Source organism: Tamandua tetradactyla, chromosome 15, assembly GCF_023851605.1.
Source record: "Tamandua tetradactyla isolate mTamTet1 chromosome 15, mTamTet1.pri, whole genome shotgun sequence".
NCBI classification, from domain to species: domain Eukaryota; kingdom Metazoa; phylum Chordata; class Mammalia; order Pilosa; family Myrmecophagidae; genus Tamandua; species Tamandua tetradactyla.
In genome coordinates, this window is record NC_135341.1 from 20,581,451 (window position 1) to 20,825,646 (window position 244,196).

The 244,196-nt window shown below is 38.2% G+C and overlaps 3 protein-coding genes, 1 non-coding gene and 1 pseudogene across 13 annotated transcripts; 4 read left to right on the plus strand and 1 right to left on the minus strand.

Moving 5' to 3' along the window:
- The first annotated feature begins 7,190 nt into the window (after positions 1-7,190).
- Positions 7,191-29,788, plus strand: PSMD6 (proteasome 26S subunit, non-ATPase 6). Of its 2 annotated transcripts, none has more exons than XM_077128792.1 (8): positions 7,191-7,459; positions 8,201-8,406; positions 14,390-14,535; positions 14,788-15,007; positions 15,117-15,225; positions 21,050-21,218; positions 29,346-29,423; positions 29,566-29,788. In XM_077128792.1, exons 1-8 carry the CDS (start codon positions 7,315-7,317, stop codon positions 29,660-29,662), a joined length of 1,170 nt encoding a protein of 389 aa, XP_076984907.1. In that variant the 5' UTR covers positions 7,191-7,314; the 3' UTR covers positions 29,663-29,788. The 2 variants fall into 2 exon arrangements, with proteins under 2 accessions (XP_076984907.1, XP_076984908.1); XM_077128793.1 differs by lacking the exon at positions 7,191-7,459 and adding an exon at positions 7,495-8,126.
- On the minus strand, positions 25,995-176,102 carry ATXN7 (ataxin 7). Of its 7 annotated transcripts, XM_077128785.1 has the most exons (13): positions 175,897-176,102; positions 175,155-175,466; positions 174,869-174,937; positions 130,614-130,718; positions 61,147-61,396; positions 58,796-59,055; positions 58,233-58,315; positions 50,415-50,680; positions 48,668-48,866; positions 48,190-48,311; positions 43,355-44,336; positions 35,243-41,670; positions 25,995-34,858 (listed from the first exon to the last, which is right to left on the minus strand). In XM_077128785.1, the coding sequence occupies exons 2-12, from the start codon at positions 175,453-175,455 to the stop codon at positions 41,653-41,655; spliced, it is 2,655 nt and encodes an 884-aa protein (XP_076984900.1). In that variant the 5' UTR covers positions 175,456-175,466; positions 175,897-176,102; the 3' UTR covers positions 25,995-34,858; positions 35,243-41,652. The 7 variants fall into 7 exon arrangements, with proteins under 7 accessions (XP_076984900.1, XP_076984902.1, XP_076984903.1 ...); XM_077128787.1 differs by lacking the exon at positions 175,897-176,102 and adding an exon at positions 75,034-75,085 and having other exon boundaries at positions 25,995-41,670; positions 175,155-175,199; XM_077128788.1 differs by lacking the exons at positions 174,869-174,937; positions 175,897-176,102 and adding an exon at positions 75,034-75,085 and having other exon boundaries at positions 25,995-41,670; positions 175,155-175,260.
- On the plus strand, positions 55,629-55,735 carry LOC143658213 (U6 spliceosomal RNA). The gene has a single exon (XR_013163214.1). It is a non-coding gene; the product is annotated as a U6 spliceosomal RNA (small nuclear RNA).
- Positions 83,766-84,252, plus strand: LOC143657718 (activated RNA polymerase II transcriptional coactivator p15 pseudogene; annotated as a pseudogene).
- A 54,619-nt stretch (positions 176,103-230,721) lies between the features above and the next one.
- Positions 230,722-243,404, plus strand: THOC7 (THO complex subunit 7). 3 transcript variants are annotated; one of them, XM_077128795.1, is made up of 9 exons: positions 230,724-230,884; positions 233,663-233,798; positions 238,031-238,148; positions 238,939-239,066; positions 239,389-239,475; positions 241,213-241,270; positions 242,167-242,233; positions 242,318-242,387; positions 243,101-243,404. In XM_077128795.1, exons 4-9 carry the CDS (start codon positions 238,958-238,960, stop codon positions 243,166-243,168), a joined length of 459 nt encoding a protein of 152 aa, XP_076984910.1. In that variant the 5' UTR covers positions 230,724-230,884; positions 233,663-233,798; positions 238,031-238,148; positions 238,939-238,957; the 3' UTR covers positions 243,169-243,404. The 3 variants fall into 3 exon arrangements, with proteins under 3 accessions (XP_076984909.1, XP_076984910.1, XP_076984911.1); XM_077128794.1 differs by lacking the exon at positions 233,663-233,798 and having other exon boundaries at positions 230,722-230,884; XM_077128796.1 differs by lacking the exons at positions 230,724-230,884; positions 233,663-233,798 and adding an exon at positions 230,913-231,059.
- Positions 243,405-244,196: the final 792 nt, after the last annotated feature.

Below are 244,196 nucleotides of genomic sequence, written 5' to 3' on the forward strand. Positions count from 1 at the left end.
ATCAGAGTCAGTCCCCTGCTCCTTTTCTTGGTATTTCACGTCTTGTGGTTAGCTTTCACGTTATACCTTTTACAGTGCCTCCTCCCTTAGCCCCTCTATCATCTTTGTTAAATGGTATCCTCCGACTGCAGGCAATCACTTCACATCAGCTCATAGAGATAATTTCTTTTTACAGCTGCATACTACTCCACTGGGTGTTATTGTAGCATAGTATATTCAATGAGTTCCCTGTATTGGGATATTTAGGTCATTTCCAATATTTTACCATTTTAAATAAGGCTGCAATGTATAACCTTGTGCCTGTGTGTTTTTCTATTATTGGAGGTGTGTCTGCAGAGTAAGTTCCTGGAAGTGGGATTGATGGGCCAGAGGATGAATGCATGTGTCATTTGGTCAGAGTTTCCCAAAATGCTCCTCATGGGGCAAAGACTCACTCCTGAGACTGTGAGTCACAGCACTTATTGTGAGGATATATGGGCTAACAAAGGAAACGCTGGAATATTGACCATGTGGTAAGGCCTCAGGAGCACTTAAGAAAATAGGTCGGCGTGGGGTTGGGGAGTGGGGACATCCTGGGAGGAACAGGAACAGTGGCACAAATCGGCCTTGTAGAGGTGGATTTACTGCTGGCTGTGGACCTAAGGCAGCCCTAGCTCCCTCTGCCGCGGGGGGTGATGCGCTTCCTTCTGGTGTGCGGCTCCTGGTGGCAGCTCTCAACTCCCCACCTTCCTGCGGCAGCTCTGCCCACAGGCCCTGGCTCTATGTCTGGATGTTACTGCGTCCACACCCGCTACTGGCTGGTGATTCTCAGCGCAGTTTCTAATTCAAATTCTGAAAGTAAAATTGGAGTGCCCACACCTTCCTTTTGGGATGGGCCTTTTTATGGCAGAGCCTCTCCTAGGCTGCAGATGGCCGCTGACCCACAGGTCACGTGACTGTGTTGGGCGGCAGGTAACCACCCGGGGGGGCCCCTCGGGAGGGGCCAGGGGTGAAGGGGGAGGTATGACAGGTGATGTGATTGATGTATTTAATTCAGACACCAACTGAGTAGACATAAGGGCAATGGCCACCCCCGCGACGTTGCCTGTTGTGTTTTGCTACACAGATCTGATTGTCAATCCTGCTTTTTCACAGCCCACTCTCAGGATTAGTGTCCTTAATACCAGTGTGTAACTGTACCAGTGCTTATTTTGAAACTGTGAGGAGAAAAAGAGCTGTAAACCTCATCAACACTTGCTTTACATCTGGAGGCAGGTAATTACCAGTGTAATTGAGAAAATTGGCACAAGGTGACTGCCTTTAAAATGGCCCGAACCCAAGCCCACCGGTTTTATCTTGGCCCAAGTGTCACCTCTGGAGAAGGCTTTTCCTTGCCATCTCTATCCCATTAAGAAGTTACTGTCTTCCCTATTCTTACCTTGATTTGAAGAATGCATTTAGTGGCTTCCTGTTTGCTTGTCTCCCTCACTTTCCCACCAGAATGGAAGCACCATGAACTCAGGGCCTGCCTCCAGCCCTGCGCCCCCGCATAGATCAGTGCCTGGCACATAGTAGGGACACAATGGATATTTGTTGAACAGATCAACATGCTAATAATAATGGGGCTGCATGAAATAAGTCAAACTGTGTGACACACTGGACATTTCCTGCTGGGTGTAAATGACTTCCAGTAACAGAAAAAGGTCATTTATATTGTTTATGTCAATTACACAAGCTTGATCACCTGCTCCAGGCACAACAGCATTTCCTGAGCACTCTTTTTCCCTCCAAAATGCTCCTTTGGAAAGGTACAATTTAGTGAGAAAAATAAGGGTGCTGCATCAATTGATCATGATGCTACAATAACACTGAAAGTCTGCGTAGATGCATTCTCTCTCTAGGTCCCCATCCTATGCAGTGCAATCAATAACTGCCTGGTAGGAAGGATGCTGGCAGGAGCAGAAAGAGTCCTCTGCCTGAACAAACCCATCTTGGACATGTGTGGGGAAACTGTAATCAGGGCCCCTCGCATAAAGTCTTTGCAATTCAACGAAACAAGCTGAAAGAGCATGTAATTAAAAGTGAGCATCACCATAGCAAAGCAGATAAAGTTAATCATACACCAAAAGGAACTTTTTTTTTTTTTTTATGGGCTTTGTAAGTCATCACAATCAACAGTCCTTGGGGCTGGTACAAGGAGCTGACTAGCTTTGCTCAGAATGAAAGAACCCAGCTCCCCGAATCACAGCATCCATTTCAGAGTCAAATTATCTAACATAAAGGGAAAGCACAAAAGCCGAAAAGGAGGGGGAGGGCCCTGCTCCGTAGGAGCTTTAAATAAGACCAGGTTCCAATGGAAAAGTGCTTGGAATACTGATAATGAATGAAGAAAGTACAATTTTGAAATAAACACTTGAAATAGAAGAAAGGTTTAAAAAGATACAGATGCACCTAGTTCACCGTAGCCTTTTACAATTAAATGTTTTAATTTCCAAGAGGCAGGATGCTAAAAGATGATACATATTTACCCTTTCTCTCCGAGATCACAAAGACCCAGGCCTCAAGCTTAAAGAAGGGTCTTTGTTAAACTAGTTAATCTGGTCGAATCGAGTTAATGGCTACAAAGAGATGATTGAATGGGCGATTTACTGTTTAATAATGAGTTGTCAATATGGGGCAAAAAGCTACTTTGATCAATCAGGCAACCAAATCACAGCAGCAGTGCAGGGTTCAATTGATTTCTCAGCAATGAATGGTAATGATGCCAAAAAGAAAAAAAGGAGACAGATCTGACCAAAAATCCATTTCTTTTTTGCTGGCAGCAGAGCAGTGAACTTGGCCTGGGAGGCCGTTTGCACCTGGAAGGAAAGTCACACTGTCATTTAGATTCTATGTCAATTGCAACCTAAAACTTTTTTATTATGAATCATATGAGGAAGAATTGGAAATCTGAATGTACAATTAGTTATTTACAATTTAAACTGCCTTCACTATGTTAATAGCTACTTATTTATTTAAGTTTCCCCTGAAGCCCCCAAAATGAGTTTTGGGTCATGGATCCAATTCTTGTCACAAATTTAAATCTCTGGTGATAATTTTTTGTCTTTAATTCTTTGTTGAAGGGCTTGAGTTTATCTCCCTCCTCTTTCACTTTTCATTTCTTAGCTCCAAGTTTTATAACATGGAATAATATTTGCATTGGATTTTGTTTAAAGCTGGGTAGACCTGAAATAATAAATCAAAGTACAGAAATTACTATTTCCATTTAATTACCTGAGATATTTATCTTCACATAACCATGTGAAAACCGAGGTGGTAAAAAGAATAAATGACAACAGAGACCGTCCGAAGTACAAAATTCAGAATCGCTTCTGTGTTCACTATAATCAGAACCTCATGTTCCTCCAAGAATGTTCACTGCGGAAGGAATTCACCTTCCTGCTTGTGAGAAGTAACGGAGGAGTAATTCCTTAAGTGGGAAACCTCTACAGGAGATGCAGATGTCTGGAAGTATCCCCATGAGTAGTGCAGTTAAGAAAATGCACCCATCCTAAATCCATGAAGGAGCATATTTTAGGAGGCATCTTACTGATAAGAGTCCTTTACAATTATAACATTCAAAAGCAGAAGGGAAATATGGTCAGAGTCTGGATATGTTTTGAAGGTAGAATTAGTAAGATTTCCCAATGAATTGGATTTAAGGGAGGGAGGATGAGAGAAGGAGAGGGAGAGGGAGAGGGGAAGGGAAAGGGAAAAGGGCGAGAGGGATGTCCTGGAGGCCCTGCTTGCTGCTCTCGTCTGTATGGGCTGGTCTCTAGGTCAGATGTCTCTGTCATCCTGAGATGTCCTGGCATATCACCTATAGTCAGTTGAAGAGTGTCCTCTCCAAATTAATATCCATCCAGAACCTCAGAATATGACCTTGTTTGGAAATAGGGTCTTTGCAGATGTCATTACTCAAAGATCTCTGGATGAAATCATCCTAAATTTTAGGATGCCTTTATAAGAAAGAGAGGGAGATTTGGACATGCCGAGGCACAGGGAAAGAAGGCCCCCTGAGGACAGAGGCAGAGATCTGAGTGATGCTGCCACAAGCCAAGGAAAGCCAGGAGTCACCAGAAGCTGAAAAAATTAAGCAAGGATCCTTCCCTAGAGACTTCAGAGAGGACAGGGCCCTGTACTCCAGAACTGTGAGAAAATAAATTTCTGTTGTTTCAAGTTACCAAGTGTGTGGATATTTGTTACAGCAGCCCTAAAAAACTAATATACCATTCAAAGGATTCCTCTTCTCTTTGGTGGGATTCTCCATTTTCTAGGTTGAGCTCTTTCTTCCTGAGAATGGGTACAAGGGAGGTAAATTTGGGGGGAAGTTACAGGTCATTCAAAATAAAGGATGAGTGTAGAAATTCTAAGTTGCACATCATTTTATCTTGATATTTTAAAGGCCTGGTTCCATTGACTCCTGGCAACTAATGCCGCATTTAAGAAGATATTTGTCTGATTCTTATTACTTTATAAGTGATCTTCTTTCATCTCCTTGGTAGCCTTTAGAATTTTCTCTTTGTGCCCATTGGTCTGCGTTTTCACAGTGATTTGCCTTTTTTTTTCTTGGATTCATACTGTTGGGTACTCAGTGGGTTCTTTCACACTTAGCGATGCCATGTCCTTCAGTTCTAGAATGTTCCTCTTAGTTTTCTGTAGTGTCTCTTTCTAAAACTCTTATTCAGATATTGGTTCTCCTGGATTGATCCTGACTGAACACCATCTGGGTCTCTCCCAGTTTAAATTCTTCCGAAGAAAACTATAATCTGTCCAACCAGCTCATCTGGTTGCAACAAGCCATAGTAGGAAAGAATTGTTGGCCAGCCAACATATCGGTTTCCTTTGATTTCTCTTGGTTCCATTAGCTTTGGATCTTGGGACACAGACAACTGTCACTCCCAGGGCCCCATAAGCAGTAGGGCCAGTGTTTTGGAACAGGATTATTTCATTATGATGGAGCTAATTGCAAATATTCTTCTGCATCGTCAAATCTTCTGTTAATCATGGATTCTGGACTAGAAAAATATGGATAAATTTTTTTGCCTAGTAAAGTGCAAAAATAACATATATGATAAAACCTACTTCACCCCTTCGACCTATATTCCAGATTGATCAAAGAGTTAAATATCAGAGAAAGAAACCATAAACGTATCAGAGGCAAACATAGGGGAATATTTTTTAAAACATGGTGTTGAAAACAGTTTACTAAGACTTGTCAATGAGAACAGAGACCATAAAAGAAAAAACTGATAAACTTAACTGTGTAAACATTGTAAACCTTTATGTTTAAAAATATACCATAAACTAGGGGAGAATTTTCAAGGCTTGACATACAGTTAGTATGCTTAAATATGAAAAGTGCTAACAAATCAACAAGGAAATATTCAATAGAGGAATTGACAAAGGACAACAGCCATTTCATAAAAGAGGAAATATACTCAGCAAAGATGTGAAAAGAAATTCAGCTGCGCTAATAATAAAAGAAATGTTAATGAAAAGCAAGAATGTTATATAGTTCTTAACATTATTGGCAAAGTTAAAATGATTGCTAAAAGAGTGTTGGCAAAGGAGAGGGAGGCAGGCCTTCTTGTTCACTATTAGTGGGAATGTAAATTGATGTATCATGAATGGAAAAACAAGTTATGCATTTATTTCATACATCAAAATATAATATGTGCACACCCTTTTATTCAGCAATCACACTTTTAGGGATTTAGTTTGAGAAATTACTACAACACACACAAAAAAGTGTATATGCACACGATGGTCAACACTGCAGTATATGTGAGTGAAAACGATCACAATCCCTAACAACTGATAGGGGATCAATGCGGGCAAGCTGGTACATAAATATAACGGAAGTCTATGTGATCATTAGAGGTGATGCCAGTCTTTGTTCACTGGCATGGAAAGGTATCCGCAATCCATAATGCAATACAAAGCACAAGTGCAGAATGATTCTATAAATAGATCTAGGTGTGATTTAGTAAGTCTGTATTTTTAACAAGGTAAGTTTCACCTTTTTTCATTCTTCACTGCTGTGTCCCCAGTCCCTAGCACAGTGCCTGGCACTTCATAACTAAGTCATAGCTGTTTGTTGAATTAATGAATGGAAGATGTTTAGAAAGTTCTTTGTCAACATTTGACAATGGTGGAGTGCTAGTAACTTTTTTCTTTGCACTTCATATTTTCTCTATTATTTGAGTTTTGTCTTCAAAGGTTTGTTTCATTTTTACAAAAACAGAAAATATATTAGAATTGTGAGGTAATGTCTACTGCTGGCGAGACTCCACATTTTAGTCACCGTGCAAACAGGGTCAATTCTTTTGGAAATCCATTTGACATTAAATATTCAAAGTTACAGAAACATGTCTTCTTTTGTCTATTAATACTGGATGGGAATTTATGCTTAACCAAAAACATGCAAACTATGAAATGATCTAATGATTCGAAAGTGTTTATTTTTATTTTTATATCAGGAAAATAAAAATTCTAGAAGAGGTCAAGCTACCTCTAATGGAGAGAGTGGAAGCAAATTATGGGAAATCCTTCTGGTGGAATTTCATGTAACATTACCAATCCTGAAGACTCTGTTGCAAGATGAACAAAGGGAGACTGAAAATACAGGCATGACATGATTTAAATTATGCATTTGAAATAAACAAATGATGAGGCTGTTGTATTACGGACTAAGGAATTCTGGTTATCTTTTTCTTCTTAGAATAGCACAAAGAGCATGGATTTTAGAGCTACAGATACGAGTTTTTATTCAGGCACTGCTACATTAGCTATTACATGACCTTGGTGGGTGATGTTCCCTAACTCTCAGGTCTCAGTTTTCTTATCTATAAAATGGGGGCTAATTGTATTACCTTATATTATTCAGAGGATTAAAATGAGATGATACACATAAAGTAAATAAACTATTAGTATTTTTAAAATTTAAAAAAGATGTCCAGCTTGTAGAAGTTTAAAATGGAATGAAAAGTAATCTTACAAAAATGTGAGGGAGGAAGGTGTTCACGAAATCAAACTTTTGAGTTAGATACCACTCTGGGAACTTCACCGGAGGTGAGCTCTAGCCAGGCGAGGCGTTCCCGGCGGTATCCACCAGGGGACTCTGTTCGGCTGGGCGAAGTCAGGACCGGAAGCCGGAACCGGAAGCCGGGAGGAAGGCTGCCGGGCCACTGGCCGGCTCCTCCTGCTTCCGCCGTCTCCGCCATCGCTGTCGCCTTGGCTCCGTTCTGGGTTGCTGTCTCTTCTCCAGCTCCTCCCGTCGTCGTCGCCTCCGCAATGCCGCTGGAGAACTTGGAAGAGGAGGGTCTGCCTAAGAACCCCGACCTGCGCATCGCGCAGCTGCGCTTCCTCCTCAGTCTGCCCGAGCACCGCGGGGACGCGGCAGTACGCGACGAGCTGATGGCGGCCGTCCGTGATAACAGTGAGGCCCGCGCGAACGCCGAGTCAGCGGCCTAGGCCTATGCTGTCCCGTGCTCCGGAGTCTGCGGGGATTTCCCCCCACGGGGTTCCGTCCTTTGGGCGTACCTCTGATGAAGTTTGCAAGACCAGGCCTGGTTTCTCAGCCCCTCGGGCCGTTCCTTTTGTTGGGGGAGCTCTAGGAGACCCCGATTTTACTATCAGATGAGTCTGCATTTCTGCCTTCTGAGGGCACTTTGGGGGAAAGTCCCGAATTATTTAGCCCCATGCTAGGAAGCAAGGTCTCGGTCACTATTGTCATTCGAGACTGGTCCCGCGCTCGGGGCTTTCTGTAGGAGGACTAGCTTTCCGTGTGAAGGGCAAATTTGGGTTCGGATCCTTTCGGACTTCTAGCAGTGAATGGCGCTTAGAAGGCCTTCTGTATGTATTTGGACATACGTGTCTAAGTATACGTGTACATATATGTGCAGGGCTAGCCGTTTCCGTTGCTTGAAGATGATCTCAGAACAGAAGCTGTCACGAGGCAAACTGAGGATTGGCTCTGGTGCACATTCTCCCACCAGCAAACATTTAGACCACCCACCCTTCGCCAAGCCATTGTACCAAGTCTTAACCTATTCCTTACTGGTAGCGGATAGGAAGTTGGTTGATGACTGTGTGGCTGGGAAGAGGTGGGTGGCCACACACACTGACTTTAGCCTACGAGTGGCGCCACTCAAGTCATCTCCTTCCTTTTGGCTTTCAGATATGGCTCCTTATTACGAAGCCTTGTGCAAATCCCTTGACTGGCAGATGGACATGGACCTGCTGAATAAAATGAAAAAGGCAAATGAAGAAGAGTTGAAACGTTTGGATGAGGAGCTGGAAGATGCAGAGAAGAATCTGGGAGAGAGTGAAATTCGCGATGCAATGATGACAAAAGCAGAGTACCTCTGTCGGATAGGTGATAAGGTGAGTGGAGATCGTTTCTCCTGTTTGTAGTTAGTGTAGCTTGAAATAGGAGACTATTCCAAATTAATGTCTCGTTTTTTAAAAAAATTAACTTCCTCCCCAAAACTACATGCTTACCTGAACTAATAAGTCTTCTTGCCGTGGCCTTTTTATCACCTCCCCCCAGTACACAGCCAGGTGTGTATTCCTCATATCTCCCTGCACCATAAAAACATAAGTGCACAAGCAACAGTTTTGTTTGTTTACCATTGTTACAAAACTGGGATCATTTCAATAGTTTGCTTTTGTCATTTATCTTAGTTGGGAATCATTGATTCTGGTACATTTTAAAAATTACTGTTATAAGAAACTAAAACATACTTAAAGCTGAAGTTCTGTTTGATCCTTCTTTACTCCATCTTTACAGAGACAACCTTTTAAGTTCTTTTATTGTATATTTACATGTATGTATACATACCTATAGAAAATAGGTAGTAGTGTTTTTTGCACGTATGTTTTTTTAATAAATGGGTTCATAGTATATTCGTGTTGTCCTGTTTACCTTTTACATTCGGCATTATGGCTGAGAGATATTTCCATATTAATGTATGTAAATCTTGCACAACCTGAGTAACTGTTGCTTAATAATCCATTATACAGATAGGCCATAGTTTATTTAGCCATTCATCTATTGATGGACGTGTATGTTGTTTTCAACTTTTTGTTACTACAAGCTGTGCTATAATGACATTCATATATATTGCCTCCTTTGTGTATATAAGTCAGTGTTTCTCTAAGGTGTGTTCTGAGAAATTAAATTTCTGGGGCTTAAGCAGTGAAAAATTTTTACTCTGATATGTATGGTCAAATTGCTCCCCATAGCAGCCAGCCTAATTTACATGTCACCAGCAGTGCATGAGAGGGATATACACCAGCGCTGAATCTTTTAAATTTAGTAGCTGTGTTATAGTGGTTAAGAGAGTGGGCTCTATATGGTCCTAATTTTAAGCAGTGCACCCTGAAGTATTTAGATGTAGAATGTCATGGTGTCAGTATAAGAGGTAAAATAGTGTGTGCTCTTGGGTTCAGATTGCCTGGGTTCTAATTCCAGTGTCAGTGATTATGAATTACTGAACCTCTTTATATCTTGTCTTACAGTTCCTCATCTGTAAGATAGGGATAATAATAGTTCCTAATTAATGAGAATAAAAGATAGAATTGAAGAGTTTAGTCTACTACCTGACATGTAGCACTTAGGTATTAAATGAAGGAACTCATTATTTAAATTTAGAACCATTAACACCTTGCATTGGTGTGATACGTTTGTTACAGTTCATGATAAAACATTTTCCTGTGTACTGTTAACTATAGTACATCATTTAGAGTCGGGCTTACTGTTGTACAGTCCATGTTTTGTTTTTTATTTAACTTAATCTAGTAGCAAATATACAACCTAAAATTTGCCCTTTTAATTATTCAAATATATAATTCAGTATTAGTTATGTTTACAGTGTTGTGCTACCATTAGTACCACCCATTACCAAAACTTACGATTAACCCCAATAGAGACTTTATACAGTTGAAACAATTAACTCCCCATTCTCTAACTCCATCCTGTCCCCTGGTAACCTATATTCTAGTTTCTGATTCTCTGAGTTTGCTTTTTCTGATTATTTCATGCCAGGGAGGTCATACAGTATTTGTCCTTATATGTCTGACTTATTTCGCTCAACATCATGTTGTCGTGGTTCATCCATGTTATCACATGTATCAGAACTTCATTTTTCATGGCTAAATAATATTCCATTGTATGTATATACCACAGTCATCCATTCATTGGTTGATGAACACTTGGGTTGCTTCCATCTTTTGGCACTTGTAAATAATGCCTCTCTGAACATTTTTGCAAATATCTTTTCTAGTCCCTGCTTGCAAATTTGGGGGAATATACCTAGAATTAGGATTGTTTGACCATATGCTAATTCTATATTGAACTTTCTGAGAAACAGCCAGATTGTCTTCCACAGTTGCTACACCATTTCAGATCGCCACCAGCTACCAGCATTAATGAGTATTCCTCTTTCTTCACATCCTCTCCAAAACTTATAATTAAAAATTTTTTTAACAATGGCCATTCTAGTGGGTGTGAAATGGAAAAATATTCAGGTCTCTTGCCCATTTGTTTAAGAGGGTTCATCTTTTTATTGTTGAGTTGCAGGAGTTCTTTATATATTCTAGATATTAAACCCTTCTGTTTTCTAGATGTTTTCTCCCATTAAGTAGGTTACTGTGGTAGTTAGATTCAGGTGTCAGTTTGGCCAGGTGAAGGTGCCTAGTTCTGTTGCTGTGGACATGAGCCAATGGCATGTGAAGCTCATCTGTCGCTGATTACATCTGTGGTTGGCCAGGGGAAGTGCCTGCTGCAATAAATGATGTTTGATTTAATTGACTGATGCTTAAATGAGAGAGCTCAATGCAGCACAGCCCAAGCAGCTCAGCATGCCTCATTTTAGCTCTTACAGCTCAGCCTAGTCCTTTGGAGATGCAGAAAGGAAGCACCTGGGGAAAGCTGTTGAAACCCAGAAGCCTGGAGAGAAGGCCAGCAGAGATCACCCTGTGCCTTCCTGTGTAAGAGAGAACCTCAGATGAAAGTTAGCTGCCTTTCTCTGAAGAACTATACATTTTTAATGAAATAAATCCCCTTTTATTAAAAACCAATCCATCTCTGGTGTGTTGTATTCTGGTAGTTTTAGCAAACTAGGACAGTTACCTTTTTACTTTCATGAGAAATCCTTTGAGACACAAATATTTTTAATTTGATCAGGTCCCATTTATCTATTTTTTCTTTTGTTGCTTCTTATGCTTGGGTGTAAATATGAGAACTCATTCCCCAACATAAGGTCCAGAGGATGCTTCCCTACATTTTCTTCTAGGGGTTTTATAGATTGAGTTCTTATATTTAGGTCTAAGATTCATTTTGAGTTGATTTTTGTATAGGGTGCGAGGTAGGGGTTCACCTTCATTCTTTTGCACATGAAGATCCAGTTTTCCCAGCACTATTTTTGAAGAGGATATCTTTCCCCATTGAGTGGACTTGGAACTCCTGTCAGAATTCAGTGGACTATAGATGTGTTTATTTCTGAATACTCAGCTTAATTACACTGTCTGTATATCTGTCCTTGTGCCAGTACCATGCTGTTTTGATTACCATGGCTTTGTGGTAAGTTTTACAGTTGGGAAGTGTGAGCCCTCTAAATTCATTCATTCTTTTTCAAAATAACTGGCTTTTCAAGGCTCCTTAAAATTCCATATAAGTTTGGTGATTGGCTTTTCCATTTTTGCAAAGAAAACTTTGGGAATTTGGCTAAGATTGCATTTAATCTTTAAATTATGTTAGGTAGAATTGATAACAGTATTTAATCTCCCAGTCCATGAATATGAATATTTTTCCATTTATTAGTTCTTCTTTTTATTTCTTTTAGCAGTGTCTTAAAGTTTTCTGGGTACAGGTGCTTTACATTCCTGGTTAGATTTATTCTTAGACATTTCATTCTCTTAGTTGCTATTATGAATAAAATTCTTTTCTTGTTTTCTTCTTCAGATTATTCCATAACTAGTATATAGAAACACTCTTGATTTTTGTGTGATCTTGTACCCTGCCACCTTGCTAAATTCACTTAATTATGGTAGCTCTGTTGTACATTTTTCAAGATTTTCCATATGTAGGATTATGTCATCTTCAAATAAGGAAAGTTTTATTTCTCCTTTTCCAACTGAGATGCCTTTTATTTTTATCCCTTGCCTAATCGCTCTGGAAAGAACTTCTAGTACTTATTAACACTGGTGACAGTGGGCATCCTTGTTTTGTTTCTGAGCCTAGAGGGAAATTTTTCAGTCTTTCACCACTGAGTATGATAGCTGTGTGTTTTTTATAGATGCCCTTTTCATGTTCAGGAAATTTCTTTCTGTTGCTAGTTTTCTAAGGGTTTTTATCAGGAAGGGGAGCTGTATTTTGTCAGATGCCTTTTCTGCATTGAGATGATCGTGTGTGTGGTTTTTTTCCTTTGTTCTGTTAATGTGATGTAATACACCAATTTATTTTATGTTGAACCACCCTTGCATACCTGGGATGAATCCCACTTGATTATGATGCATAATTCTTGTAATATGCTGTTGGATTCAGTTTGCTAGTGTTTTGTTGAGGATTTTTATATCTGTATTCATAAGGGATATTGGTCTTTAGTTTCTTGTGGTCTCTTTATCTTATCTGGCTTTGGTATGAGGGTGATGTTAGTCTCACAGAATGAGTTAGTGAGTGTTTCTTCCTCTGCAGTTTTTTTTTGGAAGGCTTTGAGCAGGACAGGTGTTAATTCAGCTTGAAATGTTTGTTCAGATGAGCCGGAGGAACCACCTGGTCCTGGGCTTTTCTGTGTTGGGAGGTTTTAGATTACGGTTAGTCTCTTTATAGGTTACTGGGATGTTTAACCCTTATATTTTTTCTTGATTCATTGTATGTAATTTGTGTATTTTTAGGAGTTTTTCCATTTCATCCAGGTTATCTGATTTGTTGGCGTAAGTTTCTCATAGTATTCTCTTATAGTCGTGTTTATTTCTGTGAGGTCAGTGGTAATGTTCCCCTTTTCATTTTTGACTTTGGTTGTTTATGTCCTGTCTTTTTTTCTTTGTCAGTCTAGCCAAAGGTTTGTCAATTTTTTTGATCATTTCAGAGAACCAACTTTTGGTTTTGTTGATTCTATTTTTTTATAGTTTGTCTTATTTATCTCTAATCTTTATTTCCTTTGTTCTACTTGCTTTAGGTTTAGTTTGTTCTTTTTTCTCTGGTTCTTCCAGTTTTGCAATTAGGTCTCTGGTTTGAAGTCTTTCTTAATTTTAAAGCATTCAGAGCTATAACTTTTCCTCTCAACACCGCCTTAGCTGCATCCTATAAGGTTTTGGTATGTGGTATTTTTATTTTAATTCACCTGAAGATATTTCTTTATTTCACTTGTGATTTCCTCCATCGGTTGTTTTAAGAGTATGTTGTCTAATTTCCACATATTTGTGAATTTTCCATTTCTCCCATTGTTATTGATTTCTGGGTTCATTCCTTTGTAGTTGGAAATATACAGTATATGATTTCAGTATTTTTTAATGTATTGAGAATTGTTTTGTGACCGACTATATGGCCTGTCATGAAGAATGACCCATGGGCACTTGAGAAAAATGTCAATCTTGCTGCAGTTTGGTGAAGTGTTCTATATGTGTGGGTGTATATATCTATCTGTAGTCTCTCTCTCTATATATCTGTTAGGTCTAGTTGGTTTAGAGTATTGCTCAAGGCTTCTGTTTCCTTATTGATTTTCTGTTATCTAGTCTTGAAAGTGATGCATTGAAATCTACTATTAATGTAGAACCATCTATTTCCCCCTTCCAACCTGTTAATACTTCTATAAACTTAGGAGACATAGTTAATTATATAAAACAAATCCAGACACATACTAAAAATTACCAAGTATAAATAACTGATTTTATTAAAGATTTGTCTCTAAAACTGTAGAAATATTTTATTCTGCAACACCTTGAGATAGAATTGTGTAATTAAATAATTATTTTATAATAGTAACTAAGATAAATATTCCATTACCATTTAGGCGATGACTGGTAACTTACAGTAAAGTTATTTTGAGGTAGCATTTGGTAATTAAAAGGAAAAAAGACAGTGAATATATGGAAAAAAGGGTATTTAACAACTGCAACTAAGTTAGAAATGTTTTTTAATTTTGTCTTTTAGAATATGCATATCTAAAGTGTTTTTAATACTTTTTCTCTACACAAGTAGGGAGAATAGTGTAAATAGTATAATGAACCTCTTGAGTATCTATCATCCAGCTTCAGCAGTTATCAACTCACAGTTATTTTGTTTCATTTGTACTCCTAAACCCAAACAGTTTAAGGTTTGAAACTTTTAACCCTTTCTCACTTTTTGCCCTGGTTCTCTTGATAGGAAGGAGCACTGACAGCCTTTCGCAAAACATATGATAAAACTGTGGCTCTGGGTCACCGACTGGATATTGTGTTCTATCTCCTTAGGATTGGCTTATTTTATATGGATAATGATCTCATCACACGAAATACAGAAAAAGCCAAAAGGTACGATTTTTTGCAGTGATCATGTGCTCCCTCTAAATTATGATGCTATAAATGAGAGACTGATAAAAAGTCTACCTATTTGTTTTTGGTTTACAAAATGAATTTGGTCAAATAATTGGCGTACTTACTTAGTAAAATATTTAAAGACTTAATTCAAGTCATTAAAAGTTGTTTTTTCTTTGAAGATAACATAAAACTTTGAAAAAGTATCACTGTTTCTAGAGTATGATCTTAATGTTTTCTATTTTATAGCTTAATAGAGGAAGGAGGAGACTGGGACAGGAGAAACCGCTTAAAAGTGTATCAAGGCCTTTATTGTGTGGCTATTCGCGATTTCAAGCAGGCAGCTGAACTCTTTCTTGACACCGTTTCAACGTTTACATCCTATGAACTCATGGATTATAAAACCTTTGTAACTTACACTGTCTATGTCAGCATGATTGCCTTAGAAAGACCAGATCTCAGGGAAAAGGTAATACTTGAACCTTTAACACACATATTTAAATATTACTCCACACTTTTCTAGTTTAAATTACACAATAATCACTAAAGTATATGGGTTTTATTTTTTTAATTAAAAGGTCATTAAAGGAGCAGAGATTCTTGAAGTGTTACACAGTCTTCCAGCAGTTCGGCAGTATCTGTTTTCACTCTATGAATGTCGTTACTCAGTTTTCTTCCAGTCCTTAGGTAAGTATAGAGTTGCTTATTTTGATCCTCTGTCTTCATCTTATTCTCGATTACCTTTGTATGCAGATAACCTAATATGATTTATCACATACTTGGAAAATGTTGTGTGCAGCTAACTGCAGGTCTTTGATCAGTATGGCTAATTTTTTTTTAAAACTTTTTTTATTGTATGGTATAACATATATACAAAGCAAAGAAATAAAAAAGCAATAGTTTTCAAAGCATTCTTCAACAAATGGTTACAGGACAGATCCCAGAGTTTGTCATGGGCTACCATACAATTCTCTCATATTTTTCCTTCTAGCTGTTCCAGACTATGGAGGCTAGAGGGCTTAAATACTTTCTTATCATCGTAATTGACTTTTTTATTCCTTCTTTTTTTGTGAACAATAACATATATTTAAAAAAGCTATAAATTTTAAAACACAGCACCACATTAGTTGTAGAACATATTTAAGACTTAGACATGGGTTACAGTTTCACAATTTTAGGTTTTTACTTCTAGCTGCTCTAAAAAATACTGGCGACTAAAAGAGATATCAATTTAATGATTCAGCATTCATATTCATTTGTTAAATCCTTTCTTCTATGTATAATTCCACCATCACCTTTGATCTTTCCATACCTCTCTTTGGGGTTGTTTGGGCTATGGAAATTCTAAATTTTTGATATTGGAAGGGTCTGTCACTAATAGGGGCTAGGGAGATGGAACTATCTGATGTTCTGGAGAGGCTGCGCTAGGTTTCAGGACTTATCTGGACCAGGGACCCATCTGGAGGTTGTAGGTTTCTAACAAGTTACTCTGGTGCCTGGAACCCTTGTGGAATCTTACATATTGCCCTAGATGTTCTTTAGGATTGGCTGGAATGGTCCTGGTTGGGGGTTGGCAGATTATGGTAGGTAGCAAGGTCTACCTGAAGCTTGTGTAAGAGCAACCTCCAGAGTAGCCTCTCGACTCTATTTGAACTCTCTGTCACTGATCTTATTAATTACACTTCTTTTCCCCCTTTTGGTTAGGATGTAATTGTTGATCCTACGGTTCCAGGTCTGGATTCATCCCTGGCAGTTCTCTCCCACATCGAGTATGGCTTATCTTTTGTATTTTTTGTTTAGAGGGAGGCTTGGCAAACCATGGTCTGTTTTTGTATGGCCCAGGAGCGAAGAGTGATTTTTAAATTTTTTTTAAAGGGTTGTAAAAAAATCCACCAAAAAACAATGTATGTGTTTTTTGAAAATACTATCTGATATCATAAAAATACTATCTGATATCCTGTTGAAGAAGTTTGCCAAACCCAGGGTTTAGAGTCTTCATGTTGTGAGGCAGAAGTGAGTAAATGGCTAAAAATAATCTGTTTTTAAGGGGAAAGGTGTGAGCAAGTCCTAAATCAACTATTGGGTAGAGAATATTTGAGCCTTGAAGTTGACAGTGAGTTATTTGTGTAATAGCTAAATCATTGTGTTGTTTTACAAATCACTTTCAAGGACTGTGGGTTGAGAAAATAATCCGTTAAAAATACTTGTAGTTTTTCTGCAAAGCTGATTCACAGTGATTCTACCTATACAAATTTGCTGTTTTTTTCTCTTGTTCCCAGTCCTTCCTGGCCATTTGGTATTCTGCTGATGACCATGCATTGTTAAGATGATAGAAGAATTAACTTTCTACCTAGGGGTCTTTCCCAAATGATTTTCCTAAAACTTTTCCTAAAAGTTCACATAGTTATATTTTCTTTATGCTGCAAATTTCAGAAAGTTTTTGATTAATAGTGAGGCATTCACAAAAATAGGATCATGGGGGGATCTCCAAATAATGATCTTTCTATTTTTGAAGGGGGTGTTTGCCTGCTACATTATTGGGTGTTCTGTGTAAATGTCTCTGGTGTCAACGAAATCAGATCATTTAAGGGGAAAATGGGGGAACAGATATCATCCTAGTGTAATGAAATTGGCTTTTAGAAACCTTTGATCTGAATAAAGGATTAACTTCCTCTCACCCTCCCCACCTCTACTAGCAACCTTTTAACAGTTTTGCTTGAAAATTTTTATCTTTACCAAATTTATACTATTTTTCATCATTTTATTTTTTTAGACAATGTTATTGATATATATGCACATACTATATAATCACCCAAAGTATATAATCAGTGGCTCACAATACCATCATATACTTGTGCATTGATCATCACAATCAATTTTAGAATATTTCATTACTCAAAAAAATCACCCAGAACATCCCATACCCCTTATACCACCACTGCCACCCCATTATTTATTTATTTATTTTGTCTTTATTTTCTTACTCATCTGCCCATACGCTGGATGACGGGAAGTGTCAGTCACAAGGTTTTCACATCACATAGTCACACAGAAAAAGCTATATAGTCATCAGCAAGAATCAAGGCTACTGGATTACCGTTTCACATATTTCCTTCTAGCTATTCTTATACACTTGAAACTTAAAAGGAATGGCTAGCTATATCATATAATGTGTAATAACCTGCAGAATGACCTTTCAACTCTATTTGAAACCTCTTAGTTACTGGAACCTTGTTTCATTTCTTTCCTCTAATTTGGTCAGGAAGACTTTCTCCCAGGAAGTCAGGGCCAGGCTCATCCCTGGGAGTCACGTCCCAAGTTGCCAGGGATATTTATACCCCTGGGAGTCATGTCCCACGTGGGGGTGGGGGAGGGTGGTAAGTTTATTTGCAGAGTTGGCTTAAGAGAGGCCGCATCTGAGCAACAAAAGAGGTTCTCTGCTGGTGACTTTTAGACATCATTAGCTACTCCTTTGCAGGAATAAGTTTCATAAGGGCAAGCCCCAAGATCAAAGTCTTGGCTTATTAAATTGATGGTCCCTAATGCTTGCAAAGGGGACTTAGCAAATACTTTTTTTATTTTCTGCCCAAATTACTCTGAGATGTTATGGGGTATTACATTAACCTGTACAAAGTAACAAGATCTCATTCCCTATTCAAGATTCCATGTAATTATGTTGCTTGAATAAACCTCCAGGTCATTTTAAATTCAGGAGACAGAAGGTTTGCTTCTGTATTCATTTAAAGATTAATGTGCTTTAAAATATTTTAATTGAAAAAGGAAATATCCTTTTCCACATAATACTTGGTTATTTTTAAAACTTAAAAATAAACTGAGAAAGTGAAAGTTATTGTATCTTCCCCCCGAAAAATACGCATTCTTACACACAAGATTTTTCCAAAAATAATGATTAAAAATTTTTAGTATCTGTCATTCCAGACTTTTATTCATTTATAGGCACTTTAAAAAAACAAAACAGGAAAACAAAGTTAATGTACATATGTAAAAAATTCCAAACAGTAAAAAGTAGATTGTGGTTAAAAAGAAGGAAAAAAAGACTTCCTTCTAACCCCCTGATCAGCAGTGTTCTTTTTCTAGAGGCAACTGCTGCATTTAGTTTCATCCAGAGATACAAGAGCATAACATGTTTAAATATGCCTGTGGGTGTATTTTACATGCTGCTTTTCAAAGTAGCTTTTTTTCTCTCCACAATATACTGTGACTCTTTTCATGCCACTATGTACATCACTTCATCATTCACTCAGTACATTATGAGGCTGCCATCTACCAGCAGAGTATGAATCAAAGTAGAGTTCCTTGGAGTTTGTGATTGTCCTTTTTAAGGATCTCCTAATATTTCACTATATTGGATGTGCCATAATTTATCATTTACTCATAGATAATTTTTTTTTCTTTCAATTTTTCTCATTATAAATGAACCCTGTTTTGAACACTCTCAGTGCATCTTTGGCCTATTGTTATTTCCTTAGGAAAAATTAAGAAATTGAATTTTGCAAAGAAAAATACATTGTATCTTGATCACTGTTGCCATATTGGCCGCCAGAAAAACTGTGCCATTTACCTTTGCACTTTTCTCAGTTTACAGCATTTGAGAGTGCCTCTTTTCTTCATACTCTTAGCCAGCCTGAGAGGAGAAAGATAATCTTAAGGTTTTTCACATATCTTTTAGTATTAGTGAGAATGAGCATCATCTCATGTTTAATGGCCATTGATCTCCCTTTTGCTAAAGCATGTGTTCCCTTACTCACCTGCTTCCATATTGACTGTCCTTTACTTCTAACCCTGGTTCCAAGATAACACACACATCTTGTTTTTTCTAGACCTCCCTCCTTATCTTTTCTTAGAATTCTCAGTGACTGAGGGATGGGTCATTGCCTTTGTCTTCCTTCTGTTATCAAATACACATGGATGGTTATGATTCTCACATTCATGTCTCCAGCCCCTACCTTTCATTGAGCACCAGACCCATGCCTAAATGCCTCCTTAATATATCTACACTTGGATATCTGTTACATGAATTCACGTGGACCCAGACAGTGCATAAGTTTTGGATCTCAGTCTTCCCCCTTCCATGGAAAAAACTGCAAAAATAAAAAACAGAACAAAAGCTTTTCTCCTCGCAAAGATTTCCATCTTGTTCAAGCCAAAAGTCTGTATCTTTGACTTTTTTCTGTCACCCATCTTCCATGTCTCTGTAGCTGTCTTCCTGTCTCCTCCTTTCTATCCTTAGGTTTTTTACCAGGCTGTTCTTGTCTCAGGGCTTTTGCAACATTTGCGTTTGCTCTATGATTCCTGCTCTCTGCTTGGCTGACTCCTCAGAGAGGTCTTCCTTGTCCACTCCAATCCAGAGTGGATGGCCTCCTAGTCACATTCCGTGATATTGCTACTTTATTTTCTTCACAGAATTTGTCATTCTCTGAAGTTACCTTTCTTATTTAACTTATTCATCTTTCTCTGCCTTTGCCTTTCTCTCTGCTCTGTTGCATAAAAGATCTTATGTTGTACTTTCCTGCTATGTCTTCACCATCTAGAGCTGTGTTATATAGTAGTCGGTGAAATAATTTGTACTTGTGTGAATTGCTTATTAAATAGCACTTGTACATTTTACTGTTGTAGTCATCTTTTTTCTGACTTATAAGAGTTCTGTATACTCAAGGCTATTAAGTCTAACTTTACAAATATGTCCTCCAGTTTATCATTTATCTTCAAATTGTGTTTACAGTGTGCTGTTATATAGAATATTTAAATTTTTTACAATAGAATTACCAGTTTTTTCCTTTATTGCTTCTTAGGTTTTGTTACTTTTTGAAAATGTCTGATGTTTTCTTTCTGGTCTGCATGTGTCTTTCATTTGTCACTGAACCTGCTCAGGTTTGTTTATTGTCTATTTTTGTTTTAGAAGTGTTTATATATATATATATTTTTTTTTTTTTTTTTTTTTTTTTAAAGGAAAGACAGAGAGAAGGAAGGAAGGATAGAAGGAAGGAAGGAAGGAAGAAAGGGAAACATTTTTAAACATTTTCTTGTTTTATTGTATTCTGTTTCTCCGTTTTTGTTACATGGGCTGGGGCCGGGAATCGAACCGAGGTCCTCCGGCATAGCAGGCAAGCACTTTGCCCGCTGAGCCACCGCGGCCCGCCCGGAAGTGTTTATATATTTTTTAAAGAAGGAAAAATGAATTTCACTTATTTTTTATTTTAATATAAAAATTAAAATATTTGCACACAAACTTTGTCATTTGTAAAGAAATTCCTTTAGAAGCTGGGCTCTTCTCAGTGGGTGATGTCACACAGCTGAGTGCTGTCTGCACAGTGCTCCTATGGCTGGCATCTCCTTTCCCACTACTACTGATTCCACTATTGATGTGTCAGGGCAATGAAAAGTTCTTTAGTTTCTTGAATCTGTCTGTTGGACCCAGTAAGAATTGCTTTAGTTTTAATCTCTTACCTGCAAGAGGGAGTCTTAAAATTTGTCATCTTTTTCATTGCAGCCATTGTGGAACAAGAAATGAAAAAGGACTGGCTTTTTGCTCCTCATTATCGATACTATGTAAGAGAAATGAGAATTCATGCATATAGCCAGCTGCTGGAATCATATAGGTCATTAACTCTTGGCTATATGGCAGAAGCCTTTGGTGTTGGCGTGGAATTTATTGATCAGTAAGTTTAAATAAAACTATGTTAATTTAAGTTACTTTTTAATGCTGGCTTCTAAGTAATTTTTGATCTTATTATATTTTCTCCCTGTTTGCATTGCTTTCCTCTGTTTTAAGGGGAAAAAAAACCTAAGAATTTTTCTCTGAATATTATAAAATTGTCCTTTCTGTTATTTTTGCCTGCCATATGATCCTTTCCCTATGTTGATAGATGAGGAAACTGTGGTAGAGAGGTTAAATAATTTGCTATAGGTCATTAGACTGTTATCAAAATTAGTCCCGTTACTTCTTTGTGGACCATACTACAGTTACAGTACTACTCTTAGATCCTTGTCTTATGTTTTACATTAGGTCATATTTCCTCTGTAATTCCTACCAGTTTCTAAGTTGCTGCTGCAGTTCTAGTCAATTTGGCTGTCAGTTGTGGGACTTTTAAAGCCCTGAATCAATGACAACAAATACTAATCTGTTACTATTTGTTTGACATCGTTTTAGGTCCTTGTGTTCATGGACTTTCATTCTAGTTGTAAGGGGAGATGAGACAAGTAAATATATATGGTGATTTCAGAAGTAAGTCTACAGAGATAATAAAATGTTCTTTAGTGCCATGGGACACTACCTTAGCTCTGGCATGTGGGGATAGGATGAGGTTTGCAATGACATGAAATTTAGAGTCAACTTTATGGAGGTCTGTAGAGGCAGAAAAGGGAATGGTAAATGCAAAGAAAGGCTTTGAAGCAGGAAAAGCTTGGATGTTGCAGGAACAGAAAAATGACTAGCATAGCTAGTAGTAGCCTAGTGAGTGGTGGTGTTGGGGTTGTGAATTTAAGGTTGGAGCTTTAGGCAGGTGGATATTTGAGTAGGGCCTTATAGGCCCTACTAAGTATAGCGGGAGCCACTGTAGGATTTTAAGCATGGGGGTGAAATGGTCTCATGCTGCGTGTTGTCAGGGAAACCACAGTTGGGCTGTTCATTACCTCATGGAGGAGGTGCTTTGTTGGTTTGGACTAGGATGGTGGGAGTAGAGTTGGAGATGAGTAAACATTCAGAACATGTGATGCCCATGTGGTAATATCTAGATCGGTGGTTCCCAAACGTAGATATTTTAAACTTAGGTTTTTATGATGTAACAGTTGTCTATGGTGAAAAGAGGAAAGTGATGGCTATATGGTAATTTTAAATAAAGCTGTATTTCATTGAAATAAGAGCATTCTCTTTTTAGTGGATTTTTTTACCCACCATTTTATTGTGAAAAATTGGAAACATGCAGAAAAATCTAAGGAATTAATACAGTGAGTTCCAGTATATTTCATTATATAATTCTTAACGTTTTGTTAAGATTTACTGTCATATATCTATTCTTATTTAATGCACTGCAAAGTAAGTTTCAGACCCCGACATTTAATTTTTAAACACTTTAGTATGCTTATCAATACTTGTTTGAGTTTGTTTTGAGGTAAAATTTATATTCAGTGAAATACCCCTATCAAGTCATCACCAGAAATTCCTGTTCTATTCTTTTGAAAGAAAAACGGGTTGGGATAGTAATTTGGAAGAATGTGTTTACATGAGTCAGTGGAAACTGTGGCTTATTGCGGTGAGCAGAGCATGAGAAACAGGAGGTGGCCTGGCTTCTTGTTCCAGCTCTGCCACTAAATAGCTATTTAACCTTGGTCAGGTTCTGTGTTTTCCTCAATTTCTTAACCATGATGTGGAAGTGATAAAGCCTTTACTACTTAGTAGCAATGTGAGACTAACGTGAAATTGTGGATGAAAAGTTGCACTGAAGCAGAAAGTGCCATTTAAATAGTAATTGCAGTAGTCTTTATTTGAATTCAAAGCAGAGATAGTACATTGCAGGCAGTATTTGAATTGTTTGGTCTTAGAACATGAAGGAAATAACCAGTTCTAAAGGAAAGAATATGCCGTTGAGCTCTGTTTGTTACCTCAAAGGGCCTTGTTTTAAATTCTCATGGTCTCGGTTTTCCTGGATTCTATTCCTCCACCACCCCCAACCCGCAGAAAACAAACAAAAAAACCCTGTCTTTTAAGGTGTAATCCCTCTTTTAAAATGGGGTGATTTAGTAAGTTTGACTAATAATTTTATATTACCTCTTCCTTTCTACTTCCTTACACTTAGTAAAATATTGGTGAAAGGAAAGGGAGGGTCATTTGAGTAAACACTACTGCTGTTCACTATACCCTTGGGCTGTGTTCTGCAGTTTTAAAACTTGGGAAGCATTTTCCTTGTAAGCACCAAATCTAATTCTTAGGTTCTGTAAAGTCAGTAAATACTCAGTTCATTATTACTGCATATCAACTGTGTATGAGATGCAATGGTGAAGTCTTGTGGAAGTACCAGGGGTTGGTGGAGCTGAGTACTCTTGGGATATGTTTGATTTGTCTGGTTTGATTGGCATATAATGAAATGACAGAAAAGTACTTTGAAGCCAAAGCAGGGAATAGACTTACTCCTTAGGAAGTAAGGACTTAGAACTTTGTTGTTTTAGCCAGTAAAAGAAGCTGTGCTCGGATTATGCTTGGCATACATAGTACAGAATGAGCATAATTACAAGCTAGAGTATTTGCAGTGCCCTTGAAGTTGACATGGACACAAAATGGCTTCTTGTGAGCATTGAAACTGGGTATTATTGTGTATTTAGGATTTTTCTAGAAAGTGATGGAAAAGGGCTTTTCAGGTGGAAGAAACAGCACAATTAAATTTAGAAATATGTTTGAGAAACCAGTAGTCTAGATGAACTGGATGATGGACTATGTGGTGGTGATGTGCAGGAAGTCCACTGAGGTAAGCCTGGAAAGAAAATAAAGCAGAATGTTTTAAATACCAGACCAAGGAGATGGAAATTTGTTTGGAGTCTCTTCTAATAGTATAGACAAGGGTAAATAAAGACCTGAGCCAGTCTGGTGCTAGTGGAAATGGAAAGGAGCAGTTAATTGTCATCTTGGATGTCAACAGCCAAGCTCTAAAGTTGAACACTAGGTCCTAGGGTCGGGGTGGGGGGGGGCATTCTTGAGCCAGAGACTGCTTATAAGTCAAATCTGATGCCTCTCTTGTTGTCTGTCATCTTATTCCTAGATCATAGTGTCAAGATTATTATTTAGAGGTCCTGCCCCTATAGACTTGGGTGGGATGGATAAGGCTGGTGATGATGTATTATTTCTCTGTATGCTCTAGTTCCAGAATAATACTTGTAAATGGGTTTAGCAAGGGAGGTCTGGAGGTACTATTTTTAAGTACCTGGAAAAAGAACATAAGGGAGTTTAGAAACAGTGCTGACACTTTAATTTTTAGATTCTAGATTATCTAGAAGCTGCTCAGTGTTAGTTGAAAGAAAGGACATTGTAGCAACTGGATTAAATAACTATTTTGATTGAGAACATACAAATAAAGCATAGCATATAAACATGTTAAAAGTTCTTGCTAGTTTAGGCTTATAACCTTCAATATTCAATAGTGTAACATTTTCTTTCATGCTTATATTTTCATGATTAATCATGCTTAGGATTTTTCATTATTATAAAGTTCCTTATTAACACTCAATGCTTGCTTTTATTTTTTTAAAAGCCATTTTATTGATATAAATTCAAATTCAAATAAACTCCAAACAAATTTCCATCTCCTTGGTCTGGCATTTAAAGTGTTATCTGAAGTGTTCAGTGTCTTCCTATAAATTCACTGAGTTGTGCATTCATCACCACAATCAATTCCAGAACATTTTCACCCTCAGAAGGGTTCACTGTTAATATAGTCCCATGCTTTATCTTCTGGCTTTCCTTCACTTGACATACATATACAAGTGTAAAATTTCCCTTTCAACCACAAATGCACCCACATATCACTATAATGTGTTACCATCACCTCTATCCATTTTACTACATCTTCTGCATAATTTAAGTATTAGCTCCCTCATTCTGTCCTCTGGTGGCCTGTGTTCTAGGTATTAACACCATGAGTTTGCTAGTTATATTAGTAAGGTTTACAATATTTATCCTTTTGTGTCTGACTTATTTCACTCAACGTAATGTCCTCAAGGTTCATCCATGTAGTCACATGATTGATGGCTTCATTTCTTCTTATAGCTGCATAATATTCCATCGTATGTATGTATTATATTTTGTTCATCAGTTGATAGACATCTGGGTTGCTTTCATCTTTTGGTAACTGTGAATAATGCCACTGTGAACATCATGGTGCAAATGTCTGTTGGCATCCCTTCTTTTGAGTTCTTCTGGGTATATACATAATTGTGGGATTGCTAGATCATATGATGGTTCTATACTTCACTTCTAAGGAATCCCCGAACTCTTCCATAGTAGCTATACCATTCTGCATTCCCACCAGCATTGAATAAGGGTTCCTATTTCTCCACATCCTCTCCAGCATTTGGAGTTTTCTCTTTGTTTTTCATAGTGACCATTCTAGTACATGTGAAATGATACCTCATTGTAGTTTTGATGTGCATTTCCCTAATAGCTAGTGACCACCTTTTCATGTGCCTTCTGGCCATATGTATATCCTCTATGGAAAAATGTCTGTTCATGTCTTTTGCCCATTTTTAAATTGGGTTGTTTGTCTTTTTATCATTGCGTTGTAGGAACTCTTTATATATCCTAGATAGTAAACCCTTATTAGATAAGTGGTTTCCAAATATTTTCTCTAATTGAGTAGGCTGCTTTTTTTTATCCTCTTGATAAAGTTCTTTGAAGCACAAAAATATTCTGTTTTTAGGATGTCCTATTTTATCTTTCTTTTTCTGTCATTGCTTGTGCCCTTTTTTTTTTTACTCAGCAATTCCACTTGCACAAATTTTATTTAACAAATCCACGTGTAGAAATTTCATTGTACAAATGCACACACACAATATGATTGAACAAGGCTAACTGTGTGAATATTACAATGAGAAATAGTTCATAATATATCCAAGTAGTTTTTAAATATTGTGGATATACCCACAAAGATTTTTAAGATAGCAAAAACATATTCTATATAGCTATACACAGAATGTCTAATTATTTATGGATACATTTCCTGTACTTGAGCTCTCCTCTAACAGTAATTTCTATGGAACCAACACATGGAGAAAATTTTAATTGACATGGACAGGATTACCTTTTACTAAACCCAGTTCATAAAAAGTAGCAGTAGCAGTCACTTTTTGATAAACCCAAAAATGTTCATTCACATTTTTACTCAAAAAAGCAAGCAGCATTGAGGATGTTTAGGACACAGCACATTAATCATCTGGATGCAAGCCAATTTAGCTACAGGCTCTCAAGTCATTTGTTGTTTACTAAAACATTGCCCTCCCAAAAATAGAGATGGTGGTGTGTTCATAGCAGATCGCTTCTCCTTCCCAATTAAAATCAATCTTTTCATTAACTTCTTGTTCCTCTTCACACATTCTGGGCACAACATATTGTCTTCTACATCCGCTGATGCAAAAGTGCAGGCTGGTAACAGAAAGAGAGAGATCATCCTCTTGGGAGTGTCAGGTACCCAGGCCTGACCTGCATGGAACTGTAGGCGAACCCAACCCTTTGTGTCTGCAGGGAGAACTCTGCCATGGACCACACACCATCTGACACCTGAGGCTTGCAGCAAAAAGGTCTCAACAGAAGTAGGTATGGGACATGAATTCACAGTCTTAGGCTGAACTGCTCTTGCAGCAATTCTTGTCCATGATGCTAACATTGCCTCCTGAGCAGAAGTTATTACTTCAATTTTTTTTTTTTTTTTTTTTTTAAAGGAAAGACAGAGAGAAGGAAGGAAGGATAGAAGGAAGGAAGAGAGGAAGAAAGGGAAACATCTTTTTTAAACATTTTCTTGTTTTATTGTATTTTGTTTCTCCGTTTTCGTTACATGGGCTGGGGCCGGGAATCGAACCGAGGTCCTCCGGCATAGCAGGCAAGCACTTTGCCCGCTGAGCCACCGCGGCCCGCCCACTTCAATTTTTTAAGTCATTTCTTCTTTCTCCTTTTTCTGACCCTTTCCTGTCTTGGTCATTGTCTTGCAATTCTTCGAACGTGACTCCAACTTGGCCTTCCGCGGTGTGTCAGGAATATCCTGTTTTTGCTCAGGGTAAGCATGTTGCTGGAGTCTCAGATAAACCTCTATTTTCGGGCCATCGGTACTCAAATTAAAATGCTGGCACCACTTCCGCAAAGTGTCCCAGTGTACCTTATTAATTGGAGGCAAAATGGTTGGCAAGGGAAGCGCCGGTACTTTAGGTTTTGAGCAAGCTTTGGATTGAGGAAGAGGAACTTTATCCCTTTTCCTAGACTTCTTTGGTTTAACTTCTGCAGTAGAAGTACTTGGTTCCATTTGATGGTCTTCTTGAAGTTCCTCTTTTATTGGAACTAAAGTGATTATCACATGTTCCTCATCTACTTCCTCCTCAGAGACATTCTTTGCTCTCAAACCCAAGGGTGAAGAAACTCCATCCTGGCCCTATTGTAACCTGTGCCCTCCTTTTTAATACCAAGGCTTTTTAAGAGGAAAAATTACTGGTTTCTTTTCATAATTTTTTTGATACAACTACTACAAAAGGCATAGTACATTTTCCACCATTGACTGCCAGTGTTAAGTCCTTATGATGAGTGTTACGTTTAAAGCACAATTAAAGATGCACTGTATATGCTTTATCTTCTAATGGTATATCAATATCAGTATATATAAAACTTGCATGTTTGTAAGTAAGTATGAGACATGGAGTTTACCTCTGCCCCCTCAACAGTGCTCATTAGACTTTGTTCTTCCCAGTATGGTTACATTTCATTGTACTTTCAATTTGCATTTTAATGGTTACATTGGTCTTTTTTTTTCCATGTTTTTTTTCTCAATATCTTTTGCCCATCTTTTAGTGAGCCATGTGTCTGATTTGTAGAGTTCTAATTTATATTGTAAATCTTTACCCAGCATCTTTTAGTTTTTGGTTTTCATATTTTTATATATAAAAATTCTCTTTACAATGATTTCTAAATGTTAATTTTTTTAATTAATAAAAAAATTCTCTTTACATAATCACATTTATCATTTTTTTCTTATGTGATTTTGTGACATACTTAGAAAGGATGACTCAACACCATTTACTAAATAAGCAAATCTTTTCCCCTGGATTTGAAATGTTACTTTTGGTAGAAATTTAGATTCAAGATTTAGAGTACCTTTCTGGTGATGCATATGTGCTAGGATCAGGGTATGTTTTAGTATTTGGGAGAGTAAGCTGCATATAGTTTTAAGTTTTAATTTAGAATCTGATTTTTTTTTTTTTTTTAATCAGGAGGACTCCCTGTATTACTCTCTAAATTTAACATAAATCAAATACATCCATTTATTCTTTTTGGTAGCATTTTAAAATTGTTTTCATATAGCTCTCATATACTTAAGGTATTTTATCTTTGCTTTTCCCATGTCAGATGATGGTAGACTGCCTTTGATGGATAATTTCTAATAAGATGTATGTGTAATTGTATTGTTTGAGTAGCTATCTTAATTAGGAGTTTTGGGTCATGATCTGATATTCAGAACTACCTTTTTCACATTGAAGTTTTTCTTATTTGTTCTGTATTAATAAGGCCAAAAGGTTAACACATGATCTTTGCATTCCTGATTCTCATTTGTTGTGGGATATTATTGTGGCTTCTTAAAAATTACTTGAAAGCTCTTTTTTTCCTCCATGCTTGGAAGCATTTTGAAGATCTGAGAGTTAACCTGTTCCTTAAAGGTTAAGTTGAAGGAAACCGTCTGGACGATTAGTTTTATTTTGTTTCAGTGCCTTGCTGTTTTCCTTCCTTAAGCCCTATAAGTATTTCTTTGACCTCTGAAGACTTGATATGATTTCATTATTTGATACCTATCTTCTCTCCGATTATAAACTTCTAGGGTTATATTTATTCTGCTAGATGACTTACTCTTTGGAGATAATCCTGCAGTACACCAGGGATGATCTTAATTACTACATAGTCAACAGCTGGGGCTTGAAGGGATCTGGAATATTACCACGAAAGACAACTGAATAATGTATTTAGTGTAGTTTGCGTTTTTCTAAGAATTTTTTTTTAAGAATTCTCTGTAGGGCTAATGCTTTTCTTTTTTTCCTCCCTCAATCAGGGAACTTTCCAGATTTATTGCTGCTGGGAGGCTACACTGCAAAATAGATAAAGTGAATGAAATAGTAGAAACCAACAGGTATTCTAATCTTGTGTATCATTTGTTATACTGCTCAAAATAGGGAGCATCCCTAAGTGCCTTCTTTTAAAAGTAGGGCAGCTTTTATCATGTAGTAGTATGACTGGTAAATAATTCACTTTTTTCTTGAATTTATTTATAGACCTGATAGCAAGAACTGGCAGTACCAAGAAACTATCAAGAAAGGCGATCTGCTACTAAACAGAGTCCAAAAACTTTCCAGAGTAATTAATATGTAAAGCCATGTAAACAAAGGATTTCCTTTAATGCTAATTACTTGGAATTTTTATAGTTTATTTCACTCTGTGCCCAGTTCAGCTGTTTAATATAAAATAAATTCTACATTTGTGGTTTCTTTCACTTTACTCCTTTCTTAAAACCTTTAATACCTTTAAGTTGGGTCCTGTAATGCTAAAATTATGTCACTTGAATTATTCATTAATGAAAAATGTTTCCTGTCATTTCAAACTCTGGTTTATAGTATAATGGTTAAAATCAAAGGCTTTAGTACCTGGGTTCAAATTCTGAATGTGCTACATTTGTAAAATAGGGATGATGATTCAAGCCCAGTGTCTTACCTTTAACAGAGTACCTATACTTAGTAGCCCATATTAAACATGGTCTCTCCTATTAGTACACAAAAGAAAATAAATGAGAGGAAGTTAACCTTTTTAGAAGGCTGGTATCAGTCACTTGGATTCACAGATTCTAGAACATGTATAAATATAATAAACATAAATAAAAATCTATTTATTTTAATATTAGAAGACTGAATCTTTTTCCCCTAACAAAAGGAACCATAGTAATAGAAATAAGAGAATCAAAGTTGTTGCTCTTCCTTATCTTCCAACTATAATATAAACTTAGTGAATCAGATAAGGGGGATAAAGTGCAACAGGGTGTGAAAGTTACTCTAGAGGTGGTTCTGAAGCTAGATATCATGAAAGACCTTTTTGATAAGGTGACATTTAAATAAAAAGGGGGGGGATCCTATGCAAATATCTAGGGAAGATTGTAAAAGCATCACTATCTGCTCTCGGCAGAAGGGGACACCAGATGATAGAATGGATGTAGAGGCAGGTGTTAAATACAGAGTCAAAGATGATCCCAAACTTTTTGGCATTAAATTAACATGAAGAGATTTGGTGGAGGTGAGTTAAAAAGAGGTTGAGAAATGGAATTTTAGCATAAGAGAAAGGGGTAGGGAAATATGAACAGTTTGATTTTTTCTGTTTTATTTTTTTTCAGAGCATGTTTATATGCTGTGAGAATGATCCACTTAACGGAAGAAAACACATGATTTCAAGCCATTGAAAGCAACACTAATGATAGAATAACTTAAAACTTTTGAGTAAACTAGGAATAATAATAGTTTGGGAAATCAAAGCTTTATAGTAAATGAGCTACTTGATGGCATAATATTAGAAGCCTTACCTTTAAAGTTAAGACAGTGGCTATCATCAGGGTTGTTCTCGAAGAGTGGGCTGTTGATTATTTGACAAGAAATACAAAGTGACTAGAACCACCAGGTGCTGGATGGAGTTTCCTGTAAGTACTGTATATGGATTGGAGACTATTAAAATGTTGGCTATGCCTAAAGTATTTGAGAATACCCAGCTATGGATTTCTAAAAATGCTTACCTTAGAATTTTATTACATACTGGTCACATTAATTTCTTGAAGACACTGTATAAGTACAACTAAGACCTGAAAATCAGTTTGTGTAGTCTCTTGTTAAATCTAACAGGTAATCATTAAGAATTTACTGGATTGTATCCATTTAAAAATTGGCAGAATAATATTTTTAGCAAATAGTTCATGTTAAGGGTTAAAATGTAGGATTAAAATGTCGGTTTCTTGAAAGAACCTCTTCTCTCAGTTTCCACCTATGAAACCACTTGGACTGATGTGATCACAGGGAACTATGGCTTTTCAATCAAGGTTTAGACTTACTGCTGGCCTAGAGAAGGGGAAGTATCAATTATTTCCTCCTTGCCCCTTCCTTACTTAACATTTCCTTGGTTTTACTTCTCTTTTACCATTTTAGCCCAACCGCCTGTAAAATTAATAGATGAAAATCAGAGATGCTAAAAGAAACCATGAAGAATTCCCAGAGCATGGTGGGGAAACTGACAGTGAAAGGCTAGTGGTCAAGTTCTGGTGGAGTAACTTTTAGCCTGTGATGAGGTAACCAACAACACAACTTTGAAGTGGTGGGGTCAGTTTTTCTTTTTCTTTTTCTGAACAATATGCTCATTGCAAAAGTAATTTAAGCAGCTAGAAGTGGAATTGTTTTGAAGTTCTAGCCAGCATAGATAACTACTGATAACATGTTGATGAATATTCTTCCATATTTAGTTCTATACATAGATCATTTTTAATACAAATCAGAGCTGTCTTTGTTACATACTGTTCAAGAGTTAATTCTATGTAATTACAAATCTCGGTGGTATACTGTTAAGCCCCAGAGTATCAGTTTGGAGGTGAAAATTAGATTGGAATCCAACAGATTTTGTCCTAAATGAGGTTACTGTATGGAAGAAACAGCATTGGACATTGGAGCTAGAAAAGCTGAATTCTGGTCCTAGCTCTTCCTTACACCAGTGATCTTTCTGTGGAAGAATTACCTCATCTCTCTGTACCTATTTCCTCATCTGGAAAACTGGGTGATCAGGCTTATTATCAGGTTCAGTTATGTTTTGAAAACACTACAGAATGTAAAGCAGTGTACTAAAGCCTGCATTTCTAACTACATTAATAAGAGTATTGGTAGAAAGCTGTTTTACATTAATAAGACAACTGAATTGGATCATGCATGTCAAGTTTTATAGGGTAGTCTGAAAATTGTTTAGCCTTTTTTGCTTTTTGATCTCGTTAAAAATTGATGATTTTAACAAAGTCATGTTTGTTATGAAGGTATGACTGTATAGAACACTGATTTCACACTTGGGTTTTCTGCTTGGGGGCCAGTTAATTTAGAGTGTTTTAAAAGGTCCCTCTAGGAAATTTTAGCTCCATTACCTTACTTTCCAGTTAGGAATACAGAAGGCTCAGAAAATCAAAGCAAGTTAGGAGGACAAGGGGGGATTCCTGAGGGAGCAAAGTTGCAAACTGGCCCTCCAGATAGGTTTTCAGGAAACAAAACTTATGGTCACCATTAAAAATCACATATCTAGCTTTACTGGCATAACTGACAGGTGTCTTCCCGGGGTCATTCCCACCAAGCTGAGTGGCAATCATGTATTTGCGCTGGGTCCCCCCAGCCTGCCTCATTAATTTACACTACCTGACTGGTTCCTGCTGGCATTTGAGTTTTGTACCTGTGGGGTTGATGGTCAACACCTGCATTAATCAGCTTGGAGCATCTATCCAAAGAGAACTGTTAACTTTCATCTTACCTCTGATTGCTCCCATTTATGTAGCCTGTTTTCCAAAAGTGAGTTTCTGGTTTTAATCATTAAGGGTACTTCATAGTTTGAAAATAAAAATTATCATCAAATGAGTAGTTTTATTTGATGAATGACATAGAACTAAAACACTTCAATAGTTCCTTTTTAATTTCGGTGACCGTTTTCTTTCAAAGTTGGAAACTTAATATTGTAACTTTTGTCAATCCTGTTCTCTCTCAGGCATAATATACTATCCGAGGATAAAATGGTATCACCAGGATGAACTACTTTTTGTGGCTTTTTTAAAGCAATAATGCCAGTTTTTTATCTCAAAATTTGATTATATATGTAAATTTTATCCAGTAAAATAACTAAATATTTGACAATTAAGTTATGGTAAGCAGTCAGTTGACTATACTAGAAATAATCGCTTAAGATCAATTTTTAGCTCACTTACCTTGGCTATTATACATAGAAATACAATCTAAACACCATTTTGTTATCAAGCACTCAATTTTTACATTACCCAAACAGCTAAAAGGATGCTAACCTCATTTGGTCACTGAAAACATGCACTGCAGTACACTTAGGATTTCATAACGACACATTTAGTCCTTAGTAACCTAACCAAGCATTAATTGATCAGTAGAAGGTTATCGATGATTAGCAAAACCAGTTGTATAGCTTTATGTTCTCAATTATTTCCTGGTGCTGTTTTTAACTTAGCTCCACAATGGCAATGGAGCAGTAAGCTTAAATTCCTATCTGGAAAACATGAAAAGTTCTAACAATCACTAATTTTGATCTCAAAGCCACAGATTTGCATCAGTCTTGTATTCCTGAAGACCTATAAAGGGTATCACGTTTGTAGCAGTAGGGTCCAGCCCATTGTAATCTTTAAGTACAGGGTCAGTGAGGAGGTCTAAACTTTTTTTTTTTTACCCCTTGTTATATAGAAATCTGTTGTAATGATATCATTTTCCCTTTACAGACTGGTTTAAAAACACAAAGGACAATCTGCCAATGAATGATGACTTCTCAGTCCAGCCTATATGCAATATATATCACCTTTCCATCCTGAAATTCCCTTGGGGAAACGTCCACTTAGGACTGCCAGTACAGGGGTGTGTGTGTGTGTGTGAGGACTGCCAGTACAGGGGTTGGTGTGTGTGTGTGTGTGTGTGTGTGTGTGAGGACTGCCAGTACAGGGGTGTGTGTGTGTGTGTGTGTGTGTGTGTGTGTGAGGACTGCCAGTACAGGGGTGTGTTTGTGTGTGTGTGTGTGTGAGGACTGCCAGTACAGGGGTTGGTGTGTGTGTGTGTCCTGACAACTTTTATCAATCTTCCCTTTCAAAAATGACTAAAGCAGAGACCAGATTTTCCAAAGTATTTCTCAATTAGTGAAATATCAACGCTGATAACTTTACACTTAAGTTTCTGAGGACTCTGCTTTTCTTGAAACTCTTTTGATTAGAGGCTGCTCATTGATATAAACTTCAGGAACTTGGGGTCAAGATGAAGTCCATATTTTCCTAGTCCCTTGCTTTTTCCCAGCCATCCCATTTCCTTCTTCATTTAAAACACCTTCACTTTGAAGCTGATCATCACCCAGCAGTGCCACCCACTCATTTTCCTAACATGGACCTTTAGGTTACTTTCTACTACTTCATCCAGTTCCTTCAGGACCTCAGTAGCTGGCTCATTCATCCTTTCAACCTAACTGCTTTCGAATGGACAACCTATATGGTGATAACCTAGCTTCACAGTTCCTCAGTCTTAACTGCAATGCTCTTTATCTCCACTCTACTTCCACCCACTCCAGTGGTCTCACCTGGACCCAGGAATGGCAAGCATCCCTGAACAGCTGTTCTACTTTTGAAAATGAAGCCAGAATTCTACTCTTATCCTTTTCCTCCTCCATTTCCTGACCTATTCCTTAAAGGTGATGTGCCACTTTGATAACTCTGGGTCCCTGGATCCTGCCTTGTATATTAGTCCTTCTTCATTACTGGCCATGCTAAATTGAACGTAGATTTTGCTCTGTGACCTTGGGAAAAAAAAAAAGATTACTTGTTTAATCATAGATAAGTTCTGTGGAAGGAACATATGACTTAGCCACTGGGTGGTTCCACCCATACAAAACAATGTCTTGAGAGTGCCTACATAGATTCTATATGGTATCTTCCAGTTCTCTTCCTTGACTACTCAGTGTAGAATCACATCAATCACTTAACTACATCCCCACTCTTAATTCTTTGACAACCTCCCTACCCAAGTTGTTCTCTTTCCCCCAACCAATGCCCGATACCCCAATTATCCTGAACAAAGAATTAAGAAAAAAAAAATTACCTAAGTCAGTTAATGGGAATAGTTGCAGTGTAGTCGACTCTATAAATGTCACTATCTCGATATACTTGCCTGCATCCCTTACCTCTTGGATATTGTACTCTTTAGTGGTAGTTCTCTGTTTGGGTCCACCAAAATACTCTTCTGCAGGATTTTGTCTTTGTCTTTCTTCTCTCTCTGGGCCATGGAGGACAGGCTTCAAGTTTGTGAAATCCTGTAACTGGAACATAAAATGTGGTGTGCCTGTGCCTCTGTTTGAGAGAGGATCAATAACTTCCTTCATGTGATTCTTGAAGACATCTGTGACAGAAAAAAAGGTTAAAACCACTGATATGATAGACCTGAGAGACCTGAATTCATAGCCTGGCTCTGCAACATACTAGTTGTGGCTCCTCAGGCAAGAAACTTACCTTAGAAGTTCCTCATCAGTAAAACAGGGATCCAAATACCTACACTTCAGGGGCTTTGAGAATGTATGTAAAAAGGCTTAGCACATGATCTGACATATAGACACTACACCAGGTATTCTTTCTTACTATTAGACATAATCAAAACCTACCAGCTACCTCTTTTTCTCAGGTGAACTCATCAAGCACTTTCATTGTCTCATTTACTATCGTAAAAGTGAAAAGACAGTCCTTTCTCATTTACAGTTCAAACCTCCCTCCTAGGTTCAGTCAAGACAGTACAGCCAAGTGGGTACTAAACTTGAATTTCTCACAAGCACCTCATAACCAACTCGTGTCTAGTCATTCTGTCACCATATCTCATACTTCACTTAAAGTCCATCAGTCAGTTGGCCAAGTGAGTAATCTCTCAGTCTCATTCCTCCTCTTAATATTCCACATAATTAGACCTGAAAGTCTGTTGGTTGTACCTTTAGTAACCTCTGCCATCAGTCCCATCTTTATCTCCATGGTCACTGCTTTAGTTTGGAAACTTAATAGCTCTTACCTGGATTATTACAAAAGCTGGGCAATTTATTTGTGTCCCAAGGTTCTCCCCTGTTCATTCTGTCCTCCATACTTATTGGAGGTGCCTAGGTCACGGGGATTTAAAGATAAGTATTAGATAAGTATTTGATCCTCCTCTTCCCACTGAACTTGTTTTCTTTGGCTGATATTCTGATATTGCCACCTTTGGACCATGGACAATAAGGATAACAGGTGCAAAGAATTATAGCCTTATAAGGTAAAAGATGAATTAATTAACTTCCATTAGCAACAGGAGCACGAGTTCTAGTTTTGAGGAGACTGAAGAGTGAGAAAGACATGAAAACAGGGATGAACTTAGGCTTGATTTAGGGGAGAACTTTTTGATTAGGACTTGAAAGGAGTAAATGCAGATGTCTGAGGCAAAAGAGTGTAGATGCAAGAAACGGGAAACGAGACTCCAGTGCTTCTCTGATGTTTTTCCCAGACTCCAATACAGATTTTAATATGTTCTGACAGCTGTACTATGCTGGGAACACACCATGAACTATCTCTGGGCTCCGATAGTTGTATTTGGGTTAAAATGAGCCTGATCCCATATTTCCCATAAGGCCCCATGACATTTAAAGTCCTTAATAATCAGGCTCCAGCTCTTTCAACATCTCCATTCCACCAAGTTTCATGCAGGACAATTCTCTTCCTCATTCTTTCATACCTGAGTTCTCTGTTTATTCCCTCTGCCTGAAATGACCTTTAATGCCTTTCTGCCTGGTCAATTCTTATAGACCAAGATTCAAAACTGCTAAGCCCCACTCCTTCAACCGGGTTCCTCTTTTCTATCTAGGGCCAGGTTACATACAAGGGAATGGAAATAACTAAGAAATTGAGTGGTAGAACCTTTACCCGGGAGGCTTGAGGAGGACACCCAAACCTTCATGTAAGGTATGATGGGCCTGTCCTCCAAAACACAAAGTAATTGATCGCCTTATTACTTTAAGCAGTGAACATAGTTTGTAATTTACCAGAATGATTTATTTGCAAATGATAAAAGCGGCCAGATTTCTGGAGAGAAAAGATTATGCTGTGTCTCAAATATTATTAAAATGCACTTGTATTTACTAGTAAAGAGAGAGAAAAGCAAGGAAGAGATGATAGACCAGCTCTGGGTAAAAACATTTATCTTTAACCAAAACTAACTACGTGTCATCAACTTTACATATAAGCAAGTACAAATAGAAGATGTTTCTCAATCCAGCAGCACCACGTTGTTTCCTTCACAAACAAAAATGCAGTGGTATTCACTGTTTACACAGTTACTAATTAACCCAAGGCAAAACTCTGTGCCCAAGATTGGCACCATCCTAAGCCCTTAGAAGTATTTAGCCTTCATAGGAGGGAAACTATAGTGAAGGTGCTTCACAAAGATGTCTGATGCCAAAATGAAGAAAGTTGAGACTAGTTTGAAAGGGGTTTAGTATCACAACGAGGCAGAAACATGTAAAACATTTCATGCAGCCAACCTTATTTATTGAGAAGTCCTAATTTTATTGCCTGTTTAGTAACACTTTTGTTCTACAAACTAATTTTTCATAAAGCAAAGCACAACCTTTTCTTATAAATAGTATAAATTATTTTATTTACAGAAACTTGTTACAAAACAAATAGACTATATATTTCTTCTCTTTTAAATATCCAAAGTAATTTTCTATCCCTTGACATTTGTTCATGTTCTACACAGCAGCCAACACAGAGTTCAGCTGAGATGCTCTTGATTACATATACAAATTATCAAACTATTCACACATTTTAACACAGGAGATTGCTTTTATAATCAAGCTCAAAAAACATAGCAAGATGCTTTCAAGGCCCTACATTCACACTGACAGTATGTAGTGCTCAATTAAATGATCTGAAAATGTAAAATGTTTTGCACAAAATGTAAAAATGATTATTGAAACCAAACAATGAAACTTTTAACAATCTTTTTCAAAGCCCGACCTTTACCCCCCCCCCCCAGGACAGAATGAGAGATATTAAGAAATTCCTTGGCAACAGAACTCTTGCAGGAAGACAGCTGCCTATTACATCTTTCAAATTATACATTTTATTTCAGTGTTCTCAGAGGTACTTCTTTGTATTATATTTTTGGAATACAAAATATTTAAATATACTATTTTAAACTCTATTTCATGAGTGAATAACAAAACAGACCCATTGTGTAAGTTGCTGGCTGACAAAAAGATTCATAACCCTTGGTGTCATGGGGCAACCCATCACCACAGAATTACTGTGAACCAAAAGGTCCTAATTTTAAAATACCATATAAAATCACCAGCACTGGTGGTTTTCAACTCCTCTTCTAAAATTTTAGAAACAATATTTAGGTGGAAAACGCAAACTCCAAAAGTTAACTGAACATTCAAGTCTTTTTAAAGAGAATCTGTCTAAGCTTAAAACTAGGTATCAGGCACTTTCAGTTTTTTCCACTAGTTTTAAACCACAATACATACTAACACACATGCACTCAAGGGTATACACGCACCAACACAAACACAGGTGCACACGCTCTCACACATAAAATACGAACAAAAGAAAAGCAGTGTGTCACTTAGTTACATGTAGTCTATCGGGAGATCAGGCAACTAGGGAGAAGCAATGCCCACTTCATCTGGATGAATCCGCTCCCGAGACATTAAAAGGGACAAAGAGACTTTCACAGAACAGAGGCATCCCTTAAATTGTAAAGGAGGCAGGTTCTAGAACTATTGGCTTGGCAGTGAACCACTTCAAATTATAAAAAGGTATTTACTTTTATTAATTAATAAATAAATACTAGATGATCTCAATTGTACCAAAACAGGATATCAGAAAAAAACACCTGTGCAAAAATACATATTTAAATATGTACAATTCGTTTTTAACAAAATATGTCTTCTGAAATAGGGTTACTTCCATATTTATAATAGAACAAGAAATTCCAAAATAAAGATACAAAAGTAGGTTTTGTATAATTCTTTGTTCATCATTGCAGCACTTTTTTTTTAATTTTTTTATTTTTAGGTTAAGAAAACTGCAGGGGTTGTCATGAAATTCTATTGGAAACAATATAAAAATTATCTTGATTTTAAATTGATACCAAAGTCTGTCTTAGAAACAACCCAACCACTGCAAATTTGGTTTTTGCAAGTTAATTTAATTCAAAAAAATACTTGTACTCCTGTGTTTTAAATGGTCTTAATTATTCATCGTAATAAAAAGTTGTAGGAGAAAATAAAATATTTTAACAACAGTCGAAAATTTAATAGCACTGTTTAGAATAGGTCTGTTTGTGGCAGGTGGAATCCAAAATGGCTAATTTCCTAATCCCAATGCTCTGTGTACTACTGGGAGACATAATGAAATTCCATTAAAAGCTCAGTCTAAGAAATCAAATGATCAACACTCACTGATCTCTAAGTATCTACATTATTCTGAATCAACTTGCTATTGTAGATCCTATTCACATCTTTCAGAACAACATGATCAGTCTATGAATTCTATTGCTAAAAGAACTTCATTTATAACCATTAAGTCTCCGTGGCTTGGGAAATAAATTCTACCCATACCTCATTGCACTTGTCACTAAGGAATCACCTAGGTACGTACTGATTCCTCCTTAACTCCTCTCTTTCACTGGGATGGAACAACCAGACTGATTTCTCCTAACTACACCCAACTGGCCCATCCATGCTTTCTCCTTCCTAATCTCTCCTATAGTATCATTTTTAAAACACTTATTGATTGATTGCATAATAAGTGAATAAGAAACTGTTCCCCCTTCTTTTTTAATAAAATCAGTATTTTACATCAATTTATAGCTAAAGTATAATTATCTGCATAAAGTTTTTGTGTATTTTCTTACATAATAACTCTGTAGCAATTCACATTATTAGGCTGTAACTAAGTACTCATTCTATCTGCTATTGACTTGAAATTCCCAGAACTGTAGAGAGAAAAGGATGCACTGACTGACTCTGTCTGGGCCCTGGCTTGGGCAATGATCAGAGCTTTGCAAACTTCACCCTGTGTTCAGCTACTCTATGTTCTTCTAAGCAACAATGCCTGGTTTTTGGTTCAGGGGGAGTGGTGGTGGAATCACCAGTTAAAAAAACTCAGATCATTCCCCAAGTTCAATGTCACCTTCTCATGCAATAATGTTTTAACATATTAAGCTCTTACTTTTGGAGTGAGGTATAGAAAAAATATTCTGCAGGGCTCCAAAACTCTCTCAAGAAGATGGCTAGAGTTAATCCTCAGAAAGGAGGGCATGTCAGGGAAATACTACATATGCATCACACAAGATCTCTGCATGGTTACATGTACACATTCTTTAACTCCCCTCCCTCGGTCCCTGCTCCCGATCCCAGTCATGTCCACATAAACATCTGTAATGGCCTGAAAGGGAGTGCAGACAGACATGCACAAGAGGGGAAGTACTGAAAGCAGAAGTTACACTTAATCCCCAGGGCAGCATCCGAAAAGAAGACTGAGGGTGATGCACAGGGTGCCTTGGAAACATCTAAGAATATTAATGACACTGTGAATGACAGTTTCTGCTGCATCTTAATTTCACTTTAAGAAGGCAATTATTTTGATAATAGAAGACTGGGTAGGACAACCAACCCAATCTGACATACAGTTTCACATGAAAGACTTAAAGGATAAGAAAATTCAATCTCTTTGGAAATCCTGGAAAAAGACGTTTTCCTTTATAGTGATTTCACAAACACCCCCCCCCCCCCCCATTTGGCTTTCCTTTTTAGCAAAACTAGTTTGCATTTGCATCATATTTTTAAAAATTACATTAAAAAGGAATTGCTTTTGTAACATAAAAAGAAAGCCTCTGAATGGATTATACTTGTTCTCTGGGCATCGGTGACTTAACCAGTTTGTAAGTTAGAAACTTCGGACAGCATTTTATACCAAATTACTTACAAAAAGCTGGGCAAAAAAGCAGACTATTTGTCTTAGTAGCTTGTGCTACTGTCCCAACTGTAAATGTCTAAAGCCAAATTCCCTCCTCCAAAAGTGCTGCTCAGGGTGCAGCTCTTTGTCTTGCCCCTGGAAGGGTCTCCATTTAGGGGCCTTAACTGCTGGAGAGTGACCTAGAGAAGACAGTGTGAAAAAAGGGGGGGGGGGGGGAGGGGGAGACAAGTCTACAGTAATGCTCTTGCCAAAACATTCTTTTGCCCAGCCAGTTCACACAGAGTGGCTCCATGATATACTGTAAGTTAAAACAAAAACTTCTCACAGATTGGTAGCAAGCAGTCCAGACCACTTTAACACTGATAAAAGCAATTCGGTGGCTGAACTTGATCCAGTGTCCTTTACCAGTACTTACTGCTACAGACATAGCTTCAGGGAAATCCTCCTAAAACAACAGCCCGGCAGATTTTTATTCTTGAGGCCCACAGGAGGTTGGGAAAACAGACTCAAAGGCATCGTGGAGTCCAGAGTGCTGAGTGGAGGTGTAACTTGACGTCAAAAGTGTCCAGATTATTCCTCCCCGTGCTATTTTCAGCTGTTAGGGACGTGCCTTTGGCTTTCAAAAGAGAGGGAGGGGGGAACAATAGAAAAGGTAAGTAGGCGGATGTACACTGTGCTGCCTTGATTTTAAGAGCCATGCGCCACTAAAGTCATCATAGAGTGGGTGATGCCAGGTGCAGTCAGCTACAGAATTTGGTCTTAGCTTTTGTAAACTCCACTGCCTTTGGGCACCACCATTCTAAAAGGTTTACTTTTAGAAAACTGGCAGGAAAAGATGCAGCCCGAGTTTCTAGCTTAGGGAATATAGGCTCATGTGTTTGCCTTCTGGTTGTATTTACTGATTTGTGTCCCTGAAGGTATTCCAGGTTGTCAAATGAGAAGTGAACAAGGTCACATGGGCTATCACACACAGGTGTGGAAGTTCCCACCTGAGAGACTGCTCATGAAGGGAGAGAGAAATCTGCCTTCACAGCTCCACTGTGGACTACTGAGGTCCTTGGTGGCTGAGGCCATGGAAAGAGCTTTTTGTGGGTGCCTGCTCAGCCCCATCTCCTGGGCTTCCCAGCATGTCCTGCTTCATTCCCTAGTTTGAACGGCTTCACCCAGTTAAGTTCTCTCTGTTTTGAAGTCCCTGTTCCACAGGGGAAAACCAAGTCAAGGTCCCTACTTTTCTATAAGCAGCATTCTTTAAAGCATTTTGGGGCCATGGACCCCTTTGAAATTCTGACGAAAGTTACAGGATCCCTCCCCTACAGATGTGCTAAACTTTTCTGAGGGCACACTGATCTTCTGATTGCTATCCATGATGTTTCTAGGATTTGTGCAGTATTTAGAAAGTATTCTACTGAACAAAATAAATCTTTCTCAAACACAAACTCAAGCTGAAACAGATCTTAAGGAAAAAAACCCCTCAAGTTCAGGTTGTTTGGATCTTCCCCTCACCCCCACCAAAGGTGTAAATCAGAGGTGGCAAAATGACAGCTCATGAGCCAAACCGAGCCAACAGATGTGTGTTTGAGCTAAATGAGAGAGGGGAGAAAGGGGTGGTGGTGGGGGGGGGAAGGGAGCTGGGGGGGAAGGGGGAAGAGAGCGCACCAGAATTCAGTTCATCTACTTCTCTACTTACTGATGGGCCCACATTCAGATTTCTTTTTAATCTATTAAATAAGATTTTACTCTCCTGCTATGCCCATGATTAATCCTGTTTTCCTGACTCCGTGGAAAACAAGGAGGAGAAAATATGAGGTGGGATTTAACCAGAACACCTGATATTCTTTGAGTCGAAAAATATTACTTTAAAAAATTTATACCATCCCTTTCTAGATTAGTTTAATTTTAGCACAGCTTTCTCCAGAGGAACATACTATTGGACTACTATTCACCCAAGCACACCAGTCACCCAGTATACCACCTCATTGGCTATGGTGAAGCACTCCCTTCCAATTCCGATCTCGTTGTCACACGTTGGTTTCTGCAGTCCTATCAGCTAAATACATTACTGGGATTTCCTTATCTAGGAGCATCTTTCAAAAATGCTCAGACATCCTGGCAGAGAAGAGACATCCTGGCAGAGAAGAGCCTGTTTACCTTCAAATGACCATAAATTTTTTTTTAAGACACCGTGAGGCTGGATGTCTGCTTTAGGCAAACCAACCAACCCAACCACACAGATTCCCAAGCTAGCAAAAGACCAAGGGAGCAGAAACAGGCATTCCCATAGCGTCAGGTCTACTTCCTACCTGATGAAGGAGGGAATTGTTCATCAGTCCTTGCGTCCCTGGGATGGTGCTTGTGTGTTTCATGTGGACGTTGTTCATGGCTGGCAATTTGGCAACCTTTGTGGGTTTGCTACTGTTGCTGTTGATGCTGCTGCTGACACTGCTCGAGCCAGGCGAGCACTTTCTTTTCTTTCCTATGAGTCTGTCTAGAGGAGTGTGTGAGTGTGAAAAACCGCTGTGGGAGTTGACAGTCAGTTCGCTGGACTGGTGAACGAACGGGCCAAGAGAAAGAGTGGAATCACTGCTGTTCACCATCACACTCATCCTCTTGATGGATTCAGCAGGGCTCCCACCAGGGGGGCCCCTCCCTGACTGGTCATGCCGGACGCTCACCGAGTTTGCTTTGTTAGTCACACAGTTGAGGCCAATGCTATGGGAAGATGTTACCATTGAGGGATAGGGTGGCCCAGAGTGAGCAATACAGTTTTTCCTAAAAGACTCCATGGAATGAGACGAAGAGGAGGAGGAGGAGGAAGAGTGAACTAACAATGGGGAACTAATTTTGCGTTTTTTTCCTGAGCCACCACTGTTACTGCTACTGGTGTTTTGACAGTTAGTGCTGTTACCAGAAGACTCCTTGGGCCTTAAAGATTTGCTGGATTTCAACTTCTGAGGTTTCCTGGACATAGGCGAGGTGGGGACTGAGGAAAGGCCAGAAGGCGTGGAAGGGGATGAGGATGAAGACGACACTTGTCTGGATTGCATACTGCACACGGGATCCATCGCCCCAGAAGTGGCAGGCTGTGCATTTAGTGTGGTTCCATGAGCTGGTACTGATTTGCTATTTGGAGAGATGCAGGTGGACGAGAGCAGGATTGGGGACGTAGAGATGGTGGCTGCTGCAAGATAGCTGAACCCGCACTGGGATGACGGCAAGGAGTTTGTTCGATGAGGAACACGTGTGGATATGGGCAATGTGGTACTGGGCACTGGTGGAATTTTCCTGGAAAAAAGGGAAAACTGTGGGTGATATCCTGCCGTAACCATTCAGGGAGACCTTCAGATGGACATCCCTTTTGCCTCTGACACTGAGAACCTCACTCCAATAAGAATGATCATTCTAAAACAACAATCCAATTGTGTCACTTCTCTGCTTCAAAATTGTAAGTGCCTTCTGGGGCTCTAAGAATAAAAATAAACCCATTATCTTGGTCTATTAAGCCTGGTGTGACTCCCCCAACTGCCCAAGCTTCATATCTCCATCTTCCATTTCCCAAGTCTCTGACTCTGATCACAGAATTCCTTAAGTTCTGGGAATATGGCATGACATAAGACCCCTTGTATTAGTTTCTTTCCAATAAAACCAGGAAGAAATGTGCAATACAAAAAGCAGAGGTATACTATTCTGGATTTGAATTTCTAACTGAACAGATATTAAGTCCTATTAATGATCATGGAGATAGTTCTTTATAGTTTGTGGACTATTCAACCACTCTGACCAACCTCCTCTGCCTTTTTTAGGAAACCAAGGCAGGGAGACAAATGGATGTACTGGCAGAGTCCATTCAAGGAGGCACTAGAGGAAATACTGCCCAACAAAGGATTTGATGTGACCTGTGGATTACTGAAAAGCTCCCTCTAGCAAAGCTTAATGTTTCCTATAGTAGGTTCCACCAACACTAGTTCCTCAAAATGCTCCCCTAAAAAAGGTTCCCAGGTCAAAAGAGCTTGGGAGATGCTTGGAACACTCTTACCCCCAACTTCTGCACATCCTTTAAATTTCAGCTCATCACTGTTTTCTTAGGCAATCTTTCATGACCATTCCACAGACTCTCATTGTCCCTAGACTTTGTAGAACTCAGGTTGGTTATAATATGTGACTGCTGATATTGTCTGACTATAGCTTATTTACCACTGCATCCCCAGTACCTAGAACACAAAAGGCATAACATCCACCTAAGAACCTCCCCATAGGATGTGAGGGACACGGAACTGATTCTAACCTGAAGCTTATGCTGCCTGCCACACCATGAGTAGTAAAGTTTGAAACACACATACATACACATACAATACATATTCAAGATTGTAGCTCTGGCAATAAGTTGGTGCTTCTCAAATTTGGCTACATGCTACAATCACCTGTAGAGTCCAAGCTGCACCCCAGACAATAGTAATTCCAAAACTCGAGACTATCTAATGTGTAGTCAAGATTGAAAACTTGGGCTTCTCATACTACTCATGGACAACAAATATGGACATTATCTGAGAGGTCTGCGAGAAATGCTGATTTCTTGGGCCCCAGCTCGGACCCACTTCATCAGAATCTGTACTCTAACAAGGTCCCCAGGTGATTTGTGGTCACTGGCATGGGTCAGGTGCACTGCTCTAAATGAAAATGAAGCGCAGGTGCTACTGCTTTCTGGATGCAGTGACTTCTCATTGCCACCAGGTGGCTCAAGAAGATGGGGCCTAAAGACCAAGATGCCAAAAACCAAATCCCAGGAAAAGAAAAAGGCTTCCAAAGGAGGAAGGATGTAACCCTTCTGGGTGACAATTAGCAGTACCCCCTTAAAAAAGGTCTTTTAAGTACTCTGTTACCTTTTGCATAAAGTTTGGATGAAGAAAATGTAGTCTTATTGATTTGAGTTTGCACACACAAAAAAACTAGGCAAGAAACTAATACAAATGGTTCCATCTGTGGAGGGGTAGTTGAGAATCAGGAGTGTGACAGAAGGGTCTAGGACTTTTCATTGTATACCTCTATAGTCCATTTTTCTTTTTTTAGCCAAGTAAATGTATTACCTGTGCCCAAAGTTAATTATTTTAAAATTCACAAAACCCCTTTGAGAACCACCTCAGCTCCTTCTCAGGAAATGTGAAATAGTGGTCCCAAATCTACAGAAGGCAACCAGATCACAGAAATCACAGGAACTTGGAAATGGCACTCTTGGTCATGGCCATGCTTCATGGGAACTGCTGGTCTAATTTCACCATTATCCAGAGACTCTGCAAACTTAAGATGACTTATTTTATGCTTAAAACTCAAATCCTACCTTCACTTAACTTCTCATTAATCACAATAAGCTAATAAAGGGTTAGGTGACAGGAAGAATGCGATCAAAACCGAAGCTCTTTCCGGAAGGGAGCATTTGGGGCGCAGCCAGCAGGATGAGGCCTGTACTACTTTGTTCCTCAAGTGCCTCAAAGATGCCACTGGTGAGCAGCTCGCCTCTGGGTGGAATGTTCTGCTATGAGGAGAGACCCTCAGCCCTCAGAACTCCACAAACCACTCCTCTGACTCCGTTCCCTGTGTGGCAACTATGTTCCTTCAAGAAGGGACCCAGAAGAAAATACTTTTATTTTTATTTGTATTAGTTTCTTTCCAATAAAACCAGGAAGAAATGTGGAATACAAAAAGCAGAGGTATACTATTCTGGATTTGAATTTCTAACTGAACAGATATTAAGTCCTATTAATGATCATGGAGATAGTTCTTTATAGTTTGTGGACTATTCAACCACTCTGACCAACCTCCTCTGCCTTTTTTAGGAAACCAAGGCAGGGAGACAAATGGATGTACTGGCAGAGTCCATTCAAGGAGGCACTAGAGGAAATACTGCCCAACAAAGGATTTGATGTGACCTGTGGATTACTGAAAAGCTCCCTCTAGCAAAGCTTAATGTTTCCTATAGTAGGTTCCACCAACACTAGTTCCTCAAAATGCTCCCCTAAAAAAGGTTCCCAGGTCAAAAGAGCTTGGGAGATGTTTCATATGACATCTTCATCTTTGAAAGCAACAATAGACTGTGCTTGTTAAAGGCTCTGAGAAGTCCCGCAATTTGAAAAAATTTTGGCAAGAAGGACAGAGTTAAACCTTTTTGGCCATGGAAACCTTTTCCATTTAAAACCCCATTTTGGAAACAAGCAAACATAAGACGACAAAAGATGGATGTCTATCTGAAGTTACAAAACAGACCACATGGATCCTCTGCCTAAAAACCCAAAACAACTTCCCAATGCACTCAGCATCAATGGCAGTATCACCTGGCCCCTGCTGAACCTTTCCTACCTTGCCTTGTACTATGCTCACTTTCTTGCTGCTTTCCAAACAAACCATGTTCTTTTCTGATTCAGGATCTTCACACACATCATTCCTTTTACTTGGAATCCACTCTTCCTCACCAACCCACTTAGCTGCTCTTTCTCATCCATCCATCCATCTCAGTAAAAGGGTCTCTTTGCAGAGCCCTTTCCTGACTGCTACCTCGAGTATGTGCCCCTGGCTAGTTCTTTTTCCATCTAAGCTCTTTCTTTAGAATCAACCCTTTGGGCTCAAATCCTGACCCTACCACCAACTTGCTGTGTGACCTTGTACCTCAGTTTCATAATCTGTAAAACAAGGATAACCATGGTAACCTGACAGAGAATTGTGAAAATTAAATATTTAATAAGATACCTAGCACCATAGTAAGCACTCAGTAAGGATTAGCAACAGTCATCATATGTTTCCATTATCTCCCTTATGCCAAGTTGTAATGCACCTATTTGTTTTTCTATTTACTGGATTTTGTCTTTGTACTCCCACTAGAATGTGAACTCTCTACATGTGGGAGTCCTTCTACCTTGAACTCCGAAATCCGGAAAAAGATGTATTTGCTTAATGAGTGAATAAATGAATGATGAGGGGGCCTTCTTTTCAAAGCTATTCAAAAGCCATGTATTCTTTTTGGTATAGAATTTCTTCATTAAATAGTCACATCAGAAAAAAATAAAATAAAAACATAGAACTAAAGACAGTGAGTCCGCTCTCTAACATCACAACACACTACTACAGAGGGAGTGGCATAGACACTTACCTCCACAGCTGTGCATTCAGATGCTTCTCCACCATGAGGTTGAGGGCGCAACGAAGCCGGTTCCACCTGGAGTCAAACACATAATAGCCTCTTCCAATCTGCCGGCTCCCAAATGTGCAAAACTGAAAGAGAGAGAACACAACCGCACATGCTTGCCAACCCTAACGATGGCACAACCTGGAGAGGGTTCTCTCCTTTAGGAAGGAGTTAATCATGAAAGTCAAAGCTTAATCTGAGTACTATAAACTGTGAAGCATGAGAGTGATAATGCCTAGCCCTGAGTTTCATGGAAGAGAAAGGGAAAAGCATGAGATGTCCCCTGGACAGAGTGCACCATGCGGGTGTTCTGTTCTGAGCTGCTCTCACACCTGACCGCGTCCCACATGTACGGGCATGCCAAGGTCCCTGGCGCGCCCCCCTGCAGTGCCCTGTCCCTGCTGCATGGGGAAGGTCAATGTGGGGTGGATGTGGAACTTACAGATGCTGGCTGAGGATGATGACCTGAATAATGACAGTCCAGTTTTTCAACAGACTCTTCTTTGTCATCGCCTTCGCCCTCCTCACTGGATAACCGAGAAGCTGGCTCAGTGGCAGGCAGGGGAGGGTGTGGAGATTCATGGACTGGAGGAGGGTCAATGGGGGCACTCCCACCTTGCTGAGCAGGGCAGCCTGGAGGCCTTGGTAAGTAGAAAGTGTATCAAGGATCAGATCACATGCCTGGGAATTAGCCGCCTTAACGCAGATACAACAATGTATCCAAAACCATCTATGAGAGACCAAGAGGCCTGGGTTCAACCACTAGCACTGAGGGAAAGCAGATGCTGATCCAGGTGACTTGGGAGTGAAGGGACCTCTCTCTTGAACTGCTTGATGTTATTAAGTTGTTTATCAAATGTAATTTATAATTAGTTTTCTTTACTAAAGCTACATGGGTGGTAGCTACAGGTCCCCCTACTATTCTTTTCAAAAAAGGGAAAATATATGTAGAATTTAAGAGAATTCTTCCTTTGATTCCTTTTCGAATTTCAACTGATTTGGGTTACTAAGGCAATAAATGAGATAAGTGGCAAAGTGCTCTAAAACTGGTAGGGACAGGGGTGATAAGAATAAGGAAGCATTACTGAATTATGTAGATAAGCTAGAACCTGTCTCTCAAGGACAATAATGTATTTTTTCTACATTTATAAAGGCCTGGTGGTTCTTAAATTAAGCTTACTTTTCAATAGATGGAAGCACTTTCATGAGAAGATGGTCAAAGAAAGGACATACTAAGGGAGCTAAAGGCAGGGTCCAGACATAGTGTGGAGAGCCTCCTCTGACTGCTCCTCCACGCATCACTTAGAAACCAGTGGGCTCAGGTGGGGACCACCTCCAGCACACACACTTGTGTTTCTACAAGGGAGGTACTTACATCTCCTGAGCTGCCATTTCAAGAATCAAACATGTGAGGGTGAAAATGCTTAGCAAGAGTAACAAGGCTGGGCATATTCTTAAGTGGAAGCCCTTGTTGCCAACAGCTGACCAGCCGACACTGAAGCTCCTCATTCTCTATGCCCTTCTCTTTCCCTTCCCACTGGATATTGGGTATGAAGCCTTGTACTTCAACTTGGTTAAATGAGCACAAACACAAATACATCCCATAAGCACGGACTCTGAGGTATGTAAATGATAAATTCTCATAGAGCACTCTGACCACTTGCTTACTAACATTACTAAAATGCCTAATACATACTCAGACCAAAGTCCCAAATGAATGAATGAAAACACATGCTGATAAATGGATGCTATAAAAACTCAGGCTGAAGGCCTGGCTTCAACAAGGATTGCCATTGCTGTGTTTTGCAAGAAGCAAGACAAATAAATGGGAGATTGCTGTCAAAGCCATGTGAAATTGAAATGTTCCAGTCACTAACTTGCAGGCAGGATCCAAGCATGAACCCCGGTCAATGGGGCTAAAATGCCTAACACTGAGCAAGGATGGCACATATAATGCTAACTTTATTTTGCTGCCTGTTTGGCCAAGAAGCACCCTTGGCTGAAATTTCCTGATGCGTTCAACAAATGTATTTTTCCCCCATACCAAGACTTAATTTAAATATATACATATATCTCTCCATAGTGAGCCTGATATACATTTATCAACACGATGTGATTGTCCTGGGGCTTTACAGTGTCTGCACGTCTGTTCTTTGGAGGAAGGAAAAAGAGTTGGAGGCTTAGCTTACCTTGGAAGACTGGGGGTGTGAGGTTTAAATTTACTAGCTACGAAAGGCTTTGATTCAGAAGGAATCACTCCATGAGAGTTTTGGTGTGGCTCCTGTGAAGTTCTAGGAGGGGCGGGATGCGGGTCCCTGAGAGGCTGTGTTGGTTGCTGAGAATCCAGATGGCGAATCAATTCCTTTTCCCTGGTTTTGTTTTTGTGCTCGGCTAATAATACATCAAATCGTTTTCTTCTACCCTGAACAGCCCTCCGCTGGGTTAAGGAATGTGTCTACAGATTAAAAAATAATAATAATAAAATAATTTGCAGAAACTGAGGAATCTTAATAAGGTTTTATGTGTTATATGTCCACATATAGCCCTTTCACAATTGACTATAATTTTTTTTCTCTTTTGCTAGAAAGAAGTACATATTCAAGGTTCTAAATAAGAATCTGGTGCCCAGGAGAAAGAAAATATGGTAACTGTATCACCTGTAATTGAGAGGCAAGTGGTAGAAACAAAGGGTTAATAGGTACAAATGTTATGTTTTGAGCCACAACAAATTTTTAATCCACAATCTCATCAACTCCATTAAAGAACTCCTCTTTGGACCTTTAAAATTTCTGAATGTTTAAAGGGAAGAAAAAATTATTCCATAAAACATGTACTAGAAGATTTTCTTTCAGTAACCACCAGAGTAAAAATTAAACACAATGGTTTCTTCCCAGCGAAATGAAAAATCTATGTACAGGGAGAAAGTGGTTCAAAGCAGCCTCAAGACAGATACTGGGACCAAAGGAGACTTAAGTAAAGAATGTAAAGTGGAGAGGAAAAGGGTTGTGAATAGGAATAGATATAAAACACAGTGAATTCCTGTAAATACTTGTTACAGAAATCAAGCAAACAGGATAGATGGTACTCTTGAGGCCCTTGGGTCTTACAACAACGTCTAATTTCAGAATTCAGAAATGCATTCTGAAAAAAGCAAGGTCAAGTTTTCTCCTTAAAAGGACAACCAATATAAACCTGGGGTTGAAGCACATCTTATAAGAAAATGTCTATAGAACATATGCATTTGATAATTATTGTAGTTTAAAAAAAAACAAAGGCTCATGTGAGACTAATACCATTCCTAGTAGAAGATAAAACTCAATGTACAAGTGTGAACTGGTCAGAATTGGGTAAGTCTTACTGGTAGTCAGATTTTATCACTGTAAAATGATTTTGCAAGTTAACTTGTCCATTCAACACTGCTGGGGGCATAGTCTATAAAAAACGTAAGGAGACGTTAATTCTCAGGAGTGGATGATTTTATATTTATTGCAGTGTCCCCAAATCAAATACCCCTGAATGCAAGGGAATTCAACTACAAACTTCCTTCTGTATGTTAAAAAAAAAAAAAAGTACTGTAAATGATACTTTGTTTATTTGTTCATGCCCATAAACACTGCTTTACAGGTTTATTTAGAATTTTACTATAACAAAAGGGATTTAAGGGCAATTATGCTTCTAATGTCCATTTAAAATTCAATAACATAGCCTACCTTCTTATTACACACACTCCAAACAATGTCTGCTCAAAATCTAACCCAGCACAGATAGTTAAGTATGTTTAGCCTCTCTTTAAATCTTTAATTTTCTATAACATACAAAAGAAAGTAATCCAAATGAGAACATGGAACTTGGTCTATTTTGTTTAGTGCTGTACCACCAGAGAACAGCACTGGCACTCAATAAATGCTTTAAACAAAAAACATATAAAAACAGTATGTGTTGGGTGAAAAGAATGAACGTTTAATGTCACTGTCCACCTGCCTGTCTCTTCAGACAGATGCATAAGCCTTTCCTTGTCTTTGAATGTTCCCAAGTACATGGCACAGTAAAGCCAAGTAAGAAAGTGGGCAGAGACAAACACTATTTTCTCAGTTCAGTCTGAAATGTGAATATAATTTCCACAGAGCTCAGAAGGACATTCCAAACATAAATATGACCATCTTCCCATCCCACCCTCAAAACTCTTTTAGGGGCTGTCCAAGGGCCAAAGGCCCCTGAGCCCTGCCTGCACCCTGTAAGACCCTTGATTATTGCTCCTCCTTCCTTTGGTACCATGTGCCTCCTCCTCCCTCTTTGTTTGGTCCCCTGGCCTTCTTTCCTGTCCTAAGGTGTTTGATCTGCCCCCATTACAATGCCTTCACACATGTTGTTTCCTCAGCCTTGAATATCTCCCAACCATCTTTACCTGGCTAAGTCATCATAAGGATTTCAGCTTGGTGTTTCTATGGCAAAGAAGACATCCACAGTCAAACCTCCCTGCTGCAGGTTCTCATTACACAAGCCTCTCTCCTTTTAACTCATCAGTGGTAATTTTACACTTATTTGAGTGATTATTTGGCTAATGCCAACTTCTTTCAGTAGAGTGTTTTGATTCTGTTAAACTTTGTACCCTCTGTGGCTAAGAATAAGGCCTGAATACACAGAGGTATGCAAAAACATATCTGAGTACACTGAATAGGCAAAGGCTACTAGGGTCAAAACTGATTTGCATGGAAGGCACAACAGAAGAACCAGGATATCAGTGAGATAAGGAAGTGAGGAGAGGACAGTGCAGGTAGACAAGATGGGACAAAGCGACAGAAGTGGCAAGCAGCCAATCTCCTGACAGTGAAAAGAATGGACAATGGCCTAAGACAAAGAGCTCTGGGCAGCAACTTGGGGGACATGCAGCTAGAGGTACTCAAACATGTTTAGCCCTACACAGCTCAAAAGATTCTGGTTAAAGTGGAGGCAAAGAAAGGGAGAAGACTTCACAAAGAGAACACTGTTAAAGTAAGAGTATTCTGGCGAGGGTATGTCTGACAGAATGCTGTATTTTTTGGCAGTTCTATGCTGAACTCAGGCCAGGCCAGAGCTGAAGACATGTATCAAAGTAATGGCAGACTTAGCACCATGCCACAGACTGTTATGACACCCTTAACAGAACACAGAGAGCATATATACATAACCTGAAGAGGAAGATGGGAGGAAAATGCAGGAACCACACAAGGTCAGATCACCTAGCATGAAGGCTCAATCTCAGCTGGTCAAGCTCCTTGCAGATTCTGGGTTGAAAACTTTGGTTGACCACCATGCTTCACAAAGAATTAAAAGAACCTCTCACGCAGGACATGACTCCCAGGGGTGTGGACCTTCCTGGCAACGTGGGACAGAAATCCTAGAATGAGCTGAGACTCAGCATCAAGGGATTGAGAAAACCTTCTCGACCAAAAGGGGGAAGAGGGAAATGAGACAAAGTGTCAATGGCTGAGAGATTCCACACAGAGTCGAGAGGTTATCCTGGAGGTTATTCTTACTCATTAAGTAGATATCACCTTGTTATTCAAGATGTAGTGGAGAGGCTGGAGGGAACTGCCTGAAAATGTAGAGCTGTGTTCCAGGAGCCATGTTTCTTGAGGATGATTGTATAATGATACAGCTTCCACAGTGTGACTGTGTGATTGTGAAAACCTTGTGTCTGATGCTCCTTTTATCTACCTTGTCAACAGATGAGTAGAACATATGGAATAAAAATAAATAATAGGGGGAACAAGTGTTAAAATAAATTTAGTTTGAAATGCTAGTGATCAATGAAAGGGAGGGGTAAGGGGTATGGTATGTAAAACTTTTTCCTCTGTTTTCATTTTATTTCTTTTTCTGTTTCTTTTTATTTTTCTGAATTGATGCAAATGTTCTAAGAAATGATCATGATGATGAATATGAAACTATGTGATATTGTGAATTACTGATTATATATGTAGAACGGAATAATCATGTGTTAAAAAAAAGAATTGAAAATATAAATAATTATATCAAAAAAAAAGAACCTCACAAAGGTGATGGTGGAGTTATATAGAGAAGGTCAGGTTTAACAAATGAATGAGTGCTGAATCCTTAGACCGATATTTCTTTTAGCCTCTAGTACCTTAGAACAGCTAGAAATAAAAACCTAAAATTGTGGAATTGTAACCCATACCAAACTCTGAAATCTGTTCTACAACTAATTATTGTGATGTCCTTTGATATTCATTGCTTTTATGTATATATATATTATTTAAAGAGAAGGAAGAGCCTACCAGAGAAGATAGGATTTAACAAATGGGTATGACCGCTGAATCACTTTATTGATATTTCTGTTGGTCTCCAATGTCTTGGAGCAGCTAGAAGAAAAAACGAAAAATTGTGGAACTGTAATCCATACCAAACTTTAAAATTTGTTCTATAACTATTTGTTAAAATGTATTGCTTTTCTTGTATATATGCTGTATTTCACAATTTGAAAGAAAAAAAAAAAGAACCTCATGAATAAAGAAAATATTTTTCATTGACCATAATACTGAATAATCCATGTTACTGAAGCCAGGAAGGCAGGAAGAAGGCAAAAAAAGCACTGCAAGCTGTGAGCCCAGTGTGGAACAGTGCTGAAACATGGTCTCTCAAATTTCTTAGTGGTTATTGCCACTGTGACACTTTACAGAGCTCAAATGACTATCTTCAAAAAAACAAAAACAAAAGAAGAATGAAGTGGGAGGATTCATGCCTCCTGACTTTAAAACATATTATAAAGCCACAGATCAAAACCGCATGGTAATGACATAACAAAGGAGATAACTGACCGATGGAAGCAAACTGAGAGTTCAGAAATAGATCCTCAGGCCTATGGTCAGTTGATTTTTACAAGGGCTCATAAGTTCATTCAACTGGGACAGAACAGTCTCTTCAATAGGGACTGGAGAACTGAATATCCAAATCAAAAAAAAAAAAAAAGAAAAAGGACCCCTATCTCACTCCCTATACAAAAATTAACTCAAAATAGATCAAAGACCTAAATATAAGTGACAGTATCATAAGACTCCTAGAAGGAAATGTAAGGAAACATCTTCAACATCTAGTGATAGGCAGTACTTCCCTAGATCTTATACCCAAAGCACAGCAGGGAAAGAAAAAAACAGATAAATGGAACCTCCTCAAAACTGAATACTTCTGTGCTTCAAAGGAGTTCAAAATGGTGAAAAGGCAGCTGACTCAATGGAAGAAAATATTTGGAAAACACATATCTGATAAGGATTTGATATGCAAAATATACAAAGAAATCCTACAACTCAACAATAAAAAGACAAACAGCCTAATTTAAAAATGAGCAGAAGACATGTCTAGACACCTTCCTAAAGAGGATAAACAAATGGCTTTAAAAAGTACCTGAAATGCTCGCTTCGGCAGCACATATATTAAAATTGGAACGATACAGAGAAGATTAGGATGGCCCCTGAGCAAGGATGACACGCAAATTCGTGAAGTGTTCCATATTTAAAAAAAAAAAAAAAAAAGATCTGAAAAGATGCTCATCTCACTAGCTATTAGGAAAATGCTAATAAAACCACAATAAGGTATCGTTTCACATGTATTAGAAAGGCCACTATTAAACAAGCAGGAACCCACAAGTGTTGGAGAGGATGTGGAGAAATGGAAATGCTTATTCACTGCTGGTGGGAATGTAAAATAGCACACCCATTGTGGAAGCTGGTTTGGCGGTTCCTCAGAAAGCTAAGCACAGAGCTGCCCTACAATCTGGTAATCTTGTAGTTGTTATATATATGCCCAGCAGGGATGCGAACAGACATTTTCACACTGATCTTCATAGCAGCATTATTCATGATTGCCAACAGGTGGAAACAATCCAAGTGTCCATCAACCGATAAATGGATAAACAAAATGTGGTATATACATACAATGGAATATTATTCAATGGTAAGAAGGAACGAAGTCCTGATGCATGTGACTACATAGATGAACCTTGAAGACATCATGCTGAGTGAAACAAGTCAGATACAGAAGGACAAATATTTATGATCTCATTAATACGAACTAATTATACTATGTAAATTCAAAGATAAACTCTAGAGTATAGGTTACCAGGAGACAGAATAAAGCTAGAAAATGGGGAGCAAATGCTTATGATGCACACAATTTTTAACTAGGTTGAATTTAAATGAATGGAAATAGATAGAAGTGATGGTAGTACGTTATTGTGAGCATAATTAACAGTGCTGAACTGTGTATGAATGCAGGTGATAGGAGGAGGTTAGAGTCATATATGTCATCAGAAAGCCAGAGGTTTAAATAGAGGACTACATAACGTAGTAAATTTTGTAGTGGACAAAGACTCTGATTAACAAATATCAAAAAATCCCTCCATGACCTAGAACATGTTCAAAAATAGTATAAGGAGTTAATAGAGTGGTACAGGGGAAAAATGCACCAATTGTAAACTATGGACTGTAGTTTTAATAATAATATCTTAATATTCTTTCATCAACAGTAACAAATGTAGAACCGATACTAGGGATCAATAATCGGAGGGATAATGGGTATGAGATGTTTTGGAATTTCTTTTATTTTTTGCTGGAATAATGAAAATGTTCTCAAATTGACTGTGATGATGAATATACAACTAAATGATGATACTGTAAGCCACAGACTGTATACTTTGGATGGACTGCATGGTGTGTGAATATATATCAATAAAATTGCATTATTTAAACAATAACAAAAAGCCAACAAAAAAACCAATATATGTGTAAAAATTAGCATTATGTAAAGCAAAAGCAACTTGCTCCAAGATAGGAGTTTTTAATATAGAAATCCAAGGGTGAGCTTGGGGTGGGTATGTCCATGAACTCCTGAGACTGAATGCAAAATTCAGAATATATGTGTGTGCACATGCTTCTGGAAAGAGGATTCCTGATTTTCCTTTCTTTCCAAAGCATAGCAAGTTTTTAAATTAGATTTTAAAAAGCTCTTGACAACCTGTCTCCCAAGATGGTTTAGAACCACTAATGTAAGATGACCAAAATCTAGATGCTAAAAATTAATTCAGAAATTTAAATTAAGAATCATTTAAAAACTTCTGAATAGAACATTCATTCATTGGTTCGGGGGGTGGGGTGAGATACAAAGTCCTTTGTTCAAATACAAACTTTGGTAAAATTTAAAATAAGATGCCAACAATTTTATTAACTTCCAGAAAGCAACACTATTTTTACATTTTTTACGATTTTTAGCCCCTCCCCCAAACAAAAGGTTTGAAAATGACGTACTTCAAACCAGTGGTTCTTAATACCACTTGAAAGGCACTTGGGTACACTCTCCAAAGAAATGCACATAAATATACATGCACATTTATGTAGGAGCTCACTGATGCCACCCCACACAAAAACCTTTATTTTACAGTAAATGTACTGTCTTATTAGCATACTTGTAGTTTTAAAGGAAATAAAAAAATCTCAAGACAGAAAGGAAAATCGCTATATTTGCTTAGCTTATATATAAACAGATTGTATTTTACCAGCTGTTTTAAAAAACAAACTTGAAAAATAAGGCTATTACAATAACGTCACACAGATTTTTTAAAATGGCTCTTTAAAATTTAAGATCCACATTTTACACAAACATTTTTAAAATATTCATTTGTACGCAAAAGGAATTTCTGCACTGGTTTTAAATCAGTACAATTTAAACCACAATTATAAGGGTGGCCTATATTAAATTTCTATGCAGAAATCTTAAACATCTCTGGAAATAGCAGACTGATTAGGAAAGAACATTATTCCCTTGGATACACTACTCATGAGAGACAAAACCTCTCTCAAGATGGTAACAGGCAATCACACACCACACTTGGTCAACCTGAGGTTTTCTTTATCAAAAGCAAGTTACTCCCTCATTTGCAAAATTCAAAACAATCTACAGCTCATCATATCCCTTCTGAGGGAGAGATTTTGAGACTGCTCACTCCAGGAGGCACTTACCTTGCATGTCAAAGACCGGGTGCAGGGCTTCTTGGTATCGAGGTCAATGACCCCACAGTGGATGTCAGCATCAAACTCTCTTTCTGTCAAAAGCACACAAACATTATAATGGGTTTGCCAAACACTCCTTTGTTTATTTTGTAATGAAGAAAAGAGGAGAGAAGAAATTTCAGGACAGGCAAATTATAATTTGAATAAAACTTACCTACATGATCAATAAATACAACATACACAAAGTGTGAGCACTGCAAAGCAGCGGCAACGTCACTAGGAGAGTAGGTGACTACTGTCATCAGACAGCAACAGATACTGTTTAACTCAGCTTTACTGCATTACTACATACAGAAACACATCACTAGAAAGCTCCTTTTGCATTATCTACACACAAACCCACATGCTTTTTAAAAACAAAAGAGGTCAAGCATGTTACCTAAAGAAATTCTTCCTAAAGCTGAAATTGAACAGTTTTAAAAAGAGGACTTATAGATAGCAGTTCATTTGCTTCCCGCTGGATGCCCACTTAACACACAAAGAAATTATCAAGAGAGAAAATGTTAAGTTACCTGATAATCTCTTATTTAAAAATTTCCTATTATTGGAATTGTCTTCAGATTTCTTTTCCAGAGTGGGTGGAACAGGAAGCCCTTTGCCATTCAGAATCTGTCCAGGTGAAGGCAAGGTTGGCTTTGGTATTGAGGGGCAGTTAAGGCCAGGCTTGACTGAGGAACTCACAGTAGTAGGACAGGTTGGCCCCACCGCAGATTTCAGTAGTGTGCCATCTATCTTCGGATGAATCTTTTCCACTTTGACAGAGGGTGTCATGCTGTCACGGGGGAAGCGAGAACACCAGCACCTGAGTGCCCCAGCAGCCCAGGAGTCTGGTGAGCCGGAGGAAGGAGGGCAGAGCCTAAGTCCGCCTGTGTACTTGCAGGGCCAGGCTCCTGGGAGACACCTTACGACTACTTGTTACGACTATCCAGAAAAAACAGTAAAGTGTTTCTATAAACTCTTCTGGCAAGGCAAAAGCCCCAATAGATCATAAAATTTACCTGGCCTTTCATCATTTCCAAAAAATTTTACACACAGGCCAGGGAGAAAATTGGACCTGATACCCAATGCAATTCCTGTAGAAAATGAAAATGTGAAAAGATCCAAAAGGACCAAAGACTGTCTAGAGGATCGTTAGGAAATATCATTTAAGAACTTTCATTTTTAAGAAAGGATCCATCAAAACAAAGTAAACCTCTGAATGAGCAGAGGAAAAAAAAAAAACAAACCAAAACTGGAATTAGAGAACTCTAATTCTTAGTGACATTCTAAGAAATGTCACTAAGGACTTATGAGGACCCAAACAAGCTTAATCATTCATCTCCAAAAAGAGACTCTCTGCTTCTCTTAATAGGAGACACCGATGTTTAAATAGTGTATAACATGCATGTCATGAACTGATGATTCTCCAGTCCCTGAAAAATATTTGTATTATAGCAATTTAGAACATAAGTGCTTGGCACATGGTTGGTGAGCACTGAATACCCACAAACAAAACACCGAATACCACTAACAAAGAACTGATTTCTCTTGGACACTGTCATTTTGCTTGGTAAAACTCATGGTGCTATCATGAAGCCAGCAGTTGGGCTGGCCTCCCTCTAAAGTACAGCTCCAAAAAAAGGAGATTTGGATTGATGAGTTGTATCAACTTTGTTCAGAGGAGTCAGTGCTCTAACAGCTGTTAAGCTGGCAATTGACTTATGCACTGCACTGGCATTTTCTTTGGCTTTCAGACAGCTCCAGAAACAAAAGCCAAGCTTGCTGTGATGCACTTCTGACAGATGAGCAAGGGTTGGGGGCTTAGCAACCAGAACAAATAGCCCCAGACAGCTGTACCCAGAAAAGCCTGACAGCAGCAGAGACCCTGCAACATGCCATGTCTTCTCCCAGCTGGCAAGGTCCTTGAGCAGTAGCAGGTGCTGGACCCTGCCCTGAGATGAACCAGGTTATCAGAAACTTGGGACTATGTGTGGCATACCCTCCAAAAGGGAATCAGGCTGGGGATAAAGCCACCCACCACCAGAATGAGGGATGCCATGATGAGGCAAGATGTGCTCCCTCATGTGACCTCAAGGAGCCTGCCAACCTATACAACTACTCTGGAAACTTGCCAGAACTTTGCCTAGCAGATGTGTACTTTTTTGCTCTTCCCTTATTGTTTCTATGTTATGAACCTAGGGCCAGGAGGAGGAGGAAGCATTTCTTCTTTGTTTGCTTAGCAAGCCCCAGTAAATCCTAGAGCAGCTTCTGGGAATCTCTTCACCTTTTAATTACTACTATTATTAACAGCAGAAACAGGAGTACCAGTATCCATCCATATTGTCTGCCGTGAGCCAGACACTATGCCAGGTGTCTGACATATATTAACTCTAACACTCCCAGTAATCCTACACAGTGGTTGTTATTCTTAGAGAGAAGTGCCTTCCCCCAGGTCCCACAGCTAGGAAATGACAGAGGTGGGATCTGAACTAAAGTTAGTCTGACTTTGGGTCCCCTTGGCTACAGCTCCTCAACCTCATTAATCTTCATTCAGCTTATATACAGAATGGGGAAAACAAAACCCATTTCATAGGGTTATTGTGAAAATTAAATTACATAGTACACATGTAGAGCTGAGTTTTAGTATCAGACACAAAGTAAGGGATCAATAAATAGCTATTACTTAACCTTATTACTACTGCTATTACTACTCTGTAAAAAAAAAGATAAAGGATAGGAAAACAAAAAGAATCAACACAATATTTTTGAATTTTCCTCAAAGTGGCCTCTATTTCACATTATTTACAAATCCACTCAGATGCTACTGGTGTACACAGTTCCATTTTCACCAGGTAAGCTTTAAAACCCTCTTGGCCATACTCACATTCTACCATGGGGGACTCTACTTTGCTGAATGGGATGCATTGGCCTGGTGTTCCCCCTGAGCTGTAGTTTCTCTTTGGGTGATTTCAACAACTTGGAACTTGACGAGGGTGTGCTAAGAACACCTCCACTGGAAGAACGGCTGCTTCCACCTCCACTGCCTCCCTTGCTTTTGGACAGAGACGGGAAGAAAGAAAATACTGAAGTGGGAGGAACGGCCAAAGAAGGCTTGCTTGAGCTGTGTCTTCTTTCTGAAAAGAAAAACAAAGGAAAAAAATTATGTTTCAGTCCATGGAACCCTGGAAGAGGGCCCGGAATACAACATATTTAGGTTAAAATGTGTCACTAAGTAAAAATATATTAAATTCAACAACTTTAGAAAAAACTTATCTAGGTCCTACAGATTCATTTAAGTTCTAAGAGCTGGTCCTCTTGTTTAGGAAGCATCTTAGCATATGAGATTTATCATATATGCCCATTAGAAAATTAAACAACCATTTTAAACTTCAGAAAATCGCCTTTTGGGATTTGCATGGCAGAAACGAACCTCAGTGGTTCCAAACTGCAGTCAGAATAAGGAAAAGCATTCATTCAGCTGTAGAATTTAGCTAATTGACACTGCCCAGAATTTTCTTCCTTTCTAGCATAGCACCTCTCTGGCTTTCAAAATAGCAAAATGTTAAGAAACAAGTTGTACCTTCATTTTTTTTGTCACTACCCACCAGCATATGACACCAATACGAATGTTTCTATGGCTATCTTATTGTTCCTTAAAAATCTGTGCTGAAATTTCCCAGTGAATCATTTGACTCCCCTTTTTTTTTTTTAAATAATCTCACTTGACTACAGATGGTGCAGCTCCAGTTCACACCACTAAGATGCCACAGCGCAAGACAAAAATGGCACAAATAGTTACAACCATTTTTTAAAACCAGGAACTAATTCACAGTTAAGTATAGACCACACAGGTTTAACTGAAAATAAATTTAAAATATGACAACAAATCTCTCCACTGGAGTACTACGTTTTCTCAGAGTAAAGCAATATCATACTAATATAAATGAGGCGCTACTGAAGAATGCTATCATCTGAAATAAGTAAATTATTTGGTAATTTTATCTACTGAAGTAGATTATGATAGAAACTCAGTGACTGCCTTCAATTTACTTTGTAATTTAAAATTAAACATCTGTTAAACTTTACGTCTTAAAATGTATGTGACCCAATATCCTACGTTTGGGAGCTATATGAGTTTTTAAAATTAAGCATATTAGAATCAGTGTCTACAAGCATCACTGAAATAGTTTATTGCCAAAGGTCTTTTTATAGCAGTCCCAAGTATCTCTATGAAGCTGTGCTGACTTATTCCTGGAAGGACATAAATTCAACTGTACTTTATGAAGTATGGAAGAGCCTGCTCATACCAGGACAAAATAATCCTGCAAAATGCAAATACTCCAACTCAGACACACAAAGGCTACAATTAAGTTAGGAAGACTAAATTCAGTGACTTTCACTTTTTTTTTTTTTTTTAAATTCCTGGTCTAAAAGGTGTGTGTGAGGAAAGGAAAACTAAAAAAAAAAAAAAATTAAGTTTAATAAATTTCCAAATTTGGCATCTAAATTGTTATTGTTGTTTTTAATTTATTCTATCCCTCTGTGATCCCAAAATACTCAGAACGCATTTCCAAGCATCAGCATTTATCAGCCAGGATTGTAACCATCTGTTATAGTTCTGTGGTCTGCCTTGGAAAGAAGAGATTCCCTGAGTTATGTGCCATGTCCTGCTCATTTTCCTCCATAAGGCCTGGGCACAGAGTAGGCCTTCAATTAATACTCACAAGTATGGTACAGCTTTTCTTGGGAAGAGCTGTGATTTTCAAATGACCCTAGACCTGTGATTCTCTAACTTGGCTATACACTGGAATAACTAAAAGAATTTCAAAATACAGGTGTCTAGATCCCATTCTCAGGGTTCTGATTTAATCGGTTTGGGATGTGACATAGGCATCCAGACTTTTACAAGTTCCCTGTGAGATTCTACTTCTGCAGCCAAGTTGATAGCCTGCCCTAAACTAGACTAATGCCTCAAGAACTTAAACCATGGGAGAGTAAGGTAGCATTTGTTCAGCATTGAGAACACCACCTGGCACATGGCACAACATATAAGGGTTTGTTAAATAAACCTCATACTACTACTTGCTCTGAAGTAGTTGTTTTCTAAATTTCCATTCACTTCAAACTCTTCATCTTTCTTACTAAAGTCACCTAACATACTTTTACTCAACCTTTTAACTTAGATTAAATTACTCTCAACTCCATCAACTCTATTGCTGCCTCCTTCTCCTTATTCTAATACTAACCAGCCTCTCAATGCGGGCATTATCAGCATTTTGAACAAGATGATTCTTCACGCAGGACTGCAGGATGTTTAGCATTCCTGGTCCCCACCCTGTGACCATCAGTAGTGCCCCTTTGCAAGAAGCAATTTAAAACTACCTCAAATCCATTTACAGGCGGCCCTCAAGCTGAAGCAGGACACCATCCTCAGTTGAGAGGTATTTTTCAAAACACCAGTAGTTACGAAACTAGGTTTAATAAAGCTTGTTATATAATTTTTTCCTGATATATATTAAAATAGCTAAACATAAAAGTTAAAATATCCATGCATGTTTCTTCTAAAATCATTTCGTGTGCTCCAAGTGCCAGTGCACTGAAGGTATAATACCATGTCTGCATTACAAAGGGGGAACCTAACTAGAACTCCGATTTCTAAGTAATATACTCTAGCCTAGTCTCAGTGTATTAGAATTCTCAGACAGGTGTATCTCAGAACAAATGTGATATATATTAACTACTCCCCCCATGAAGCATATTTATTTATTTATTTAATTTTTATTAGAGCAATTGTAGGTTTATAGAAGAATCATGAAGAAAATGGAGTCCCCATATACCCTCCCACACATGATGCAAATTAAAATCAAATATTAGAAATAAAATTCTCAATCTAATTAACAACAGTCAGTGCTCCTATAATGATTGTTTTGAAAATGCAAATTTGTTCCAAAGCCATTGACACAGTAGGTAACAATATGAGTATAACACACAACTTACACTTGCTTATGTGTGATTTCATCTGCAAGAAACACTAGATGAATACAGAAAACTACCCCTGGCTGAGCAGTGGGAATACACAGAACGCACACATGCACACACCTCACATGGTTTCCAGCTACCTCAGCTCACCACTGGTGATATGAGCCACATTACTCACTTTTGGTGCTATAGCCTGCCTTCCAATCCCAGATCACCCGGATTCACTCACAGGCTGCAACCCTTCTGACACTGATTACCACAAGAAAAACTTTGGGTCTTTTTCAAGGTAAAGTGCCATATTTGTTCTAGTATTTATGTATTTTTAAACCATTTAATATGTGAAACACAGCTATAGTTTTCATTAGGTTTCCATCTGTTTGTGTGTCACTGATAAAGTTTTTGAATGTTGAGTCCATAAGCCTACTTCCCCAACCAGTCCATGTGGCTTTGTTTTTTTCATGTGGTTTTTATTATGTGATTTTTCATAGTGCAGTAATCTTTTAGGAATGCATATGTTTTATAGCAGAATTGGCTGTAACTCTAACTCGCTCTTTCAATTTTCTATTCCCATCTTATTCTGTTCCTTTCCTTTAATTAATGTCTTTTCTTGCCTATTAACTCTTGATATGAGACTTAGCACTAACAAACTCAAGATTAAGGCTTCCTAATATTAAAAGTCAGCTAATACAGAAATAACATTTTAAAAAATGTATTTTCTACTTCCACTATAACAAAAGCTATTTAAAAACTAAGAATGGCACACTACCATGTGGATTTCTTTCATTCACTAAAACCTGAAACAGATTCTCCTTGTGTGTGTGTGTTTGTGTTAACTGAGATCCTAGCTGAAAAGTGCTGGCTCAAATTCTTGTCATGCTACTGAATTAAGTTGTTCCTTCAGATCATGCTCTGGGAACCTGCTCTGTGAAAAGGGTAGCATCTGGCTTTGCCTTTACAAGGAGGCAAAAAGGTAAAATCAAATTTCATTATACTTGAGTTGCATTCCCCTCAACCTTTCACTGTGAGTCCTTATTTTTCATAAGATTTTAAACTGGGCTTCTAGTTTTTAAAAAACTGTTATGGAGTTAATATTATAACAATATTGTTTCATCAATTGTAACAAAGGCACCACACTAATGCAAAGTGTTAACAACAGAGAAAACTGAGGGTTGGTAGGGAAAATATGTGAACTCTGTACTTTGCACAGGATTTTTTTGCAAATATACAATTTCTCTAATTAAAAAAAAAAGTGTTCCTAGAACAAAAGAGAACCGGGAAATTGTGGGTAGGGTTAGAGACCCTATATTAGGTGGACAAAATGGTGGCCAGATACTAAGTATACTGCAATGAGGTTTGCTAAGGAGTCCAAGTTGACTTTTCAAAGTGCTTCCCTCTCTAGGGTCTGGCACCAACCCAGAGAAAGCCCCCTGTGCCTGAATGGGAAGAACACGTTAACTTTTTTTTTTTTTTTTTTTGCATGGGCAGGCACTGGAATTGAACTCAGGTCTCTGGAATGTTAGGTAAGAACTCTCCTGGCTGAGCCACAGTGGTGGGCCTGGAAGGACACTTTAAATGGCTCCAGCAAGAGGAAGAGGCAGTTAGGCAGACTGGCAAGTATATGTATATAACAGGTACAGGAAAAGAGTAGAGACAGAGAAAGGCAGACATGGCAGAATGTATATGTTGAGGGCAGGGGTGGGCAGGCACACAGACAGACATGGAGAGAGATAGAGAGCAAGAGATTAAATGTTCTGGGCTCTCTTCCCCCTTGTGGCTTGAATATGTGAGAGTGCTGAAGGGAATGGCAGGATACTGATGGTGAGAAGGGACAGCTCTCCGTAGGTCTTACAAAATGGAAAGCAATCAAGAATAGTGACTTTATAAAACAACTAAGTATTAAGATCCAGGTGCAAACCAAAAAGGAATTCAAAGCAAATAACTGCATCTCTCTTTATGTCATAAGCATATATGCTCTGAAAATTAATAAAAACAATTTATAATGCACAAGTGTCAAAATCAGGGCACAAACCTGAATAGCAGTCAAGGCAAACTATAACTTCAAATACTACCATTTGTGCTGGTAAAACAAACATCTAAAAGGAAACAGGTCAAGCATTTTTTTAAGTGATTATTCTTGGGATAAGTCCATTTTTAAAAAACCTTTGTGTATTGTTTCATCTTTCTATAATGAATATGCTTCAGTTAATTTTCAAATATTTAAAGAGAAATATTATTTGATGTTATGGCCTCAATTTTACACATGCCAAAATAAAGCTAGGTATATTATCATTCATGAGCATAATATCAACTTATCCCATTCTCAAGGGGTAGCATATAAGAATAGTTAACAACTACTAAAAAACTCCTACAAAACCCCTTTGACCCAGGAGTCTTTTCTTTTTTTTTTTTTTTTTTTAAAGGAAAGACAGAGAGAAGGAAGGAAGGATAGAAGGAAGGAAGGAAGGAAGAAAGGGAAACATTTTTAAACATTTTCTTGTTTTATTGTATTCTGTTTCTCCGTTTTTGTTACATGGGCTGGGGCCGGGAATCGAACCGAGGTCCTCCGGCATAGCAGGCAAGCACTTTGCCCGCTGAGCCACCGCGGCCCGCCCCAGGAGTCTTTTCTTATATCTCATTAAATCTTTTACTAATCTTTCATGATCCAAACATCAGACTGAGAAAACAACAATAACAACAGCAGCTACTATTTATTGGACAGAAACACGTGTCAGGCACTATGCTGAGTTTACAGGGATTGTCTCATTCAATCCCAACCATCATATCCACAAAATAGGTTTTGTGGGCGGACCACGGTGGCTCAGCAGGAAAGGACACTTGCCTGCCATGCCAGAGGACCCGGGTTCGATTCCCGGTGCCTGCCCATGTAAAAAATAAGAAAAAAAAAATATATATAGAGAGAGATTTTGTTACTCACCCCACTTTCTAGACAAAGAGGCCAAGGCCTAACTCAAAACACTTGCCCAAGGTCACACAGCCAGTTAAACTGCGGAGTTCTGAGGCAACCTTACGCAGTCTGACTCCAGTGTCCAGGGTAGACAATTGCCCTTAGGTGGCGCTATTAACAAGCCATGATACATGGTCCAAGGGCAGACAGAAGGGAGAAGCAATGGCAGATATGGCATGTATGAGATAGTAAGAAGCCCACTTTCCTAAGTGCTCAGCAAAAACAAGGTAACTACCTTAATAGGCTGCACTGGATTGTTGATGACAGAATTCTGGTAAATCTGGAGGTATGGGTTCAGAATATATTTAAGGGAACTCTGTTTTGGATTTCATCCTTCCATTCTGGAAGTTATCCTACAGATCAGTTATGGATGCCAACCAGCCTAGCATTTTGCTGTTGTTGCTGTTATTGTTCAAGGACTCTTAAAATATGAAAGAATTTGATTCAGAAGGAATTCTGATGGAAAGTGGCAACCAGAGCTGTCATTTAGGCTTAGCCAAAAATAATCACCTTACATTTATATTTTCTATAAAGGTGAATATATTCTACAAAGAACCATCAGGAGAAGCAGCTAATACTTTTTCTGTAGGGTTAGGCTGGATGCCACCAAGCAACCCAATTATCAATGCTTCTAATCAATATTTGGTCGTTCATGCATTTCCCAGCAGAGCCTCAGGCATGTTGGACACAGTCTTGATATGGGCTAAATAACTAATCTTAATAAAAACCCATGTAAAATAAAAGTACTTTTTAAAAGTTACCTATAAAGAGGAAGAGTTTTTGAGCCAGAGATCTGGGTTCAGATCCTTGCTTTGCCCCTTACTAGCTGGATGAACCTGGGCAACCCTCCAGACTCCACTCAACCTGGCCACCTCTTCATTTGTTAAGCCTTACTTGTAAGGCCTTTGGAGATTATGACAGAGTTGTGAGCCTTGCAGCCCAGGGCCTACCATGTTCTAGATACTTGGCATTCAGAAGTGAACAAGATAGAGGCCTCCTTTTAGTTCAGCTGAAGCCAGTTACTAACATTTCTACAGATAGAAAAGTACTTGTGGAAAATGACTGCTTATTACTGAAGCAGGTAGAAAGTCACTTAAAAAACAAAACAAACCTGCTTTACCTTAAGTAATCTTCTCCAGCATGGTAAGGATTTAGGTTTATATATTTAAGTTTATATTTTCTTCCAGGAAGATACTAAAGCTCTTCTTAGATAAATAGCTCAAAGAAAAGATTTTTAGAACTCATTGTTAAATGAGTAAGTTCGTACCCTTCCAAAAAGAAGAATGCTCATTATTCAAGCTAAAATGATATAATAAATAAAAAATTGGCTCCTTTCCCTGATTAGGCACTGAGTCTTTCAAAAAGACTTATGGAAGAAATGGAATAAAGTAAAGGTTAAGTCTCAGATTCAGCTTATGGGTTCATAGGTGGAAATCTTATGCACATTATCAAAGTAATGATTCCTAATCCTCAGAAATTTTGCTTCAAATAAAACACAAATTTTTCAATGAATTCAGTTAGGTAAGGTTTAACAGTAGTACACTCTGTATAGAAAGGCCTTATGAGAATTACCAAGAAATTTGTCATTTCATGAATCCCTGAAGCCTACTGCACTAACACCCCACAATCATAACAAGTTAAAGCAAGTATTTTTAACACTCAAACTGACATAAGGCTACAAAATGTAAAATGCAAGCAAATATTTACAGATCCTTTGGCCAAGCACAACAATTAGCAATTACATATTTTGAAAAGCTCAGTTTGGAAGATTTGGGCTGCTGATTAAGTCCCTTCTTAAAATTAATCAGACTGTTTATTTTTATATCCAGGTTGAAAAATAATTGCAAAATTACTATTATGTAGTTTTCCAATTAACCCAAACTAACTTCATACTTTGCTTTCAGGTCACCAAACACAACTCCTGTGATGTGTCAATTGTCATCACATTTGTCTTTCACAAGGCATATGACCTCTCTGACAGGAGGACCATAACATCAAGACTGCATATTGACGTTTTAGTCTCAGAACTTCTTCCTTACACGTCTCTTGGCTCCACACAGGTGTTATCACCCCCAAGCTTTTGTCATTCACAAAGGAATCACATTTAGGTTTCATTAGAACAGCATATTATCTGGACTCTTATTTACTTAACATATAAATATATTTTAATGACTAGGCATTAGCTAATTTAGAATTGTTTCAGGAAATATGTGTGAAATCAAGACTTTAGGGCTGATGTTGTCTTTGCAAGTTTTCCCCTAATTATTGTTTTAAAAAAAACACCTGGGATACCATTTAAAAATCATTTACGTGCATGGTTGTCTTCTTTGGTATGTTTACATTCCCATTTGAATAAAAGCCACGAACTTTCAAAAAAAAAAAATCGTATGTGGACAATACAGAGGCATTAAAATTTTTAGTATCTTCCACTGCTGTCAACTAGTTCCTATAACTTTTCTTAATCTTTTCTGAAAGCACTAAAATGTGCCTGGCCAGCGAACCAGGTCCTACAGAAAACCAACTCCACTCTCTGTCATTACATATTTTTTTTTAATCCTAAATCTTATTGTTCTTTTATCTGATTTCCTTAGGGTCCCCAGACACTTGATTAGACTATACCAGAGAGAGTAGGGTATAGTCTAATCGCTGACAAGGAAGTACATTTGTGGGACTGTCTCTGGAACCTTCAAAATCTCAAGCCATTCCTGGCCTATGAACTACCCCCCATCTTCAAAAAAAGCTTCAACAAGTGGTACTGAACGGGATAGTCTCATGGAAAAAGAATGAAATGTGACGCCCCACTATACAGCATACCAAAAAACAAAAAACAAAACAACACAAGCCAGGAACCCAGAGCTGCTCTCTGACACACAGTGGCCCAAAGGAGGACAACTAGTCAAACTGTAGCTGGGAGGCAACCTCAGCGCACTTGCAGGTGGGTTACAAACAGCAGTGGAAAACACTGTGTGTGGGGATGAGGGTGGAAGGGAGGAGGGCCTTACCACAAAGCACTGGGCATCACTTCCACTAGAAAGATTTATCTGAAAAGGATGATTTGAACACTGGCTGCCCTAACAAATTAGTTTCCAACTGCAACCACTGCCAATGCATTTCTTCTCCCCCTAAGGTAGGGGGTTCTTTTAAATTAAAATATAAGGGAAAGTGCAGAAAAGAGAGTCATTTATGGCACTTGCAGCACTTGAAATAACTTTTCACCAAAGGTCTATAATCAAATTATCAAGCTCTTCAAATCAGTGCTTTATGACAGGAATGAAAATACCATTAAAGTATTCTGTCTTTTGGTATTCCCACGTCCCTGGGCAGGGTGTACACTGTAGCATCTCTGTTCACACAAAAGCTGCACGAAAGAGAGCAGATCACAAAGGGCAGATGACAGGGGAGAAAAACTCTGATGGAGGAAGAGACAGGCGTGAATGGATTGTAAATAATGTCGCTAAGAAAGGAACACAAATATAGCAACCTTAAATAATCCTTTCGCCAGGAATTTTTCCCATGGGGAACGTTTCTTCTGGACTTTGGTTTCAAATATGTGAGAAATATGAAAACCTTATTGTATGTTTGGGGTGGGGGAGTACCTCTCCCTTGCCTTGCTAACTTGTAGCTCTTAGCAAACATTTTTTAAATGGAATTTAAAAATCCCAATGCATCACTAAAGGATACAGGAAGGCAGTGAAAAAGACGGCACACTGAATGTCTTAAAAGCTGATCACCTCAGCTATAAATTCTTCTTCATAAACATTATAAGATAGCTTGTTTTGCAGAAAACTGAATGGTCTGAGTGACTAGCTTCTTTCTTTAAAGGTACTTTGCCTGTTCTGCAACTCTTTAAAGGTGTGGACTTTGACCTGAGGGTTCTTATTGTTGACCCTCAAACACACATGCATGCAGCACACTTTCTCTCATGCTTCTAGGGAAAGCACCTTTTGGAAAAAGGCTGATGCTGCCCTGGGCAAGACACAGCCACGAAAATGTTTATGTAACTTTTGTGATCTTGGCGTCACCGTTTTCTGACTACAGGATATCATGAAACGAATGACATGTCGGCTGGCACTTACTTCTACTTTGGTATCAGACAAAAGACCTCTCTCTCTTGTCCTCAGGAAGCACAGTGTTACCCAACTTATACAGATAGAATACAGCAAGCTAATCACCCCTACTGGAAGAAACACAATCTTATTATCTATGTGATACATATCATTTCCCAAAAATTCACTCCCCTGTTTCCCTCCTACCATAGCATTCATTTGAAATGTTTCTATTTCTCAGGCATCAACATGTGAGAAGAAAAAAGTTCCCCCCACAAAAACCAAGCAGTTTCCAGCTACTTTTGATTTACTGCTTTGATGTGTTAGGTAAAAGAACACTCTGGTAATGTATGGTGGTGACTGTAGCACAATATTGTGAAAGTAATTAACAGCACTGAAATACATATATCTGAATGTGGTTTGAAAGGGGAAATATTAAGTTGTATATATAAATATATATAGAGAGAATATATATAGAATAAAATTTTTTAAAAAGATCCACGGAACTACACTACACTACAGTGAACCTTAAGTTAAATCATGGACTATAGCTAATAGTGCTATTATAAAATATGCTTTCATCAATTGTAACAAATGTTCTACACCAAGGTGTTAATAGGGTAGAATAAGAGAATCCTGTATTTTATGCCTGTTTTTTCTGTAAACTGCCAAATTCTCTAATTAAAAAAAGCACTCTATAAATCCAGTGAATTATATATGTAATTATATATATATGATTTGTTATACTATGCCTAGCTTAAATATCAAACATTAGTCAAATTTAGGGGTTTGGTCACAGCTTTTCCTTAATGAAAGATGCAAGCCTATCATGAAAATGCAAAAAAGTGAATTAAAAAAAAAGTTATACCTTTGTTGCTCCAATTCAATTTTTACACACACACATGCACACATACACAGGAGGGGCAGGATATATAAAAGCATAGAAAGTAAAGTCCTTAGGAGAAGAAAGAAGAATTGGCAGGGTTGGGAAGGGTAGGGAGAGAGAAAATTGAAGGAATCTGGTAAAATTGCAGTTACAGGAGCTTTTTTTTTTTTGTTAACTCTAAGCGAGACTTTGCAGGAATCTCAACAGAGAGTACCACCTTCCCAGAGAAGAAGGAACAGCAACTCCAAGGTACAATGGAATGACAGCGCCATCCCCTGAAAAGCACTGCATGAGTCTGTAAAGTTACAATCCGTATTACTACTTTTCACTAGTTTGTATCCTTTTTATTTCACTTCACTGGATGGGGGAGGGGAGAAGACCGTGAACGTGGCAATGATAATGAAAACCTCAAACTCAGAATAGAAAAGGTATCCTTTATTGAAAATTTTGTTAATAACGAAAGCATGATTCATTACTTAACAATGCCAGTGTTTTCAACGAGATGGTAGCATGTGTTTATTTTTCTCTAGATAGGGTAACTGTATTTGCCCCTATTGCAAGCTGGGGCTGTTCACTAATAAACACCAAAAGCAATATTCAAAAATGAAACCAGAAATGACAAAACTAGAACTGCCTGCCAATTAGATAGGGGTTTAAAAAATAATAATAATTTCAGGAAACTAACAACAATTTGGTTAGCAGTTAAAAATCTGTATTTAAAGTCTTATAACCAGGTAGCTAAATTTCAAGCTCAATAAAAGTCATCTGGTCAAGCTTCTTGCAGAAGGCATGAAGTTTGAATCCAGTGAAAACTAAAAAATCTCAATAGTCACTTAACTTCCATCATGAAGATAGAAAGCATTAGAAAGGTAATATTGAAAACTGCCTGTAAATCCACCCAAAACTGAATCAGCTTACCTGTACTGGGTACACCTTGATAACAACTGAAAAAAAAAATGTCGTTTCTGGCAGTCACTCCATAATTAAATTTTTATACACTCAATTTAAGTTACTGAATGACTTCCCAGGGTTACTGTTTATATTTGAAGTTGTTCTTCCTCTCAACACAGTGTTCTGTTTAAAACTCTGTTATAGATCTGAAGTATCTGACAAAACAGCCTTCTGACACATTCTACAGGAAACACTGTGAACTGCTTGTCATGAAACCTCACTTACCACAAATAAAATTAAAAAACAAAACAAACAGAATGTGTTACAATTTTCCTCCATGTTTAGAGAGCAATGTAACCAGTGTTCTCCCTGTTTTGAGATATAGGAAATGTTGGGTGCACATCTCAGCATTTAGTTGGAGTTAATAGCAAACTCGGCTCCGTCTTTATTTGAACTTTGGCCAAGATCGTTCAAATGACATTTCAGAATGGCTCCCGTGGACTGCTTGCAGCAGCTAATCCATTTTGTTGTGATTACCCGTTCTGATCCACTAGCTATGCAGAACTCATTTCTTCCACCATTTCAGCAGTGTACCCCTCCGGGACTGCTGGCAGGACAGAAACAAACACTGGAGGAAAAGGCCTGTACGAACTCTTTCCGACTCGACTTGGTTGCATGTAATGTTAGCAAAGACCTAACCCACCTTCCAAAGGCTCATGCAGAACTGGGCCCCTCGCCAAGCCCAGCCTCTGAAAATTGCCTCAGAAAACTTACCCAGTGGAGTTTTCAGACCCTGTGCAGAGAAAGAGCTGTTCTGGAGAGGCTTCTTGTTATCTTCCATTCACAGAATTTGATAGTGCTTCATTGCACACTTGCTATCACAGGCTTGCATCATGATTTGGGTCTGCCCACCAACTCCAAATATGCTCCATGTTTGGGCTTATGTAACGTTTGCTACTACTGTAAAAAGCAGTTGAATTACAAAGGTCCTGGCAGATCAACAGAACACAGGGGGTGGAGTTTAATTTCATCTAATATGGTCATACAAGGCGTCCTGGCCAGTGTGAATTAACCCTTCCCCCCAAATTGGGGAGGATGGTACTTATAAATTTAGCCTCCTAAACTGTGAATTACTCACAGCCTATTTTTTGAATACCTTTAAACTAACACTGCTACTGCCAGGTATAAAAGGAAATTTACATGATGCATTATAAAATCTACATTTTAAGCCTCAGTAGATTTAGAGGGCTCAAATTTATGTATTTCTATAAATATCAGAAGACTTTCTCCATGGTTTATTTCCCCATGATCTATACTCTCAAAACCTTATTTTTATTACACCTAGCAGACTTCTTCATTCTAAATCCAGTAAAAAAAAATCTTGATGCATCTTCTGTGAATACTACATAAAATATGTATATTATTATTTCAGAAGAATATACAACTGATTGTCCAGAGTTTGGTGCTCAATCACTGGATGACTTACTAAAGCTGGATAACTTTTATACTTCTAATCCCCAAATTTCTCTAAGTGGTTCTTTATAGACAATGCCTTCCTGGTCTGGCTGTTTTTCTTCCTGTAAATTGCCAAACCTTATGTCAAATAGACAGGGGGAAAATGCCAACTGATCTGAGCTTTATGATGATAAAGGTAGCACAAAAGAATACACTCAAACGCCTGCTAGTTCAGAATGAAAATTTAAAAATATCAAATGGGGGGTGGTGGTTCCCCTACAGAACTGTCCACTCCACAAAGAATATTCGACAAAGGTCATGAATTACATATATGGAAAAGATTTAGTCCTTAAGCTAGGTAGAGGTAGAGAAGAGATTTGAGGCATGGAAAATGGCTTAGAGGGTCATATATATTAGATCAGACAGAAATTCTTAATTTACTCCAAAACAAGACAACAGTAGCCACATGGTTTTATTTTCACAGTAAGTATTTTGAACGCAACCATGTTAGCAATTGACATTAGATTCCTGCATTTTTCTGAAACTTACTTTTGTCAGATTTCTTACTACCACATTCAAACAATCCAAAACTTTGGAGGCCCTAAAAAAGACAAGAATAATAGGAAAGTGCCATCAGTAGGCCTTTGAAGCACAGGATAAGAATTTATTACCAGATGTTTTAAAAAATAAGAATTTTTAAGTTAATTCACTGAACGTTTCCTTAAGCTAGAAGAAAAAAAAATTCCATTGTTGTACAATATCTGATTATAACATGTCTAAAATCGTTCGGCGCACCCTACCACCCTCCGTAAGGGCAGGTGAAGATTCTCCTTTATGTCATCAGTTGCACGGGGGAAGTGGGATAAGAGGATCTTTCTCAAAGTCCTTAATTCCATAACACTGTGCCTGAGAGACTGGACACCGGGGCACCTGCCAGTCTCCTAGCATAAACACGGCCTTTCGAACGTTCCCTTTTGTAGATGGCGATAGAGCAAGTGGGGAAAATAATCATTACTAGAACCAGTGAATTCACAGCAGGTCTAGGTAGTCTTTCTGTAACCATGATGAAAACCAAGGGCAATTTTTGCAAATGTTCTTAAGTGCTACAGACACCCCTGTACATTTAATTTGATATATTAATAAGAGAAACAATTTTAACTTTTAAGACATACATCAAAAAAAAAAAAAAAAAGGATGAATGGTAATGTAAACCAGAATAATATAGTTTTGTATAAGAATATGCCCAAAAAGTGGGCATAAAGTTCAGATTAAACTTTTAAATACACACACACACACACACACACCCTCAATAGTCTGCATAAAATGTTAGCAAGTATTATCTGGTTCTGTCTGGAAAGCATTTTTCCCCCACCAAATCACTTACCAATATCCTACCCAAAATTTATTTTTAAAAACTTTCTTATATTAAACACAGTTATATATATATATTTTTCATCACATAGTTGTGCATTCTTCACCATGATCATTTTTAGAACATTTGCATCACTCCAGAAAAAAAAGTAAAACAAAATACAGCTTATATATTCCATACCCCATACCTTTCCCTCTCACTGACCAACAGCATTTCAATCTACTCCATTTTTAGCCTTTATCTCTCCCTATTATTTATTTATCTCTCTCTTTTTTATAAACTCATCTGTCTATAACCTGGATAAAAGGAGCAGCGGACACAAAGTTTTCACAATCACAAAGTCACACTATAATAGCTATATAGTTTATATAATCTTCTTCAAGAACCCAGGCTACTGGAACATAGTTCAACAGTTTCAGGTACTTCCCTCTAGCCATGCCAACATACCATAAATTAAAAAGGGATATCTATATAATGCATAGATGCTGTCTGAAATCTCTCAGCCACTGAGACTTTATTTTGTATTATTTCTTTCTTTCCCCTTTTGGTCAAGAAGGCTTTCTCAATCCCTTGATGCCAGGTCCCAGCTCATCCCCGGAAGTCAGGGCCCATTTAGGGAGGACAGTGAGTTCACCTGCTGAATTGGCTTACTGGCTTAGAGAGAAAGGCCACATCTGAACAACAAAAGAGGCTCTCCAGGGGGTGCCTCTAAGGCATAATTATCAGTAGTATTAGTCTTTCTCCTTTGCAAGAATAAGCCAAGATTGAGGGCTCAGCCTATTGAATTGGTTGTCTTGCAAGAATATCAGGAAATCCCCAGACAGGGAAGTTGAATATTTCCTCCTTTTTCCTCAGTCCCCCAAGGGGACTTTGCAAATACTCATTTATTTTCTGCCCAAATTACTCTGGGATATATTGGGGCATCACACAACAACAACAAAATCTCATGCTGTATTTAAGATTCCATGTAATTATGGTGTTCAAGTATACTGACCATACAGGTTTAGATAATGTGCTACCAAAAATATAAATTTTGCACCAAATAAACCACTCTCTTTGTTCCTGCACAGAGGCTGTAGTTTGAAAATATGGGCCATACCAACCTTTACCCAGTATTCTGATTTACCTTAGTCCTATCCAGATCACCTTCATTCGTATCTCTAGACAAAGTCTGATCCCTTTTTAACAGTTGCTGAATGGGATAATGCTGACTTTTATAGTCTCAGTGTTCTGAGTCTCCGGTGTCAAATATCCGAAGTTTCAGGGAACAACCAGATTATATATAAATAGCTCTGTATCTCAGAATTTAGAAATATCAGTTACAACTCCTAAATATATGTGACTGCTGTTAAGAGCTTACAATCTAGGAAACTTTACAATAAGCTCCAACCTGATAACCCATGCTTTCGACTTCAATTCTCTGAGTTTGTATAATACAGTTAATCCACATGAGTCAGGCATGATAACATTTGTCTTTCTGTTTCTCTCATTTTATTCAACAAACCGTCCTTAAGGTTCATTCACCTACTTGCATGCCTCATCACTTCATTCTTCTGCATTGTATATAAACACTACAGTTCCCTCTCCCATTCCTCAGTCCTGGTACCAGGAGGCCACCTTCCATCCATTGTGTATCAAACACTGCTGCCATAAACACCAGTGTACAAATGTCCACTCATGTCCCTACTCTCAGTTCCTGCAGGTATATACCTAGCAATGGTGTTACAAGATCATATGACAACCCCACCCCTCCTGTGGAACCACCATAGTGCCCTCTGCAGGGGCTACACCTCTCAGCTTCCCTGACAACAGTGAATAGGTACCACATTTTCTCTTTCTCTTTCTCCACATTTTCTCTAGCACTCGTTTCTCTGTTCAGCTTTAAACAATTTTATTCGCACACCATGCAATCCAACCTAAGTAAAAAGACATGCCTTAGCCATCATAATCTATATGAAGACATTTCTTTTTCTTCTGCATAGAATCCATACCCCTCTCCCATGCCCCCTACTTTGACACTTAGTTCCCAAAGTTCATTTTAACATTAACTTTCCAAATGATAGCTCATATCTAGTTATCATGTCTAGATCTGGGGATGTAATCACATTTCTTTTCCTTAAGGAAAAAAAAAGGAAACAACTACAAGTTACACACTGAAATACCGTTTTAAAAGAATAATGTCTATGTCTTATAGACCAAAATTTAGTCATGCTGGCTGTGGTTTGGTTGGTGTGCACTCACCAGTTTTACTATGGTACACAAAGGAAGTCCTCACATGACAAAAATTCTTCTGTGAACTAGCCCACTCATGGAAAATGAGCAAACATGCAAAAGCTAAGGAGAAAGGAAAGGGTGAGACCTGCTGCCCTCTATTGGGCTGAAATGCTCCTAGATCAATTTGGTGCTCAAATATCTGGAAAACCATTTAAGGCAGCAGCGTTAACAACTACAGGGAGAGTATGGGTTCAGGTAGCAGCCAGTCTGAACTCTGAACACATTTAAGTGTTGCTGAAGACAAAAGATTTCTGTCCATCCCATTCATTGTCCTCACCTCAGAAACAAAGATCTCGCCACCTCCTTTCACACAGCTATGAGCACTACAGTAAACGAGATAACACATGTAATACAATGCCTAGCACAAAGAAATTGCTCAATAAATCTCAGCTCTTAAGAAGAGAACCAAGGAGAAATTTGATAAGGGACATGTTTTGAAAGAAAGGAAGAGGAAAATACAGCAGCCACCGAGGAACATTTCTATCATAGAAATTAATGTAAGTCCCCAACAAATCTTGGGATTTCCTAAATCAAATCCCCAAGAAGCCAGCAGAAGTGTCATTCACTGTTTTGTAAGACAATAAACAAGCTGTTGGCAGTTATGAAATAATGTGTTCCTGTCATGTTAGTAGCAAGTTCTCCATTTTACAGGACGACATGAAGTCTCCACTACCTCCACTTCACTGTCTCAGCAGGTCAGGCAGGTTTTAATTGGCCTTAATTGGCAGTCAGAGGAGTTTTAACATTCCTCACCTGCTGCCAAGGAGCACTTGCAAGGGGGAGAAAGTATTTTCAAAGTTGGTAAATACCAAGCAATTCATTCTATTGTGGGCCTGGAGCTGCAATCCAAAATCAGATTAGTTTCACCAAGAACTGTTGCTATTTTGTTATCCAGTGCTCATTAGGTACTCACACTGGATTAAGAGAGGTAGAAGACCAAGTTAAAGTGGATAATTCACCTTGGGGGTGAATACCATACAGCAGCCTTTCTCTAGCTGGCATCAACTGATTTGTTTGTGGATAGTTCTTCAGGGCTCAGCCATACTTCATGTGTGTGCCCCTTTTCAGCTGTTCCAATTGTTCAAAGGCAGGCAAATAAAATAAACAGTCACGGCCTGATTTACATAAGCTTTGTGTTAACTAGGGTCTGATCTCCGCCTGGTCTTTATTTGATAGACAAAGTGAACATTTTTACAAGGCAGCCAATCACATCAAATGCAAGCAGATTAATGGGATCAGAAATAAAACTGATGATAGTTTTTTGCTGGCCCTGCAGTTAATCTCACCTAAAAATGTTATCTTCCAGGAAACTACAAATTTTGCAGAAATGAATCCCAGCCTGACAGAACTTGGGTAAACTCAATACAGAACAAATAGAAATTTCTCAAAGATACTGGGAAAATTACCTATTAATGCTTAAATGAAATTTTTAAAAATATCACTCATATTAAAAGATCTCCTTGCTTCATACCACTGAATATTATTCAGACTCATCTACTAAACTGATAGTAAAAAAATTTGCTTGTTTGAGAAATGTACTTCAAAATCCAATTACAGGCGCTCATTTTCATTAGGTATAAGGGAAATCCAGATCACTACAATGAGATACCATATCACATCTACAAGAATGGCGGCTATTAACAAACAGAAAACTACAAATGTTACATAGGATGTACAGAAATTAGGACACTTATGCATTGCTGGTGGGAATGTATACTGGTTCAGTCGCTATGGAAGACAGTTTGACAGTTCCTTAGGAAACTAAATATTGAGTTGCCCAATGACCCAGCAATACCACTACCTGGTATATAACAAGAAGAGCTGAAAGCAGTGATACAAACAGACATTTGCACACTGATATTCATAGCAGCTTTATTCACAACTGCCAAAAGATGAAAACAATCCAAATGCCCATCAAAAGACAAGGGGATTAACAAAGTGTGGTATATACACACAAAGCAATAAGGCAAAATGACATTCTGAAGTACATGACAAAATGGATGAGCTCTGAGGACATAATGCGCCACGAAATAAGCCAGACACAAAAGGATAGATACTGTATGGTTCCACTTTTATGATCATGGTAAAGGTAAAATCAGAGGCTTATAATACAGAATATAGGGGACTTACAGATACAAGGAAGCTAGAAATGGGTGAACAGTTAGCTAATGAGGGTGAACTCAAATGTAAGGTAATAGATGGAAGTAAAGGTGGTTTACTAGTGGGTCTATAAGTAATATTAACATATTGAAGGTGACATGATTGAAAAGGGTGGTGAAGACCCATGTATCCCACCAATTAACACTACAAACATAAATAAGCTCTTGAATGAACTTCTGCAAAGGTATGAATCTTGTAAAAGACTGTATAAGTTTGGGGTATGGGGGGAAACTGTTGTTGCGTGCTATTGGGCTATGTCTAACAGGAAAACATCAAAAATACCTTAGTAACACCAGGGGTAAATAATGGAGGTAGAGACAAGAGTTATGGGGAGGTTTAGATTTCCTATTTCGTGAGGGTGTGTTTATTGGTTATCTTTCTCTCAGGAACAATGAAATTATCTAAAATTGAGAGTGTTGATCAACTGTTGACTTTGGACATTATACATGGTATCTACTGAATGGAAGTGGCTGAAGGATACACTGACTGAGAAGCAGACTGGCAAATGATGGTGTATACATATGATAAAATAATGTGGTGCTACAAGAAGGAATGAAGTTGTGAGGCATGCAACATTATGAATGAACCTGCAGGACATTTGGTGAGGCAAAATAAGCCAAAAATAAAAGAAGAAATTTGCATGGTCTTATTTAGAAAACGTACTTACAAGAAAACAGGGGCCTATATCGTAAGCTCTTAGAGTAGTCACACTTAGTCTAGAGTGATAACTGTTATTTCTGGATTTTAATAGGCTGTTTTATATATGTATACCTGATATTTAGAGATGAGAATGAAGCCGATCAGGTCAGGACTAAGGTAGTTCAGAACACAGGAATAAGGAAGACACTGACTATATTTTAGAACCTCATCTACTCGTTGAGACCAAAGGAAGAAAGTTTATTGTATCCAGAACCTAAATATTCTGTAGCACCTAATCTAACTCAACCTGCCTGGATAGATCATTTAAACAACCCAAACACAGGGAGCCCAGAATAATAAGGGCTTTTAATCTTGTATAGCTTAATGTAATGCCTGGATACATTCCAGAGTATATTAAGCATATAATAAAAAAAATATTGGCAGGGTGAACGAATGGTTCAGGGGCAGAATGCTCACCTTCCATGTGGGAGATTCAGGTTCGATTCCTGGACCATGAAGTATTCCCACAATACACCCTCTTCCCCCCCAAAAAAGTACTGATAAAATCCCTTGAGAGATGGGAGAAAAATTTTGGAACTGTTAAACTTCACCACGAGGAAAACCTCTGATGCCATGTCAAACTTTAGGCTAAGCCCTTGATCTTAAGCCTTGCTCCTGTGAAGCTTGTATATGTAGCAGAGAAGCTTAGCCTGTATATAAGTATGCCTAAGAGTTACCTCTAGAGGACCTCTTTTGTAGCCCAGATGTGGCCTTCTTCTCTCTAGACCCAACTCTCCAAGTAAAACCACTGCCCTCACCGCCCCCTCCTTCCCCCCCACGTTGGATACGACATCCAGGGTTTCACTGGAGGAATGGGAGAAGATTCCTAGGGATGAGCCTGGCCCTGGCAGCATGGAATCAACAATGTCATCCTGACCAAAAGGGGGAGTCTACAAAAATTCCATGAGCTAGGGTTACTTTACAGAAACCTACAACCTACAGATGTGTGTCCAGACCAGCTATTAACTGACAGCCCCTTCCAACATGAAAAAGTTAGAATGAGCATAGTCCAAATACCCCTAAAGAGTGAAAGAAAGACCAAAGGTGAAGGTGGAGTTATACAGAGAAGACAGGGTTTAACAAACGAATATGACTGCTGAATCATTATATTGATATTTCTTTTAGTCTCCAGTACTTAGAGCAGCTTGAAGTAAAAACCTAAAATTGTGGAATTGTAACCCATACTAATCTCTGAAATCTGTTTTATCACTAATTGCTGCGATGCACTTTGAAATGTATTGTTTTGATTATATTTTTCACAAAAAAGGAAAAAAAGTCTCCTGTGATGATAAAGGTACAGCTATATGATGATATTGTGAACCACTTTGGATGATAACATGTTATGTGAATATATATCAACAAAAACTAATTTTTTAAAAAGATCAAAGGAGAAGACAGAGCTACAAGAGTACAAAGGATTTAACAAATGAGTATGACTCCTTCATCATTATATTAATAATATTTATTTTAGTATCCAGTGTCTCAGGAGCAGCCAGAAGGTAAAACCTAAAATTGTGGAACTGCAACCCATATCAAACTCTGAAATCTATTCTACAACTAATGGTTGTGGTATGCTTGGGAATTTATTGCTTATATATATATATGTTATTTTTCACAATTAATTGTGTGTATATGTGTGTGGGAGTGTATGTGAGGTTAAGGGACCTGTAAGAAACTTCAGAAAATTAAAATGGAAGCTTAGAAAAATAAACACAATCAGCAGGCAGAGGATAGTGGAAATATAAAGTATTAGAGCCTTTCTGGAATGCAATATAGCAGCAGCTATTAACAACAATCCTTTCTAACCTAGGAGGAATCCCTTCCTGAGACTAATTCCATATAAACAAAACTGCCAATATTTATGTACAAGGGTGTTTACTGGAGCTTTTTTCCTAGAGGCAAAAACAGAGAAATGAAGCGAACGTCTATAGATAGATGGACCTGGCTGAAGAAGCTATATAGCACAACCATATTCTAGAACAGTATGCAGGCATTAAAACAAACAGACTAGAGTTATACAGGGCTGCGAATGAATTTTTGTGAGGTGCTGAGTAGAAAAAGGGTAGAAATGTTCATAATAGGATTCACTTTTTGTAAAACTATAACCAAAGCCCCTACACTAAGGAAATGTGCTTGTACAGAGCTATGAGCATGAGAAAAAAAATACAGAAGGATATATAGTAACTTACACACCAAACTAACAGTTTTCAGGACAGAGAAGAGGGTCACAGTTTGGAGGAGGTAGGCAGGCAGAAAGGGCCAATGAAATTTAAAAAAGTAGGCTGTACTAAGAATAGCATTGCTTGAGATTATTACATTTGTGTATTTATGTAAAAATATGGGTATAAATATGAAAAGACAAATTTTAAAAGAAAAATAAATGTTATATACACCATCAACCCCCCAAAATCTATGCAGACAGTGGTTTAACAAATTTTGTTATAAAAAATATTTTGTGTGTGTGTAGCGGTGTGTGTGTGTGCATGTGGGTCAGCTCCACTCTGTGGCCTGACTCGGGCCTCCACGTCTGCCCCAAGAGAGAGGGAGTATGGACCCTGGTCCAAAAAGGGCAGGGAAGGGGTGGCATGAGAGTATGGTAGGATGACCGTTTTGCTGAGGGAGGGAATACATAGAGAGAAGAAAATGGCATTTCCCACACCATCTCCTCTGTACTGATGCTTCTCACATCCTCTCCAATCAACCTGTCTTCCCTTGCCCAAGCCATTGCCAGCTGCTAGCATGTTCCTGGCATCTTACGACCACCTCCCTTTCTTGAATGCCTAAATCAAAAGAACTTGTTTCTTCAAGCTCATCTGGCAGTGATTCTGATAGTGAAGTTGACACAAAGCTAAAGAGGAAAAAGCAAGTTACTCCAGAAAAACCTAGAAAGAAGCAGAAGACTGACGAAACTTCAAGAGCCCTATCATTTCCCAAGCACAGCAGCAGCAGCAGCAGCAGCAGCAGCAGCAGCAGCAGCAGCAGCAGCAGCAGCAGCAGCAGCAGCAGCAGCAGAGATAAGACATTTCAGATTGGGAAAATAAGGCACATGGGTGTTTTGGGCTTTAAAGGGAATATCTAATTGATACAAGACAGTATGAGGCAGATCCCAAAAGGTGAAATGAAACCAGTTAGAAAAGATACTCTTTTTAAATCCTGAGCAATGGCGACGCAGGAAAGAACAGTTTTCTGATATTGATGCACATCAAATCTGTGCTATTCTAGCTGTCTTAACCTGTCTTTTTAAATTGGCTTTTGCTTTCTAAAAGGTTGTTTTCCAAGTAATTGTACATTTGGATTGCAGAACAGTTTAGTTTGTAAGGTGTTTATTATTTTTTTTAAGTGAACTGTTAAAAATGTTCTGAGTGAAGCTAATCGTCAATTTCATTGAAGTAGTTGTTTTGTTTCTACCATTAATTGTAAAATAAAATCAAGTAATAAGGGAAAAAAACATTGTAAAGGAAGCTGAAGAAAAATTTAGGAACCATGAATTCTGGTATTACATCAAGCCAAGTCTATTCTGATTTTATCACTCATTTCATTGTTTGGCTAAGCATATTGACATTCAATTGGTACAAGTGAGCACAGTATGAATCATATAGAAAAAAGTCCATTATTCAATTTGAAAAAACAATAGCTTAACTTTCTAAAGCATGCTACAAACCCTCTATGTTAAGAGTTTCAATCTTTACAAAATATCATGTGTAAGAAGCCTATTATTGACCCAAGGTGAATTAAAAGAAAACACTACATCTGATTCCATTTATTTAAGATGCAAATATAAATCAAATATAAATAAATATACAGAGACATAATTAGACTAGTGGTTATGTAGGACTGGAAAAGGATAGAGGGATTGAGTGGTGACTGCTAAGAGTATGATGTTTTTTTCGGGGTAATAAAAATGTTCTAAAATTGATTTTGGTGGTGAATGTACAACTATGTGATTATACTAAAAGCCACTGAATGTACATTTTGGATGAATTATATGGTATGTGAATACATCTCAATAAAACTGGTTAAAAAAAGAATTATGTCACGTATGATTAGGGGGTGACCACTTGTATTTAACTTATTTTAAATTAAGATAATTACTCTACCTGAGCCCATTTCTAAACTTTCAAACACAAGAAGAAAAAGTGTATTATTATTATTATTTTTTTTTTGTATGCTGTATGGCAGGATCACATTTCATTATTTTCCCATGTGAGTATCCCATTATTGCAGCATCATATACTTAATTTTTGTTTTTGTTTGTTTGTTTTGCTGGTTTGTTTTGGGCAAGTGCATGGACCAGGAACTGAACATGGGTCTCAGAATACCCCTGAACTACCCTTGCAACCCCTGAAAGAGTATATTATTTTGAAGTTTGATTTAAGAACCGTTGACTTAAAAACAAAATGTTGAAGTAAACCTAAAGACTGGGATTTCTAAACACACCATGCTGAAAGTGGAAGGAAAATAGCTAAATTTAACCACTGTTCCTTTGCCCCAAACCAGTTTGTTTTATGGGCTTGGACTAGCACCTGGATATGAAGAATTATCTCAATCACACAGTAGGTGTTACAATAGAAAGAAGAGATAAATACTCCCTCTTCTGGCCACGTTCAAGACCACAGGTTTACAGGTTTAAACATATGTCTATCTTAAGGAGTCACCATGCAAGTTAGTCTTGTGAAATGACTGTGAGGAAAAACATTTTTCAGCAAATATAACTAAAATGTGGATTTATATCCTGAAATGTCCACTATAATATCTGAAGCACAGTCATCCTATACAGCTAATGATTTCCACATGCAGGAAACAAAGTGCCTCCATATCCGAGGCACTGTTGAACACTAGCAATTCATATTTTATTGATTGATACTACTACAAATTCACTTTTCCTTACTTTATTCTGGTGACAGAATACTACTTCAGAACTGTTGAGGTAGTTCAATAAATCATAGCAGTGCCAAAGTGAGGGAGGCTCTCACCAGCTTTGGATGTGGAGAATGGATAAGCTGAAACACCGACTAACACACATTCCAAATGAAAGATGGTCATTAAAGCATTACATGTAATAAGGCAACAAGACAGTAATATGCATTAAGATTAGGGGGTAACCCTCCCCCCGTCTTCGTGGGACATGATTCCCAGGGGTGTGGACCTTCCTGGCAACGTGGGACAGAAATCCTAGAATGAGCTGAGACTCAGCATCAAGGGATTGAGAGAACCTTCTCGACCAAAAGTGGGAAGAGGGAAATGAGACAAAGTGTCAATGGCTGAGAGATTCCAAACAGAGTCGAGAGGTTGTCCTGGAGGTTATTCTTATGCATTAAGTAGATATCACCTTGTTATTCAAGATGTAATATGGAGGGAACTGCCTGAAAATGTAGAGCTGTGTTCCAGTAGCCATGTTTCTCGAGGATGATTGAATAATGATATAGCTGTCACAATGTGACTGTGTGATTGTGAAAACCTTGTCTCTGATGCTCCTTTTATCTACCTTGTCAACAGACGAGTAGAACATATGGAATAAAAATAAATAACAGGGGAACAAATGTTAAAATACATTTAGTTTGAAATGCTAGTGATAAATGAAAGTGAGGGGTAAGGGGTATGGTATGTATAATCTTTTTTTTGTTATTGTTTTATTTCTTTTTCTGTTGTCTTTTTATTTTTTTCTGAATTGATACAAATGTTCCAAGAAATGATGAATATGCAACTATGTGATGATATTGAGAATTACTGAATATATATGTAGAACAGAATTATATGTTAAAGTTTTTTTTGTTCTTAATTTTTTTTAACTAATAAATAAATTTAAAAAAAAAAGAATGCACGGCCTGAGTCTATCTTAGATAACATTGCATGGAATGAGGTGAGTGGCTGTCCTACAGAATGCAAAGTCTGAATCTTTAAGATGTTCAAGGACATGAAGGACAGGGATATAATTTCATAAAAATTATAAGCAGCATCTTGGAATTCACCCCCACATGTCTTAATCTGGTTTGATATTAGCAAGGACTGGATTTCCTTATTCCAGGCACCACTGACTGCTGCAAGCCCTCAAAAGACCATGGTTCACATCAATACACTCCAAATGAGGAGAGTGAAGCCAGAGAAGGGACATGACAGCTGAAGTTCACACAAGCAGAGGAGGGCAATCGGAAATTTAATAAAAATAACTTTTCCTCAAAAAAAAAAAAAAGATTAGGGGGTAAGGGGAATGTGCATGGGCAGTTCAGTAGTAGAACTCTCACTTGCCATGCAGCAGACCCAGGTTCAGTTCCTGGTCCATGCACCACCCCCGAAGAAAAGTTGCGAACAAATTTCATATGATATAACTGTGTGTGTGTGTGTGTATGCGTAGATACAGAAATACATATATGTAGGGACACATATTTAAAAAGAAAAGATGAAAGGGGAGAGGGAACTTGCATATAAAAGTCACTTTGTCCAAAGTCTAAAAAACTTCTAGGGGTATATGGCAAATCATACCCTTGAGAAGACGGCAGAGTTTTATTCATTCTGATGGCATATTTATCTTCCAGCATTGGTTACTAATTTTATAATATGCATATATATTATTTAAGAATTAAAAACAAAGTATGTATTTTAATATCAGTAAGTGATTACCTGTGCTGGATGAAAGTATTATGTACCCCAGAAAAGTATGCTTTAATTCTGATCCAATCTTGTGGGGGCAGCAGATCCTCTCAGCACTGCAGGGAGACTTCCTGATTGGATTATCTCCAGAGAGGCATGATGGGCCCAAATGTGGGTGTGACCTTTGCTGAGATGGAGATGTGACTCCACCCATTACAGGTGAGTCTTGATTACTTTATTGAAATCCTTTAAAAGAGGAAGCATTTATGAGAGAGTTGACACAGATGCTGACATTTGGTCAACAAAGACATAGATGTCTGGAGATGTTTGGAGCCCAACACACGTCGTCATGAGATGTTAAGCAAGCCTGAATCTTGAGAGAGCAAAGGGAGGAACCCCCACAGGAACAGAGGCTAAAAGCTACAGAGCCCAGGAGCAAGGGGCCAGGTAAGAGACCAGCATGTCTTCCCAGCTGACAGAAGTGTTCCTGATCCATCGACCTTCCCTGAATTAAGGCAGTTTTGCCTGGATGCCTTAGTCAGAACATTTTTATAGGCTTAGAACTATAAACTTTTAACTTATTAAATTTCCCTTTTTTTAAAGTCATTCCACAGAGGTAAGAGAAAAGTCTTGGGAGAGGAGGACCAGCAAAAAAGCTGTACTTCAATACAGGAGAGAACTGTATTCAGTGGAATAAGAGAAGAGATACAGAACAGAGACACATAGAAAGAAAGTCATATGAAGATGCAAGACAGATGAATTATGCCACTACAGGTCATGGAAAGCCAAGGATTGGTGGCCATCACCAAAAGGAGGAAGAGCAAGGACAGATCCTTCTCAGCTAGAGCCATCGGAGAGAGCATGGCCTTGTCAATGCCTTGAGTTCAGACTTCTAGCTACCAGAACTGTGGGAGAATAAATTTCTGTTGTTTTAAGCCACCAAAACAACAAACAAAAAGCTGTTCTAGTTCAGGTATATAGCATTCTGGCAGCTTCCAAACCAACACATTATGAAAACATGAAAAATCCAAGGAAAGCAAACATACCTTCTTTTGTTTCCTGGTTTATATGACCAAATTACCGTGTTCCATTAAAGAACAAATCACTGAAAGGGATAAATGACTCCAAAATTTGGCATCACTGCAGTAACTATTACTTTTATTTTTTTAACCTCTTAAGAAAATGTCTAAATAGTGAAAATAATAAATAAACCAAGGTGTCATAGTCAGGTTCATGTGTCAACTTGGCCAGGCTGTCTGTGGTGGTGCCTGGCTGGCTGGTCAGGCAAGTGCTGGCCTGTCTGTTGCTATGAGGATATTTCATGGACTTAAATCATGAGCCTATTGGCTGCATCCACAGCTGATTGCATTTGTAATCAGCTAAGGGGGGTGTCTTCTGCAATGAGTGATGTTTAATTTAATCACCAGAAGGCTTTTAAGGAGGATTCAGAAGAGACAATCACTCTTCCTGCTCTGGCTAGCCAGCCTCTCGCAAGAGTTCACTGAGGACCTTCATTGGAACTGCAATGGCAGCCTGCCCTACAGACCCTGGACTCTACATCCCCTGTTACATCAGACACCTTTAAGAATTTTATATTTACAGATATCTCCTGTTGATTCTCTTTCTCTAGAGAACTCTAGCTAATACATAAGGCTTTTCATTTTTGTCAGTATATCTCATTTAAGGGAAAAAAATACCCACACAAATTGAAAACACACCCCCACGATCCATAAGCTAAATAAATTCATCCAGCTGCTTACACCAAAAATTCCACTCCACTGGCCATTCCTCACCCCTTCCATTTCCACACTGCTGATGTTCAATCCATCAGCAAGCCCTGCTTGGCTTTATATTGGTGATGCAGATTTCAATTCCATCCATAACATCTCAGTCTCTACCGAAACAATTCTAATCTAGGCTTTTGGACTTGAATCAGCTGTTACCTGAAATAGCACACAGCCAACTAATTGGTGTCCGTTCTTCCACTCTTGGTCCCTATGTTCCATAAATAAGCAAACATAAACCTATCATGTCACTTCCTTACTCAAAATCCTCTGATGACTTCATAGTGCCTGTACTGTCCAATTCTGACTTCCTTCAGGGCTTGCAGGGCCCAAAGCTATTTGGCCCCATTTTCCTTTCTCAAACTCAACCTGGAGCCCTCTCTCCTCCTTGCACACTGTCCTTAAGCTTCCTCACTGGTCTTTCTGCCAAGTCCACTTCCATCTTAGTAACTTTGCATGTACTATTTCCTCTGTCTGTAACAGTGGCTCTCCAGATCTTCAAATGGATGGCTCCTTTCCATCACATGACTTAAATGTCAAAGACCAGCCTTATTAAAAGTGTCTATGTCATTCTTGCATTATTTCTGATTGAAGCGATCTTATTTTATTTTATATCTTCATCAGTTTCCATCCACTCCTCCCCCAATCAGAATATAAGTTGCATTGTGCCGGTTTGAGACTGTTGTGTACTCCAGAAAACCAACGTTCTTTAATCCTGGTCCAATTACTGTTTGGGTGCAATCCAAGTGTCCATCAATAATTTGCTAATGAGGCTGAATTTAATCGTAAGGAAATAAACAGGAGTGAAGGTGGTACACTAATGGGTCTATAAGTAATATCATCATATTGAAGGTGAACATGATTGAAAGGGGTTGTATAGACCCATGTGTCCCAGCAATTAACACTACAAATAGAAAGAAGTTCTTGCATGAACTACTGCAAAGGTATGAATCTTGTAAAAGATTATATAAGTTTGGGGTAGAGGGTGAAACTGCTATTGTGTGCTACTGGCTATGTTTAACAGGAAAACATCAACAATACCACAGCAACACCATGGGGGTAGAGACAAGAGTTAAGGAGAGGTTTAGATTTTCTATTTCATGAGGGTGTGTTTAACAGTTATCCTTCTCTTGGGAACAATGAAATTATCTAAAATTGAGAATGCTGATCAACTGTTGGATGTTGGGCATTACACATGATGCCTAATGAATGCAGGTGGCTGAAGGATGCCCTGACTGAGAATTATATTGGTGAACAACGGTTTATTCATATTATTGAATACCATGATGCTACAAAAAGGAAAAAAGTCGTGAGGCATGTAACATTGTGAATGAACCTGTGGGGCGTTTGGTGAGGCAAAATAAGCCAGAAACAAAAGAACAATTATTGTATGGTCTCCTTCAGAAAATGCTTATAAGGAAACAGGGGCCTAGACTGTAAGCTCTTATAGCACACACGTTTAGCCCAGAGTGGTAATTATTATTTCTGGACTTTAAGAGGCTGTTTTATATATCTATAACCTGTTACTTAGAGATAAGAATGAATCTGATCAGGTTGGGATTAAGGTAATTCAGAACACAGTAGTAAGAAAGACACTGTTTGTATTTTAGAACTGCACCTACTCTTTGAGACCAATGGAAGAAACGTTTATTTTGTCCACAACCTAAATTTTCTGTGCACATAACCTGACTCAACCTCTCTGGATAGCTCATTTGAACAACTGAAACACAGGGAGCCCAGAATAAGAATGAGGGCTTTTAATCCTGTATACTTTAATGCAATGCCTGGATACATCCCAGAGTATATTAAGCAGATAATAAAAAAGTATTGGCAAAGTCCCTTGAGGGATGGGAGAAACAATATGGAACTATTAAAGATTACCATCAGGGCATCCCCTGATACTGAGTCAAACATCAGGGACACTGAAAGCAATAGGCCAAATCCTGGATCTTGAGGCTTACTCTTGTGAAGCATATATATGTAGCGGAGAAGCTTAGCCTACCTATAAGTATGACTAAGATTTACTTTAGAGGACCTCTTTTGTTGTTCAGATGTGGCCTCACTCTCTCTAAGCCCAACTGTGCAACTGAACTCATACCCCTTCCCCCTCAGTGGGACTGACATCCAGGAGTGAAAATCTCCTGAAACCTAGAGGGCCCAGCCACTGCAGAAAATCAGCTAGTTCCAGCTCCCTACCCTATATTACTAACAGCACTTCTAACACGAAAAAGTTAGAATGGGCATACCCCAAATACCCCTAAAGAGCTGGACAGAAAGATAAAAGGTGATCGTGCAGTTATACAGAGAAGGTAGTGTTTAACTAACAAATATGATTGCTGAATCATTAAATTAATATTTCTTTTAGTCTCCAGTATCTTGGAGCAGCTAGAAATAAAACCCTAAAATTGTACAAGTATAACCCATACCAAACTCTGAAATCTGTTCAACACCTAATTGTTGTGCTGTGCTTTGAAATGTATTGCTTTTTTCTATGTTATTTTTCACAAAAAAGGGGAAAAAAGCCGATTGTGATGATAAAAAAGTATTTATTCCTTCTAGCCTCTTATGTTCTGGAGCAGCTAGAAGGAAAAATCTGAAAGAATGGTATGGTAGCCCATGACAAACTTTGGGATCTGCCCTTTAGCGACTTGTTGAAGAGTACTTTGAAAACTATTACTTTTTTCTTTCTTTGCTTTGTATACATGTTATATTATATAATTTTAAAAGTTAAAAAAAAAAGAAAGAAAACAGGGATCTATATTGTAAGCTCTTATAGCAGTCACATTTAGTCAGGAGTGGTAATAGTTATTTTTGGATTCTGAAAGACTGTTTTATATATGTATAACCTGGTATGCAGAGATGAGAATGAACCTGATCAAGTCAGGATTAAGGTAATTCAGAATACAGGCGTAAGGAAGACGTCTATATTTTAGAAAATCATCTACTCATTGAGACCAAAGGAAGAAAGATTTATTTTGTCCAGAACCTAAATATTCTCTGGCACCTAAGCTAACTCAACCTGTCTGGATAGATCATTTAAACAATCTAAACACAGGGAGCCCAGAATAAGAATGAGGGTCTTTAATCCTGTGAATTTACATAATGCCTGGATAAATCCCAGAGTATGTTGAGCAGATAATTACAAAGTACTGGCAAAGTCCCTTGAGGGATGGGTGAAAAAATATGGAACTACTAAACTTAACCATCAGGGAATTCCCTGATACTGTGTCAAACATTAGGGACACCGAAATCAAAAGGCCAAGCCCTTGATCTTAGGCTTGGTCTTGTGAAGCTTATGTATGTAGTGGAGAAGCTTAGCTTTCCTATAGTCATGCCTACGAGTTTCTTCTGGAAGACCTCTTCTGTTGCTCAAATGTGGCCTCATTCTCTCTAAGCCAACTCTGCAAGTGAAATCATTGCCCTCCCCACTACATGGGACATGACATCCAGGGGCCAAAGTCTCCCTGGTGATATGGGAGATGACTCCCAGGGATGAATCTGGCCCTGGCACCGTGGGAACAATAATTCCATCCTGACTGAAAGGGGGAAAAAAAGTGTAACTAATATAGTATCAGTGGCAGAGAGAGATCAGATAGAGTTGAAAGGCTAGTCTGGAGGTTGCTCTTATGCAAGCTTCAGGTAGACCTTGCTACCTTTCATAACCTGCCAACCCCCAACCAGGACCATTCCAGCCAATCCTAAAGAACATCAAGGGCAATATGTAAGATTTCACAAGAGTTCCATGCACTAGAGTAACTTTCCAGAAACCTACAACCTTCAGATGGGTCCCTGGTCAAGATAAGTCCTGAAGCCTAGAGGGCCCAGCCTCTGCAGAACATCAGATAGTTCCATCTCCCTAAACCATATCAGTGACAGATCCTTCCAATATGAAAAATTTAGAAAGACCATAGCCCAAACAACCCTAAAGAGAGGATGGTAAGATTAAAGGTGATGATGGTGGAGTTATACAGTGAAGACAGGCATTAACAAATGAATATGAATGCTGAATCATTAAATTGATATCTCTTTTAGTCTCCAGTACCTTAGAGCAGCTAGAAGTAAAAACCTAAAATTGTGGAATTATAACCCATGTCAAACTCTGAAATATGTTCTACAACTAACTGTGGTACTGTGCTTTTATAAAAATTTATTGCTTTTTTATATGTTATCTTTCACAAAAAAAGAAGGCAAAAAAGTTGACTCTGATGATAAATATTTAAGCCCTCTAGCCTCCTAAATTCTAGAGTAGCTAGGAGGAAAAAAACCTGAGAAGATCGTATGGTAGCTCATGACAAAAGAAAAATATGAACTGTCCTGAAACTACTTGTTGAAGAGTGCTCTGAAAACTATTGCTTTATTTCTCTGCTTTGTATATATGTTATACTATACAATAAAAGTTAAAAAAAAATTCCATGTAATTATGGTGTTTAAGTACTCTGACCATACAACTTAAATTACAGAATGCCCTACACAAAATACAAATTTTGCACCAAACAAACACTTCTCCTTTTGTTCTTGCACAGAGGCTGAACTCTAAAAATACAGGTCATATCTTTTACCCAGTATTCTGATTTACCTTAGTCCTATCCAGATCAGCTTTATTCATATCTCTAGATGAAGTTTGATCACTGTTTTCAGCTTTTTTTAACATTTGCTGAATGGGGTAATGCTGACTTTCACAGCTTCAGCACTCTAACTCTGAGTCTCAGGTGTCACATGAATACCCGAAGTTTGAGGGAATGATAAGGTTATATACAAATAGCTCAGTATCTCAGAATTTAGAAGTATCAGTTACAACTCCTAAATATATGTGACCGCTGTACCAGCCTACAATCTAGGAACCTTTACAAAAAGCTCCAACCTGATAACCCATGCTCTGGACTTCAATTCTCTGAGTCTGCATATTATTGGGCTACGATCAGGTAGTATTTGTGTTATCCAGTTCTGAAGTTTTACAGTCCTGTTGCACAATCTGTATTCCTTCAGCACCAAATGCCCAATCTCTTCCTATTTCTATTTCCTGATAATTTATATTCTTACCTTCAACTCTCAAAGTTCACTCATTAATATTAGTTGATATTTGTAAGACCATACAGTATTTGTCCTTTTGTTTCTGCATAAGCCCTTTCTGAGTCAAGATATCTATCTCTGGATGCCTTAGTTTGGACATTTTTATGGCCTTAGAATTATAAACTTGTAACTTAATAAATCCCCTTTACAAAAGCCCAACCATTTCTGGTATATTGCATTTCCAGCAGCATCAACAAACTAAAATATGCATGAAATCTGATACATTGCTTATCTAGTTCAGTGGAGAGCAATGCCTAGCACATAGTGGGTATTCAAATATTTATTAAATGTACAAATAATACCAGTGCCAGTGTGTTTAATTTCTCTTAAAAGCAACCTCAAAGACACAGATATTAACAAAGGCACAGATATCGATTAAATGCTTCACTTAATGGCCTGTGCTCTCATTCTGGAGATTGCAGAAAGTAACCTTTGTTCACCTATTAGGGTGCATGTATGCCAGCACCCAAGTTAGAAAAGAAAAAATAAAACTATTTCTATTCGTGGATGATGTGATATTAATTTCATTTAATTTGAAATTAAAATGTTGTTTCCATAAATGATATGATTAACGGAAAGACACCACTTTAAATATAGCTGCAAATTTATACAACTATAAGCAAAAAAGATAAACAAAATTATATTAGTTGGAGAAAGATATAATGCTACTCAAGTTATTTGAAAATTTTAATTAGAACCTTTTGATTTGTTACAAAGAAAAAAATGCATTCTCTATATTTACTTGTACATCAATAATCAGTTACTTTAGCTGCAATAGTCAAATTAGGATTTCTGTCAAGAGGTAAAGTCTTTCTCAGATTTTGATGTGCCTGCTTTGTTCCCTTTTCCTGGCTCATCCCCTGACTGCAGGAGAAATTCCTGTCATGTGTCATAACTAAAGCAAAAGAGGGAAGTATTTTTCCCTGTGAAACAAATTTTAATCTTTATATTGACTGCAGAAATAAATATGTCAACCAATTATCTAAAGAAGCTACAAAATGCTATGCTTGTACAAAGACAGGAGGAGCCTGGCTTTTTCAATAGCTACTATGTGATTCAGTGTTAACTAAAGTAAAAGAACAGGCAAAGAAAAATCCAATGACTGCTAAATTGAACATCTTCCTACCATTATGCCTTTCAATTACTAAATTCTGTCTTTGAAGGAACAACTTTACAATGCTAACTCAGTTATTATAAACAAACCTTAAATTTCTACCTGAGCTAGAACTTTGGTAACTAATGACAGTTTTGTGACATACGATTCTTATATCTTCTCTGGATCTTTTAAAAGTCTATACATTCTTACTGCATACATGAGCACTACATTGGTATAGTCAGAAAACATGGACTGGAACATTTTATCTGTGTGAATGAAATTTAATTTAGGAGTACGATGTGTAAACTGTAAAATAAAATAATTCATCCAGTGGGTTAATAAGAACAGGAAATGAGATAATATATGCAACAAGGCTCAGTAACCCATAACGTACAATTGAAAGCTATCATTATTGTGCAGACTTCAAAATGAATACCAATCCTAGAAAGATTAATTTACCACTGAAAATTACAAAGTAGGAAAAAACCCAGAATATAAAAACATAGTGTCCAAATCTAGCCAGTACAGAGGGAGGAAAAAAAAAGAAACACATCTCTTATCCCAAAATAAAGTTGCTTAACAGTCAAATAAAATAACTCATTTAAAATAGGACCCCACCCCATTCAAGATGGTGGAGTGGCACTCCAGGACTTCCATTCCCTCACAGAAGGTTTAAAACAACACACAAGAACTGGCAGAACCTTCTTTTTTGAAGCTAAAAGGAAAAGAACAGTTAAATAACAGTTAAAGGGTTGCAATAAGAGGGAGAATAATGAATCTAGACAAAATCAACAGTAGGATTGCCAGACACCCTTGTTGGCCCCCCTCTTACCCCTTCACCAGCTCGGTGTGGAGCTAGCCTGTGCTCTCATTCTGGAGGGAGCAGAATAACTTCTGCACACATATTAGGGTGCATGTATGCCAGCATCCAAGTTAGAAAAGAAAAAATAAAACTATTCCTATTCGTGGATGACATGATCATACATGTGGACAATGAAAATGAAATAATGAGAAAGCAACTAGAGCTAACATATGAATTCATCTAAGCAGCAGGCTACAGAATCAGTATACAAAAATCACTGGTGGGCAATGATGGCTCAGAGGCAGAATTCTTGCCTGTCATGCTGGAGACCTGGGTTCAATTCCCAGAGCATGCCCATGCTAAAAAAACAAAACAAAACAAAACAAAACACTGGTATTTCTATATGCAAGAAATGAACAATCCAAAAAGGAAACCAAGTCTACACTTTCATTACAATAGCAAATAGAAGAATAAAATATCTATAAATAAATTTAACCAAGGATGTAAAAGATTTGTACAAGGAAAGCTACAAATGATAACTGAAAGAAATTAAAGAAGACTTAAACACATGGAAAGATATTCCATACTCATGGGCTGGTGATCTTAGAATTAAGATGACAATGCTTCCCAAGGAGATTTACAGAGTTAATACAATCCCAATCAAACTTCCTACAGTATTCTGTTCAGAAATGGAAAAGGTATTCATTAAACTCACTTGGAAGGGCAAGGGACCTTGAATAGCCAAAATTATCTTAAAAAAGAAGAACAGAGTTGGAAGAGCCACATTTCCCAACTTCAATACAATGCTACAGTGTGGCACTTCACAACGAAAGAGGTACAGACCAATAGAATAGAATCGAGAGGAAAAAAATAAACCCGCAATTATGGTCAGCTGAAGTTTGACAAGGGACCCACTCCTCTTCAATGGAAAAAGAACAATTTCTTTAATAAATGGTGCTGGGAAAACTGGGTGTTCACATGTAAAAGAATCGGAGTAGATCATTACCTATGCCATATATAAAAATGAACTCAAAACGGATCCATGATCTAAATATGAGAGCTAAAACTATAAAACCCTTACAAGAAAACATAGGGAAATGTCTTCAGGATATGTATTAGGTAGTGGATTTTTAGACATTACACTGAAAGCACAAGTAACAAAAAACATAGAAAACTGGACTTCATCAAAACTTAAAACTTTTGTGCAAAGGGCATTATTACAGAATGCAAGAAAATACTTTGAAACCATATAGCTAATGAGGGTTTAATATCCACAATATATACAAAAAGCTATGCACTAGAGCAACTTTCCATGAACCTATAACCTCCAGATGGGTCTCTGGTCCAGATAAGTCCTAAAACCTAGCCTAGCCTCTGCAAAATATCAGATAGTTCCATCTCCCTACCCCATATTAGGGACAGACCCTTCCAATACGAAAAATTTAGAATGTCCATAGCCCAAATACCCCTAAAGAGAGGGATGGTTAAGATCAAAGGTGATGGTGAAGTTAATACAGTGAAAACAGGCATTAACAAATGAATATGAATGTTGAATCATTAAATTGGTATCTCTTTTAGTCTCCAGTATTTTAGAGCAGCTAAAAGTAAAAACCTAAAATTGTGGAATTATAACCTATATCAAACTCTGAAATATGCTCTACACCTAATTGTGGTGCTGTGCTTGGAAATTTAAGCTTTTTTGTATATATGATATTGTTCACAAAAAAAAAGGCACAAAAGTTGATTGTGATGATAAAGAAATATTTAAGCCCTCTAGCCTCCTATATTCTGGAGCAGCTAGAAGGAAAAATCTGAGAGGATCGTACAGTAGCCCATGACAAACTCTGGGATCTGTCCTGTAACTACTTGTTGAACAGTGCTTTGAAAACTATTGCTTTTTAATTTCTTTGCTTTGTATATATACGTTATACTATACAATACAGAAAGTTAAAAAAAAAAGTTCTGATACATACAACAATGTCCCTCAGTGAGAGACAATGGGATATATTATAACTATCAACGTTTTTTGTGAGCTGTCTTAGCACCTATTTTATTTTGGCTAAGTCAGTTACATTCACACTGATCTTTGACCTAGAATAAGCACCTTTGCAGCCTCTGAGGAATAAACTCCCCCAAGAGTTCCAACTCACATCTGTGGCCACTACCCATATCACCCACATAACCTCACCCAAAATCCACAGCTGGTCCCAAAAGATAAGCTAACAATCCTTAAAGCCCTTGGACCTTAGTCCCTCCCCCTTTTTTTGCACACTTGCTTTAACCTAACCAATCCTTGACCCTGTACAAAATGTGCTAATGGTCACTGCTGGACCATAATAAAGGCATAAGCCCACAGGTCCCTCCTGCTCTGCTGGTGTGCTCACCATCTGCTGGTTGAGCCAATCACATTTCCTGTCGACCCCTCATGGCATCTCTCTCTGCAACACGTTAGTAAAAAGCTATCTATCTCATGCACTATGGCCTCGGCTTCCCAGTTTGTTGCACATGAACTCAACCCGGAATCAAATTTAAAATCCAACTTAACTAACTCAAAATAGGACCGATATTCTATGCTTCCACTTATAGCAGGTATGCAAATTCACAGAGATGGAGAGTTGAGTACAGGTAACTAGGGATGGGGAGTAAGAGGAATAGGGAGTTGATGCATAATGGGTATAGAGCTTCAATCTGAGATGGAAAAGTTCTAGTAATGGTTGGTGGTGAGGGCATGTAATATTGTAAATGTGATTAACCCCACTGAATGATACGCTCGGGAGAGGGTGATGTGGGAAAGTTTATGGTGTATATGTTTCCTAAAAAAAAGAGTAACCAAAAAGATAATGACAATTAAATGCTATAAACGATCTGGATGGAATATAATGGTGGAGGAGGAATGGTCCAAAAGGACAATATTCAGATGTGATAATACTGGATTACAGACTGTAAGCTTTATATTAATGCTAAATTTCTTGAAATTGACCATTGTATTTAAGATAGTTACGTAAGTAAATATCCTTTACTTATGAAATATACATGAAAATATTCAGTATTCAAGGAGCATGATGTATTACAACCTTATCTCAAATGTTTGAAAAGTAGATAATTTACTAAATGATATAGCAAATGACAAATGTGGCAAAATGCTATAAGTTGGTAGATCTGGGTATCTGGGTGGGATAGTGGAGGACTGGAATTCTCTGTATAGATTTTGCATCACTATTGCAAATGTCCTGTGAGTTTTAAATTATTTCAAATAAAAAAAAAACATTTATACATATAGTTGAAGCCATTCATTCCAGCACTAAGTCAATGTGATAATAAAAAAATAAGAAACAACAACAATAAAAACATTAAAGGTGGAGAAGAAGCACTTTTATAAATAGCAAGGCTTTGTTTTGTGGAGCAGATTAATATAACTATATGGTGGCAATCCTAGTCACAAACGTTGAAGCTTTGTCAACAATAAGAAAAAGCATTTTTTACCAAAATCAGATCATAAGAACTCACAGAGTAAGAAACAGTTTGCCCTAACACTAACATTCTTTGAAACCAATTTATTAGCTCAAAAAAACTGAATAATTTCTATTTACTCATCCTCTGATGAAAATGATATTTTAGAAAAATTTAATTTATGCTGGCATCTAAAAGAATCCAAACCACCTCAATGTACAGTAAGGAACATTAAGTCCAAGCAATGTGCATGCCTGTTAATTTTAACCAGTTCTTAATATCTGAGGTGGTAAAAGCTATAAATTCACACCAGTCTTTCTGGCTGAAGTTACTTAAAAAAATTTTTTTTTAATTGTGAAATATAACATACATACAAAAAAGCAATAAATTTCCAAGTACATTTTAACAAGCAGTTATAGAAGAGACTTTAAAGTTTGGTATGGGTTACCGTTCACGATTTCTTATTTTTAATTCTAGCTGCTCTGAGACACTGAAGACCAACAAGAATATTGTCATACTCATTTGTTAAATCCTGTCTTCTCTGTTATGCTCTTCCTTCTTTTTAAATAACATATATAAATAAAAGCAATAAATTTCAAAGTACTTTGCAACAATTAGTTGTAGAACACATTTCAGAGTTTGGTATGGGTTACAATTCCATAATGTTAGGTTTTTATTTTCAGCTACTGTAAGATATTGGAGGCTAAAAAGAAATAGTACAATGATTCAGCACTCATATTCATTTGTTAAACCCAACCTTCTCTGTATAACTCCACCATCAGCTTTGATCTCTCTCCCACTCTTTAGCAGTATTTGGGCTATGCCCATTCTAATTTTTCCATGTTGGAAGGGCTGTCGATCATATGGAATAGAGGGATGGAACTAGTTGATGTTCTAGAAGGGCTGGCCCCTCTGCATTTAAGCACTTTTCTGAGTAGCCTCTCAACTCTACTTGAACTCTCTCAGCCACTGATACTTTATTTGTTACATTTCTTTTCCGCCTTTTGATTAGGATAGAATTGTTGATCCTGTGGTGCCAGGGCCAGACTCATCCCTGGGGGTTGTGGTGCCAGGGCCAGACTCATCCCTGGGGGTTAACATGCTGCCTGGGAGACTTTCATCCTTGGATGTCATACCCCACGTAGGCGGGGAGGGCAATCATTTCACTCGCAGAGATGGGGGGGGGGGAGAGAGAGACCACATCTGAGCAACCAAAAGGTCGTCTGGGGGTGACTCTTTGGTATACCTATCAGGCTAAGCTTCTCCACTACATACATGAGCTTCACAAGAGCAAGCCTCAAGATGAAGGGCTTGGCCAAGTGATTTGAGTGTCCCTAATGTTTGACACAGTATCAAGGGTTTCCCCAGTAATGAAGTTTAATAGTTCCAAAATTTTTCTCCCATACCTCAAGGGATTTTGCCAATACTTTCTCATTATCTGCTTAATATACTCTGGGATACATCCAGGCATTATATTAAGCCATATAGGTTTAAAGGCTCTCATTCTTGTTCTGGGCTGTGTTTGGATTGTTTAAATGATCTATCCGGACAAGTTGAATTAGACTAGGGTGTTACAGAAAACTTAGGTTCTGGATATAATAAAACCATCTTCCTTTGGTCTCAAACAGTAGGTGAAGTTCTAAAATAAAGGTAATGTCTTCCTTATACCCCTGTATTGCTAATTATCTTAGTCATGACCTGATCATCTTCATTCTTACCTCTACTTACCAGGTTATAGATACATGAAACAGCCTCTCAAAATCCAGAAATAACGATTGCCACTCCAGGCTAAATGTGACTGCTATAAGAGCTTACAATACAGGCCCCAGTTTTCTTATAAATCTTCTGAATGAGATCAGACAATATCTGGTCTTTTGTTTTTGGCTTATTTTGCCTCACCAAAAGTCCCACGGGTTCATACACATTGTTGCATGCCTCACAACTTCTTTCCTTTTTGTAGCAGCATAGTCTCCGATCACATGTTTATACCATCGTTTGCCAATTTACTCATCCATCAGGGCATCTTTCAGCTACTTTTATCTACTGGGCTTCATGTATAATGTCCAAAGTCAACAGTCCATCAACATTCTCAATTTTACATAATTTCATTGCTCCCAAGAGAATGATAGCCAATAAATACACCCTGACCATATAGAAAATCCAAGCCTCCCCCTAACTCTTGTTCCTTTCCTCATTATGTATCCCTGGTATTGCAGTACTGTTGATGTTTCCTGTTAAACATAGCCCAGAGCATGCAACAGCATTTCCGCTCCCATACCCCCAAATTATGCACTCTTTACATAAGATTCATACCTTTGCAGTAGTTCATGCAAGAACTTATTTATATTTGTAGTGTTCACTGGTGGGATACATGAGTTTATACAATCCCTTTCAACCATGTTCACCTTCACTATGGTAATATTACTTATAGACCCACTAGTAAACTGCCTTCACTTGTTTACTCCCTTAAAATTAAATTCAATCTCATTAGCAAACTATTCACCCACCTCAAGCTTCTGTGTATCTCTAGGTCCCCTATATTCTGTATTATAAGCCTCTGATTTTACCTTTACCACGGCCATAAAAGTGGAATCATACCGTATCTATCCTTTTTTTATTATGTCTGGCTTATTTCACTCAGGATTATGTCCTCAAGGCTCATCCATCTTGTTATCTGGTTCAGGATGTCAATCTGTCTTATTGCTGTATAATACTTCATCATAGTATATACGACATTTTGTTAATCTACTCATCTGTTGATGGGCACTGGGATAGTTTCCATCTTTTAGTGATTGTGAATAATGCTGCTATGAACATCGGTGTGTAAATCTATTTGTGTCACTGCTTTCAGCTCTTCTTGGTATATACTGAATAGTGGTACTGCCGGGTCATAGAGCAACTCGATATTTAGTTTTCTGAGGAACCATTAGACTGACTTTCATAGCAGCTGTACCATCATACATCCCCACCAGCTGTGCCTAAGTGCTCCAATTTCTCCACATCCTCTCCAACATTTATCGTTTCCTATTTGTTTAAAAGCAGTCACTCTTATAGGTATGAGGTGGTACCTCATTATAGTCTTGATCTGCATTTCCCTAATAGCTAATGAGCATGAGCATCTCTTCATGTGCTTTTTAGTCACCTGTATTTACTCTTCAGAAAAATGTCTATTCATATCTTTACCCACTTTATAATTGGGTTGCATGTTCTTTTGTTGTTGAGTTGTATGGTTTCTTTACGTATACAGGATATCAAACCTTTATTCATTGTGTGATTTCCAAATATCTTCTCTCATTGAACTGGCTGCCTTTTCATCTTTGACAAAATCTTTTGAGGCACAAAAGCATTTGAATTTGAGGAGTTCCCATCTATTTTTAATTTTGTTGCTTGTGCTCTGGGTGTAGAGTTTAGGAAGCTATCTCCTATTACTAGGTCTTGAAGATGTTTCCCTAAGTTTCCTTCTAGGAGCTTTATTGTACTGGTTCTTATGTTTAGGTGTTTGATCCACTTTGAGTTAATTTTTGTATAGGGTGTAAGGTAAGGGTCCTCCTTCATTCTTCTAGCTGGATGTTGATATCCAGTTCCCCCATAAGCATTTACTGAAAAGACTATTTTGTCCCAGTTCAGTGAATTCGGGGGCCTTGTCAAAGATCAGTTTACCATAGATTTGGTGGTCTATTTCTGTGCACTCAATTCAATTCCATTGTTCAGTACACTTTTATCTTTGTGCCAGTACCATGCTGTTTTGACCACTATGGCTTTATAATAAGGTTTAAAATTGGCAAGTGTAAATCCTCTCACTTCATTTTTCTTTTTTTATGATGCTTTTAGTTATTTGGATTCTCTTTTCCTTCCAGGTGAATTTGGTAACTAGTTTTTCCAAGTCTTCAAAGTAGGCTGATGGAATTTTGATTGATACCGCATTGAATCTGTAGATCAATATGAATTGTATTGTATATTTAATTGTACAATTGAATCTGTAGAACTGAGATCTTAACTTAACCTTCCTATCCATGGGCAGGGAATGTCTTTCCACCTATTTAGATCTTCTTTGATTTCTTTTAACAATGTTATGTAGTTCCCTGTGTACAAGCCCTTCACATCCCTAGTTAAGTTCATTAGATACCTAATGAATTAGATACCTGATCCTTTTAGTTGCTACTTTGGATGGAATCGTTTCCTTAATTGACTCCTCAGTTAACTCATTGCTTGTGTATAGAAACATAACTGATGTTTTTGTACACTAATTTTATAGACTGCCAGCTTGCTGAATTTGTTTATTAGCTTAAGTGACTTTGTTGTATATCTCTAGGATTTTCCAAGTATAGTACCCTGTCATCTGCAAATAATCAAAGTTATACTATTTGCTTTCCAGTGTGGATGCCATTTATTTCTTTTTTTCTACCTGATTGCTCTTGCTAGATCTTCTAATACAATGAATAAATAGTGATGACAGAAGGTATCCTTGCCTCATTCCTGATCTTAGGGGAAAAGCTTTCAGCCTCTCACCATTGAATAAAATATTGGTTATGGGTTTTTCATATATGCCTTTATCATATTGAGGATGTTACCTTTGATTGCTACCTTCTGAAATGTTTTTTATCAGAAAAGGATCCTTCTATTCCTGGTATAAATCCCATTTGGTTGTGGTGTATAATTCTTTTAATGCACTGTTGGATGTGATTTGCTAATATTTTGTTGAGAATTTTTGTATCTGTGTTCATCAGGGAAATTGGTCTGTAGTTTTCCTTTCTTGTAGCATCATTACCCAGTTTCTGTACTAAAGTGATATTAGCTTCATAAAATGAAGCTCCTTTTCCTCAATATTTTGGTAAAGTTTGGTTTGAAGTGGTGTTAGTTATTTTGGGAATGTCTGATAACATTCCCCTCTGAAGCCATCTGTCCCTGGACTTTTCTTTGCAGAAAGATTTTTGATGACTATTTGAATCTCTTTACTTGAGACTGGTTCGTTAAGGCCTTCTATTTCTTCTTTAGTCAGTGTAGACTGTGTGTTTGCAGGAATTTGTCCATTTCATCTAAGTTGTCTAGTCTGCTGGTATATACTTGTTCGTTTTATCCTCATGGTTTTTTCTTCTTCTTCTTCAGGGTCTGTAGTAATAACCCCTCTCATTTCTGATTTTATTCTTTTTTTCTTTGTCAGCCTAGCTAGTGGTCCACTGATTTCATTAATTTTCTCGAAGAACCAACTTTTGGTTTTATTAATTCTTTCAATTGTTCTTCTGTTCTCCCATTCATTTAACTCTGCTTTAATCCTTGTTATTTCTCTTTCTGTTTGCTTTGGGATCAAGTTCTTCTAGGTGAGCAATTAAGTCCTCAATTTCTTTCTTCTTCTTTAATACACACATTTAGAGCAATAAATTTCCCTCTCAGCACAGTCTTTGCTGCATCTCATTGATCCTGATATGTTGTATTCTCGTTTTCATTTGTCTCTAGAAAGCTACTGATTTCTCTAGCAATTTCTTCTTTGACCTACTCGTTGTGTAAGACTGTGTCATTTAATCTCAATATATTTGTGAAAGTTCTTGTTCTTTGATGGTTATTGATTTCTAGCTTCATTCCACTGTGATCAGAAAAAGCGCCTTGAATAATTTCAATGTTTTTGAAGTTAGAAAGACTTGTTTTGTGCCCCAGCATATGATTTATCCTGGAGAATGTTCCATGAGCACTAGAGAAGAATGTATATCCTGGCGTTTTGGTGTGTAACATCCTATATATGTCTGTTAAGTCTAATTCATTTATCAAATTGCTTAAATTCTCTATTTTCTTGTTGATCCTCTATCTGGTTGTTCCGTCTACAGAAGACAGTGGTGTGTTGAAGCCTCCTACTCTCATTGTCAAAACATCTACTGCTCCCTTTGGTTTTGCCAATGTCTGTCTGATATACTTTGGAGCTCCTTCATTGGAAACATAGAAATTTATGATTGTTATTTCTTCTTGGTTAACTGTCCCTTTTACTAACATATAGTGGCCCTTGTGATGTCTTTACATTTAAAGTCTATTTTGACTAATATTAATATAGCTACTACTGCTTTCTTTTGGTTACAGCTTGCATGGGATATCTTTTTCTATCCTTTCAGTCTATTTGTATACTTGTGCCTTAAGATGAGTCTCTTATAAGCAGTATATAGATGTACTATATTTCTTAATCCACTCTGCAAATCTGTATCTTTTAATTGGTAGGTTTAGTCCATTAATATTCAAAGTTACTACTGTAAAGGCATTTCTTGAACCTACCATCATACTCTTTGGATTTCATCTGTCAGGTCTATATATTCTTTCTCTTTCCTTTAGGTTACCCTTACTGGTACTCTTCAATTCTGTGCCCTCCCCCAGACCTCCCGTCTCCTGTCTTTTTTTTTTTTCCCAGCCAGCAGAACTCCCTTTAGTATTTCTTGTAGAGCTGGTCTCTGGTTGACATATTCTCTCACTCTTGTTTGTCTGTAAACATTATAATCTCTTCCTCAGTTCTGAAGGACAATTTGGCTAGGTACACAATTCTTGGTTGCAAATCTTTCTCTTTCAAGATCTTAAATATATCACACCACTGCCTTTTCACCTCCATAGTGCCAGCTGAGTAGTCTGAAATCAGTTTTACGTGGTTTCCCTTACATTTTAGTAGACTGTTTTCCTCTTGCCACTTACAGGATTTTCTGTTTCTCTTCAACATCCGACAGGCTGATTAGTATGTGTCTTGAGTAGGCCTATTTGGATTTATTCTATTTGCAGTTTGTTGGGATTCTCTGATTAGCACATTTATGCCTTTTATAAAGGTTGGAAGTTTTCCCTATTATAATCTCAACTAATCTTCTAGCCCTTTACTCTTCTCCTCTCCTTCTGGGGCACCAATGAGTCTTGTATTTGTGCACTTTGTTTTGTCCAGCATTTCCCTGAGATTCAATTAAAATTTTTCCATCTTTTTTGTCACTTGCTCTTGTGTGTTCAAAATCAGTTGTCCTGTGCTCTAGTTCACTTATTCTTTTTTCTCCCTCTTCAAATCTTTTGTGTTCTCCAGCATATTTTTTATTTAGTGTACAGCATCTTTAATCTTTGATATCTATTGTTTTTCTATTTATTCTTTCAAATTTCTCTCTATGCTCTTCTAGTGTCTTCTTTATGTAATAAGCCATCCCACTGATTTTATTTAATAACATTATATGAACATCTTTGATTAGTTGTTCCAAAATCTGTGTGTCGCTGGGAGCATAAATGAAATCAGAAAGAAAGACAGATGTTAAAGATTGAGATGGTATAATCTAGGAATGCCCAGAGTATATAATAATAGTGACTAAATGTACAAATTTTAAAAATGTTCTTGCATGAGGAAGAACAAAGGAATGTCATTACTGCAGGGTGCTGAAAATAGATGGTAATTAATATTTTAAAATCTCACCTGATGCGTGAGACTAAAGCAAAAAATGTTTATTTGGTACAAAATTTATATTTTGACTAGTGCATTTCCCAATATAACTTACGTAGATAGTTTGCCTGAACACCATAAGTACTTGGAATCTCAGGGAGAACATGAGATTTTGTTTGTTTGTCCAGAGTGATGCCCCGATGAATCCCAGAGTGATTCGATCAGTGAGTGGAAAAGTATTTGCAAAGCCCCCTTTGGGGAATGGTGAGAACGGGGAGAAATTCAATTCTTGATATCCTCACAAGCAGTGTGGACAACCAAAGCTATAGGCTGAGCCCCAGTCTTGGGGTTTGTTCATATGAAACTTAACCCCACAAAGGATAGGTCAAGTCTACTCAAAATTTAGGCCTAAGAGTCACCCCCAAGAGAGGCTCTTTTGTTGCTCAGATGTGGCCTCTCTCTCCAGCCAATGCAACAAGCAATCTCACCACCCTCCCCGTCTATGTGGGACATGACTCCCAGGGGTGTGGACCTTCCTGGCAATGTGGGACAGAAATCCTAGAATGAGCTGAGACTCAGCATCAAGGGATTGAGAAAAACCCTAGAATGAGCTGAGACTCAGCATCAAGGGATTGAGAAAACCTTCTCTACCAAAAGGGGAAAGAGTGAAATGAGACAAAGTGTCAATGGCTCAGAGATTCCAAACAAAGTCAAGAGGTTATCCTGGAGGTTATTCTTACGGCATTAAGTAGATATCACCTTGTTATTCAAGATGTAATGGAGAGGCTGGGGGGAACTGCCTGAAAATGTAGAGCTGTGTTCCAGTAACCATGTTTCTTGAGGATGAATGAATAAAGATAGAGCTTTCACAATGTGATTGTGTGATTGTGAAAACCTTGTGTCTGATGCTCCTTTTATCTACCATATCAACAGATGACTAGAACATATGTAATAAAAATAAATAAAAGGGGGAACAAATGTTAAAAAAAAAATCTGTGTGTCCTCCAGCATTTCATTAGACTGGACTGGTCATTAGACTGGACTGTATCTGACTGCATTTTCATATGGTTAATGATCTTCTGCTGTCTCCATGGCATGTAAATATCTTGATAGGGTTACTTTGGATGTTGATTTTCTTCGGTAGTCTAAAGCTCTGTATTTGTGGGATGGGTATGCAGTAGGACATGAAGTGTGGGGAGGGGCACAATAGTGAAGTGATAGGTTGCAATGCAGGTATATGCACAGATCACGGACTCTACACTGGTACCTGTGAGCACGGGGTGTGGATGTGTGGTGCGGAGGCCACTGGGGTGAGGTCCAGTTAGGGAAGACCTTGGAGCACAGGAGCAGGGCACGGTGTGGGGGACACAGAGGTAGGCAGGAGGTGGACAGGGGATCTGAACAGCTATACGGGGGCTGGTATGTGGGCACGATGTGGGTGGGGACATGAAGGATGGGGTGTGCATGTTGGTTCTGGTACAGGGGGGCCAGGATGTAGATGTATGAGTGTGTAGCGGCAGGGCACAAGTCATGGAGGTTTGGGACATGTGTTAGGGGTGGGTGATGAGGGTGGAGACAGCCCTGGCATGGGTCCATAGGTGCAGGAACAGACTTGGGTAGGTGCCCGCTTATGCAGGGTAGAGGCTATGTGGCACAAATGTGCCTAAAGGCACCTGCCACGTGTGGGAGAAAGGTATTTGTGCCATAAGGTGGGACAAGGGTGTGCACGTGTGCAGGGGGTGTGTGTGTGCATGTATGTTTGCAAGAGCCAAGAGTTCCGTCCACAGACAGGTGGCATTCTGGCAGGGAGGATGTGGCTATACTGGTATGTGAATCTGGGGGGCCAGGCACTGGTATGTGCAAGTCTGGGAGGCAGAGCCTCGGTGTGTGAGGGTCTGGGGGGTGGGGCCCTGGTGCGCACGTGCATAGAGCTCAGGGGCAGCAGGGTGGGACTGTATCTGTGTGGGCTGGGGAGGGGTGTGACTCGGATGTGCCAGTCAGTGCCCAGGCAGAACTAAGGGGGTGTGGCATGAGTGAGCACGTGTGCGTGTACATGTTTGGGGGAGAGGATGCTGATGTAGGCATGAGCAGAGCTTGGGGCAGGGGGGGCTGGGGGGTGATAAGCGACTATGTGGGGTGGGTGCAGGTGTGGTCCTAGTATGAAGGTGAGAGCCTGCAGCCCAGATGCATTGGTAATTGCCTGCAGGGGGCAGGGAGGCAGAGATGGAGGTGAAGGAGACGGTCCACAGGTCTCTGGAGGGGTGGGGTGAAGACTGTGTGCTTGCGTGGGAGAGGTGGGTCGAGCTGGGACAGGCTTGTGCACATGTGTGGGGTGGAGGATGTGGGGTGGGGATGCACTGAGAGGTGGGTCAGGGAAAGAGTATTTGGACTATGGTGGGGGTGTGGGGCTGGTCATAGGTTGGGGGGGGGTGCACATGAGGTAGTGTCCAAGGAGCATGGCTTGGCTTACTTCCTAGACCCAGTCTCTTTGTCTGTGATTCCTGATGGCTCCAGGCCTCCATCTGGAAATGACGTGCTAGGTTGTCCACACTAGCTGGCCAGTCTCCATTCTCTCATCTTAATTCTTCTGCTTCTTCAACCACGACCTCCCTATGTGATGTAGAAGATCCTCCCAGTGCACTTACACCCTAGAATCACTCTCCTGGTCTTTTTCTGTCCCTTCTCTAGCTGTTCTTCGGAGCAGGGGTAAACTTGACCTATCCTATTCCACCATCTTCCCAGAAGTCCTGCTAAAGCACTTTTATAAAGGTATGAGAAAGCCAGCTTCATGACAAGTCCATTTCTGAACAGGAAGCCTGAAAGAGGAGCAGAAATTTTTTGCTCAGGCAACAAAATCACGTCATATACTTGCATGCCATTTACAGTGACCACTAGGGGTTCAATGCACATATATCAAATGGTTAATGAAAAATGGTATTTGTCCTCCACATATCCACTGCAGATCAACCTGAAATTCTAGAATTGTGCCTCCAAGGTGTGACACTGCCTAGGGCTAGGAATGGCCTCAATAGGAACTTCCTTTAAAGCAACATTGGGGAAAAAACCCAATAGCTTAAAGTAGTGTTTCCCAAACTATGAAGTAAGAATAACTACCTAAATTAATATCATTAAACCACCATCAGTGAGAACCTTACTCCTTACTCCCTCAGTTCTTCAGATACCATCATGCTAGCCTGTGGATAATACTTGTCTAAAGTACACTGATTTCCTTTATAACAAAGGGAGCAAGCAGGCATGAGACTCAGAGCTGACACTAGGAGGTGAATCAACACAGAATTTAATAACCTTTTTATTATATTAATTTTTAGACAACTTCTATTTATGGCAAACTACTAATTTTCTCATTTTTGGTTCTGATGGGTTTTTTTGTAAATGGATGTATTTAAATAAAAGTGGCTTGATTTAAAGAAAGATATTAGGTGGAATTAAGTAAGCAAATTATAAAGATGGAACTCAACTGATGAGAGCTGGCTAAGGTACATGTTGACTACTGAAGTCTTGCTTTGGGGACTGAGGGTGAGCCAACAGTTGAATGAGTGAATCAACATATCTAATCTAGGGCAAGACTTTGAAATGACTGGCATCCAAGAAAAAGTTTCTATTAATTATAAAGATACTATAAAAAAAAGGATTTGCAAAGTCCCCTTGGGGAACTGGGGAGAAAGGAAGAAATATTCAACTTCCCCATCTGGGAAATTCCCCTGATATTCTCGTAAGCACGGGGGACCAATTCAATAGGCTGAGCCTTCAATCTTGGGACACACCCTTATGAAGCTTATTCCTGCAAAGGAGAGGCTAAGCCTATTGATAATTATGCCTAAAAGTCACCGCATAGAACCTCTTCTGTTGCTCAGATGTAGCCTCTCTCTCTCTCTCTCTATGCCAATTTGGCAAGTGAACTCAGTATCCTCCCTCCCACATGGGACATGACTCTCAGGGGTATAAATCTCCCTGGCAATGTAGGATCCGACTCCCAGAGATGAGCCAGGACCTGACATCATGGGAATCAGAAAGCCTTCTTGACGAAAAAGGGAAGAGAGAAATGAAACAAAATAAGGTCTCAGTGGCTGAGAGATTTCAAGCAGAATCGAGAAGTTATCCTGGAGGTTATTCTTATGTATTATATAGATATTCCTTTTTAGTTTATGGTGTGTTGGAGTGGCTAGAGGGAAGTACATGAAACTGTCCAACTGTTTTCCAGTTCTTGTACCTTGACTCTTGACTGTGTAACTAGCTTTCACAGTATGACTGTGTGATTGTGAAATTCTTGTGTGTGATTCTCCTTTTATCCAGGGTATGGAGAGATAAGTAAAAATATATAAGGATAATAAATAAATAAATAAACAATAAGGGCGATAAAGGGTGAAAATTGGGTAGACTGAAATATTGTAAGCCAATGAGAGGGAGGGGTAAGAGGTATGGGATGCATGAGTTCTTTTTTTTTCCTCTTTATTTCTCTTTCTGAAGTGATGCAAATGTTCTAAAAATGATCATGGTGACAACTCGGTGATGATATTGTTAGCAACTGATTGTATAATATGATTGGACTGTATGTATGTAGATATTTAAAAAAAATTTTTTTTCTTTAAATTAAAAAAAAAAGATTCTAAAGATACCATTTGTCCTAGCTGAATTAGTATCATTTATTTCATCTAAGATCAACCCTGCCAGAGGGAAATCCCTGAAAAGTTGTTGAACAGTAATGCAGTTGATAAAAATCTTTGATAAAGATTATATAACTATATTGCAAAAAAAAAAAGTCAGTTACCTGTGTTTGTATGTATCTACTTCTGGGTGTTTTGTTTTGTGACAATGATATCTATCTATCTCTGTCAATACTACATTGTCTTAGTTAACCTACCACTCCTGTAAGTCTTAAAATTGGGTAGACTGTAATATTAGTGATCAATAAGAGAGAGTAAGTGATATGGGATGTGTGAGGTTTTTTTCTTTTTCTGGAGTAATGCAAATTTTCTAAAAATGATCATGGGCTAAATATAAAACTATGATGACACGGTAAACCACTGATTGTATACTTTGAATGGATTGTATGGCATGTAAGGATATTTCAATAAAATTACATTAAAAAAAATGTTTCAGGGCTTGCAAATGTAGTTCATTGGTAGAATTCTCACCTGCCATGTAGGCGACCCAGGTATGATACCCAACCCATGCACCCCCCAAAAAAAACACAAACAAGCAAAACAAACAAACAAACAAAATTCAACAAATGGTACTGCAAAAACAGGATACTTACATGGAAAAATAATGAAATGTGACCCTGCCATAAAGCATACAAAAAAGAAAGAAAAAAAAAGTTTCACTTTTTAAGAAAAAGAAAAAGATCACCCTGTATGGCTTCTTAAAAAGAGACTGAAAAGACAGGAACAATGCCCTGTAATTTTATATAGCTTAATGTAATATCTGGATACATCTCAGACTATGGTGGTCTGATAATGTAAAAGTATTGTTAGTACTTGAGGGTCCGAAGGGGAAAGAAAAAAGGAACTATTAAACTTACCTATCTGGGAAACCCCAAGTAGCCTCTCAACCATTGTGGACTCCCAAGAAAATAGGCCAACCCCAGGATTTTGAGGCTTGCCCTGTGAACCTTATTTCTGTGGTAGAAAAGCTAAGACTCTGTATAAGGAGGCCTAAGAGTTGCTTCCAGGAAACCTCTTTTGATGCTCAGATGTGGCCTCTCATTCTCTGAGGCCAACTCTGCAAGGAAAATTATTACCCTTACTACATGGGACATGACATTCAGGGGTGAAAGTCTCCCTGACAATGTGGGGCATGGCTCTCAGGAATGAGTCTAGTCTTAGCACTATGGGATTGACAACGCCTTCCTGACCAAAAGGGGGAAAAGAAATGTAATAAAATAAGGCTAAGAGAGATCAAATGGAGATCAAATGCAACTTTCAGTTAGATAGTACAAATAGCCACGGTTTGCTAAACTCCAGTCAACATCATTCCTATTAACTCTTAAGAACAGCCAGGGCTCAAACAGGACTTATTAAAAAAGTCTCATTGTTCTAGTTTGCTAGCTGCTGGAATGCAACACACCAGAGACGGATTGGCTTTTAATAAAAGGGGGATTTATTTTGTTGGTTCTTCAGAGGGAAGGCAGCTAACTTTCCACTGAGGTTCTTTCTTATGTGGAAGGCACAGGATGGTCTCTGCTGGTCTTCTCTCCAGGACCCTGGGTTCCAACAACTTTCCCCAGGGTGACTTCTTTCTGTATCTCCAAAGGCCTGGGCTGAGCTGCAAGTGCTGAGATGAGGAATGCCGAGCTGCTTGGCTGTGCTACATTGCATTCTCTCATTTAAGCACCAGCCAATTAAGTCAAACGTCACTCATTGCAGCAGACACGCCTCCTAGCCGACTGCAGATGTAGTTAGCAATAGATGAGGTTCACGTACCATTGGCTTGTGTCCGCAGCAACAGAACTAGGTATGCTCACCTGGCCAAGTTGACAACTGAATCTAACTAACACACTCATGCATTCAGTTTGCTTTCCTGGAACCTATAATTTCCAGAGTGTTCCTAGGCCAGATAAATTTTGAAACCCAAAGGGTTTCACTCCAAGATTATCAACTAATTATATCCCCATATTCTTTAGTGTTGACACCCCTTCTTAACAGGAAAAAGTCAGAACAGGAATTGCCTAAAGATCCCTATGGACTGGGAGAAGGATCAAAGGAGAAGGAGTTAAAACAGAGAAAATAGGATTTTATAAATAAGTATGACTGCTGAATCATTATATTGATACTTCTCCTAGTCTCCAGCTTTTTGAGCAGCCAGAAGGAAAAATCTGAAATAGTGGAATGGTAATCCATAACAAACTTTGAAATCTGGTAACTACTTGTTGAAGTGTGTTTTGAAAACTGTGATTTGAAAAATTTTTTTTTCTCTGTATATATGTTTTATTTTACAATAAAAATTTTTTTAAAAAGATCGAAAGGGAAAATAAGGTACTCTTCACAAGTAAACTCAAAGAGAAGCAGTGGAGCAAGCAGAGTGCAAAATCTTTCAAAATATAACCCCAAAGGTACCCTACAGTCATCTGATAATCTTACCTGCTCAAATCCATTGTAAATGTATGTAAATGGAAGTAAACAGAACCTCATCTGAAAATATTCAGTAACCAGTTTAGGACAAACAAAAGCAAATATCACTAACTGATCAACTGCGATTCCCAACCTGGTAAACCTCCTCAAAGGAATGGTTCTTTTAGCCCTAGAAAACATCGTTATCTAGGCCCTCAATACTTAATTCTTTTTTTTTTTAATTAATAAATTGTTTTTATTGAGAAGCTGTAGGTTTACAGAGAAATCATGCATAAAATACAAAGTTCCCATATACCCACCACTCACATGCAGTTTTCCTTATTATTCACATTTTGCATTAGTGTGGTCCTTTTGTTACACATAATGAAATGATAATAATATAATTATACTATTAACTATAGCCCTCAGTTTACATTAAGGTTCTCCGTTTCATACACTCCAGTGATTTTTTTTAAGTTTTATGCTAACATATTTACAGTCCAAAATTTCCCCTTTTAACCATATTCACATATATAGCTCTGCAGTGTGAGTTATATTCACAATGTTGTGCTACTACCAACATTATCCCATTACCAAAATTTTTCCATCATCCCAAAACAGAACCACACCCCTGGTATCTATTAACCTGTATTTTAGTTTCTGATTTTATGAACTGGCTTATTCGAATTATTCCAATTAGTGAGCTCATACAATATTTGTCCTTTTATGTTTACCTTATTTCGTTAAACATGATTTCTTCAAGGTTCATCCATTTCTACTGCATGTATCAGAACTTAATTCCTTTTTATGGCTGAATAACATTCTACTATGTACTTATGCCACATTTTGCTTAGCCATTCATCTGTTGATGGTCCTCTGAGTGCTTCCATCTTTGGGCAATTGTGAATAATGGCCACTATGAACAGTGGTGTGCAAATATCTGTTCAAGTCTGTGCTTTCAATTTCGTGGGTATATACCTAGACATGGGATTGCCACATAATATAATAATATGGTAATGCTATATTTAACTTTCTGAGGAACTGCCAAACTATCTCCCACAGCGGCTGCACCATCTTCCCCCAACAATGAACCAAGTGTTCCTATTTCTTCACATCCTACCTAATGCTTGTTATTTCCTGTTCGTTTGTTTCTTAAATAGTAGCCATTCTAGTGGGTACAAAATGGCATCTCATTGTGGTTTTGATTTGCCTTTGCCAAATGGATATATTGAGCATGTTGTCCTATGTTTGCTAGCCATTTGTATCCCTTTTGGAGAAATGTGTACTCAAGTCCTTTGCCCATTTTTTAATTGGGCTATTTGCCTTTTGCTGTTCAATTATAGGTTTTATTTATATATTCTGGATATTAAACCCTTACCGGATATGTGGTTTCCAAATATTTTCTCTTGTTATGTAGTTGTCTTTTTATTTACATGAAGTATGCTGAAGCATACAAATTTTTAATTCTGAAGAAGTTTCATTTATCCAATTTTTCTTTTGTCGCTTGTGCTTTTGGTATAAAGTCTAAGAAACCACTGCCTAACACAAGGTCCTAAGGAAGCTTCCTGTTTTAGTTTTCCAGCTCCTAAAAAAAAAAAAAAAAACCACAATGGGTTGGTTTAAAAAACATGAAATTTATTGACTCACGGTTTTCAAGCTAGGAGTAGTCCAAAAGCAAGACGATGCTTTTCTCCCAGAAGATTGGGGCATTCTGGGGCTGGTGGCCAGCAATATTACCATCCTGATTTTTCTGTCAATATAGCAATGCACACAAAGGTATCTTCTCCTTTCTCTTCCAGGTTCCACAGACTTCCAGCTCCTGGTTGCTCCCCCTGGCTTCTCTTTTCTTTTTCAATTTCCGTTGTTTATAAGGATTTCAGCCATACTGGATTAAGGCCCATCCTCATTCAGTTAGGGCATACCTTAATTAATAACATCTTCAAAGATCCTGTAATTGACTCACACCCAAAGGACCAGGAATTTGGACCTGGCTTCTGGGGTGGGGGTGGGGGCATAATTCAACACTTTCCTATATTACTTTCTAGGAGTTTTACCGTTTTGGCTCTATGAGCTTTTATTCATTCCGAATTAATTTTGTACATGGGGTTGAGGTAGGATTCCACCTTCACTTTTCTGCATATAGATACCCAGTTTTCCCAGCACCAGACTATTCTTTCCCCATTGAGTGGACTTGATACCCTCGTCAAAAATAAACTGGCAACAGATGTGAGGATTTACTTCTGCACTCTGAATTCAATTCCACTGGTCTGTAGGTGTATCCTTGCACCAGTAACACAAAGTTTTCATTATTATAACTTTGTAATAAGTTCTAAAATTGGAAAGTATGAGTCCTGCTACTTCAATCTTCTTTTTCAAGATGGTTTTGGCTATTCAGGGCCCCTTTCCTTTTCATACAAATTTTATGATGGACTTTTTCATTTTTACAAGGAAGGCTGTTGGAAATTGGGTTGATATTTAGTTGAATCTGTACAACACTTTGGAGAGAACTGATATCTGGATATTTAGTCTACCAATCCATGAAATACAGAATATACTTCCATGCATTTAATTCTTTGTCTAGCAATGCTTTGTCGTTTTCCACGTACAAGTCCTCTACATCCTTGGTTAAACTTATTTCTAGATATATGATTCTTTGCACTGCTATTGTAAAAGGATTTTTTCTTAATTTCTTCTTCAGATTGCTCATTATTAGTGTACAGAAACACTACTGACATTTGATATTTATCTTGTACACTGTCACTTTGCTGAATTCATATATTAGCTCTAATAGCTTTGTTTTAGACTTTTCAGGATTTATTTTTATATATAGGACCATGTCATTTGCAACTAGAGAGAGATTTACTCCTTCCTTTCCAGTGTGGATATCTTTTAATTTAATTTCCTGCCAGTACAATGAGAAAACACAAGTAACTAATATCAGAAATGAAAGGACATTGTTACCGAGCCCATAGAAATAAAAGGGATTATAAGAGAATACTATGAACAACTATATGCCAACTAATTAGATAACCTAGATGAAATGGACAAATTCCTAGAAACATACAAATTGCCTAAACTGATTGAAGAAGAAGTCGTTTCTCTCAGTAGATAGTAACAAGTGAAGAGATTTGAATAAGTAATTAAAAACCTACCAACAAAGAAAGCCCAGGCTTCACTGATGATTTTTACCAAACATTTCAACTTGCTCAAACTCTCCCCCAAAATTTGTAAAATGGGGGAACAGCAACTCATTTTATGAGGCCAACATTACCCTCATATAGAAGCCAGATAAAGATACCCTAAGATAAGAAAATTACAGACCAGTATCGTTCATGAATAGAGATGCAGACCAAATCCAACAGCATAGTAAAAGAATTATACACCATGATCAATTTTTTCATTCTAGTTGCTCCAAAACACTGGAGACTAAAAGAAGTATCAATATAAAGATTCAGCAGTCATACTCATTTGTTAAATCCTATCTTCTGACCCACTGTTTAGGAGTACTTTAATTTTTTTTATCTGTGAATTTTCCAGTTCCCCCTGTTATTGATTTCTAGCTTCAGTCCATCATAACTGGAGAAGAAACACTGTATGATTTCAATATTTTAAAATTTATTGAGACTTTTTTGTGACTTAACATATGGTCTATTCTGGAGAATGACCCAGGTACACTAGAGAAGAACATGTATTCTGATGTGTTAGGTGAAGTGTCCTGCATGTTTGTTAAGTGTAGATGGTTTATAGTATCATTCAAGTTGTCTATTTCCTCACTGATCTCTGTCTAGATGTTCTATCCATAATTGAAAGCTGTTTGTCGAAGTCTCCTATTAATGTAGAACCATCCATTTCTGCCTTCAAATCTGCCACTATTTCCTTCCTATATTTTAGGGCTCTGCTGTTAGTGCCATAATTGTTATGTCTTCTTATTGAATTGGCCCCTTTATCAGTATATAATGACTTTCTTTGTCTCTCGTAACAACTTTTAACTTAAAGTCTATTTTACTGGCTATTGGCATAGCTACCCTGACTCTCTTTCAGTTACTATTTGCATGGTTTATGAAAGGATTTTTCCATCCTTTCACTTTCAATATTTAGTATCATTCAATTTAAGCAGAGTCTCTTGTAAACAGCATATGACTGGTCATGCTATTTTTTTTATCTACTTTGCCAATCTCTGCTTTAGACTGGAGGGTTTAATCCATTCACATTTAAAGTAACTACCGATAATGCAGGACTCCCTTCTGCCATTTTGCTATCTGGTCTTTGTAAGTGTTATGCTGTTTTTGTCCCTCAATTCTTCCCTTAATGCCTACTTTCATATACATTTGATTTTTTTTTCAGTGTACCATTTTGAATCCCTTCTCTTTTCCTTATGCATACATTTTTAAATATTTTCTTTGAGGTTACCATGGGGCTGAAATTTTACATACTAATATAGAACAACCATGTTTGATTTGATACCAATTTAACTTCAATAGCACACAGAAATACTTTACCCCATTCCTCTCCTCACTTTTTTCTTGTACCTGTTATTCTGTATCTTTATATACACTGTATGTCCAAAACATGGCTTTATCATTACTCTTTATATGTCTGCATTTTAGAACTTGCAGAAGTAAAAAGTGGAGTAACTGATGAAAAAATAAAATATAACAATATTTAGCATTTACAATTACCCACTATGGTTACCTTTACAGCTTATATCCACTGTCTAGTATCCTTCCCTTTCAGTCTGAAGAATCCTTTTAGCACAGAATGTAGGGTAAGATCTAGTAGTGATGAACTGCCTCAGGTTTTGTTTATCTAGGAATGTCTTGATATTTCACTCATTTTAGAAAGGCAGTCTTGCCAGATATAAAATTCTTAGTTGGCAATTGTTTTCTTCTAAACTTAAAATATTTTATCCCACTGCTCTGTTGCCTTCATGGTTTCTGAAAAGTAATCAGCACTTAATCTTACAGGCCTCACTCATCTATATATGTTGCTTCCCCCTACCTACTCTCCCTGCTTTCAGAACTCTCTCGTCCTTCTTGGCATAGGACAATTTGATCATTATGTGTCTAGGTATGGTTCTCTTTGAATTTATCCTGTTTGGGATTTGTTGGGAATCTTGTATCTGTATATTCATGTCTTTTGTTAAATTTGGGAAGTTTTCTGCCATTATTTATTTGAATATTCCTTCTGGCCCTTTCTCTGTTTCTTCTCTTTCTGGACTCCCATAATGTGTATACTGGTAAGGCTGATGGTGTCCCACAGGTCTCTTAGGCTCTGTTCATTTTTTCTACTCATTTTTCTTTCTGCTCCTTAGTCTGAATCATTTCAAAATTGCCAAGTTACTAATTCTTTCTTCTGACAGCTCCCATCTGCTTTTGAAGCCCTCCAGGGAATTTTTCATCTCGGTTATTTTAGCCTTCAACTCCAATATTTCTTATTTGGTTCCTTCGTAAATTTTCTCTCTCTAAAGCACCCCCAGAGAACCTCTTTTGTTGCTCAGATGCAGGCTCTCTCTCTCAGCTAACACGACAAGTAAAGTTACCCGAGGGACATGACTCCCAGGGGTGTAAACCTTCCTGGCAACATGGGCCCGAAATCCTACAATGAGCTGGGACTCAGCATAAAGGGATTGAGAAAAACATCTCGACCAAAAGGGTGAAGAGTGAAATGAGACAAAATAAACTGTCAATGGCTGAGAGATTTCAAGCAGAGTAGAGAGTTTATCCTGGAGGTTATTCTTAGGCATTATACAGATATCACCTTTTTAGTTAAGGTATAATGGAGAGGCTGGAGGGAAGTGCCTAAAATGTTAGAGCTGTGTTTCAGTAGCCATGTTTCTTGAAGATGACTGTATAATGATATAGCTTTCAAAATGTGACTGTGTGATTGTGAAAACCTTGTGTCTGATGCTCCTTTTATCTACCTTATGGACAGACAAGTGAAACATACGGATTAAAAATAAATAAATAATAGGGGAACAAATGTTAAAATAAAATGAATCTAGTATTGAAATGCTAGAGACCAACGAAAGGGAGGGGTAAGAGGTATGGTATGTATGAATTCTTTTTTTTTTCCTTTTTCTTTTCTTTTTCTGAATTGATGCAAATGTTCTAAGAAATGATTGTGATGATGAATATACAACTAAGTGATGATATTGTGAGTTACTGATTATGTACCAAGAACAGAATGATCATATGGCAAGAATGTTCATGTTTGTATGTTGTTATGTTTAAAAAAAAATAAAAGAATTTCTCTCTTTATTGAGATTCTCATATTATTTATTCATCATTTTCTTGATATTATTTAGGCCTTTCTCTGTCTTTTCCTTTACCTCCTTCGGTGTGTGAGGATCATTTTTTTCAAAGTTAGTGTTAAATATGTCTAAAGTCTGGTCTTGTTTGTTGATGGTTTCTGAATTTTTATTTGTTTCTTTTGAATGAGTCATCATTTCATGTTTCTTCCTGTTTTGTTGCATTGTATACATTTTAATATTTAATTTGTTAACTCTGGAATTTAATCCCTGAGCTGTCTGTTCCTTAAGTTTGTACTCAGTGATATGACTAAGATATCTTTGAATGCCAGTAGATAACAAAAACAAACAAACCAATTATAAAAAAAAAACGCCTTTCACAGTCTTTGAAAATTGGCTCTGCATTGGATGGTACTCTCCTTCAGAGTTTAGCCCTTCTCACCAAGAAGATCAGCCACAGGCAAAAGTGAAGTATAGTGTCTGCTCTTGCTTCTCTGAGCCTGTGTCTTATCCTGGACTTGTCCTGTCTCACAGCCTAAGGAATTCTGTTGTTTACATGACTCTGTATGTCCCCTCTATTCCCAATACACACAGAACAGGCTCTCCTCCAGAGTACTCTCATAGATTTAAGGTAGGTAATCCTTTGCCCCAGGCTGCTTTGACTAAAAAGCTGTTTCTTACACTGCTTTAACTTTGGCATATGTCTGCTGTGCAAGTTCTGGGAAATGAACTCCAGACAAGTGCCTTGGTTCACTCTTTCAGGATGCCACCCAACAGTGTGACACCAACATACAGGGACCCCAATATGAGCATAGGGGTTACTCTACTTCCTCTGGAACAGGGCCAGGGATCACAATGGTACACCGGCTGGCTCCACATCACCGAGAAGGGACCATAAGTTTCTCCTTATGGAGTTTTGTGGGGTGGGTGGGTTATTTATTTATCTATCTATTTATTTATTTTAAAATACTAAAAAACACCAAACAAACGCAAACATTCTTAACTTTTGATCATTCCGTTCTACATATATAATTAGTAATTCACAATATCAACATATAGTTGCATATTCATCATCATGATCATTTCTTGGAACACTTGCATTTATTCAGAAAAAGAAATAAAAAGAAAATAGAAAAAAATTCATACATACCATATCCCTTACCCCTTCCTTTCACTGATCATTAGCATTTCAATCTAAGTTTATTTCAACATCTGTTCTCCCTATTATTTATTTTTATTCCATACGTTTTACTCGTCTGTTGATATGGTAGATAAATAAAAGGAGCCTCAGACACAAGGTTTTCACAATCACACAGTCACACAGTCACATTGTGAAAGCTCTATCATTATATAATCACCTTCAAGAAACATGGCTACTAGAACACAGCTTCACATTTTCAGGCAGTTCCCTCCAGCCTCTCCATTACATCTTGGTTTTCTTTTTTTTTTTTTTTTTACATGGGCAGGCACCAGGAATCAAACCCGGGGTCCTCGGGCATAGCAGGCAAGCACTCTTACCTGCTGAGCCACCATGGCCCACCCTCCATTACATCTTGACTAACAACGTGATATCTATTTAATGTGTAAGAATAACCTTCAGGATAACCTCTCGACTCTGTTTGGAATCTTTCAGCCATTGACAGTTTATTTTGTCTCATTTCACTCTTCCCCATTTTGGTCAAGAAGGTTTCCTCAATCCCTTGATGCTGAGTCTCAGCTCATTCTAGGGGTTTTCTCAATCCCTTGATGCTGAGTCTCAGATCATTGCAGGATTTCTGTCTCACGTTGCCAGGAAGGTCCACACCCCTGGAAGTCATGTCCCACGTAGACAGGGGGAGGGCAGTGAGTTTGCTTGTTGTGCTGGCTGGAGAGAGAGGCTACATCTGAGCAACAAAAGAGGTTCTACTGGGGGTGACTCTTAGGCCTAATTTTAAGTAGGCTTGACCTATCCTTTGTGGGATTAAGTTTCATATGAACAAACCCCAAGATTGGGGGCTTTGGTAGTCCACACTGCTTGTGAGAATATCAAGAATTCAACTTGGGGAGGTTTGAATTTTCCCCCGTTCTCACCATTCCCCAAAGGGGACTTTGCAAATACTTTTTCATTCACTGTTCAAATCACTCTGGGATTTATCGGGGCATCACTCTGGACAAACCAACAAAATTTCATGCTCTACTCAAGGTTCCATGTACTTGTGGTGTTCAATTAAGCTGTCTACATAAGTTATATTAGGAAATGCACTAGTCAAAATAAAAAATTTTGTACCAAATAAACATTTTTTGCTTTAGTCTCACACATAAGGTGAAAATTTAAAATAGTAATTGCCATCTATTTCCAGCACCCTGCAGTAATGACATTCCTTTGTTCTTCTTCATGCAAAAATTTTTTAAATTTGTACATTTAGTCACTATCATTATACACTCTAGGTGTTCCTAGATTATATCATCTCAGTCTTTATTGTCTATCTTTCGCTCTGATTTCACTTGTGCCCCCAGCCTTCCTCCCTCTATCATTCTCACATTCAGCTTCATTCAGTGTTTTAACATAGATGTATTACAGTTAGGTAGTATCGTACTGTCCATTTCTGAGTTTTTACATTCAGTCCTGTTGCAAAATCTGTACCCCTTCAGCTCCAATTACCCAAAATCTTACCCTATTTCTATCTCCTGATGGTCTCTGTTACCAAGGAAATATTCCAAGTTTATTCACTAATGTCAGTTCATATCGGTGAGACCATACAGTATTTGTCCTTCTGTTTCTGGCTAATCACATTCAGCATAATGTCCTTAAGGTCCATTCATGTTGTTACATACTTCATAACTTTATTCTGTCTTACAGCTGCATAATATTCCATCGTATGTATATACCACAGTTTGTTTAGCCACTCATCTGTTGATGGACATTTTGGCTGTTTCCATTTCTTTGTAATTCTAAATAATGCTGCTGTTCTGGTTTGCTAGCTGCTGGAATGCAACACACCAGAGACGGATTGGCTTTTAATAAAAGGGGATTTATTTTGTTAGTTCTTCAGAGGAAAGGCAGCTAACTTTCCACTGAGGCTCTTTCTTACGTGGAAGGCACAGGATGGTTTCTGCTGGTCTTCTCTTCAGGCCCTTGGGTTCCAACAACTTTCCCCGGGGTGATTTCTTTCTCCATCTCCAAAGGCCTGGGCTGAGCTGCAAGTGCTGAGATGAGGAATGCCCAGCTGCTTAGGCTGTGCTATGTTGTGTTCTCTCATTTAAGCGCCAGCCAATTAAGTCAAACATCACTCATTGCAGAAGACACGCCTCCTAGCCGACTGCAGATGTAATTAGCAACAAATGAGGTTCACGTACCATTGGCTTATGTCTGCAGCAATAAGACTAGGTATGCTCACCTGGCCAAGTTGACAACTGAATCTAACTAACACAGCTGCTATAAACACTCGTGTGCAAATGTCCGTTTGTGTCCTTGCCATCATGTCCTCTGAGTAGATACCTAACAATGGTATTGCCAGGTCATAGGGCAATTCTATATTTAGCTTCCTGAGGAACCGCCAAATTGCCTTCCACAGTGGTTGTATCATTTGACATTCCCACCAAGAATGGATAAGTGTGCCTCTTTCTCCACATCCTCTCTTGTTGCTTTCTGTTTTATTGACAATGGCCATTCTGGTGGGTGTGAGATGATATCTCATTGTGGTTTTGATTTGCATTTCTCTAACAGCCAGGGAAGTTGAGCATCTCTTCATGTGCCTTTTGGCCATTTGTATTTCCTCTTCTGAGAAATGTCTGTTCAAGTCTTTTGCCCATTTTGTAATTGGATTGCTGTCTTTTTGTTGTTGAGCTGAACAATCTCTTTATAAATTCTGGATACTAGACCTTTATCAGATATATCATTTCCAAATATTGTCTCCCATTGTGTAGGCTGTCTTTTTACTTTCTTGATGAAGTTCTTTGAAGCACAAAAGTGTTTAATTTTGAGGAGTTCCCATTTCTTTCTTTAATGCTCTTGCTTTGGGTGTAAGGTCTAGGAAACCCCCTTTCTGGGGTTTCTGTTGTTGTTGATTTTACCTTTCCCACATTTCCTATAGTTTTTTTTTTCTTTACATGGGCAGGCACCAGGAATCGAACCCAGGCCTCTGGCATGGTGGCAAGAACTCTGCCACTGAGCCACCGTTACCCAGTCCTATAATTTTTAAAGGTATGTCTTCCTGATTCTGTCCTCACTCAGTTACTGCAACCTTTAACTATTTCCTAGTTTTGAGGAAGAAGACTGCCAGTTTTTGCTAGTTATTCAGAGTCTGTGGGGGAACAACACCTGTCTCATCTTGGTTGACTGGAAGTCCAACATTTAACAGTGTTAAAAGCAGTGAATGCAATGCTTTAGCACATAATAAGAAGATTTAAAGAATCTCTGAGTGCTAATTCTGCTTCAGTAATGGTGCTAGACTGGGAGTACAAAAAGAGTGGACTTTATCTATTGTGAAAGAATTATAACCCAGTCTGGTTTGTGCTTAGAGTCACTGTTCTAGTTTGCTAGCTGCTGGAATGAAATATATTAGAAACAGAATGGCTTTTAAAAGGGAGAATTTAATGAGCTGCAAGTTTACAGTTCTAAGGTCAAGAAAATGTCCCAATTACAAGTCTATAGAAATGTCCAGTCACAGGCATCCAGGGAAAGATACCTTGATTCAAGAAGGCCAATGAAGTTCAGGGTCTCTCTCTCAACTGAGAAGGCATGTGGCGAACACAGTCAGGGCTCCTCTCTCAGCTGGAAGGGCACATGGCGAACATGGCGTCGTCATCTGCTAGTTTTCTCTCCTGGCTTCTAGTTTCATGAAGCTCCCCAGGAGATATTTTCCTTCTTCATCTCCAAAGGTTGCTGACTTGTGGACTCTGCTTCGTAGTGCTGCAGCATTCTCTGCTCTCTCTGAATCTCTCATTCTCCAAAATATTTCCTCTTTTATAGGATTTCAGAAACTAATCAAGACCCACTCAAATGGGTGGAGACATGTCATTCCCTAATCCAGTTTAACAACCATTCTTGACTAAATCACATCATCCAGGGAGATGATCTCATTACAGTTTCAAACATACATTATTGAATAGAGATTATTCTACCTTTATGAAATGGGATTTATATTAAAACATGGCTTTGCTTAGGGGGCACACTTCCTTTCAAACCAGCACAGTCACCCATGAGACTGGGAGCTAAAATGCAGATTCCTGCATTCTATTCCCGGAGTTTCGAATTCAGTGGGTCTGAAGTGGGGCCTTGGAAAGTTGCCCACTTAGAAAGCTCCCAGCTTATTCACATGCACAGCACATTTGCGATCTACTGATTCAAACTATTCTTTTTAATCTGTAGTCAGTAGTAAAAAACATCTCTCTGCTCTTAAAAATGTACAGAGCAACTGAAGAGAAATAAGAGTCATGTCAGACTATTTCAAAACATTAAAACAGGAGTTGGCCACGGTGGCTCAGCAGGGAGAGTTCACACCTGCCATGCCGGAGACCTGCTTTGATTCCCAGTGCCTGCCCATGCAAAAAAAAAAAAAAAAAAAGCATCAGGAAAATATGGTCTTGTGTATATTTTCTAAGAAAGAAAGCATTCTATAAGAGGACTATAAAAAACTGGAAATGCCAAAATGACACCACAATCACTCAACAACACTGCTTAAAGGGAAATCTTGGTTACCCATTAAATCCCCCAAAGCAACTTGGCTAGCAAAAAAAAGTATATGGCCTCTTACTTGTCTAGATAATAAGCTGCTCACTTATTCAGAGTAAAATTAGTACCCATTTTAACTGATTTTATACAAGCTTTCTCACCAATATAGCTTCCTTCCCTGTTCTTACACAACAGTTGTTTTAAAGGATCAGCCTCTTGGATTTTGTAGCAATTGCTCATGTGTTAAAAGCCACAGACGAATACGAGCAATACATGAATTCACAGAAGCACACCTACACAGTTTCACCAATTTCATCAAAAGGTTAGGAAAACACAATCCCTCCCCTGGCAGCTATAGATGCTTCCTAAAACTGTAATAAACAGACTCTAAAGTCCACTTGGAAAGATTCTAAATTTGAAAAAGTTTTTTTTTGTTAACTATGGAAAACAAAGCATACAAGAATTGGCCTCCTGGCTTTACAACAAAGAACACATTTCAAAAATACTCTTTCCTATCACAATCCCTGATCACAAAGACAGAAGAGACAGTGACAGTACTGGAAACAATTCCTAGCCGTGGAGACCATGCCCACCTTTTCTTTCTTTCTGGTGAATGGGGTATCATTCCCAAACCACTACAAGGGTTGCCACCCAGTTACCTCTTCCCCACCAAAAACATGTATCCACCTCCAAAAGGCCTGTTAATTACAACTGGCCTTCTCCTCCTTGACTCCTGCCTCAAAGAGGGAACCCCTTCCATATTTACCAGTAGGATCCCTCTCTCAGAGCACCTGGCCATCATCTTTCTGCTACAGACTCTCCTCTCTTACATCTTTAATATTTTCCTTGCCACTAGATGGACCACAGCCCACCCACTCACTACTCAGTGGCTATGTCAGTCATATCTTCTGCCTAGTCACAGAACACATCTGAGTGTGTAAATCCTACATTCACACCTTCTCATTTAAAGTTACCACTACTCCTTTTGTCATTCAATGAATATATTATTAGAAGACACTGTGCTAGTACCAGTAGAAAGAAAAGGTAGAAATATGATTTTAAGATACTTTACCGCTCTCATACATATTAAGAGAAGAAAAGGAGGAAGATTAAAAGAAGTCACCATAAAATATACTTTAGTTCCTGGAGCAGGGAGGTCAGAAGGGCCTCTTTCTGTCTAGAGAAATCCTGGAAGAGGTAACAATTTTAAGTCAGCCTTGATGGTCAAAATGCAGCTGTTTTCCTTTCCAATCCACTCTGTCCTACAACCCTGCTGGAGTACACTAAATCATGTTATGTTACTTTGATGTGGAAACCCTTCAACAGGTCTCTACTGACAAATCAAAGCAAAGGACTCTGATGGGCAACAAGGCCCTGTGAATCAGCCCCAGCCTGCCTCTGCACATAGCCCATTCAAATGCGGTACATCAACTCTCATCAATGGAAACTTCATACAATGCTTTCTAGACATCCTGGAACTCCTTGCCCCCACCTTTGCTTAGCCACCCCTCTTGCCAGCCCAGGGCCACAAATGTGGTCGTTTGGTGCGCAATCTATGCAGTTGTATATGGCAGTCATAACTATGCTCATCAAAATGCTTAGTGTTTTGTGGTATTTTAGGTGGTTTTTAAAGAATATTTTCCACAATGAGCATATATTACGTGTCTAAATACTGAGTGAGAAAAAAGTACACACAGGAAATCTTCATTCTACTCTTCAAACCCTAAAGTGAAGACTATTTTCTCTACGAAGCCTTCTCTGAGTTACTTATCAAGAAACAGTCTTGGATGCATGGGTATTTCAGTGGTAATATGCCCACCTTCCGTAGGGAAGACCCAAGTTTAATTCCTGGACCATGCACCCCCCAAAAATAGAAGCAATCTATGTCCTCCTTATTCTTAAGACTTTGGACTTTATTATTACTTTGACATAGACCTTCCTGTATTACAGCTGCTATATCTCTCTTATACCTGTCATGTCACAGGCACAATACTAGGGACTTTTACTCATGTTATTTTATTTAATCTCCACCGTGAGTCTAAAAGGTAGTTACTACCATCCCTGTATTATAACAGAGGAAGCTGAGGCTGGATAAAGGCAAGGAACTTGCTCAAGGCAAGGAACTATCCAATGGTTCTTGCAAAGTTTACATTTAAATCCAGTGTAGTCTGGCTTTAAAATCCTTAACTCCAAAATACTTAGCAAATGACTAAATGCCTTTTCCAGTACTAGCCTCTGAGTGTCTTAAGTGGGGAGACAATATCTTATTGATCTTTGTACACTTGGATGCCTAGCCTGTGGTGTCAATCAAAAGTAGAAACTCAGGGCGGTGCAATCGTGGCTCAGCGGCAAGAATTCTTGCCTGCCAAGCAGGAGATCTGGGTTTGATTTCCAGAGCCTTCCCATGCCAAAAAAAAAAAGTAGCAACTCAAAGATTATCTTTTCATGACTAAGTAAAAGATTCACTTCTTGGAAAAAATGGTAGAATGTTGACTGTGATGTTGTGACTCCTAAGACAGCAAGCAACCACCCAACCAGCAAACCCTGTAGGTTCTAGCTTTAAATGAATCAAAAGTTATGCTGTCTCCACAGCTCTACTATTTCACCTTAGTCTCAGTCTAGACCATTACCATCTCTGAACTATTCTCCCTCTTTCTACTCTTCTCCCCACAAATCTATTCTTAGCAAGTCAACCTGAGATGGGACTGTGTTGTGTTACTCCTTTACATAAACCCTTCAATGCCCCTTCCCTTCTTACCCTACCCTACATGGCTGTGCTTGAATAGGTTCTCCACACACAATGCTAAGCCTCCTCTTGTCTCTACCTCCCTTTCCTCACTAGCCCCCATCCACACTGGCTTTCTTCTATGCACTGGCTGTTTCCTCTGCATAGAATGCCCCTTTCTCTAGATTGCTGCATGGGTGGCTCCATATCAACACTTAGGGCTCAGGTACAGGGTCACCTCTTCAGAGGTATTTCTTCAACATTATTTACTGAAGGAACCCACTGCTATTCTCTGTCTCAGGTTTGCATATGCAGTAAGGGCAATGAGGAAACAACTTGCAATTTTAAAAAAATGTGTAATTTCAGCTGTCTCTCCAATTAGATTGTAAGCTCCATGAGAGTAGAGATCACACTACATTCTCAGCACCGGAATCAAGGAGGGCATTCAAATGTCCTATGTCGCTATTGAGCCAAACTGGATATAAAACCAAACTTTATAAACATAACGTTTATTTAAACACTTTATGTGGCATTATGACAATGTCAAGCAAATTTATTTGGACTCCAATAACTAAGCACTCAGATAACATTAGGCTTAGAGCACAGAAGCCCAGAGATGGCTTAAAAGTTCATGTAACTCCTGAAATCACAATGCTTCATTCAAAGCTATGTGCACTTTGATGAGGAACAGGTCAGAGGCTCATCATATTCACAAATGAGAGCATGATACCAAGTGTGCTGGTTTGAAAGGAAGTATGCCCCCTAAGAAAAGCCATGTTTTAATATAAATCTCATTTCTTAAAGGTAGAATAATCCCTATTCAATACTGTATATTTGAAACTGTAATGAGATCATTTCCCTGGTTGATGTGATTTAGTCAAGAATGGTTGTTAAACTGGATTAGGGAATGATATGTCTCCACCCATTTGAGTGGGTCTTGATCAGTTTCTGAAGTCCTATAAAAGAGGAAATATTTTGGAGAATGTGAGATTCAGAGAGATTCAGAGAGAGCAACACTACAAAGCAGAGAGTCCACCAGCCAGCGATCTTTGGAGATGAAGAAGGAAGGCGCCTCCCGGGGAGCTTCATGAAATAGGAAGCCAGGAGAGAAAGCTAGGAGATGATGCTGTGTTCGCCATGTGCCCTTCCAGCTGAGAGAGAAACCTTGAACTTCATTGGCCTTCTTGAACCAAGGTATCTTTCCCTGGATGCCTTTGATTGGACATTTCTATAGACTTGTTTTAATTGGGACATTTTCTCAGCCTTAGAACTGTAAACTAGCAACTTATTAAATTCCCCTTTTAAAAAGCCATTCCATTTCTGGTATATTGCATTCCAGCAGCTAGCAAACTAGAACACCAAGAAAGACATAGAACAACTGAACAAAGAAATTATAAATCATGCTTTCTTTAGAAAAGCCATGCCTCTATGTTGTGTGTGCTTCAATTTTAAACATCCTTTGAATTCACAGCCATGAGATCGAGAAGAAGCCTTTAAGTATACAAATGCAGTATTTTAAAAAGTATCGTTTAAAAAATATCATTCTTGATTAATTTCAACAAAAATCAGAAAATACACATCACTTTCAATAAAAATACTCATCATCTGATAGGTATTAACTCATTCAATGAATTAAAAAGCTTACCTCCTGACATGGGGGAGAGGTATTATTATGCCCTAACCACGCTGTCACCAGCCTTCATTTAATCCTGCTTTATCTTTTACCCTCTAATCATTATTTTTAAATGCATAAATACTTACCATAATGTGACTGAAATGCCTGTGGTTTGACAACCTGATTACAGTCGTTACACACCACCAAGTAGAAATCATCATGGGCTGGACAGTGACCAAATATTGGCATGTCTGCAACAAAGAGACAGAGCATTACTCACTCATCTGGTTCTAAATGATATGAAACTATTTGGGATGGCAATACTTTCTAGTGTGGCTGCCTTCTTATAAAGTGCACCAGGATAATTGCTACTCCAGTTTAAAACTGATATGGTAGGCCATGATTATTAAGAGAAAAATCAATCAGGCTTACAATGACACATTTATAAAAAGTTAAAAATAAAATTCACCAAAAATCATTAGTATGAGGTGAAATAAAAATCTATTAAAATGCAAACAATGAATAATTCTTACAACGAAGTAACCTTCGATGAACTCTAAAAGGGTTCTGGGGAAAAATTTGCAACCATATAAAATGCTTAGTAATTCACAAAGCTGTATCATCTAATGGTTTTATTTATTTAACTATGCATTGTATTCCAGCCATCTGGTGCCTGAGTTCTATGGAACAGTTAAGAAAGGGATCAGAGGTTTCACTAAAGAGTAAAACTACTGGTTTTGCCAGCATGTCATAAAAGAAATTATTTTTACACTTTTTTTTAGGTCATAATAGCCTATTGTCCATTTGCTTACATACCAATACCACTGAACTTGCATATCAATGTACTGAACTTCAGTGTAAACATAGCATTTTGTACATTAATCTCAGTTTGGTTATGAGAATAGGACAGGGTATAATATTTTTTATAGTAAGACGTAAATTTAAATTAAAATGCAAAAATAAAATTAAACTACCTGCATATACATGAAAACTGAAAATAACTTGGCCCCTGGCAATATACAGTCAACTAAAAAGCTCGACCCATGAATAATTAATTATTAACAATATAGGGAAAACAACTAAAAGTTCAGATCCAGAATCAAAGCATCTATATATTTCAAAATTGGTGATTTTAAACAAATATTTTACACTGGATGTACTATTTAGAATACCTGCAATAATAAGCACATTCCAGTTAGGCAACTATTTTAGTACACCAAAGACCAAATTTACAAAAGGTGATTGATTATTTTTGCATTCTTCCCTGTAAGATTTAATCTAATACTTTCTCCATCTTGGATAATTTTGGTGGTTTAGGGAAAAAGGTCAAAGGAGAGCTCAAGTGATAAAATCTCTAAAATCTCAAAATTACTGATTTAACATCTAAACATAGCTATGGCTCAGATTTTCTTGGTTTTTATTGTGCTGAATTCCACTGCTAACTAGCCATAAATCTGAATATAAGCTGGCCCAACATGCTTCCGAAATGCAATAACAGTATTAAGCAATTTCTACATATTTCATTTTATCCTCACAACCCCCTAGGTAGATACTGTATTCCACTTTAAAGAGAAGGAAACAGAGTCAAAGAGAGGTGGAGTAATCTAAGGTCAAAAGCTAGGATTTGAATACGGCCCATAATTTTGACTTTGGTCCCTTTTAAACACTAGAGGAATAATGATTAATAAAAATCCCCTCCAGATTCTAACTAGGAGGAGTATCTTGGAATGCCAGGACTGAAAACTTCTGACTACATAAACCGATTAAATAACATAAGCTTTAGTAGACTACTGATGACCTCTGAGGCTTGGCTTAATTCTTTAATGAAAAATAGGAGCCAAAAATGTGCTACTTCCCTTGAATGCATGCCCACATTGAGCTAAATATAGAACTTGTGGGAGAAGGGGAAAGGTTATATCCATGCAATAATCAACATGCAATATGCCATTTTCCATGGCTACAGTATCTTGGCTACTGTTTGATTCTTAAAAATAAAAATTTAAAGCAGTGTACCTTCGGTTCCATATACCCCTGGGCTAAATGTCCCTGCTTCAGGACTACTGATAAATAATCAAATTACAAAAATGGTATAACACTCGTAATTTACAGTACAGAAGTATGAAACACCTATACATATCAAAGCAATAGTTTCATTCATTAATCAAATTAATTAAATTCCTTAATTAAACAGTAGTGACAATGGCATTAAATAAGTGGTTAATTTAGTTGTAAGCCTCTGCAATGTGTTGGTAGTCTATATGGTTTTCCACAATACTGACTGCAGAGCAACACTGCTTAAAATACATCATTTTACTGGATACACCCGATGATTAACCCCTAACCCTACCCCCTCTTTTATAAATAAGGCAATTAAAAAAAATTAAAAGCTGTACTGAGTCTTTCAAGTAATAAGGATCAAACTCATCACAATGAAGTTTATATAGAAAGTTGTACTTTTTTGTCCTAGTTCTCTTGATCCTTTTGTGAGACTTAAAAATGCTAGTAAAACTAAGAAGATAGGTGGTCATTCTGTAAGGGAGCAGGAAATCACACTTTTATAAAACTTACATTTCTTCAATAACTTAACATCACTTACAATTGATGACAGTAGTGATGATAATCATAACAATAGAGACGTAACACTTATTGAGAGGCGACTATGTACCAGGCCCTTTGCTAAGTATATTTTACATAGTTTCTAATAACCATCCTATAATAATCTTACAATATATCCTATGACAGCCATACAATATAATTCTCATTTTACTAAGGGGGAAACTAACTTATCTACCATCACCCAACACAAAAGCACAACAGGATTCAAATTCAGGTTTCAGTCACATCTGTGAACTCAGTTCTTAAACTCTCATTAGCACATCACATCTCCCTAAAAAGCACACACAGAATGCTTGGGATAGAAACATGATATATACTTAAGTCTAGTTCACGATTCCCTATGATATGGAGTTCTTGTTATGAAAATCTAAAGCAACTTTAATTTTAGCTTTCTAAATTCTTTACTTTCTGATATCCATATTTAGAAGTAAGCAAGAAGACACAAAACAATTTAAATAAAATGTCTTAAAAAAAAAAAAGAGTAACATATCCTTTCTTTTGCACTAGGACATTTCAGAGGTCTCAGCAACAGTAAAAGAGTGTGGAATGCTGTGGCAACAGAAAGAAATGAAGTAACTTGTGTGAGAATAGCGTATATGCTTCTGAATATTTTTAAAGCTTAAATTCACAATTAACCCATCTACAAATTAACATATGAAATTAGCCCAAATACAGAGAAAATAAAATAGTAAATAAAATGAGTTTCTAAAACTTCACAAAATACATTTTAAATATATAACTTAAACCATTATTACATATTGTATTTGAACTCCTGCATTCTGAACTAATTCAAAAGAAGGGCTTTTACTGTTGTGTAAGCTCTAAGTCTTTCTCAGGATTTGAGTCACCCCATCTTTCAATTAGCAACTGGCCCACTCTAGGCCATTAAGTACGAGGCCAGCATACTAACTAAGAACTAGGTTTAAGCACATGGATACTTAAGCACATGTGTGCAGAAACTCCACAGTCACATGTAGAATGGGGGTCCTCTCCGAGATACCAGACATCAAAAAGTTAGCAGAAACCCTTAATTATTTTCGTATTGCTACCCCCACTTTGAGGGATAAATGAAAATGAAACTTGGGTATTACAGCAAAGCATTTAATCTTTGCAGTACCCTATGCCTGTAAGAAGGGTGTTTCCCTTCTCCCACGTATCTCAAGATCTTACACACCAATGACTCACACATTTCTATCTCCAGTCCAGGTGGCCTGGAGTTTTGTCTAGACTCACACATCCAACTGTCTACTAGACAGTGCCATCTAGGTGTCTTATATACATCTCAAACTAAACAAACATGTCCAAGAGAACTTTGCTTTACACTTGGCATGTCTCATCCCAACCCAATCCAACAACCTTTCCTCTTTTGGATAAATGATATTAATTCACCAATTGGCTCAATCTAAAAACCCAAATTTCATCTACTCCTCTGTCCCTCATGACAACCAGTCCATCAGCAAGTCTGGGTCAGCTCCATGCTAAAACCCCTGACCACTTCTCTCCGTTACAAATGCCATAGCCACCACTGTAGGGCTTCTCTCCGTTACAAATGCCATAGCCACCACTGTAGGGCTGTCACAAGCACCCTTCTGCTGGACTATGGAAGAAGCCTCCTAAGTGGTCTACAATCTTGTCTACATGGCCACTGGAATAATTCTTTAAAATCCTCCACTAGATAGCATTATTCCCCAGCTTGAAATTCTCTGGTGGCTTCCTACCTCTCTTGGAATAAAATCCCAGAATTTACCACATACCTCAACGGTATGTTACCTGTCTTCCTCTTGCCTGCCATTCCCTCATTGCCTACTCCCCTCATTCTGCTCCAGGCACACTGACCTCCTTTCTTTCCTCAGACCCAGAAAACTCTTTCTTGGCCAGCCTCTGCCCTTTCTTCACAAGATGCTTGGTACATTTTCACACTTCAGGTCTTGGCTTAGCTGTCACCTCTTCAAAGGGCTGTTCCCTCATTCCCTCCCCCTCCTCAATTAGTCACTCTCTATCATCGGTATTTTAAGCAGAGTGGCTCAGAGTGTGGGCCAACCACTAACTATCACTGAATCCTGACTTCCTCATTTAAGAGTTATGCGACTCTGGGCAAGTTCTATATATAACCTCTTTGAACTTCAGTTTCCTCATGTCATATGGTGATGAACATAGTACCTACTTCACAGGATTATTAGAAATATTAAGAGTTAATAACATGCAAAGCCTTTGAAGGGTACCAGGCCCCAGGAAGTGCTCATTCATATCCCCACCATTGTACAACCTGTGAAACAGGAGTTGCACATCCCCATTGTACAGTTCCTACAGGAAACCAAGGCGTGCAGACATTGCTATCTTACAAGGTATTAAGTAACAGCCAAAATTTGAACCAAGGATTGCTCAGTTCCCAAAGCCAGGCACTTTCTGGAATTCTAAAATACTGCAAGAACTGGGCTCTTCCATGCTACTCCCACTGCCAGTGCCAATGTCAGGATCTGGTGACTTCCACTCATCTGGAGGTGTCTCCTAACAAGGCCAGAAGTTCCCCGCCTCCAGCCAAAGCTACTTATCTGCAAAGCTATAATGCCACTTCTCTCCTTAAAGAACTCTGTGGGCTCCAAACTGGGGCTTGAATTCCTTTGCCCTACCTCATTGTAAGCAAAGCCCTTAGCGATTTGGGCCATCTCATCTCTGAGCATGAGTCAACCTGCCTCAGTCTCAAGACTGCATCAGCATTCCCATATCCTGCTGTATTCTCCCACAACTGTGCCTTTTGACAGGACAGTTCGTACAGCACAGAAAATCTTTACCTTTTCCCTTTGTAAAATTCCCACTATTCAGCAAGAGCCAGCGTCAATGATCACTCTGCTGGCCTCCTACTCATACCATTCATACCTCCACCACAGCTCCTCACTCACTGATTTATGATTTCGAATGATAAGCCATAATTGAACACTTCTGAAACCCTCTGACAGTGATTCCTTGCCTTGCCTAGCACAGACCTTGAGCTATGCCTTCTTATTGTGTGTTTTCAAAGTAAATGACTGACATGTCAAACCCTTCTGTGACTTCTGGCCTCATTGTCACTTCCTTCGAGACTTGGCCTGGCAAGGTACCTTTTACATGCTCTGAAAGCACTGACTTAGCCTTGCTACCCAGAACTATCTCCATTCTAAGTAGTCACCTAGCTGTGGGAGCCTTAATCATTGTCTTCTCTAGCAAACCACATTCCACATCTGTTTTGTTTGCAGCTGTGGTATCAGTGCCTAACGTGGACCCTAGGAAACAAGAATGAATATGTGTTGAACACTGGCAAATTCTCTTTAGCTAGTATATCCAGGACAGTACCTAAGAGCAGTTCTACAGTCAGAATACTTGGATTTAAATCCTACTCCTCCTCTGACTAGCTGTATGAACATGGATAAATTATTTAACTCTAAACTCTCTGATCTTCAGGTTTCTTGACTAGAAAATAAGGCTATGGTGTTACTGGAAGGATTAAATGAACTAATCCATGGAAAGCTCTCAGTGCTGGGCATGTAGTAAGCATTCAATAAATGTTAGCTAAAGAATACAAAATACGAAACACAAACATATTAGAAATGTTTGCCTCAAGGACCCTAGCTCTCATTAATTCAAAGGAAACTGATATATACACCAAATGGCAATTTACTATTTTACAAGGTGAGCTTAGCTCTCAAGCAGTCTTTCACCCCATCCCTTTTGATACACACACTCTTCCTTGCAGACAACGAAAGGAAAAGGAACAGCAGAACAGAAACGCTGGGGCTGTCTGCAGAGGCCCCGTGGCCGATGTCTAAGAGTTTAAGCTCTACCCCACTAACCAGGAAGAGTCCAAGACTTTAAGCCAGGAAGTCATATGCTACAAAAGGTAACTTTGGGAAGTGTGGATCGACTAAGGTAAGAGGAATAGAGTAGTCCCTAGTCGCTGATGCAAAAGTCAGAGTGAGAGAGGAAAGCCTGTGCAAGGAAGATGATCCTCTGGAGGACCTTCTAAAATGCTCAAGAGATTGTGTGATGTGGGGGTGAGGCAGAGGGAGGAATCCAAACATAGGTCTGCAGTTTATTCCTCCTTCACTGCAGCTAATGCAGACTCATGGATGGTGGGAGATGAAGAACGTTAAGAACCCTCTTAGAGCCATACAGGATAAAGCAGCAACTTGAGCCAGGCTAGGCTGGCTGGGTTCACATTCCAGTCCTGCTACTTCCTGAACTGATACTTCAGTGTCTCCATCTAATTGGGTAAAATAGTAAAACCTACCTCATGGGTTGTTGGAAAGACTAAATACATATATGTAAGATGCTGCGAACAGTACTTGGCACATAGTAAAACTCTGTATGTCTGAGCTTTTTTTATCATTATCCCCATTTTCTTTTTGGTTCTGAGCCAAACAGTGGTTGTGCCTCCATTCACACTCTACCCACCCCCCACAGTAACCACAGAGATGCTATTAAATCATCAATCAGATGTCTCTCGGTCTGGGTAAACCTCTTAGTGGTTTCCCAATGTAGTCACAATGAAAGCCATTGCTTAAAAGGCCCTACCTGGACTCTGCAACTTCAAGACACAGGCACTCTTCTTGCACTCTCCACTCCACTAGTCTAATCCTTAAGAGCTATGCCTACAACGTCACTTTTCTACTTCAAGGCCTTTGCTAATACTTTGAAGGATATTTGCCTGGCTGACACCAGTCTCAGCTTAAATTTCATTGGAAAGACTTTCCCTAACCATCCAGCTTAAAGCAAACTCCTATTTCTTCCCACAGGTCTCTCTCATCACACATTGGTTATCTGTCATTTGTGTCCTGGCTATCTCCCCCACTATGATATAAGTGCCACAAAAGTATGAGCCATGTCTACTCAGCACAATACCTGGCCAAAGTAGGTTCTCAGCAAAAGATTTTGAAAACAGCCTCTTGAATAAGACAGCCCGAGTTCAAATCCCAACCCTATTACTGAGGTGAAATCCCAACTTGACTTTGGGCAAGTTACTGACCTCCTCTGTGCCTCACAATGGGTAATTATGAAGATCAAGTGAATTTGTATATATAAAGCCCTTAGAACTGTGTCTGGCACAAAGTATGTGTGAGTAGATGTAACCTATCATAATTATTACCATCAGTGTATTATACTGTCCACTTCCACTTCTAATCCTTGCCTGTGTGTCAGGTATCATGGAAAATACTCTATATATGCCATTAATTCATTCTTTCATACATACATTTGTGTGCTGAATGCTTACTACAGTCAGGCACTGTAGTCTAGGGATTGGGTATACATAAGTGAACAAAAATAACAGAAATAATTATTACGAGACATTATTAATACTTTTAACAAAATAAAGGTATGTCCCTCCTCAGAATAAAGTTTCACAGCTCAAAGTATCATTCATGGATCAGCAGCTTTAGCATCAGCTGGAAATTAGGTTGAATTGCACAATGCCAGGTCCTATTTAAGACGTATCAAATCAGAATCTGCATTTCAACAAGATCTCCAAGTAATTTATATACCTGTTTAAGAAGCACTAAAAAGAGTATTGTACAATTTAGATCAACATTTGCATGGTATTATCATATTGGAGAAATAACACATATAGTAATTCAGACTTTTTCTAATCCATTTACCAAACGTATATGGAGTATCTACTATGTGCCACGTGATGAGTTAAGTGCTAAGAGTTCAACGATAAACAAAAACAGATCCAGACCTTGCTTAATGGAAGTTGCAATCTGAAGAGACAAACTGTCAAAGAACAAAGCAAATAAATGCAATATCAAGCCTGTAATAAATGATAAGAAGAACTGTGAGATCTAGTCAGGGAAGTTACTCAAGGAAATGAGGCAAAAACTGCAGATGGAGGAAGTGTAAGAAATAATCAGGTAGGGGGAGAAAGGAAGAAAAGAATTACAAGTAAAGGGAAAAACATGTCCAAAAGTCCCTGTGATCTGTGGGAAATGTAACATAGCTGAGCAATGAAAGGATGCGATTGTGACTGTATCACAGAAGAAAACAGAAAGTGGTAGGAGATGGGGCTTGAGGGGAGGGAAGGGTTAATTACACAGGGCTCTGGAGACCAAGGTAAAGATTTTGGAGGCTTCAGGAAGATATTTTTAAAATTATCAAAATTTTTCTTTTTTCTTTTGCATGGGCAGGCACCAGGAATCAAACCTGGGTTTCCAGCATGGCAGGCGAGAAATCTGCCACTGAGCCACTGTCGCAATGCCCTCAATTACTTTTTAAAGCAACAGTTTTACTGAAATATAATTCACATACCATAAAATTTACGCTTAAGTGTACAATTTTATGGGTTTTAGAATATACACAGTTTACCACCATCACCACAAATTTTAGAATATTTTTATCACCCTAAAAAAAAATCTATACCCATTAGCAGTCACTACCCATTCTTCCCTACTTCTATTCCAGTCCCTGACAACCACTCACCTGCTTTCTGTCTCTATGGATTTGCCTATATGGGACATTACACATAAATGGAATCATATAATCTGTGATCCTTTGTGGCTGGCTTCTTTCACTTAAACATAAGGTTTCCATCATGTTGTACGTAGCACCTATCAGAAGTTCATTCCTTTCTATGTGTGAATAATATTCCATTGTATGGCTACACCATATTTTTTATATCTATTCATCATGGACATTCAGGTTATTTCCACTTTTTGTTCATCATGAATGATGCTGTTATGAATGCTGATGTACAAGTTTGTGTGTGGACGTAATGTTTTTCTCTTAGTTTCCCAACTGCTATGACAAATACCACACAATAGGTAGGTCCAACAATGGGGATTTATTATCTCAGGGTTTTGGAGGCTAGAAGGCCTGTTTCCTCCTAGGGTTGGTAGGAAGCATTCTTGCAGGTTGACAATCCTTGGGGTTCCTTGCCTTTCCCATAACATGGAGATATTCTCTCCTTTCTCTCCCAGGTTCCAGCTATCTTCTGCCTTTCCCTGTGACTATTGTTTTTATAAGGTCTTCATTAATAGAATTAAGACCTAACCTGCTTCGATCAGCCACATTTTAACAAAAAATAACATCTTCAAAAGGTCCTATTCACCTTAGGCTCACACCCACAGGAATGGGATATTAAGAATATGTTTTTTTTCTGGGGTATATAACTCTATTACAATTTTCATTTCTCTTGGGTAGGAAGCTAAGAGTAGAACTGCTGGGTCACATGGTCACTCTATGTTTAACTTTCTGAGGAACTGCCAAACAGTTTTCCAAAGAGGCTGCATCATTCTACAAACCCACCAGTAGTACAGAGTGGTTTTACATTCTAAATACAAGTCCATATCTAAATATGATTTACAAAAATTTTCTCGCTTTCTATGGGTTGCATTTTGACTTTCTTGATGGTGTCCTTTGAAGCACAAAGTTTCTAATTTTAATGGAGTCCAATTTCTGCATTTTGGTTTTTGTTACTTGAGCTTTTGGTGTCATATCTAAGAGATGATGGCGTAATCTGTGGTCACGAAAGTTTATTCCTATAGTTTTATAGTTGTCGCTATTATATTTAGGTCTATGATCATGGTGGTTTGGAGCTACGTACCCCAGGAGAAATATGTTCTTAATCAATTACTATGGGTGATGTCTTGTAAATAAGATCTTCTGATGAAATTACTACAGTTAAGGTATGGCTCAGCTGAATGAGGACAGGTTACTGAAGGCTTTATAGAGAAGGGCTAACCTAACCAAGAGGTCCCTCTCACAAGAATGGATTAAATGAACATAGCCTTTTCTGGTGTACATAACAGCTCCAAACTACCACACTCCACCCTCTGGACCCCAAAAAGACACGTTCTTTCCATATACAAAATATGTTCATTCCATCACAAATATCACAAAAGCCTTAAATCATTTCAGCAACAATATTAAGTACAAAGTGTTCAAAATGAGTTACAGGGTTAACTGTGAAAACCTTGTGTCTGATGCTCCTTTTATCTACAGTATGGACAGATGAGTAAAACATGGATTAAAATAAGTAAATAATAGGGGCAACAAATGTTAAAACAAATTGAGTAAACTGAATTACTAGTGATCAATGAAAGGGAGTGGTAAGGGGTATAGAACAAAAATAGGGTAAACAAGGTTAAAATATATTGGGTAGACGGAAATACTTTTAAATGTATGAGCCAATGAGAGGGAGGGTTAAGGGTATGGTAGGTATGAGTATTTCCTTTTTATTTCTTTTTCTGGATGATGCAAATGTTCTAAGAAATGATCACGGTGATGAATATACGACTATGTGATGATACTGTGAAACACTGTTTATATACCAAGAATGGAATGTTCATATGTTTAAGAACATTCATGTTCATATGTTATTATATTCTGTCAGGAAAAATATTAAAAAGAAAAAATTCAGTTACAGGTGTGCTCTATTCTAAGGCAAAATTCTCCTCTGGCTGTGAACCTGTGAAACTTAGAACAAGTTACCTACTTCCAATATACAAAGGAGGGGCAGTGATAGGATAAACATTCCCATTTAGAAAGGGAGAAATTAGAAGGAAAACAAGGGTCAAAGTTCCCAAGCAGTTTCAAAAACCTGCAGGGTCAAAGTTCTGAAATAGTTCCAAAAACAATTCACTAGATTTTCAGGTCTGAAAGTCAGCTTGAGAATGATGTTTTATCCTCAGGGCTTGAGAAAGCGGCAGGCCAACCCTTCCAAGGGCTTGTGCAGTAGCCCTGCTCTCTCTAATCACTGGGATGAGGGTTTGAACATCTCCAAGCATTGGGGAGGCCACCATGTTCTTCACCCCACCCTCCTCAAGCATCTGCGTAGGCAGACTCTCTGCCATCTCTGGGGCCCAGGTCCCATAGAACAGTGGGGTGGGGGGTGGGGGGCAGGCTCTTCCTAATACCCAGGGAATGGGCTCTACCCACTCTGAGGACTGGGGTGGCAGCATTATTCCAGAACAATGGGACGGCCAACCTCACCTCAAATCCCCAGGCATCTAAGAGCCCTGGGGTGGTAACACTCTTCCTGAACAATGGGGCAGAAGGCCCACCCTCTGCAAACTCATGTTTTCCATGTGCATGGGAGGATCCACTCTTCTGGTCCAGGGAGTCTTAGTTCAAGACCTTCATTCTATGGTTCTCCCTTTGAAATAATTTCTCCTTCAATCTAACCCTTTTCTGTCCCCTTAAGTCCAGGCTGGCACTGGTCCCATCATAGAGATCTTGCAACAAACTTGTCAGCATGCAGCACACAGGGGTCCGAACTGTCAGACAATAGGACTTTTCACAAATCCTTCCTAGATAACTACATTTCCAATCCTGGCTTGTCCTAAAATGGCTGACTGCTTCCATGTTTGTTTAAGCACTCACATAGGACACTATACTCTGGGGACTCATTTTCCAAAAGCTCAGGATTTTCCAGACACTCAATTTCTGTTCTGTTTTGTTTTTGTACCCAAGAGATCAATTCTCAGCTTATCCCTTTCCTCTCACATTTAAAAGTTGCAAGGAGAAGCCAAGCTGCATTTTCCATATTTAGTTTGGAAATTTCTTCAGCTAGATATCCATGCTTGTTGCTTTCAAATTCTCCCTTCCATCCAACACCAGTAACTCAATGTTACCAAATTCTCTGCTACTTTAAACCAAGGATCACGTTCTTCCAGTCTGCAATAACACATTCATCGTACCTGTCTAAGGCCTCATGAAGTACCTTTAGTGTTCCTATTTCTACCAATAGTCTCTTCAAAGAAATCTATGCCTTTTCTATTACGCTCCTCACAATTCTTCCAGAATCTTTCTCTTATCCATTCATAAAGCCATTCCAGCACTTTTGGTATTTGCATCTTGCAGCACCCCACTCTTCTGGTAACAAAATCTGTTTCAGTTTTCTAAAGTTGTCGGAATGTAATATATTGCCTGCTACAGTAGGGATTTATTACTGTACAAATTTACAGTTCTAAGGCCACAAAAATGTCCAAACTGTGGCATTAAGAGGAAGATACATTCTCTGAAGAAAGGCGGCTGGCATCTGGGGTTCTTCTGTCACATGGAAAGGCATATGGTGACGTTTCTCGGTCCTTCTATCCTGGGCCCTGGTTTCAATGGTCACTAGTATCCAGAGTTCCTCTGTTACATGGGAAGGCATATGGCCAACATTTGCTGGTCCTTCATTCCTGGGTTCCCTTATTTTTAGTTTCTGATTCCAGTGTCTGTCTCTCTGAGCATGTGTGGGTCCTCTCTAGCATCTCTAGGGCATTTCTTTCTAAACTCTCTCTCACTCAGTGTTTCTGCCTTTTATCCTCTCATAAGGACTGCAGTAAAGGACTAAGAAGGCCTTGAATTGGGTGGTTCACATCTCAATTGAAAGAACCTAACCAAAAGGCCCCACCCATAATAGGTCTGCAACCACAGGAATGGATTAAAAAATATGGACTTTGCTGGGGTACACACAACTTCAGACTAGCACACTTGTACTTCTGTGTGAATTTTAGAATCAGCTTGGGAATTTCTGCAAAAATATAAAAGACAAGTAGAATTTGGATAGGGATTCCATTAACAATATTGAATCATCAAATCCATGAACATGGGAAATGCTTCCAGTTATTCTGACCTTTTAAATTCCTTTCAACCACGTTTTGTAGTTTTCAGTGTAAAAGTCTTAAACCTCTTTTGCTACATCCTAAGAAATGTATTATTTTGAAACTATTGCAAATTGAACTATTTTCTTAATTTTATATTCAGAAAGTTCTTTCCTAGTATATAGAAATACAACTGATTTTTGTATAGTATATCCTGTAACCTTGCTGAGCTCATTCTAATATTTTTTTTACTGGATTTTCTATATAAAAGATCAAGTCACCTAACCATGCTTCTGGGTGTCATTTATTTCTTTTTCTGGCCAAACTGTCCTCACTAGAATTTGTGGTACACTGTTAACAGAAGTGGTGAAATTAGATATCCTTGTCTTGTTCCTGATAGTAGGTGGAAAGCATTCAGTTACGTACCATAAAGTACAATGCTAGCTGTGGGTTTTTTCATAAATGGCCCTTATTAGGTTGATGAAAAGTTCCCATTTGATCCTAGTTTGTTGAGTGTTTTTATCATATGGGTTGTAGATTTTACCCTTTATTCTATTAATATGATATAAAACATCATTCCATTTTTGTATAACAAATCATCTTTGCATTTCTAGGATAAATCCCACTTGGTCATCATATATAATCCTTTTCATATGTTGCTGGATTTGGTTTGCTAGCATTTAGTTGAGGATTTTTTGTGTCTGTATTGATAAAGCATATTGGTCTGTAGTTTTCTGTTCTTGTGATGTCTCTGTCTGGTTTTGGTATCAGCATAACACTGGCCTGACAGAATTAGTTGAGAAGTGTTCTCCTTTCTTCTGTTTAGAAGAGTATACAAAGAGGCAGTGCTAATTCTTCTTTTCATATTTAGCAGAATTCACCAGTGAAGCCATCTGGGCCTGGGTTTTTCATTGTGGGAAGTTTTCAAGTTACTAATTCAAAGTATATATTTGTTCTAGTTCTAATTCAGATACTAATTTTTCTTGAGTCAATTTTAGAATTTGTGTCTTTCTAGGAATCTTTCCATTTCATCTGGTCCAATGTGTAGGGATGTGGTTGTTCATAGGATTTCCTCATAATCCTTATTTCTGCAAGACTGGAAATGATGTTCCCCTCTTTCAGTCCTGATTTTAGTATCATAAGTAAGTTTAGCTAAAGGTCTATAAATTTTATTGATCTTTTGGTTTTATTGACTTTCTCCAGTTTTCTAATTTCTAACTCATTTATTTCCACTATAATCTTTTTTATAAATACTCATTATTTTCTTCTGTTTGCTCGTTTTGGATTTAGTTTGCTCTTTTTTTCTAAGGTGGATAGTTAGGATTATTGAGATTTTCCTTATTTTTAAAATATAGGTGTTTATAGCTATAAAACACTCCCCTCCGCCCACCACCCCAAGCACTGCTTTAGCTATATTCTAAAAGTTTCAGTATGCTATGTTTCTTTTCATTATACTCAAAGTACTTAATACTTTCTTTTGTTTTCTTCTTTGACCCACTGTTTATTTAGGAGAATACTGCTTATTATTTCCAACAATTTGTGAATTTTCCAAATTTATATGTTACTGGTTTCTAATTTCATTCCATTGTGGCTACAGAACATACTTTGTACTTACACAATTTTAATCCTTCTAAATTTACTGAGGCTGTTTCATGGCTTAACATATGGCCTATACTGGACAACGTTCCTTGTGCATTTGAGAAAAATGTGTTTTCTGCTGTTGTTGATTATGTCAAGTTCGTTCATAATGTTGTTCAAGTTTTATTTATGGTTGTATACTTCTGCCTAGCTTTTCAATCCATTCTTCAAAGTGAGTTACTGAAGTCTTCAATTGTTCGTACAGTCCTTCAACGTTTTGATTTATGTGTTTAAATGCATATATCTTCATAATTATTTATTCCTGATGGACTGACTCAGTCATCTTCATAAAATGTCCTCTTTTGTTAATTGTAATGATTTTTTGTTTCAAATTCTATCCTACCTGATATTGTTCTAGCCAAGCCACCTCTCTACTGGCTATTGCTTATGAAGCATATGATTTTCATCCTTCAACTTTTAATGTACTTATATCTTTGACTCTAAATTGCGGTTCTTGTAGATAGCATAATATTGGATCTTTTTTTTTGATCAACTTTGACAGTCCCTTCTTTAAATGAGTGTTTAGTCCATTTACATTTAATGCAAATATTGCTAACGCAGGATAATTTACCTCAGCCATTTTATTTGTTTCTATATGTTTGTTCTTCTACTGTTCTATACTACCTTCTTTTATGTTAAATTTATATTTCCTAATATTTAAGTCCTTCGTTTTTTCTTTTACTATATATTTTTTAGTATTTTCTTAATGATTGTCTTGGGGGTTACAATTAACATCTTAATTTAAAACAAAAATCATTCTACCCCCCCTTTCCCAGGGCTTGTTGTTCTTTGTTGTTGCTGTTTTTTGTTTGACTTTTCAAGCTTGGGAAAAGTCTGAATATTTTTCGTCATGTGTGGCCACTGAAGTTTATACTTGGTTAGTTAGTGATCAGCTCATGACTGGACAGAGATTCCCATAAATACCTTTGTTAAGAGACTGTGTGTGTGCTGTGGGCATGCCTTCAATGTGCCACAGGCTTTATAAATCTGGCTTAGGTTTCACTTTCTGCACATATGTAGCCTCAAGGTCAACCAGAGGTGAGAAATCACTGTCTTCTCAAGGCTTTCCTACACTTACTGTGCTCTTCTAAATTCTCAAGAAAACGTCAGAGCTTTTCAAAGTTCACTATGGACATCTCATTCACTGGTGTTTTCTGCTAAGTTTTTCAGTCAGCCTCTTGCAAGTCTCAACTGGTGTAACCACCTCCCACAACTAGGTGGGATGTTAGATAACTGCTTTTTTTTTTTTTGACTAACGCCCTGGGGATAGGACAGAGTGAACTGTGAGTCAGGTTAAATAAAAATGAGTCCTAAAAAGGAAACTTTTCAGGGAACTACCATACAGGTCAAATAGTGACAATCTTCTGGGGACTCGAAATGCCTTTTATTTCCTCCAGTAGCCGCTAGGCTGATGGTTTTCATAGTCACCATGATTATGAGTCCACTGACTTCAAAAGCTAGCAGAAAGGCAAGTTAAAACACCACAAATCTGCTGATCTTAAGACTCGGCTGCTTTCCTTGAGTAAACACTTATCAGATTGTTACATACCTTTAGTTAATTTCAAGAATTCTGGAAAAGTTGATTGTGAAAATTCTTGCCAGTGTTTTTATTGTTGAGTAGATTTTCAGAGACCCCCTACTTTGCCACTCCATACTAGGAGTATTTTAATGTAAGATAATAACAATCAGATTATATTTATTTTTAACATTAACCAGAGTGGACGAGTGTGGTTCAAAAGAAGGACAATTAGGAGCTGCATGCAGTAGTACAGGTGAGAGACAACGTTTGACTTAGGGGGTGTCAGTGAGATGGCATAAAAAGAAGGGATTCAGAGATTTTTAGAAGATATTACTAATATGACTGGGAAAAGGCCTGAATACAAGGGTAGTTAGGAGAATGACACCAAGTCTGCCATCTTGCAGAACAGGATGGATGGGCAGCACTAGTCTCTTTAAGGAATCCTGTAAAAAGGCCAGGTCTGAGAATGAGCATACACCTGAGATATCTGAGTTCTAGGTGCCTCTGAGATATCCAAGAAGACACAAGGAAACCATTTGGATAAATGAGTCTGAGCAAATAATTACCTTGAAGAATTGTTCCCAAACTCTAAAACAAATGTTTTATAAATTAAGTCCTAAAACTGGATTTCCTCTATATAAAAAAAAAAAAGGCAAGAGAAACATACTATCAATAATTCAAAGTCACTCAAGAATTAAAAATTAATGTTCCAAGAACGATGAGACTGAATAAATGTCTGAAACTATTCATTTGCTTATACTCAAGTAAATTACACTGTCCCCCAAAGACAGCTTTAAAGAGAAGTTATGATAAAAGTTAAGATAAATCTTCCCCATATTTAAAGAGACTCCATTGCACTCATACACACGTCAAATTAATATTCTCATTAATGCTTGTGAAAACAATTCAAATCAATCAAATGTTCACTCCTTCACTCATTCCATAAACACTTGAGTACCTCATTGATGTCAGCACTTGGTCAAACCAAAGGGCAATAGATGGAAACAGGTCAAACCAGGTCCCTGAAGTTGAATTGCTCTTTTGGTTTTAATGCCAACTTCCCTGAACATTACACTTTTTAAGTTCTATATTCGTTTTCTTTAGGCTTTGCTTTATGCATGAAACCCACTTGTACAGCTGCTTTCTCTTGCTGGGAATGGGGAGGGCAGAGATTTTAAGGGAACCCTTAAGAAGAGAAAGCGGAGTGTCAAGTTAGTTACTTTTAGTTTTAATCTCTCTCAATGTTACAAAGGGTTTTGTGTTTAAACAGATTATATATAGTTTATAACCACTAGGAAATACTTAAATACAAATTTGTTTTGATTGTTAGCTTATTTGCTCATTTCTGTTTCAAAAACTAGCAAATACAATAGGCAGTAAGTTTCAAAAGAAAATTTTATGCATTCTTTTATCTCAATTTCACTTCTTTAGACTTTGCAGTTTCCCTTCTTGCCCTTGCAGGGGAAATTGGTCAACACACCCGAACAAGGTGCTCAAAGCTCACTTACCATAACCAAATGAAAACAGAATCGGTTGGCAGAAAACACCTCAGCAGCCACAGTTCAGACAAATACTCAGTTAACCACCTATTTCTCTCAGTTTTTTTTTTCAACTGCGCTTCTCTTATAGTAAAAGGTCAGAGCAAATGTTTAAAATTTAATATAATAACAACAGCCCCCTCCCTACATGGTTTATGACTTCCAGGAGTACAAACCTCCCTGGTAACGTGGGACAGAAATCCTAGAATGAGTTGGGACTCAGCATCAAGGGATTGAGAAAACCTTGACCAAAACAGGGAAGAGAGAAATGAGACAAAATAAACTGTTAGTGGCTGACAGATTTCAGAGTCGAGAGGTTATCCTGGAGGTTATTCCTACACATTATATAGATCTCCCCTTTTTAGTTGAAGGTGTATTCAAGTGGCTGGAAGTGCCTGAAACTGTAGAGCTGTGTTCCAATAGCCATGTTTCTTGAAGAGGATGCACAATGACACAGCTTTTGTAATGTGACTGTGTGACTGTGAAAACTTTGTGTCTGATGCTCCTTTCATCTATGGTATGGAAGGATGAGTAAAAATTATGGATAAAAAATAAACAAATAATAGGGAGAACAAATGTTAAAATAAATCTAGTAGATTAAAATACTAGCTTTCAATGAAAGGGAGTAGTAAGGGGTATAGGAAAAAAAATAGGGGGAACAAGGTTAAAATATATTGGGTAGATGGAAATACTAGTGGTTGATGAGAGCGAGGGGTAAGAGGTACGGTATGCATGAATTTTTTCTTTTCTTTTTATTTCTTTTTCTGGAGTGATGCAAATGTTCTAAGAAATGCTCATGGTGATGAATATACAACTATATGATGATATTGTGAGCTACTGATTGTACACCAAGCATGGAATGTTCATATGTTAAGAATGTTTGTGTTTGTATGTTGTTTTGCCAATTGAAATATTTTTTTAAAAAAAGACACTATAGTTTTCTAATCCATACACATTTCTGGTCAATAATTTTGTATCTTCTCCTGTCTCCCCAAATCTCTAAGATTTTTTCTCCCATTTTCATTCCTGGGAGATGACTTAGCTTCTTATTTTACTGAGAAAACTGAAGCAATCATTACAGAACTCCACATACTTTCTCCCTACCAACCTGCATCTATACCAATCTATTCTACCATCTCTCTCGTTACCTATAGATGAACCGACTCCTATGGAATGCCAACCCCTGCACTTGTATACTAGGTCCCACCTCATTTCATCTATTCAAGGATAATGCTTCAGTAACTTTCCCCTTTCTCTGTACCATCATTTCCCCCCTCAATTATCATGCTATTTTTCACAAATTTCAAAAAAGAACGAACAACTCTCTTGAACCCTCTTCCTCTGCCACCTACTATCCCATTTCTCTTCTTTCCTTTACAACAAAACTCCCTGAAAAAGCTATGTTAACTCACTGTCTCTAACTTCTTTACTCTCTTGGAATTCGCTCTAATCTGCCCTTTGTTCCTATTCTACCATCAAATTTGCTCCTAGTAAGATCACAAAAACAAAACAACAACAACAACAAAAAGCCACTGTTGCAACATTTACTGAGCACATACTGGACCACACGGTATGCCAATTAATTTACATTCTTTATGTTATGTAATCCCCACAACAACCCTGTGCACCAAGTACTATTATTAACCCTAGTTTACAAACAAGGAAACAGGCATGGAAACATTAAGTAACTTGCCCAAGATCATGCAGCTGGTAAGAGGTGGGGCTGGTATCAAAAGTCCACCTAGCTGACTCCAGATCTCAGGCCCTAACCAGACTGCAATGACCTCTCTACAGACAGGTCATCGATCACAAAGCTTCGTTCCTTCCTCCAGCAAGAACTTAGTAGGGGTCCCTATTATTAGTACTACTCCTAGTTGCCCCTATTATCCTGTGAGGAAGAATAAACAAGAAATACAAGAATTCAGCCTTCATAGAATTGACACAGCTTCTTACATTACAAAAATTGTTTACTTTAAGACATTTGTGCAAAACAATTCACTAAGTTATAGCATAGGTTGTACTGCATAAAATTCATTTGCCTGATTGAAGAAATAAATAAATAAATGGGAACGCCTCAAAATAAAATATTTTTGTGCATCAAAGAACTTCGTCAAGAAAGTAAAAAGACATCCTACACAATGGGAGACAATATTTGGAAACAATATATCAGATAAAGGTCTAGTATCTAGAATATATAAAGAGATTATTCAACTCAACAACAAAAAGACAGCCAACCCAATTACAAAATAGGCAAAAGACTTGAACAGACACTTCACAGAAGAGGAAATACAAATGGCCAAAAGGCACATGAAAGATGCTCAACTTCCCTGGCTATTAGAGAAATGCAAATCAAAACCACAATGAGGTTCCGGGCCAAGATGGCGGCTTAGCAATGTGCGCATTTTAGTTCGTCCTCCAGAACAACTACTAAATAACCAGAAAAAGTACAGAACAGCTTCTGGGGCCACGTCAGTGACGGGATACACAGCGTACCCCAGCCTGGACCAGCTGCGAGCGCCCCTCCCCCACAGACTGCTTCCCAGAGGGGAAAGGAAAGAGACTTTACCAGCAGCAGGAGCTGAGTCCAACCAAAGGTAAACTGTGGAATTAATTAACAAATTCTGACTACTAAAAATAGGCCCCCAGCTCAGGTGAACCTGTCAAAGTGGACATCGCTCATTTTGCCCCGGCGCCAAGGGGGAAGGGCTGACAGAAAGAGAGAAAGAAAAAAAAAGGAAACAGGTTTTTGTGGTGTGTTTCTACAAAGGCTTGACAGCATTTGGATACAGCAGAAAGGTTTCTCAGGCTGCAAGTGCCCCAGGTATAGGCAGAAACAAGCTCGTTTGAGGGCTTGTCTGGAGCCGGTGCCTTCCACAGGGGAGGGGTGAAGCTTAACTCAGGTGAAATCCCTCCCTCAAGGAATTCAGAGATGAGGACTTGGTAACTTGAAGCCACTGAAACCAGCCTACAACCTCTCCTCTGTCTCCACCATGCCTCCAGCAGTTAAAGGTACCGCATCACCGTATGTTGGTGGGACCTGCAGACACACAAGTACCACATACTGGGCAGGATAAGAAAAATAGAGCCCAGAGACTTCACAGGAAAATCTTTCAACCTGCTGGGTCTCACCTCAGGGAAAACTGACGCAGGTGACTCTTTCCTCCTGATAGGAGGCCAGTTTGGTCTGGGAAAATCCGGATGGGGTCTATAATACCTAAGCAGACCCTCCTAAGGGTGGGGGTGGGGGGGAAGGCACCATATAAGTAGGGCAAGAAACAAGAAAACTAGTACTGAAAAATTCTCCTCTGTTAAAAATATCCTAAGCTAGAGGTCCAGATAAAGCTGAACTGAATGTCAAAGAACAGATAGACAACAAATTCATCCAGCAAGAAAACCCTAGGTAAAAGAAGTGAAAGTAACCTCCAGAATAAACTAATTAAGGTAATTAAATGCCTAGATGCCAGCAAAAAATAACAAATCATACTAGGAAAACTGAAGATATGGCCCAGTCAAAGGACTAAACCAACAATTCAAATGAGATACAGGAGCTGAAACAATTAATTCAGAATATACGAACAGACATGGAAAACCTCATCAAAAACCAAATCAATGAATTGAGGGAGGATATAAAGCAGGCAACAAATGAACAAAAAGAAGACTCGAGTCTGAAAAAACAAATCACAGAACTTATGGGAATGAAAGGCACCGCGGAAGAGATGAAAAAAACAATGGAAACCTACAATGGTAGATTTCGAGAGGCAGAACATAGGATTAGTGAACTGGAGGATGGAACATCTGAAATCCAACAAGAAAAAGAAACTATAGGGAAAAAAAATGGAAAAATATGAGCAGGGACTCAGGGAATTGAATGACAACATGAAGCGCACAAATATACATGTTGTGGGTGTCACAGAAGGAGAAGAGAAGGGAAAAGAAGGAGAAAAACTAATGGAGGAAATTATAACTGAAAATTTCCCAACTCTTATGAAAGACTTAAAATTAAAGATCCAAGAAGTACAGTGTACCCCAAAGAGTTTAACAGATCCAAATAGACGTGCTCCAAGACACTTACAAATCAGAACGCCAAAGGCCAAAGAGAAAGAGAGAATCTTGAAAGCGGCAAGAGAAAAGCATTCCATCACATACAAGGGAAGCCCAATAAGACTACGTGTAGAATTCTCAGCAGAAACCATGGAGGCGAGAAGACAGTAGGAATGATATATTTAAATTATTAAAAGAGAAAAACTGCCAACCAAGAATTCTATATCCAGCAAAATTGTCCTTCAAAAATGAGGGAGAAATTAAACCATTTTCAGACAAAAAAATCACTGAGAGAATTTGTGACCAAGAGACCAACTCTGCAAGAACACTAAAGGGAGCACTAGAGACAGATACGAAAAGAGAGAAGAGAGAGGTGTGGAGAAGAGTGTAGAAAGGAAGACTATGAGTAAAAGTAAAAAGAAGGAAAATTAGATATGACATATAAAATCCAAAAGGCAAAATGGTAGAAGAAAGTACTACCCGTGCAGTAATAACACTAAATGTTAATGGATTAAACTCCCCAATCAAAAGACAGAGACTGGCAGAATGGATTAAAAAACAAGACCCATCTATATGCTGTCTCTACTCAAAGGACATGAAGACAAGGACACAAATGGACATTTGCACACCAATGTTTAAAGCAGCATTATTTACAATTACCAACAAATGGAAACTGCCAAAATGTCCATAAACAGACGGGTGGCTAAACAAACTGTGGCACGTACACATGATGGAATATTATGCAGCCATAAGACAGAATAAAGTTATGACGTATGAAACAACATGGATGGATCTTAAGAACATTATGCTGAGTGAGATTAGCCAAAAACAAAAGGACAAGCACTGTATGGTCTCACTGATATGAACTGACATTAGTGAATAAACTTGGAATACTTAGTTGGTAACAGAGACCATCAGGAGATAGAAACAGGGTAAAATATTGGGTAACTGGAGCTGAAGGGATACAGATTGTGCAACAGGACTGAACATAAAAACTCAGAAATGGACAGCACAACACTACCTAACTGTAATACAATTATGTTAAAACACTGAATGAAGCTGAATGTGAGAATGACCGAGGAAGGAGGGCTGGGGGAACAAATGAAATCACAAAGAAAGATAGATGATAAAGACTGAGATGGTATAATCTAGGAATGCCTAGAGTATATAATGATAGTGACTAAATGTACAAATTTAAAAAATGTATGAGAAAGAACAAAGGAATGTCATTACTGCAGTGTGCTGAAAATAGATGGTAATATTTTAAAATTTCGACTTCTGTGTGAGACTAAAGCAAAAAATGTTTATTTGGTAGAAAATTTATATTGTGATAAGTTACATTACGAAATGCACTAATGTAGACAGCTTAATTGAACACCATAAGTATATGGAACCTTGAGTAGGGCATGAGATTTTCTTGGTTTGTCCAGAGTGATGCCCCGATAAATCCCAGAGTGATTTGAACAGTGAATAAAAAAGGATTTGCAAAGTCCCCTTTGGGGAATGGTGAGAAAGGGGGAAAATTCAACTTTCCCAGGTTGAATTCTTGATATTCTCACAAGCAGTGTGGGCAACCAAAGCTATAGGCTGAGCCCCCAATTTGGGGTTTGTTCATATGAAACTTAATCCCACAAAGGATAGGTCAAGCCTACTTAAAATTAGGCCTAAGAGTCACCCCCAAGAGAACCTCTTTTGTTGCTCAGATGTGGCCTCTCTCTCTCCAACCAACACAACAAACAAACTCACCACACTCCTCCTGTCTACGCAGGACATGACTCCCAGGGGTGTGGACCTTTATGGAAACATGGGACAGAAATCCTAGAATGAGCTGAGACTCAGCATCAAGGGATTGAGAAAACCTTCTCGACCAAAAGAGGGAAAAGGGAAATGAGACAAAGTGTCAATGGCTGAGAGATTCCAAACAGAATCCAGAGGTTATCCTTGGAGGTTATTCTTACGCATTAAGTAGATTTCACCTCGTTGTTCAAGATGTAGTGGAGAGGCTGGAGGGAACTGCCTGAAAATGTAGTGCTGTGTTCCAGTAGCCATGTTTCTTGATGATGATTGAACAATGATATAGCTTTCACAACGAGACTCTGTGAATGTGAAAAACTTATGTCTGATGCTCCTTTTAGCTACTATTATCAACAGAAGAGTAGAACATATGGAATAAAAATAAATAATAGGGGGAACAAATGTTAAAATAAATTCAGTTTGAAATAGTGGTAAATGAAAGCGAGGGGTAAGAGGTATGATATGTAGTCTTTTTTTTCTCTATTATCATTTTATTTCTTTTTCTGTTGTCTTTTTATTTCTTTTTCTAAAGCAATGCAAATGTACTAAGAAATGATGAATATGCAACTATGTGATGATATTAAGAATTACTGATTGTATATGTAGACTGGAATGATATCTAAATGTTTTGTTTGTTAATTTTTTTTAATTAATAAAAAAAGTTTAAAAAAAATTCACTTGCCTGGATAAATCCCAATTATCCTTAATTTTAGTATACAGTAATTTTTATACTGGAAACTATTTAGTGATGGGGAGAATTCAAATATGTTCAATTGAGGTCCAAAGCAATCAATACCTCTTTAAAAGCCTAGCATGACAAGGCACACTTTCCCACCCCATACAACACAATAGGAAGCACTTCTCCAACACAATAGAAAGACAACAGAAGGAAAAGAGCATATGTGCAAATAAATAGAAACTAAGAGGAATTATTCTTTTCCTCTGGTTCCCTTTGATCTGTTTCATCTTAGCCAACATATTTCTGCCTTCTCTCCTTTCAGGAAAACAGCCACACTGCCTTATTTACACCCATGCTTATCATTAATGACATAGACATATCTCTGTGAACAGGTGGCTAATTAATTTGTACCCCCATCTTCTGGCAGCCTGCCTATGCAATCAAACAGCAAAAATAATTACACTAGGCCAAAGGAAGATCATTTGAGATTTTTTTTCACGGGACATGATGCCTTACCTTAAATGAGTATGTGTTGTAGAACACTACAAATCAGATAAAGGCCATTAGAAAATAATGATGTTTCAGTTCTTTACTTCAGCATGAAAACTCAATCGGGAAATGAAGGGGCTAACAGAAAAACTGACCAACCACTCAAAGGTGCAAAATATGGACTGAGTTAAGACTCATGAATGATGAAAATTCAAACTCTATTCCAGGATAGACTTTCATCTTTTTCATTATGTTGTTTTCTAAGGTTAACCTATCAACAAATATTTATCTGAACTCTACCTACAAGCAGTCCTCTACTTTCCTACACAAAGCCATATGCGAGAAAGTCAAATAGGTGATTACTGGGATTATGTACTTAGTGCCACAAATCACAAACTCTCTAATTAGATCCCACCTTTGAGATTCAGTGTCTAGAGCTATATTTCTAGCACTTCTAAGGTAAACACAATAGTCCCTTAACCAGTTTAAGCCACCTAACTAACATCCAGCTGAGGGCATAGCTTTCTGTATTCCTAATGATTTTCATCTGTCTTGATTTTAACAGTGGAGTTTTATTTTAGGAGAGGATTCAGTTGGTCAATTTCTAAAGTAAAATCAGTTCAAATCAGCCTTGAAAATTCCTCAGACACCATGTGAAGGCTGACCAGTAAGTCCTACAAAGCCACTTGTGTCACTGATGTCAGAACAGTAGCTGTTTCTACCAGATGAGATAGATGGCTTGCGTTTAGGAGCCTCAAATGAAAAAAATCTGTGTAATTAAACACCAGACTAACAGGACAGAGAGATGTTTTCACTTTGAGAGACTGGCAGGTATTAAGACTAAATAAGAGAAAAACAACCAATATTCCATAATTATTTGTGGATTATGTTCAAGACATTCAGGAATAGTAGTTCTCTATTTTAGCATATAGCAGTAATCCTCTCCTCATGGAATGTACATCTTAGTGGATTCATTTTTAGTGCATTTCAGAGCAATAAGCACTGAATGACAGGTGAAATTAGACACACTATTTTTCTTATTTGTGTCACTATATAGCATAATTTGCATACATTGAAAGCACTTATGATGCAACCCTGCTGTATAAAGTTGGAGATACAAGTTTCTTATCACCTGTGTAAGAACACTAGTTTGTCCTGTAAATTCATCTTCATAGCGAAATAAATGAAAAACAGAGACTAATGAAAACAACACTGTTGGTACCAAAATCATCACATGAGAAACTGGACTGTGTGTTAGTCAAGAGCTATATGAAAATCCAAACCATATGAAAGGCACTTTAGAGGCATCACAGAACATAGGGAGTTGGCAGGCCATTCAAAAGTTTGAGACTCTGTGTATGAAGTAAAGAACTTCCAATCTAGTCACAAAGCCAGGCAGTCACAGAAATACCATGTTCCTTAGTTTCAAGCTGGCATCAAATGTGTGATAATACCTTTTATAGAAGAATAAAAGTGCCCTTTAACCTTATAATCCATTTTTATTTCAGGAATATTGAAACAAAAGGAAAAATAGGCATTGTGGAATTAAGAAAGTAAAACAACGGCTATTCTGACACTTCATGGGTCCTGTTGTGCAGCAGTGAATGAAACTCAGGAAGGAGACCGAGTGCTTCTCTTAGGAGCCACCCAAAAGAAATTACTGCAGTGTCAGAAGAATTTCAGTAAGGTGTCTACTCTATAAGGTGATTTCTAAGGAAGAACTAGCACACTTTCAACAACATGACAGCAGCAACACATATAGCCATTCATCCACTCATTTATTCACTCCCTCAAACATTTTTAAGCTTCTACTATGCATCAAACACTGGAGAACACTCCCATATGACAGGCACTATCCTAAAGGCTATATACACAAAGCAATAATTCTTAAAGGGGGCAACTTTGCCCCTTAGGGGATAGTGGTAATGTTTGGAGACATTTTTGATTGTCACAACTGAAAGAGTGTGTTGCTGGCATCTGGTGGACAGAATGCACAGGAGAGTCCCCTTACAACAAGGAACTATCCAGCTCAAAATGTCAACAGCAACAGGCTAAGAAACCCTGCTTTAATTGAAGCAGCCTCACAATGGCCTTATGCAGGAGCTAATCCTTACCTACTTCGGAGGAAACTAACAGCAAGAGGTGTTAAATCATTTGTCCAAGGCTGGTGCCGAAGTGTTAGAGTAAACTTTCAAACTCAGGAAATCTGGTGACAATATGCAACAAGCATTAACTCCCTGCAAAGTTCTCGGTATGATTACAGAAAAACCGGAAGTACTTAAAAAATTGAGTCTTGGGACCTAACACTACCATTTCACATTCCCTTTTCTCAGTTTCCATTCAAAATGATTCCCTTTCTGCCTCAGACAAAGGGTATGTCTTTCCCATTCATTCCCTACTCAATCCTGGTCTCTGGAACAAGGTATAAATAGGATGGCTGTCTAATTTCTGATTTCTCCTTTACTGCTTAAAGAGTAGCTCCCATAAGCATAAATAAAAATATGCCCCCACCCTACAAGAACCTAGAGAACCAGGCAATACCTTCCGTTTAGGAATTCTCTTCCCAGAAGTGGTAAAATATCAGAACATAGTGCGCCGAAGAGGCCAGACTCAATCATAGCCTCCAAGTAGGCAGGAAGGAAGAGGCTATGGAGAGGGAGAAAAGACAGTTAAGGTAGCTGGCTGGCAAGCAAGTATAAAAAGACAGGACACAAAAGGGCAGTGTGGATTTCAGCCTTTCTTAGTTCCCATAGGAACCAGTCTTTGGACTCTGTTTATAAAAGTAGTGCTGACAAGTAGTTGCAAAGGAGTTAGGGCAATTGATGATTTTGAAAACATGGGTATCAGCAGCTTTCCAAGTACAAAACGTGTAAATGACTCAACCACGCCACTTCAAATTACTTTTAGGGGAAAACTCAGGGCTATATATTAAAATAACATATACACTTCCCCTCCCAATTTCAACTAGCTACTCCATCCAAGAGGAACACTCATGGGTAGTGAAACATCAATTTTATTACTCACTTAGCAGGAACCATTATCTCCCTTCATCTACCCTAGTTTTACAACAATACGAACAGGTTTACATCAATACTCAATAAAGACTATCATTTTATCAAAAAAGAGGTCGAGGGAGATTACTGAGAACCACAGTGAAATTACACATCCTCTTTTTTTGGAAGAAAAGTTGCTGAGACTGTAGTCATGTAACATTCTACTCCTTATTCAACCCCAAATTCTGTTATGAGATGCGCAGTTCACTTATCATGAACTTTCTTACAGGAGGAAGAACACAGCTTTCACCTCTGTTAGAGACTTACAGAGGCTGGGACTTGCAGAGTAGATACAATGAGGTAGCGAAAATTACACCCCAGATTTTGTGTGGATTCAGGAGTTTATGTCCTCTGTACTCTGAGATTCTCAGATGAAGAGCATTATTGTAGCCAGGAAGCCTACAATTAATTCCTCCTTTCACAAAAGCACATTGAAGTTCATATCACATTTTCAAATCACAGGGCTATAAGAAAACTGGGATTTCAACAGCCAAAAATTGGGGGAGGAGGAAGACAGGGAATAAGTTGAATCCTGCCAGTTCCTTAAGGAGAGACAGACCCACAGATAATGGAAACACGCCTCCAGCCATCAATATAAATTTCTGTCACTTAGAAAGGACCTCTCATGTGGTATCTGAAACTAGTAAAGCCTTCTTGGAGAGCACTGTGGCATTATCTATTTTAATACACCCTGAACTTTTCTGAATTTACCTACAGTACAAATGAGCAAACAAATACAAACACCACTAGTGCAAAGAAACTTGTAAAGGGACTTTGTAGCACTATTAGTAAAAACAGCAAAACTGCTTTTAGGTCAGGTTTAAATAACCACAGTATACCCACAATACAAGACATTCATTCTATTCTGCAGTATCTTCAAGAGGTTAGACAGAGCTATATATATAACATGGGAAGATCTCCATATGGTTAAGCACAAAAAAGCAAACTGCAGACCTAAAACTAGACTAGAGACCTGGGAAGGCTGCTTGGAAGAACTAATGTTTCTGATCTAAGAGGTGACTGCTGATTTTCTTTTCGTTGCTACATGGGGGTGGGACAGAAAAGGGCACAGCAGAGAGAAGTATCTCCCTGGGGAAAGGGGAACGCGACCCTGCAGAGGGATAACACATAGCTTGGAGGGAGAAGGGAATCTAAGGAGCTGTGGCGGCATTGGACAAACGGAACACAATCCACCAGCCACATTAAGTGGTTTTAGCTTCACCATTAAGGGCAATGGAAATGCAGACATTAAAACAAAAGGAAGGTAATATTAGATAAGTTTTAGAGCATCCAGGCTGCCAACTCATGTCTCGAATTCTGTCCCCCATTTGCCTCTAATTTAAAGCAAGTTCAGTTCCAAAATTTCAGGTAGAATTGTTTTTTTTAATCTGTCTATCTATATGAAATGATACATGCTTACACGGAATCACACTAACAAAAAATCGTCATCTTCCCAGGCTGGCCCATTTCTGACTTTTAGCCTTCAGTGCATCTAAAATACTGCATGCTTCTAATGAAAATTATAGAAAGTAATATTGCTTTGAAAACACTAATTAAGCAAAGCATTTAAAAAATAGAAACAAAAATTTTTTAACTATTATCTTGAATATGGGAACTCGAATTAAAAACCTACTTCAATTACATGTAAAATGACAATGGAGACTTGCAGCGATCTTATAAAACAGGCTTTTGGGTACCTTCATTAATAGTGTTTAATACTGGTGGGTCATGAAAGTTTCTGAAAATGTGTTGGTACACAGTCTCTCCCCCTGAATATGATACTTACACAAATATGGACAATATTTTACAGACATCTATCAAGGGGTTCAAGGACGTTCCACTGCTCAAATAACTCCAGTTAGAGAATCCTTGATTTCAAAGGCCATGTATTATTAGTTCTTCATGTTATCTACTTCCACTTGCACATCTAGGGTTTTCCTTGCCTTTGATATGGGTTTCTAAACAGTCACAATTGACCTCTGTTACCCATGTCATCTAAATAAGATGGGAGATATTAAAAGGGAACAGATGTTATGTGAACTCTTCCCAAAATAAGAGTTAGAGAGACAAGGGAGCAATTTAAAGAAGGTGTGACTATACAAAGGAGACTGCCTCAAACAGAGGAAATACAGCCAAAGAAATGAAAACAAAGCAAAAGAAAAAAGAGATGGTAATGATGTACCTTCTTTCAGAAAAGACCACAAAAAGGTGGTAAGGCAAAGAGAACACTGGCTCAGCCCCTTGTGTGGCCCCTCTAGCCAAGGCATTTGGTGAGTGCCTCTATGCACTTCAAGGGCTCCTCCTTTCTGACAGGCTAGTCAAAGCCAGACAAGCTACCAGCATAAATTACACACAGAGGTATTCACAGCTGTTGCCTACAAAACCTTTTCAGAACGTAATTACAATTTTGAGTATGCTTCATGCTACCCCCACCCTTACTTTTTTTTTTTTGGAGGGGGTGCTTAAAGTAAGTAATTAGGCAAGAAGATAGGCAGTTAGAACTTCCACTGTATGCTCCATTAACTCCAGCTTTAAAAGCCACCTCTACTAGACCCTCTGTGTCTCACTTTAATTCCTTAGCAGTTCTTTGAAACAGTGCCATTCTATTCTCCCAAGTCACATAAGGCAATCCATAGCCATATTTAACAGAATCAATCCACAGACTCCAATTATGTCTTCACATAAGCAGTAACCACTACCCAGTGTCTTAAAACTTGGTACAAAAATTCTTAAGCAACAAGGTACATTAGAACCTACCCCAAATTTTAAATTATGGGATTTGAAAAAATCAGGTAGCTGTTCGTCCACTCTGGCTCCTCTCTTCATTTGACAGTGCCCAGATACAGACATAATTCAGGGCAGGGCTTTCAGAAAAAACTGTGCAAGGGCTGCACACAAAGGATTCTACTACAAGATATTTTCATAAGGCAAATAATTTGAGTGAAGATCTGAAACTAACCACTTGCAAGATATATTCCCTACTCATTCCCTAATTGCCTATTCATAAAATTGACAGCACTTAAAATTTATTGGAAATTTGAAAATAAAAATAAAAGCCTGTTATCTCTGAAAATGAGAGGGAAAGCTGTCTCTAAACAGGGATAGCTAAATTCTACTGAACCAAACACTGAAGTCTGAATTTTAGCAGCACTTGAGTCCATTAAAATACACATTAAGAACTATTATCCATGTTAAAAAAAATTATGTCCAATTTAGTCATTACCGTTTTCAAACCCCAGATCACTGCCAAAGGCTACTGAGAAGGTAATTCCCAGTTCCTGTGGATGGATAGGCACCCTCTCAATTATCTCTCTACTATTCATCATTTGGTTCACTGACAACATACAGTGTGAAATCACTTGGCACAGAGCAAAAGATACGATCTGGGAGGGGTTTTGCAGACAGGAAGCACAGGCTAGCCTGGCTTTCAAGTAACTCCCATTTGCCTTGTGCCAATAGTATGACACATAGGCAAGACCACAGTAATGTCAAGTCACCAAGGCAAAGAAAATATCTGATAGAAAGTTTTGGTGGTGGTTATTTTAACCTATTTCCCTTCTGGGTAGTGCTACCAATAAGACAAGTAGAGGTAGGAAAAAAGAGTGAGAGGACAGATCAATCAACTTAGTTACTTAATATCAAACAGAATGATTACTGAGTGAGAAAGTTAAAATTAATAACTAATTTTCAAAAGAAAGACTTTTGGATAATCTTGGATTATAATCATCTCTGTGTAAGATTGTTTTAGCTGTTTTTTTTTTTCCTTTCCAGCTGAAGACAACTATTCCAAGTGGTTGGCATACATGCCTCCTTCCTGTTATGTTTAAGAAATTTCTAAATCATTTTTACCTGTCTCAACTCACTGAAACTACTAGGATTGACTTTCCTGGAGTTAACCATTTCTCCACAAGATTTTCTACAAATTATGTATATGAAGGATTTTAAATAAATCCTTGCATGGCCTAATCCTTCACATACAAATATACACATACACAGCTTCCAAGATTTTAAGTCCAAGGAACTAAGACAATCCTCCCACTTTCCCAAAGAACTTGACTACTGCTGTTATTTTCTAAAACACCAACTTCCTCCATTTTAAATTGCTCTCTGGAGTATGCAGTGATACCTGACTCATTTAAATAAATTAAAACCTATTCCAAGTGTCCGCTCATAAATGGCAGCTCATCATGTAGAAATCAGTCATTGCTGAACTGGCAAATCAGGGAACCATATGACGTTGGGGACAGCCAGAACAAGAATCTCAGAATTGCCACTTATAAGCTCTGTGACTTGCGGCAAGTTAGTTTACCGAGCTTCAATTTTCTCATCCTTAAAATGGGGATAATATAAGTACCTGTTGCAGTCTTGTTGTAAGGATTAAGTGAGACAATACATGTTAATCCAGAGCCTGACACATAGAAGTGCTCAAAAAATGAGTTACTACTATTACCTGCTATCAGATATTGCCTAAAATACTTAAGTTTTCAAGTTCTCAATTACTTTTTAAAAGATTTTCTCACTCTTAAGTAAAATGGTTACATAAACTGGGATATATAGTTATCAGGATTTCTGTCATGTTTTCCTAATTCTTAAATGTCATCCATCGAAATCTTTTATTAAAGAAGCTGTTTTATCTGAATGACTAGTGAGAAAAAAAAAGAGCTTCTTTGTGAAATTCTACATAGACTTAAGCAGTATTTGCTGAATACTAGTGCTCACCAACTTGATTAATCCACAGGGAAGTTTTTTTTTTTTCACATGGGCAGGCACCAGGAATCAAACCCAGTCTCCAGGATGGCAGAAGAACTCTGGGTTTGTTTCTTAAATAATCAAAAAGTTAGTTGTTACATTTTCTCTCCTTGCATAACTATCAGGGTGAGGAGAAGAACATCATAAATAAATTATAAACTCACACAATATAGATTGCTTTCAGCAACAGTCACCAGCTTTTAAGAAATCATCTACCAAAAATAAGGTCTTTTGAAGAAATAGCCATCACAGGCAGTTAATAATGAAAAGCTAAGACACAGGACTAAGTAAGGTAAGAAGAATAGAATGTAGCAAATAAAATCTACAGTAGACTCTGAACTTATCTTCAGAATAGTAGTTCATCACTGCAGACAGAAAAAGGCCAATAAACAAAATAAAGAGAAGAAAATAAATTTCCTATACAGAGGCCAAAAAAAACATGGAGTTTATCTTGGGAAAGAAAAACCCTGATGATGTAACAGAGGCACACAAGGATTCAGGCACACTGTCATTTATTCATACATAATCAAGTTATTCCAAAACCAAAACCATCTCTCTCTTCAAAGCATGACATATTATTAATCACAAAAAGGATGTTAAAACATTGCACATCAAGATGAGTTATGCTCTATCAAACTTTATAACCAACAAGGGAATGGAATGCTATTGCAGTGAACACTAACCAATCCTCCATCCCTATCCCAACAAGGGGCCAAAGAACATTATGAGTGAGTGTTCTGTACTGTTTCCCCTTTGGGCCAATTTTGCAAATTTACTCAAGACCAATCTAAAAACTTGCCACAATTCCTTCTATCTGGCATTTATACCCAAAATCTAATTACAATCACACATCTTAGCGAGAGTGATGGCTTGTTTTATATTGACACCGACACTAATGGACAACTTTTGATAAAGGCTATAAAGTAATATGAAGAGCAATGTGAATGTCTCCTCTAGGAAGGTGACAACCAACCTAAATCTGGCAGGATGAGAAGAAACCAGGAATGGGATGGGATGGGGGCAGTAGGAAAAGCTGTATCCCAGGAAGAGGGAACAGCATGCGCAATGGTTTGGAAGTTAAAAAGAACCCAGCGTGCTGGAGGAACGAGAAGACCACTGTGCCTGATGCATAGTAGGCAAAAGTGAGAATGGAAGGTGATAAGATTGGATAGCCCCCTCCCCAGCCCAGCAGGAATCAGACCAAACAGGGCCAGTGTACCATGACAAAGGGCTTACAAGGCCTTATGTGATCTACACCTCCTCAACTCACTCTCAACTGCTCAGCATCTGAACTCTTCTACCACACTACCCTCTCTCACATCTCTCTAGCCACTAGGTCCCCTGCCATTCCTCAAACACGCCAGACCATCTATCTCCCAACACCATCCTCAACCTTCAGACTTGTTGTTTCTTCTGGCTGAAGGCTCTTCCCCGTATCCATATGGCTCACATCCTCACATCCTCACATCCTGCCAGTCTTGGCTCTGTAAACTGTTTCTCACCCTATTTTCAATTTCACTCAACCCTGCTTTATTTTTCTCCCCAGGGCACTTATCACCACTTAACATATATATACATTTGTATTTTACTTGTTTGTTTCCTTGCGGATAAAATAAAAGCTGCACAGAGCATTTATGTATGGTTCCATATTCCTACTCAGTAGAACAATATCTAGCATGAAATGGGTGCTTAAAAAAATACATGATAAATGAACACAAACAGAAACCATTAAAGAGTTTTAGCAGAGGAGAAATAATCCACTTTAGGTTTTATAAATACATTTTAAAACCTCACTTTCTCAGTTTATCATTACCTAGAAACTCAGGGAGTTTAGGTGGAAGAGGTAGAATATGTGCCCAAAGGGTCTCCAACTTCTACTTTAGCCACCACCAAGTCTATTGTCACACTACTACAATGGTGATCTTTAAAAAATAAATGCCTTCATATCATCCCACCACAGAATACCTCAAACCCCGCCACCCCCTAGCCATTGGACAAACACAGCCTCTTTGGGGGATAATGTGCATCCAACCCAATCTCCTGCCCTCTACTAATCTCCTCCAAGGCTGAAGCAAGTTCCAATCTCCTCCACAGAGATGCCCCCACTTCAGAAACTGCTCCCCAACCAGACTTGCTAACTCATCCTTCAAGGCTCAGCAAAAGTCCCAACTCTCCCACTTCATCCCCTCGAAGAAGCCTTCCTTACTTAATCCCCATTTCCTCTCTCAGTGTTCCCACAGCATTCCACCTCAAATTGTCATGTCACCTGATTTTCTGGGCTTACACTTTCCACCCTTCCAAGGTCTCACAGGCCTTGCTAGGGAGTTTGGATTTTCTTTTTAGTTCATTGGAAGACCTCTACAAGAAGCATAACTGCCTATTTACTTGACTGTCTCCCCCTCTGGATACTTTAAGACAGACAAAATTCCTCTTCCTACCCACTCTCAAATGATGATTGCTCAATTTCCCTCTCCCTTCACAGAAATGGCAGGAAAGAACTATCTATCTTATCTTCCCACACTTCCCCATCTCTTTCTGCAACTAAATCCAAACGCTTTTCCTCTCATTACAATGGAAGAAAGTCCCCGATTCTATTTGAGACCCACCAGTTCATTCGTGCACTGGGTCCCATCCACTCTTGCTAAATCAAGGTATTATTCTTGCAACTATCCCTTTCCTCACAGGTCATCAATTTCTCCCTAATAGCTAGTTCACTGTGTATTGACTGTGCCTTGCTTCACCATGGGGCAGGGTATCTCTCTGACCTGTGCAGTTCTATCCCTAGCACCCACCAGGAAAGCTGGCACTTAAGTAATACGATAAATATTTACTGACCAACTGCCTGACTTGGGGTTAGGACTGCACCTCCTCACCTTGTTTACACTTATAACTCAGATTCTAGCCCAGCATGATACCAGAGAATGTGCCTGCCATATGTTTAGAGAATAAAAGCTGAAAGGAATGAAGTTAAGAAGAAACAGCCAGAGGATTCCATTGTCGGATGAAATATCCTGAGGCCTGCTGAAAGACAGGGTCTAGATGTTTTCAGGAAGTGAAATGACCAGGCTGGAAGTGTGGGTCCTGCCTGTCAGTAAGCATCTAACATAGTTACACAGGTGTCCATGACCAAGTATGAATTGTCCTAAGTCTAAATCCTGTTACTGAAGACTTAATATTGGTCCAGATTTAGATTACAGAGAATGATGACTTTCATGTTCAATATAGTCTATTATTAAAATTTTTATAATAAGCAAGTATTAACTTCTATCATAATTATGATAATACTTTCTACTAAAAAAATATGTCCACATAGTTTCCAAAGAGAACAAGGTAACACAAATGGAGAATTGCTTCGAGATAAAATGGAAATTTCCAAGAACTGAAAAGACAATTTTCTAAATTCTCTCATCAGGCAGAAAACACCCTGTTACCATTACCATACATACATAAAATCATATTAGTAGTAGCCTTATTGGTTCTCTGATCCATTTCTCAACTAGTAAGGATGACTTCATTTTATTAGTTTATAATTTAACTTTCTTATTCAGTAAAAGGGGTTTGAAAAATATTACAAGCAGCAGCCTAACAAAGCACAAAAGTACAGGCATCCAGATGTGGACCAGGAGCAACTCGGCAAATGCAGGGGATAGTAAATACCCACCATGGCCTTCTCTGAGCCAAAAAAGATGACTATAGAAGGAAATAAGAAATGTCAACTTCCACTTCTCATTTTCACTAGAGTCCAAGAAAGCTTGGAACTCAGGTTCCTCTGCTACACTTTGCTATCTTGAACATGCCAAGATTTCCTCTCACTGGCCACCTTACCTGCTAAAGGAAAACTGACATTTCACTTTTGAGGCTCTCTTGAGAGTCCAAGCTGACCACTTGATTAGAGGGATGCTCACAACATTGCTTTTTCATTATTGATAAAATAAAATTAGTAACTACTATTTCTTGAACAGTTAGTTACTCTGTTAGATACTACAGTGTCTAACCTGCATTATATCATTTAATCCTACCAACAACTAAGAGATCTTGCCACTATTCCCATTTTATAAGTAAGTCAACTAAGGCTCAGAGAAGCTATGTAATTTTCTGAGCTAAGAAATGAACCCAGGATTCTTTAACTTCAAAACTAGAGTTTCCAATACTGCCTCTGTTTAGAGGTGTCTTTTGTAGACGTACCACATAGACCTCATTTTCTGCATAACACCTACTAATAGCACACAATGGGAAACAATGATTTAAAAAAGAGGTCCTCAATCACCAAAAGAGATACCAGTATCCAAGAAGTTCACAATGAAATGAGATAAGAACAATGCAGTAAGAGTTTCTTAAAGCTAAACTTTTTTTTTAATTTAAAGTACTGTCATTTATTTCAACATAATAGCACTGATACATTTAAAGATGGTGATATATATAAATACACATATAAAATTTCTCTGTCTCTCTATATAAACGAAAAATGTCAAACGTTCTATGTTTGATGCCCCCAAATAATTTTTGAAACGTTTCTGGTGTGAAATATAAAAGCCTGGAAATCATTTGTTAAAAGCATTCTTTTCATTTTACTGCATTACTGGAGTTCAGGATTATGGAAAACATCTGTACAACTGAGAGAGAAATATTTTCTGTTTTTAGATTGTGAATCTAATCGATAATGAACTTTTACTTTTTTTACCATATGGTTACATGTGAGAGAAAAAGCATTTTATGTTAACAGGGTCTTTATTATTAAAAGGGACAATAACACAATCTAGTTTCATGTTATAATAGGCTGAAATGCAAAAATCATTTTCCTCCTCCTTCTACTCATTTATAATAATCCCTGCTGTACAAGATGAACATAAATGTAACACTCTGCCTTTCTCTCAAAAGTACAGTAACTCCAACTGTTAAGTCATCTAACAGGCTTCTTTTTCTCCTCAGAACTTCAATCAAAACATACTTTAATAATCAGAGGGGCCCATTTATTAGAAATACTGCCATAAACTCTGAATATCAATGGGATTAAAAGCAATCTTGCACTGAAATGCTACTCAAATGGGGAAATTTCACTTCTCCCTTTTTTAAAAGATTTTTTTTTATGGCACAAATCCCAGATGATTGTATTTGCTAACTGCTGCAATCTTAACTTTCATTTGCTCTTTTTTTTTAAAGCCAATTGCTTCTATTGCAAACCACACACACCTCCCTTCCCCCCCACAAAGAAGTTATACAAAAATTGCTAAATACAACACACAGACTGCTGCAAGGACAGCAAGAAAAAGGCTCTGATATCCTGATTTTAAAACTGTTTTTTTGTAGTTTATTTATTTTTTGTAAAGGTCAGTATTTCTAATAAAGGATAAGGAAAACAAAGGTCAGGGAACTTAGGTGACCTGCCCAAGTTTATGAAAGGCAGGTGCACACTCTGGAATGGACTCAGCACAGCAAAGTGGTTAAGCAGTAAATTGTGGCATTAGGATGATCTGAATTACAGGACCCTTTACATACTTTGTGACCTTGAAGAGTTGCCTCACTTCTTAGAGCCTCAGTTTCCTCATCTCTGATACCTAGATCACAAAACTGCTGTGAAGACTATGTAAGGTGAAATATGCTGGCGCAGAGTAAAAGTGCTCACCATACTTGAACTGTTCACAGATACGAGCACTGTGATATTTGGATTCAGGGAAGCAGGATGCCTTTATAAAGAAGAAATGAGACTGCATAACATGTAGGTCACACGATACATGAATTCCTCACATTTCTCTACTAAAATTAGTGTTTTCAAGTACCAATAAAAATTGTAAATGCGGTATAGCCTGGGAACCTCATTCTACTGCAGGTACTGGGTATGGTTTCCACTAACTGTGACATCTCGTGGTTTTGAGCCCCTGGACCACTTCTTGAATCAAAATGCAGATCTGTTTCCTGACGAATCTTCCTTATAATGCCCAAACCCTCCCATATGCTTTAGTTTTTCTAAGATAGCTAAGAATCAGTGACTCTGAAGAATTTGCATCAGGTACCCTTTTCAAAAATCCCATTGTGACTATAATTAATATCACTGAATTGTACATATTAAAATGGTCTGAAATGGGGAAAAAAAAAAAAAACCCAGGCTAAAATCTAGCCTCTTTCTCCAAAAAATTTACCTACCATACCAGGGTTTAATAGAACCCAAATACCACCTGCACAGTTCAAAGCCCTTGGAAGCTGGGGCAAGAAACACTCTTGTATTTAAATCGCCCTCACACAGGTATATGCCCTAGAAAAGTGGCAGTAAATGACAAAGGTCAACAGAGACAGGGACTCTTCTTACTCAAAACAGTTTTTCCTTAAAAAGATTTCATTCAAGCTTGGTATATGTCTTCCATATTGAATAAATTCTTGGTATAAGAATATCAGATTTTACTATTTTGAAGTTTCTCCCCTTCAAAATAAAAAGTTCAAGGAGAGATTGAATCTTATTTTGCAGAATGAATTTCCTTTCATTAACCAAAAACAAACAAACAAAAAATATTAGAATAAGAGTCTGCAAGTCTTTTATGTAAAGGCCAAAACAGTATATATCTAAGGCTTGACAGGCTATACAGTCTCTACCACACCTGCTTCTGCTGTATACTATATCAAGAAAGCAACCACAGATATTAAGTAAGTGAACTGGCAAGGCGATGTTCCAACACAACTTTACTTACACTTGCCACAAAAACTTCTTTTCAGTTTTATTTCAACTGCATACCATTCTTAGCTAGTCTTTGGGCAAAAGCTGGCTCACAGGCTGTAATTTTCATTAGCATAACATAATCAGAGGGAAAAATTGTGAGTGTACATCTGGAACTCTGGGGCCACCTTCATCCTCAGACAAGGAGTTAGTTATACCAGGACTGTCAGGAAGGATGCTGCTGCCCATGGTCACAAGTAGCACACCTTTCTAGGGAGATGTTTTTCAATGCAGGCCATCTACAACAGAATCTCTGAGTACTCCTTAAATGTGGGTTTCATGTTCAACAAGCACTCCAGGTGAGTATAACCCACATTAAAACTAGGGTCTCACTGAACTCAGTCTGAGGCTTAGTTTAGAACTCCACTTGTGGTACAAGCAGACTGCAAACATGATCACATGCAGAACCCTTACACATCCACACAAGAGAGGAGAAATGAAGTCTGGCTTGACTTTGAATGAAAGGGGCAGAATACATAGTCTCCATTTTGCAGGAAACAAATTCAAGTCCATGTAAGCACAAAAGAAAACAAAAAGAAGTCTAGGACTTACTTCATGATAAATAATTCAGTGTGGGGAGTGGGGTAGTGAAGAAACAAGATTGGACAATAACTAAATTGCTGAAGCCTTATTAATTACTGGGTGTTAAATATAAGAAAACAAAAATATTTTCTCGACTTTTCTATGTTTCACAAATTTGGGGGAAAAAGAAAAAGAAATAAGAAAATCTTAAAAAAAACAGAAATGTTCTACTTCATGAGATAGTTTTACGCCTATTATATAGTACCTCTAATAGTACTTTACACAAACACCTATTTGTTTTCAGTTAACTATGAAAAATCTTTTTTTTTGAAAGGAAAAGGTAGTATTGTTATGTTGATTCGATCTGTGTTGGTTGAAGCTACCCACCTTCCCAGTTTTTCTCTCTCTCTTTTTTTTTTTTAACATCTAGCTGTCTCTAGGTGCCAACCAACTTCTTGTTCATGTTGCTCAATTCTGTTACTGGTATCATAAAAGGGAAATCAATGTGTGGATATCATCCTGGATTGGCATCCTACTTCTTTGCCTAGATATCAAAGATGAGAGGTAGTGTCCTGTCTGTAACCTTTCTGGAAAATGTAAGCCGAGCACTAAATGCAGGATAGAATAACAGGAAGCACTGAAAGAAGGCCTCTGGCCTCCCCTGGGGCTATAAAGCACCCCTCATTTCCTTACCTCTGAGAATACGTATCTACTTAGGGTCATAATACAATAGGAAATCAGTCATTTGAACCATTCACTCACGCGACTCAGTTCAATTTCCTAATAGTTCAGTATGTTCATTCTGAACAAATATTTACTGAGCACAAACGGTGAGTAGGGGCTGAGCATGCCTTGATGAGCTGTATCCTTGCCCTTGGGAAGATTATACTCTAAGAGCCATCACACAATACAAAATTTCAAATGGCAATACTAAAATGTTTAAAAGTGCAACAGGTGAACTTGCCTTAAGAGGCATTAAGGATGGCTTTCCAAACAAAATTCCATTTTTCTAATTTTACTGGCAACTCTCACAATGAAACCATAATTTTTTAAAAATTTGCTGTGAAATAGGTCATTTAATGCCTTCGTTTTTCAAGGCTCCTTTTATGTTCAGACAATAACGTAGAAATTTTAATCAGACACCCACACCAAATAATTTCATCCAACAGAGTTTAGTCAAACCTAGAATTTCACAAATCACCTTTGAAAAAAAATTAAAGAATGTGTGTCTTGAGTTAAAAAAAAAAACTATACGTAGAACGGAATGATCATGTTAAGAATGTTTTTCTTCGTTTGTTGCTAAATTTTTTTAATTAATAAATAAATTCATTTTAAAAAAGGGCCACCTTGGAAGCTGAAAAAATTTACTTTGAAATTTACCAGTTTTTGCATATATGTTATATTTCACAATAAAAAAAGTTAAAAAAAATTTTTTAAGTCAAAATGTATTACCAATCCTTTCCATCCAAATCAACACGTGCAGAGAAGTAATACAAATTACAGAACCAAACACGGCAATAAAAATATTAGAATGCAGAGACAAAAAAATTAGCTAATCTCTGAAAGATATTTATCCCAACACTTGCCTACCTGTGCTAATAGGAAGTGGTATGATATATTAGTTAAACTACAAACCTCATTTCCACTGAAATCCAGAGTTTCAACCTTCTCCAAAAGTCCCATAGCTTAATATTTAGGCAGTCTTGCCAAGAGAGAATTAGACAAGATAAGTTACAAGGGGAAAAAGACAGAACCTAATCTAGCAATTTTGAATCTCAGGTGTGTGTGTTGATCCTTTAGAAAATCCACAAGAAGCTGTGGGCATTTGTCCTAGAACGTGCACATACATGCTATTTTGTGTACAATGTCAGGGTCACTTAGACCCCCTGAAGCCCATCCAAGGACCCCAGGTTAAAATTCCCTGACCCAGATAAATATCAAATTAGGAAATCAGGTCTAAGATTATCAGCAGCTGAAAGGGGTAAAGGAATTAGTGTGTACTGAGTTATTTTACACACGTTATCTAATTTAATTTCAACCCCTACAACAACCTTGGAAAGTAGGTATCACTACCTCCCTTTTACAAAAAGCAAAAGCTAGAATCTGAGAGGTGAAACAACTTATGAAAGGTGAAGCAGCCTCCTCTCACAACAGGTTTTCTAACTCTAGGTCCACAATCGAAAACTGGAGGAGAATTCAAGAAGTCAGGTCCATGTTCCTAGAGATCTTTTGAGATGGGGACTTTCTGATCTTTAACTCTCCATTCACATGACCAATTTATCTACAAATTTATTCTCAACTTAACTTCAATGACAAGAAAAATTAGTACAGATCTAAACAAAATATATAACATGACACAATTATATTATCATATATTATACATTACATAATATAAGGCTTATATACAGATATATATATATTTAACTTCCCAACACCTTTTTTTGGTAGGAGATAATTATAAACAAAGACAACATATAACTAATAATTTTGATAACATTTAAATGTAGCCACGCAGAGGCTATTTGATAGGAGAGCCTAAAGTGCACTGAGTGTGAGTGCTGAAAGTCTTCAAGTTTGGATTTTTAAAATGCTTCAGAAAATTCAAAAAGTCAAATACAAATAAAAAACTGACTGAACTTAAAACTTCAGTCTCTACTCAAAATGGCAGGTGTAAATTTCAACCAGTTTGAGCTACAGCATTCTCTAAATGGCACCTTAATAAACACTAATAATTTGATAGATCAGAAATGCACACAACCAGATCCATGACCCCTTCCTGCCTCAAATAAATAGCTAAGAGGTCCATGATATTCACAGAAAACCTGCTGATGAATATGTCTGATAGAAAACAATAAATACAGCAAAAATCGGGTCCAGGCCACTAAATGTGGTTGGGTCTCCATCCAGGCCAAGTAGCCCAGTGAACCACTAATACACCTACTCATCCTCTACTGGGAATTACCAATCATTAGTACCCTGTTTACACAGATTTAGAAACCTTTTATGGGAAATATCCACCTCCAGAGAATGAGAACTAAGAACAAGAGCAGATTAGGTCTTCTAAAGTTCTATTCCAATTGCTTCCTATGAAAGTTGCCACCTAGCGATTTTAATTTTTTAATCCCAGGCGCACTGCCAATTCAACACTAAAACCGGACTAACAACTGGTTTTTCCTATTGCAACATCGCCAACAAGTCTTGTGCTTTCCCTCTCTTCTTTACTCTCAAAAAGCAATCCTCATTTTCAAAATCAATGAATCTGCTCTATAATCTGTTTCAACTGGCAACTCTCTTAGAGCTGTCACTGATATTACTCTTCCTTAGAGTGTCAAAAAGCCAACAAGTGGCCAATAGAAAGAAACAAAACAATACACGAAGAAAAGACAGGCCCTAAAACCAAGAAGTAAGTACGGAGCAGAGCAACAAGGTGTGCCAACTCTTAACTTCAAAATGTTCCCCAAAGTTCCTCCTATTCTTTGGCCCTGGAAGTAACCCTCTCAAAACAAATGGCTATGGATGGAGTATTAATTGTATTTAATATTTGGGATCCCAAACCTCATTCAATGCTTTGTCCTCATTATCACTTAAAAGAATAATTTGATACTGAATCTGAAATTGTGCAAGTGACTGAACTCAGTAAGTCCTTTCTTATCACAATGTGAACGGCCTGGAGAAAGCATTAGATAGCAAAGGCTGACTATTCAAGGGAAAAAATCTCAAAGAAAAGTCTGACAGTTTCTAGGAATCTACCTGATCTTCCATTTGTAGTCAACCACGAACTGCATATATTTTCCTGAAGTATCTTTTTAATAATTAGACTCGGACTTCACTAGCTACAGGCACTAAAAGTATATTTTACCATATAAAATTCTGGTTTATTCTTTCTTGAACTTAGCAGTCCCCACATCCCTCAAACAAACAAAAACTGGCCAATTGCTCCTTTGTAGCATCCTAAAGTTTGTAACCTAAATTCCATAGAAATAAGAAAAAGCTGCACACATAAAGTATCATCTTCTTTAGGATTCAAAATTCATTTTAATTATCAGCAGAAATTTTAAGGTGACATTTCTTTTCTAGATCCCCCCAAGCATTCGTAGAAATGCTTTCTAAAGCTGAGGAGTCCTTTCCTCCACTTGTGTTTCTCAGTAAGGGTCAGAGCTCACTGCCAGATCCAAGGCTCATAACTGGAACAACAGAAGGACTTCTACAATCCTAAGAGCTATCATCTGACACCCGCACCGGTCGCTCATGCAGCACCTTGTCAGGTCTCCACTGAAGGCTTCCAGGACGTCGCTCGCCAGCATAGTTAGTCCCCCTACGGACTAGACTTTCCAAACGCTCTGCCCCTTCCCCTCCTTCTTTCTCAAGCAGCATCCTAACATAGGGATAGGATTTGAGGAAATTTAGTGCGTAAGGTGGGCAAAAGTTCCCGGCCCAGGTGAAGCAAGCAAGGAAACTTCCCCAGGGTTCGCAGAAACTCCATCAGGGGGACTGGACTCACCTTCCCTACAGAGACCCATGACTTCGCGGTTTTTCCCAAACTCCTTCAAACTTTCATCCAAGTCCGTCCCTAGGAGATACACACAGAAGGAGGGAAGAGGCAGGTCAGTGGCCAGAAGTGTGACTCACCCTCACACACGCACACGGTAGATGTGGGCACCTCTGCGTTCCGCAACCCGGCGATAGCATCTCTGACCCCCGAGCGGGCGGATATCAGGACAGGCGGGAGGAGACGAAAAGGAAGGGAGAAAGGGGGGCGTGGGAAAGAGAAGGGCGTAGACACTCACCGTCCTTCCCAGGAAGTTTGGAAGTCTCGACCCACAGATTCCACGACTGTCCCAGCATCGCTTCGGGACTGGGCAGGGGCCTGCGTTCCCCGACTGTGGCCATAGCCGCGGTGGCCGAGGTGGAGGCGGTGCCGGAGCCGCCGTCCTCGGGCCGCAGGCGCCGCGGCGGCGGCTGCCGCTGGGGCGGTTGCTGCTGCTGCTGCTGCTGCTGCTGCCGGGCGGCCGCGGCCGCAGCTCCGCCTGCCGCCGCCGCGGCTCTGCGCGGCTCCCCCCTGACGTCATCCGCGGCCCGCTCCGACATTCTTTCCGCTCCTACAATGTAACAAAAAAGGGGGGGAAAAAAAAAGAGTCGCGCGGGGGCTGCTTTTAAGGAGGCGCCGGGGAGTTCCGGCGGCGTGCACTGCCCGAGAGCCGTGTAGAGTAAGCTGACAGCGACCCCCGGTCGCCCAGTCCTACCCCCCCCACGCCGCCTCCCCACCCCCCCCAACCGCCTCCTCCGGGCCAGCCTCCACCCCGGGCGCAAAGTCCGCGAAGCGGACTCGCTTTCGGTTTCAACTCCGGAAGCCCCCTCGGGGGAGGGAACTGGACGCCAGGCGGCCCGCCGCCGCGGTACAGAGTCCCCTGCCAGCGTCTGCTCGAGAAACCTGGCCCGGGGCGCGGAGGCAGACATTCGAAACTGCCCCATGTCCTAGTTCCCTGTCCCGCTACGGCAGTACGAGGTAGGAAGCCCAGAGCCGCCCACCCTGCGGTCGCTGGCATCCCCGGGCTGGGCCTAGCGGCCCCGCTCCTTCCTTCCGTCCGCGCGTCCGTCCGAACGGCGGCTCCCGGTCGGCTCCCTTAAGCGGAGGCGCCTCCCGCCGCCTCCTCCCCCTCGCCGGTCCCTCCCTCTCTGCTCGCTCCGGCGAAGTTTGCACGTCAAGCCCCCGGAGCGAAGCCAGCGCGAAGTCGGAAACGCCGCCACCTACGGAGGAGCTGGTCGTCTGGCCAGCCCCGGGTCACTATCGAGTGTTGTCGCCATCGTGCCCTCCTGCCCAGAACCCTGGCAGGGGTTGGTGAGACGGACGCAGGGGCACTTGTTTGCTGCTGGAGGGCGGCCGGGCAGCTGTCAAAAGCATGAATGGGGAGCCGCCGCCTAGCAGACGCCGGGCGTACTGGAAACCACAGGCAGGCTTGGAAATGAGGCCTAGGTGTCAGCCCGATGTCCGGAGCGGGCCCGAAGACCCCCACGTGTGTGCCTAGAGGTCGACCACCAAGGTCACGATGTGCGCCAGGGGAACTTATTCTTGGCCAGCAAAAAGGGGACAGTGATAACAGTGTAGGCTGGAATTGAAAGGAGGGAGACAGACCGAGGAAATCTTTAAACCACTGACATGTTTTGGAGACACTATCCAAAATATTTCAATCTCTCCTTCCATTGCTCCTGGAAGTGATTCATTCACCTACAAAATAAAATAAAAATCTTGGCATTTAAAGATCTGGTTCACTTTTTATTCGTTGTTAGTCTCTCATTATGGTTGTCTTTTCTAGGGCAGGTTGAGAATTCAGGGATTAGGACAATATACAAAATTCCTCTACAAACATGTTTAAAAGACTTTTTCTATTTGTCTTAGTTTACTAAATTAAACATGGCCCACAAAACTTAGCACGCCTTCCCAATACACACACACACACAGATTCTGCTTAGGTGATATTATCAAAGCAATGTAAAAATTTGAAGCCTAAGACAAAAACAATGATTCTGATCATAATCTTTTACATGGCAGTCTAACAGCACTCTTACATATGTTATAACTGCTTGCCTTTTACATATGTTATAACTGCTTGCCTTCACTGACTAGGTGGGAGTATATGGGTTTATTCACAGTTTTTATCCCCAACATGTGGTCTGATAGGGGTGGCCAATGTCTACTGAAGAAACAAAGTCCAACTTGCAGAAACATAAAAGTAAAATAAGAATAAAAATTAGTAAGGTAAATGTTATCACAATCCAAACAACCTTGGACTCTGGTGGAGAGAATCTGTTTTAGGTTCAAATTTTAAAAGCTTTAGAATATGTATATAGATTTATTTTTAATTAATGTAACTTTTAAATTTTAGAAATAAGATTGCAAAACTTTTCCTGGCTTGCATGCAAGCACAAGTCCAAAAATTGAAACTATAGATGCTTCCTGTCCTTATCGAGAAATGGTAAAAGCCAAAAAAAAATTTTTTAACCATTTCTAAAGCTTTAATTTCCTATATCAGAGCATCACTGAGAAAAATGCAAGGGTATAATGTGTAATTCTCTTGGCAACAATAGGGTTCCTAACTCTTAATATGGTCCCCAATGCAAACTTTTCAATTTTTATTCATTCTGAATTATTGAAAAATCTGCATAATTATATAAAACATCTGTCTTTGTTTCCTTGGATTAAAATACAAAATTTACTTTACCAGTGACTTTGAATTTTGTAATTCTATAGTAAAATAAATTAATATATGAATTTTAATGGCATTTGGAGCTACCTTTAAAAAGAAAAGCTTAGGGTCACCAGCTCTATAGATATCAAAGGGCACACAACCCTTCTGATCTCAGAGAGTACAGGGTAAGAACCAAAAGGGAAAGAATGGCAAATGTGAAGCACAGTCCTACTTCATCAAGACACTGCTTGACTTCCCCCTTTCCACATGTGAAACTAGATCAAGATTCATAATATGACTTCTAGCTAAATGGGGTCAATATAGCTATTTATAATAACACAACTTCTATTCCTAATTCCTGCTTAATATCGCTCAAATTTTTCTTCAAAATTTTTTATTAAATAAAGAAAATACAACAGGACTTAACAATGAAAAATACTAAGTACCACTTACTGTTCTGATAATTATTAAGGAAAATTATTACTAATAGCAGCTATCAATTACTGAGCACCTACTGAGTGCTAGGCACTGCATAGGTAATTTATATCTCTCAATTAACCTTTACAGTTGTGTAAGGCAGAAGTTGATTTATTTAAAATTTACAGATAACGAAAACGAGGATCAGTTCTGGAGCCAGTCTTCCTGGGTTCAAATACTAGCTCCTCAATTTATAAGTTAAGTAACCGTGGACACTTTACCTCAGCTTCCTCATCTGTAAAATGGAGATAAAGCCAGGCTTCTTCTGAGGACTACATGAAAAGACCCATGGAAAGCATTTGATATAAACCTTGCATTATAAATAAATGTCTTAATTTTTAAGTGAGTGAGATTCAACCTAATCCTTGTCTGGGAAATGTACTACCAAATTGAAGAGGATGTGAGGATCAAGGGAATAAAAGACAATTCCTGGCAACATCCCACCAATTCTCTTTTGCTGCAGCCACTGTATTTTATCATATTTTTTCACCCATAAGAAAGTCCTAACCCATTCCAGAACTCGCAGTTTCTGATATCCAAAGTTGGTTTAGATTTCCCAATAGTTTGAATGAATCACTGACAAAAGTCAAAACTGCAAGTTGAGAAAGTGCAGAGGTCTGATACTCAAACTTGGGCAACATTTTTAAAGGGCTCCTTATACAAAGAGCATTGCCCATAAACGAGCATATAACAGAAACTCAAACTCATTTTTACCTACTAGGCCGTAATAAAGAACCTGTGACCTCTTTCCTAAATACAGCCTCTCCATATCCAATAATTATAGAAAAATATATAAGAAAATGGAGGGGGTGCAGGTTCAATGGTAGAATTCTTGCCTGTCATGCCGAAGACCGGGGTTTAATTCCTGGCCCATGCACTTCCCAAAAACTAACAATAAAGCAAACAAACAAAGAAAAAATAAGCAAACAAAAAAACTCAACAAATGGTGCTGCAATAACAGGATACTCACATGGAAAGAGAATGAAATGTGATCCTGAGCATATAGCATACCAAAAAAGAAAAAAGAAAGAAAGAAAATGACCAATACAAGTGATATCCATTTAACTTATGTCAAAATAGTAGTGTGGCTTGTACATCAACTCTCCTACTAGTGTATTTCTGATAATGTCTTGTAGCTCTGGGGATCTTCGAAATCTGTATGCATTTTTAAATGATGTACATTTTGTAAGGTTTGAGTAATAGAGCTTCTATTTATTAAATATTTCCTACCAGTCATTCTGCTATGCACTAGGGTGAATACAATATACCAGTTTTCCTAAAGATAAAAGCCAAAAAAAGACATGAGAAGAAAAATTTAATTCATCAAAATGCTCTTATGGAAAAGGATGTCACCACCAATTAGACTGTACGTGACTTAAGAACAAACTAGACAGTCAGTAGTGAAACAGTGCCAAGTTCTGAGCATTTCAGCCCTTTCAAGGATGTATTTAAAATATGGTCTTACTTCACCATCCAAATTTAGGGATGTTCCCAGTAGATGCCAAGGGTAACAAGGTCTCTCTTTACAAAAAGGATTCTTTGCACAGCAGATTCACTTGTAAAATGTCTTTGTTCAAAGGTCAAAGGCATTGCTAAGCACAAAAAATGTTGATCTTTCCAGTCTTAATCAGTTTCATGTAAAATGGCTGAAAGAACCCCAAATTCATCTATAATGCAAGACCCCACACAATTAGACTTTTATTCAGGAAAAAAAAAACACTAGCCCCAATTCAATATGTTTATAAATCTACAAATCAGCAACTACAGTATATTTATGGGTGCATATTAGAGGGTTGTTAGTAGAGATATTCCATTATCAACCCAAAGGGTTGCATCATTTGAGTCACAAAAAACTCAGAACCACTGAATCAGGAATGTGTTGACTTTGGTTTATTTCCTCCTAAAACTTGGTAGGCCTTAGTTCATACATTTTCAGACTCTTCTGTCCACACCTTTCCCCTTCCTTCTTTCTTCTCCCTGACAGAGAAGAAATGGTTCTCTTCTGCATATGGGGCACCATAGTAGGCCACTGAGCTCCCTCTAGTGAAATAACTTATGGCCTGTCAAATGCCTTGGTATTCCAGCATAGGGAGAACAACAAAAAGGAGTAAATATAATTCATCAGCTCAGTAGCTGGAATTGCTGACAGTCATGTGCAAAATTAGGAATAATAAGGTTTAGCTGCAAAAATGGGGAACTAAAGATGAAGGATAATTATCTTTTTAAAGACTTAACCTGTATGTATATGTATTTTAAAAATGGATTGATTTGCCAAGCAGTTCAAAGTTTTGAATTTTTGGTTGGTTTCTTAATCATATGTATGTAGCATAAACTACAGCTACATACATAACTCCCAAGGAAACATTCACCAGTAACAGCAAATTGTCGGAAAAGAGAAAAATTTTTAAATACACACATGAACGATAATAAATTGCAACTCTTAACTGAATAATGCCCAAATGTTTCTAGGGATTTATACTGACCTATAGGTTTATAACAAACTTTATTTAAAACCTCTCCCACTTGATTTAAAGCCTTAAGGTTAAGTAGTTTTAAAAGAGAGAGAATTTAAATTATAGAAAAGGAATAGAAACATTGGACGAACATCAGCTATAAAAAGGAGGCTGACTCTTCAGTTAGAGTTCTAGTACACTGCCTCAGATGCAATAAAATGCAAAGATTAAACACAGTTAAAAATAATTCCCTCATGTCATCTTTGTACTGACAAAGCTTTTGCTGAAGTTACTGTAAATATCACCATCCTATGGCTCCAGCTGTTAAAAGAACACAGAACCTACATACAGCCAGTCTGCCTACGTTGAATCTCAGCTCTACCACTTACTAGCTATACAACTCTGAGGAATTCACTTCACCTCTCTGTTCCTACTTCCTCATCTAAAATGAGTAAAATTAGAACATCTACTTTATGAGTAGCATTAAAACAATTGATTATACAAAGTGCTCTGTCAGTGTTTGCTATTATTATTAGCAACATGCTAGTCACATAGTAAAGCACCATGCACACCATACTATTATGTCAGCCTTACTGAAGCATGGCTTTAGTCATGTCAATCCTTGCCCTAACTCTCCTCGGGTGTCCTCACTAAACTAAATTAAAAACTTCTATTACAATATTCAAGACAGTCTGCCCTAGCCTCAGCTCCACCATTCCTATGATATTCAATTCTACAATCCAGTAACTACTCTATAATTCAGCCCAAAGGACCAAGTCAGAGTCTCAAATACCCTCTCATCTCTAGATCCCTACTCCCAAGGCTATGCTCATATAGGTTACTCCATCTATAATTCCTTTCCTCCCTTGGCTGAAAATCTACCCTCCAAAGAAGGCTGTCTTCAGATTCCATTTCTTTAACAAAATCTTTGCTGATCCCTCCCACTCAGCACATGGTAACTCATTCCACCTTTATTTAAATTATAGGGCTTCATGGACTAGGGGTTAAGAACATATTCTTTCCCGGGTTTGATTCCTGCAGCCTGCTCATGCCAAAAATATATATATATTCTTTGCTACAGTAATCAAAACAATGTGATACTGGCCCAGGGACAGATAAATACACCAATAGAGTAAAACTCAAAGTTCAGAAATAAACCCACACATCTATGGCCAACTGATTTTCTACAAGGTATCAAATCCTCTCAAAGGGAAAAGAACAGTCTCTTCAACAAATGGTACTAGGAAAACTGGATATCCACATGCAAAAGAATGAAATTGGATCCCCTCACATCATATATAAAAATTAATTCAAAATGGATCAACAACCTAAATATAAAAGCTAAAACATAAAATTCTGGGACTTCCGGAGAAGATGGCGGCTTAGTAAGACGCGCGGATCTTAGTTTCTTCTCCAGGACAGCTACTAGGGGAGTAGAAACGATACAAAACAGCAACCAAAGCCACAACAGAGATAAAAAAGACAGCGTACCCCATCCTGGAACAGCTGGCTGGCTGAGAGAAGCCGCTCGGGTGAGATCACCGAGGCGCGCGGGCTTCACCGGGCGGGGCGGCAAGCGGCCGGAGTCACTCACTTCCCCCTTCCCGGGCCGGCTGGGAGAATTGGAGAGGCGGTCCCCTGAAACCGCAGTGGCTGGTGCCCACACCACGCGCGGCCCCCCGGGCCAACTGAGAGAATTGGATCGGAAATCCTCAGGCCGCGGACAACGGTGATGCGTGGGGGAGGCCCCTTCCAAACCCGTGACTCCCTGGGAACGTGCACTCTCCCGGGTGGGCCGCTGCCGCTGGCGCCCTCCCGCCACACTTGTCTCCCCAGGCCGACTAGGAAATTCTGACGGGCGCCTTCCCGGGCTGCGGCGGCCATCAACCTTCCCCGCGTTCGGACCCCGGGCCGACTCGCACTCTTCCAAGCCGCTTCGGCTAGCGAACCTCCGGGATGGCGAGAGTTTTCCAAAGTTAAAGGTCCCACAGCACCTTTTACTGGTGGGACCCACAGACAAACGTGTGCCATGAGCGCCACCTACTGGGCAGGATAAGAAAAACAGAACCCAGAGATTTCACAGAAAAATCTTCCAAACTTTTGGATCCAATACCCAGGGAAATCTGTCTAAATGCGCAGACGCCAACAGAAGATAACGGATCACACTCAAATACTTGAAAATATGGCCCAGTCAAAGGAACAAACCAATAGTTCAAATGAGATACAGGAGCTGAGACAACTAATGCTGAATATACGAACAGAAATGGAAAACCTCTTCAAAAACGAAATCGATAAATTGAGGGAGGACATGAAGAAGACATGGGCTGAACAAAAAGAAGAAATAGAAAAACTGAAAAAACAAATCACAGAACTTATGGAAGTGAAGGACAAAGTAGAAAAGATGGAAAAAACAATGGATACCTACAATGATAGATTCAAAGAGACAGAAGATAGAATTAGTGATTTGGAGGATGGAACATCTGAATTCCAAAAACAAACAGAAACTATCAGGAAAAGAATGGAAAAATTTGAACAGGGTATCAGGGAACTCAAGGACAATATGAACCGCACAAATATACGTGTTGTGGGTGTCCCAGAAGGAGAAGAGAAGGGAAAAGGAGGAGAAAAACTAATGGAAGAAATTTTCACTGAAAATTTCCCAACTCTTATGAAAGACCTAAAATTACAGATCCAAGAAGTGCAGCGCACCCCAAAGAGATTAGACCCAAATAGGCGTTCTCTAAGACACTTACTAGTTAGAATGTCAGAGGTCAAAGAGAAAGAGAGGATCTTGAAAACAGCAAGAGAAAAACAATCCATCACATACAAGGGAAACCCAATAAGACTATGTGTAGATTTCTCAGCAGAAACCATGGAGGCTAGAAGACAGTGGGATGATATATTTAAATTACTAAAAGAGAAAAACTGCCAACCAAGACTCCTATATCCAGCAAAATTGTCCTTCAAAAATGAGGGAGAAATTAAAACATTCTCAGACAAAAAGTCACTGAGAGAATTTGTGACCAAGAGACCAGCTCTGCAAGAAATACTAAAGGGAGCACTAGAGTCAGAACCGAAAAGACAGAAGAGAGAAGTATGGAGAAGAGTGTAGAAAGAAGGAAAGTCAGATATGATATATATAATACAAAAGGCAAAATGGTAGAGGAAAATATTATCCAAACAGTAATATCACTAAATGTTAATGGACTGAATTCCCCAATCAAAAGACATAGACTGGCAGAATGGATTAAAAAACAGGATCCTTCTATATGCTGTCTACAGGAAACACATCTTAGACCCAAAGATAAACATAGGTTGAAAGTGAAAGGTTGGGAAAAGATATTTCATGCAAATAACAACCAGAAAAGAGCAGGAGTGGCTATACTAATATCCAACAAGTTAGACTTCAAATGTAAAACAGTTAAAAGAGACAAAGAAGGACACTATCTACTAATAAAAGGAACAATTAAACAAGAAGACATAACAATCATAAATATTTACACACCGAACCAGTATGCCCTAAAATACATGAGGAATACACTGCAAACACTGAAAAGGGAAATAGACACAAATACCATAATAGTTGGAGACTTCAATTCCCCACTCTCATCAATGGACAGAACATCTAGACAGAGGATCAATAAAGAAATAGAGAACCTGAATATTACTATAAAGGAGCTAGACTTAACAGACATTTATAGGACATTAAATCCCACAACAGCAGGATACACCTTTTTCTCAAGTGCTCATGGATCATTCTCAAAGATAGACCATATGCTGGGTCACAAAGCAAGTCTTAACAAATTTAAAAAGATTGAAATCATACAAAACACTTTCTCGGATCATAAAGGAATGAAGTTGGAAATCAATAATAGTCCAAGTGCCAGAAAATTCACAAATACGTGGAGGCTCAACAACACACTCTTAAACAATGAGTGGGTCAAAGAAGAAATTGCAAGAGAAATTAGTAAATACCTGGAGGCAAATGAAAATGAAAACACAACATATCAAAACTTATGGGATGCAGCAAAGGCAGTGCTAAGAGGAAAATTTATTGCCCTAAATGCCTTTATCAGAAAAGAAGAAAAGGCAAAAATGCAGGAATTAACTGTCCACTTGGAAGAACTGGAGAAAGAACAGCAAACTAATCCCAAAGCAAGCAAAAGGAAAGAAATAACAAAGATCAGAGCAGAAATAAATGAAATTGAAAACATGAAAACAATAGAGAAAATCAATAAGACCAGAAGTTGGTTCTATGAGAAAATCAATAAGATTGATGGGCCCTTAGCAAGATTGACAAAAAGAAGAAGAGAGAGGATGCAAATAAATAAGATCAGAAATGGAAGAGGAGACATAACTACTGACCTCACAGAAATAAAGGAGGTAATAACAGGATACTATGAACAACTTTACGCTAATAAATACAAAAATTGAGATGAAATGGACGGGTTCCTAGAAAGACATGAACAACCAACTTTGACTCAAGAAGACATAGATGACCTCAACAAACCAATCACAAGTAAAGAAATTGAATTAGTCTTTCAAAAGCTTCCTAAAAAGAAAAGTCCAGGACCAGATGGCTTCACATGTGAATTCTACCAAACGTTCCAGAAAGAATTAGTACCAATTCTTCTCAAACTCTTCAAAAAAATCGAAGTGGAGGGAAAACTACCTAATTCATTCTATGAAGCCAACATCACTCTCATACCAAAACCAGGCAAAGATATTACAAAAAAAGAAAACTACAGACCAATCTCTCTAATGAATATAGATGCAAAAATCCTCAATAAAATTCTAGCAAATCGTATCCAACAACACATTAAAAGAATTATACATCATGACCAAGTAGGATTCATCCCACGTATGCAAGGATGGTTCAACATAAGAAAATCAATCAATGTAATACACCATATCAACAAATCAAAGCAGAAAAATCACATGATCATCTCAATTGATGCAGAGAAGGCATTTGACAAGATTCAACATCCTTTCCTGTTGAGAACACTTCAAAAGATAGGAATACAAGGGAACTTCCTTAAAATGATAGAGGGAATATATGAAAAACCCACAGCTAATATCATCCTCAATGGGGAAAAATTGAAAACTTTCCCCCTAAGATCAGGAACAAGACAAGAATGTCCACTATCACCACTATTATTCAACATTGTGTTGGAGGTTCTAGCCAGAGCAATTAGACAAGAAAAAGAAATACAAGGCATCACAATTGGAAAGGAAGAAGTAAAACTATCACTGTTTGCAGACAATATGATACTATACGTCGAAAACCCGGAAAAATCCACAACAAAACTACTAGAGCTAATAAATGAGTACAGCAAAGTAGCAGGCTACAAGATCAACATTCAAAAATCTGTAGCATTTCTATACACTAGTTATGAACAAGCTGAGGGGGAAATCAAGAAACGAATCCCATTTACAATTGCAACTAAAAGAATAAAATACCTAGGAATAAATTTAACTAAAGAGACAAAAAACCTATATAAAGAAAACTACAAAAAAATGTTAAAAGAAATCACAGAAGACCTAAATAGATGGAAGGGCATACCGTGTTCATGGATTGGAAGACTAAATATAGTTAAGATGTCAATCCTACCTAAATTGATTTACAGATTCAATGCAATACCAATCAAAATCCCAGCAACTTATTTTTCAGAAATAGAAAAACCAATAAGCAAACTTATCTGGAAGGGCAGGGTGCCCCGAATTGCTAAAAACATCTTGAGGAAAAAAAACAAAGCTGGAGGTCTCGCGCTGCCTGACTTTAAGGCATATTATGAAGTCACAGTGGTCAAAACAGCATGGTATTGGCATAAACATAGATATATCAACCAATGGAATCGAATAGAGTGCTCAGATATAGACCCTCTCATCTATGGACATTTGATCTTTGATAAGGCAGTCAAGCCAACTCACCTGGGACAGAACAGTCTCTTCAATAAATGGTGCCTAGAGAACTGGATATCCATATGCAAAACAATGAAAGAAGACCCATATCTCACACCCTACACAAAAGTTAACCTAAAATGGATCAAAGATCTAAACATTAGGTCTAAGACCATAAAACAGTTAGAGGAAAATGTTGGGAGATATCTTATGGATCTTACAACTGGAGGCGGTTTTATGGACCTTAAACCTAAAGCAAGAACACTGAAGAAGGAAATAAATAAATGGGAGCTCCTCAAAATTAAACACTTTTGTGCATCAAAGAACTTCATCAAGAAAGTAGAAAGACAGCCGACACAATGGGAGACAATATTTGGAAATGATATATCAGATAAAGGTCTAGTATCCAGAATTTATAAAGAGATTGTTCATCTCAACAACAAAAAGACAGCCAACCCAATTACAAAATGGGAAAAAGACTTGAACAGACACCTATCAGAAGAGGAAATACAAATGGCCAAGAGGCACATGAAGAGATGCTCAATGTCCCTGGCCATTAGAGAAATGCAAATCAAAATCACAATGAGATATCATCTCACATCCACCAGAATGGCCATTATCAACAAAACAGAAAATGACAAGTGCTGGAGAGGATGCGGAGAAAGAGGCACACTTATCCACTGCTGGTGGGAATGTCAAATGGTGCAACCACTGTGGAAGGCAGTTTGGCGGTTCCTCAAAAAGCTGAATATAGAATTGCCATACGACCCAGCAATACCATTGCTGGGAATCTACTCAAAGGACTTAAGGGCAAAGACACAAACAGACATTTGCACACCAATGTTTATAGCAGCGTTATTTACAATTGCAAAGAGATGGAAACAGCCGAAATCTCCATCAACAGAAGAGTGGCTAAACAAACTGTGGTATATACATACGATGGAATACTATGCAGCTTTAAGACAGGATAAACTTATGAAGCATGTAATAACATGGATGGACCTAGAGAACATTATGCTGAGTGAGTCTAGCCAAAAACTAAAGGACAAATACTGTATGGTCCCACTGATGTGAACAGACATTCGAGAATAAATTTGGAATATGTCATTGGTAACAGAGTCCAGCAGGAGGTAGAAACAGGGTAAGATAATGGGCAATTGGAGTTGGAGGGATACAGACGGTGTAACAGGACTAGATACAAAAACTCAAAAATGGACAGCACAATAATACCTAATTGTAAAGTAATCATGTTAAAACACTGAATGAAGCTGCTTCTGAGCTATAGGTTTTTGTTTTGTTTTGTTTTGTTTTGATTTTACTATTATTACTTTTATTTTTTTCTCTATATTAACATTCTATATCTTTTTCGGTTATGTTGCTAGTTCTTCTAAACCGATGCAAATGTACTAAGAAATGATGATCATGCATCTATGTGATGATGTTAAAAATTACTGATTGCATATGTAGAATGGTATGATTTCTAAATGTTGGGTTAATTTCTTTTTTTCCGTTACTTAAAAAAAAAAAAAAGAGAAGGAGTAATTGGAGCTGAATGGATACAGACTGTACAACGGGACTGGATATAAAAACTCAGAAATGGACAGCACAATACTACCCAATTGTAATGCAATTATGTTAAAACACTGAATGAAGCTGCATGTGAGGTATAGGTTTTATTTTTTTTTCTCTTTCTATTATTGTTTTAATTCTTATCCTGTTGTCTTTTTATTTCTTTTTCTAAATCGATGCAAATGTACTAAGAAATGATGAATATGCAACTATGTAGTTATTAAGAATTACTGATTGTACATGTAGAATGGAATGATTTCTAATTGTTTTGTTAATTCTTTTTTTAATTAATAAAAAAACATAAAATTCTTAGAAGAAAACATAGGAGAGAATCATGACTTTATATTCAATAATGGATTTTTAAATATGACATCAAAAGCACAAAGAACAAAAAAAATAAATTGCACCTCATCAGAATTTAAAGCTGCTATGCATCAAAAGACATTATCAAAAACATGAAAAGGCAAGTTACAGAATGAGAGCAAACAGGTGCAAATCATGTATCTATTAAGAGTTAAATATTCAGACTATATAAAGAATTGCTACAACTCAACAACAAATAGAAAAAATGTTAAAATGGGCAAAGGATTCAAATAGACATTTCACCAAAGATACACAAATGACCAATAAGCACATGAAAAGATGTTCAACATCATTCGTCATTAGGAAAATATAAATCACAACCACAATGAGATACAATTCATACCTACAAAGATGGCTACTAATAGTACACCTGCTGTGGAAAACACTTTGACAGTTCCTCAAACAGGTAAACACAGAATGCTTGCCTATCATGTGGGAGACCCAGGTTTGATTCCCGGCCCATGCATAATACCCCCAGCACCCCAAACCCCCCACCAAAAAAAACGTAAACATACATAGAATTACCATATGACCCAGCAATTTCACTCCTAAGTATCTACCCAAAAGAATTGAAAGCAGGATCTTAAACAGATACTTGTACACTGATGTTCATAACAGCATTATTGACAATAGACAAAAAGTGGAAACAACTCACCTTTAAGTATCCACTAACAGATGATTAGACAAAATGTGGTATATCCATATAATGGAATATTATTCAGACATAAAAAGGAAGTTCTGATATAATATGGATAAAAGCTGAAAACCTTATACTGAATAAAAAAAGCGAGAAACAAGAGGAAAAATATCATATGATACCACTTACATGAAGCAAATTCATAGAGACAGAAAGTAGAGTACAGGTTACCAGGCACTAGGGGTAGAAGAGAATGGGAAGTTAATGCTTAATAAGTACGGCGTTTTTGCTTGGAGTGATGAAAAAGATGTAGTAATGAATGGTGGGGATGGTAGCACAACATTGTAAATGTGGTGGTGATAATGGTTGCACAACATTCTAAATGTAATTAATGCCACTGTAATTGCATAGTTAAAAATGGTAAAAATCGTAAATTTTACGGTATACATATATATATTATTACAACTTTTTTTAATTAAGAAAAAGTATATTCTCTGAAGTCAAGGTAGCAATAATATATATACTTAGTCTCCCAGGGATTCATAGTTGGCATGCCCAAAGTAAGGATATCATTTGGGACCTGAAACTATTTCTCTTAAACCATAGCATATGAGATGGTTAGGTCTCCAAGCAGACCAGCAAAATGCCTTAGGGTTGAACTCTGAGACTCATCATGCAGGCATGTAAGTAAGAAAGGGAAGGAGAAACAGGAATATTTTCTCCCTTTTCCTCAGAAAATTTTCAACTGTTAAGTGATGCTATAGAGCCAATAAATAATGCCCTTATGACTTTTCATAACCTTTGTTGGCACCTTTATCCTGTAGCCTATCTGCATTTGGAGTGCTTCCCAAAAGACAGACTGCTCCCAAAACCCTATCCACTACCATATTAAAACACTTCTTTTTTAGTTGAAACTAAAAGGCATGTAGATTTAACTAATTTTCACTAACATGTGAATGAATTAACTTGAATAACTACAGTTCTTTGCCCTCAATCAACGCACCATACAAACAAAGAAATACATATATAAAAGGGGAGAACTTAACCCAAATGACTTTATAAATGTGACAATCCCTAAACCTCTCTTTCCCGAAACACACAATTACTACATTCCCCTGGCCATTCACTGATGTTAAATAGTATTATCTATGGCTCAAGGCAAAGTTTCTGAACTTCTATTTGAACTCATATTCTCTTTTGGTAAACACAAAATCTTCAGGACCCAGAAACCTTGATTGTTTTTCCACAGCTCTCTTCCCTGCAAACCGCTCTAAATGGAAGGAGCTTTGGGTATGGAAAGATGAATTGAACACAAAACTGCTATTGTCAAGAAATTGGCCCTTTCTGCTTTCCAGAGCTTCCTGCCTCTCCTCAATTCAGAAAACAGGTATTTTCATGAAGTGTTAGGATTTTTCCAAATGGTTCCTGGGGCAACAGCAGCAGAGCAGCAATCCTAAGTATGCAGTTAGGATGAAATCTGACTCACCAAGTAGTCTTATAAAAAGGAACCAAGTATGGGGATGTATAATGGTGCAGCCACTATGAAAGACTGTTTGGTGGTTCCTTAGGAAACTAAATATCAAGTTGCCCTATGACCCAGCAATAACACTACTTAGTATATACCCAGAAGAGCTGAAACCAACAATGCAAACAGACATTTGCACACCAATGTTCATAGCAGTATTATTCACCATTGCCAAAAGATGGAATCATCAAATACTCATGAACAGATGAATGGATCAACAAAACGTGGTATATACATATGATGGGATATTATGCAGTAGTAAGACAAAATGACATCCTGAAGCACATGACAAGATGGATGAGCCTTGAGGACATAATGCTGAGTGAAATTTGCCAGACACAGAAGGATAGATACTGTATGATTCCACTTTTATGACCAGCATAAAGGTATAAACAGAGGCTTATAATACAGAATATAGGGGACTTAGAGATACATAGAAGCTAGAGATGGGTGAACGGTTAGCTAATGAGGCTGAACTCCAATGTAAGAGAATAGATAGGAGAGAAGGTGGTTCTCTAGTGGATCTGTAAGTAATATTACTGTATTGAAGATGAACAAGATTGAAAGGGTCTGTACAGACCCTTGTGTCCCACTGATTACCACTAGAAATATGAATTAGTTCTCATGAGAATTACTTCAAAGATATTATTCTTGTACAGAGTGTTTTAGTACAGAGTACAGGGGGAAAACTGCTATTGCATGCCATGAGCTATGTTTAAAAGTAAATCATCAGCACAACCACAGCAACAGCAAAGGTAAATAATGGGAGCAGGGACAAGAGTTAAAAGGAGGTTTAGATTTCCTATTTGGCGAGGGTGTGTTTGTTGGTTTTCTTTCTCTTGGAAACAATGACATTATCTAAAATTGAGAATGCTGATGGACTGTGGACTTTGGGCCCTATACATAATGCCTGATGAATGTAGGTGCCTGAAGGATGCACTGATGGAGAAATAGATTGTCCAACGAGTGTGTATAGTTACGAACAAAGGTTGTGCTGCTACAAAAAGGAGCAAAGTCGTGAGGCATGCAACAATGTGAATGAACATGTGGGACATTTGGTGAGACAAACTAAGCCAGAAACAAAAGAACAAGAATGGTATGGTCAGCTTTAGAAAATGCTTATAAGAAAACAGGGGCCTAGATTGTTAAGCTTTTAGAGCAGACACATTAAGTCCGGAGTGGTGATTATTATTTCTGGATTGAGAGGCTGTTATATATGTATAACCTGATATTGGAGATAAGAACGAAGCCAAGCAGGTTGGGGTTAAAGTAATTCAGAACGTAGGGGTAAGGAAGACAGTATCTATATTTTAGAACCACACATACTCTTTGAGACCAATGGAAGACAGGTTTATTTGGTCTGGAACTGAAATTTTCTGTAATGCATAATCTAATTCAATCTATTTGTATAGCTCATATGAATGACTGAAACACAGGGAGCACAGAATAAGAAAGAGGTCCTTTAATCCTGGACATCCTTGAGTATATTAAGCAGATAATCAAAAAGTTTAGCAAAGTCCCCTGAGGGATGGGAGAAAGAATATGGAACTATTAAACTTTACCATCAGGAAATCCCCTGATACTGTATCAAACTTTAGGAACACTCAAATCAATAGGCCATGCCTTCGATCATAAGGCTTACCTTGTGAAGCTTAGGTAGGTAGTGGAGAAGCTTAGACTACCTATAGGCATGCCTAAGAGTTACTTCTGGAGAACCTCTATTGTTGCTCAGATGTGGTCTCAGTCTCTCTAAGTCCAACTCTGCAAGTGAAATCATTGCCTTCCCCCCTACATGGGACATAACATCCAGGAGTAAAAATTTTCCTGGTGACGTGGGAGATGACTCCCAGGGATGATGAATCCAGATCTGGCATCATGGGATCAACAATACATCCTGACCAAAAGGGGGAAAAGAAGTGTAATTAATAAAGTATCAGTGGCAGAGAGCCTTCATATAGAGTTGAGAGGCTACTCTGGAGGGTGCTCTTACGCAAGCTTCAGGTAGACCTTGCTACCTATTATAACCTGCCAACTCCCAACCAGGACCATTCCAGCCAATCCTAAAGAACATTGAGGGCAAAAATAAGATTCTATAAGGGTTCCATGCACTAGAGTAACTTTCCAGAAACCTATACTTCAGATGGGTCTCTGGTCAAGATAAGTCCTGAAACCTAGCCCAGCCTCTCCAGAACATCAGATACTTCCATCTCCCTAAATCATATTAGTGCCAGACCCTTCCAGTATCAAAAATTTAGAATTGCCATAGCCCAAATATCCCTAAAGAGAGGGATGGAGAGATCAAAGGTGATGACGGAGTTATACAGAGAAGACAGAATTTAACAAATGAATATGAATGCTGAATCACTAAATTGATATCTCTTTTAATCTCCAATATTTTAGAGCAGCTAGAAGTAAAAACCTTAAATTTTGGAATTGTAACCCATGTCAAACTCTGAAATATGTTCTACAACTAATTGTAGTGCTGTGCTTGGAAATTTACAGCTTTTTTTGTATATATGTTATTTTTCACAAAAAAGAAGGAAAAAAAGTCAATTGTGATAATCAAAAAATATTTAGCCGTCTAGCCTCCTATATTCTAAGAGCAGCTAGAAGGAAAATTATGGGAGAATCATATTGCAGCCCACAACAAACTCTAGGATTTGTCCTGTGACTACTTGTTGAAGAGTGCATTGAAAACGACTGCTTTTTTCTTTCTTTGCTTTGTTTATATGTTATACTATACAATAAAAAAAGTTAAAAAAAAACTGAACCAAGTAGATAAACTGGACTTGATCAAAATCAAAACTTTCATGCTCTGAAGAACCCCATCAAGAAAATGAAGACAACCTACAACATGGGAGACAATTTTTGCAAACCATTTATCTGATAAAGGACTTATATATGGAATATATAAATAACTCTTACAGCTCATTAATAAAAAGACAACCCAATTTAAAAATGGGCAGAGGATCTTAATAGACATTTCTCCAAAGAAGATATACAAATGCTAATAAAGCACATGAAGAGATCCTCAACATCATTAGTCATTAGGGAAATGCAAACTAAAGCCATGATGAGATACCACTTCACACTCGTTAGGATGTTGATAATCGAAAACACAGACAATAACATGTAGGTAAAGATGTGGAGAAACTGAAACCCTCAAACACAGCTGCTGTAGAAACAGTTTGGCAATTCTTCAAAAAGTTAAACATTGAATTACCATATGACCTGGCAATTCAAAAACAGGGATATAAACGGATAATTGTATACTAATGTTCATCACAGCATTATTCACAATAGTCAAACAGTGGTAACAACTCATGTGTCAAGAGACAGATGAACAGATAAACAAAGCATGGTGTACCCATACAATGGAAAATTATTCAGTTGTAAAAAGGAATGTAATTCTGGTATATGCTACAACATGGATAAGCCTTGAAAACCTTATGCTAAGTGAAAAAAAGCCAGTCACAAAGGGCTACATATTGTATGATTCCATTTATGTGAAATGCCCAGGAAGGGCAAAGCCCTAGAAACAGAAAGTAGCTTGGTGGTTGCCAAGAGCTAGCAGGGAAAGTAGGAGAAATAGGAAATGACTGCTAATAGATACAGGGTTTCTTTGTGGTGAGATAAAAAAAAAAGTTCTAGAATTGATTGTGATAATGGCTGTACAAATCTGTAAACATACTAAAAATCACTGAACTGAATACTTTAAATTGGTAAATTTATGGTATTTGAACTATATCTCAAAAAAGATGCAATTTGGAGAAAAAACAAAACAGAGCCAACATTAACCTGGAAAATTTCACACAAAAATGCAAATTGACTACTCTTGAAAAGTCCTACAATCTGATGCCACCTGCTATGATCTCACTCCTTCAGTGCAACCATTAATTGGAGGTAAAACTGATCCTGGAGCCCAGCTCCACCATTGCCTAACTCTGGGACCTTGGCAGGACACTTTTTGCCTCTACCCCAGTTAGTTCCTCTGTGAAAAAAGGATCGTAAAAGTATCCACCTCATCAGATTGTTATGAGGAACTCATGAAGAAATACACTTAGAACAGGACCTGGCATATATGAAGCACTCAATAAGTATTAGTTACGTATATACTTTGTGATATCTCATCCTCTTCCTACTAGAGGTATATGGCATTTACTTTCCAACATTTTTTTCCTCTTAAAAATGATAGTTTGGCAAATAACAGCAGTCCCAAAGAAAGAACCTGAAAGACAGCCAAGGGATAATTTTTTAAAAGGAAGATGCAAAATCCATTATATACTATATTAGGTGGTAATAAATGGTTAGAAAATGTATGTGCCACAATGCAGGGACTTTTGTCCCTTTGATTTTACTAATTTATCCCCAGTACCCAAAAGACAGCATGGCGTACAGATAGGCACTCAATAAATATGTGTTGAATCAATGACACCGGGCCTACCATCAGGTGGCACCGGGAAGGGTTTGCCCCTTTACACTGGTCATGGACTGGATAGTTTTTCATAGTTCTACCTAGCTCACTTCATTTCCCTACTAGCTGATATCCACAGAGTTTTGTGTTTATGACTCCTTTTCATTTACGTCTTAATACCATATTAATCTTTTCATCAAGGTAATGTTCAAAAGAGCCCAACTCATAACTGTGGTCAGCTGAAATCTCTTTCTGTACTTCTTTTTCCTCCCCTGGGACAATCGCTATATACATATAGTAGAAGCCCACTAAATAGGTAGGGGCTCCTTTGACATTTCTATCAAAAGTGTTCCCTCCCTACTCTCCCCACAAACCCCACCACTGCCAACTGCTGACCAGCATCTAGGAAAGTCCTTGATTTTCATTCTTGTCTGGTACCTTCCAGACATTCACAATGAAGGTCATCCATTGTGATGCCTGTGACGATGTCCAAAAGATACCTCTGCACTGCTGGCTTTCTGATGTTAAGCCAGAAAAAGAGCCCATTTTGCACGTGGAGATTTCACAGCTGTCCAGTATCTGTTCTACCCATTCCACCTCAACAGAACTGTCACATCCTCCTTGAAGATCCCATTAGTAGAGGTTGAAATAATCTTTGCAGATGAATGTGCACATTGTCTGCAATATTTCTACCTTTGCTGCAGTTGTCTAAAATTTGACTGAGGCATCGTATTTGTTGTCTAGGTATGTAAGTGAAAAAATTCCAGAGGCTTAAAGCTGCTATGGTCTTCCCTGATTGGATTATATTTAATTTTTTATCTTTAAATGACTCATCTTAAACTGCATCTTAACTCACAAGCCACCTAATTCCTTTCATTAGACAGGAAAGTAGAATTTTTATATTTTTTATTCAAACCACCTCCAGGAAATCTGAAATGTAATCACCCTCCTCCCCAAATGCACAATGGTGGACAATATAATAAGAAACTCAATTAATGGTGGCTGCTATTTTTGTAATGACCTGGGATTGCTCATGTGCACAGAGCTATCTGGCCGACTGGGCAAAAGCACTGTGCCCCGAAAGTATGCCTGAAGAACTCGTGTCTATTTTATATTCTTGCTTAGGATCTTCCCTATACCTGAGCAACGGGGTCAACATTGCTTGGTGAGAGAGGAAAACAGGAGGTGGGGAAAGTGAAGCTGGAAAGAAACATATGAGTACACCTTTGGACAACTTCCCAGGAAAAGGGTAGATGTGGATTGGGGGTGGAAGGGTGGGATTCTTGTTCCAAAGCCTCCTGTAATTTTAACACATTTGGGGCGTTTTTAGCAGATTTTGAACTGACAAACAAATGATGTACACAAATGAACACTTAATAACATCATATTCCTAACTTCACTGTCATTTGATAATAGTAAGATCATATTCATATTTAAGCTTGAAATTTGAGATCTTACTTAAATACCTTAAATTAGCACAAACAAAATAAAAAATACCAGTCTTTGGTAAAAAAAAACTCAAACTCTGTTATAATCAGGAACACTGCACTTATTCAGTTGCTCTATGTCAGGACAGCTAGTTATCTTTGCTTTGGAGGATAGGGAAAAATTCTGATTGATTTACAAATGAATCTTCATCTGTTGTGATTGTAGAAACTCTTTCTTAATTCTGTTAAGATCTACAAAAAAAGAAAGAAAAAAAAAGAAAATGGAAAGGGGAGGAAAGAGCTAATCAGAAACCTACAAACTGGTTAGTTGTCAGATGTTCCAAAATTTATTACATTTGCTTTGAAATGTCAGTGTTATAATTCAAGGCACTTTACCAACTGGCACTTTACCAATGAAATAAAGTTGTTTTTCTTTTTACAATGAACCTAATTGGTTATATTTACAGTAAACTAAAAATAAACGACTATTCAATATGTACATAGAATCAGCCTCCTGGGGCTCAAAATTATTGTGTGTAATTTGCTGCTAATGAGTTTTCACTCAATTTTAAAAATGGCTATTCAGAAAAAGTCTGTCCTATGAAATCCATCAGAATCACAAATTTCTAAAACACCATGGACACACTGATTGGGATCATTATTATGAAAGCTTACTCTGTCCTTTATCATTCAGCAGTTTACAAAAGCAATTCATGGGTGGTGCAACCATGGCTCAGTAGCAGAATTCTCGCCTGCCATGCTGGAGACCCAGGTTTGATTCCCAGTGCCTGCCCATGGGAAAAAAAAAAGCAATTCATAATACTTCAAACAGGAAGCAAAAATGCAATTAAGTCATCTTCCTATAAAGTATGAGGAAAGTATGCATTACATTATCTACACAGTTGTGTGCATATGTGCGAGTGTGTGTGTATATATTTCAAGTTAAATGTGGCTACCATTCAAATTAATTTGGGGAGGAGCAGTGAGTCAAGGTATTAGAGATTTAAAAAGCCAGAGTTAGATTACATTGGTTTTCTAGTTTGAAACACAGCAGAAAGGAAAGAGCAGCAAACACAGGTAATGACACAGCCACCACGAAGATGCTGTCAAAGTATAAGGCACAAGGAAGGCTGATTTCATATGAAAATTCCGCTACTAATGCACTTATCTTCCTATAATCTTGTTGGTTATATACACCAAGGTTGGGTGGCAGAAATATTGCTTTCCTTCAATTTTTATTTATTTTCATATGCTCCAAAATGGTAAGACATATTTCTATGGGTTGAGATCATAAGATGCTAACATAGCATCTCTGAAAGTCAGTGGCTAAAATCCTATGGTATGTTTTGAATATTCAGTCACAATTATCTTTACTGGCTTTTAAGTTATTCCTGAATCATATCCTTACCCTCCCCCTCTTTAAACAGTTTCCATTTTAGTCACCCACTTTAAGCATATTCAGTAATGCTTAAAATTATGCCTACAATCTTTATTAGCCAGATGTTTTTCTTACCAGATTTCTAATCCCTTCTCATCTATCTTTTAAAAAATTTCTCCGGTTTCCATTTTAGTGTTCTGTTTCTGTTTTACTTCCAATAAATGTAACTACCTTGCTTAATATGTCTGTCTTAAGCCAAAGTTCACTTCTTCGCATCCTAAACACATTCCAGCTATGGAAAATCACTCAAACTAAGCTACAAACTACCATGATAGAGAGAGTCAATAAAAGATGTTATGACAGAGATAACCACTAACTTCTCTGACAGTGATTCCTTCAGAACAGACTGAGGTGGAGATGGAACAACACAAGCATTAGATAAAACTCTGTGCTTGATCTTATTTCACTAGGTCAAGCCATTTTTCAATTTTCCATTAGGACACTCCAGCTATTTCTCTAAAAGTGTTCAAGGAAGTCATCAGATTTCAAGGGTTATGATATCTCCCCCTAGATAGTGTTTGCCTTTCGAAGAATTTGCCATTTACTAAGCTGAATTCTTTAAAAATGCTTTACAGAAAACTCTATTCTTACAGAAAAATGGTAGTGGCAGTTACTGAAAATAAGCAGTTAAAAATAGTAACTTCTCTACTTAGATAAGCGTCAAGAAACTTTCTTTAATAGGACAAAAAAAACTGTAAAATATTTATATATGTTCTCTCATTTAATCTTCACAAATAATCCTGTGTTCAAAAGAGCTGCAGTCACACTCTCCACTTTATAGTAAGGAAAGAGATGAAAAGAGGGCATAATTACTAATTATATCAGTTCAAGATTACCCAGTAAATAAATGGTTTGAAATTGGAACTAGAACCCAGGGCTTTGATGCCATTTAGTTCCTTTTTTAATACACCAAACAGCCTAAGCAAAAACTTAAATTGCTTTGCAAAAGAGATAGTTTAAAAGTAGACACAGAGAACATTTTCTAAGAATAGAAACATAAAACTTGATATCTTTTCTTTATTTAATACATACTATGAAACAAACATGTCATAGTAAATAAAGTAAACACAGTTAAAAATTTTTTTTTAAATGCTAGCTAATTAGTTGGGAGTGGGAGTGAAGGAATCAAGAAGAAAAGACATAACTTGAATGCTCTCCAAAATTCTGAAGAGTATAAATTCACGTTTTTTGAGGGGATAGCAGGTGGTGAAGAAATTGTGGAAGATGCCTTTCAGAGCTGCTGCCTAAGCACGGTGATTCTTTTTGCAAGTACTATTTAATTCACAACTCCACCCCAATTCATATTGTATTATCAGACTTCAAACCCCTCCCTCCTCTTGGCCAAAGCTAAGCACATGACCCAAACTGAATTATTAAATTTGTTCTTCTGGGAATTAACAATTGTGACAAAAAGGATTAAGTGTGAGCTGCAAACTACTTCCATGTGCTCTCAGTTTAGAGGGAAAAGCCAGTTTGCAAGAAGAGAAGGATGAGCAGCAGGCTCAGAGTGAATGTAACCCAAAGGGCCAGCCATGTACCCCAGGAGGGAAGAGAGGGAAACAGTTTCTTACTGGGAGGTTCCTGGGCTTCCCAGTCTCCTAGAGGCCCAAAGCACTTCCCTCCTTAGAGTTCCATGAATCACATGGACCTGATAAACCCCCTCTTCTTTTCTTCTTACATGGGCAGGTACCAGGAAACGCATCCAGGTCTCTGGCATGGCAGGCAAGAACTCTGCCACTGCACCACCACTGCCCGCTGTGCTGGTTTGAAAGGATATATGTTCCCTAGAAAAGCCATGTTTTAATCTAAATCCCATTTCCTAAAGGCAGACTAATTCCTATTCAATACTAAAAAGTTGAATCTGTAATTAGATCTTCTCTCTGGAAATGTAACCCAATCAAGAGTGGCTGTTAAACTGGATTAGGTGAAGACAAGTCTCCACCCATTTGGGTGGGTCTTGATTGGTTTCTGAAGTCCTTTAAAAGAGAAAACATTTTGGAGAATGAGAGATTCAGAGAGCAGAACAGAACGATATAGCCATGAGAAGCAGAGCCCACCAGCCAACAACCTTTGGAGATGAAGAAGGAAAATGTCTCCTGGGGAGCTTCATGAAACAGGAAGCCAGGAGAAACTAGCACAAGATGCTGTGTTTGCCAGGTGCCCTTCAGATAAGAGACAAACTCTGACCATGTTCATCATGTGCCTTTCCAGATGAGAGAGAACTCTGTGTTCACCATGTGCCTTCTCACTTGAGAGAGAAACCTTAAACTTCATCAGCCTTCTTGAACCAAGGTATCTTTCCCTGGATGCTTTCAATTGGACATTTCTATAGACTTGTTTTTATTGGGACATTTTCTTGGCTTTGGAACTGTAAATAGCATCCGATTAAATTCCCCTTTTTAAAAGCCATTCTGTTTCTGGTATATTGCATTCTGGCAGTTAGTAAACTAGAACACCCATCCAACCCCTCTTCTTTTGAAAAGCTTTCTAGTAACTGCAACAAAACAATCTTGCTCAAAACAATAAAAAACTTTCATATTAAAAACAAAAAAGCAAAAATCACCAGAATTTGTTTTAAAAGAAGATCCTGTGAAATGTCCAACAGTTCAGTAACATCCTCTCTCATTCACTTTAAACAGAGAAAAGCCCACACTGTTACAATGGCAATGTTATACCAATTTTTAGAAAAAGATCTCTAGAAAAGACTCCGAAAGACCTGCTGCAGTTAAAGGTATAACTGAGATCCTGTTATTTAATCAACAAATGTGTCAAAATTAAGCAAAAATCTAGCCATGATAGAGGAAAAAACAAAACAAAACAGGTTTACCTGAATTGGTCTGTTTCTTTGTTGCTTTGTTTTTGGGAGGTGCATGGTCCAGAAATCGAACCTAGGTCTCCCTCATGTAAGGTAGGCACCCTAAGTACTGTACTACCTGTGTATCCTGGTCTTGCTTTAAAGCATAACAGTATAACGTTTCTTTTTATCCCTTCAACTTTCTCAAACTCAAGGCAAACACTGAACTTTAAGGTGATATGGGCATTTGAGGTGTTTGGGGAGAGATGAGAAGGAAGGGAAAGGGTTGGAGAGGTGCGTCATGCAAGGAGGCCAACATGATGAGTTTTTACTTGATTTTATCTTTTAAGGTATTGCTGCAAAAAACTGACGTCTTGAAAGACAACTCTAATCTCAATAGTATAGATGAAAAAAGACTGAGAACCAAGAGACATTTATCCAGCTGGTTTATTTATTCAATACAAAAAGTGTTGCATATGTGCTCCCTGCCAGTTACTGCACCTGGCATGGAATCAGCACTGTATCCAACTGGGCCACCTAACTACCTGGTTACACAAGTTTCCTCACTACCCTTTGACCCTAATTATAAACAGAAAGCCCACTGCACTAAAATAGTTCACTTTTTTCTTTGTTTGGCTTCCATGGTGATCTTGGAAATACATATATGAATTTGTTGCTAATATTTAAAGGGTGAGAAGACTCACATAAATTTCAAATTTCTGGTTTCTTTTGAAAAATCTAAAAAATCTGGCCATAGAGGCCAGCTCTCCTGCATGTTGTAACTGGCTGATGCTGTGTCATAGGCTGCCCCTTGTCCTGGGCATGTGTTTTCCAAAGTCCCCACTCAACTCAACTGCATTACTTATTTTCCTTCCATGTCCATCTCCTTTAAGTAACATACTTAACACTCTGAGCCTATATTGTTTTCCTAGTCCCTTCTCCCAAATAAAAAAACCACAGCCAAAAATTAAAAACCAGGTTACATGTCACTATAGGCACATTCTCCAGAAAAATGAATTAATGTGGTCTCTATTTAGCTTATCAACTCTTATCCTACCCCAGTTCCACCTTGCTTTTACCCTGACAGGCTTTCTCCCAGGAAAAGCAAAGTAATGAATGAGGCCCAATATTTCACACAATCTTGATACTAGGTGTCCCCCTCGTCAAAGGCCAGCTTAAAGTTTCTGCACCTACTGAGCTACAGTGACTGCTTTCAGGGACATTTCACTGGACACCAAATGAGCATCTGAAAGCATAACTGGTAAAGAGTCAAGAACAATTACTAGGAAGAGCTGTGAGCAACCCTGACCTAGGTTTGAGGGGCATATTTCAGTCCCTGCAGTCAAACCTAGGTCTTTTTGGACCCTCTGTGGAACTCCTCATGTGAAGTCCTAACTTATTTTTAAAGGTGCCTTCAGTTTCTGGCAGCTTCTACATACCTGCATACATTCAACCACTCTCTTCTCTCCAAATGGGTTCAATACAGCCATTCTTCATTTCTTTTGCCATTTCAGGATTCACAACTCTCCCATCATAAGTCAGATCTCTCTCACTGAGGTCAACTGGAATCCCTCTCCTTTTAGCTGAGGAGGGATATCAACAAAGTCATTTTTCCACCAACTTTGAGTAAAGTACACTATTCCACCATTATCCTAAAAGAGGACCAAAAGTATAATGAAATTCCCAGTTGTTCTCCACCTTATCACTGTGTAAAAACCTCAGTCAAGTAACAGTAGTAACAGTGGTAACTGACATTTACTGAGCACTTACTGAATGCCAGGTATTGGCAAATAGTAAACTCTTGACATGCATTATCCCACTTAATCCTCCCATGTCCTTATTCTTACTATCCTTCTTTAACAGAGAGAAAACTGAGCCTTGCAAGTTGAGGCCAAGAAGGGGTAGAACCTAGGCAGTCAAACACTAGAGCTGAGCTCAAAACGATTTTCTCCATTGCAACATGCCTTCAGCAATTCCTACCGCTGTTCCTCTGTACCAGCTGTTTCTTCGACCTTAAATTCCTTCATTCTCATCATCCAAGTAAACTCATTAACTAACATCCAGCCTTCAAAATTTAACTCAGATTAAACTTCTTCACGTCATCACGCTTACCTCCCTAAGTGGGCTTCTTGGAGGCAGCATCTGGAGCATTTGATCCTTGTATCCCCAGGGCCTTACATTGTAAATTTTAATAAATGCCTATTGAACTGAACTGGATTAAATTAAACCATAGTCTCTGGCAGCTACCCATCAGTTCCACTTAACATGTGCTGGGGTGGGATGTTCTTGCTTTGCTGATGACTTGCAAATAGCCCCAACAGATAAGTAGCTGTTCTAGAATTGACTTTCACTCTTCCTGGCCAAACCTACCTTTAGATGTCAAAAACAAGAAAGGGGGAAATAGGGATAAAAGGTAAGTAAAAGTCCAGAATTCCTATTGTTTTCTTAATAGGGAAACAGTATAGTGTCTGTCGAGTTGAGGGGGGGTGGATTTCTTCTCACCCAATACTCTGCCAGTAGAACATTAATCCCCTATTACTGTTCCGAGGTTGTAGTGCTCTAAAATGCTGAAATGTCCTCACTCAAGTCATTCCTTGTAATTAATTCCTTAATATGGTCCTTTAAGAAAGATGTTAGGTAAATGCACAGCAAGCATTTAACTCTGGGGCCAAATTTATAACACTACCAATAATAATAACAATTTCACTTAGTGCTTACTCTAAGCCAGGCCCTGTGCTAAATAGTTTACATGCTCTCTCATTTAGTCTTCACCACAGCCCTATGAAGAATATATAAGCGAGGAAATGCAGTCCTATAGTAGTCAAACAGCTTGCCCAAGGTCAACCAAATGGCTTATAGTAAAGACGGAGGCTACTGGGATGTGTAAGTTTTATTAATAATGCCTGCAGTGTTGTTTTTTTTTTCTACCCTTCCTCTTTAATTATTACCACATAAAGGCAGGCTGGGCAACCTATTATAAATTTTACTCTATTCTTTGAAAGATCCAGGGAAAATCCCTCTTCCATTAAGCCTTTCTAAATGTTATTTATGATAAAGATTTATCAGTTCTCACCAATATATACATTCTTTTCTTCTTGAGCACACAGACCAAGCTTTCCAGTATTCCTTGCGAAAGATAACAGCTATATGACGGGGTCCTCAAATATGAAAAGAAATGTTGGGCACCACTTCTAGACCTGATCTCCACAAACCACCTCCCTTCCTTGATCCTCAGTCTTTCATAATCTCTGCTGGCCAAATGGGGCGAGTTCCAAGCACCTAAAGGATGAGCAGAGCACGAATTTGAAGGAGACTGGGCCCCTGAATGATTGGAGGAAGCAAAAGCCTCCTGGCCAATCCACACTGAACTGTGCCTTTAGGAAGAAATAGACGCATATTGTGTTGCGATACTAAATTTGGAGTAGTTACACCAGTGAGCCTACTCTAAAACAGTATTATTTTGTTATCATCACCATCATTTTTATTACAAACTGCAGCTGCTATAATTTAGTGAAGGTTTCCTAAGTAACAGACAACATACTAAGCCTTTTTATACATATTATGTATTCACTTATCACCATGAAGTAGGTATTATCCACATTTTACGGGTGATAAAATCAAGGGTCAGAGATCAAGTCTGTTCCTTCTCTGAACATTTACAGCATTTACTATCTGAAAGATTTATTTGGTAATTAATTATGCATTACCTTATTATCTTACATCTTATATTGATGGGTTAAACAGTTTCCCAGTTTCCACTCCTGTTGTTAATTTTTCTTATAGCTATAACTTGTCTTCCTCACCTGGAAATAAACTGCTAAGAGGAGAGGGGAGGGTCTTGGATATCTCTACATCCTATCACTTCACACACTGCCTCATGAATATCTTCTGTAAACTAACCACTTGACAGATAAAAATATATTCTTTAAATATAGATTACTAATTATAAAGGGTTTTAAATATAGCAAATATATGTGAGTATTCATAATATGTAATAAATGACTTTTATTTTTGTGTTTTGGGTAACAGGCCTCACGTAAAATTAACCAAGAAAGCTGGCCTGTTTGCTATATATAATGAGTTTAATGAATACCACTAACGCAAATTTTCAATATTGTAATGACACAAGTGAATATACACAAACATTTAGCACAATGACTAGCATATTGTGAATGACAGATAAATGATGATTTCCCTTATCCATCCCAATAGTTACTTCAAGTACAAGCATATGCTGCTTGAAGAAAACAAAGGTGATCAAGAGAAAACGTTAAGCAGGTAAATAGAAGTTGATTTTAATTACAAAGACTATGTTCCTACCTGGGCGAAAGGCTTTCTTAAATGTTAGGAGACAGAGCCAAAAGAAGATTTCTTGTCGATTAGAAGATTATCCTATTTATAAAAATCTGTTCAGACACAACCTTCAGGAACACAAATTCTGGACAGGCTGAGGAACTAGTGCTCACACCCTCACCTCCACTGCTAGTGAGCTACAGAATGGTACCTTGGGACTTGCCTTCAATTTGCTCAGTTCCGTAGGTATGGCCACAAGGGATTCCCTAGAGCCTTGGTATCATTATTTGTAGACAAACACTAGTGTGGCCTCCCACAGCTCCTAGAGTATTTCCTCAGCATCTGAGGAAAATGTATTCCTTCTGAGACCATTTGTTCCTAGTCCTCACCTATCCTTTGTACAGTATTTCTGCCTCAAGACATTCAAAGAATCTTATTAGCATGATGCCCTGGCTTTCATAGAGTGAAATTTCACAATAACCACATATAGTAATCCTGTGACATGATTTTTACATTAGCTAATTAATGTAAATATTTCAGCTGCTGCTCATTTAAATATCATTCTCCAAAATGTCTCTCCCTTTTGAAGAATTCTTTCATGATCAAATGGAACAAGAATGTGGATCAGTAACTTTCTTTGGCATAATTAAAGAATATATTTGGATTTTTCCTCAGTAGTCAATTTTATTATCTGCTTTGTTGATGGGTTGGGCTTTTCCCAGGGTAATTTTCCCTTTAACTTCACAGTATTGTCCTTAACATAGGCAATAAGATTGATGCTATAATCAGGTATTATGTCGGCACATTCTACTTAGCTGTTGTTCAAATAAAGCAACAGAGTACAGAACCCCCAAGCTATAAAAATATAGTTTTGAAAATTGGTGCATCCAATTCTGGGTAATTACGCCTTAAAAATAAATATTCTTGAGACATATTTAACATAAACTTTATAAAATAAAATTCTTTATAAAATGCTAAGTGTAAAAGCCCATCTTCAAAGGTCACATACTATACGACTCCATTTCTTTAACATTCCCAAAACGACAAAATTTTAGTTAGAGAACAGATTAGCGGTTGCCAACAGTCAGGTATTGCTGGAGTAAGGGAGTGCTGTGGGGGTAAGGGACTGACTATAAAGGGGTAGTCTGAAGAAGAATTTTGCAGTTTTGGAGTAGTTCTATATCTTGATTGTGGTGGTGATTGCACAAATATATACACGAGTCAAAAATTACAGAGACCTACAAACACACTTTATAACAATGTCAATTTCCTGGTTTTGATACTACTATAATTATCTAAGATACAACCAAAAGGAGAAATAAGGTGAAAAACAAAATAAAAAGCTAGAAAATAGCTAAAAGTATGTTGGAAGGTAAGTATATTTCACAAATTAATTTTTTCAACTTGTAAGATTTAATAATGCCCAAGCCTGCGCAAACATATTTTATCATCTAATTTTCCATTTCATATACAAGTGAACTACCAATTATCTCGATGGAGGGAAAGAGGGGTGGAAATAGAGTAGGTCTTAAGAGTTGGTTTTGCTGTCAGGATGTTCACTGTTCATGGCAATGCCAGTAATATAGAACAATTTGGCAGCCAATAACTGGATATCTTACAAAGGAGCATGTAGCATATAGTATTAAAAAAAAATAGATGTATTTAAAGTCTTCTTTTATCTTAAATTCTATAAGCTTTAGCCATTAAAATAAATAACAGTCATGGAACAGCATACTTTAAACATAATTTAAAAATTAAAAACCATTTTGTAGTTTTGCATGCTAATCAAAATTCTACTGAGCATATGATCATATGTAATTTGCAAAATTCTGAATTATTAGATTTATATGATTACCAAACACATGACAACAGTTTCTATAATCCAAACACTTCTCTGGTAAAATGAAGATAAATTAACTGCAATATGCCAATAATAAATAAAGACAAAAAGAAGTTGGGAAATGCAAATTAAACAGAACCAGTATAAATTATTTTCACTAAGGCTTTAAACAGAGACCTTTTAATCACTGATTAAAATGTAACATTCTAGAATTACATCAAAAACCTAATTCCCTGTATCTCACATCTAAACTGCCCCAACAATGGATATCAGAATTTGGAATCTAAAGGCAGGTTGGCAAGACTTCATAAATACCTTCCTGTTCACTCCTTTCTATAGTGATACAATTTGACCTACATTTCCAGTGCCCATTGAAATTTCATGGGAGGGGGAAGAGGAGAGTTTTTCATTTCTCCTACCCTCTCATTAACTAGGACAGCAAATGCCACTCAAGGGAATGCTACTGGGCAGAAGCTAAAAGGAAAAAAAAAAAGTCATGTCAGGAGGAGATTCCACGGAGGACATTCAGAACTACTGCATTACTGATTCGACAAACTGTCAATGGCTTTACATGACAACACACGGAAGACTTGCCCCACGTTACACCATTATCAGCCCAGAATACCAAGGGCTATTTCATTTGCTTTGGGTTCCCATCACAACGAAAGTCAAACTTGAACTATAGACCCTTGCCCTTGCTATAGTTGTTTTTTTTAACTAAGCTTTCAATTTTTGAATAACTTTAGGTTTATACAGAAAAGTTGCAATGATTATACAGAGTTCCTATATACCCCACACTCAGTTTCCCCTATCGTTAACCTCCTATATTACAGTACATTAGTTATAATTAATGGACCAATATTGATAACATTATTAACTGAAGTTCATACTTTATTCAGATTTCCTTAGTTTTTACCTAATGACATTTTTCAGGGTCCCATCCAGGATACATTATATTTAGTCATAACGTCACCTTGCTGCTCCAAATAGTGACAGTTTCTTAAGATTTCCCTTGTTTTTGATGACCTTCACAGTTTTAAGGAGTACTGGTGAGGCATTTTATCTAAAGTTCCTCAATTGTTTGCCCAATATTTTTCTCATCATTAGTTTGAGGTTATGGGTTTTGGAGAGGAAGATCTTAGAGATCATGTCATTTTCATCACAACATATCAAGGGTGCTTAGCATTGTAACGATTACCTGGCTGAGGTTGTGATTGTCAGCTTTCTCCACTCTAAAGTTTTTCTTCTTTTCCCTTTTCTAATCTATTCTCTTTGGAAAGAGGTCACAACACATAGCCCACACTTAAGGGTGGGGAGTTTTGCTCCACCGCCTTGATGGGAGGGTATCTATGTAAATTCTTTGGAATTCTCCTGTACAGGAGACTTACCTTTTTCTCCCATCTATTTATTTATTCAATCATTTATATCAGTATGGACTGACACTGTTATTTATATTTATATATTACTTACGTATCCATATATTTACATTTGTTTTATTATGTATTATACATGTACACACTGTATGTATTTATTCTATACCTATATTTCTTTTGTGCTTTAAATTTCAATTTTTTTGAAAATGTTTCAGCTTTGACCAGTGAGAGCTTTCAGTTGGCTCCTGTGTCCCTTTGACATATCCCATTCTTATGTGTATGTATGTTGTTGGTTGATTTGTTGTTGTTAGATACTACAAGCTTATCTCATTTATTCCCTGCCCATGGCCTATAATCAGCCATTTCTGGTTTCTTTTACTGGAGAATGGCATTTGAAATGAAGATCTGCATGCTGAGTCTTACCATAGTATTTTAAGGTTTGGCACATCAAATATTTTTTGCTACATAAACATCTAAAGTAAACCAAAACAATAATTTAATTCTGTGGCATAACTTGAAAAATCATGAAGAGGATGTCTGGTAATCAAACCACCATTTGACTGGGCATCTTTCAGGTTTGATAAAGCAATTAAATGCTTTATAACGAAGTTTCTCTCCAAAAATGAGTAAAGTTTTTTTTTTCTTGTGGGTAGGGAGATGGAGAGGAAATCTACTATTCTGTATGCTTGCTGTTCTATTTAAAAAGATCTGTTACTTCGACTCCCATTGCCACTAAATGCTGTTTCCTTTTTACCAACTCTTTAACCACCTCAGCTAAAGGAAAACAGACAAATCTCAAATCCAGCTTTGCAATACATTACAGACTACTCTTAGCAGCAGCCATACTTTCCTATTTATGGCTCACATATTTTAATGTAACAATTTTTCTTCATTGAGAATGAACTACAGTCTGAATACCAGGACAGAGTTGGGAGCTTCTTAGGAAGCGGGGCACCTAGTGGGAAAAGATCAGATATCTAGAGAAAACTGAGTTACAAAGACTAGAGTAAGGCACACAGGGAAAATCTTCATCTCAGCCTCCAACCTTAGTCTGGGTTACAGGGGCTATGCTAATAAAATCTTTGATGACTTCAGATTTTTTGTTGTGTGTGTTTTATTTTGTTTTTTAAGAGGAAATGGGCTAGGGCCAATACCGAATTCTGCTCTTCTCTGTCATCATCTTTTTCTCCCTCAAGTTGATTAAGATTTACATTCAATAGACATTTATTGAACCTCTTCTATGTATCAGACGGCACTCCATGTCTGGTGCTTCCAATTAATCCAAACACTGGAAAAAGTTTAAGGGTCCTGTCCCATTTTTCCCACCAAGCAGAGCTGCGGAAAACTTGAGTCAAGGCTTTACAATACTGAAGGCACAACACGGTTTGAAGAAGCACGTGGTTTAGTGTTCATTTCTCCAGCTCTTTGATAACAACTTAGAAAGACAAGATCATGACATCCTTATCTGTAAAAGAGACATAATCAAACCTACTTCTCAGAAAGAATGCACAGAAATTAGTCGTGGCATTCACGAAAAGTTCTGTTTAAGTGTTAGCTCATTCACATTACACACTTCACCATAAATGCACCTACAAAATACTAGGACTGCCCCACTAAAGTGTTCCATTGTTTTAGGATACTAATTTTACCATCTTTGTAAACCCTAAAATAATAATCTTTTAAAAATGCCAGTTCCTATATTCCAGCCAACTTCTCTTTGATAAACAATGAACGTCCATTCAAAAGGCATGGGCCAAAATCGGGCCTGAAAGTTTATTTTGTGCTAGGCACTACTAAAATCATTACTTGGATGTCATACAAAAAGCCAGAGATGAATTAATTATTTCCAGATGAAAAACTGACGCTAGAATAAGTAACTTAGTAACATTCTAAGTTGAGTAACTTATGCAAGGTTGCCACCTACCCACCATGGCCACCAGTCTATCCTCACAGAAAAATAAAAGAAAAACACCAGAATTATACTAAAAAACTGAACATAAAAATCCATTCCTTACCTCACACTGCTGATTCCTTTTCAGGCATGGCCATGCCAGGTACTACAACAGAATAAAAGAATGAACTAAAATGCATCCTTTGCTACAGAGATGCAAATTGGGAGAAGGGCTTTAGACAATTCCCACCTCAAAATGGATTTCAAATTGGGACTTCAGGGTCCCCCCCCCCCCAATTTTTTTAGGTATTTATTGAGTCATTATGGAGTCATAGGACTTTTTAAGGGCCTGAAGGGACTATTTAGGGCTTCCAAAATATTTTTAACAAATGAAACCCATTAAGGTCTCCTACAGACTTCAGCAGAAAGTAGCAACTCCCTCACACAGCCTCAAGGCTGCTCTTCACTCTTTGACCCTGATTTACAGTTGTTAGCCCTGCAGGGTGATCCAGTCTACTTGGCTGGGCCAATTCCCAGGAACACAAAAGTTCTCTTGCCTCAAAGTATTTGCATTAGAAGCTACTTCTAGCTAAATTCTTCAAGGCTAAATTCTTCAAGATTCAATTCAGAGGTCACTTGCCTCTTCAGAGAAGTGGAGTTAATCCCATATTCTAACTCTCTTAAACTGGTTTAAGAGATCTGCCTGCTCCCTCTCATCAACATTAACATTCCCAGCATTACCATCCATTCAACCCAGTATCAAAGGACCCTCTTACAGGTTTCACTCCCTGGACAATCACATAAAAACCAGGCTACAGACATCCGTTTTTGGAACTAAAGAGACCTGGATTTGAATCCCATTTTCTATTTATAAATTATTACCTAAGGCAAGTGTTTTCACCTGAGAGGATTAAATAAGATAATACAAGAAAAGCACAGTGCTTAGCATAGAGTAAGTGCTTACTAAATGACAGTCCTTAACATAATTATCTCCATTCTCCAGATAAGAAACTGAGACCCCAGGAAGTGATACAGTAAAGGTCTCTGAGCTGGTGAGTGGCAGGGATCAAGGCTGGACACCAGTTTTTTTTTCCTTCCTATCTTCCATCTACACTTTTTTAAGCACCTTACTTGGCACTGAGGTGACCTTGAGGACACAACCACGACACAGGTTAACACGGATTCTGCTCTCAGGGTGTTCACATTCTAGCAGGAAAGACAGCCGTCAAACCTTCATACAAATACATTGAAAAGGTGCTTCAAAGGATAAGGGCTGGGTACTTGAATACATATATGTTTAAGAGCAAATAACAAGGTCATTTGACTTTGTGTGGAAGGTCAGGGAAGGCTTCTATGAAGAGGTAACATTTAAACTGAGGAGGCAGAAGAGGTGTTAGGGAAATGAAGGGAGCAACAAACACTCCAGGCAAGGAGAATCACAAGAGAAAAGACTCTGAGAAGGCCTGGCAAGTGTGAGGAACCAAACATTCAGAGCACTCCCTGAGGCTGGAGATGTAGACAAGAACCAGATCAGAGAGGACACCAAAGGGATGTTAAAGATTTTGGATGGATGTCATCCTCAAAGCAAAGAGAAGACACCAAAAGGTCAGCTGCCCTTGATGAAATACAGTAGTGAAAGGCTCACTCTGACACCAACTCCTAATGTCAGGACCATATGGTATCTCTTTATTGTTTATATTTATAGTACATGGCAACTGTAGACCTCTGATAAATACTTGTGAGTCACATGAAAGAACCTCATTGGTGAAGACAGACTAAACCACTCCTTCCTTTTTTTTTGAAATCCCATAGCTGTTGTTTCTATTAAAAGTACTTATCATTGATTATTATAGCTGAGTGTGGACCTATTGAGTGTTTAGTTGGAAGTTTCTGGAGAACAGAGTAAATGTCCAATTTATCCTGCCATCTCTCAAAGCCCAGTGCTCAATAAGGTCATGGATTAAAGCAGACCCTCTTTTTTATTTTTCCACATGGGCAGGCACCGGAATGGAACCTGGGTCTCTGGCATGGCAGGCAGGAATTCTACCTGCTGAGTCACCGTTGTACCATCCCAGTCCCTCTGCTATTTATTTATTATTAATTTTTAAAAATATAACAACAAACACATTCTTAATAGACCCTCTTTTAATATGCTAAAAATGTCTTATATTTCTAAGGTGGCTGAGTAAGAATCTTCTTGCCAATTCACGCCACCTTAGTTTGGTAGATATCAAGTGATAAAATGCACGGCCTTAAAAAAAAAGTTCCATTTTCCCTTTGCAGCTTAACCTTAACAAAAATCCATTTACCCATGTGTGATTAGTAGTTTAAATTTTATATTTTAGGACAAACTACTTGCACAGTTTGCATGCTTAATTTTTTTAAATTTCAGTTTAATTTTAACAAGAACAAAATACCTCAACAGAAGTCTTTTGATACAAGTCTTGTGAAAAGCGCTGAGATTTTCTCTTGGAATATTTCATTACTCCAATAAGGGTAGCACAAATGTTTGGACTACTAATATTAAAAAGACAGAACGGAGTCACAATTAAAAGTTTACATGTTTTAATTTTTACTTTGGGATTTCAGGAGATGAGTATGAGAAAAATGATAATGTAAATGGCTTTTAATCATTTAACCCTTGCGATAACTTTGGGAGGTAGAGTTTTTATTTTCCCTATTTTACAAATGAAATAACTGATAACCATGGTCATACAGCCTATAAATAGCAGAGGCTACACTGAACCAGGCAGACTGACAATAATTCACAAATTTCATCCACCATACCGGTGGATTATTTTATCCATTATAAATCATTTTCTCTTGGGACTGATGCCCACATCTGTACACTAACTAGCCAGGAATAAGTGTAAAGATTGACTCCCAAACAGGTTTCACTTTGCCACATACTACATACACCCATCAGAGGAACTTGGAAGTATAATTTATTCCAACACTTGAAAACAAGGCATTTAATAGAAAACCTATTACCAATTTTGAAGCACACTTGAAAAATGAAATTTAAGATTGTTTCTGCTGGCTTTAGCCTTAGACTACTGCAGCATTCAAAATTTATGAAGGAGGTTAAACAAAAATTTTGGCCAACTTTTGTATTTCCTACATACGCTCATACTCACTAATAGTAAAGTAACAGAAAAATAATTGTTTTCCTCTGTCACTTGTGTTAGAATTCATTTCCCTCAGAAATGGTTTCTCATACCAAGAAACCCAGAAGATTCATCAGGATTCTTTCAGATGCAAGTGAAAGAACTGTAATTTATGTGCCTTAAAAAAAATCTACACAGATAGAGAAGGTATTGATTTACACAAATAAGAATGCCAAGGCATGGGCAGCTTAAGAATTTTGAATCATGCCATTAAGACTGTCATTAGCAGCCCTAGGCCAACACCATTTTTCACTGTAGCAAAAGACTTTTTTGGTAGGTATGGCAAAAGCCAAGGGTATTCTCTGATCCAGCTTGGGTTTACATGTCCATTGCTGAACAAATCACTAAGGCCAGGGTGGTAGAGGATTTTGACTGGCCTGGCCTAAGTTATATAACACTTCTGGGTAGGAAAGAGCTCGAGTTTTTCCCAATAGAACTGCTTGAATGCTGGAGAACTGGAGGAGGTGTACCCATTTCCTCCAAGGAAGAAACAGTGTTGGAAACAAATACGTTTCTGCTACAGATGCTAAAGGGGGACTTATTCTCAGGTAAAGTGGGATTATGAATATGCTACTAGGGTGTACTTGTAATTTTCTGTTTGATCCCCTTTCTGCTCCCAGACCAGTTTTCCACATTCTGTACTTTACGCTGGGCCTAAGAGGACAGCATCACTGGGCTCCTTGCTGGCAGACTTCCAGGTAGGTTTGGTCAATGGCAATCATTGGAAAGAGATCAAAGGCAAAGAAAGATGGAGGAAGGGGCACAGTTTCCTCCTCCCTCCCTGCTCTGGGCTACAGTTTCTGGCCCTGGCTAAATCCCTCGTGACTACAGATGCTTTCAGACAGCCCCTCCTCTGTGGCTTCAGCTCTCTTACTGTACTTCAGAAACACCGTTTCTTCTCTTTGCTCCTTCAGATCTAGCAGTGGCAGCAGTTTTCAATTGTTAGTTTCTGGGTGCCTCAAAAACCCATGTGGTCCTTAACTCTGTTCACCCTCTGAGATACTCCCTTCTCATTCTTTTGAACCATCTGATTTGGACTCCAGACCCTAGCTGAGATGCATGGCTACTTACCTGGGACCTAAAAATTCAAACCACATTTTTAAAATCAGCTATCCTGCTCCCTTACACACAAGCAGTTGTCACAACGGTTATTCATCTTCCAAAATAATCCCTTTCCACCAAGCACTGCATGTAAGATCTTATGTTTCTCTGGCAGAAATGACACCTTTTAGACTGATCAGTGCAGCTGAAAGACAGCTGGCAGAACGGAGGGGCCCACACTTACAAGTTTCTAGGCAGGAATCTGTTACATGTCAAGAATAAAACGTTTACAAGGAGGTACCATTTCCTCCTACTTCTCCAAGGGCTTCCTCTCACGGAGGGCAAGGAATCAAAGTAAGCATTGTATTCTGGCATTGAATACCACACCAAGAAGTTGTATCACTGCCTGGGGAGGTTGCCCTGTATGTCACTTCACTGTTAGTTTCTCAGACCTGAAGATCTGCTTTCCACCAGCCAAAGTAGATAGAAAGAGCCAACCATCTTGTATTACTAGCCACCTGCCCACAATCCTTCTTTCTTTTTGTTTCATCCCCAAATAAATCTTTCTTTTGCGCTAAGACAAAAGATGAGCGGGATGAGAAAATTCTGCTGTGCTTAGCCTTGCCTGTCTCTTTAACAGATCTGACGAGATTAGCACTTTTCTTTCCACAGGAGAGGACTGACATATGCTTATACCATAATCTGTTCTGAGCTCCTTTTCCAGATTTTATTCTTACCAAGGCGCCAAGATGTAAGGGGGGAGGTGGTTAGATGTTAATTGAAGTCACCTAGGAGTCTCTAAACACTACACCTTGCCTTGGGACAGATAACCTGGAGGCTACTGTATTTCTAAATGTTGGGGTATTCTTGTGAACAAGAGCTGATTTTAAAAATCCTTTTAGGGGGCTGATAAGAACAAGGGATGCAGCTATGTCAACAATCCATTCCAACAAGGAATCCAAATGTCTCCTTCTGTAGCCACCAGGCATTCAGAGCTGAGAGGGAGTAACAAAGATAAAGACAGACAGGCAGACAGACTGCAGTCGCAGAAAAGATACCCTGCTACAATTCAGCCACAGCTGGTCAAAGGGCAATACAGCTCTCTGCAGGGAAGACCCTCTCCTCAGCTCCAAGGCAATCCCACAGGCAGATTACCAAAAGCAGCTTCATACTACATACCCATTCCTACCATTCTTTACCCTTACACCTAAACACTAATTTCATAGGATATTTTCTTGGGGAACTCCACAAGTAGCTTGGTAGACATATATCAAATGCTGACAGTGTTCTCTGGACAGTAAAAAAATTACTAACTTTTTTCTTCTGTGTGTTTTTCCAAATTTTCTACAAACATGATTTTTGTAATCAGGAATAAAATTAACAAAAAACTTCTGTTAACATTGAAGAATTTCGGTTTTCTACAAGAACCAAATTTATGTAATTCTTGAAATTCAAAATCCAAATTACCGTTTCTTAGCTTCATGTATTTTAAGATTTTTCAATAATGCAATCTACTTAATGGACTTTCTAAAATTAAGAAACCATTCAAAATATGAAAAACAAGAATGCTAAGTTGGATTTAACATGTAATTTTTTTTCTGGTACATGTCACACCCTTAATTGAGATAATTTAAGACTCTTAAAGGTCAAAATTCATTATTTTCAAACTTCAGAAATATTCCCAATTCAGGTGAAAAAGAATGGAACTGTTTCCCTTTGTAAGAAGACCATGTAGAAGGCAGTATATGCAGTTATGTGGCTTAGAGACTACAGATAAAACACACTAGTGTTTCTTCCACTACAAATGCTAGCCAATAAAAACTTTCCAGCCTACGTCTGATTAATATTTGACACCAGAACCTTCGGAAAGAAAGCTAATCATTCCTGGCTGTTAGCTAAAGGAATGAGACACACTACCAGAACATGACTATTGTTTACTATGACAACTGATTTTTCTGTTTAGAGCCATTTATAGTTTTAAACAAAATTGGAATAATATGTTTTCTAGGAGCTAGCCTTTCTCATAACCTGCAATAGCCAAATGTTTTACTCACTGTCATGTAATTCTGAAACAGGTTAACAGGGAATCTTGGAATCCATAAACATCTTTACTAGCTTCAGGAAGCCAGTAAATTTGAAGAAGTGATTCCTCTTAAACTGTCCTAAAGTAATGGTGAATAGTCTCTTTTCTAACTTCCATTTTCAAATGATTTACAGTTACAACTACCAGAACAATAATAATCAATGTGGTGGGGGGAGTGGGTATAGAAAATGGAGTCTTAAATTTCGCCTCTTAGAGCAGCTAAGAGAAGCTAGAACACTAAGAATGCCTTTGCAGTCAATACGTTAAAACTTAAAAACACCATGGAATAAAATGTATAGGAAAACAAAAAGTGTGCCTTCTTCAATGAAAAACTTTATTAGCACTGCTTTCAGGATTAGTTTCAAGGTTCTCAAATGGTCAAAATATCTGCAAAAATGAGACCAAAAGATAAAGCAGAAATGCAAAAGAATAAGAGACCGTTTCCAACAATTACTGTTAATAGAACATGGTTAGAAGCTGCAAAAATCAGTGCCTGAAGCAAATTAGGAACAGACAGATGATTTAAAAACTAGCGTTAAGCATTAGAACAAGGTTCTAAAAGCAACAGAAGTCTCCAGATATTCTCTTACCATTTACAAAAAGGTCTGGCCAAACAAGAACCACCTTATTACCACCATAGACGAGTTTATGGTGCAGACTATAACCAAACTTTAAAAGCAAGAAGGGGAAACGGCTTAACATACAACCCTATTGTTAACAGAACACTGTCTGGAGACCTTAATTAAATAAAAGTGTCAAATGCTCCTCTCAAAACCCCATATAGCAGAAAACAGGACTATTTTAAAGAAGAGTCCAGGAGGTGGGAGCACAAATGACTACACCACAGGTGGTAATTATACCATGGGGAAGTTAAAAAGGCCAGACTGAAGGGCTCTAAGAGGTACTTCAAAACCAGCTAATAATGACAAGAAGAGGTGGGGTAAATCCACTGGCTATCTGTGGGGAAATAAAAAGATGCTGGGCCTTCAGGGCAAGAATAAACAAGAGGCTGCTAACTACCAAGATGATTACCAGATCCTACCACTATTGCCCACGTGGAATGGAGGACAGACATCCGGTTTACCCACCTCCAGTTCGGCCCCGAACGTCAAGAAACCAGAAAAGGAGCTTCTCTAGTCTGTTTACTCTTCTAGAATGCCCTCAATAAAGTCAAAGGCAGTCAGAACACTTGGTTCTCTTCCCAACAGTTGATGCTGCAGGGGAAATTGCTTACCATATCCTAGGCTAAAAGATAGGGGGAAAATATCTGCTCTTGACTGACTTCAAGGATTAGAGAAAGTATAAAGCAAAACTGGAAAATATACGTGAAAATGCTGAGCCAAATCACACTGTTTATGCACAGCATTTTATCATCTGAAATGTGGTTTCAGTTACAATATAAGGGTGATATAAATGTAGATCGTCTCTTCAGCCTATGACCTACAAAGTTAAAATTTTTATTTTAAAGTATAAGCAACTTTACAATGAAAGCAGAAGAAAGAATAATTACATAAGCAGGGCAGTTAGGGGATATTTAGTCAGGGGTCAACAGCTACATTTATCTCGGTGAGTCCTGAGGTGGATCACTATGAACAAGGTGATCCTGAATTACCAATAACTGGTTAAATCACAGTTCATATGCTTATGCTTTTCTTTTAAAAACAGACAAATGCATAATATGTTTTAGGAATAATTATCACATAAAAATAATGTGTTATTTGCTCTTGAGTAGTCAGTGTAATCAACTGATATGGAGACAGAATAGTGTAGAGCCACAGGAGTGCTTGTCAAAGGCGTTTAAGGACTCTTGGAGGCACACTGGGGAGTGAAAGGGGTGAAGCAGAGGTCATCAGGGTGTTGTGACTATTAAATGCCATAGTACACCAAACAACTTACACACACATTCCCCAAATGTATGGATGGTGAAATACCCGTTGGTTTTACCTGCCCTGCATCTATTCCCATTGCTGGGGAACTAGAACTCCCCCAGTGGGTAGGTACAGTATTGGTGAGGCAGTAACCAACACGCCTATGCTCCTCTGGTCCACAAATGGGCATAGAATCCAGTCTGGACTTCAGAGATATACTCTCGGTATATTGGGATAAAAACAATTGGAGAGGTCATAACATCCTGCACCCTGGTGGTAATGTCCATCATGTCTTACTACCCGGATCCTTGAAGCTGCTTTAGATCTGGTCCATTCTGAGGCCTGACTGTTCAGCTCTACTGCCAACTCTGAGAGCTATGATTCCAGTAAATCCCTTTTTTGCTTAAAGTGGCCAGAGTTAGCCCAAAGACCTCGAGCTGATAAGCTATTACTTTGAATCTAAAGAAACTTAGGGGATAAAATTTCATTTGATTGATAAATAATTTAAACTATTAGTTCTATGGTAAACTAAATGATGTCTCATGAGGTAGAATACAAAATTCAAGTAACATTTTAAGATAAAGGCCTTTTCTTTTGAGATTTTTGTTCTCTACCCATCCCCTGCCCCCACCACACCCCATATGCAAGAAGCACTAGCACAGGGTTAAACTTCCTTTAATCTTAGGATTTGCTCCTAAATAGGTAAACGATAAACTAGAGAAAGTTATTCAACCTTCCCAAGATTCATCATACCTCTAAAATGGGGATAATAATACATATCAACCTCATAGAGCTGCTATCCTAAGAGATAATACAAGGAAGCACTTAGCACTGCTCCTGATAGCAAAGTGTATCAGTTTTAGCAGTTATGGAGAACAAAGCCAGCCTGGATAATAAAACAAAAAGCAAGAGTAGGCAGACTGTTTGCAAAGATGGCCACAAAAATCCCTCCCATACCTATAGGCAGGCCCCTATGCAATATGACTTACAGAATTTCCCATCAAGAGAAGGTGTCTATTTCCCACCCGTTGAATCTGGCCCAGCCCTGTGACAAACTCTGACCAAGAAAATGTGGCAGAAGTGATCAGTGAAACTTCTAAGCCTAGGCCTCAAGAAGCCTTGCAGCTTTCACTCTCTTGGAACATGGTGCCCTCACATAAAGAAAATCTATCTAGATGCTGGAAACTGACACCATACAGAGCCCAAATGAGCTGTCTTGGATAGAGACCCCTGGACCAAGTAGCTCTGGCTTGAGCCTCCTGGTGGCTGCAGCTACATTACTAACCCCAGGCTAGGCAAGAGTAGTAGAACTGTTCTGACCTAATCACTGACCCACATAATTGTGAGTAGATAAAATGGTTACCCTTTTAAGCCACAAATTCTGGAGTGATTTATTACTCTGTAGTAGATAAATTGATAAACATGCTTCAAGAATTCTTAATATTTCTTACTAGCAGTCAATGACAGGGAGAGTTAAGAGGTATGGTATGTATGTGTTTTTTCCTTTTTTCTTTTTATTTCTTTTTCTGAATTGATGCAAATGTTCTAAGAAATGATCATGGTGATGAATACACAACTATGCGATGATACTGTGAGTTACTGATTATATACCAAGAATGGAATGATTATATGTGTGGTAGTTAGATTCAGTTTCAACTTGGCCAGGTGAAGGCATCTAGTTCTGTTGCTGTGGACATGAGCAAATGGTATGTGAACCTCATCTGTTGCTGACTGCATCTGCAGTTGGCTAGGAGGTGTGCCTGCTGCAATGAATGATGTTTGATTTAATTGGCTGGTGCTTAAATGAGAGCGCTCATCGTAGCACAGCCCAAGCAGCTCAGCATACCTCATCTCAGCATTCGCAGCTCAGCCCAGGCCTTTGGAGATGCAGAAAGAAATCACTCTGGGGAAAGTTGTTGGAACCCAGAGGCCTAGAGAGAAGGCCAGCAGAGATGACCCTGAGCCTTCCCACGTAAGAAAGAACCTCAGATGAAAGTTAGCTGCCTTTCCTCTGAAGAACTAACAAGCTAAATCCCCTTTGATTAAAAGCCAATCCGTCTCTGGTGTGTTGCATTCTGGCAGCTAGCAAACTAGAACAATATGGTAAGAATGTTCATGTTTTTATGCTATGTTTAAAAAAAATTTTTTTTAAATAATAATAAAAGACAAAAAGGAAGCAAAAAAAAAGAATTCTTAATATTTCTATATTTTATATTCCATGCATTTCCTACCAGAAACTCAAAGCTCCAATTTTAACAATCAAAGAACAACACAGCTGCTCTTTGGTTATAGGTCAGCATTTTAAATTGGAAATAAACACTGAAATATTTCTCAGTTAGAACGTGGAGAGGGAGGCCAAAATATCTTAAGTGAAACTAAAGTGAAAATCTGCTAAAATTATCACAGTTAAACCACAAGGACACAGGTGCAAACATAAGTGAATTGAAATGGAAGGTAACTGGCCAAGAAAAAAAAACATAAAATTGGCTAAAATGTATTAAAAAACTAAGAACCAAAACTGATTCTTCTCTCAACAGTTTTTGTTCCTGGTTTCTTCCATATACTTTAAAGATAACCAAAATCCTTTTAAAAGTTCAGCACACATTCTCAAAACAAAAAGCTTGCTCTAGGTCACCATCCATGCAACAAATATTTACTGAGTATGAGTGATATCAGAGAGTTGTTAGCTTCTGAACACTAATTTTTTTCCTTCTATTTTTTTTTTTTTAAAGAAACAAACTCACTTTCATCAACAGCATACACAGAAATACTGGTGTAGCAACGGCATGACTGGGTAAGGCCAGACCACACTCCTGTCTTAGTCAAGGTACTTGTTCCGGTTAGAGGGTTCAGGCTGGTGAATGTGGCAAACAAGGCAGTCTGCCCTCAAGTAGGCCTGTATCTAGAAATGGAGAAATATTAGCAGCTAATATTATCACTTTTATTACCATTATTCTTACACTCTCACCTCTCCCACTACTTCCTTCTCTTCACTACTACTAAGTATATAACACTCTGCTGAGCACTTGCCTCATTAATTTTCACAAAAAATTAGTAGGATATCACCCCCATTTTATAGATGAGGACATTGAGGGCCTAATTGGATGAAAGTGACACAGTTTAAGTAGTGCAGCACATGCTTTAACCACCACCTTACACTGTCTCCATACATATGAATTCCTTAGGGATTTATAGGAATTTCAACAGAGGAAAAAATATCCTCCACAACAAGAAACAAGGCACGACACATTATCCTATTCTATTAATGTAAATGTCTCTGTATATGCATTTTCAGTTTCTCCTGAAAACTGTTTGGTCCCATATGGATATTTTTCTTTTCTGTTGGAAAAGTCTAGAAAAATATTTTTGCTTATTAGTAATACAAAACATTTAAAAAGTTACATGGAAGACTATTCACTTCTCATTCAATACAACACAGATTGTGAAGCAATTTAGTCACCTCAGAGAAGGAGGGCTCATTTATCCACAAATAGGAGATGATTTCCATTACTATGTTTATACTTTAATAGCTTTATCATTTTTTCCTAACAATAAAAGCAGAACATGGTAGCTGAAAAATATTGAGGAAAACACAAAGAAGTAAGATCACACACAATCCTTTTGCTTAGAGGTAATGGGTACCTATTTTTTGGTGCATGACCTTTCAGATATTTTCTTTTAGATGTCTATAAATAGGTATTTTGTCCAATAGGAATTTCAACAGAGGAAAAAAACACACATTATGCACATGCTAAGGCTATCCTCTTTTTTTGAACATCGTTTCATGTCAATAAATATTGAGCTGCATCATCCTCTTTAAAGACTACATAGTATTTCACTGTATAGAAAGACCCTGACTTAATCCTTTATTAATGAGCATTTTATATTACTTTCTATATTTTGCTATTAAAAAAAAGGTGGGACAGTGAGCCATCTGTTATTTATATATATGTGTGTATGTGTGTGTATATATATATATATATATATACACACACACACACACACACACCAGATCAACTATTTCTTTAAGATAAATTTCTAGATGTGGACTTGCCTTTTTTTTGACTTTGATTTATATTACCCAAACTATCATCCAAAAAAGACATCAAATTTACCTTTTCAAAAAGAAAATCCTTAATACAAAAAAGGAAACTCTTAAACATTAAGAGTAATAATATATTTTACATTTCTAATATTCAGATAAAATGGCAATTTTTCAGGTTTAATTTTTTTAAACTTTTTTTATTGTATAATATATATATATATACAAAGAAAAGAAATTTAAAATGCAAGTTTTCAAAGCACTCTTCAATAAGTGGTTGCAGGAGAGATCCCAGAGTTTGTCATGGGCTACCATACAATTCTCTCATATTTTTCCTTTTAGCTGCTCCAGAATATAGGAGGCTAGGGGGCTTAAATACTTTTTTATCATCACAATCAATTTATTTTTCCTTCTTTTTTTTGTGAGCAATACCATATATACAAAAAAGCTATAAATTTCCAAGCACAGCACCACAATTAGTTGCAGAATGTATTTCAGACTTTGACATGGGTTAGTTTCACAACTTTAGGTTTTTCTTCTAGCTGCTCTAAAATACTGGAGACTAAAAGAGATATCAATTTAATGATTCAGCATTTATATTCATTTGTTAAGTCCTATCTTCTTTGTATAATTCCACCATCACCTTTGATCTTTCCTTACATATCATTGGGGATGTCTGGGCTATGGAAATTCTAAATTTTTGATATTGGAAGGGTCTGTCACTAATACGGGCTAGGGAGATGGAACTATCTGATGTTCTGGAGAGGCTGGGCTAGGTTTCAGGACTTACCTGGAGCAGGGACCCCTCTGGAGGTTGTAGGTTTCTGGCAAGTTACTCTGGTGTCTGGAACCCTTGTGAAGTCTTACAAATTGCCCTAGGTGTTTTTTTTTCCCCCTAGGTGTTCTTTAGGATCGGCTGGAGTGGTCCTGGTTGGGGGTTGGCAGGTTATGATAGGTAGCAAGGTCTACCTGAAGCTTGTATTAAGAGCAACCTCCAGAGTAGCCTCTCGACTCTATTTGAAGGCTCTCTGCCACTGATACTTTATTACACTTCTTTTCCCCCTTTTGGTCAGGATGTAATTGTTGATCCCACGGTGCCAGGTCTGGATTCATTCCTGGGAGTCCTCACCCATGTTGCCAGGGAGACTTTCACCCCTGGATGTCATATCCCACACATGGGGGAGTTGGGCTTAGAGAAATTGAAGCCACATCTGAGCAACAACACAGGTCCTCCAGAAGTAACTCTTAGGCATGCCTATAGGTAGGCTAAACTTCTATGCTACCTACATAAGCTTCACAAGAGTAAGCCTCATGTTCAAGGGCATGGCCTATTGATTTGAGTGCCCCTAAAGGTTGACAAAGTATCAGGGGATTCCCTGTTGGTAATGTTTAATAGTTTCATAGTCTTTCTCCTCTCCCTCAGGGGATTTTTAAAATGGTAATTTTTAACTGTACTTTATTCTAATCTATAATGTTTATAATATGCTAATCTAAATTTTTTTTTTTTTTTGCTTGGGCAGGCACCAGGAATAGAACCCGGGTCTCTGGCATGGCAGGTTAAGAACTGTGCCTGCTGAGGCACTGTGACCCGCCCTATATTTATGCCTCTAATATTGCATTAGATCTATATTTGGAGGGAGAAAAATTTAAAAATACCTAGTAATTTTGTGATTTTTATTTTCAGCACGATATTATTGTTTGGAAACATTAAACTCGAAAAGAACATACTTGTTGCAAAACAAACAAATCTGTAAAGAATGCAGAAAAGCAGGAAGGGAGGCAAAAAATAAACCAATTCATTTCGAGTAGTAACCAGGTCACCAAATCTGCATCCTATACAGAAGTAGGATGCCAGATCTGAGTAGATGCCAGAGAATAAGATGGCTCATAAAACCAAAAAAATATTTACTATTTGGTTCTTTACAGTTTGCTGACCTCTGTTCTAGGCCATAAAATCATGTAACATTTGAGTGGATCACAACCCCAAGCCTGTGAAGGCTTGCTGGTTTAGCCCCGGATATATTCAAGATTTAAACAACCTGGCAGCCTAATAGAGAAGAGAGGAGAGAAGAGAGGAGGCAGGGAAGGAGGGAGGAATAAAGAAGAAGAAAAACAGAGGGAGAGGGACAGGGGGAGACAGAAAAAGAGAGAGAGAGACAGAGATAGAAGACAGAGAAGAAAGGAGACAGAGAAACCGAAAGAAGGGGCCCTTAGTGCTTCAGTGATGGCAGGATGAAATTACACACAGACCTATCTATTTGCATGCTCTGTACACACCAATCCTGGAGCAAATCTCCAAGGGTTAGAACACATGAGAAATCTTTGCATGCTTTATTTAACCAAACATATCATTCAGAAAAGTGTGTGTGTCTGTGTGTGTGTCTGCATGTGTGTGAAGATACAGATTTCCTTAAGATGAGAGTGTCTAGTTAAGTAGCCTGAGGGTCTGGCATCAATTACTTCCCCTCCAGGGCATGGCGAGGACAAAAGGAATATCAGCGTAAGATAGCTCTGAAGGCACTGATTCCTTTCAGAACTATCACACATGACAGGCAGGGCTCAGTCATTAAGCTCTGTGGAAAACTGAGCAAGGTGAAACATTTTTAGCAATAAATAAAATTAACTGGTGATACAGTGTAATGGTGGTGGCTAAGAAGAAGGGAAGGCCACACTCTATGACTAATAACAGCTTATCCTCTGCAGTTTCATCCTAATGGAGGTGAGGGAGACATTAGATCAAGCTGCCACACCAAAGGCACAATGTACAAGGTGACAAATTGCAGTGTGTATGTGAGTTTGCTGGTGAGGCCACAAACTATAGGCCTAACATTATAGGTCTAACATTTTTCCAGGCAGGGGGTCAGCAAACTGACCCACACATCAAACCCAACTACTGTTTGTACACACCATGAGCTAAGAATGGCTTTACCATTTTTAAATTGTTGAAAAAAATTAAAAAAAGAAAACATTTTGTGGCCCACAAAAATTATATGAAGCACAAATGTCAGTGTTCATAAATAAAGTTTTATTAGAACATAGCCATGTCCATTAGATTATACATCCATGGCTTATTTCTCACTACAACGGCAGAGCTGAGTAGATGCCAGAGAATAAGATGGATCACAAAACCAAAAAAATATTTACTATTTGGCTCTTTACAGTTTGCTGACCTCTGTTCTAGGCCATAAAATCATGTAACATTTGAGTGGATCACAACCCCAAGCCTGTGAAGGCTTGCTGGTTTAGCCCCAGATATATTCAGGATTTAAACATAACCTGGCAGCCTAATAGAGAATGAACCCCACTGCTAAAAACAGTGAAGAAGTCTAATAGGTTTTATAGAGGTGGGGTACCTGCCCATGGTAGACAGAGAAAAGTGAATGGCTTTTTTAAAGTTGAAAGTATTATGGTACTAGAAGGTGTATGCAGGAATAGGAATGATTCAAGGTTTTCTCTCTAAAAGAATGTTTTGGGTACCTTCTTCTAAAGATAAGGATGAACTTACCTTATGGCTACCACCTTCTGAGGGCTGAGTTGGAGCCTAACGACTGAAGAAAGCCCTTTGCATTCATTTCATTTAAGTGTCATCTCCTCTGGACTCAGAGAGGCTGAGTGACTTGTCCAAGTTGAATATAACCAGGAAGTTCAAAAAATGGAAGTCAAACTCAGATTTGAGGCTAAAGTGTATTCATAACCAGTACCGTGTTCAAAAGCAGAAGGTATGAATGATCACTATGAATGCATGAGAAGCAAATGGAAAGACCACAGAAACAGCGGGAACAAGTTTATTTTGATGGCTATAAGCATTATAAGTATTTTATTACTGTCTCATATTCTTTCTACTCACAATACCATCTCTTCAGCTTCAAAATTTAAAGAAACGAAATTATAATTCACATTCTGCCAGACTCTCTTCTCCATTAAGAAAAATCAACACAGGGTACTCAACTGTGGAGACATTTTAAAGATGTAAGACTCTGTCAGCCAAAGTTATAGCTATATCTTCTACGCAGGTCCCAAGGATGCCTGTGAGGGTCCCAAAGATGAGGGAGGTGAGGAGGCATTTTTAGAGGTAGTGAACTAGGAAGTATGAGGGTAGTTCTTAATTTAGGGTTCTCATTTAAATTACAAATGGAGAGTAAATGTTAAATGGAATCTTGCCCACAGAGAGAGCTATGATGCTAATGGATGTCTAATGTTTCTTTCTGCCCAGCATCCATGTTGCCTGGTTTGCTACGTGCACCAACATTTTCCTCCAGCTTTCCCCCAAATGTCTATAACAAAGGATCACTTGATCCTAACTCATTTTTGAAAACCTAGTTTTTAAAAATGTTTCATCTATTTGGAAATCATTTTCATATACCATGATTATACATGTTTGCTCAAATGTTTATTAATGGCTGTTGGAGCAAATGCTACCCATATCTAGTTTCCATGGCAATTTCATGCTAGCTTCCTAATACTTCTGCTAGGTAGTCGTTATCAGATGAGGAACTGTATGGTCATACAGGTTAAGTAGTTACAGTGAACCAAAGATCCCAGATTTGGATTTAAGTCTGACTTCACTCATAAACTGTATTTTTCTCGTCATGCTCTGGTGTCTCGCCAAGGCACAAGTACATTTTCTTAGAATGATTACCTCCTGATGAAATTAAAACTTTGCCGGACAGCAAAAAGAGAATGAAGGTGAATGAATCATTTTTTTTCAAGGCTAATTTTGGACTCAAGTTTCTGCTTATCCACTATACATCTATCTACTCTGAAATTTTAAATATAATTACACACAACCACAATACACTCAGGACAAGCTGGGCACGCCAGCTTCCCCTGCATGTGGATACCAGTCTTATCAACTGATAGACAACACTTTACCATGGGAACAAACTGGAAGGCTTTTGCACTTCTAGGACCATATGACTTGGCTGAAGACAACTTTAAAAGGCAAATACTGAAAGGGGAAAAGAAGTGTAACAAATAAGGATTCAGTGGCTGAGAATTCAAATGGAGTTGAGAGGCTACACGGGAGGTCACCCTTAAGCATGCTTCAGTTAGAAATTGGTACCTATCATAACTTGCCAACCCCCTACCAAAACCATTCCTGCTAATCCTAAAGAATACCTAGAGCATTAAATAAGATTCTACAAAGGTACCATGCACTATAGTGACTCTCAAAACCTACAGCCTCCAGATGGGTTCCTGGACCAGATGAGTCCTGAAATGCAGAGGAGCCAACCCTTTCAGAACATCAACTAGTTCCATCCCCCATACCACATTATTGACAGCCCCTTCCAACATGAAAAAGTTAGAATGTAACCCTAACAAGTACTCCTAAAGAGAGGGAGAAAGATCAGAGGTGATGGTGGGGTTTAACAAATCAGTATGAGTGCTGAATCATTATACTGATATTTCTTTTAGCCTCTAGTACCTTAGAGCAGCTAGAAATAAAAACCTAAAATTGTGGAATTGTAACCCATACCAAACTCTGAAATCTGTTCTACAACTAACTGTTGTGATGTATTTTGAAATTCATTGCTTTTATGTATATATGTTACTTAAAGAGAAGGAGTATAACAGAGAAGATAGGATTTAACAAATGAGTAGGACTGCTGAATCATACTGATATTTCTGCTGGTCTCCAGTGTCTTAGAGCAGCTAGAAGAAAAAACCCGAAAAATCGTGGAACTGTAACCCATACCAAACTTTAAAATCTGTTCTATAATTACTTGTTAAAATGTACTTGGAAATTTATTGCTTTTTTGTATATATATTTCACAATTAAAAATTTAACATGACAGGGAAAAAAAGGCAAATACTGGGCACAAAGATCTACTTTTTTTTACTTCTTTTCTTCAAAGAATGATTGTTTTAACTCCCATTTCATTTAATAAAAAGACATTTCAAACTTTTTTGGGCCTTGGACCTCCTGTAGACCCATTCTCCAGAAAAATATATATACACAAAAAGTTTTTATCCCAATTACAGGGAATTCAGGAATCCCCTGAAGCCTATTCACGAACCCCTGGGGATCCATAGATCCCAGGATAACCCTTACTCTAAAGGCACGTTACAAAAACATCTATATTGTTTTACAGGTCCAGGGTAAAGACCACATAGGTAGCTCTCTCGTCATTCTTTGTACTTTCTGACGGCAAATATTAAACCAGCACTCAAATTAACTTCCTGACTACTTTCTCACACTCTCAAAGAAACCAAGAATCTAGTGATATAAGTAGATCATGAAATCTACGGTGATACAAGTTCGAAGCGCAAATCAGTTTTGTTAATAAATTAAAATCTACTTCCATTTCGTTATCTCTGCCCAGAGAAGCCTCCCTAGAAAAGATACATTAGTATGGGATAGATCTTGAGTCCTTCCTACCTCAACATTGAGTTATGTAAAGTCGGTTAATTCATAACCGATAATATGAAAAGGCCACTTCTAAAATTTCCTAGTTGTTCCCTCACTATATATGATGTGAAGGAAGGGCAATTACAAAAGGTCTTAAATGGTCAAAACAAAGCTCTGTGTCCATACATCTATGAGTTAAGTTATGTGGCTGACAAAACAGGTAGTTAAAAATTCATAACAGTTCAAATTATGATGTGCTTCCCACTACGTGAGTCAAGAACTTTCAAGAATATTTATTTTCAGAAATACCTCAAACTTCAGTCTCTCCAATTAATCTCGTTACTTTAGAAAATTACTAACACTATTCAACAAAATTATAAGCCACAAAATGAACTTATAAATGTTTGACCAGGACTCCATCTACAAATGACTGGTTCACGAAATATTAACAGTTACAGGAAACAAGTGATATGTTCCTATAAAAACATTAAAGATTATTTTAAATCTCTAGATAATGTTTCAAAATCAGTATTATGATCAGATCAAGTAACAAGTCACTTAAAATTTAACACATTATAACACCATTTGACAATTACCTTTTCAACAATAACCATCATTAAAATGCCACTCAGGACAGACAGATAGTCAACTGACACTTCCAATTTACAGTCTGTAGTACTTAAGATTTCAAACAAGCTATTCTGTGGGTTAGCATGTCCTCTCTCCTAAAATCAAAGAACTGAACAGACTTACGCCAATTATTATTTAAAGCCAGAGGTTTCACATCCTAACGGTCAAGTTAAAACCTCAGAATCTTCACTCAATGTAATTCTTGCCTTTGTGCCAAAAGTTGAAGGCCCTAACTCTTGAGAGCATTATAAATGGCATTACTGAAGTTTCTGGCCTGAAATACATGAAAAAAATGTTACATATACTGATTTCTACCTAGAGGTAAAAGGCACTTCACTGCCATACATTTGCATTTAACGATTCTTCCTTTTCGAAAAAACTGAGGGGAAATGAAGAGTATGAATCCAACTTTAGTAAGGAAAGGAAACAGCAAAATTTATCCTGCGCCAACTGCTTCATCCTCAGATAAAGAGACAGGGAGCTTGGGAGGTAAGAATATTGGAAAATAATGATATGGCTTATTTAACATGTCAAACCTGGGTTCAAAACTCAGACATGCTTCTTGTGGTTAACTGTTCTCTATTCCACTGGAGGTCAAGAATCCGCTTTATCGGTGCCTGTTCCCTGACCGGCCTCTCTCACCAAGTAAATGTTGGAATTTACCGCAAACTCATTCAAGTTGAATCAAAGTGACTCTGGGAAGAGATGTCAGTATAATTTGCCGTGTACTCCGGAAATGTCTAACTCTACACACAAGGCAATATTTCTCATTGACACTCCCCCTACCCCTACACTTAAAACTTCCCCCTTAAGACGAGGACAGCCAGCGAGACAATTTTTTGAAAATTAAAGAAAATATAAATAAATAAATACATGCACCCTATCCAGATCACCGACGAGATTCTGGCTCTGTTGCGGAACTGCGTGCGGGTGCGGGATGGCAACCACGCAACGATCCTAGTCAGTCGGCAGAACTCCTCCGGAGGACAAGTTTCTCCGTCCTTTTTCCCAGCACCGGCCCGAGCCCAGGGAGGAAAGGGGTTGCAGCAGGGACCCGACCGCCCTACCTGGAACCCTGGGCCTTTCGTGATCTCCAGCCGCGCCCGGTGCAATCCCTACGCTTGAGACCCGCCCGGGCGTGCGTGGGCGCCAACTTCGGCGAGACCCTCGCGCCGCGCCCCCCTCGGTGCCTCGCCCAGCTCCAGCGCTCCCCGTCCCGCCGCCCTCCCCACCTCACCCCAGGAAGCGAGCGCACCCCCCGCAACAGCCTGGACGGGGTGGGGGAAGCAGGGTCCACTTCTCCCAGAATGCTAGAGGGGCCGCACCCCGACCCCAGTAGTCCCGGCGCGCCCCCGCAGCCCGGGCGGCGCCCGGACTGGCTCACCTGGCGGCTGGCTGCGGCCTCCGGAGCGGCCTCTGGGCGTGGGCCGGGAGGGGGCAGAGAGGGGGGCGGCGGGGGCTGGGACTCCAGCCGGGGCCGCCGCCGCCCGCCTGGCCTAGCCCGCACACGCGCCGGCCGCGGCAGCTCCCGGGGGGTACCGGGAGCGCGGGGAGCGCGGGTCCCGCGGCGGCGGCGGCGCGGCTCAGGCGTCGGAGCTGGCGGCCGCAGGCGCCGCCGCCTCCTCCTCCATGGCTGTTTACCCGGCTGCATTGTGGGAGTTTGACCTCCGCCGCCGCCAACCGCCGCCTCAGCTTGCGCCGCCGCCGCCGCCGCCGCCGCCGCCGCCGCGCACGCCATGGGAGCCGTGACTGACGGTGAGGCCGGTTCGCCACCACCTGGGCCCACTCCCCGGAGTCCTTCGGTCTCCGTGGCCGCTTCCGGGAGTTCTTCGGCCTCCCGGGTCGGACCCCTCGGAGACCCTGGCCTCCAGGCCTCTCCCCGGAGCCTCTCGGCCTGATCTCCCCGGAGGCGGCGCCGGGCGTGAAGAGGGTGTGCTGGGAAGGTCGTCGGGGGATAAGAGTACACATGGGGGCCGAGGAGGCTGGGAGCTGTGTGTGGGCTGGTGGTACCGGGTGGGGTCCGGGTTGAAGAAGGATGTGGTAAGGGAGCATTGACGGGGTAAGGTAGGTTCACGGAGCGCCGAAGTGGAGGGTGGAGGGAGTTGGTGAAAGGCTTGATACCACGGGTCCCGGAAGGCCTGTGGGGGGAATGGGAGGATGTGGGAGCTCCAGGGATAGGGCGGGGGCTTCTGGGCAACCTGGGAAAGAGGGGTGGGTTCCAGGTCATGGGTATTAGGGACGTCTGGATACAGAGGGTGACACGTGGAGGAAGGAGTTTTCTGGGCAGATCGGAACGGCCCCCAGACAATGGATCGCAATGAGATCTGGGAACTGCATGTGAATTTGGGGTGGAGAGGGGGAGATGGGAACATCAGCTAAAAGGGATATGTGAATGGAATATCTGGAGGGCAATCAGGGAATACTTGGGAGCTATGAGAGGCAAACAGCAGATATACAGATGAGGGCACCTACGGTAGATCAGGATAGTAAAGGATGTATGTGTGTCTTGGAGAGGGGAGGTTTGCCAGCTGAATGGATGTGGTGGGGGAGGCAGAGGCTGGGTTCGTGGACAGTTGTGAGGGCAATTTAGGAAAGTGGATCAATTTAAGACGGATCCGGGGGCCATCTACACAGGGAGAGCAGAAATAAGGTAGCACCTTGGGAAAGAGTTGAAACAGGTATGGTGGGCAACTGGGTGGAGCACTCTGGAAGGTATCTGGTTATGGTAGTCCTTTGACATGTGGGATGGGAAATCAGGGGGCCTTTTTAAGGGGACTTAGAAAGGCCCCTTCTGAAAAGTTGGGTACAGTTTAAGGGGCTAGCAATAGAAAGAAGAATGATGAACCCAAATTTGTAGACATTGTAGAGAGTGGTGGAAGTGGGGGGGGCTATGAAAGGTTCAGGAACTTCATGAGGGAGTTTCAACTTTGCTTCTTTTCACTTTCATTTATTCAGTAGATATTTATCCTGCTTGGGCTAGGCTTTAAGATTACAGCCAGAACCAAGAGGCAAGACCTTTTCCCCCTCTTAGAGGTTACATTCAAGTGGGAAAGACATGTGGAATGATTTTTTGGGGGGGAATGGGGGGAGCTGCATGGTCCAGGGATCAAACCTGGGTCTCCCACATGAGATGTGAGCATTCTAACCACTGAACTACCCATGCACCCAGACACATGGAATAATTTTTAAAGGTGGTAAATGTTACTACAGGAGAAGTACAAAATTCGGAAGTATAGAAGCATGTAACAAAAATTGCTTATCCATTCTGGAACATCAGAAAGTCCCTCTCAAAAAGTTATTCTTCATCCCACTGTTAAAGGATAAATACATGTAGTTGGGGGAAAGTGTTCCAGGTGGGGAACCACTTGTGCACAAGCCCCCAAAGTGTTGGAAGAACACCACAATTACTTGTAATGGCCAGAATTTAGAAGCCGTAAAAGTTTTTACACTGGAGTAGTGTGATCAGATTTGCATTTTGTAAAACAACACTCCACTATGAAGAATGGTGAAGGCAAGGGAAAGTGAGGAGCTAAATTAACTCTGTCCTCTCTAACATTTATATAGTATTCATTCCATGTGCCAAGCAGTGTTCTAATTATTTTTCCCACTTTACAAATGAAACTGGGACACAAAGAGGCTATAACTTGCCCAAGGTCACTGGTAGTAAGTTATAGAGCCAGGATTCAAAACTACATAGTCCAGCTCCTGAGTTCTTGCACTTCACTGTTATGTATCCTGTCTTGTAGCTACTGGCAAGAGGTCATGGGGACACAGGCCAAGATAGTCATCAAGGAAATGCAAAGAATTTACAGGTGGGACAGATATTTATGAGGTAGAAGTCAGGACTTAAGTGATCGGGTGGGTGTGAGGGGAGGAGTCAAGGATGACCCCAGTTTCTAGCTTGAGTAATTGTGTGCTTGTTAGTGTTACTTCTCTCTTGAGGTAGAGAACTGCAAAGGAGAGATAGGTTTCGTCAGACAGAAGGGGAGGGAAGATGAATTCTAGTAAACATGCTGAAGCTGTCAAGTACCCCCCACCTTCTTGGAGGCAACAGGAATCCCCCACTCTGCCACTTCCAGGTAGTCTGGCTGTGGGCACGTTAATTAACCTCTGAGCCTTAGTTTCATTTTCTGTGAATGGGGATAAAAAAAAATCTGTCTCTTAAAGTTGTTTGAGGATTAAATGCAGTAAAAACTGTAAACGGCTTTCCATGGAGTTTTATTGAACATTACTATTATTGAACAATAATAGTAATGTTCAATTAATGTTATTAAATATAAGAATTGGTTTATTTATCTCTCCTTCCACTTTCCTTTGATGAGAACTGTGCCTTCTCCGTCTCCTTGTCTGCACAGATTGCCCTCCCCTGCCTTTTCTGCCTGGTGAAATTCCATTTATTCTTCAAGACCCACCTCAGATATCCCCTCTTCTCTTTTCCAGAACCCGTTGGTTTCTTACCTACTAACTACATTACTTTATGAATATTACTATTATGAACTTCCATCCTTAATTTACTGACATGCCTTATTCCAGAAAATATTTAAAGTAGAGCACCATAATGAGGAAACATAAAAGCAACATAAATGGATGAGGAAGCAGCAAAAGGAACATTGAGACTAGGAAAAACAAGAGGAAGTCATAAGTGGAAGTAATCTTCAAAACACATGAGGTAAATTCTGGGACATTAAGAAAGCTGCAGGGCGGGCCGCGGTGGCTCAGCGGGCAAGAGTGCTTGCCTGCCATGCCGGAGGACCCCGGTTCGATTCCCGGCCCCAGCCCATGTAAAAAACAAACAAACAAACAAAATATAATAAAAACAAGAAAATGTTTAAAGATGTTTCCCTTTCTTCCTCCCTTCCTTCCTTCCTTCCTTCTCTGTCTTTCCTTCCCTTCCTCCCTCTCTCTTTAAAAAAAAAAAAAAAAAAAGAAAGCTGCAAATGATTCTTACCTTTCTTTTCCATCTCAACCACTCCCAAGCATATCACTCAGTGGGATTAGTCATATTATGTTGCAGAACCCTCACTACCTGCCATTACTAAATTTTTCCCACTTGGCAAACACAAACCCTATACCCATTTTGCATTTCCTCCTCATTACCCCTACTAACCACCACCACCCATGCTCCGCAACCTGTACTCTACTTTCTGTCTCCATGACCTTGCATATTCTCAGATATTGTCTTTGTAGTTGCCATGGGACTTAAGTTTAACAACCAAAATCTGTAACAATCTCTTTGATACAACTTAATGTTAATAGTAAAAACTGTGTTCCTATACTCTCTGTCTCCTCACCTTTATGTAGGTCTTACCACAAATTACCTGTTTATTGAGTCCAAAACCCTTGATTTTGCCTTACATTTTATGCATTGCCTTTTAGATCCTGTAAGAAGTGAAAAGTGGAGTTACAAACCACAAATACAATTCTACTTGCATTTATATTTACCCCATCCTTATCCTTACCAGAGATCTTTATTTCTTAATGTAGCTTCAATCTAGTGTCTATTGTCCTTTCCTTTCAACCTGCAGAACTCTTTAGCATTTCTTATGGGGCTGATCTAGTGGTGATGAACTCCCTCAGCTTTTCTTTATTTGGAAATGTCTTAATCCCTCCCTCATTTTTGAAAGGCAGTTTGCCAGGTACAGAATTCTTAGTTGGAGATTTTTTGCTTTTAGCACTGTAGCTGTCATCCCATGGCCAGCTTGCCTCCATGGTTTCTGATGAGAAATTGGCACTTAATTTTATTGAGGCTCATTTGTATGTGAGTGTGTTGCTTCTCTCTTGTGGCTTTCAGAATTCCTTTTATCTTTGGCATTCACCTGTTAGATTGCAGTATACCATGGCATTGGTCTATTTGGGTTTATTCTGTTTAGAGTTCATTGAGTGTCTTGAATATGTATATTCATTTCTTTCATTAAATTTGGGAAGTTTTCAGCCATTATTTCTTTGAATATTCTTTGTGGCCCTTTCTCTTTCTTCTCCTTCTGGATTTCCACAGTGCCTGTATTGATAACAATTTGATGATGTCTCATGAGTTCCTCAGGCTTGTTCACTTTACTTGTCTCTTTCTTCCTTCTGCTTCTCAAACTGGATGATCTAAATTTTTTTATCTTCAAGTTCATTGTTTCTACTGCCAGCCTCATTCTGCTGTTGAAACCCTCTAGAGAATTTTAATTTTTTGTTACTATGGTCTTCTGCTCTGTTTATTTTCTTTTCATAATTTCCGCCTCTCTATTGATATTCTCCTTGTGTTCATCTGTCATTTTCCTGATTTCTTTTAGTTATTTGTCCATAGAAATCCTCATAGATGATGATTTCCTTGTCTTGAATTCAGTGTGAAACCTTCACATCTGCTTCTGATGACATCTGATTTCTCTGTTATGTAACAGACATACTTTTTAAAAAGATTGAAGCCAGAACAATTTTTTCTTGGGGGTTGATTTGAGAAAGTTCAAGTTGTATATATGCTCCCACTTTATTTTTTTAAAAGGTGGTCACTAAAGGAACAATGATATTAAAGGCAACATATGATCCAGGATTGGAATCTAACAAGGGAAGAGAGAAGGCTAGAAGGACATCATTGGGGCAAATGAAAATACTGGAATATGGGCTTTAAGCTTTATGTCAATGTTAAATTTCTTAAACTTGAGAACTACACTTAAGATGAATAAGTAAGTGAATATCCATGTACTTAGGGAATATACATGGCAATAAAGTGTTGAGGAGCATGATGTATACAGCCTACTTTTAAGTATTCAGAAAATGGATCAATAAATAGAACAATAGACTGATGAATAGATAGAATGGTATGGGAAATATTAAAACTGGTGGATCTAGAATTTTGGGGGCTAGGGATATGTTGGCGTTCTCTATATGCAGTTTCTATTATTTGTGTAACCTGTAAATTTGAAAGCACTTCAAAATTAAAAGTTTAAAATTATAAAAAAAAATTTCTTGAAAAGTCAGATTTGTTAACAGTCTCCCCCTCAGTCATTCCTATCTGAGTCATTTCTCTCAGATATTCCTGCTTATCCCCGAATGCATTTACAGTCAACATCCCTGGTCCTCATAATAAAGCAAGAGGCCCCGGCATCTGCTGAGGAGGAAAAAGTAGGGTTTCTTAGGGGCTTGAGAAACTCAGGAAAAAGACAAGTAAAGGAATTGCTGAACAGCACTAGTGCCATCAGATTGCCTCACCCACTGATTGATTACTTTTTATTTTTGTAAAGTTAGAACATATTCACTGTAAAAAATATCTGTCCACTTTCTGTATTTTAATGTCTTGGGACTATTTGTCTCAGTTTCCTCAGGTAATATTGTTAGTGGTTAAAAACTGCAAGCACTAGTTTGTATTTTAAAAGGTAAAATTGAAACACCTGATGAATCTGGAGCTAGCAGTCTATCAAAGCCAGACTCTCAGAACCAAACCCAATTCTAAAGATGTTTATCTGATGTTGTCACAATGTGTTTTAAAACTGGAGCCATCTGCCTTCCAAAGTTTATCTCTGCTGCACCTGCACTCTAAAATACTTCTGCCTACACACAGGAACTATTGTTTAAAGATTTTGCTGTTGATTCATCATGCAGGCTCTCCAGGAATTATTCACATTTTAAAATGTTTTGTTTTAAAAATGCAATCACACACTTTTACAAAAATGCAAAATCTTCTACAAATGGCATATAGAAAGACTAAATCTCCACCTCTGTCTACAGTCCCTCTCACCAGAAGCAACCACTACTTCCAGTTTCCTGTATATTGTTCCAAAGATATTCTCTGAATATACAAATAAACATGCAATCCCCCTCTTACCTATACAAATGGCAACATACTGTCTGTGCTTCTCTGCACCTGTTTTGTCTTTACTTAACAGATCTAAGTTTTTGGCATTAGTGTATACATCCATACTATTTTGGCTGCATATTACATGATAGGAATGTTTTATTATTTAATCACTCTCTACTGGTTTGCAGTCTTTCTACTACAAATAACACTGCTAAAAACACCCCTTTACATCTGCCCTTCTGCAAGGTGCACGTATATTTATGGGATAGATTCCTAGAAAGATATTGTGCATAAAAATTTTTTTGTTATTGCACAGTTGCCCTACAAAGAGTTTTACAAGTTTACATTCCATCATTGTATATAAGTGCAGCTTCCCACACTATTGCCAACACTTTTATCATCAGGTCTTTCGGTCATTGCCAGTCTGATAGATAAAAAATGATATTTCACTGTGGTTTCAGTTTGCCTTACTCTTGGTAAGATCCAGAATTGTTTTGGCCAGGGAAGAACACTGCCTCAGGGTTGCTGGGCAAACAGGTTGGGGTCCCACTTGTTACTCATAATTATAATCTGTACTGTATCTATTCCTTCTCTTTCTCTTTTCCTTGGAGCAAAAGTAAGACATTGCTGAAAAACAAATTCTTCATGGGGGAAAAATGTTATGAAGATGATAAAATGAATTACATTTTTTTTTAATAAGTCCATTCTTTTTTTCTCTGACCCAACCCTTGTTCTCTTTTCCTAGTCAGCCTCTACATATTTTAAGTCTTTCCATCTCCTTATTCCTTTTACCAGTGGCTCATACTGACTGAGAAATGAACACTCAGGACATCCTTTGTATCTAGACAGGTTTTCCAAAAACGATTTCCCAAGAATTATTGGATTATTTCCTCAGTGGTACCTAAAATTATTTCCACTCAATAACCCAGTAGAATGCCAGCTCTTGGAGGGCAGGGATTTTCTTCACTCCTATAACCCCAGCCCCTAGATTAGTACCCAACACAAAATAAACAATAACTTTCTTTTCAATAATGAATGAGTAGTGCTATTGATTATTTGTCCCTGAAAGTGACCAAGAGGCAGATGGTCATTTTAACTTACATTGTGCTTTTTCCCTCCAGACGAAGTCATACGGAAGCGGCTCCTGATTGATGGAGATGGTGCTGGAGATGACCGGAGAATTAATCTACTAGTAAAGAGTTTCATTAAATGGTGCAACTCTGGATCCCAGGAAGAGGGGTATTTCATTTCACTTTATTTCTGTACCAACATTCTAATGTGATTTTAGGCCAATAAATTAAAGCCTTATTAATATTTCAAATTTTCACTCACCTAAAATGATCAATGGAGTCAACTGATTGATTAGTCAAGAGATTTTTCTGGCTATTTTCTTTCTCTTCAGAGGCCTGCCTTATGTTTATGAAAATGTTCAGAAGTTCAGAAGAAGAGGCAAAGATTAAATTCAGGCTCATTCATTTAGCCCCATTTGTACTGCTTAAATAACTATTAGGTACCTAAATTGAATTTTCTCTTTTGTTAGTAAGCTAAGAAAAAGTTGCTGCAAAAATATATATATATTAAATGTATCTATAAGATGCATATATGTGTAAATATATGTTATTATAAGTTAAAAATTTACCAAAAAATTATATATAGTCTTAATTTTTTAACTTAAAAAACCCCTCCTCATTTAAATTAGCTTTTCACATAGATAAATAACCATGTATAGTAAAAAAAAAAAAAAAAACTTGTCTTAAAATATTTTCAAAGTTTTTAAAACAAAAGTCAAGCCGGTAGTTTTTTTAATTAAGCCGATATTGATAAGAGCAATAGTCCTATCTTTGCATTTGTGACTAAAGCGTTTTATAAATTCAAGTAAACCACAGTTACAGATATTCTATATTATTTTAAATAAATAATCAGTTCTCTCAGAATTTGCTATAATTTAATAAGCAAATATTTCTCTGCTGTATAATAGTTCAATCTTAACAATACACAAATACTTTGTTCTGTTTCTTTCCTTCATTAGATACAGCCAGTATCAACGTATGCTGAGCACACTGTCACAATGTGAATTTTCAATGGGCAAAACTTTGCTGGTATATGATATGAATCTCAGAGAAATGGAAAATTATGAAAAAATTTACAAAGAAATAGGTAAAGAACTTAAAGTAACTAATGTTTGGATTTGTTTCTATAAATAATTTTAATACTTTTGGTCTAAAGGAAACAATATCTGCTAAAATTTTTTTTTGATTATTGGTAAAATTTCAATATTAATAGAAAGAATATATAGTAAATGTTAGCTAGGGAAATGTATTCCATGTGATACAATGCTGTGGGTTACAACTATTTTTTAAATGCCAGCATCTGTTTTGTTACTAATGCAACTTTAGTTTAGAAACACATTTTAAAATTGAAAATGTATGGAGAGTACATATGTTGTTATAACTACCTAAAAAAAACAACCTTTTTATAGAATGTAGCATTGCTGGAGCACATGAAAAAATTGCAGAGTGCAAAAAGCAAATTCTTCAAGCAAAACGAATACGAAAAAATCGCCAAGGTAAGGGTTTTGAAGGAGTTAGTGTGCAAATACTTTTTTACTGATTAGTGTTTTCATGCAGTTTTTAACATTGCGAGGTAAAATCAACCTGAATTATAAAAAATGAATTAGGAGCCAAACTTAAAAATAAAGGAGAAGTAAACTATATTAAAAACAGGCATTTTTTTGTTTGGTTTGTTTTTTGCTGAATTGCATGTATTGATTATCTAACTAATTATTAACTATTTTTTATTGTCTTCAGACCCCTTTTCCTAAATAATGGCATAATTAATCAGCAAAGGCAATTTATGAAAGTATACTGGGGGCAGGCCATGGTGGCTCAGCAGACAGAGTTCTTGCTTGCCATGCCAGAGACCCAGGATCGGTTCCCAGTGCCTGCCCATGCAAAAAAAAAAAAACACAACAACTTCAAAAAGTATACTGGATTTAGGATTTTTTTTTAGTGGAGCTACTTTCAAAAAAAAAAGGAAAAGAATTTAAACCCAAGGAGTTTTTAAGTATAAAGCAAGCAAACATTTACAAGCTATATAAATATCTACTGAAAGGAAGGTTAGAGTTTAGTTTTGCTCTGATCTCTTTTGTTTTTAAATTAGGGGATGTGTATCTTTATGTAGTCTGAAAAACTATTCCAAAATAATTTTTAGTGACATAAGCCACTGTTCCCTATTTTATGCAAATTAAAAAAAAAGATTTAAAAACATAATGTATTATCACAACTATGCCATAAATATATGATAAACTACAAGGAAGTTGAAACATGGTAATGCTTGTTATGCAGTTGTAGATTTTTATGGCTTAGGATTTTTTTTTGTTTATACTGAAGACGTATTATTTTGTAATCCAAAAATTGTTCTAATTTTTTTAAATCACACTTTCATTGAAACAATAGCTGAGTTCTAAAACAATGAACTTGACTTTTAAAGGTTTTTAAAAGTTGGTTTTGTAATTCAGTCTAAAGTGCATGTCGTCAAGTTTCAGTGACAAATATACAGGAAGATACCAAGATATTTAATAATTAATGTCAATTTTAAAATAATTTCAAAATCTTTTGTAAACTATGTTTTTGTTAGTTATCAAGACTTAAATGAATACTACCATTCATAATTTCAGTCAGAAAGGTTAACAGAAGTTACATGACTTATCATGAAAGTCTGAAGGGAGCAGAAACAAGGTTCCTGAACTTTAAATCACATCTAAGTTTCTGATAGCTTTACCATTAGAATGAGTGAAAAGTGTGATTTGCATTTGTCTTAAGATCTGAAACTAATGGATAGGACATATTTACCTCATTACTCTTTTTTGCTAGGTTCTTGGATACTTTTTTTTTTTTACATGGGCAGGCACTGGGAATCAAACCCGGGTCCTTTGGCATGGCAGGCAAGCATTCTTGCTGCTGAGCCACCGTGGCCCACCCTCTTGGATACTTTTCCCTTGATTAGTAATGACTTCAGTACACTCCCGTGCTTATGCTGACCTCTTATATTCTGCCCAGGAATATTTAAATGGCAAAACAGATAGGAGCTTAAAGCCCTGCATGGAATGCTTTTGACATTCATTATGTATCATTATAGTGATAGTTCAATGGAATGAAATTCAGAATACTCTTTCCATTCTTCGTTGTTTTAATTTCTTTATCTACTAGGAAAATGACTAGGAGAGGTTTGTGAAACTACTCATTTTGTTTTGATAATCCAGGTTCAAAAACCTTAGATTGGTAAATACTTTTTTATCTTTCAGAATATGATGCTTTGGCAAAAGTGATCCAGCATCATCCAGACAGGCATGAAACATTAAAGTAAGTTTAGTGCTTTACTTTGAAAGAAGCTGATCTGTATACTTAAATGTTCAAATACTTAGACTGTACCTTCCATAATCATAGGAACACGTAATAACGTTACAAAAGGAGGGATCAGATCTTCAACTTTACATATTCTAATACTGCCTGATTAGATAGATGTGTTATTTTCTTCTTTCTACCTTAATGCCTACAGGTCTGAAATAAATACATGTGATATGCAGCCGTAGGAAAATGGATGAATAGAATATGGTGTATTCATCGCGTAGAATACTAAATAGAAGTGAAAGAGAACAGATACATACTTTTAAACACAGATCTGAAGAACATAATCAGTAGGGAAAAAAAGAGGACTTGTAATGAATTTTAAATTCCTGTTTTTAAAATGAATACAAAAGAACCATTTATAAAAGTTTGAACCCTCACAAAATACTATATACTAATACTGTATGTTATTCAGAGGTACAAATACAAAGTATATGCATTAAAAAAAGAATTGGAATGATACAGTGGTTGCCTGTATAGCGGACAGAGGAGAAAAATAGGCCCGGGATAGAGGATCAAGGGTAAGGATCTGCAGTGTTTTACTTATATTACTGAAAAAAAAAGACCTGAGTAATGACAGAATGTTAAAAGTTATCCGTTCTTAATATTTATTCTTGTGTCTGTGGTTTCCTGTGCTTTAAAAAATTATCTAAATATATGATTTTAATGAAAATAAGTGCCTATTTAGGAGTTCAGAAGAATCATCCTCAACTTTAAAATCTTACCATAACGGAGTGGTGTAACTCTATCCTTTCTTCATTTTAAAAATAATACTATTTAGTAACTAAAAACTTTGATATTGTGAATTTTGTTCTCCCAATTAGTAAAATAGAACGCTCTTATTTTTTCAGGGAACTAGAGGCTCTGGGAAAAGAACTGGAGCATCTTTCACATATTAAAGAAAGCGTTGAAGATAAGGTATTTGCATATCTTTGTTAGCCTTTGTGATAAATAGATGGATGGATAGATCAATTTGCATTAATCTTGTTCTTTTTAACTTAGCTGGAATTGAGACGGAAACAGTTTCATGTTCTTCTTAGCACCATCCACGAACTTCAGCAAACACTAGAGAGTAAGTAGAAATAGTCTCAAAATGAATATTTATGAAGCTTTTTAAGTGATCTAGGGGCATGCCTTTAGGAATTTACATCCTGAAGAGAGAGTATCCTTTCAGTTTCTGAACAAGAGTATAGCTGGACAACACTGGAAGGTACTCATGTTCAACTTTCTGAATTTATACAGAAAAGTCTTACTTTGTAGTGATATTATGATTAAAATACACATACACCGGTTTATGTTGAAAAAAATTGAAGGGTCATAGATTTGACAATTCTCTTGGTTTATTATAGCTCATTGCTATAAAGTAAAGATTCAGGACTCAGGAAGTTAATGCTGAGTGAAGTAATCAGTGCTTAAGAACATTTGTATTTACTGTGAATAATGGGTGTGGTAGGAAACTGGGCACTTGTTCATTGTTTTGACTGTAACCATATGGAAATGTCTGTGTTACCTGATCTTATGATTGTTTCTGTAAAGACCTAAAATCTCTATTTGTGTGTGTGAAATACCTCACCCAAATTTTAAATTTTGCCATAGAATGAACAGTCACCTAAACTGCACTTTACAAACCAGACACTGTGAGCCAGCTACAGTTAAAGGCTGCCATTTTGCTATCTTTGCTTTAAATGTATTGGCTAATAAAGGATAAAAATGTTTTCTTATATTCATTAAACATATAATTTAAAGAAATTTGACTAAGGTTTTATGTTTCTTTCTCAATTTCAGATGATGAAAAGCTCTCAGAGGTGGAAGAAGCTCAAGAGACAAGCATGGAAACAAATCCTAAGCCATAGACCAGCATGATTGCTGTCCATTTCTAAGAACATTGAAATAGCTACATAACCATAGTATCTTGAGCTAATTAAAGATATTTCTGCAGTGAAATACTTTAAAATATTAATGTACATTTCATTCATATTTCTTCACACAAAGGAATGTGACTTTAGTATAGATTTGGTTTTATTAAAATACTTTTTTATTCCTAAACTTTGAAGTACTCCAAAAATGTTTAATAAAATATTTTCAAAAAGATACATTTGCGCTCATTAATATTTTAAGTAGTTTTTAACTGGTAACATTCATTTGCTTAGAAAATAAGTTGAAGATTGTGAGGTGGTAGATTTTCTAGGATGTTCATGAAAAAAAAGCATCAGTCAATTTTTGGAAATTTTTACCACTTTTGAAAATGGAGTTCAAAAGTAGCCTCTCTGAGGGCTATGTCCCTATAAAGTTATATGCAAAATGTTGTGATATATGCTTTAAATTACCCATAATATTAAGAACCACTGGTTTAAGAGGTAATTATAAGATGCAGAGGAAATCAGTATGCTTAAATTTCTCTCTCTCTCTCTCTCCATAATATAGTTATTAAATGTTTTGTTGATATGTTTTCTTTCTTCTGTTTTTTTTCTTTAGGAGTCATTAGAAAAAAGTTATTAAGGTAAAGAGTTGTTGGAGATAAACAGTCAATAAAGATTCTCTTGTGTAAAAAATTTTGAGATTTTTAAAAATTAAGCTAAGACCGAATCTTTAGTAATTTTCTCGTGTATTGAATTACATATTCAGTCGTTTGTTCAGTTAAATCTTTATTTATTTTAGTTCAGAAACATGACACTTTGCATGAATCATACCTTAATAATGTTATATTTTTGTAATTTTAGAAGGTTGAATTTTTATCTTTAAAAATGAATGTTTAAAATTAGCTCAGTAGTAGTCATATTAAAAGTGTCATAATACCTTTAAATGCCTCCTCTAATTTCACCTGGCAAATCATGGGGTAGATTTCTTTGCAGAATTGCTACATCTTAATAAATGTTTTATT

Excerpts from the sequence above, each read along its gene's own strand:
- ATXN7 (XM_077128785.1), bottom strand. The coding sequence starts at position 175,455 with ATGTCGGAGCGGGCCGCGGATGACGTCAGGGGGGAGCCGCGCAGAGCC. Across the intron at positions 50,681-58,232 it reads CCCGGTCTTTGACATGCAAG|ACACATTCCTTAACCCAGCG; the intron begins GTAAGTGCCTCC and ends TTTAATCTGTAG. Across the intron at positions 48,312-48,667 it reads ATCATCCTCAGCCAGCATCT|TTTTGCACATTTGGGAGCCG; the intron begins GTAAGTTCCACA and ends TCTCTCTTTCAG.
- THOC7 (XM_077128794.1), top strand. Across the intron at positions 238,149-238,938 it reads TCTGGATCCCAGGAAGAGGG|ATACAGCCAGTATCAACGTA; the intron begins GTATTTCATTTC and ends TTCCTTCATTAG. Across the intron at positions 242,388-243,100 it reads ACTTCAGCAAACACTAGAGA|ATGATGAAAAGCTCTCAGAG; the intron begins GTAAGTAGAAAT and ends TCTCAATTTCAG.
- PSMD6 (XM_077128792.1), top strand. The coding sequence starts at position 7,315 with ATGCCGCTGGAGAACTTGGAAGAGGAGGGTCTGCCTAAGAACCCCGAC. Across the intron at positions 15,008-15,116 it reads GACCAGATCTCAGGGAAAAG|GTCATTAAAGGAGCAGAGAT; the intron begins GTAATACTTGAA and ends TTTAATTAAAAG. Across the intron at positions 21,219-29,345 it reads GGCGTGGAATTTATTGATCA|GGAACTTTCCAGATTTATTG; the intron begins GTAAGTTTAAAT and ends TCCCTCAATCAG.